Below are 278732 nucleotides of genomic sequence, written 5' to 3'. Positions count from 1 at the left end.
AAGTGAGAAGGTTGTAACACTTATATTTGATGTTTGTTTATGATAGTGAATATTGTTTTTATGCAGGTACTTTATATATTCCATAAAATAAGCACTATTTTAACAAATGAGCTTAAAGAAGGGTTTTGGCGATAACAGGAGGAGGAATCAGGCAAACAGTTGCCCTACTGAAGCTCTATTTTCTTTAGTCTGGTGTGAAATTTCATCTTTGCTCTGTTATGGTTCTCATTAATTTTTCCACCTTCTGGAGACGTTAGCTTTGGCTATTGTTTTATACAGCTGTTTTATCACACTTTAATCACATCCTGCCTTTTGTCCTTTTTTTGCACTGAGTACAGACTCTGAGTTTTCATTTTTAGAATATGGCTTTTATCAGTAAAGCAATGTCAACTTCCTGTATTATTAAGAGGTTTGTGGACAGCGTATTTCACTTTTCTCCATATTCCAAACTCCTTACTGTGCTTTATACGTGGCATATTAAGGGAAGTGATGTTGGAGAAAACAAAGAAATCACAATGAATTCCTTTTATAGAACATACCTGGGGTAGATTTTTCCTGGAAGGCTAAGAATAACCTACTCCAGATATTTCAAGAGTGGAAGGTGTAGACCATTTTGGTTGCCCCAGCGCTTTATCTGATCCAGTCTCCTGTCTCCAACAGTGGCCAAAACTGGATATAGTATGTCCACAGCACAGTACGGAAGGATATGCTGATCCATCTCTTCCATCTTGTTTATTTTCCTCCTTTTCTTTTTAAATAATTAAGCAAATCTAAGCATGGCATTGCATCTGCTGAGGACATTTCCTATACATAATGAGGTGTCCACTTTATGCATCTCTAAAAAAACAGGTGTGCATCACTGAAAAGGATGCAATGACAGAGTCATATAGAAATGCACATTTAGAAATAATTCCCACCATCACTGAAATATAAGCTTAATATATTTAAGCATAATGGGAAGAACTATGATGAAGTGGCTTCTGTAAGTGCTGCTCAGTCAGTTGCCTAAAGGTTAGAAAAGTTAGAAGAGTTTGTTTGTTTGTACTACAGTTCCTAGAGTCCCTTAGCCACCTCTGTTGATCACAAGCCTGGAAGTTTATTTATTCTTTATTTTTTAAAAAATAATTGTATATTTACATCAGTTTAAAAAAGGATTTTTCCCCAAGATCAGGTGTCCTTTCTTTCATTTATATTTCAGTTGGACTTCGATGGGGTAGCCCTTCAAAAAGAGGACTCTCTTAAATATGTAGGAGACATAGTTGTGCAAATATGAAGGTAGGTCTCCTCCAGACAGCATATTTCTTGTCCTTAAAGTACTGGGTTCTGTATTGACACTACTGGTATTTCCCCACCACCACCATCCATGTGATGTTCTACTTGTCACACTCAAGATACCCTGTTTCCCTGAAAATAAGACCTAACCTGAAAATAAGCCCTAGTATGTGTTTTCAGGATGCTCGTAATATAAGCCATACCCCAAAATTAAGTCCCAGTTAAGTGAAACCTCGCCCTCCACACCATTGTGCAGCATTGTGCAGCAACCAAAGACAATATGATGGTAAAGTCAAACATCCCCTGAAAATAAGCCCTAATGTGTTTTTTGGAGCAAAAATTAATGTAAGACCCTGACTTATTGTTGGGGAAACATGGTAGTGCTTTCCCCCCAAGACTTTATATTATTTTGTCCCCACTGAACGCATGGATTATTTGTAGTATTGCTTTATAATCAGGCAGCAGTGTTTAGCATTACAGCAGTTCTCCTTTGATGGTGAGAGCCTTCCAGTTGGAAGCTTAAAATTCACCCTTCAAAAAGGGCAAAGAAGTGTGTTTCTTAGAAGATTTCTTTAGGGAAACTGGCTTGTTTGGAGAGACGTGGATGATTAAAGAAACATTTGGACACAGATGCTAGTAAAGCCTGAACTCTTCCAGCATCACGCAAGAGGCGGAGCAAGCGCTCTGCCCGGAAAACTTCTTACATTCTGTGATTTTGCCATAGTGAAACTGGCAGCACATCTATGGAAAAGATTTCCACTCGCTCATATGCATATATGTTAAGATTAGGAGTGTCCCTCCGTCAGCATGATTTCAGCAAAGCAGTCAGCAGGTGGGTGTGGCATGAGCAGCAAAAACATTCAGTCTGACTAAAGCTGCTGTGAGCAAATTATAAATATATATATATTTTTTTTTTTTAAAAAAAGGAGAAATATCCACGTTTTGTGGGTCTGGAAAGCAGATTTTTCATCCAAAATCCTATCAAGACAGGATCTTCCTGTTGCTTTATGCCTATGGATGAAGAATTGTTTTTGCCAGTAGTGGAACACCAAGGGGTATGGAAATCTTGCAATGTGCTTACTAGTTTCTTATTCCTGAGCCTTAAGTTGTGAGGTGCTGTTTCCAGCAGTGGCTGATACCTTAACATGTGAGCTCATTATCCATGAAGCAAGTGCTTGCTATCGTAGGACCCTGGGAGAAAGATTTATGCACTTCCACACAGATCTTGAGAAAGCTACTAAGTCTTTTCACTTAATGCTTAAGAAGTTACAGGTATAACCTTGCTAGAGGATTCTGGGACATGGAGAACAAAATAATAAATTTCCCAATCTCTGCTCTCACTAGCAGTGCTGGCTATCCAAGCTTGCCTCTCTACACAAGGCAAGCAGAAGGCTCTTCAGGCAGCATAAATTCAATATACCATTTAATATTAGGGCAGATATTCCTCTTGGACTCCTAAGAAAGTGGCCATCCTAGCATATTTGTTATGTATCCACCTTTTTTGTTGATAATAATCTTCATAATGGTTTGTAATTATTCTGTACCATGACTGTCTTTCATTAATATCACCACACCACTTATACAGAGACACTTAGAACTGTCATCTTAGTAAACTATTGTGTATTACATAATCCTGCATTAAAGATATACATTGTGTGTGTGTGTGAGAGAGAGAGACTCAGATGTTATTTTACATCACTCTTATACACCTGCCATTGGCCTCTCTTTTTCCCTAAGATCCTACACAGGCCTTTGATCAGACCCAGTTGATGTGTAAACTTTTTTTATCAAATATAATGGTGCATTTTTCCTAGGTTTTAATAATCTCAGTTAGGACTATCACTTTTAGTTAAATAACTGGTTATGTCAATCAACGACTGTTTTGCCTCATGAAAATTTCCCAATTAATCAGCAATGTAAATTTTAGTAGGAATTAGTTGGATTTGGACTTCAATTAAGCCATACTTGGAGACTCAGTGAAATAAAAGGGACACAACATTAAGCACGGCTATGCTTTCTGATTTCTGTATGTATATGAAAGAGCCCGGGACCAACAGAATGGGCTAGGGTGTAGAACAAAGGTCAGTTTCAGAGTAGTTCTGGGGAATAGCACATTCCCGTGGTTGGCAAGAACAAACAAAAGGGTAGGGCCAAAATACCATGCATATTTTAGCTTAAAGATTTTATTGCCAATAACTATGTTTTAGGAATAAGGGCAGCCCTACCATTAGGCAAAGCGAGGCAGCTGCTTAAAATTACAGATCCTGAGTAGTAGTGGAACAGAGTGGCCTTCCCTGAAGTATCTTGCTGCCAGCACTTGTATTCTAACATCAACAGTGGAGTACTGCCACTAATCCAATTTACTTTTGTACAAGTTATTTTTTTTTCCGGATGAAAAATTCATAAAAATAAGATACAACCATCTAGCACGGTCCCCTGGAGAACTCCAGATGGATCAGATAGAGATCCCCAAAAGTCTAGTTTTTGCCCCAGAGACTGAGATTCTCTGCTCCTGGGCTAAATCCACTATTAGACCTACAGAGAACAGACTCACTAAAATGGGTGGGATTGTTAAATAGGACAAATATTAGACTTTGCCGCATTTTTAATCCAAGGTGGAAAATGTCATTTAAAAATAAGATCTCCTCTCCTTACTCATTTTATTTTCTAAGCTTTAAAAAAAGGAAACATTGTAAATTTTCTTCATAGTCAATCTAATCCTTTGTAGTGTCCCATTTTGTACCCTTTCCAGCTCTGCAATATCCTTTCTGAAGTGTGGTGACAAGAATAGTACATGGTGTTCCACATGTCCGACATAAATACATATAAAGGCAATATAAAATTGGCTGTTGTAATTTTTGTTCCTTTTCTGAAGATCCCTGCCATGGAATTTGCCTTTTCAGCAGAAAGTTTCCATCAAGCTACAAGAGTATACACCATGACGATAAGGTGTTTCCTGTCCAGTCACCATCAGCTCAGTTCATATGTGATGTTAAAATTCAGTACACATGATGCTCCTAATCATTCAACTAATCCTAACTGAAATTCAAGACTTCTGCCTCATCGGGTTTAAGCACTTGATTATAACATACAACTAATGGTTTATTGAGGGAATAACTGGATTACATTCAATGGTCTTGTGGGTGGAAGCATGACAAAGTTGTTCAGGACTCCCATATAATTATATTCAGAAACTGATAGCAGCCTCTTTCCAAATCAATCCTGAAATCTTGAAAACATGACTCGTGTAATAAAAATGAGGGATGAGACAGATCTGTAATACAAAATGAAAAAAAATACCTGTATGTAGGAAGACACTTCAGTGGAGCCCATGTTTTGCAAGTTCAGAATTTTAATTTCCAGTATTTTCTGTTAATAGAATCAGGTGATACACCAGTGATGGGAAAGATGTTTCTGAAGCTCAAACTTCAGAAAGCTGCTGCAGAAAATTCCAGGTTATGTTAGGTGCCATCAAATGGCATCTCACTTACACCAACCCTCATAGGTGGTGAGATATCCAGGTCAAACACAGTATTTGAATTGTTCTTCCAGAATCAGCCCCTTCCCCAAGTTTCTGTGTTTGAACAGGATTTTGAAGCTAGGTCTCTCAAGTCCTCTCTACCAAACCACAGGAGCTCCAACCTTGGGAATTTTTTGAACTACAATGCCCAGAATCCTTCAGTCAAGTATAACAACAGGAACGAGCTGGTTCAACTTTCCCCAACTTTGCTTGGAATAAAGCACCACCCAAAGTTCCTGAAGTGTGAGACATTCTTTTTCTTTTGCATTGGATAGTTATTTTATTTATACAAGCGCAGCTGCAGGCATAACAGTGTATTTGCAACAGCCATAACTGGCAGCCACACCACAATTCTCTCATACTTTACAGTGCACATTTAACACATGATCTTGCCCTTGATAAGAAAACTCTTAAGAGGTTTTATTATTTATTTGTTTATTTGTTTATTTGTTTATTTATTTACTCAAAAGGAATAGGGAATACAGAAAGGAAAATGGATAGGGGAAATTTTGATACTGAAATATCTTTTTGGATATCATAATTGCACACAACTGCAACAAGCAAAAAAAGAGAAACAAATAAGAGAGAACTGCACGGTATTATAATTATGATGTTTGAAAACGCTTCCCTCCTTTGTTTTCAGCTCTAGTCATAATTATTGCAGCTTCTATTACTCCGATTACTCAAATTAAAAACACGAAGCATATCAGCTTTTCTAATATGCTTACTATAGTTACGCGGTTATCTCTTACGTATAATCAACACATTTACGAAGTATTACACATCTTGGATTTTAATTAAACGTAGCACAAACTTTTGACTCTTCATTTCTGTCTAGTAATAAGTAAGGACATTAAACACCAAGGCAAAACTCTAGTTTTGATGGGACTCCTCCTAACCAAGGCGTCTCCTGCGCCGCGCCTAATGCCCAGGTGGTTAACTTCCAGTTCTTCCAGATATCGGCTGCTCCCTTGCGCCACGGACCGAGGTTGGGACTGCGCTTCTCCCCGTCAAATCCCGGCTCCGTGAGTAATCGTCCCACCCCTTTCTCAACTTGCCCTTTCACCGGATATTACTCCACTTGGCCGGTAGCCACCTCTCCTCAGAGCATCGTTGCCGTCTTCTTCTGAAAACCCGAGTGACGCGCGCCGCGCAGTTGCGCGCCGGCCCTTCGGGGTTCGCCTCCTGTTCCAGAAAGAGGCGTGACTCACCCACCCCGCCAAGGGCCGCCCCGGCGAAGTCCCGGGTCGAGGCCGGGAAAACGCGCGCGTTCAGAAGTTGAGCCAGGAGAGGGCGGAGGAAAAAAGGGTTTGAGGTGTATAAAGAGGGACCCGCGACGGGTAGAGGAGAAGGGCGAGCGCGCCGCCGATTGCGCCCCGGGGATTCGTCGCGAGGTCTTTTTTTTTGAGCCGCTTTTGGGCAGGCACCATGGAAGTGCTTTCTGGAAGCCCGCGGGTTTTTTTGCCCGCAGCCTCGTGGTTGCTGCTCCTGCCGCTTTGGGGGATGGCTTCTCCCCAGAAGACGTCCGAAGGTAAGGGTTGGTAAGGGGCAGTTTTAGCCATGCGGGCTTGGAGGGGGGAGGGGGGGGACTGCGGACAAGCGCGAATTCTGCTGGGCTTGGAAACAATCCTTTTTCGGATGTCAGCTCGCAGGACTCGCCAGCCAACTTGGTCACGTTTGGCCGGAGACCTCTGAGAGTTGTAGTCCCCCCCCCCCCGAAAAAAAAAAGCTCTTTTAATAATAGACTCGGGTTTGCCCGTGTAGGGATGCGTATGGTAACTGATTGCTCCATCACGTGGAAGACCTTTTTCCTCTCTTGGCCCTTTCCTTCCATCTGATAACTAAAAAGTGCGTGGGAAAGTAGTTTTTGGATTGCAACTCCTAGAATCCCCTGCCCTGGCTGTGATTGCAGTCCAAAAACCCTGAGCAACTTTCCCAGTCTCTGACATAACAGGTGATGGCGTGTCTTGGTTGTTGCTGTTGGATTTGGCTTACAAAAATGCCTGTATCTGGCCAGGGCCCTTTATCTGTCTGTGTGTCTCATCTAGAGGTGTAGGTATATATATTTAGAAGATTTAAAGGAGAAATGTGTGTGACAGTTCAATGCAAGGCAAAATGAACAATGCTAAAAGTTCAAAGGTTTGGAAATAGAACTTGTAATGAAAATGTTTCAGTTTCTTCTTCCCCACCCCCTGAATTCAGAGTATACTGAGGCCCTTTAGATTTTCTTGGAGTTCATTCCCCCCCCCCTCAGCTTTTGCTGTCTTAAAGTTCTCCTGAACTTACGTCTGTCCTCTTCTTTGTGGAACCCAAACATTGCTAATAAGAATAAGCATAGAAATGCTGGATTGTTTTTCTTCCAGACACCAAACGGAACTTGTGATGTTTGCGATTCATTGAACTTGGGGTGTTTAACTTCCTTCCCGGGACGTTTTGGAAGGAGTTTATGAGGCATTTTTTGCTTCCTGATGTGTTCAGTCTCAGTTGTTTTGCTTTGGCACCAGATTTCTCTGTTTTGTTACTCCAGAGCTGTTGTTGAAGTTGGATCTATTCCGTGGATGCCTTCAAATGTTTCATTGTCATCAAACGGAAAGCCTCATTTGCCTGTATCCCAAGATTTGTACCTAAAGCACTTCTCCCCTTTATTTCCTTGCAGAAAGTAGAAGGATCTGTCTGCAGCCACCCCTTAAAGGCCCTTGCCGAGGAATGATCTCCAGATGGCACTACGACAGATACTCACAAACTTGTAAAGAGTTTACGTATGGGGGTTGTCAAGGGAATGACAACAACTTCTTGAGCTGGGGCGACTGTTCAAAAACGTGTAGCTCCATCAAGAGTAAGTTGCCGTTTTGACAACAGTGTCCAATTACTAATGTGACTTGTAGAAGCTTTTACTGCCATGACTGACAGCGGTCTCGTTTTTATAGTACATGTCACGGCTGCTAATTTCTAAAGATTTAAAAGGGTAAAGCTGAATGGAAGTTGGATGCAACCACAGTTTGGAAAAGATGTTTTTTAGATTACAATTCCTAATGTTTTCTAGCCAGCATGGTAACTAACCATGCAAGCTGGGAGATGCAGGAAGTTGCAATTGTGGCGAAGACCCTCGTGGCACAGTGGTTAAACTGCTGTCCTGCAGCCAAAACGGTGCTCATGACCCGGGGTTCAATCCCAGGCGGTCGGCTCAAGGTTGACTCAGCCTTCTATCCTTCTGAGGTTGGTAAAATGAGCACCCAGCTTGCTGGAGGGGGGCAATGTGTAGCCTGCATAATTAACTTGTAAACCACCCAGAGAGTGCTTGAAGTACTATGGGGTGGTATATAAGCAGCACACTTAGCTTTTTATAACAGTATAAATAGTATGTAGTCCAACCGAGCAGCATGCCTATTGTATAAAATAGACAGCTAACAAGACAAGAGATATAATTCCCTGTTTTTGATTTGAGCTATAAGCGCAGAAATACCTTAAAGTCATGTTCACCTGCCTCACTTGCCCAATGTGATACATTACATAATACATAGCAGGACATGGTGACTGTGAAATAAAGGAACCTATGTCTTTTAAAAGTAGTGTTTGCATGTTGCACTCACAGTGTTTCTAGCCCTATTGAAATAGTGGCTGAAATCCAGTAGCTGGTCACAACTAGAGTAGGCCTGTTAAATCAGAGGGAATTTGGTGAGTCAACTCCTCTGGAAAATCCATTGATTCAATGGGCCTATTCTAGTTGTAACTTACTACTGCATTTCAACCGCTATGTTGTGGGGGGGATTTGTTTTAATAAAAAAGGACAAAAAAGTGGCATATTTACTCTTTGGAACCTGCTGTAGCAGTTGTCTACCTGTGGGGATTTTCCCAAGTACAGAAAAGTCATAGTTTAAAACCTACCAATTCAGAATTCAACAGGGCCAGGAAGGGTGGCAGCAGAGATGGAGAAGCAGTGATGGAAGATAGCAGTACTGTAACTTTAACCTAAAGGGAGAAAGATAATAAAGATGCTTATCGGCCTAGAAAACAAAGACTAGGAAGAAACATTGAAAGACCAAGGTATTCTTAGCTTAGAGAAAAGAAGACAACAAAGGATGCATGACAGCAATCATCCAGTACCCGGAAAACCACCACAGAGCACAAGACAAAGATTCATAGTGATGGTTTAACTAAGGTAATAGTTCTGATAGATGACGTTGCTGTTATTTTCATTCTAGAAGTGCCTAAAATATGCAGATTGGAAGCTGACGAAGGACTCTGTAGAGCATTAATGCAGAAATACTTCTTCAACCTCACATCAATGACATGTGAGAAATTTTACTATGGAGGATGTTATGGAAATGAAAACCGGTTTGATGATGAAGAATCCTGCATGGACATTTGCCTGCCAGTAAAAAGTAATTATTATTTTAATGCTAGACAAAGAGTGACCCTGTTGGAGAAGTGAAGGGAGGAATATTCCATCACTCAGAAACCAGTCTTCTCCTATCCCCATCTTAGGTTGCGTTTCCTGCCGTTTTGCATTTTACAGTTTGCATATGGCATGAATTTTAAGCTTGCATTGATATTTTGATCTTGATATCTTAATCATTTGGGGGTACAGAGCCCAACACTCTAAGAGAGAGAGGTTTGACTTTCAGGTTGTTTCTAGCAATTGGAGAGTGTTTGTTCCTGTCTACACATACACTAAGATTCCTGACTGATTCATTGGGAAGTGCCCTAGCCATTTGTTAGGCACAAGTAAGGATAAACATTTGCATTTATTTTACACAGAGATCTTGCATAAGTTATTTTTCTGGATTGCAACTCTCAGGATCGGCATGGCCCATGGCACACTTCGTTATATAAAATAGCATTTATGGAGAGAATAGTAGAAATATATCTCTATCACTTATGTGAAAGAAATCAAAGTTCAGTATGCTCCATCTTCATTCCTGATTGGTTAGAAAGCAAGTTGTTTATCAGCTAAACTTTCTGTGTACTATTGAGAACCCCAATTCACTACAGAACTTGAAAAAAACAGAATTGGCACTATTTTTCTTTTTTCTTTTCCCTTGCAGATATCCTGTATCAGAGGCAGGCAACCTTGTGCTCTCTATGTTTCGAATTATAACTTCCATGAGCCCCATTCAGTATGGCCAGTGGTCTGGGGTTATGGGGGTTATAGTCCAAAACATGTGGATATGTCAGCTTGCCACCTTAGTCATATGGCATTGAGAAACAGAAGCATAGTAATTTCTGCAATGAGGATGAAGTAACTGAAAGCTAAATGTATGGGCCTGAATCCAGCATAAGTGCCATAATGTAACCTGGTGTGGCAATAAGCTGCTAATTAAACATCCTGTCATTGGATTTTTAGCTGCGCACTAGCTCTGTGATGGCGCATAAGTAGGAATTCAGTGAGGAAGTCAAAATTAATGATTGTTTACCACTCAGAGTTATAGTTACACAGGTTATAGTAACACAGACAAAAAAGGCTGCCTATAAATGAGACAAATAAATAAACATGCCGGCCACGGAGAAAGGTGAAACATTAGGAAGAACAACCTTCAGAACACGGCCAAAAAGCCAAAAAACCCACAACAACCAAATAAAAATATTATTTTTTATTCTGGTCATCAAATTTCTACCTCCTATGTTAGTCATAATGGCTCAGCTACAAGGAGAAAATGTTGAGGAGGCTGGACTGCTGTTGGACAGTAAAATTACTTTTTGTAGGCATTGTTTGGGCTTTTGGGTACATTAGGGAGGAAGTCCCCAAAACAGACTGCACTCTTTAGTTCATTGACGACCAGTTCATTGAAATTTAGTTCATTTGAGGACCAGTGCTTTACTGTTTTTCAGTTTGTGTGTTTGATATGCATTTTACCACTGACGCATACAATTGTTGCCCTTTTTGTCTATTTTAAAGCTGGCCCCTCATTTTGCTATAGTCCAAAAGATGAAGGATTATGTTCAGCTTCAGTGCCTCGCTTTTATTATAATGCAAAGACAAAAACGTGTGAGAAATTCACCTACACTGGATGTGGTGGAAACAATAACAACTTTCTTACACCAAAAGCCTGCCTGAAGGTCTGCAAAAAAGGTAGGCTCATTCCTCTTGTTGGATAGTTATCCCCATTTATGAATATTCTTAAATATGCTCTGTAGCGTTAAACCTGGATTTTCCAAAGTAGTCTCCTTCTCCCTCTCACACATACACACACAAAGAGCATTTATTTTCTCAGTCTCACAGAGTAGGTAGAGATAGTTTCATCACACTGTTACCTATGGTGCAGGATAATATTATTTAGTTACTGTAATATTGCTCAGTTACCTCAAGATGGTGTACACTACTTTTGTCCTCTCCATTTTTTCTTGACATCCCTATGAGATAGGCCATGAAAGAGAGTGTCTGACCCAAAGTTACACACCTGACTCTCTGGGGTCTGGCCAGGTCCACACCAACTTTCTAATCCCCACATCACACTGACTCTCAGTATTTAACAGCTGGTGAAATCTGGCCCTGCAGTCTATGTTTTGACTCACTGCCTCCTTCAGTGTGTGCTGGGCCTGCAGAAAGATGTAAGAGGTGGTACAAGAGGGGAACGGTGGATGGCTGGAAGAAGGGAGAATGTGTGGAATTATGGACCACTTCCAAGTCATTTCTGCTGTTTTGAAGGTTGCCTGTCCAAAGTAGGGAGTAGGGCCTGAATAGCAGAAATGATTTTTATTATATTGAGGGCAAACAGCTGGATTCAAATAGTTAAAATAAACTAAAACTGAAATTTGCAAGTAAGTATAAAAACTGATTCGGTCAATTTCAACTGATGTGAAAGAACTATATATTGCATGTGATAGCTGATGCTTTATTCTTGTATAATAGTTCAATTATGTACTGATTAACGTGGATAAAAAAATTTGGTGGTGGGATTTCAATCTGAAGTTTAGGATTTCTTAACAATGATTTTAACAGCTGTTGTTGACACTGTAATTGAATAAAGTGGTCAAATTAGTTCTGCTAGTGATTCAGTTTCTCTCTTTCTTTCTTAGCAGGGAAAAAGAAACCCTATTTTATAAGACGAATAAAAGCCGGCACACAGGATAAAGTCTACAACAGATGAAGAAGTATTTATAGTAGATGCATTATTTTAATTTGCAAAAAGCTTTAATTTATTATGATTGCTCTTTTCAAAAATGTAACTATGTAATTTTTTTTACCCTGTGATCAATTTTTGAGTTGTGACAGGTCAAAATTGCAATGATTCAGCAAGAGCAATCTGTATATAGTGCACTTCTCCAGACTGGAACCGTTTTGCTGGATTTTCTGCTGGGAAATAGAAACTTATAAGTAGGTTGCTAGCCTTCATTAAGATATCTTAATGAACAATAGTGAACTCAGAACACACTACTGTACAGTTGCTGAATATGATTGCCACTTTTTTTGTAAAGACTGTAATTATTTAGTCTACGACTAAGGCACTAAATGCATGTTTCCTTTTCCCGACCAATTAATAGTTTAGTTTTCACATTTTACTACCCAGAATCCTTTATCCAGCTAAGCTGCCTAGAGCAGGGGTCCCCAACCCCCGGATGGCGCACATACCACTCACGCACGAATGACAACGCCCCGTCCAGCCGCTGAACCAGTCCGTGGTTCGAAAAAGGTTGGGGATCACTGTCCTAGAGGATTCTGGAAATTGTAGTTTAAAATGGCTCCTTTTCCAAATTGGGAATAAATTATCGCCAAGTGGATGAACCACAGCTTTGCATGCGGATTGTTCAGGTTCAGTCCCTGGCAATCTGCAGTTAATAAAAGCATCAAGCAGGAAGCAGTAGAAAAGACTTCTTTACAAAACACTGGAGAACTGCTGCCCTGATGGCGCAGTGGTTAAACTGCTGTACTGCAGCCAAATTCTGCTCAGAAGCTGGGGTTCTATCCCAGGTAGCTCGCTCAAGGTTCACTCAGCTTTCCAAGGTCAATAAAATTATACCCAGCTCACTGGTTGTGTGGGGGAGCAATGTGTAGTCTTCATAATTTACTAGCAAATCACCCAGAGAGTGCATGCAAGAGAGCACAGTCTTGGGCTAGAGATACCTAGTTTAGAGCAGTTTCCGGAAATATTTTGTCTGTCAGCAAGGATTTGGAGTTTTGGTTGGGTTTGGGGCAACTGGGGTTGCATTTTGGCAGCAAAATTGAGACCTTGCCTGCAGCTCCTTCTGTTCAAGATCTGTTACTCTTCCTTATATTGGGCTTTCCCTATGTTTGAAAAAAATGTTAATGTGTATATAAAGGCATTTGTGTGAACCTTCTGTCTTGTGGGATATATGGAAACTTATTTTTGGGAAGAGAACATAATTATTCTAAACGTAAGGCAGGCCAAAGAAATAGATAGTACAGCGTCGGCTGTAGTTGTCTAATGCTCAATTCAGGAAAGAATACCAAGCTCAAGAACATTTTTTTAACATCAGCATTGGTTGTGTCTATACTTTTTGTTCTGCATAGCTGAAGACATTTTCAAGGCAGCTTTCTTCAGCTATTGGCCATGCTGGTTGCGAATGATACTATGACCGATCTCTACACCACCAGTTGAGTAAAGCCTGCCTTCAAAGCGTGTCAGAAACTCCTAAGTCAGTTGGGAATAAAGTGCTTGTGTGTTGTGGTGTGTGTTAAGTTGAGCCCCAGGCTGATAGTCTCAGATTTGATAAGGAGCAGGCAAACCCTTGTTAGGGTGTGAAAATCTGAATTGCTAATTATTTTCATTATTTTTACGTAAATGTCACTGTAACACTTGCTAATTGAAATGTCAGTGAGAAGAGACTTAAGAATGCACTTTTCTGTGGGTTTTTTTCAAGTTGGTTGATAAGCTTAAGGGGTGCAGGTGGAGATATTTACTGATGCCTGTACGCTTTGATGTTACTAGCAATAAAGCTACAGAGTTCATTATCATAATTGTGTTCCTGCTTGAGAGTTGCAGTAGAGAATGATGGACAGAAAACATCTATTTAAGAGCAGGAATTGCAACAAGCACGAATATTTGATTTTATGATATACATACTTGCATTCCTTTCCTCTTCTTTCTTTAAGTTGCCAACCATTATTTCTTACAGTATGCATTTCTGCAAGTTTTTATTTGTATCTGTATATTTATAACATTTTTTTCATAAGTAGGAATACAGCTACAGAGGTTTCCCCTTTATTGTCATTCCTCCCGCCTCAAATTTCATAAGCTAATTATTTTTGCATGTGTGCCAGTTATTATTGTACCCATGTCAAATATGTGAAGTCATATCCAAACTGGTTGTGTTGAAATGTAACCAATTTTCACTGTAAAACTGTAAAAAGTGTTAATAAAATTAATGATTTTTTCCTTCTGTACCATGTAACAGTTTATTTAATAATCGTGTGCCATCAAGTCAATTCTATCTTACGGCAGCCCTTTCCAGGGCTTTCTGTGTAGTGAGTACTCAGACGTGGTGTGAAGGTAAAGGTTCCTGATGATTAAGTCCAGCCGTGTCCAACTCTAGGAGCTGGTGCTTATCCCCGTTTCTGAGCTGAAGAGCCGGCGTTTGTCCATAGACACTTTCCATGGTCACATGACTGGCATGACCAGACATGGAATATGGTTACCTTTCCACCAAGGTGGTACCTATTCATCTATTTGTATTTGCATGCTTTCGACCTGCTAAGTTGGCAGGAGCTGGGACAAGCAACAGGAACTCACTACATTGTGCAGATTCAAACTGCCAACCTTCCCATCAGCAAGCTCAGTGGCTCAGCAGTTTAACCCGCACTGCACCCAAATCCCTTGACAGAATATGGTCCAATATTCTTATTTCTGCTTGTTTTAGCAATCTGTGTATACATGTAGTATAAGTATGCTGCCTTTTCACTTTGTGCACCTTGAGAACTAAGCATTTTGCACAAAAGCAAAATGGTCAAAGTAACTTCGCTCCAGATCAAAATGCTGTATATGGCCCTGTGTACAAGGTCACTAGTTGTGGCTTCCCTGGGTCCTATGCGTCTCTCTCCCAAGCAGAATAAACAGCAGTCATGGCCATCTGTGAAGGGGATATTGTTGGCACACGATGTACAGCGTTTGAAAGGGCCTGACACGGCCATAAAATTTGGTGGGAACAGGTGGAAGAGGGGGGAGGAAAAGAAGGAAAGAACTCATGGGGAACGTTAATGATTGCAGTCCAGGATCAAAAAACTGAGAAGACAAAAGACCAAAAGTATCACGACAGTCTGTAATCCAAATTGCAAATGATAACCAGTCCAAAGGTCAAAAGCCAAACACAACAACGTTAGCCAATCCAAAATCCAAGAATCGTAAATCAAGTCAAAAAACGTACTCAAGAAGCCAGGCCAGAATCAAAACCAGAAGACTAGAAAGAAATGAAAATAGCTCTAGGTGTCATAAAAGAGTCCGACTGCGGCGGCCGCAAAAAGGAACTGAGGTACCACGGGCAGGTGGGCATGCGCACCATGGGGAAACATTCTATGTTGTTTAAGCTCTAGAATATTCCGAAGAGTCCTGCGCAGGCTCAGTTTAACCAATTCGTGTGCATTCAGAGACCACAAAGAAGAACATATGTTTTATTACACAAAGCTGTGTGGATTACATAGGAATATTATAGTTTATAGGTAACACTGGGAATGTAGCTAGCTACATGGCTGACAGCATCAAGAAAGAATTGAGCAAGACAAAAATACATATATATTATCTTTCCCCTAAGGGTCTGAGTATGTACTCATCTTGCAAAATGTCTAACTGTAGCATTAGTAAACTAATGGCCAATTTGTTTTCATCAAACATCTAGGAAAGTAGAGTAATGGTCATTTTGCATTCAGGACAAGGCAATAAATCTCAGCAGGGTTAGAGCTGTTGCCACATTAAGCATATTTAGTGTGATTTAAAGGCTCAGACTGCTGGATGGTTTTAACAACTCTTATTTTGTTTTATCCAACTGCAGCTCACCTCAAAATCAAATTATAAATATTGTTTCTTACATAATTAAAGGTTACACAACACCAAAGCTGTGCATTATTAATAGACTATGTCAACCATATTCAATCTTGCCTGGAGTCTCTTCTCAAAGATTTAGTTATTAAAAATAAATCATCCTCCAGAATAAATACAACATTCCCTTCCTTATTTCTTTGCAAATTTACATTTCCAATCTACTTGGGCTATTCATAAACAGGCTTCCATTTGTTTGATTTTTATGCCAGCATGGCAGAATCAGAATGAATTCTTGGTAAAAGATGCACTAGTCTATTTCACCAATAAAATGTGTTTTGCTGTAATTCACATTAGCAGAAGAGTAGCCATAGCTCCGGCTTGAAGGAGGACAGTCCTCTGTCTGAAGGGCTGCACAGTCTATGTCTAAGATAAAGATGAAGAACTATAAAGGGGGAGATCAGGGGCCTTGAAGCTGCCCATCAACCCATAGTAACCTGGACTGCAGACTGAGCAAGCACACAGATACTCTGGTTGTAGCCTTCCCTACTGTAGTGGGATGTGTTATACTTCTGTTTAAACTGCAGCCTATTTCTAAATTAGCATACATACATTTCTTGCAAATATGCACCCATTTTCCCCCTTAGTAATGCATTTTCTCTTCTTTGGTAAGTGGCTGTCCTAAATAGCAAAGTGAGGCAAACAGCCAAAACTGTCACAGAACCCACCATATAAATATGGGGATGCTAACTGAGCAGAAAAACATATTAAAAGGGACAAATATGAAAAGATCAATTTTCTCATAGTTTTAAACTCTCAGGGTACAGATCTCATGTTTCTGTTCGTGCAACTTTGCATGGGTATTCTGTATTCAAATGGCCCTCTGTTTAATTATAGTTATCACTTGATATTTGGCATCTGAGACAAGTAGATTAGAAGCAGACCCTTCTGATTTGAATAATTTCAAACCGCTCAGGACAATTATGACAGCACTTGGAACTGGAGAACGTTATTGTGAAAAATGATAACTTTATTTCAAGATATGAAGTTATTATTGAGATAAGAATGCAAAGGGGTGTGTGATAAAGCTGGGGGAAAGACTTGAAAGCAAACATTGGAATATATTTGAGAGGCAGATTATATATTTTTTCCTTGATATGAACTTTAGAGAAAATTGTTATAGAATCATATCAAGATAGCGTGCTAAGTTATTGCTGATATACAGAATAAACAAATACAGTAAAAGGATAGTAAGAAAAGTACAGAATGGGTGATCAATGCGGTAACAGCTACTAAGTTATCATATGCCAAACGTTTGAAATAACCACAAATACGAAATAAAATAAATGAATTGTTCAAATGTTGTATGGGCACATATGGCAAAATTATATAACAATCAGAATTATCGATCCAAAATATAATTTGTTTATAAATAGAAGGGAACCACGTGTAATTCTGTGCTTGGACTTTTCTATATCAAAGTGTGGCAGTCTTATTTTGTGGACTAGAATCTTAAATCACGGAAGCATGTAGAATCAATAACAAAAATAACTACAAAAGCATCCTGCTATGAAACATTCTGCATGGGTGAATATCTTGGTTAGGTAGATAATAAACAGATTAATAAAGATTTCATGACATCCGAAGCAGAGTAAAATTTTGGTAGCCTGAGAACCCATGCATTATGTTTGTTAAAACCTTTGTAATTAAAACTCTTGTAGTTCTCTAACAAAACAGAGACCATGGAGGCTTTTGTTTGACTTGTAACTTCTACAACCACAAAATCATACATCATGTAAAATAATATTTTAAGGGAAATTAATATAAACACTAATTTGTGTTAGTTACGGTAGAAGAAAGTAAAGAGGAAACTAACCAGTGCAACTCAAAAGCCTTCCAGGAAATACTCAATGTAACTTAGTAGCTAAAACCCTATAAAGACATAATAGCCAATACAGTAGTTTTACCTTCAAATCTTCCAAGACACCCAGTCTGCCAATCTGTGCAGTAGTTCTGATCTAATGCACATGGACGAATTTCTCTCCTATAAGCAAGCTAATGTTTGATGTGGGGAATAAAAAAAAAACCAACGGAAAACTTAGCCATTCATTATGACAGTGCCGCTGTACTTACTATGTCCTTCAGAGCTTGGATGGGAGGGAGGTTCAAACAACCATTCTGCACACCTTCAAGGAAGGCATGGGGATACACTTGGTTAGCAATAGTGGCCATGTTGGCTAGGGGGTTCTAGGAACTGTAGGTTAAAAAAAAGATTTCTTTCCACTCTCAGGGCCAGGGTCCCTATTTTTGTGGAGGGTATACTTTTTCCATGTGCCCAAAATGCAGAAATGTAGAGGCTCTCAGGGGTGGGCAGCCAAAGGCTTTGATGAGATAAAGGTACTGACTGCTTCCTTGGTGGTAAGGCAATCACTGGCCCATTCAAATCCCTCCCAGCCAGAAAGCACAGTTCTGCGACTGTACTCTTAAGTCAGAAAGGCTTCCATTGGCATTTGCTCTGGACAAGGCAACATCCTTCTATTGCCTTAACAAGAGAAAGAGCCAAAGAGCAGAATACACTTGGACTAGCCAAAGTTCTGTGTTCTGGATGAAACAGATGCCCTGGATCCTTTTCAGTCGGGCTTCAGGCCATGCCACGGTACAGAGACGGCATTGGTCACCCTGTACGATGACTTGTTGAGGGAGGCCGACAGCGGTAAAATATCTTTGTTGGTCCTCCTCGACATCTCGGAGGCCTTTGATACCATCAACTATAGTATCCTCCTGGGGAGGCTCTCTGAGTTGGGTATCGGTGGCTTGGCTCTGGCCTGGTTCCTTTCCTTCTTGGAGGACCGCCCCCAGAGAGTGTAGCTTGGGGAGAGTATTTCGGCTCCGTGGAGTCTCAATTGTGGGATTCCACAGGGGTCGCTCATTTCCCCAATGTTGTTTAACATCTATAGGAGGCCGCTGGGTATGGTCATCAGGGGGTGTGGAGCATCGTGTCATCAATATGCTGATGACACCCAGCTCTAAATTTCCTTTTCACCAACTGCAGGTGATGCCGTCCTGTCCCTCCAGCACTGCCTGGGGGCCGTACAGAAATGGATGCAGGAGAACGGGCTGAACCTGAACCTGGACAAGACGGAAGTTCTGAGGGTGGGTGACCCTGTGGATGGTGGCTTGGGAAACTCCCTCATGTTTGGGGGGGTGGCCCTGGCCGCGAAGAGTGGGGTCCGCAGCCTGGGGGTACACCTGGACCCAATGCTCATCATGGAAACGCAAGTGGCGTCAGTAGTCCGCACCGCCTTTTTCCACCTTTGGCGGATTGCCCGGCTGCGACCTTACCTAGACATGGGGGCGCTCACTACCTTAGTACATGCGCTCGTAATTTCTACATTAGACTACTGTAACACGCTCTACATGGGACTTCCTTTGAAGCTGATGCGGAAACTTCAAGTGGTGCAGAATGCAGTGGCCAGACTCCTTACTGGAATGAGAAAATATCAACATATCTCTCCTACTCTGGCCATGCTGCACTGGCTGCCCATCCGTTTCCGCATTGACTTCAAAGTGTTAATGCTTACATATAAAGCCCTAAATGGTTTAGGACTTCGATACTTGGCGGAACGCTTACTCCCAACTAGCTCTACCTGTGTCACCCACACGAGCCAGGAGGTGAGGCTGAGGAGCCTGACGCCGAGGGAGGCCCGGAAGGAAAGAACTAGAAACCGGGCCTTCCCGGCGGTAGCTCCTCGCCTATGGAATAACCTACCTCCGGAGATTCACGTTGCACCCTCGCTGGGTACTTTTAAGAACCAACTAAAAACGTGGATGTATAGGCAGGCCTTCCCTTCCAGTTAATTCCTGTCCTCTTTCCTTTTTTTCTCTTTATTTGATTTATTTTGTATTTTTCCCATTGCAAAATCATTTAATTAATTAATTGTTATAATTTTTTCTTGAACTTGTTATGTTTTATGTTGTAAGCCGCCTAGTCGAAATGACTAAATAATAATAATAATAATAATAATAATAATAATAATAATAATAATAATAATAATAATAATAATAATAATAATAATAATAATAATAATAATAATAATAAATTTGTTGTTGTTGTTGTTGTTGTTGTTGTTAATAATAATAAAAGGTGGGAAGGAATGCATGGTTTGCCAATCATGAGCTGTGTGAATGGGATTACTCATGAGGCTGAGGGGGCTAATCATCAGTCAGGAGCTAGGGGCTGGGCAAGATATCACTGGGATGGATACAAGCTGCCCCCCCCAATCATGAGCCAAGAGGCGAGGGTGGGAGGGATTCAAATTGCCCCCCCCCCAAATCATGAACCAGGAGATAAGGGGCAGGTGGATTGATAGTGGTAGGGATTCAAACTGGCCCTCCAATCATAAGCCACAAATTTAGTATTGTAGAAGGGACCCAAGCTGCCCAATCATGAGTAAAAACAGAAGGGAGAGTCCAAGTGCAAACTCAACATTACCCAACCAGGAAGGAAAGCAGGAAGATGGGCAGTGAAAGGGCCAGGTCTTGAACTGTGTAGAGTTGTGTCAGATGGACAACAGACTATAGGATCCCTGGAAAGCACAGCCTAAGAATTCTTGCCTGAAGTATAACTTTACACGGCTCTAGTCACTAACCTTGCCACTAATCATGAGCTAGGGCGGGGGAAGAGGGAGTAATGTGAAGCCATCCTATAGATCAATAAATAGAAGTTTTCTTTGGCTGCCTCCTGTGGTTCTGTCAGACAGTGGGGTGGGTGGACGTTTAAATGAAAGAAAGGCAGATGCCATGGGGGCACCCTGACTGCACCAGATGAACTAGGAGGGCCTTATCCTTCTACGGCACAAACTGGTGTTGCAATGGGTTTCATGGCAGCTGCAGAAAGGACTTGCATTTGGGGGAAATAGCACATTGTACCTTTAACAGGCATCTCCCTCTTAATGGTGAGAGTCTGGTTCAGCCAGCCTAAGGCCAGCCTGGCTAATTAGACTGTGCCTTAAGTCAGGACGAGAAAAAGAAAGAAACATTTATTTTAGTGCTAACATCTTCTGAATTTGGACCAGGGTCCTGTGACATAAATAGTCCTTTGAATGGCAATTCGTTCTCCAACATCTTCTAATATTCCATTCTTCACTCTTGACCTAAAAAGGAGTAGGTAAATAGCTCCATGTCATTAACTAAGATAATTAATGGATGTTCATTTGGAGATATTACATATCATTTATGAGCTTATAAGAAAAACAAAATAGCCCAATAGCAGCCCATGGAGAAGTATTTATGATCTACAGGACAAGACTTTTATTTCACACTTGCAAGCAGCCTGGTTGGGCTTAAGAGTGTGAGAGACATTTAAATAACTATTGACATACCGCTGAGGACATAATGAGTGAAGGTGTCACATGACTTCTGGGGTCACATGACTCCTGGAGCAACAGTGCTTTAAATTCTTGATAGCTGGCCTTTGCCCACTTGCTGCTTTCCTGCCTCAACAGCCATTGGGAGCAGAGTGAGTTAGAGAAACCTTAGCTTTTCAAAATTACTTACATTTACCTTTCAACCAGGCTTAACCATGGACTTTCTCAGCCATTCAGGTTCATAGTTTGTAGAGATGTACTCTGTATCAACCGACAGGATTGCTTCCTGTTTTGTCTATAGCTCTGGAAACTACATTAAGGCATTGCCTGGGTAGTGAAGGTTTAGGGTGGTGAGGTCTGGCAGGGCAGTTGATGTGGTACTTTTGAGAGGTTGCTGTTGTTTTTTACTGGAGACAAATGGGTTTGTTAGGGGGCAGCCAGATGTAAGCTGGATTTCAATAACAGACTTCCCACACAGATGGGAAAGAGGAGCATTTGTGGGGATCCTTTTCTGGGTGCCCCCTTTCTGATGGAGCCGTGAGTGTAGTTGCTGGAAATGAAACAGAAATGTTTCATCTCTGAAACATTTGCCCACTCTGCATGATTAATCTGTGTATTTCATCCCTAGCATTCATTAGATTGTATTTGGTTAATCTCCTTCCTTAGTAACCATAATTAGAAAAAAGTGTTCATATTGTTAAGAAATGAACAACAGACCTCTTTACATATTATTTCCGAGTCTGAAGGGTTCCAAAGATTATTGTGTCTGAAATATTTACCCATTTAATGTGTTAACATGCCAGGTTTCTATTGACTTGATCAGCTTAATAGTTCTCTTTCTGAGTTGATTTCTCTTGTATTTATTTCCATATGCATAGTGTTAATTACTTGCTCAAAATTAAAAGAGATAGTGGTTTATAAATGTTAATACATATCACAATACTAGGTAAAACAACATTTTTTTGATTAAGCACTGACCAAATAAGGAATCAAAACTGAATTTAGATTTATTTATTTTTTACTACCTTCCCTTCTCACACAGCCCAAGGCCCAAGCCCAGGCAAGGAATCAAAACTAATTTTCATTTATTTCATTTTTAGCACCTTCCCTGCTTATACAGGTAAAGACACCGACCAGGTCAGAGATCAAACCTATTTTTTTTCATATTTACCACCTTCCCTCCTTATGCAGATGAAGACATTGACCAGGTAAGAGATTAAACCTAATTTTGGTTTATTATTTACTTTTTTACCACCTTCCCTCCTTATATAGGTAAAGACACTGACCAGGTAAGGGATCAAAACTAATTTTGGTTTATTTTTTGCATTTTTACCACCTCCTATCCTTATACAGGCCAAGACACTGACCAGGTAGGAGATCAAACCTAATTTTGGTTTATTTTTTCCATTTTTTACCACCTTCCCTCCTTATGCAGGTAAAGACACCAACAAGGTAAGATATCAAAAGTAATTTTGGTTTATTTTTTCCATTTTCACAACCTTGCCTCCTTATATATGTAGACACCAACCAGATAGGAGATCAAACCTAATTCTGGTTTATTTTTTCCATTTTCACAACCCTGCCTCCTTATACAGGCCAAGACACCAACCAGGGAAGAGATCAAACCTAATTTTGGTTTCTTTCTCCTCCGTATATAGGTAAAGACACTGAGAGGAAATCAAAACCAAATTGTGTTCATTTTTCCATTTTAACTGCTTTCCCTCCTTATTCAGGTAAAGACACTGAGAAGTTCAGAGATGAAAACTAATTTTTGTTTATTTCATTTTTACCACATTCCCTCCTTATGCAGGTGAAGACATTGAGCAGGTAAGAGATCAAAACTAATTTTGGTTTATTATTTCCTTTTTTACCACCTTCCCTCCTTATACAGATAAAGACACCAACCAGGTAAGGGATCAAAACTATTTTACTGCCATCCCTCTTTATGCAGGTGAAGACATTGAGCAGGTAAGAGATCAAAACTAATTTTGGTTTATTATTTCCTTTTTTCCCACCTTCCCTCCTTATGCAGGTAAAGACACCGACCAGATGAGAAATCAAACCTAATTTTCTTTCTCATCCATTCAGGTTCATAGTTTGTAGAGATGTACTTTGTATCAACTGACACGATTGCTTCCTGTTTTGTCTATAGTTCTGGAAACTACATTAAGGCGTCGCCCGGGTAGTGAAGGTTTAAGGTGGTGAGGTCTGGCAGGGCAGTTGATGTGGTACTTTTGAGAGGTTGCTGTTGTTTTTTAATGGAGATAAATGGGTTTGTTAGGGGGCAGCCAGATGTAAGCTGGATTTCAATAACAGACTTCCCACACAGATGGGAAAGAGTAGCATTTGTGGGGATCCTTTTCTGGATGCCCCCTTTCTGATGGAGCCGTGGGTGTAGTTGCTGGAAATGAAACAGAAATGACCAGGTAAGAGATCAAACCTAATTTTGGTTTATTTTTTGCATTTTACCACCTTCCCTCCTTATACAGGCCAGGTAGGAGATCAAACCTAATTTTGGTTTATTTTTTTGCATTTTCACAAACTTGCCTCCTTATACAGAACAAGACACCGATCAGGTAAGAGATCAAACCTAATTTAGGTTTATTTTTTTTCCCATTTTACCACCTTCCCTCCTTATGCAGGTAAAGACACCAACCAGGAAAGAGATGAAACCTAATTTTTGTTTATTTTTTCCATTTTTACCACCTTCTCTCCTTATGCAGGTGAAGACATTGACCAGGTAAGGAATCAAAACCAATTTGTGTTCATTTTTCCGTTTTAACTGGCTTCCCTCCTTATTCAGGTACAGACACTGAAAAGGTAAGAGATGAAAACTAATTTTCATTTTTTTTCCATTATTACTACCTTTCCTCCTTATATAGGTAAAGACACTGACAAGGTAAGAGATCAAACCTAATTTTGGTTTATTTTTTCCATTTTCACAACCTTGCCTCCTTATCCAGGCCAAGACACGAAGAGATCAAACCTAATATTGGTTTATTCTTTCCATTTTTACCACCTTCCCTCCTTATGCAGGTGAAGACATTGACCAGGTACGGAGGGAAGGCAGTCGTTTAAACAGTTTATGTTTTTTAAGTTTTAATTGCTCCAACCTTCATCTTTTAATTGTGATTTTGGCAAGACTTTTAAAACTTTTTTGAAGTCTATGTATTTCTGGAGCTGGTGGGTAATGTATACCTCTGCCGGCGTGGATTCATACGCTGGCTTGGAACTATTTTTTCCCATGTCTCCTGATCTGACATAGGCAGGTAGAAGCACCAATTGGCGCTTCTCACAAGCCTGTGCTGGGGCTGGATGTTGGTGCAATTATAAGATCCTTCTGCCCCCAGCTAGCCCTTTTTCCTTTGAATTAACCTGCCTGCCCTGGGTCCCGTGCGGCTGAGGTGGTCACTTCAGGGCCGGATAGGAATTTTGGGTCCATCTCACCTGATTGGAATATAAAAGGTGGCTGGACATATTTTTTCCTATCCCACACTGTTTACCCATGGGATACTGAGGGCTATTCTAGGTTTGAGTCACATTTAAATAGGTCAAACTGCCAGGTAGTGTGGAAGAGAAGGTGAGTTTCAGTGAGCTCCCAAAAAGCACATGGGGTCCTACTGCACCCAGCATAACAACAACCAGAATCTAGTGTTTCACTTGCTGGGATGAGGGGTGAATAAGGTATAGTCCCGTCCATTGCATGTCTTAGTTCTAGACAATTGGATGGATGGCAGATAGGGAGGTTTTTCTTCCCAATCTGTAGCCAGCTGGGTATGAGCTGTTCAGGGGACAGCTCTGACCAGGGGCTTGGGACTCACACACTTAGGATTGGAGAGGGGGTAAGATATACCCCTAGAGCCTGCCCCAGGGATCCACATGACATCCAGGCCCCTCTGCAGGATGAGAGTGATTGGATGTTAAAAGCAATAAATTGCGGCCCTAGTTAACTCCAACACCTGTGTCTGTCTCTTTATTTCGGGAGTGGGTGGGTAGAGATTAAATAAAAGTGGTGGAGGAAAACATTGAATATTAATTTCATGAACTTTAAAATATCATGTGAATAAATCTACAGTGTTTTGGAAATTCATAGTATTACTGTACATTCCAAAGTGTCAATAGTCAACAAAGGACCACAGCGGAATATTTTAACTACAAAAAATGTCAAATGCTTTCCAGACAGTTTACATGTCTCCTCTACATTTTCTCCTTTGCATTTTTTTCAACAGCTCCACAGTTCATCCCAAAAGCAGTCTTGACTGCCACTAACAAAGTTCCATCTCCACCCCTCCAAATGTAGGATATTCACAAGAATAATCACAAGCCTGACACTATACTGATTTCCTACTGATTCTGCCTCTTATCACATAAGAGGTGAATTACTGAGACAGGGCTCACATGATCAGCATTACTGATTTATCAAGAAAACATCAAACTAGTGGCATTCCCATTTGGAAATAAGAAAAAAGCTCTCTTTCTCTTGATCTTGAAGGATAGAGATCCAAGGGTTGGACCCTTATAAATTTTAAACAGAAGTTTCCAGATGGAAATGGTATTTGTAGCAATCTGTGACAGATTGTTACCACTGATCATACAGGTAAAAGGTAAAATGAATGGAAGAAGCAGTGCAGGAAGAATAATCAATTATTGGTCTGGATACAACACAATATCATTGTTTATAGTTGTTGCATGCATGTTCAGTATGGCCACAATGACATCCAGCCTCTAACAGGAAAGGGATGAGAAGACCACTGTCTCTTCAATTGGACATGTTGGAGTAAGAAGCTCCGTGCTTAAAAATTGAATTTCATTTTTTCCTCTTTCAGTCTGCATTTGGTCCTGCCATTAGGCAGAAGGGGATGGGTAATTCAGAAGCCATATACTGGGGAATGGAAAGGAATATTGGAATATTGGATGGTAGAGCTCTTTGTGGTACATGGCGGGTCCTACATACAGCTAAACTACATCAGAACCTGAAGACAGAATTCTACTCACACTGAAGCAAAACTGCTCCCTTTCATTCTTTGGTGCTGCACATGTTCTTTTCAACTACCGGGTGACAATAACAATGTATTTTGAAATATGTTGTGTTCTGCCTACATGGAAGAAACAAATATAAAATAGGCTTTCTTCTGTTCTACTAGATACCAAAAATACTGAAAAATATAGATGAGCTTTAATTTTTTTTCATTTATAAATGCATTTCATTGGTTTGATCTCATATGCTGCAAGCAGAATTTGTTGCAATTAAAGCTTAATCTCCTAAAAGGCCATTGCACTTAGCTTTCACGTTGAGTATATATTTAATACCCACAGCATAATTATGAGTGGCAGGCTCTGTATTTAGAACTGCTTTGATTCATTTTATACAATGGTCAGCTATGTCCTCATTCGGCTATGAATCACTCTTGATTCATATGATTAATAGATTATGGCTCACATATCTCTTCATAGAGACCTTTGGGTAGTGTGGGCGGCATATAAATTAAATTAAATAAATAAATGTTCACCAGGTTTCTTATTTTAGAAATATTTCTGTGAGCAATGGAAACATTTTATCACAAATGCACATCAGAAAATAATCAACATCTCATTATGTAGCTTCTCTTTAACTGTAAATATTAAAGCTGGAAATTCAGGATCATTCCAAACTTCACAATTCTCACAAGTTTCTGAAACAAAATTGACCAGGCCAGATTTTGATTCATTTTGGGTCAGAACATAAGAACCCCTGAGCCAGGAGAAGGGAAGCTTTTCTAACACAGGGTCTAAATCCTTTTTAGGATAAATATCAGGCTCTGCATGTTACTAGCTGGTAGGAACAGATGTACAGTAATTCTTACACGTTTAGACCCTTCCCAACAAGCATACAAAATAAAGTTCAGTGCTATGTAAGCTTGCTTAGGAGTAAGCCCTAACACAACTAGTTTAAGGCATGCAAAACAAACTTCAGTTTTATATGTTGACTTAGGAAAAACTCTCAGTGTAGGAATTCTTTGGTTAGCACACTGATAAAATATTTCAAGCTTCCTCTTCCTGCTCCACTGCTAGCTGGGTGGAGCTTGGCCTAGTTAGGCCTTAAAGCCTTCTAATTTAGATCTTTCTCTCAGGTGTATGGCAGTGAAGTATTTATCAGGTGCCTGCAAGATAGAACTCCCAGAAAGGAGAAGTATGGTGTGAGTGGTTCAGAAAATACAAAACCCACATTCCTATTGTGAATGTGCAAAATGAAGAGGGAGATGGCCTTTTCTCCAGCCCCTTAACCTATTAGCTAAAGATGCTTTCTTTTAAAAGGGCATTGATAGCTACAGATGCTTTAATTAGTATTTATAGCTTTTTGCAGATGGTTACTCCTAGCTGCATAACCAGTTAGTAGCTGTTTGAGGGCAGCTGCAGAAAAAAACCTTGGAAATGAATTCAGACCGTGAAGAAATTAACATGCTTGACTCTCCCAATAAGCTAGAAAGGCACAAACTTAGCAGCGGTTGAATGGAGGGTATGTGAAGTGGCATATAGCACTTGGGGAATAGATGTTGCTTTACTTGTATATGTAAATATATATATACAGAAGGTACTGTATTAGTTGATTTTCAGTCAGGTTGACTGGCCCAGGTCAGCTTGTGGTGGTGCCACAAATGTTACTCCAGTCAAAATACCGATGCCCCATGAATTTATTTTGCTCTGGAGAGAGAAAATCCCACCAGCACTTATCTTCATCTTGTGGTCAATAAATTATCATAATCATAAATAAGCAAATACTGTAACTGATAGCAACTGAATGTGTGGTGCCATTCCATGACATCCCAGATCTGCGGCCTGAGGCGACCGCCTCATTTGGCTGGCCCCGTTTTCAGTTTCTCAAAGCAATTGAGAAGGTCTAGAACTCCAACTGCTGAACCTGCTCCATCAGCCAGCTGAGGCGCTAGTTACGTGCCTGACGACATGCAACTGGCTCCTCCTCAGATTGCTGCCGCAGTTACCACAGTTATTAGAAGCACACACATAAATGTTGAAAAAGATACTAGCCTGAGGGAACAAATCTGTGTAAGGCTGCTCAGAGAAGAACCTGAGGAGTACATCACAGAACCTTTGAGGCAACCTGAAGTGACATTGGCCTTTTGGGACAAAGCTTCAACCTTCTTACACGAGCGCCTCACAAATTTCCCATTAAGTTGAGGCTCAGAGTCAGATGGGAACAGTGGAAGCAAATTTAGAGGAAGGCTGCAAACAACACAAAATGGCCCGGCATGCATAGCTAGCAGATGTAAAAGCTTCTGATCAGAGTCAAAGTGGTATGTTTTCACTGGTATTGTGTTCCATGTGAAGCTTCCCCAGGAAGCCCTGTTCTCAAATCATTTTTTTTCTTTCAGTCTTGTGCCCATAATTCTTGAGACTTCCCTCTTTGAAGTTGAACTCTGCTGAATGTGTTCTCATGCCTTTTGAAAATCCACCACATTTCCCATATCCATCAGACACTGCTATCTTCAAAGAACAACAAAAGGCTAATCAAGCATTGCCTCTGTTGCTGCCTTTCATCAGTGTACAAAAAAGTAAAATACCTAAGCTGAAAATCTGGGGAAAAAACCTAAATATATATAAAAATAAATACATGGATTGTAGCAAGGGGAAGAAGAGCAGAAATCTAATGCAGAATCCCTATACTGGATTTTGCATTAGAAATGAAATCAATATTATGATACAGTACCTCCAAGCTACTCTGTGGTATGGTATGGTATTTTATTACCCTGTTTCCCCAAAAATAAGACCTAACCTCAAAATAAGCCCTAGTATGATTTTTAAGGATGCTTGTAATACAAGCCCTACCTCAAAAATAAGCCCCAGTTAAGTGAAACCCCGCCCTCCATCATTGTGCAGCAACCAAAAGATGACATGACTGTCTTTGAATAAATGTAGTTTGTTGTACATGAAAAAAAAAAAAAAAACATCCCTTGAAAATAAGCCCTAATATGTTTTGGAGCAAAAATTAATATAAGACCCTGTCTTATTTTCGGGGAAACACGGCACCACTTTCTATTTGAAAATCTCAAAGTGGTCTACACAAAAAAAATCAATACAATAAATAGCCTAAAGCAATAACAAAAATAATAGAATACATTTAAAAACAGGGGTAATGGATAAAGTTACAGAAGAATCCCCAGTTAAAGAGAAGTCTGGAATTAACAATGGAAACACCTAATAGTGGTCAAAGAATAATACTGTAATAACAACAGTGGCAGTTCAGAGGTTCAGAGCATTTCAGGGCACTTCATCTTTTTCTTATCCTTATGACATCTCCATCTGACAATAATGGGTGGGGCCAAAGGCAAAAGTGCGGGGGTGGGGGCCGAAATACCAGTCAATTTTAACAGAAAACTCTTTCTTCTAATCATGTGGCTTATTAGAAGCATTTGAATGTTTTAGGATGTGGAGATCTGTATAAAAGCTTGGAAATGACCAAATCATGATGTTATGGGAAATCACAGGGGGCCAGACTGGGACTCCAGAAGAGCCTGATTCAGCTTCATGTCTTAAAGTTTCCCGCCCCTTTCCTAGGAAGAACTAGCCAGTCAAAATAAACAATATTAGACTAAAATTGGCAATGTTTCTGATTCATAAGAAAGCAACATTGCGCACCCAAGGCAACACCGTCAATGGAGTCTGTAGAAGAGGTTAAATTTCTGCAACTTGTAGCCTTAATTTCTTCTATCATGTCAAATATGTTTATAATCTTGGCTAGCACTTTTCAACTATCTTTAAAGGAATCTCAACAACTTTTTCTGTCTTGAATTTATCGGCAGTTCTTTTTCCAGTTCCAAAGTCTGGGAGGATGCATCAAAGGAACTGAAAGTATGTTTTCATATCTTGTTTTTAGGCCCAGAGAAAACACTTTGTGTCTAACCCCTCTTCACCTAAGAAATCTATGCATGCATGTGTGTGTGTGTGTGTGTGATATAATCGTAGAACTTCAGAACTGGAAGGGACCCTATGGATATTAAACTGCTCACAAACTATAATGATCTTTACAGTCTCTGCTGAAGAGTGCCCCTGTCATCCTAAAAGAAATGAGTGATGACCAGAATCAGTTTATGGAATTTTTTTCCTCAGGGAGTTCTGTCAGGCACCTACATTACTCTATTTTCCTCACCAGGCAAAGACTTTTAAAAACATTCTCAAGTTTTGAATCTGTACTGTTCTAAAGTGATGTCCTTTTATCCTGTTTTATTGCTGTTTTGCTTTCCTTTTTTAAATGTTTTGTTTAAATTTTATATTGCCATTTTCCCTGGGAATGTTTGTAGATTAATGGCTAGGATATGAATTGATCAGCTAAGAAAATAAATAAACTGTTCTGTCTATTTTAGTTAAGCTTTTCCAGATTAGGGTATCTCTCTTCGGCCTTACATACTCTTTATAAATTGTTAGTGCTTCATAAAGCGGGACTGAGAAATCAACCAGTTTTCACTAAAATTCCATTTTTTGAGCTATTGAGGGACTTTTGCCCTTGTGAGATACTGTATATTGTGGTTTAGTTGGGGGTGACTTTTAACAGGAACTGGAAAATAAGGAATAGCTTATTTCCAGCTTTTAGCCTGCTGCTTCTGTGTCCGCATTATGAAAAACAAGATCAGGAACAAATAATATCCTTTCAAGTGATATAAATAGAGCTTTTTGTCTCTCAGCTTATTGTCTGTTATCCTGGAGCAGTCCCCATTTGTCAAATCCTGTTCCAGAATATTCTTATCTTGCTGCCTGTTGCTTCCTCACACTGTCATTCTCCACAATGTACTCCTGTAGCTGAGCCATCTATTGACTATCTTAACCCAACTACTTTGTGTTGTCCTGCCTGGACCTTCCAGCATGGCTCTGAAGGACTTGTCTCAGCCTCTTATGTGTGTTGTCTGGCTGGAATGAAGCATTTTTGATTCTGCAGTTTTTGCTAGACCAGGGAAGGCAATGGTGACTCTCCAAATGTTGTTGAGCTGCAACTCCCAGCATTATTTGCCATTGGCTATGAGAGTTAAGGGTGATGAACATTGTCATGATCATAGGATATGTGGTTAGAAGCGTGTCATGATGATGGGATATGTACTCGGAGAAATATAAAATGGAGTCAGTATGGTTCTGTGTAGAGATGATTGGAAGGACTTTTGAATGTGTTTTTCTTAAGCAACATGAGAATGTTTTGCTGAGACCATTACAGCCAGGAACGAGATATCTTGAAGGCCATGTCGAGAGGCCCGTGGAAGCCTGTTACAGAAGACAAACAACACCTGCACTCTCATGGGAATTGTGGGAGGAGACAGGTGGCACAGCCTCTTGGGTTTAATTGGTTAACAGCTAGAGAGGCCAAGAAGAAGGGAGGAATTCGGGAAGGTAGAAAATGGAGGATGTGTTATGAGGATTTTTTTAAATTATGCTGTTATTCTCTTACTCATAATGGACTGAGACTGATGATGGATTTTGTTCTGATGATGGTATGAGCATGTAGCTTGAATGAATGAGGATGTAAGCAAGGGAGAAAAGAGGAGTTGGGGGCATAGCCCCCCATAGCCTCTGTAGATTAGCTTTTAGAGTTTATTATTTTAAATGGGAAATAGTTATTTTATTTAACTGCAATGATCTTTGAATATATCATGAATGCTGATGCTTTTGCAATATAAACTGATTTTCTATGTATCTTTATTTTTCTAATAAAAATGTAATCTTAAAAATCCTTATTGAGGACTGGTCTCTTGAACAGTAAGGTCTGGCTAATTCCAGTACAGAAGAGGATCACAAGGTTGCTACATTTCAGAGTCCTACCTCACTGAGCTGTTATGAGTTCTAAAGAATCAAAAAGCCCATGTGCCTGTACATGTTAAGTGCTAAGTAAGTTCAAAGTGTTCTTTTTAGGTCAGACTTGTTCAAAGAGGCTTATGCTATGCACTGCTAATGGTCTAGGGACTCACCCAGCAAGAATGTGGGTTACCCACCCCTGGGGAAGTTTGCACTACGATGTGTCTTTGATGTTGATACATCACAAGATAATAGCTGGGCAAATGATGCCTTTTCCAGTACTATATTTTTAGTAATAAGCAAGTAGGATGAAGTGTGTTTTTTTCCATAACACATGCTTGATTCATCAGTTATATGTGACTACAGGTAGGTGAAGAACTGGAAAAAATGGTAACAAATTTCAAAAATGTATAAATCATCATAAATTTTACAGATCAACCTTGAGATTAAAACAACATGAGAGAAAACAAAACTGACAGATTTGTCCATGGAGGTAGAGTTTAATGGACTTAACTTGTTAACATTTTGTTTTGAATCTAATTTATTCAACAAAATTAGTACTGAATTTAGGGAAGAAAAGGCAACCATGCTCATCTTGAACTATCACATAGGGGACAGCATGATATAATACTGTCACAATGAGTCCCTGTACTTCCAAATTTACCAGTAGACAACAAAGTGTAAGCTTTCCCCCCTCTCCAGCACACTCACCTTCATGCCAGCATTTGCACACTGACTGCAAAATTGGGTGCATGGCCAGTTGCCTGAGAGGGCCGCCCACTAGAAGGAAAGGCCAAGTAAAATGGGTTTTGCTCCCTGGTGCACATGATTTTGACCATCATTTTCTAGTCTTTTGCTGTTCAGAAATCTTACTTGAAAAACAATCTGAAAGACAGGTTGGACTGAATAGCTGTTCTTTCTCTCTCTCTCCCTGCCTTTCTTTCACAAAAAACCAGCTGATTATGGAAGCAATTGGAGCAGGTCTATAGAATTATGTACCGTAATTGCTCAATGGAGTGAAAATTGCCTGCCCACTCGCCCCCCTGAAGTTATTTGCCATATAAGGAAAATCTGTGAATGCAACTGTCCTTTCTGTAGGGCAGCAAATGCCAACTAATACTGGGGGAAAGGCACAAGAGCAAAGACTACCAGCACCAAAGTTCCAGTCCCAATTCCCTCCCTCCATTTAATTAATTACTTACTTAATTTATGAAGCTTATAGACTGCCCAACTTAGTGAAATTACTACACTATACTACATCAAGATTTCCCATCTGTTGAGGTCCATTCCTAAGGCCTTCAGATTCCGCTTGCAGATATCCTTGTATCGCAGTTGTAGTCTCCCTCTGGAGCGATTTCCTAGCACTAATTCTCCATATAGGAGATCTTTTGGAATCTGACCATCAGCCATTCTCACAACATGCCCAAGCCAACATAGATGTCGCTGTTTCAGTAATGTATACATGCTAAAAATTCCAGCTCATTCTAGGACTACTCTATTTAGAACTTTGTCCTGCCAGGTGATACCAAAAATGCGTCGGAGGCAACGCATATGGAACGTGTTCAGCTTCCTCTCCTGCTGTGCACAAAGGGTCCAGGACTCACTGCAGTACAGGAGCGTGCTTAGGACACAGGCTCTATAGACCTGGATCTTCGTATGTGTCGTCAGCTTCTTATTAAGCCATACTCTCTTTGTGAGTCTAGAGAACATGGTAGCTGCTTTGCCAATGCGTTTATCCAGTTCAACATCTAGGGAGAGAGTGTCAGAGATCGTTGAGCCAATGCACACAAAGTCATGAATAACCTCCAATTCTTGTGTGGAGATGGTAATAGAGGGAGGTGAGTCCACGCCCTGGCCCATGACTTCTGTTTTCTTCAGGCTGATTGTTAGTCCAAAGTCTTGGCAGGCCTTGCTAAAACGATTCATGTGCTATTGGAGGTCTTCAGCAGAATGGGAAACAATGGCTGAATCATCGGCAAAGAGGAAGTCCCGCATGCATTTCAGCTGGACTTTGGTCTTCACTCTCAATCTAGAAAGATTAAAGAGCTTTCCATCTGATCTAGTCCGGAGATAGACACCTTCTGTTGCAGTTAAAATGGTGTGCTTCAGCATGACAGCAAAAAAGATCCCAAACAGGGTTGGCGCGAGGACACAGCCTTGTTTGCTTCAGATGGCAAAGGGATCTGATATTGAGCCATCAAAAACTACAGTGCCCTTCTTTTCCTCATGAAAGGACCTGATGATGTTAATGAGAAATTATATTCCCTTACAGTGGGACTTTGTTATTGTTTGTTCCTTCAGAAATGTAGTTGTAACACTGGGATTTTCTTTTCATAGTATTCTGAGGCTTTCCTGCATATTAATGAATGTGTTCGCAAAGCTCCTTTGTTTAATGCAGTTGTCTCACTACCTCCATTCATATTATTTCCAGAAAAGAATGACTGAGATCTAACTTTATAACACTACATGAAAATGCTTAAACAGTACACTTAAATGTATCAGTCTGGGAACAACACAGGGCTTATGAATGTCACCTCTGAACAAAAACTACTGTATTGTTTTCAAATATAGATTCAAAATAAGCTCCCCTAAATACCATAGCATTTTTCATTTCTTAATGAAAAATTGAAACTCTGGTTGCAAGTCTCTTAAGGTGTTGCATCTCTGGAGCAAAGGAAATAAACAACAACAGTATATTCATAGTTTTCTTTGCATTTTGAAGAAATATGGTTCTTTTGAGAAGGATACCTTTTCTAGCACTCTAAACAGTGAGGCTTGGGACTGTATAAAGTCCAACTATGGCATAATAAATTTTATGTCAGACACTATCTCTTGTAATTCTTGACATTTCTTTCAGTCATACAGTTGCAAAATTCACCACATATGACTTTGGCTTCTACATTCTGTGTATATATTTTTTCTCACAGTTATATTGATAGGCAAAGGCAGATTCCCAGACTTCTGTGTCCCTAGATATAATTGCAAGATCTATAGAAAACAGAATATGGAAGGTGAATGTCATATTATATGACATATGAGTTGGTGATATAAGAAAAACTACAAATATAATGAAAATTGGATTAAACACTGCATCCAACCTCATTACATTCTCTATGTTGAGACACAGAAATTGTTATGTATATGTGTTTACCATGGCTACAATGATTGCATCAGTTGTGGCTGCTGGTTCATTTCCAGTCAAAGCTGTTTGAAAGACCACATTTCCCCCATGCACCTCCCTTGGTTCTAAGAGCTTTGGAAAAGGCAATAGATGCAATGAATTAAGTTATAAGGCAATTAATTAATTAAACACTAGTGTCATCATGACTTTTGGAGCTGTTGTTGCATTGCCTTTTAAGATTTATTAAGGTTTCCAAAGGCTCTTCCTGCAGCTACAAATTAGTCAAGCCATCTCTCTTTCCTTTGGACTTTCTGATCAGGAAGCATCTGATTCATTATCTTCTGATGCTTCTGGTCTGAGATCTTAAGGGTTTGACAATCTCTATAAATTACACTTTGGCAAGATTATCTTTGGTTTCAAGCAACCTTGTGATGTGGTTCCTAAAGAAGCTTTTCAGCTATGTGCTTGACAACGAGACATTTGTAAGCTTCGAGAGGGCACAGGGTTCCCTCCTTGAGGGCAATCAGCTGTACAATTTCAGTCATCATTTTTGGTGACAGTGTCAGCAGTTCTATGCAACTGTGAACTGAAGCCAGCAGCAGCAGTCAAAGAGGTGATATATTTTAGAAAAATGTAAGAAATAGGATAAATGGCCCCTTTTGGTGCTGAAAAACAGTTGTCTGGCTCTGTTTCTGCGGAACAGGCAGGGGAACTGTGAAAAAGTTTGAAAAGCCTTTGGGGTAAAAGGAAAGAAATTCTTTATTGCTGCACAGTGTTATTTATTATTAATTGAATGAAGGAAACAAACAATAATGCTGTGACTCAATCTTGTTTTCTCTAGAACATGAAACAACACCAAGACGCCCACTGATACATGAATAAAATAATTAATCATTAAAGTGCGAGGTGAGAAACCTATTATACTTCAACCATCTATGCAAAATAGACAAACAGTGAGTGATTAGCTAATTTCCAGTCATCAGACCAATGACTGTGACCTTTAGGCTACAGTATTATGCATACGTACTTACACAGCAGTAAATCCCAATAAAAACCATGGGCATACTTTTTCTGATTACACATCCATAGGGTTGCACTATTAGTCTATCAGTTATATCCATTGTCAAGGCTGAGTCACCAGTTAAGAAACAGATGTTCCTAAAGAAGATTTCACAATTAAGGTCTGTTTGCACACAGTAGATTTTTTTAAGTGTAAATATTATTTCTGTATCTGAGGATGCAAGTATATTTCATGGATGAATGGGTAGCACCCAACAAGTCTCTGATGTCAGGGTTTGAAACCTCAAGATTTCACAAGTCAGTCAACAAAACAAGCCCATCTGTTATCAGTTCACACACCATGTTTATCTATATACGAGGATATGGAAAACACACACAAAGCTGTCAAAACATGAATGTGAGAGCTCACTGGAGTGCTCAAAACTTTTTTCTCTCCCCCTTATGCCGGGATTATTCCTTCAAGAGCTCTATGGCAATCAGAGATATAAGATGTAGAGCCTTGTATCTGCACCTGTGTATTGGAAGAAGCTAAGTTTGCTGGTTTTCTGCTTCCTATGCTGAAGGGCCCCCCCTTCCACAGGAAGCTAGGCTGGCCTCATTTATCCTTGTTCTACTTCTGCCAGCCAGCAAGGAACCTTTTATTCAGACAGGATTTGGGCAATTAAGTGGACTTGCTGCGGAAGAGGTCAATATAAGTGTTTAACCAACTTTTAGCCAAGAGGGTACTGTTCTTCCTTTTATTTGTTTAATCTGTTTGATGTTTTAAATATCTTTGCTTTGTTTAGTTTTAGTTTTGTTAGGCATCCTGAATGCCATTCTTTGAAGAGAAAGGGATATAAATCAGGGATGGCTCATGAACAAGGATGGAGGAGCTGCCCTGCTCTTGTCACATGCTATATAAATTCAATACATAAGTGAATAAACAAGTGTATAAGTAAATAAATGCAAATAATGAGATGATAGACTCTTGTCTACAATACAAGTTACTCATCAGGACAATCAAGTGCGAAGACACACCCACTTCAAACAAAACAACCCATAGTTTCTCAAGATCTGCACAGTCAAAGGCTTTGCTGTAGTCTATAAAGCAGAGACTGATCTTCTGAAATTCTTTGGTGCACTCCAGTAGCCACCAGATATTTGCCATATGATCTCAAGTGTCTCTTCCTTTTTGGAATCCAGCTTGAACATAAGGCATTTCTTGCTCCATATAAGGTAAAAGCCTTTGTTGTAGTACCTTGAGCATCACTTTGCTTGCATGGAAAATTAGATTAGTGGTCCTATAGTTACTGCACTCCTTGACATCTTTTCTCTTTGGGACTGGAATGTACAGTGGTACCTTGACTTATGATCTTAATCCGTATTGGAACAACGTTCGTATGTCGAAAAGTTCATAAGCCGAGGCAAAATTTCCCATAGGAATACATTGAAAACCATTTAATCCATTTCAGCTGTTTTTTCTTCATATGTCAAGGTGCTGTTCGTAAGTAGAGGTTAATCTGTGCTCTACTACTAGGGGGAGAATTTTTTAATTTTTTATTCTTTTGACCTAAGATGAACTTAGATCAAAAAAAGGGCAGGAAAGTTTTTTTTTTTTTCATTCTTAAGTCGAGGCTCCGTTTGCTAGCTGAAGCAACATTTTGCAAACAGAGCTGTTCGTAACTTGAAACATTTGCAAGTGGAGACGTTTGTAAGTAGAGGTACCACTGTATACTGAATATTTTCAGTTTGTGGACCATTGTTTTGTTTTCCATCTACTCTGGTTATCTATTTCTTCCTAATGCTTTCAGAGTAACTTTCTCTTCACTTTTTACAACTGCAGAATCATCAACAGGATTCCTTTTCCAAAGAGTCTGTCATCCTTTTTTCTCTTCTGTACAGATCTTCAGTATATTGCTTCAGCCTTGTCTTTATTTTCTCCTGGTCAGATAGTGTGCTTCCCTTTTGGTCATTAAACATTTCTAATATAGGCTTACAGTTCCATTTGATTTCTTGTGTCTTCTAGATTCTAGAAGACACCACTTTTTTGCCTTTGTTGTACCCCTCTGTTTCTTTGCACTGGTCATTGTAGTAGTTCTTTTTTTGTCTCTATGTGTCAATTGCTGAAAAACTACATTCAGGGTTCTGACCCTATTTCTGTCACTCTTTTGCTTCTTCCCTGCCCTTTGCAATTTTAAGTGTTTCTTCTGTCATTTAGAAAAGGACATTCAGTTGTCAGCCACTGGGTGGCAGTACAAAAGAAAACTGGGAAGATAACAGAGTCTGGACTATGGAGACCAACTTCTCATCCTTATCCTGTGTCGACTGAGGCTCTAGTGGTGTATTTGTTATTTTCTGAGCAGAAGGCATGACTCAGTCAGGATTTATGGATTTCAAAATCAGTGCTGCGGCTAAGCCGCATCAAAGGTTTCAGAAGAAAGCTTCCATAGATTATGAAATTTATAAAGTAGGCTTTAAAATATGGAAATATTGAGCCATACCAATGAATGTTGGTTGCTCCCATAATAGATAATCCCACCATTTAGTTCTCTAGTTATGGGAATAGCAGTTTATACTTGGTGTTCCCTCTTGTTCATTTATTAACCCATGAAGTTGCTAAAAGGTAATGAAGAAGTATTCCTTAGAAGCTTATTTTCATTTATTACATTGTGTTACCAATTCATTTTGTCTCTCATTCTACGGGGCACTGCAGCCGTATAGCTTTATCCTTTGAAAAAAATTAAATGATATATCAATATGTTGGTTGGTGTTTCCTGATGGATAGAATTTCCTCTGTTGCACCAGCACCTCTGAAAGTAATGTATTACACTCATTGGACTCAGCACTTCAATCCAAGTTTGTGTCACTCACCAGTCAGTCAATGGAACAATGCAACACCTACCAATTCCTTTACAGATGTTGACATAAATTTGCCAACATATCGACACTCCATCCACAGAAAAAAATATTAAAATATAGACGGGTGACTGCCAGTACTCTCGTGTGGCTGCCCTTCTAGAATTTTGTTTTTAATATTTTCCATGGCTGGAGTGTCAATACATTGGTAAGCTTATGTCAATAGCTTTGCTGGCGAATTTGCTTTAAGAAAGTTTCAACACAATTGTACACACATGCCATACCACTAAGGAATATATTGAATCACCACCAGAACAAAAAATAGAAGCATCATGGCAAGGGGGAATTGAACTGCAATTACATTGCTGGCCATTAAAATGAATTGCTAATAACCATTCATTGTGTGATCGCAAGATCTAATTTGGGCATAAGCATTGTGTGATTGTGCCCTAGGTTCTGCTTGTCTTCAGATTAAAAGACCAGGGAGGAAAGAATTCAGAATATCCCCATTGGCAATATAACCTTTAAAAGGGTTAAAACTCAAGCACAAACCATGTCCCTTTTATGCAAAAGTTTCCTCCTGTCCCACCACATTTCATTCCCTGGCACCTCAAAGTAAAAATGAAATAGAACTCAAATCTAGAACAGTCTCTGATTAACACTCAGAAGACACCCCCCCCCCAATCCAGGTAGACAGCCCTGGGCAATGGTTTTCCAAAGTATTTCTGAATGCCATACCTTGAAAAGCAATAATTAATTGGGCCACTGGGTCAGGTCATCAGGGAGTGTGGAGCATCGTGCCATCAATATGCTGATGACACGCAGCTCTACGTCTCCTTTTTGCCAACTACAGTGGATGTCGTTCTGTCCGTGCAGCGCTGCCTGGGATCTGTACTGCAATGGATGCAAGAAAATGGGCTGAGGCTGAACCCGGACAAGACGGAGGTCGTGAGGGTGGGCGGGCCTAACATCAGCAGTTTGGGAAACTCCCTCTCTTTTTTGGGGGGGGTGACTCTCACCGCGAAGAGTGAGGTGCGCAGCTTGGGGGTCTATCTGGACCAGGCGCTTGCCATGGAATCCCAGGTAGTATCAGTGGTCTGCACCGCTTATTTCCATCTCTGGCAGACAGCCCAGCTGCACCCCTATCTAGATGTTGGGTCGCTCACCACTCTGGTACAAATGCTCGTAATCACGAGATTAGACCACTGTAATGCTCTCTACATGGGGCTGCCTTTGAGATCTATGCGGAAACTCCAGATGATGCAGAATGCGGCGACCAGACTTCTTAGTAGGGTAAGGAAATATCAAAATATTACTCCCACTCTGGCCGCCTTGCATTGGCTGCCCGTTCAGTTCCACGTAGATTTCAAAGTCCTAATGCTTACGTATAAAGCCCTAAACGGTTTAGGGCCTTGTTACCTAACGGAACGCCTTCTTCCACCTAGATCTACCTGTATCACCCGATCTAGCCAGGAGGTGAGACTGACAACCCTAAAGCCGAGGGAGGCCTGGAAGGAAAAAAACAAGAAACTGGTCCTTCTCAGTGGTGGCTCCTCGTCTTTGGAATAGCCTCCCTCTTGAGATTCGCATGGCCCCTTCCCTGGGCATCTTCAAATGTCAATTGAAAACCTGGCTGTTTAAGCAAGCCTTTCCTCCATCCACTGTCTGATTTTGTTTCTTGTGTTTTCTTCCATCTTGGATCCTTGTGTTTTTTAGTAATATATTGTTATGATTTTAAACTGTAATTTGTTATATGATATGTTGTTACCCACCCAGAGTAGTCTATATGACTAGATGGGTGGACTGTAAATGTAATAAATAAAATAAAAAATAAAATAAATTCCCCGCCGTCCTTCCTTGACACAGAGCTAGCCTGTGTGGCCTTGGATGAGCTGCACAGTCTCAGGATGCCATCAGAAGAAAGGAATGGTGAACCACTTCTGTGTATTCTCTACCTAGAAAACCCTGGAAAAGGTTGACATAAATCAGAATTAAATTGACAGCACAAAATTATTATTATAGAAAATCCCAAATCAAGATTATATAGTAATCTTGAGATTATATATTAAGATTATACTGTATAGTAATCTTATATAGTAATATAGTAGCTCAAACAACTTGACAATCAACCCTGAAGGACATCACAGGGTAATAGCCAAGGGATCAAATAAGAGTGTTCCATTGCTGTTTTCTGAAATTGCCCTTCTAAGAAGGATTAGAGTTACTGTAAAACAGGGTCTCCAAGTGTCATCCCAGACAGCCACCTTAGAAGGATACTGTGACTGATTGTATCAAATGGTGCTAAGAGGCTCAACAGAATCAACAAGAACATACTGTATTTCCTCTGTCAAATTCTGGTGCAGATCATTCACTAAAGGAAACAAAGTACTGTAATCTTCCACCCATATCCAGCTCTGAAGCCAGATCAAAATAGGTAACTTATCTCCGGCAGAAACCCTGGAATCAAGACATGGCGATACTAGAAACAGTCTGTATACTATTGGTGAAATATTATGAATTGTTTGTAGTAGACACCTCTCGTAAGATGAAGACTCAATTTTTCTATATATTGTATAAATAGTAAGGCTGGACCTTTTGTGCCAAAGCAAAAGACTCATAACGTCTTTCATGTAATTCAAGTTGTTTCAGTGATTGCCAAAATAGATCCTGTAAATAAAAATGATTTCATGTTTACAAAAGAGAGATATACTAAAATTTAGTGTTTCTTTTGTGTAACATTTCAGTCTCTGTCAATCAATGTTAAATTTCCTAATGTTAATGTTAAATCTTCCAATGGTATCATGAGAGTGATGCATGGCCAATCACCACAAAGAGAAGAGAAGGCATCAAATAGTAGTGGGAAATCTCCTCATCTTCTGATAGTTTTGATTGGCAGTAGCTTGGAGTGTGCTCTTTACCTTTATTTGCTTGCTTGCTTTTCTTAGTTTTTCGGAGAGAAGGTTGTGTATATTTGTGGTTTTTTAATTTACTGTCTGCCTCCCTGCTTCCTTTCCTTTTTCTATTGTGCTGCCCAGGCCAGAGGTCTCTTGTGCCGGGATGGTGGCACTGATGATGAATATGGTAATGCAAACTAGTGCCCACATATGTCTGATGGTGACTTTTCTTTCTCATTTGTACTATCACTTGCTTTTGAAGTAGATGGATTCTCTGTTGCTCTGTCTCTATTTTTTTTAATAGTTTTTAAGTGTCTTTAGGACTTTTGGAGTTCCAGAAGATAGAAATGGGGAAATATGAAAAGGAAATTCAATCCATAGTATGAAACAAAAGGACTGGGGTATGAAAAATACAAAAATGGAAGAGCCCCCCCCCACAGATAACTAAAAATAAAAGAAATATGAAATCCTAACCATGACAATTGCTATTAAACAGTGAGAAAGAGGGCCCCATTGCCATAAAAATGTATGATTGATCCTTAGTGCAGAAGATACAAAATAATCAAAAATGAGTTTCACCTTCTGGAAATATTAGGATGTCATTGCATAAAGGTGCTTGCAATAATGGTAACAAAATTAGCCATTTTTAATAGTGTTCTTCAATAAATGTATTTAACATATGGCAATCCATAGGGATGTGACACCAAAGGAGTAGTTTAAACTTAATTGAGTCTCTAGGGATTATGTGTCATTCCTTATTTCTGGTATGAAAACATCTGTTTTAATTAAGTTTCCTAAAATGATAGCATGTACAGAAATAACAGATCACTTTGACTGCTGTCAAAGGACATGTCTATAGAGAGAATACAAGCTAATATTTGCAGAAAAGTTACATGGTGGAAACCTCATTTTTGTAGCAGTCCCCATATAACTAAATATAGTACATATAAATATTTTTAAACAAGATGCAAACTGTTTTTACATGTTTAACACTTTATGCATACAACTCTGCTCAGTTTGATTGCTCCTGAGATGCCAAGGCGACTCTAGGACAACAGCCAATAATAGGTGGAAATTAATCCTACCACAAGCTATTGCATGTTATTGTCAATCTCTAAACAAAGACTTTGGCTGTACAAATCTGAAAAAGCTGACTTTCGTTGGGCATGAGTTGAATGAGAACAATGTATTAACCCAGAGTAAAAGGAGAGACATCATCCATCGAGCCCCAGTATTTGTCATGAGTTGCTTTGACATTTTCCCATGATCTGCTTATCATTCAGAATTCACATATAATGAGCAGGAACCTGTGACGGAATGCCCACGTCACTCCTATCAATCATAGCAGAAGCTCAAATGCAGGAGCCTATGAGAGGACAGGAGGGGCGGAGTCAGAGAGACAGTTGGAGGCAGTTAGGGAGAGAGTTAGAAACAGAGTAAGGAAAAGAGAGATTGAGAGTGTGGGGGAGAGAAAATGAATAGTCAAGATAGCTAGTCAGAGAACTTGAGAGGACTGATATTATTAAGTTGGTTAAAGTGAATAAATCAATAAAACAAATGAAGAATTGAACGTGTATCCGAAGATAAGAAATTTTAATGAATTATTCTATACAATGATTAAAAAGAACATCTGTGATTCAAATTCAATCTAAATAAACAAGTTATGTTGGCAGCAAGTGTCTGATTCAAGTATTGTGCAAGTGTGGATAAGGGATATCCACTGGTGGCAGCGGATAAAAAAGGAATGGTCGCCAGAGTGAACCTTGGTTTGGGGAAAACAATCAGGGAACACTGGGTGGAACATCACAGAACCAACTGACAATTTACACATATGTAGATGGACTACCTATATCACATCACACTGGGGATACCCAATATGGTATAGTAGATAGTGTGATAGACTAGAATTTAGGAGACCTGAGTTTGAAGTCCTCCTCTGCTGTGGAAAGGTGCTGGGGAGGTGGAACTGGTAAAACTACTCCTTAAATATCTCATTTACACTGAAAGCTTTATCAGAGTTGCTATAAATTAGTTCCCACTTGACAGCAAATAAAACAAGGCGAAATATGTTATAGCAGCAAACTGCTGCTAATTACCAAGATGGTGTTTTTATTCCTAGTCATTTAAGTGTGATATCTATTGGACTCAAAATCACAGGACATGCTAGTACTACAATTTTGTGTTTGCTTTATACCTGTTTTAACTGTCTTAAAATGACTGGAAATTAATCTGAACCTGATAGTCTAGTTTTAAATCTCACTTCAACAAAGAACTTTCAACAAATTGTGACTTCCAGGAATCCTTGGGGAAAGCATGGTTAGGATATGTGCTTTAATCCCACAGAAATCACGTCATAAAGACAAGTTAGTTATGTCTAAATCATGAGACTAAAGTGTCACCAACAAACACTGTCTGGATCAAACCAATGCTTACCCAAACGATTCCTGGGAATCACAGAGGAATTAACTCATAGTTCTTTTAATATCCCCTCCCTCTTTCCTCCTAGAGCAGAGATGAGACATGCTCAGAGAAGCAAAAAAAAATCCAGAATTTCTAAGTATCTGTGACCATCCTGCTGAAAACTAGGACTTGAGTTACAGAGATCATGAATTGCTTTCCTCACTTTTTTACTTTGTTCCTTGAGGATCATGTTACCATCTGGATAGAACTACACTAAGTTCTAAATTTCCAAATTGATTTCCAGAGTTTAAAAGTAGCTAGAGAGTTACAATTAGATACAATTTAGTTAGTTAAAATAATTAGTTTCTGGGGTAATTATAATGTTATGTTACTATTATAGTTGCAGGACTGTGAATCTACTAAACTGCCAAAATAGAAGAAGCTAACAGGTAAATAAAAGCCAAAAAGAATTTAGCAGTCTAAATGGCAGAACGCTTGGCTCTTTTGTCTAAAATGGATTAAAACTGTGACAGCTCTTGAGGGATTACTTTGTTTCATACAAGATAAAAGGCTTAGTCAGCATCTGCCTAGGGTATTTTTCGTTAAGTCTGTTGCCATTCCTGCCAGTGATATACTTGTTTGTGTATAGAGGGTTTCAATGTCCCTGGTTCCCACACTAGCATGGAAGTCACGTAATGAAAAGTTAAAATCAGACAGTGAGCAAAAGCAGAACTATGTTTGGGAGATTAATCTTCTATATATGGAGACGTGGACAAAAAGTACCGAAGGGCAGGCAAAGTACAGGCTGCTCCAGGTAAAAGAATTCCTTCTCTCCATGCTCTCCCCCGCCCCCAGAACACAATGAGTAATATACATATTTCTGTCCAATATTTGAAAGAAAACAGATCAGCCTTAGTCTCCCATGCTAAGAGAAAGCAATAATAGTAGTACTAATGATGATGGTGATAGTATTGGTTGTGTAAACAAGCATAATAAATTGTTTACCACCTTATTTGAGGCTGAAAAAAATATTATTGTTGTTATGTGCCATCAAGTCACCTCTGACTCATGGCAAGCCTATGAATGAATGATCTCCAAAATGTTCTGTTCTCAACTGCCCTGCTCAGCTCTTGTAAACTCAAGCCTGTGACATCCTTTAAGGAGTCAAACTATCTTGCATTTGGTCTTCCTCTTTTCCTGCTGTCTTCAACCTTTACTGACAGTATTGTTCTTTTTCCAGATCACGTCTGAAAAAACAAAAAGAAATAGAGACATTCACTATCCCCACAAAATATGGGTCATTAGCTGCCACTGAGTTGGGATCCTATTAAAATTTGGAAAAGCACTGGTTGATTTTTCTTTCCTTAGTGTTGTAATAAGCCCAAAGCTCACAGAAGCTAAATCAACTCACCACTGGAATTTAGGGGGGATGAAAAATTCCCTATCAGTGAAGAAACTGGTTCAGAAAGGTGTGTTACTCTTGTGATAGTCCAGTTCAACCTTGCTTTTTGACCATGGCTCACCTTTGATTACTGCCCATGACAACCGAAGCTAATGGCTATTATTAGTCCAAAAGCACAGGTGGACATCTGGTGGGAAAAGTCGCTTTGGCTATATAGCACTTTAAGGTTAAATTCCCAGTCAACAAGAGAGGAAACATATTTGGGAAATAGCTTTTTCATATCTGGCAAGCATCTCAGGCTATATTGCTTTGTTTCAACTCATGGCACCTTTGTTTTTGCCAGAAAAAAACTTGCTGCAATTTAAATATATTTTTAAAAAACCAACATTTAGCAGCAGAACAGCCTCAAATGGTCCAGTGAATAATTACTCAAAAATAAGCTGGAATGTAGAAATGTTGCCACCAGTATGCTGTAATCCTGGTGAATATCTCTCTTCAGATGCTACATTCAAATGGAAAGAATTTTGTACACACTGTAGATCTCACTCAGAAATTCTTCAGGGCAGACTTGAACTCACCGTTTTTGTATTTCATCAACAGCCTTGTTTAATCCAAAGCAGAGACTTTGATTCATCCTCTGTCCTGCAGATGCACATGATTTATGGTAGCAATATGAGTGCCTTGTCTTCCTTTTTGGAACTTCACCTTGGTATAATTACTTTGTGTTCTTCCAGGATAGTCACCATGTATATCAGGACAAATTGCCCTTAAGAACTCACAAGGCATGAAGAATTAATCCTATGCGTGTTAGTGTCTTACCACAAAATATCATACACATACTTCCACTCCAACAAATATGGTGATGAGGAGAGCTTTGCAGATGCTCTAGATTGCTAGAAAGATGAACAAGTGCATCCGAAAACAAATCAAACACAAGAGGCAAAAATGATGAAATTCAGGCTGACCTACTTTGGGTACATCATGAGAAGGCAAGATCCACTGGAAAGGGCTATAATGCTGGTAAAGATTGAAGACCAAATTCAAGATGGATTGACTCCCTAAAGGAAGTTTGGCTTGAGTTTATAAGAGCTGAGCAGGAGATCAATTTGATAGAATGTTGTAACAACAATAACCGATTACCGTACTGCTTTTGGTGTTCTTTTTTGAAACTATTATATTTATTGAGTTTTATTAAATACATACGTACACATATGTGAAGAAGTTTTTTAATGATGCACAGTGGTGCCTCGCTTAACGATTGCCCCACATTACAATGAATCCGCTATGACGATCTTTTTGCGATCGCAATTGCAATTGCAAAACGATGGTCTAAATGGGGGAATTTCGCTTAGCGACAATGGGTTCCCTGCTTCGGGAACCGATTTTCACTTTACGACAATCAAAAACAGCTGATCGTCGGGTTTTCAAAATGGCCGCTGGGTGCTTAAAATGGCTCCCCGCTGTGCTTAAGGATGGATTCCTCGCTATACAGTCAGCGAAAATGGCCGCCGTATGGAGGATCTTCGCTGGACAGTGAGTTTTTAAACCACTGGAATGCATTGAATGGGTTCAATGCATTTCAATGGGGGTTTTAATTTCGCTTTATGATGCTTTTGCTTAATGGTGATTTTCCTGGAACGGATTATCGTCATTAAGCAAGGCACCACTGTAAGTTGCTTTGGGTCCTTTTTAAGGAGAAAGTCAGGGTAAAAATATTTTTAAATGAATAAATAAGGAAAGAAGGAAATATCAAGGAAGGAGTGAGGGGGACAGAGCAGATTTTTAAAAATACACTGAAAATAAAGTGAAAAATACTTGAGGTGAATAAGACGGAGGTTAGCAGAGAAACCTCTTCAATGAGCAAGAGTCAATGTGCAAAGAGATCAATGAAACACTAATCTCCCTCAATAAGCCTGCCTACCCCACCCTCAGTCTTCTCATCTTATACAATCATAACTCATTATTGTGCTGGCAGGGGAAAATCAATATTCTATAAGGCAATTCTAAAAATGAGGGCAACACAAACAAACAATTATAACTTTTAAACTAAGTTTCATAGAAGCACCAAATTTGGCACGGTTGTAGGAGGCAGTCTACTCTTGACTTGTGCCAAATATGGGGAAGTGTGGACAAAAGAGTTTCAACTTACAAATTTTTTAAAGTAAAGCTGTTTTACCCCCATTTGGAAATAGGTGACCCTGAACATCCCAGATTTAAAATAGATCACATAAACTCAAAATATTAATCTTGCTTATCTTGAAAGAGAATGGCGGGCCTCACCTCCTTATTTATTTGGAAAGAATCCAGGCTGCATGGGCTGAAATATGAATCATCAAAAAAAGCCTTTCAAAAAGGAAAAACAGCCACTTTGTTATAAGACTGAGTGTGAGTAGTACAGCCTAGCCAGTGGGGACTTCCTCAAGTGAAACATGGTGTACACTCATAGGCAGGGGGAGGGAGATGTTTAGAGAGAAAGGTCACAGAAGCAGACTGAAAAGTGGGTGTAGAACTTACACATGATCAGGACTCTTGAGACACATAAGCAAAATCATGAAGGAGAGGGTCAAGTTTAGCCTCTCTTTGTAGCCATGTTGGCACTTCCACATTATAAAATGAATGAATTGGAGATAATATTTTGAGTGACCATTAGCTTGGAGTTATTTGTTCAATTCCATGGGAAATTAAAATAATAATGTTGCTTGAAGTAGAATCCCAAGATGGTGAACTGTTGTTTTTGTTATGAACTGAGTGTTCTATCCAAAAATATCTCTAATGAATATGGTGAAAGATAAGCTTAGTCTCTGGATAGCCAACTTCCATCCTGAGCCATGGTCATTCCTATTTTTTACCCAATGGAAAGCAAATTCAATGGTCATAGCGAATACTTCGCCCATAGAATCATGGAATAGCAGTTAGAATGAAACTTATCTGTAATCTTTAAAGACATTTGACAGTTTGTACAATAATTTCAGGCCTTTCTCTGTCCGTGCATATATGATATCTAGGGCTTATCACAATGGCCACATTTTCAAAAGGATTCATTGCTAGTGTTCCAAATGAAGGATTGTCTCTAAATTCTAATCAGTCACTACAACAGACCTTGTGCCCTGACTGAAACAAAGTAGCAGCTACTCAGCAACAACTTCAATTGTTTTTTAATTGAAAACTGAACTTCTCCTGCTTTTTGTAGCAGCCAATTATATTCAGCTTCAAAAGATCTTGAAATTCACCTCACTGGCTATTATAATGCATGGATTGGCACATCCACTGAACAGATGAATGAGACATCATTGTAATAATTCTTGACAGAACTATCATAGCTGACAGTAAGCACAACTATTTATCAATTATTTGTTTGCTTGGAAAAACAAAAATTCAATTTGAAGTCCAGGAAGATTAATTCTGCTTTCCCTTGAAGGTGTTCTTTGTTGAGAAAAATACTTTTCTCATTTGTTTCTTAAAATCCCTTCAAACATGAAGATGAAGAGCAGAGAAAACACTGGGCCTGTTCCTGAATTTTTATTTTTTTCCCCCCCGTTCCATCAGTGCCATTGCATGGAACTAAAACAACACACGTTGATGGTACCTTGATGAGCACCAAATGTGTTTGAAATCATGTGAACAGCACTGATAACAGTATCAAAGCAGAACCCATTTTCGCCTGTTTTGATTAGAATAATTTTAGACAGAAAAAGGAAAATAACCTTTTAGGAGACAGATAGAGGAAGAACTCGGACACTTCAACTCAAATGTCAGCTAGCATAAGGAACTAGCTACATAATGATTTACCAGGACTTTGAATATTGTTATACAGAAATATACATACACCCCATATATATCTTGAAAAAGCTATAAGGTGTCATACAAACATACTAATTTATTAAACTGAAGGAGCATATTCAGCCATTTTTAATAGGAATTAGGAAAATCTTTACAGGTCTGGAATTAGCAGGCTGTTCTGACATGTGAACTGGAGACATATTTGGTTGCTTTCAGTAGCATTTTGTTTTACTTGATATGTCTGTACATGCTGTATTGATGGGGCACATTAGAATCCTAGTTCCAGACCAGTATACTTTCAGATAACTCTTTCCTTTTCTGTTTCTCAAATATAACTAAAATCATTTCCAGAATCCTGTTGTACAAACATCACATTGCACAAACTGGAAATTGTATAATTGTTTTGTGCACTTATTCTGACTGTTGTATGCTCATGTATACCTAGATTGCACGCTCAGCTGTGCACTCCATCACTCAACCACTAACACTAGTAGCCAGACAACTGCAAAAACTGTGTAATTTCTACTTGTGTGTGTTATATTTCATAATAGGATTTTGGCCATTGCTTTTAGGTACAGTACTTTGAAAAACATCTGAATGCTACAAATTGGTAAACTTTTGATATAAAATCCACCTTTCTGCTGTCCACCTCATTGCACAAGCCAGTGCAAGCCTATCCTTGAATCCGGTGATATTCCTCCTCCACCATTTAATGCAATCATACCTCCATAATTAGAACAGTAACTTAAAAACTACAAGTATACCAGTAAAGGAATTCAGTTCTATTTCATTAAGTGATAACAGTAATATAACTTGATACTTACAATTAATTCCTTTTCTATATTAACTAAGGCTTCATTACAACTGATCTATAACTAGTTATAGATGGGCACTGGCTTTTCCCATTTTCCCCAAAAAACATATTGCTGCTTTCCAGGAATCAGGTCAAGGACCCAAATTGAGCATAAAACGCCAAATGCTAATTCACTGATGGAAAAAGCTCTCCCGTGGCCATATGCCTCTGATATTACAGCTGCTCATTCACTTTCCTTTTTCAGGGAGAACATTTCTTAGAGTTGAAAAAAATCACCAATATTTGCATGCCAACAAACCTATCACCATCCTCTGTGCCAATGAGATGAGTGTTCTGAAGCTGTGTGTGTGTGTGCACATGTAAATTTAATATTCCTTATTCTAAACCTGATAATGGTTTTTTAACAATTTGCAAAAATGAGGCACAGTTATGTCTCTTGACTTAAATAAATTGTTCTTACTGCATCCAGTAAAAGCTGCATTTTAGAATAATGCTTGTAAATCAAGACAAAATGGACATATTTACGAAATTTAGCATTCTTGATCCTGCTTACAAAAGGCATTTGTTTTGTATTGGCCTTGCTCCTTCTCTTTCTAAGCAGCCATGGAATGATATGTGAGAACCACAAAACAGCAGAGAACCTGAGGGCAAAAGTGCAGGAACTGGAAGGTAGAGAACACAGGGATCGAGGACTTTATTGTTTTTTAAAGGTTAATTCAACCAAAAACAGTACCCTATAACAGTGGTTCTTAACCTTTGTTACTCGGATGCTTTTGAACTGCAACTCCCAGAAACCCCAGTCAGGACAGCTGGTGGTGAAGTTTTCTGGGAGTTGCAGTCCAAAACTCCTGAGTAACCCAAGGTTAAGAACCAGTGCCCTATAACATGCTATGACTTCTCAACCTGGTGGTTAATTACAGTGGAACCATCTTCCTTGAAAAATGATCCCACTGTAAGCAGAGTGATATGTAATTCAGTTCAGTTCAAGTTTATTGTATTAGCTAAAAACTGTCACAATTGTTTAAAATACAGATATGGTCAATTAAAATCATGATAAAACCACAGACATATAAAATAATAAGAGACCCCCTCATATCTGAGAATCTCCCACACAATTGATCACAATGGCTTTCAGAAAATTAGCCCGAATGTTTCTGCTGTAAGCAAAGTGATATGTAATTCCTTTGAGTGGAACTTTGCAGCTGTTCCTTCCTCAAATGTTCAACACCATTTTAATTCTGTTTGGTTTGGCTTTGAAACAGGTGTAAGTAACCTTTGCCAGGTGGTCTTTTATTGGCAGGGCAAAAGAGTTGAAGGCTAGAGCTGCATATTTACCTGGGAGCAAGTCTCATTAAAGTCAAAGATGTCTGTTTCTGAGTAGACATGTGTAAGCTTGAAATGTGAAGGATTCAATAAGATTATACCTCTCTGAAGTAAGCCCATTCAAACCCAATGGGTCTTATCCTGAGGAGACATTCATAGGATTTTGTTGTTGACACATGGACTCAGCTTCAAAAGAAAAATGCCATTAGAGTTATGAGAATTATGTGAAAGTTGTGCTTAAATTTCCCCAAAAGAACTACAGTACTGTAACTGCCATGTTGAAATAATTACCCAAATAAGAAGCATTCATTAACAATCAACATTTTAGTAAAATTATCCAATATCTTAAAAGAGGGGAGCTAATCCTCACAGACCTGGGTAATCTACAGAAAATGACTAAAATAATACTACAGGAACGCTAAAGGCATAAGGTAAATGATAAATGCTGTTTATCAGTTTATTCCATTATTTGAAAAGAAAGACTCTGAAAGAAGCTGTACCTCTTGAAGGCCAAATGTTTGGACTGATTAATCTAACAGCTTAATGAACTCTGCAGAAGGATAGCATTTGCAAACATGGGCAGTTTCTTTGTTATAAATAATAATTGTATGGCATCAACTCAATTCTGACCCTTCTCAGGGGTTTCCAGGTAGGTAGTACTCAGAAACGGTTTATCATTCTTTTCTTCTGGAGACACTTCTGGGACTGCACAGCTTGCCTGAGGCTACACGGGCTGGCTGTTTCCCCAAGAGGCACAGCAAAGAATCAAACTCCCAACCTCTGGCTGGGAGTTGTAAATGGAGCATTTAGTTTAACATGTAAACTGACCTTCAATTTTGTGTGAAGATCTTCCTGGGCACTTAAGCTGTTTTTCTCCCCTTATCTCCCTATACCCACATCAGTCCCTAATGCCTCTGCTCCATCTGTTGATAGTTGCTGGATTTATGTTTCCATTTTGCGATGGTATAGCCTAATCTAGTCTGTTTGCCTTTTTAAAAAAGGGAAGGGAGGGGAAAGACAATAGAGAGTGTGAAATTTAAATCATGTTTCCCTCTATTTCTCTACAGCCCACAATGGGCAAGAGGAATGGTTAACTATCTATTTATTTTATTTATTTATTGCATTTATACACCGCCTATCTAGTCATTTCGACCACTCTAGGCGGCTTCTAGCAACTAGCAATCCAATGGGCTGGGTTTGTCCTGAAAAGCAATCTCAGATGGAGAAGGGAGCAAGTTTTTTTTCCCTGCTATGTCCCTGTGTCTAAATTCTACACAAAATAACGTATTTTTGTTGTTCACAAAAGTATTATGAGACTTTTCAACACATGCATGAAAAAGTGGTATTGCTAAATTCTAATACACTCTGTTCAAAATTGACTCGCTGGAGATGAAGAATATCTGGAATGATAAAAGTCGGATGTACTGTAATATTAAATAAGTGAAGATCTTGAAGATCTTTATGCATTTATAAACTGGAATCAAAACTGGCCATCAGGAGCATCTTTTGTTAAAGGTACCTCTGTGTCCCAAAGCTATTGTCGAAACACAAACATCGTGCAGCATATTGTAAGGAGTGCTACAAATTACTGAAAGCTGAAATCCTGAAGATAACAGCCATTGAACGTTCCAGTGGCAGAAAGCTGTCAATCAGTGAGCCAGTAGTGTTTAATTTCAGACCATTAAATCATTGAAATCTATTTTATTTTGGGAAAAAAAGGACAAAACTTTGTGGCACCTTAAAGACTAACTGCTGTACTTTAATGTGAACTTTTATGGACAAGTCCACTTCCTCAGACATATGCGTGGGCCATGAATGCTCACATCAAAATGTAGCAGTTAGTCTTTAAGGTGTGACAACATTTTTGTCTTCCTCATTTTTTAATTTTTATTTTGGTTTTATCTAATATGCTTGCACAGATGATTATCCTTCTAAAACTTTTTATTGCTACACTGAAGAAAAGATAGGGGAATAATATAAAGATGATCATGTATTACATTGATAATATTTTTAAAGCAGCATAGTATCAAATTGATAATGTATTTTTAAGGAATATTTGCATCTTTCAGCTTCCGAATTGCATATTAACAGATGCTCCAAAGAGGAAGCTGATTTGAGAATATTACTTTCTGGAGATGAATGATGACTACGGTAGATATTCAAAACTATTTGCAAGATTATTCAGATCACTATTAGCACTGATTGATGTGCATTCAAATAAGGTAACAGTGTGCAATTAAATCCGACATGTGGACAACTAGATATGTTTTATATCTGTTTATATTTATATGCAAATATGTTTTAAATTGGTATTCTAGGAAGTGTTTTGCTTTTGGGATCTCTTCAGCTTGTGTAGTTTGCTTGCTGCAGTGGCTTTTAATATGATGAATAGAGTTTATTCCAGGTTTTGCATGCAATGATGAAAGACTGCAATCTTATTCTCCTCTCTCATGAGCAGGCAAGATAATTTTTGGCAGTCTTAATGAAAGTTATCACATTAGCATGAACTACTTTTGCACGAACTGAGCAACTGTGCAAAACTACAGCAGCTGCTTCTTTGTTGCCTGGATTTTTAAGGATTAGAAGCAGCAGATGGTTTGTTTTCACATTTTTGAGCAATTAACCCATCCCTGTATTTTTCCTATGTGTATGTTTTACTCCTCAAAGAGAATGAATGCTTATTTTGTATAAACTGCAGAGACCTCACATACTGTGCAAAACAGAATCACGTCTCTCATCTTGCTCATGTGCCAGGGAAAGACCTAATAGGATCATTCCAAATTAAGGTGGTCTATTGTGTCAAGACAGTCCTGAATCAAAGATAATAAGGAATTTAAGGATTATTTTTCACATCCGTCTCTTATATAGAGGACTGTCCTCTGTAAAGCAGGATAGTGGATCTTCAGGAAATTCATTGTGTTCCACAGAAAGTACAAGACCTCTCTTTCACTTTCTGATGGCTACGTTTAAAGTTAACTTGGTCTACATAAGAGGTTACATAGGGGATATCTCCAAATGGAAGATTGTTCTTGAAGGTGGGGCACATTTTGACTCTAAATCCTACTGTTATCTGTTATATTACATTCTTTCCCTGAATCTAAAAGTGCAGATACTAGGTCTGCTGAAACACAGGATCTCATATCATCCTTCTGAAGGAAATAATGTAAATTTCCATGTCATCCTTCTGAAGGAAATTTGCACTCATTTTATTGAATCCTGAAATACCATAGTGGATGCTTTATTGTATGAATACCTGTACTCCTTTTTATGGTGATCTGTGCTAGAGAGGATGGGTGGCCACATCTAAGCCTCCGCTCTGATGAAGGAGAGGAGTTTGCTTTTCACTGTGCAATGTCAAAACTGGTTCACAATGAACATATGATGAACTGGCGCCAAGTGGTGGCCTTCCATCTTCCCCTTACAAGTACTGTACAATCCTTGCTCACTTAATGGGTGGCCTCTTGCCTCATTTTTTCCTGCCTTTTATGACTCTCATCCTCGTGGGCATATAGAATGCTGTTTTCTTACATCTTATGAAAATGAATGAATGTAGAGTAGGAATATACTAAAATGTAATTTGTCTTGTTAAACTGAACATTAAGTATCTGATGAGAAGGAATGCATGCACTAATTGTTTCCAGAACATCTGCTGTGATCACAGTTCTAGTTTGCGCATCAGGATTTCCGAGGGCACAAAACACTTTCAAAAATTAATAACGTGAAACCAAGCATGAAATGTCCCAGTTCTGTAAAAGGTTGTGAAGGACAGACAGTTCTCTAAATTATTATTAATCTTTTGGGAGGGGGGGAAGTACTTGCAGAAACTGTCCAGTGAAACTGGGTGACACATTTAATATGCTGCAAATAATGGAGGAAAATAGCAGGGGCATAACATTGCTGTCATTGCATCAACAATTTGAATCATATTTATCCAAGTAAGAGAGGACAGATCTCTGCTGTGAGAACCTTGCAGTCTACATTTTTACCCATAACATGTTATTTGTGCGGAAGGCTGCACAGAAAAGGTAGGTTTCAAATGTTGGCCTGGTGTTCTCTGTGCATTGGCTCTTAGCCCCTGTCCAGCTCAGGTGACTGCAAGGGGCCTTTGGAAGCAGAGAAAGCAGTGATCCTGTCTGTCCTTGAGATGATTTATTTATTTATAATTTATAATTTATTTAATTTATATCCCACCCATCTAGACCGAAGTCTACTCTGAGCGGCTAACAACACTCAAGAACAATAAAATAAAATAAAACAACAACATTAATACAATTGAAGATAGCAAATAAATTAGGTATTGAGAGGAGGGAAGGCCTGCCTAAAGAGCCAGGTCTTGAGTTGGCTCTTAACAACACCCAGCGAGGGAGCCAGACAAATTTCTGGGGGGAGATTGTTCCAGAGGCGAAGGCCCACTTTCTTGTTCTTTCTCTTTGGGTCTCTCTCAGCATTAGGCCCCTTAGCCACCCATCTTGACTAAAGCAAGTGATTCGGATAGATCTAGGTGGGAGGAGGCGTTCCGCCAGATATTGAGGTCCTAAACCATTTAGGGCTTTATATGTCACAATTAGTACAGTGGTGCCTTGCCTAGCGACATTAATCCGTGCAGCAAAAATCGCTGCAAAGCGATTTCGTCACTATGCAATTTTAAAAAGCCCATAGAAATGTATTAAAACCTGTTAAATGCGTTCCTATGGGCAAAAAACTGACCTTAAAGTGAAGCTCCTCCATACGGTGGACATTTTCGCTGCCTCTTAAGCGAGGAATCCGTCCCATTTTCTTTACCCAGCGGCCATTTTGGAACCGCTTATCAGCTGTTAAAAAAATCATCGCTTTGCGATGATCGGTAAGTGAAACAGCGAACTGATCATTGCAAAGCGATAAAACCCCATAGGAAACATCGCAATGCGATTGCTTTTGCGATCGCAAAAAGTTAATCGCTATTCAGTTTCATCGCTAAACAGAGCGCCTGTTAAGCGAGACACCACTGTATTTTGAAATCAATGCAGAAATGAACAGGCAGCCAATGCAGGGCAGCCAGAGTAGGGGAGATATGTTGATATTTTCTCACCCCATTAAGAAGTCTGGCTGCCATCTTCTGCACCATTTGAAGCTTCTGCATCAATCTCAAGGGTAGTCCCACGTAGAGCGCATCACAGTAGTCTAATCTTGAGACTACAAGTGCAGGGACCAGAGTGGTAAGAGCCTCCACATCAAGATAGGAATGCAGCTGGGCAATTCACCAAAGATGGAAATAGGTGGTATGGACCACTGGCGCTACCTGGGTCTCCATGGTAAGTACTGGGCCAAGATGAACCCCTCAGACTGTGAATACAATTCTTTGTGGTGAGAGTCAACCCCCCCCCCGAAAAAGAGAGAATTCCCCAAACCACTGACATTGGGGCCACCCACCCTTAGGACTTCCGTTTTGTTTGGGGTTCAGCCTCAGATCATTCAGCTGCATCCATTTCAATACAGCCTCCAGACAGTGCTGAAGGGATGAAATGGCATCCACTGTTTTTGAAGAAAAGGAGATGTAGAGCTGGGTGTCATCAGCATACTGCTGACACGAAGCCCCACACCCCCTGATGACCTGACCCAGTGGCCTCGTGTAGATATTAAACAGCATTGGAGAGATAATCGAGCCCTGCGGTACCCCACAGTTAAGATTCCATGGAGTCAATTCACTCTCCCCAAGCTGAACTCTCTGGGGATGGTCCTCCAAGAAGGATTGGAGCCAGGCTAGCACCAGACCACCAATTCCCAGCTTGGAGGGCCTCACCAGGAGGATACCGTGGTCAATGGCATCGAAGGTAGCTGAGATATCGAGAAGGACCAACAGAGACATTTTGCTGCTGTCAGCCTCCTTCAGCAGATCATCAAACAGTGCAACCAATGCAATTTCATAACATGGTACGGCCTGAAGCCTGACTGAAATGGATCCAGGACATTGGATTCATCCAAAAGGGCCTGGAACTGGTCAGCCACCACCCTCTCTACCACTTTGCTGAGGAAAGAAACATTGGCGATGGGCCTATAACTGCCAATGTCATCCACTGACAAACTTCATTTATTCCTAAAGGGCCTAATGAGTGTTTCCTTGATGAGAAACCCATTAATTATTGCAGTGTTATAGACCTGGCTGCATTGATTAGCCAGGCCGGGCAAGGGTCAAGGGAGGAGGTGGTGGCACAACAGCAGTCAAGCGCTTCATCCACCATATCTGTTGTCACAAACTGAAAGAGATTGAGTCTCTTCGGGCAAGGCGGAGCACTGGACAACTCTGCTTGATCTACTGTGTTCAAAAAAGGAGAGAACTCCCAGCGGATGGCCTCCACTTTAGCTTTAAAAATGCTGCAAATTGGTCAGGTGAAATAGTAGGAGGCCTATCAGACCAATTCTGGATAGATCGCGGAATATACGGAAAAGTTTCGCATGCTGATTTGAAGCTTCACTTATCCAGACAGCGAAGTAAGCTCGACTGGCAGTCCCCAGTCTGATAAGGTAAAGGTTAGTCGCAATCCTGACAGCTTTTTGATTATAATCCATCAGGTTTTATCTCCACTAGGACTCTAGCTTTCTCCTTCTTTGCTTCGTAGCCCGCACTTTTGCTGAAGAATACAGTAGAGACACATAAATTAACACCCGTAATTGAACATTTACAACTGTGTAGTAAAAAAGAGGCTTTGGATAATTTATGTTGCTCTTTTGGTTCTTTGATTAATCTGTTAAGTAAAATCTGCCTCTTCATATTATGCTAATTGTTTTCTCAGTTCCTTCAACAGGAATTCTGTACAAAAGCTGTGGAAGAAGCTAATACCATTCCCAGCCAGAATTTGGTACTCATGCCAGAATAATTCTAAGTTCTTTAGTACTCATTCAACTGATCCACAATCCTTTCAAAAACAGTTACACTTAAAATGTTTTCCAAAGTGATTTCATTTTTCTCTAGCAGTGACTCAAGTGGCATCATCTCTCAGCCTTCCCCCCCCCCAAACTTTGCTTGGCATCATAGACTATATTGCATTCATATATATTGCATTAGAATTCAGGCAGGACTGTCCTCAGCCGTTGTGCTGACTGAGGCTCAAAAGCTACAAGTGCCCCCTCTGTCCATTGAGGTCAATCTACATACTACCCTAAGCCAGCCATGTTAACTGGAATGTTGGAAAATCCAATAACCTTCTCTCTCCATTCTTGTCATTAAAACACAAGAAGAGCAAGTAAATAACTAGCACTTTGATTTAGGGCAGCTAACATCCTGAGTGCCTGCCTAATTTTGCCTCATGGCAGGGCTGGCCCTGGCTCTTCCTGAATTCTGGTAGAAAGCATCCTTACTTTCACAAGTCTGCTATTCACTGAATTGTCATAAGCTCTTCTTTTCCTTCTAGTCCAAAGAAGCACATCAATCAGACACAACTGTTTTCGTTTTCAGCCTCTGTAGGCTTCTCATTCCAAGGCATTTTTAGAACCCAGAGTTTCAAAAGCAGGTTGTGATGCATCAGGAGTGGGTAAAAGGAATTCCTGTTTGCAGGGGGCAGGGATGCATAATGGAAAAAGAAGCCCAGTGTGAACTCAGTCTCTTCTGCGATTCATCAAGACGCTCATTAAACCCTGCCGAAAGCTGGCTGCTGCCTGTAGCCTATGGGTTTTGGCATGCTGATGGATCTCATCCAGATATTTCTAAAAGCAAGAGCAGATTCAAAAGCAGCTGGAGTGTGCTTTTCACACAGTTGAACTGCTCTCCTGCCAAATGCCTTGCTCTTCTCTTCCTTGTTGCACGAAGCCTTCCAACAGCCCACCATCCCTGCTAGTCCTTCCATCTGCTAGTACAGTAAGATTCCTTTGCTCTGCAATGTGAACCTGATGGCCCTGCTCTTTGGCCAGCTGCTGCCGTTCCAGTCACATGCTGCTCATATGTAAAGAACAGAACAAACTAATTGCTTCTGGAAATTGATAGAATGCAGGGTTGAGAGTGCATCGCTGCATTGGCCAATTTAAGAAAGTCAATTTCTACCTAATGCTAGGGCCAATTGACACATGCCATTCCTCTGCATTCCATGTCCTTTTCTAATCAAACACCAGCAGTGAAATTGTTTATCTTGAAAAGCAGGTGGGCTTCATAACTATCTCTTTTCCACAACAGTATTTGTGGACCCCAGATGAGCATTTGATGCTGCCACAGTGACAAACTGATGTTACTCTGGGATTGCAAAGTGAATGCTGATTCAACAGATCTAGTTAATCGGCAGGTAGAGTTATCTGGAATTTGAGTCATGGCAACTGGACTTCTTTCTTGTTAGGTTGAAATGTTTCGCTACTCATCCAAGTAGCTTCTTCGGTCTGAGGAGAGTTGGTAAGTAGTATAAAAAAGATAAAACATATAATACATATAACGCACAATAAAACAGTACAACAGACACAAAGCACAAATAAATAGTACCCACATTAATGGGAAAAGTTTATGTAGTCCATGAGCTAGATGTTATGATGCACTGTAAGGGAAAAGCTTGAATAAGATGTCTTTTCCTTGCACTTTGTAAGGGAAGCATGGGATGAACACAGGCTTAGCACAGCAAATATTTTACTCTTGTTTAAAGCAAAGCAAAAGCAAAGTGTGCTGCTTATATACCACCCCATAGCGCTTCAAGCACTCTCTGGGTGGTTTACAATTTAATTATGCGGGCTACACATTGCCCCCCCCAACGAGCTGGGTACTCATTTTACCGACCTCGGAAGGATAGAAGGCTGAGTCAACCTTGAGCCAGCTACTTGGGATTGAACCCCAGGTCGTGAGCACAGTTTTAGCTGCAGTACAGCGGTTTAACCATTGCGCCACGAGGCTAGTGATGTTCTTATGTGCGATGCAGTTTCTGTTATGTACATATTGATATTACAGTGCCTGGAATTGATACTACAGTTGACACAAGAGGAAAATTTGAAGAACAGAACTATAGGCAGGATAGTTTTACAAATATCATCACTGGGTGCAAGACTTTTATTCTGTAATCACTCTGCCTTAAGCACAAAATATTGTGCTAACCATGGTGTCTGTTCACTTGTAAGCTCAAGTCTTTGCCATTCCATTACTGTATGGAGAAATGTTCAGATTTAAGGTCTTACCAAAATGTAAAGTAAATGACATTTTTACCCGTCCCTAATTGGGCTAGTATAACAACAGCAAAACTGGAAACATCTTTTTCTAAATTTTGTGCTGACTAAAAAAAAGAATTCTAGATATTGGAACAGGATGCAGGTAAGACATTTGGCACTCACTGCTCGACTGAAAGAATAGGAAATTTGTACAGATGGTAAGAAATCCTTCAGGCTTGAATGCAATCCAGGGGTGATGAATGGTTTGACAATTTTGTACAATACTTGTTCATTTCAAAGGGGAACAGAGGTTGTGCTCTTTGTGAGATTGCCCTCCACAATTCCAGTAAAAAGAGAGATGGGTCAATAAGAGCCACAGAGCTTTAGAATTATATTTCATGTAGCAGATGTAGGTGGGGGTACATGGACCTAGTCAACATGAGAACAATTCCTTTTGGCATGTCTGTTATAAGAGGAGGGTGAATACTTATGAACATTATGACTAAGCAATAGACCTCAGAGGTGCAGATAAACATATATAAGCAATTTTCACTAATCTTTAATGAAAAACTGTCATTGTCTCCACCATATGCATAATAATTATTATTATGTATATCAAGCCAATTCTGATTCATGGTGACTGTCTCATAGGATATCTAGATATAAAGGGCTCAGAAGCAATTTACAACCCCACCTTTTTGGGGGGGTTGTCTGGGATGCTGCAGCTCCCCAAGACCACACATGTGACATGGCATATAACTCAATCAGCCATGTCTGCTTCAAATGATCTCAACTGGACCTTCTCTGAGGAAGCCCAGTGGGAATTTGAAGTCCTTCCTCCTGGTTATGCAGCCAAGTTCTCTAATTCACAGAGCTCTATATTCACAGAGAGATTCCCCAACTAAAATTCTATTATTTTTTAGTTGGAGATCATATCAACACAGGTACTTAGGAATACTAGTGTATAATGATGATGTTAGTGGCATCTTTAAAAAGAAAGAAATTGAAGAATTAAATTCAAAAGTGACCTGGGATATAATACGTGCTGCACTTTCCCTCTCATTATTTCTCTGATATTAATATTCAGTTTCTTAACCTTAGACTTCCAGCAACATTTTGGTCATGTCAATTTAAGCAATGTGGAAAAATTGCCAGCTAATATTCTGTGCATGTTCCTTGGCTTGATATTTTATCTAATAAATGTGCCTAGGTTCACTCAGGTTAAAATCACCCTGACCCTGTTGCCCTGTCTCTCCTGCCCCCCCCCCAATTCTTCTTCCCCCCCTCCTCCCCCCCTCTCTCTGTGGCTCCACCTCACTGCCTATTCAATTTGTTACCAGGGTCAGAAACCCAGCGGTTCCACCCCAAATTCATTTCACTGAATGAAAATGTTTTTTATGTGTGGTGCAATTGTAGAAGGCAGAAGATAGTGTGTCCAGAGTGGAACCATTTCATTCTGGAGATTATCTTGCTGGCTGGATAGAACATTTTTGTTATTCAGGAGGATTACAAGTCCCAGAAGCACTTGGTTAATTTCTTTGGACTGCAGCTCCCAGAATCCACCAGGCAGCTTTTCTACTAAATATGTGTTTCTGCCTCTTACTGTTTCAGAGACCTCTTAAGTTCTGCCACCCCCCAGAATCTGTGCAGGTAAATTGTTTAAAATTCAGCTTCCAGAGTCTTCTAAGGCAGCATACGAGTGCAGACATAACCTTTCATTTATATTGGTTGGGAAACTCACTGTACCCATGCAAAAGCCCATTCTTCTTGCTCTGACCATTTTGGTTTGATAATAGTAACAATAATCATGTGCTGTCAGGTCAGCTCTGACTTATGGTAACTCTTATCAAGGTTTTTCAGGTGGAGTATACTCAGAAGTGGTTTCTTCTGGGGGCATTCTGGGACTCTGCAGCTTGTGCAAGGCTACGCAGGCTGGCTCTACTTCCAGGAAGCACAGCGGGGAATCATACTCCCAGCCTCTGGCTCCACAGTCAGGTGCCCAACTCACTGAGCTATTCAACCAGCTAGGATTTGCTATTGTACATTTTTTTCTCTTTCAAGCACACCCACCTGTACCCTCCATCATCATCAGCTGCAATAAAAGAATCGTCTGAATAACAAAAATGTTCTATCCAGCCAGCAAGATAATAACATAGCAGTCATAACCACTTATTTAAATTGGGACTTCAATAGCATTTATGCAAAATTTGGTGTTTCTGGCTGCAGTACTACCATTACTGACATCTACAATATTTCATTTTGGGATTATAACTCTTGGAATCCCCAGATTTATACAGCTAGGCAGGGTGTAACCCAACCAGTTATTTAAATTGGGACCACAGTAATAACTATTTTGTGTTTCCAGCTGTTACTGTTTGTTTGTCCAGACTACACTGGACAAACAAGCAGAACAAACAGGACCAAGCATCTTAGGCATGTCTGGAGTAACCTATTTAAAACCTAAAATTAATCTAAGGAATTAAGATGCAGTCTTCTGTGAAAGGTAAAATACTCTTACAGGAACTGAATTCTGTCCTGTGCTTAAAACCTTTGTGTGTCAGATTATTTAATCCCGTGGAGATTTCTTAGCCACTTGGAAACTGGACCCAGAGCAAGTTTAAGACTCTTTAGGTTAATCGGTTTCCTAATCTGGGAGGCTCAAACAGTACTTAGATTTGTTCTTATGGTGTATTTCACCCTGATTGCATATTTCATGCCAAAAGCTGATCAGAGAGTAATTGCCATTCAGCTAGAAGAGACTGTTTCATCAGTAGCTGGCTGAATAGCCTATATTCAAGAAGAAAGATAGGTCCAATATGCCACAAAGACTCATACCTGTTCACTGTCCTGTTGGTTAAAAATAATATACACCCCACTCTGCAGGACTGTTACAAGCAATGGATTGGAATTTGTTTGTTTGTTTGTATATTTGTAATATTTGTATGCTGCTTTTTTCCTAAGAGATCCAAGGCATCTTACTGTATTTTTTTAAAAAAAGTTAAAAGCTAAATAAGAAATTATTACAATATTAAAAAATTAAGCAGATATCATGTGAAAAACTCACAAATAAGAGCAATATTAAAAACACAAATTAACAAAATTGCATTGCAGACATTGCCATTGTTGGATCTCAAAGCTGCTTTGTTGTGTGTACCAGAAAGTTAGTAAGGATATATTTAAAAAAAAAAATCAGTCACTATAGGAGTGGTTACCAAGATTTTGTTAACTTCTCTTCAATGCAACTTCTGCTGTCAACTTTGTGAATATATTCTTTTTTTAAAAGTATACATTTGTTGCATGTGTTTTCCATCATTTACTGCATGCACTTTCCATTGATTAAAGTATGTTTTTACCCATTGGTTACATATATGCATTTGTACACATGAGCATTTTACAAATGTAGGTATGATACTAGTCTGCATTATTTTCCTCTGCAGTGTACTACAATTTTTCCAAATGTAAAGTTTCTGAGAAAAGATATGTTGGCTTCCATTGACCATCTCAGAAATTACAAAATAGGTATTTCTACATTGAAATGCAACTCCCCCCAGCTCTCCTTATTCCACGTTAATCATGATACATATACATCCATACTAGACGTGTGTATGTTGGCATGACAACAGATGTGGGGAAATGAAATATCTGAGTTATGTGAAGGGCAGGCGATGACAGGGAACTTGTCATATGTGCTATGACTATGACAAGGACATCTATTTCCATCATGAAAAATGACATCGTTGCATTAGCTCTGCAACAATTTTCAGGAAGATGCTTAATGGTCTCATCCTCTTTCTATCATGTATGCAAAAAGACAGAACCAGGAAGGAAAGTGGCTCATCCCAAGCATAAGCCTTCGGGAAAGCCACAAGAAACATACTGAAAATTCCACAGGTAAGCTCTAATTATTAGCAAAGCCATGTTCTCCCCACAGTTATGAATAATACACATTTTTCCTATCTAGTAAAAAAAATTATATAAAGGCCACAGTGAAACAATATAAATCACAAAAGCTATATATAAAATATACTTTCTGAAACAGCAAAACAACATATCTGTATAACATCTCTCGCAAATGACAAGTAAAGCACCAGTATAACCAAAAAATCAACCTTGTCCTGTTTCAAGACAGATGCCCAGTGTGGTGTGATGGAGAGAATAATGGGCTAGGACTCAGGAGGCCAGAGACCAAATTCCCAGTCAGCCAGGCCAACTCACTGGGGGTGTTGAACTAGTGAAAGCATTCTGTAAATATTTCACTTACTCTGCCTTCCATTAGCAGTCTCAGAAATTACAAAATGAGTATCTGAGTCACTTTGAGTTGCTTCTAATTTGAAAACACCTAATTACATTTAAAGATGTAGACACAAATATGATTGGACATGAAAGTGAAGAAGAAAAATAAAATTCATGTCCTCCAAAAGAATGTTATAACAGCAAAATACAATATTTCAAAGGAAGTGTTAAAAATTAGCCTACCTAACTGTGCCCTTTGGCTTGCTTTTGAAAATGTATCTTCTCTATCAAACTGAGAGAACCAAGACTTTTATAGCTTTGTATGAAAATTGGAAAATGTCTCTTATTCACAGTATCTACAGGGTGTGAAGCATAAGTCTTTCTGATCTGGGTTTGTCAGAGATCTCTTTAACAGAAGGTACCACAGGCTCATAGGTTTTTTTGAATCAGTAGTCTACCATCAAGGTACATGCTCAATGTGGTATAACATCAAGACAATGGAAGGGCTTCTTTGTACAGATGTTCACACTGGACAAGTGAATGACTTCAGGACAGGGCTCTCTACAGACATTCACATCAAACCAGGGTAGGCTCCTGACTCTGATTCAATGAGGGTGTTGAATGTGCTCCAGGCTTTAGTGTCTGACCTTTGCAGGAGTTGTCCAAGGTGCTGAATCTTATCTCCAAGATACATTCAACACTGAAGAGCTCATGTCAATTTCAGAGTAAAACTCAGTCTGGATTCAATGCCAGGCAAAACAGTGAACAGTGGATGTCAGAGAGAACAACTACACAACAGTCTAGGCTGCATGCAACGAAAGTCTCTATTGACTATGTCGATTACTTAGGGCCAAGGATTATGTGTGAATGGTTTCCCACATCAGATATTAATGGGGATATGTGTGTTTGGTGATGGAGGGGGAGATCTGTCTGTCATCAGAAGCTAAGCTACAAGTTTGGACTTTGTATGAGTTATGTGCTGTCAAGTCAAATCTGACTTAAAGTGGCCCTAACATGGGTTTCAAGGTAAAAGAGATATTTAAGAAGCAGTTTCGTCATTGCCACCCCCTGTGAGTCTTGGTCAAGTGGGAATTTAATTTCAAGTTTCTTGACTCCTGGTCAAATTGTCTATCCACTACACCAGTGGTTCTTAACCTTTGTTACTCAGGTGTTTTTTAACTGCAACTCCCAGAAACCTCAGCCAGCAGAGCTGATGGTGAAGGCTTCTGGGAGTTGCAGTCCAAAAACATCTGAGTAACAAAGGTTAAGAACCAGTGCACTACACCACAGTGAGTACTCTGCATACCTTATCTCTTTATATGTCTGTGTGAGGTGGAGGATCATACTTCTTTGTAACATCAGAAAGTGCTCAGTTCTGTTCCACAAAAGCTTATGCCATTTTAAACCCTCAAGCCTACAGGCTTTACTTGTATTAAAATAACAATACCTCAAAACACAACAAAACACAGCTGTGTGATCAGCTAAAATGAACTTGTCGCATTTGCATTGTTCCTGCTGAGTAAATTCAGTTAATATATAGTGGTTAACTGCAAATGACGTGCTCCATGGGCCAGAGACTTTGCTGCACGGAGCCTCTTTGCCCTCCCCATCCAAAATTATGCAAGACATGCTTCACGTCCCGGCCATCCGGGAGAGGAGGGGGAAGTAGCACCTTATCTAAGAGGCTCTCCTTCCCCATCAGCCTATTTCAAGGCTTGCAACTGCAGAGGAAGGCTACTTATTTTTCCTTGCTTCTGTGACACAGTTGCCTTTTTCTCATTCCAGATAGGAGCGGCCTCTATGGCAGCTGCACTGGGCTACAAGCCCCGAGGACATTAAAAGGATGGGGCGATTGTCCTCCAATAAACTCCAGTTATATGTCCGTACTCTGCCACAGATGTAGACCAGTTGCTGGCTGTTTGTATGTTTGTTTTGCAGGTGCATTGGGGCATCAGCAGATGGAAACGGATTCTGATCATTGGACATAGTTTCATGTTTTGGGTGGCGCGTTATGCAGAAAGAACAACCTGGGTACACAACTTAGGTTTGGGGGCTTCTGCATCCATACAATGGAAAGCACGGAGAGGGATGCTGTGGGATGAGTTAATAATGCAGCTTTTAGATGCTCTGCCAGGGCACCCCCAATGTGTTGGTGGTTCATCTGGGTGGGAATGACCTGGGCAAACAGAGAGACAAGTCCTTAGTAATTGACACCATGAAGGACTTGTGTGCGTGGAAGACTGCTCATCCACTCACTCAAATTGTTTGGTCCACGATGTTCCCAGGATGGTGTGGAGGGCTGGCCAGGCCTCCCACATTGCATCAACAAGGCTCGCTGGAGTGTGAATAGAGAAGTATAAAGAGCGGTGTGCAAGGCGTTGGGCTCAGTGATTGGGTACCTAGGGATACTGCTATGGCAGCCTGAGTTATTCAGAAATGATGGGGTGCATTTGTTGGATTTGGGTTTGGAGATCTTTTTGCATGATCAGCAAAGGGGCCTGCATTTGGAGTTGGACAGTTTAATGGCAGGCAGGGGACACAGCTGAGGTAGTTCCCTGCAGTGGCGGGCAGTGCAGAATGAAGATTAATTGGTGGGTTCCCCATGGAATACAGGCGAAGTATAGTGTTTCGGAACTCTCAGAGTCACGGATCGTGAGATTATGGTGTGGGGGGAAGGACATGCTGGGGGCAGCTCCAGGCTGAAGACCACCAATAGATGGGGGGCTAGAGGCCTGGGGGTGGTCAGATCATGGCCAGCTGGGGCCGCACTATCCATGCAACCTCAGGGCAGGACACTCACCCATTGTCATGAAGAAGGGGTCCTATGAGACCTCTGCTACCAGGGTTATTCCACACTACAGCAGGCCCCCTTTCATGCTTTGAATTGGGGTACAAATTGATGAAGTTCTATGGTTAATAAAGTGTGGCCCTGTTTTCATCCCATCCTTTGAGGCTCACCTCTTTATGGCGGGAGGGATTAGACTGAAAGGATAAATCCAGTTACCGTGTTTTCCCAAAAATAAGACAGGGTCTTATATTAATTTTTGCTCCAAAAAATGCAGTAGAGCTCATTTTCAGGGGATGTTTTATTTTATTTTATTTTTTTCATGTACAACAATCTACATTTATTCAAATACAGTCATGTCATCTTCTGGTTGCTGCATAATGCTGCATAATGGTGGAGGGTGGGATTTCACTTAACTAGGGCTAATTTTGGGGATAGGGTTTATATTACGAGCATCTTGAAAAATCATACTAGGGCTTATTTTCAGGTTAGGTCTTATTTTTGTGGAAACAGGGGATTAGTCCTAATTTGGTTGAGTGAAAGCCATTAAGCCAACGCTTATATAAATCCGTTGATTCAGTGGGTTTACTCTATTATTTGTTTGTCACATTTGTGTCCTGCTTTTCCTCCACTAATCACAAGGCAGCATACATGGCACTCATCCTTTCCATTTCATCCTGAAATAACACTGTGCAAGTTATCCTCAGAAAGTGTGACTGACTGAATTAGATGGCTGAATGCAATTTAAATCAAGTCTCCCAAATCTTAGGATGTGATCAGACAGCGAGAGCAGTGCACATCTGATAACACTAGAAAGGGTCATTTTGCTTGGCACAGTTACCCTTAAAGCAACCCTTCCATGCATTAGGGAATCACTTCAACCCGCCTCTCAAAATTAGTAGCCTTACTATTGGACCAAAAAGGTCCAGCTTGGACACATATCAGGGCTGGGCTGGAGTGCTATTGCCCATATGTTGTATGATCACCAGGAAATAGTTCACTGAGCCTGTGCCACGAGTGGTCCCAAATGTGAATTATATGCCTTTGTAATTACACCTTTAGTCTAACACACTATGATGCTGTACCATTTTGGCTTTCTTAGTCTTGCTTACATTACTTCTAAGTCACAGTTGGATGTACCCCATTATATGTTTGAATATTTAAAAAATTGTTGTGTTTATATATCATGTATTCCATGAACTGTCCACCGCAAATATGTTTCTTCTGTGTAGAATATCAACTGAAAGCTTTTAAGAAAAGTTTGCAATATCAAACTCAATATAGACTTGTATAGCATTCTAACTATAACCCATTTGGCAAATAAGCAAGGGGGCAGCTTATGTTTGTTGAATCATGTGGAAAAAATAGCCTACAAGCAAGTCCAACCAAATTTCATTCTAATCAATAAAAAGGTCCATTATGAAGGGGAAATTTTCCACAATTAGATTCAGTTCTACAGTGCCTGTCTCTTTTTCCTTTCCAACCAGCTGCAGTGACACCTGCTGGAGAGGAATGTCATTTCATCAGACAGATTTTTCACTTTTGGACTTTTAGAAACAAGTGATAGAAATGTAGGAACGTATCTCCAACTGTAATGGCAAAACTACTGATTTAAAAAAAATAAAAAAAAGATATTCAATAAAGATTTCTAGACCACCCATCACTCAAATGTAGCTCTGAAAATGAATATTGACAGAATTAAGAAAGACACTTCTTTGATTCACATTTCTGACAGCAAATCTATCAGTTATCTAAGTGTTATATATGTTTCCTGTTTGTTCTCACTATCGGTGCATATTTTGAAAGTGAGTTTTTAAAAAACTTAACAGTATCTATGCCAAATAACAGGTTCAATCATTTTAATTCTAAAACAATGCCTAATGCCCCAATGAGCAGAAAATCAAGAGCAAAACACAGGACACAGCTATAATGAGAGCTTTAAAAAAGAGGGACTTTTTGTTTTCTAATTTTTAAACCATTCACAACATGCAGTGATTTATGGCTGTACTTTGCTTCTCACTGTTTTCCATGTTATTTCTTATAAGGTTCAGTGAAGGAATTTGCTATCATTTAATGACTGCTCAGCAAGGTCAAACAAAAATAAAAGGAGGCTTTGGTCACACTGCAATTTAAACCAATTTCTGTTAAGACTTTTGAAAAGTTTCAGATCACGTGGTGTTTAAACCAGTGGCATAGCATTCACATGCATTGAATAGAAATTGATTTATTTCTGGTGATTTAAACTGGTCCTGGTGTCTACACTGCTGAAACTGACTCGTTTCCAGAAAACTGCATTGAACAGAATCAATTTGGGAAGCAATGTATTTTCAAAAGCCCCTGCCAGCCAGTTGGAGAAAAAAAAACTTTACAGCCCATATAAACCGATTTCACCCTTGTGTTGTGTGAATGATAAAATCTAAATTGATTTAAATGATGCTTAAATGTGGTTCTTATTGGCCATGTGACCACAGCCTCCATGGCAAATGGTGAAAAAGCAGGAGTCACTAAATAGTAGTAATTCAACTATTTTCACATGTGAAATTTTCACAAATGAAATTAGAAAATGAATGTCTATCACACAAAATGTACAGCAATATTCCCTCATAATGCTTCTTAAAGTTTGTAAACCAAGAGCCTAGATGCTATATGTAATGGAAAATAGCAGCAGTCCAAACTTCCTGTAACTTACTGCCTCTAAAATTTGAATACACCTTTATCATTTTTGGATAGTGGTATCTAATCTGTAAAAGGGATGTGGTGGCACTGCGGGTTAAACCAAAGAATCCTTTGTGCTGCAAGGTCAGAAGACAAGCAGTCGTAAGATCGAATCCACGTGATGGAGTGAGCTCCTGCCAATCTAGCAATTCGAAAGCATGAAAAAATACGAGTAGATAAATAGGTACCACCTCAGTGAGAAGGCGATTTGTGTCTCGTTGCGCTGGTCACGTGACCACGGAAACTGTCTTCAGACAAACTCTGGCTCTATGCCTTGGAAACGGGGATGAACACCGTGCCCTAGAGTCGGTCACGACCCGACTAAATGTCAAGGGGAACCTTTACCTATCTAATCTGTAGTGACAAATTACTCTATATGCCTTACAAGTAGTCATTGTGGAGATCAGAAGTTAGTCATTTTGAAGTTTTCCAAAGCACAATTTTCATTTCATGTTTTGAATTCTGATCGAATGGGTATTTTAAAAACAAGCAGATTAGAAAATAAACAGAGAGAACTGTTTATGCACTAGTGTTTTTAATATGCTATCAAGTCACCTCTGATTTATGGTGACCCTATCATAAGTGACCTTTAAATTGCAGTATCATACACAGCCCTGCTCAGCTTTTGCAAACTCAAAGCTGTAGCTTCATTTATGGAGTGTACCCACCTTCAAAGGTTATCCCATATTTAGTCTTTCCCTTTTCCTGTTGCCTTCATTTTTTTCCCTAGTATTAATATCTTTTCCAGCAAACCTTGTACAGTATTCTCATGTTAAATAGGACAGCATCAATGCTGTCATTTTGTTTCTGCCACCTTTCATTTTTGCTTCTCGTTTGTCCTCAACAATGTTAGATGTTTCTTCCATCACTTATCTAGTCTTTTCTATGGACTAATAGAAATGTCTTTTTTTGCATTATTCCCTGTTAATATCTCTGGTTTCAATCCACAGTTCTTCTGAATCATGGTCAGCTGAGTTGAGTAATGTAGATCTGTTCTTTATGAAGATTTTGAATTTATCAAAAATTGTATTTAAATTATATTTTGGCACTAGGATTCTTTTAGTGTTCTTTTTCAGCTTTGCTATAATTTTTGATATTAACAGTTTATGGCCAGTGCAACAGTTTGCTTCTGGTTTTCTTTTGGCAGACAGGATGCAGGTTTTCCATCTATTACTTTCCATTATGTAATCTATTTGATTTATGTATTGGCCATTTGGTGGTTTCAGTACGTACAGTCATTTATTCAGTTGCCTAAAGCACAGATTTTCAATAAACAGATTGTTAGCTTCACAAAATTCTGTAAGTTGCTCTCCTGTTCTGTTTTTGACTCCAACAATATTTGGTTCTGCTTTGTTTTCTACTTTTGCATTCTAGTCACCTGTGATTATAAGCACATACTGCTTTGATGTGTAACCAGTTTCCTCCTGGGCACTTGCATAAAAGCTGCTGATTTCTTCTTCAGCATCTGTATTGGAAGCATAGACTTGAATGCTGACATGTTTTACCAAGAAGTGCAATTGATATTATTTCATCAGATTTTGCAGTATAGCCCCTAGTTGCCTGTGCTTCATCTTGCCACACTATTACAGCCACTCTATTTCTTTTGATTTTTTTCATTTCCAGAGTAAACCTCTTTGAAATTGTCTGACTGAAAATGTCTTATTCATGTACACCTCAGTGCACTCACACTAAATACTGCAATGTTTAAACATTCTATTTTTTGCTTCAGGGTTCCCATTTTATCTCGGTTTATATTTCTCATGTTCCACTGTATACAGTTGTATATAATTTCACGGTCGGTCTACATGGACATAGATAATTAAATTGTAAACAATGGATGCCATGAAATGCAACCAGTATTGCTTAAAATATAGCTTTGCAAAGCTCAAATCCAGGTAAATCTAGAATGTAATATTTGAGTTCCTTGTTCAAATATTTATGCAAATCTCATTGACACATATAGGAACCTGATGAACTGAGTCATATTAGCCACAAAGCCCATGGATCTCTCCTAAGCAAATCAGAGTAGCCGATGCAACCAAACAAACTGTGTGGCTCTCTTATGTTAGCTGTGCTCAGACATTTATCCATGGCCTCAAATTCCACCATAATATATGGAGCCGTGGTTAAATGGCTTTCTGCTAAACCCTAACTCACCTTATACTCATCCCACTGCACACTGGATGTGGCATAGAGATCCTGGATTGTATTCAGCCACAGTGCCCCATTCTGTCTGAATCTGGTTATTATCCTAGTTTGTCAGCCCACACTATGCCAGAGGTCCTAGTTCAAACAAAATAGGAAACTATGATTTCATGCTAACCAGGATCCTTTCCTAAAGCTGGCATGTGATAGGAAGCTGGGGAGGGGGGAAAACAACAAATGAGGATAATGCATCCATAGTACTCATCCACCATGATTTATAAAGTCATGGTTGAATGACTGAATGTGGGTAATATCTACTATGTATGCCCTACTCTGTTGTTACATGAATTCTAGTTCTTAAAGCCAAGGGAGTGTCAGCATCATTAAAGGAACAATTGACTACCCACAATTCTTGTGAAGAAAAATATTGCAGGTAATTGTAATTTAATTTATTTATTTATTTATTTACTTACTTACTTACTTACTTACTTACTTACTTACTTACTTACTTACTTACTTACTTACTTACTTACTTACTTACTTACTTACTTACAAGATTTTTTTTTTAGCCACACCATTACCAGTGGTCTCTTCTCCTCTAAAATCTAGTGCACTATAAACATTTATGAACAATCCAGTCAAAAAACTGGACTATCAGCTAGATACTAAAAACAATCACCTGGAACTTGATTTATGTTACCTACAAAGTAAAATAAAATTGGGGACGACTGAAGCTAATAAGATACATGAAACACTTCTTTCCTATCTGCGTCCTAAAGCAGTAGGTGTGACTGATAAAGTGACTTCTGTATATCTCTGTTACTTTGTCTTCCATAACAAGTCCCTGATATGATTGATCTTCATCTAAGGCAATCCATGTGAACAAGGTTATGGCCACCCTAATCAAATTATAGAAGATTGATAGGCATCTGCCTTTAACATGAATGGATGGTATTGTAATGACTTAGCAACCAAAGTATTCTCTGAGGAGGTATATGGAAGGAATCACTTCCTGGGACACCAATGTGTAACTGAAACTTACAGCAGAGCATATTAAAATTTTGTTATAAAAAGTTTCACGATGTTAGGTAAAGTTTGTCCTGTATAAGACTTTTCTGTGACATCATTTCACAATGTTTACAGCAGCAAGTACTACAATAGTGTGAAAATAGGAACTGAAATTTAAACAAGAAAAGAAACATGGACCAGCCTAAGTAAGATTCCCCAGCATGGGGAAGAAAATAACACCACAGTGTGGAGTTTCTTAGAGAAAATATGAGATTTCAGGTACGGATGAAAGAAATAAAGGTTGTAATTGAAAAGAGCAACTTTTCTAAATTCTAGTCATCTGTCAGAATGCCAGAAGAAAGCTGTTAGCAGAAACCTCTTGTCCGCCTGGCTAGGAGGAAATAAGCTAAACCAAGAACTGGTGGTATAGTGCAGCCAGGGCTCACAAGGTCACTCACTCTGGGGTTACGATTTTGGTTTGGCTAAAATACACTGTCATTGTTTAGAGCTGCAGCATCTAAAGTCAGAATCACTCTCCAACCTCAACTAGAAGAGGAACAAGGAGAACAAGAAACGACGGTGATGGTGATGTAATTTGCCACTCATATTTCTCTCTTTCCTTACCAGGGAAGAAAAAATATGTGATTGTGAGTCATCCCTATTGTAATGCAAAGGATTTTGAGGGGGCCTTAAGGGTAATTATGAATAATTAGCTTTATAAACCCCTTAACGGATTGCTGCGTTGTTGTGGCAAAGGGGCTTGAGTAATTCAGAGAATCTATGGGCTCTGCCGTGCAGGGACACCCAAGACAGACAGATCCTAGTGGACTAAATGTGATCCACCTGGAGCAGGAACTGGCAAGCCACTCCAGTATCTTTGCCAAGAAAACTCCATGAACAGAAACAAAAGGCTAAAAGATATGACGCTGGAAGATGAGCCCCTCAGATCAGAAGGCATCCAACATGCTACTGAGGAAGAGTAGAGGAGAAGTACAAGTAGCTCCAGAGCTAATGAAGTGGTTGGGCCAAAGCCGGAAGGACGCTCAGATGTGGACGTGCCTGGAAGTGAAAGGAACGTCCAATGCTGCAAAGAAAAATACAGCATAGGAACCCAGAATGTAAGCTCTATGAACCTTGGTAAGCTTGATGTGGTCAAACTGGGTATTCAAACCCAGTTCTCCAGAGTCCTATCCATCACTCCATCCACTATTCCACACTGTTTACACCTCACGTTTTTGCAACAAGCTCAGCAAAAGGGATCTATACATAGACAAATATGTACATTGTCTTTGTTGCAAATTATAAAAAGGAGTTCCGCCCGCCTCTCCCTGAAGTCAGTAACAGAATAGTGATGGGGAGGAGTGGAATTTTACATAAAAGGAAATGTTCAAGCCCTAGTAAGGAAATTGGAAAACTGTCATTCTACAAGGTATGCGTGTGGGAAAGGCTAATCCGTGTTTAAACAAAATTTTAATGAGTGAAGAGGGAGATGCAGTAAACTTGAAGGTGATAGGATATGCTGATACAACAGCTTTTGCTGCGGTTATTCAAGGTGATAGGGACAAACATCAAAACTCCCCTCAGAAAATTCTAACACACTCAAATGTGTATGCAGTGGAAGAGCATGTGGATATGAGTAATTATATTGCAGGACAACATAAACAACGCTGATAGTGTAAAAGAATGGAATTTACTCATGAATGTTTTCTTTTAAAAATGTCATGATTCTTGTTTTCATTTTTATTTTTAAAGGGGAGATAAAGCCCTATAGAACGTCTGCAAGAGACATGTCCAACACTAGAGCCAGCCTTTGCTTGTGCACTTGGAAGAGCCCCCATTTGCACAAGTGAGGGGAATGATCCCACTCAGTAGCAGCTACAGACTCTTCAGCTGAGGCAGTATTGCTCCAGGGAGCCTCTGATCTTGGAGTGGCTTTGAAAGGCTGCAGAATTTTGCTTCCTGAAGAGAGGGATCAACTTCACATGTGTCTACATCCTATTCTCTGCTACCCGAGGGGAGTCATACAGAAGAAAGAACGGGGAAATAGGTGGAAGACATAAGCTAAATGAGGCATTTAGCTTATATGCTGAGGGAGAAGATTCTTCAACTGTTGTGAATGTCCCTGTCCCTATATTCAGTGTTAATTCAATAAATCCTGTTATTAATGCAAAATCCTCATCTCTGGTAATAGATAAAAATATGGAGGAAAGTAAACTCAGAGAACTTTGGGCAGTTGGGGGTATGCACACCTTCCTATGTCCATTAATTGGGTAGGGTATCTTGTTATTAAGTCTGTTATGGAACCTTATATGAAACCACATTATGAGGTAAGCCAAGAACTTAGGAACACACCATACTTTATTTTGAAGCAAGAAGCTTCTTCAAGGCTGTCCACAGTTTAGAGACTCCTAAAAAAGTTCAGTAACAAGAAGTCCAGACAGTGTTAATTTTGGGGAGAGGAATATACAACAAAAATTTAAAAAGAAAATGGCAGTATCACCTTGTGCGCTACAGGTCCAGCCTGAGGCAAATAAGCAAATAGTGCCTTCACCCTGCCCCACAAATTATGGCCCAGAACACTCCAAATTACTTGGCACCTAAGGCAAACAATTCCACCTGCACCTCTCTGCTGTAGAAACTTAAGAATGATAAATTAAGTGATTGACAGTGCCAGTTAATTGTCTTTTCATGTCTAGTTTTCAAAGTATAGCTTCCTGAGATAGCCACTTCACCACACCTAATGATAAAGCAAGCCATGATGTACCATACAGTTGTTAAAAATTCTAAGTAACAGGAATTGTCCAGGATTTGTGTAGAAAGCTGCTTCTTGAATAAAAGCCCAAAATAAAAGTCTCCTGTTAATTGTGACCGGACCAAGCATCTTTTCAATCTAATGTTCTACTTCCTTAATTGTTCCTCTATTCTGCAATAATGGATCCCCCTTTTTTTCATCTGGAATAGGAGACGGAGGAAGACACTGCCATCTACAAAGAGAGCTTGGAGGGTATCAAATTCAATAATAAACAAATTTAAGCGGCCAAGTTTTATTCTTATACACACAGCAGCAGCTGAATCATTGTGGGTCATTAACAGTGGTGCTCCATCTTCTCATGCTGACAGTCTTTCTAGTTACTCATTTTTCCAAATTACACTGACAGCTAAGACTGCTTTTGCTTTTCTTACTCAGCTTTCTGTACAATCATTTCACCACTTGCAGGGTGCAAAGAAGAAGAGTGCCTTTTAAAAACTGACAGGAAAAGGACAACATGTCAGATGGCTTCTGAAGATTTCTTTTCAATTTCAGGAGGGCAATTTGGGAAAGAGATCTCACACCAAGCAGCTGTGATGGCATTAAGTTCCTAACATGCACAGCATCACTTTCATTCTCAGAATGACATAATATTTGAACTGTCACAATGATGAGATAAAAGTATTTACCCCCAAACAATCCAGAATTTGGTGTGTGCCAATATATACATCAAAAGCTCCTGTATATCTGGGTGTTCCCATTCACTCCTATGGAGGAAAGGACTGCACATTCTGAGGTGTCTCCTACAGTAAACTGAAATGGCAAGCTCCTTGTAGAGCCACAAGAAATCCTTGAATACCTCATATTTATTTTTAAAAATAAAAGAAACAAGAAACATACCTGTGTTTTAAATTAGAGCCACGCTAGTGTCTAGAGTGTTAGACTATGAATTAGAAGACCTTGGTTCAAATCCCTGCTCAGTCACAAAAACTTACTGGGAGATAGTAATTGTAAACCATTGCTTGAACATCTCACATAATTTGAAAACCCTATTATGGTTGCCATGAGGTAGATGCAATTTGGTAGCATGTAAATGCAACAATTTGTTTTAAATTATATAGAACAACAAAAACAGAAATTAGAGATCTAGTATTTGACTAATAGATTAAATAGATTAAACTTTCTAAAAATGCTAAATAGCAGGCATACATATAGTTTTCATTGAAACTGTAGATGGTAAGGGCCATTTAAAGTATTAATGGATTCCTTCTCAAGTACATCTATCACTGCTGTGGTTTAAGAGAGGTTGGGAGTTTGATTCTCCACTGTGCCTCCCTGACAGGGGTTGGACTTGATGATCCATAAGATCCCTTCCAGCTCTGTAGTTTTGAGATGATGATGATTATTATTTATCACACACAAATAAACACATACACAATTATTTTAATTCACAGAGTCACACAGGAAGGAATGCACAAATTACGATAAAGCCTGTAGTGACACCTACATCCACAGACAAAGAACTACGGGAACTATTGTTTTATTCATGTACTGTACAAAGTTAGCTGCTTAAAATGCATCTGATGAATCAACTAGGATTCCTTTAACTGGTTTTTGTGGTAGTTTAAAAACTGACAATTTTTTTATGGCTAAAGCTTTTATGGACTAATGCCACTTCACTCTATTCAAAAGAAATGTATGCTGTTATAAATTCAGGCCAGTACCCTATTGTTACTCTCAGTTAGAGCAAACCCATTAATTTATGTACGTATGTGTTGACTTATCATTCAAAAATTGATTCAGTTGGTCTCTTCTTAGTAAAGTAAAGAAAGACCAAAACGTGGGTGTTCATCAGTGACTGTAAATAGTCAATCTAATTAACCATGTTATTCCACCATTGTTATTTTATGGCAGAGGTTCTCATATTCTTTACAGCACAAGCTTCTATGAAGAACCTGCATATCAAAGATGCTATCACCACAGTGTTTAACACCCACTGACTCTCTCACCAATCAACCAACCACAATCTCTGTATTTTGATGGCTATACTTTGATGCCCAGTATAAATATTTACCATGTTAAATCTCATTCTCATGTCTAATGGAGGGGACTTGTCCATGAAAGCTCGCATTAAAAATATTTAAAAGTTAGTCTTTAAGGTACCACCACGTTTTGGTCTTTTTTAAAAAAACGTTTTAAAATTATTACATATTTTGTTTTCAGCTATTATGTGTACATACAGTCCCCTTCCTGGATCCGTGACCAGAGTGAAGTTTTTTTTTAAAAAAATTCTAGTTTGAATTTGTCATCTGGATTAAAACACAACCGTTCCCAATTTATATTGAACTATCATTCTGGTCCAATCTGTTTGAAGCTGTTGCAGAGCTGCATTGGCTGCATCAGAAAACTAAGGCCAAAAACAACGACGAAAAAGATTTGTGATTCGTTCTTCCAGTGTTCCTTTCCTGCCCCCCCCCCCCGCATACACCTTCAAAGCAGCCAGGCATAGGGATGAAGTCAGGGACAGAATGGCCATAACTCAGAAAAGGATGCAATTTTTCACATGCTGACCTACACACCACATTCATATGATTTTCTTGTTCTCCATTGCAGATCTCAAAGCTGCTATTAGCTTTGTCAGTTTTAAATTACAGCTTTTCCTACATTTTTCCCATAGAGCACTGGATGGGGGAAGATAGAGAAATGATAAGAGAGACCCCCACCTTTCTCAGCACTGTAATACAGCACAATTCTGTTACTCACTGTGCTGATCTGAAATAAAAAAAGGAAGCATCATAAACTCCTACATCATGTTTAATAGCCTGGTCCATGAACAAGGCTACAGAGGTTTCTAGGGCATGGGTCTACTGGCTTTGACCACCTTTCCTTGAGGGCTAGTGCTAACATTAGGCAGAATGAGGCAACAACTTCAGGGAACAAATGAGAGGAAGGCAGTGGCAGCAGCCTCATGGTAGTTCCTTCCAAGATTGTTAGGTTTTCCCCTTTGTTGACAGGCAGAACAGGGCAAGCTGCATTGCCTGCCCTCAGGTCCCTAAATTATCCTGTTGATTCAGGTAAGGTTAGAAATGGGAAACATTAAGTTTTGAGATTACAGTTTCCGAAACAGCCAGTGGTCCAATAGCACATTGCTAGCTGGAGTATTCTGGGAACTGTAGCTAAAAAAAAAGTAACAAGTGACTAACTTTGGCATTAGTTCTAATCACCTTGTTTTTTACTTCACTCTTCCCCTCCCCCAAGTATAGTTTGAGATTGTACATTGGTGGGGGGACCATCCCTTGTTGAGCTGAAGTAAATTTCAGCCTGTTGGTACACTCATATGCTCTAATATTCCTAGAATCTTCAAGACAAGAAGATTGTGTAGCATCCAGAAGAGCTTCTTCCAAAACACTTTACTCCAGCATAAACTAGAACTGAACTGAAGCCTCTTGCATTTCTGGCCAGGACTGCTCCTTCCAAACTCCACCCCTTTCCCCAAAAGGAAAAGGCTTAAAGGATGCCCCCTCCTCTCAGCTGGAAGCCTGGCATGTCTGATTCTCTTCAGGAGTTCCTGTCAGGCATGTTGACTCAAAGTCATGCCTCACCTTGCTGAGTCAGTTTCAAAGGGGCAGGAGGACCTCAAGTAGCTGGGGGAGGCTAGTGTGGAAGGGGAATTCAATGCCCCAACAGTTGGTGGTGTCCAAAAGTTTCTGGAAGCAGCACAGTTGACAGAAAAACAGCGGAGATTGACGAGAGTGTAGCAGATGTGAAGCTTATTTGTCCCTGGGAGAGGCTGGGTAGGAGCGCTAATTTCTGTGCCAACCAAGCCTTGATGGAGATAACATGGAAGGTATCTCTCGCTTCTTGTCTACCAAGATGTCTGGAACCTCTGAAATAATAAATAAGTTACATCAACAAGGGATGACTTCACAAGTGCAACTTCTAGGTACATTTATCTCTACAGAGTTGTGCAGAATGGGGGTGGTGCCTGAAAAGGGCACCTCCATATCAAGATTTCTCACCTCTATAACATGTAGGAAATCTCATTATGTTGTCTAGTGGACTTCTTTAACACGTCTGACGCCAGCAATCCACAATCGTGCTAAGCCTTTAAGATTAGGCTCAGGCCATCACATCAGACAACACGTTTGGGGCAGCTGGGCACAGGTGGACCTGTTCAGTCCTCCTCTCAGGCCATTTCGCTCTGCTGGAGGACAGAGCTTTCTGCCACATATCTTGTCCCTAAACTAGCTTGCAGGAAATGAAATCAGGCTTTTGCAAGGATGCCGTGGCTTGTCCATGCATATGTAGCCAGAAATCATTTCCTGTGGACTTCATTAGCACAAAAGAAGCCATTCAATATTACCACAGAATGCCTATCCACACGGGACACTTAGAGGTAACTGGCACAAGCTCTGGTCCGGCCAAAACAATAGCACAGGCAGCACCAGGAGCGAGTGAGCGATGTGCAGAGCATAGAATCACCCGTAGCAGTTAAGGAATCCAAAAAAACATGGAAGAGAGAAAAGAACCGGTCAAACCTTCGATATTGCCAAGAAAATGTATGCCATTCATCAGTCCACAGTATGACTTTTGAATTCATTTGCATTAGAAGCTTTATTTTCTTCAGCATTATGAGGGTCAAAATGAAAAACATATGCACAAATAATTCTGTAAGATTGTTTCAAGAACAATTTGTAATTTTCAGTAATATTGAAAAAGAAAGGATTTGGCACAATCAATGGAGGTAGTTCTGGCCTGCAGTGTCAGAGACCACTCCTATTTAGTTGTTTATGACAAAAAAGGGAGTTGCACAATACCTTTGTTAGATCCCTAAAGAATCATAGGAAAGGCAAGTTTTCAGATTTTTGAATACTTCATCAGCTTGGCATTACAAAACCTGGGATGGGTAAAGGAGAAGAAGGAACATTCAAAAATACTTTGTTCAGGTGATATGGAATCTGTACTTACCTGAATCCAGTGGCTGCTAGTGAACTGGGATGAGAGCTTTATTTCAAATTTTGGGTGGTGCTCTCATCCTGGTCATGAGCTTCAGCCCCAAAATGAACGCTACAGACTAGTGTGACATGCTGTTATCAGATTATATCTCAAGAAATAGAGAATTAATTGCCCGTCTCCTTCTCTAGCAAGGAAGGGATGGTGTCCTACATGCTGGTTGTGAAATTAGTGAAAGATATTTAACGTCAGTTACTTAGATACAGCTGAAAATATGTATTTAGATGAACTGTATCAAGATACAGTATAGTGAGCCATAAGATACAGTATAGTGAGCCATGTTATAGAACTTTGTACAGTACGTTGGTTTGTACACACATCCCTGTGTGGTATAGTTTTAGCCATTAAAAAATAACTTAAAAACCTACTGCCCTGAGGTTTAATGGAGAGCACTAATCCATAGCAATTTTGTAATTAAATTTAATTTTGTTGACATGTGTACATAGATTTGAAGAGAGCAACTTATCTTTTGTCTCCTGCAGCAAAATGTCTTTGGCCCCACTTGGCCAAGTTCTATGTTCTGTATAGATGGCACTGCCTAAATCAGAGAATCCTATGTAGCAAAACGTTACATTCTGTTAACTAATTGATTGAATCATCAGGTGTAATTTACAATGCTTACATTTAAAAAAACACCCTGAACTATTGGTTATAAGTCATAGCAAATATGTAGCAATAGCATATGTAGCAAATATGTAGCAATAGCATATACCACAGGACATGAAGGATGCAAACATTGTCACATTGTATAAGAACAAAAGGGACGTGGTGGCGCTGTGGGCTAAACCGCAGAAGCCTGTGCTGCAGGGTCAGAAGATCCGGAAGTCGTAAGATCGAATCCACGCAACGGAATGAGCACCCGTCGCTTGTCCCAGCTCCCGCCAACCTAGCGGTTCGAAAGCATGCAAATGCGAGTAGATAAATAAGTACCATCTCGGTGGGAAGGTAAACAGCGTTCCGTGTCTAAATCACACTGGCCATGTGACCACGGAAAGATTTTCTTCGGACAAACGCTGGCTCTATGGCTTGAAGAGCGGGATGAGCGCCGCCCCCTAGAGTCGGACACGACTGGACAAAAATTGTCAAGGGGAACCTTTACCTTTACCTATAAGAACAAAGGAGACAGGGGTGACTGCATTAACTACCCCAGTATCTCTCTTCTCAGCGTTGTAGGAAAGCTGCTGGCCCGTGTTGTGCTGAAGAGACTCCAGGTGCTTGCAGACAGAGTCTATCTAGAATCACAGTGTGGATTTTGAGCTAATAGATCCACCACCGACATGGTATTCTCCCTCAGACAGTTGCAGGAGAAATGTAAGGAACAAGAACAGCCATTCTTTGTGGCCTTCATAGATCTCACAAAGGCCTTTGATATGGTTAGCAGGGATGGCCTTTTTAAAATACTTCCCAAGATTGGATGTCCACCTCAACTCCTTAACATCAGCAGGTCCTTTCATGGGCCTGATGATGTTAAGGAATGAAGGGCACTGTACCTTTTGATGGCTCAACATCAAATCCCTTTGTCATGCTGAATCAGTGACGTCTACGTTGGCTTGGGCATGTCATGAGAATGGCTGATGGTTGGATTCCAAAAGATCTCCTGCATGGAGAATTAGTGCAGGGAAATCGCCCCAGAGGGAGACCACAGCTGCGATACAAGTATATCTGCAAGCGGGATCTGAAGGCCTCAGGAATGGACCTCAACAGATGGGAAATCTTGACGTCTGAGTGTTCAGCCTGGAGGCAGGTGGTGCATCATGGCCTCTCCCAGTTTGAAGAGACACTTGTACAGGAGGTTGAGGCAAAGAGGCAGTACCAAAACCAACAAAAACAGGGAGCTGGACAGGGACAGATTGGATTTGTCTTCAGTGTGGAAGGAATTGTCACTCTCGAATTGGCCTTCTTAGCCACACTAGATGCTGTTTCAAGACCTCCATACAGAGCACGTTACCATAGTCTGTCAAGAGTGAAGGATGCCTACTAGCAATAGCATATAAATAATCTTCAGATTCAGAGGAGAGCCTGAAATGTTGTTTGTTTGTTTTAAATGGGAAAAAATACTAGCCATTGCTTTGGGGCAAAAATAAGAAAGTCACGCATCAGCACTTCACTAAGCTAATAATTTTCTTTTCATTATTATTATTATTATTTTACAAAATGTACTTTGAAAATAAGAAAATGGGCAAAAATCCAATGAAATGACCTCCTCAACCAATGATCTAAAAGAAATGAATGCCACTTGTTATACTGAATAATAGCTATTACTAGTTAACTGCAAAAATAACATTAGGCCTTCATTGCTTATAAAAGTAAGCCATTAATTCCAAGTTCTGGATCAAAGCCAGTTCACCATTGAGCTCTAGTTATAGCGAAAGGGGGAACAAGTCAAGAAAAGGCTGTTGTCCTCATACACAGATTGTGGATTTCCTGGGAGCATCTGGCTGATTATTTTGAGGGAAGTAAACAGGTTCTTACATTCTTGAAGGTGTAAAGTAAGATTTCTACACTTTTAAAAACAGAACATTTTGTTATGGTCTTGGGATTTGAACTTGCTCATTTCTTGGAAGCTATTAAATATCCTTTTTTATAAAAAACTCCCCACTTGCAGAATGTCACTGAAGTTTTACAGTTTTGGAAAAATTGTATATTTTATTTTAACTTGAAAAAGCTGAGATGCTGTTGACTGCAATACTATTGAATTCATCAGTTTCTTAAGTATGGTTTGTTATTGCACTCTGCATTTTCCTAGCACAATAAGTGGCAGGAGGCAGGACAGGGTTAATCCTCATAAGTAGAGATTTAGAATTCTGAATATGCTGATACTTTCAAAGCATCATTGGAAAAATGAACATACTTTCTGCAACAGAATTATAAAGTTCAGTACAGTCATTCCTCCTGGTTGAAGCATGTTGCTAGGGTCTCACAGCTTGATAACTACCACCAGAAAAGCAACATTTAAAAAAAATACATATACTGCCCATTAATCGAAGCTTCCAAAGATTCCTGCTTTTAGAATCTTTTTCTCTCTGAGAATCTGAAGGATGGTTAGAATACCATAGATTGGACTGAAGAAGCACATTTGAGAATAAAATTCCCCGACTATTGTTAAGCAATTAACTTTAAGAGCTCTCCATCAGAGAACTGTAAAATAGATTTGAAAGATTCTCTGCTGACAAAGAACACCCCCTTTCACTTCAATGGAAGACCATCCTCATGTGTAAAAAATGTGTATGTGTGGGACTGAGAACCAGTGCAATGTAGTGAATAAAGTGATGGACGAGGACTCGGGACTCAGGGAGACATGGATTCAAATATCATTTTGGCCATGGAAAACCCACTGGGGTAGCTGGTAAAGCCAATCTTTAAATATCTCACATGCCTTAAAAGCCTTATTAGAGTTGCCATACAATTGGAGGTGGCTTGGCAGCACATGATAACAATGTGTGGGACTTCCCCCTGCTAAGGAGGTAACAATTGAAGCTTCTTGTACAACAAAAATTATACAAGAAAGGGTGTATGTTTGGTTCTTTGCATAGTTTTTAAACTGCAGTTTATTAAGACTAAATACATTTTTGAAGCATGGAAATCTTGGTTAACATAGATAATCATTCTCCCATTCATTGCTCTTTTATAATTTTTTATTTTGGTATATGTAAAGCAAAGCAAAGCAAAGCGTGTTGCTTATATACCGCCCCATAGCACTTCAAGCACTCTCTGGGAGGTTTACAAGTTAATTATGCAGGCTACACATTGCCCCCCCCCAGTGAACTGGGTACTCATTTTACCAACCTTGGAAGTATAGAAGGATAAGTCAACCTTGAGCCGCTACCTGGGATTGAACCCCAGGTCGTGAGCACAGTTTTGGCTGCGGTTAACCACTGCGCCACGAGGCAGTTCTGCACTAGCCAATCCCTAACAACCATATTCATGGCAAATCAATGGCAAAGAGATTGTGGCAAATATAGTGGGAGTTGGGAAGTAATTGATTTGAGACTATGTTGAGGGGAAAAGCATCAATGTCCCCCTTAAACTATGGTCCCCATCAGGGCATCTCCCCTCCAAGTTGTAATTTAATAAACCCAAAACTGGTACTCAAGGTCCAGCCACATGTTTACTGTTACATCCAATTTGAATTTTATTTTTTATAAAGGATGTTTGGGGCTGAACTGAGTGAACTGTGACCAGAGCTGCTAAACAATTCACATATGCCAAATGTTCTCACATTTGTTTTTGTAATCTTCATTCCTTCAGGTAAATATCATCCCTATGTGGATTTCCAGTAAAGCTTGCCCTTTTGGACTAGAACATCAAAAATGTGAGTTATAGTTCCAAAAAGTAACTTTTCTGAGTTCAATTAGGGATGCATGCTTGGATCTTTAGTGTGCAAACCATATATTCTACCACTAAATGATATAGCTCCTTCCCAACATTATGAACAAATCTTTATTGTTCTGTTGACATCTTATGTGAATGTTCTGGAAAGCATAGACCAAAAAAGTAAATTTACCAAGCTTTGATTTAGAGCTTAGATAGTGTGGCATGGAAAGATCTGTACCAAAGCTTCTGAAGACCTGATAATCGTGAGAATACACAGACAATAATCAGAGTTGGCCCTCCATTAGCCATAGAGTGGCAGATGCCTCAGGTTGAAGGTGCAGAAATCTGTAGCGGAGCATTGGTGCCAGAGGTACAAAAAAGCTTTATATGACTGAGGATCATGGATGAGCACAAGTATATGCATAAGGTCCTTAGTCTACTGGGGCTTCCATTTAAAAAGATCTCAGATGTTGGATTTGATACAAGCTGGATCACACAGTATAGGAGTTAGTAGAGCAGTTGAAAGCCTTTATCAGCCATTAACCAATGTGATCATCTTAACTGGCCTTAAGTGCCTATGATTTAAATGAAATTTATTTCCACCTAAAAGTACTTAGATTTCCAGCTCTAATGCCTAATAGTTTTTAACATGCAGTGATTTTGGACACCAGAACCTTCTCTTTTTCTGATTATTTTGATAACATGAAAGTCCAAATCGTTTAGACATGGGTTTTTATTTCAGATTCTAAAACTTTCAAAATGGCAATTATCAGCAAAAAGTAGAGATCTGCTTTCAAAAAGACATGTTAACAAAATCTTTGCTACTACTTACTACTACTATTGAAACTTGGAATTAGATATGGCAGTGTGGAATGTTCCCATTCAGATTTCCAACCTGGAATATGCATATTCTTCCAGCATATTTGTTTATTTGGTTTAATTAAAGTTTCCCTCTTCTCTCTTGCATATCCCAAGGCAACCTACAACATAAATGTGAAAAACAAGTGCAGTTAAAAATATAATAAATTATAGTGATAAAACATTAATGAATTTGAACATTTAAATCCCATGAAATTAACACTATTTTTAAAAAAACACCCATTTAGAACAAAAAGAAAAATCCACCATTAAAATGGATACTCTTCCCCTCCTGCCGTTTCTCACTCTCATCCACCCCGTCAGTCACTATTCATGGCCACTGAGCCATGATAAGTCCTCATTGGATTGCTTCTTACTCCCACTCCAAATATTTCTGCATTTCTAGTGAATAGTGATCTAGTATGGGTTGCTTTGGAATGGTTTGGAAAGGTAGGGCTTGTTTAGATTGTTCCTTCAAGACACATAGAATTTGCTCCTGCAGCCCCTGCAGTTTTGATCTAGTCAACCACATACAGTATTAATATTTGGGGTGTTTGGTTGCAATGTGCCCTCCTCTTCTTGCTCCCTGCCTTCTGCCGTCTCTTTGCAATAGCTGCCAACCAACTGGGAAACAGCCATTTTCCATTTGCTTGTAGGTGGGCATTAATGCTGACTTTTTATGTACACAAACAGAGGTGGGATACAATGTGCCACATTTCAGACCCATGTTTTTCCTTTTATACTTTTTTAAAATAGCGCTTAAGTACAACAGTGGGAAATTATTTTTTAATTTAAAAAAAATAAAAGAAAAATGCCCTTTTTCACTTCAAAATAAGGAGGAGGGTGCCATCTGCAGGCACCGTAACATCTGCAGGCACCACCAGACCACACCCACCTCTACACACCACCACTGATGCATAGGAAGAACACCACCCCCAACTCCACACTGGAGGCAATCACACAGTAAGAAAACCATGTTTATTTGAATCAATCCTAATTGTTCTAAATAAAACAGTAAGCTCCAACCCCACACCAATCTGCAATGGATAAGGGATGGGTTGGAATGCTCTAACAAGAACATTGTGTAGTCAATGTTTTTTAGAGTGATACCAACCATTCCAGCAGAGGGCTACAGAGCAGGATAAACTCCTGTGTAGCCTCTGAGTCACCTTAATCCAATTTACTGGTATCTGGAAGAATTTAACATAGTTGGCAGTCTCATCTGACAAGAGGTCCAGCACTTGAATAGAAGAGATATTTTAGCCTGGGACTGAAGTGAGTTGGCAAAGGTACGTGTAGAAGCTTCCAGTGTTCTCATTGCTTCAAACACAGCTGAACCTAAAATAAAAAGTCCACTTCTCAGAACTATAATTCCATTTCCTTCTTGCCAACAACTGAATTTTTGGGGAGGAAGAAATGTTCATAAGGAAAAGTGCTGACAATTTTGTAAGATATGATTACATACAGGAGCATCAGTACATTCACGTTTAGAACAGAAAGCTCTAAACCATTTGTACACTATGTGGACAAATCAAACTGTTCAGCAAATGTGTTGCTTGCATCAGCTATCTCAGACATAGAAATTCCAACAAAATTTAGTGCAGAGCTTCAAAAAGTTACATAACAGATGCTATGTAATTCCCAAACTAGTCTAGACTCAAGATAGTCTTCCACCCTTCCTATCCCATCCTGCCAAATGAAAATGTTGATCCTTATATGAAAGAATTGTGATAAATAGTACTACACTATACAGAAAAGAGGTAGAGAGTTAGCAAAGGGAAAGACTACAGAGCAGATAAGTTTTAATCAGAATTTAAATCCACCTCTTAGGCTGCAATTCCGTGCATATTATATGGAAATTAGATGTACCAAACCTGCATAAAATTTTACTATGTGGCTTCAATCTTCTTCATACAAACTTTCCTGGGAGGAAGCCATATTGGACCTAGTTTGGCTTATTTCCAGATTCCAAACAAAGATGCATTAGATTGTACTGTATGACAGAGGTTTATGCGATTTTCCAAGCTTGTTACCATACCCATATAAGAATATTTTAACTTAATGCCTGTAGTTGACAACAGTGGTTGTGAATATGAAAAGGCTTTTCATAAAAAGTCCTCGAAGAAGTGGCACTTGTAATAGTTAATGGTATACTAATTGCACATGCATGCTTCAGATATTTTTCCAGTTCCTATATTTTATTCTACCAAAGAACACTTCACTTTTTCTCCCCAAAGCCTCCATGTTCAATGTACAGTATTCTCAGGCTTTCTCAGACACCTGTGCACACAAGCTTACACGAGCATTAAGCTTTCTGTAGTAGAACTGGAAGATACCTGCTGATTCTGAGGCATTCAGAAAAATGCTTTCCATTTTTAGATAATAATTACTATTCTCCTCCCTTCATTTCAGCTCATAATTGTGCACCTGTGACATAACCAGATTTACTACAGGAAATAAAGGTCTGAATTGCATAATGCTTAATGTACTATATGTTATGGTGGAACAGCTTGATTCTTTGTCAAATGCAGTGAACATAAGTATGAATCAGGAACTTTTTTTAAAAAATAAAGAGGTTCATTTCTAGACCAGTACTCTGCCCCTACTCTTCCTGAGGCTTGTCCTTGTTCCCATAGAATGAAGCAGGCAATTTTTAAGATTCTTGAAGTTGTGAAAAGGGACATTGTATTTCAGTCATTGTTTTGTACTCTTGGCCTCCCCAAGGGAGAAGACATTCTGCAGTGACCTTTTATGGGGTCAAGTGTTTTTTTTTTCCTCAGAAGAAAAGATGGGGGACTTTTGGTATTTCTGCAATATCCTATTAATATCATACAGGCAGAAGATATGACAACTAGCAGTTCTACCAGCTTGTGCATCTTAAAATACTTTGGGCAATGCAGCAAGAAAAAAAGTGGGTTTTCCCATTGAGAGCAAGCCAAACAGCCTTCTCACTAGCCACCCTGCAAAAGGCTACGTGCAGCGCCCTTCCAGAGGAGACGCGCGTAGTGTCCTCATGACTAACATACAGATCTGTGTTGAGATATTCCTGTTCCAGCAGACATTCAATCCTCTCTAGTTTTGCTTTTAGTATTTTAACTTTTATTGCGGGCTCATGCCATCTTAATACCTTGACATTTTGATAACCGGCTGATTATTTTAGTTGCAATTGTATTGATTGCTCAGTGATTTTACAGCTGTAAACCACCCTGAAGGGCATTCGTTAGTTGAGCAGGCTATAACATTCTACTTAACATTCTTAAAACAAATAAATAGAGGGGGCTGTTCTTTCCCTCTCACTGGGAGGTTCTGAGGATTGGTCTAAAGCACCACAGTCCCCTATAAAGGACCACTGAGAGGGAGAGCACAGCAGAGCGGATGGGTCTGGGTTGCTCCCTCAGAAGCAAAGCACGTCCTGTTCTCTTCCTCCGGACCACTTTAGGACAGTACAGTATAATGGTTAGCTCACTGAAGGAGTGACTGCCTCATCCTCTCACTCCCTTCATCATCATAGGCATCCTTCAGTCTCGAGAGACTATGGTAACATGCTCTGTATCGAGAAGTATCCTCTCCAGAGCATGAAGCCTGGGTAAAGTAGTATGGAGGATAGGCTGTTACCCAAGCAGCATATCCCTCCTCTCCACGTTGCTGAAATGGTCCAATGGAAAGGCAAGAGCCAATATAACTGGTTCCAGCGACCTCATTCCCTTGCAGGTGAATAAATAAGAGGCTGAGGTGCCTGTTCCTTCAGTAAACGACCCTTCATACTCCATTGCCACAGAGAAGGCAATCAAGAGGACAGAAGCCCCAGTTTGTGCTCTGCTTCTGATGTGGCAATGTGGGTCCAATCCTCCATCTTGCCAGACGAGGGTGGGGTGAGCAACGAGGAAGAAGAAGGGACGGTTTGTGATGTGTGTGTAAATGTTTGGCTTACAAGTATCCTTGCTCCCCATCTGCACAGTGTTAAAAGTCAGTAAAAAGGTGTTACGTGAGGTGGGGGGGAGGAGATATCTCTTCCTTTTACTCTTTTCCCGCCTCAGCTTCATGGCAGATGAAATCATGAGGGACGACGATTTACGGCCACTCCATACCAGTCTTCCGCTTGGTCGGGATAAGCATCTTTCCCCAACTATGTGCTTAGCGTCACATGTGTCCTTTATTTGGACCGTTCGTCCAAAGGAAAGTTTAAACCAAGTCCATTCGATGCGAAAGGACAGCAGGGAACCCGGGTATGCCTCTCTCTTGGAAGAGGGCTTGTTTTCGGACAGGGAAACGAGGAAGCTTAACCCTCACGAAAGGAAAGCTTGCCCGAGTTGGAAAGGATGCTCTCTAAACCTTAAGGTAAAAAAAAGAAAATTGGGGTTGAGATCAGTCTTCCCCCACTTGGTCCACCAGCAGTCTAACGTAAGGCTCGAGACTCTTTATTCTATTTATTGGCAGAAGCGGTTCATGGTTTCTGATCTATATCGGCGGCGGCGCGCACTTTGTGCGTGCTCAGAGGCACGGTTTGTTACATGCTCATTAAGGTTCGAGGGTTGTGTGGTGAGAACCGGTCATTTTGACCCCAACCGGTCTCCGCGAAGCTCCCTTCTCTCCCCCCCCCACCCCACCTCACAACCCACCGCCCCCGGTCGGTTTCCTCTCCCTCTTCCTCAGGGAGCCCCCGCCCTCTCCTTGCCCCCGTGACGGCCGCTCCCCTGGCTTCTGGGCCATTCAGCAGCGCTTTCCCGCCGCCGAGCAGGAGGCGCCTTTAAAGCCCGGGCGAAACGGGCGAGCTGGCCTTCCTCGCTCGGGGCTCTTGTGAGGTGCGCGGCCGGAGGGGGGGGCGAACGAGGGAGACGGAGAGGCTGCTCCTTTCTGGCTGCCTTCAGCCCACCTTCTTCTGCCCTGGCCCGGAGCGCCAGACCAAGGACGCTGATGGCTGCACAAAAAGAGGCGGACCGGCCAGCAGGGAGCCACTTCCTTGGCGCCGGGAAAGGCTAAACACCCGCCCGGAGGACTCTGCTTTGGAAGCCGCTCTCTTGAGACGGCTGGCCACCATCTCTGCCCTCGGTCGGACTTGGGGCTTCGAGTTGCCGAGCTGCTCGTCCCGCTCTACCTCTTCCTTCCTGCTCTGCCCTGGGGATTTAAGGGCTCCAACAGCGGGACTGATCTCCCTTCTCAGCATCCTAGGTCTTTCGTAGGGAAGGATTGTGATCCGCGGCCAACGGTGAGGGATCCCGAGCAGATCGGCTCCTCTCTGACCCGATCCATGAGAGCTGTAAGTGGTGGCAAGTTTAGGATTTCCTTGACGCGGGGGTTGAGGTTGGGGAAACAAGGTTGTAGGAATAGGGGTGGGCAAAGGAGGCTGCAGGTGATCCTACACGGAGGAGGCGGTGGGAGAGGAGACGGCAGCTGCCGAATTTAGGACTTTTGCCTCGGTTTTACCTGATCGTAAAAGGGCTCTTTAGCATGAAACACGTTTTCCTTTCTGGAGCAGTAGTGTGTCTGTTATGAGAAATCCAGATTGAGAGAAAGAAAAGAGAGAGGGGAAGTGAAGTTTTAGGTTAACTGTACAGTCCTTTGGTCAGCACCCTGCTGTTGCATGTAGGAGACCGATAGGAGAGGGTGAATGGTAATTTTGTGGTGGAAACGGATGCCCTGGTACCATGAACACTGATCCACAGGTACGTCTTGGGGGAGGCTTTGTCAATGTCCATGTTACTCATCTCATGTCTGGCGATGATCGCTGTAGTAGACCCTGGTACCAGTCATATTCAAAACAGCTTGATTTCTCTGCAGCGCTTAATGCGGGGATCAGCAGTGTCGTCCCCAGTCTCTTGCCACTGTGCAATCTGATGAGAAATGTGAACAGGTCAGTGCTGTGTAACATTAGGGCTGCCTGGAATGTGACACGAAGAGGGAAGAATGGAAAGTGTTCCATTAACAGAGCCATAGAGATAACACTGTGCTAAGCAACTGTCATGTTGGTAGGCTGCAGGGGACTTAGTAACTTAGCTGATGGGGAAGGAAATTGTATAATGTAGCTTTTCTTACATGAATGTGGAGGAAACCATTGATGCCAGCAGCCATTGCCATCCTTGGAGCATTAGTTATTTAACTAGCATATGAGATAATAATTAATTTCCAAGATTATTCTATTTTTATGTGGTTATTATTCTAACCACTTAACTAATATTATTATTATTCTAACCACTTAACTAATGTCAATGTGTTGTGTTTTAAAATAGCATCTTTCTGAGATCTGGGTATTTTGGGGATGTGGGTGTGTTGTATTGTGGTTTGATTTCATATGTCATTTTATGTCAGTGTTGGGGGTAAGTGTTGGGGGTCTTAGAAAGTGTAAGAATAGTGTGTACAGTTGTGTTTCTTTCTGTTGTGTGAGGTGCAAAAGTAAAGACTAGCTGCAACAATGAATAGCTAATTTTTAATTATTTATTTATTTATTCATTCATGTTGTGCCCTGCCTTTCAGTCTGGCCAAAACAAGGCAGCTTCCAGTTAAAATGATGCAGAAAGGAGTCTCTCCAATACATAAAGCTTGTCAGTCATAACTCAATAAGCAGTGTGTTAAATTGTTCATATTTTGTCTGCCAGATGCTCTCTCTGTGTATGCGTGTGCATATACACACACACTGTATATGTTGGCTGTCATTCATGTCAGTTAACAGTAACAGAGTCACTAGCAGTGTTGACTGAAATATTTATCTTTGTAGTTGTGTGTGAGATGATTTGAGTAAAAGGAGCCCAGAACAAGTTTGACAACTGCATTTGACCACTCTGGATAGAATTTTTCCTCTCCCCCACTCAAAAAATGAGTTAAATGTCTTGCACGCATGTGGCCAAGGTATGATATGTGCTATGTATGCAAGCTGATCTACTTGTGGAGGAGTATTCCTTGTTAGTTTTCACAGGACATAAGGAGGAGAATTTCACTGAGTGCTGTTTAGACAATTAGAAATTAAATCCACAGGACCTCTTTTTATATTTTACTCTTTCCACCCCAAAGCATTTGATAACTTCAGTATCGGTGATCTCTACAGTGTTTCATTACATTGCTCCTTTCAGTTACTGAAAAAATAGTTTTGCAACTGGTGATGTTGAATCATTTCTGTATAGCTCAGTGGTTTAAGACATCTGGCTGCAGAGTCAGAGGTTAGGAGTTAAATTCCCCACTGTGTCTCCTTGACTGGATGATCCATAGGGTCCCTTCCAGCTCTGCAGTTCTAAGATAAGATATAAACCCAGCACAGTATTCCATAGCCCAGAAGTGAGTTCTTAAATAATATGGCTGTTTTAAGAAACCTTATGTGAAAACATGCCTAATGGGTTTTTCTCTTTATAATCATTCTTAAACCTGGAGAGAGGGGTGCTAAACCATTTGTGGCAACATAGTATGTCTTTGCTTACAATAATAACAAAGACTGTAAAACAAATATAATTCTAAAATAGTATCAATAGTTAAGTTTCAATACATTTGCAAGCTTATACCTACAATTTCTCCTCATTCTTAGCAAGAAAGTCTCAAGCTTTATGCTTTTTCCAGTTTGGTTGTCTCTTGTTGCCAGTGAATTCGTTTCTGAAATTTACATTGACTGTGAAAGTGTAAACACTGATTCTCAGAAATGAAGTAATCTTTTGCTGCCAATTTATATTTCTGTAACACTAACATCTGATGGATCCAACTGGAATAACCACTTGCTTATACTGTTCCAATGGCTATTTCTACTTGGGGGAAAAAGGAATTGTGTGCAGGGAGGGAGTCGTTATTTTCGCCAGATGAGGCAGATTCCAAAACCACTAGCTAGACAGTATCTTTATTAGGACCCATCAAGTGCACATAAAATTGTGGACACCATTTCTAGAGTTTGAGATGTTTTCATTAGGCAGGATGTTACAAAGAGATGTGGAGGGAGTGAGAACAGAGCAGAGTGTCAGGGAAGCTGACTTGAAGTTTAGTTCACAAAGTCTGTCTGCATGGTCAGAGTTTAAGCAGATTTATGTGAATTAGGCTATCTTAAATATCAGGAAGCAAAACAAGTGCCCAAGATTCTTTTTACTCTTTGCTGAGAGCTCTGTCTCTCTACACTTCAAGTGTTCTCATCCAGGGGAATAACTAGTCTGTGTATTTCAATGGCTCTCAAATCACTTATTGTATCCTAACATCTCTACCCTACCACTCTATAAATACAGCTACTCTCTGTGCTTTTCCCAAGAGACTGAAATTGTTCTTAACATCTAGATATTGCATACATTTTGCAAACTAGGGAAATGATGCATGGATTTGAATGAATACATCAAGATTTGCTTCTTGTTTGGCATTTTTAATTTGTTCATTAAATTTTCCAATTCTCCTTTTTTTTTTTTTTTTTGAGGGAAAAAAGCACATATCAAAACAGAATGAACAATAACATCAGAACATGACAGCATAAACATTAGAAGGCACGGAAGATGTTTGATAAGAAAACTGACTAGGCACCAAGATGCTTGTAATGAGGTCTCTTGAAGTCTATCCCTGACAGAATTTCAGAGATAATTTCTGAACTCAGAATCAGAAAACCAACGTCCTTTAATTTCTCAGATGGGTAGGTTTTGCTGTGTAAATACTAGCATATTGGATATTAATATCCAAACTTAAACGTGTTGAGATTTCAGCTTCTACATATTTTTATAGTGGTGATTTGAAGGGCCAGATTAGGTCAGAAGTTTTAGATGTGGAGAATAAACATGACTGAGATGTGTTTAGTGGCAGAAGGAAAAAGAGATGATGGCAAAGAGATTTAGACACATGTTCCAAGTCTACAGTCTGACTACAGAAAGCTTGGTTGCAGACATTTTTTTCTGCCTGTAAATTTTTCCTGCACTTTTAAGGATTACGCATGAAAGCCCAGACTCTGATTATTCTAGAGAGGTTTCATGATTTTATGGCATTCTAAATAGTAAGTTCAGTCAAACTAATACTAATAGGTACCTCCCATATTTAATTCTAAGTTTTCAAAAGTGGGAAAAACACACGTGTCATTAAGTATTACCTTGTGGTTGCTTTGAACCTAGCACATACTGCACACCATTTTCAACTGGTATTACTTTCATCCATTTGCTTTCCAATAATCATACCCAAGTGGAATCAGCTCCAGACACTTTTGACGCCTGAGAAAGAAAACACAAATGACATCCCCTACACAATTCTCTTTGTAGGTCCCATTGAAGTGAATGGGAGTTGTGTGACAGCCTAGTGGTGTTTTTGGGTAGCTCACTTCAATTAATTGGGAACATCTATAGAAGAACATCCCCTAGTATGTCTATTCTCTCTCATTGTGTCCTATCTGTCTGCCCCTCACTCTGGCAAACGAAGTGGCACCACAAAGTTGCAACACCAAGCTACTTATTACCTTAAAGGTATTTTCATCTGTATATTCTTAAACCTTGGGTCTCTTACTTTCAATTTAGACCATGTGGTCTGAGGACAGAATATTTAATCCTTTTTTCACATGCTATGTTTCCATAGAACCATAGAATAGTTAAGTTGGAAGGGGCCTATAAGGCCATAGAGTCCAACCCCCTGCTCAATGCAGGAATACAAATCAAAGGATATCTGCCAGGTGGTTGTCTCAATTTCTCATGAACACCTGCAGTGTTGGAGCACTCATCACCTCTGCCATACTGCTCTAACAGTTAGGAAGTTTTTCCTGATATTCATTTGAAATCTGGCTTCCTCTAACTTGAGCCCATTGTGGTGTGTCCTCCACTCTGAGATGATCAAGAACAGATCCTGTCCCTCCTCTGTATGACAGCCTTTCAAGTATTTGAAAAGTGCTATCATATTTCCCCTCAGTCCTCTTTCCTCAAGGAAAAACATGCCAAGTTCTTTCAGTCTTTCCTCATAGAGCTTGTTCCAGTTAGTGTAACATCCTCCCTCAGCTTCTCTTTGTTCTATGAAGAAACCTGTTACTGGTATTAAAAATTAAATCTCGCTTCCATGCACCTCAGTTTTAGAATTGGATCATGGGTCCAATCTGGATCATCCTACCACAGCTTTCCACCCACAACTGCTATTTTCAAAACAAACACAGAGATGCAAATAATATAACATGTGATTTTGGTCCTTGGGCAGCCAGCTCACATTGACTCATTGTAGAACTGCTAATGGACCCAAGTAATTATTTGAAAGCACATTCTAAGTATATTTAAATTAAATCAGAAACCATTGTGGTGCACTTTGAATGGTCATTTTAATGACCTTATCATATATACTATTCTAAATAAACAAGTCCATTAGCAGCCCCAAGATGCTAATTTTTGGGACACAATTCTTTGAAAACACGTATGGCGTTAACAGGATCATAAAGTGCAAGTTTCAAGAGATATGTAAAGTTTGTTGCGTTACATTTGTTTGTAGAGGTCAGAGCAATTAACTAGCATGGCCTGGTGTGAGGGGAAGAAAGACTCTTAAGTTGAATTTCTGAGTGAAATAATTTATTTCTAAGCACTGATTCAAAGAATTTTTCCCACTAAACACTCAGAAAGAGCAGTCAGAGAAGAAAAAAGATATTAATACAGGTATTGCTGAAAGCCTTCAACCTCTGTGGATGTAACCCTGCTGTGTTTCAGCTGAATACAATCTGTGAGCAGAGCAAAATAAGACTGCTGCCTTTTCTCTCCTGGTATGGGAAAAGGATCAGGAACATTGCATGGTAGCTTTTCTTCAGTGGGGTATGATGTCATTGGTTTGGGATATTATGAAAGGGTGGTAATTCTTCATTATTGCCTTAATTATTATTGCATTTTTGATGCAGGCAGAAAGCAAGGCAGTTTTGGGATGTTGTACCTCATATGCTAAACAACTTGGGTGTTTTGAGGTACTATGTATTTTCACTGGGGGGGGAGGGCATCATTTGCTGTTCCACCCCAGGTAAAAAAGTCTCTGGCCATCACAAGTCATACAAAGGTAGGGAAAAGTACACCAAAATATGACCCTACCCTTAGGCAAAGAGAGAAAACTGCCTCATGCAGCAGGTGTCATTGGGCATCAGTGACAGTCTCCTGGATGTTCCTCCTGAACCCCACCCCATCCATTGTTTCCCTTACAGCCTATCCTGATTTTCTAAACCTGCCTGTTGCCCTCAGGAGTGATGGTATATGCTATCTCACTGCTGCAATAAAAGTTTGATTCAGCTGGCAGCCCAGTCAGCTTTGGTATGTGGTATAGGAAATGGGTGCCATCTTGACTTTTGCCTCAGGTAGTAAAATATTTTGTACCAGTTCTTTTAAAGAGACAAGAAAGCCATTAGACGTCAATAAGAGCAAGCTAATGAGAGAAACATGAAGGCAGGGGAGTGAGACAGAAAAAAAGGGATTAATTTTCTGGTTGTATCCTTGGGTGTTCTCAATGTCTATGAGGCCCATGGAGAAGAAGCGGTAGTGAACTGCATTTTGGTGATAACAGCTATCTGGCTGTAATGCTTGAGGTTTAGGTCATGTGGCTGTGCATTACACTTTTCCCTTCACTGCTACACATTCTCTATTTTAAGATATGAGAAATTGGACTATCCTCTACCTGCTGTCCTCAAAGGCCAGCAGCCAGTCTCTAGGGCTAAGTCGTACAAAAAGTGCCTGGCTGATAAAGAGGGTTTTTTTCCCTTTTAAAAAAGATGTGATGTAGCTTATTAAAACGATGTTGTTTGATTGTAAAAGCCTTTTCCCCCCTAAATTGATTTAGGTCTACAGGAGACTGAGTTTCAAAAACATTCATAAAAGAGTCATGCTGGGTTGCAGGACCAAACTAGATGTGATGTGAAAGATCAGTGATAAGATTTTCACACATTGCTTATTGTGGCTGTTGTGAGCAGCAGCAGTGGTGTATATGTATGGTGAATTTTAAAACGTGTTCAGACTCATGATTATGAATATCTGCATTATTTCTTCAGATAAGAAAGCTCCCCAAAGCTGCTATTGACTGCAAGGTAGAAAGAGACAGATACCTATTGCTGCTCTCCCACAGTACTAATATCAGTTACAGGTGATTTAACCTGGAGAAAAGATACAGGAGAGTGGGTAAATGGGAGGCTGGATACTGGTAGTGAATGCTTTGGGAGATCCAGTTAGCAATATTGGTCAAGAATTTTTTCTCTGCCTTGGCCCACAATTTTAAGATGTGAGCTAGAGGTATGGTGCATAGATTAAATGCATTGTTTAGATATGATAACAAACAACATTTGGATGGAGTGACCTAGCCATAGTAGCTCATGTACTGGTAATTTCCTGTTTAGACTACTGTAATGTGCTGTATGAGGGTCTGTTTTTGAAGGTGCCACAGAGACCGTTGCTGCTATAGTATATAGCAGTCAGGCTACTTGCAGGAATAACCCCATAAAACAACTGGTGTGTGGAACTGCACATTGGAACAAAACAATTCTGGTCCAAATCCAAAGTATTGATGATGCTTATTTGAAACCTCATGCAGTCTGGGGTACAATACTAGAAGCAACACTTTTTCCTCATATATACTTGCCTGAACATTAAGATTTTCTGCAGAGACCCTCTTCTGGTTCCACCAATCTAATACATTACATATAGGTGTGAGAGAAGGCCCTCTTAACTGAGGCAGCCCAGTGGTGGAAGCTTAGCTTTATTAAAACTCAGCTTAGCTTTATTAAAACTTGGGTGTTCATTAAAGCTTTTGGAATTTAGAGATCAAGGCTTGGATATATTGTGCAGTTGTTACAGTATGCGTGATTTTAAAATGTTTAAAGTTATGTCTAAATATTTAAAGTTGTTTTAAATCATTCACTGTTTAAATAGTTCCTAGTAAACAGCCCTAATATCTCTTGATACAGAATAATATGCATGTGTTAGTGCTCTTGACATACTAGTACCATGAACCACCCAACTGCTCCAACCCATTGGTTTCCCGATGTGGGTTGTCAGGTACAGTTTTGGAAAAGAGCTTAAGTTGTCACTGGCCTGTACTGCCATCCTCTAAATTTCTCCTGTAATTGTACACATAAGTAAATTACAGGCTTTGTAAAATGTTAAGTTTAACAGAATCGTATCTTGATGTGACCAATTAGTCCTAATATTGCTAATTGTCACTTTCGAAGCATAAATTTTGTCTGTATTCCAATGATATATAACTAAATTCCTTGACTTCATGTGGCTGTGAAAATGACCTTAGTCAGATCCTGCCATTTGTTCCAAAAAAACCCCAAAAAAACAGCAGTCCAATGCCTTAATGAATATTTCACTATTTTTGAATAGTGTGTTGCATTCCACCTGCTGCTGTGCCACAGAAACGATGGTATTAGCTGCATTTTGCTGCAGTTTGTCTTTTCTTTGAGAGGGTTGTGAACTCCACTCAGTGTGGAAGAACCTGAATCTCACTGTCATTGTCTAGCATGCTCAATTAAACCAAACATGCACACCATTGATAAGGCAGTGGTTGTCTGAGAACAGCTTTACAATATCACCTGTACAGCTGAATCTGTCTGTGAAAGCAATCAAATGACATGGTAATTTTTAACACTGTTCCTTCTTAGAAAACTTTGTTACCTACTAATATGGAGCCCTGTTATCTTCCATTGGTTTCTCCCAGTTGATTACCAAAGAATTATTTCCCTGTGAGCAGCTTTTTAATTTCCACAGTTTGAAACTATAACTGAGAAGGTAGCTATTTAATGTTTTTTCCCCATCCTGGGATAAAAGAATACAGAGATCACAGCTAGTCACAAATGATTCATTTCCAGGTAAAGCAGGATGGAGAAACGATGATGATCTTTCTTGTAAGAGTCACCCTTTTATCTTATGTTTTTCTTTAAATTGGTTAATTTACTTTGTCTTAAATATGTTTTCTTATATACAAGTCCTGTAAGTGCCCATGAACTTCTGTGCAGTCAAATATGCTTATCACAGGCCCTAGTCTGTGTAAATGTCATTATGGATCTGATTTAAAGGCTAATGATATCATAGGTATGACCCTGAAAAGAATACTTATAGCAGCAAGAATCCTCATAGGAATCTATTTTTTTGAAAAATTTAAATCCCTCATATATTATAGTAATAAATGCTGTGCTGCTCAGTCTAGCTCCCCAGCTGATCATCTCAAGTATGACCTGAATACTCATCAAATTTTCACTTTCAGAAGTGGAGAAGTGGAGTAGCATGTCAATGCCATTTGAGCAGCTTTCTCAAACTGAAATACATTCAATTCTGTTTCAGACATTTATTACAGGTATCAGTTTACAGATTTTAGAACTATTGGCTAAGACTGAGAAACATCTTCATATAGACTGTCACAATTCTGTCAATGAACAACTTAAGTTTTTACTTACATTTAGCAGCATTCTAACTGTTATACAAAACAGATACCCCAAAGCTCTTTTATAAGGGTTATTAGGAGGGTGACAGTGATCAGCAATGTTGCTGAGATGTTTTGAGATGGGCTATGCTGCATTTTTGGACTACAGTTCCCAGAATTCCACAGGCAGTATGACCACTGGCTGCAGTTCCTCAAAATGTTCCTTTTAAAAATTCCTCCCATTGGAAGGAGAGGATTTAGGAAGCAAGTGGCAGGAAGGGAAGATTTAAGCTCCTTTTGTGACAGTCTCTGTTGGCATCCTGCATGCTTACTCCAAAATGAAAAGGAGGTTATCAGCAGTGTGCTACGTGTTTAGCGTAACTTCTAGGGTTGGCCTGGTGCACAGTGGTTCACTGTGCAATTGAATCTACACCCATGTTCAGTTAGACAAAAAGAAGCCATTGTACAATTTACCTTTTAAAAATTACCATGACCCTTTGGCAAGATTTTTCTCTCTTTTAGAGCTAAGTGGCCTGTATTGTTTGATAAGCACATTATTGGCAGATGGTAATGATGATGACAATAATTATAAAACTGGCACACCGTAGAAGACATGCTGGGCCCAAAGGAGTGTGTTATAAAGGCTGGAAAAGGATGAGTGATGTTTTGGCTTCAGTTCTTGAGACTCTTTTCACAGAAGAATAAGCAAGTTCTATGAGCAAAATAATATATTCTTAGAAAGACGGGATCTCACCATCCAAATTCATCCTTTAATTGTATATGGGATTTATTATTGCCAAGAGTTCCCAATAGGGCTGCCTATTATGACAACCTGGACTATATAGCTGATCTAATATATATGGCTGCATGTCTCCTATCAGATTGGGAAAATAAAATGTAATTCATTGATTTTTGGCAACAAGCATTCTGGTTTCCTGTAGTTCTAGACCACTTGTCCTTACTTCCACACAGCCTGGGATCTGAATTAGGTTGAGACTGCTTCTTTCTGTGTATGCCCCATTAGCAGCCTTCAGGGTGGATTTCATTTAATTTTAAATCAAATTGATATAAACTTTTTAAAAATTGGATTTTTTGATTATTTAAACAAAAGAATCAATTTTTGATTTGAACTTTAATTTAATTTGTGATTTCATTCGACTTTTTTTTTAAAAAAAATCATTTATTTTTATCCATCCAGGCAGCCCTCCTCCAAATATTTTTTCATTTGAAAGATGAGTACTGTACATCATTTGAGTAGCAGAGTCTTGTCCACAATGGAGCCAAGATTCTGGAACATCCTCCCAGATAATTTTGACTTCTTCCCTCTCTTATGGACTTCCATAAAAACAGAAAAATCTTAATCTTTGCCAAAAAAAATAATCTTAGAAAGCCAGAATTGTTTCTGCTTTGGGCCACGTGTTTTATTAATTTGAACCAAAGCAAAGTATGAAGGCAAATTCTACTTCCCTCCTCCTCTTTCTCACGCATTACCTAATTATTCCCTCATCGCCATCCAATATATTGTTCAGTTCAAGGTAATGCCTAAGAGAAAAGGAAACACAATGATCTTCCTAAGAGTTGGGTTACAATCAGTGATAAGAAGCTAAGTGAAAATGAATCAAGCAGAATGTAACTTGGCATAATAGGTAAAGGTAAAGGTTCCCCTTGACATTTAGTCAGGTTGTGTCCGACTCTAGGGCACGGTGCTCATCCCCGCCTCCAAGCCGTAGAGCCAGCTTTTGTCCATAGACAGTTTCCGTGGCCACATGGCCAGCATGACTAGGGAACGCTGTTTTACCTTCCCACCGAGATGGTACCTATTTATCTACTCACATTTACATGCTTTTGAACTGCTAGGTTGGCGAGGAGCTGGGACAAGCGACAGGCGCTCATTCCATTGCATGGATTCGATCTTAGGACTGCTGGTCTTCTGATCCATATTTTCTGTGGACGTTTTACTAAAGGACTATTCTGATCTCTTTGTAGAAGAAGTTCATTTCAGCATTAAATCATACACTCTGCATGCAAAAGGCCCCAGGCTCAACATCTGCCATCTCCATTTAGAAGAAACAGGTTGCAGGTGATAGGAAAGATCTGTGTCTCAAACCCAAATAGCTGCTGCCAGGACAAAGTAGACAGTGCTTGTGTAGATGGAAAAAACAGTATAACCTATTAGAAGACAGCTTTCTGTGCTTCTTCTGAGCCTCTGTGCAGTCCTGGCCTCTAAGAGTTCTTTTGACCTCAAGAAGTGACAAGAAGCTCTTTGCATTGAGCACAGAGAAATAATCTCTGCCTACCAGATGAACAATCATCATCCATGTAGCACTCGGTGCAAAAGATAGGTAGACATCCCCTTCCTTCTGGAGAGATATCCACATATAAAACTGGTCTGAAAGTTTTAGCTTTGCACATAGTCCTCTGGAAGGAAATTTTGAGAATTACTTTGCTTATATTTATTTAGTGTACTTGATTTCCTGCATCCCACGCATCTTCCCTCCTTAGCAGCTTAACTGGAATAAATGTCCAATGGTTCATATTTGAACAGAACACTCTGTGTTGTGGATTTTTACTGGGGTTCTTGGAAAAGCGATTTTCTTACAAAAGACTTCCATATCTACCCACATCTCCTAATTGATTAATTGCATCTAAGCTGTGCAAGAAACCTAAATAGCCTTTCAGTCAAGGAGATGTTTTATGAAGGTAGATGGACAATGAACTTTGGTTTTTTGCTGCTCAAACCAATTCACCAGTGAGCATTGGTTCCATTTGGGAAGAGGTGGAGATGGATACCACGATCTGTAATGACACTTGACACAAAGAAATCAACGGTTCACTGCCCCAGCACTGCTTGTCCAGAGATATATCTCCCAACCTGGAGAGCCAGGGAAAACACAAGAGTTCCCTGAGGCTCCAGCTGACGCGCCGAATTCTATTGACAAACCTAGTATAGGGTATAGAGAGAAGCATTAAACATGCTCATCTTATGCACTACGTTTCACATAAAAAGCAAAGTGCACTATACCTTCTTAAAAATAGGAATTAACAGAATTTTAGAGTTGGAAATGAGGCTCTCAGAGGACATCTGGTTGATTGCTGTGTAACATGCAGGAATCTTGTAACTACAGAATCCCAGAATATGCTCATCTATTGTCTTTTTTAAAACCTCGGGAAAGGAGAGCTCATCACCTCCTGGGCCAGTCTGTTTCAGCTGAACAGCAAATACTTTTAGAAAAATTTCTCCTGACATATAGCCAGAATCTGCTTCTGTGTGATTTCCACCCATTCTTTCTCTGCCTGTCTTCTATAGTGATTAGAAACAACTCTGTTTCATTTTCTGTGTGATAAACCTTCCAGTGTTAAATGGAGCAAGAGATACAGTCATGTCTCTCCTTTATTGTATCTGTTTAGCCCAAAAGTATACAGGCTTGGCCTATTGAAACTGCAGCATTTAGTAACATGTACAGTAACTATCAGTTTCTGCTTCTTTTGAGTGCATATGTTGTAGGTCCATCTGCATTGGCAAAACGAAATCATTTCATTTAGCAATCCAATAGCATTTCAGGCAAGCACTGTGCATGGACTCATAATACTGCCAGGCCCTTAGATGCAACAATTGCAAGAATAAATAGGACCTTAAATGTGACCAATTTGGTTGACCTTAGTTGTTAAATTGCTTGCGTGCCAATTATCTCTGCCTACTGAGAAAAATGTAGTATTTAGCATTACTTCTCTGCCAAGAAGTGCCATTTAGAACTAGGCTTGTACAAAAATAGGTTGCTGTAAAGGGTAAACATGAAAGTGCAGTCCCTGACACTTTTAAAACAAAGAATTTCAGATGTAATTGGCTTTCGAGCTTTTAAAGACTGTCCCTTGCTGTTCAAATTGAAGGAAATTAAAAAGGATGTGGTAAATATAAAAAGCTATAAAAGGTGCACTTAAGTAAATAGAAATTACACGTGTCTACTAAAACTGAAATATGTAGGACTATACTAAACATAAATTAAATTGTATCAAATAATAAAGAATGGGCAAAACCCATAAATCTAACACTAAGGCACATATTGTTTTTCATATGTGTAAATGACAAGAGTTTTTCAGTATTTCATTTCTCCATGAAATGTTTAGTCTGTCATGACAGGTGTAGCTTGGTTTATAATTTCTCCTTTCTTCATTAATAACAACAACTAAGCAAGAGGAAAGTGCTTCCTCTTCTTTTATTTTGATCAGCAAAATGATGTTTCATGTAATTTTTCATATAATCAGGATAGCTGGGAGGAGCAGTTCAGTATTCTGTGACGTTCCTTTCCGAACAAACATTTTTTTTAAAAAAAAAATCCCTCTAGCTATGAATGATTATTTTCCCTTTGAAATCCTAGTGAAAGAATCGGATGGAATTGCTGAGACTTGGTATGATGTAATTTGCCCATTCAGCATGCCTGATAGAGAACAGGTTCCTTCCAGATCCCTCCGCCTCAGTGTACCTCAAAGATATGGTGTCATATATTGCTGGATAGCTCAATGATTTAGGTGTCCAGCTGCAGAGCCAGAAGTTGGGAGTCCAGTTCCCCATTGTGCCTTCCTGACAAGACCTCGATTCGTGATCCATGGGGTCCCTTCCAGTTCCACAGTTCTAAGATTATTATAATGTAATTAATATACACCAGAGCAGCACCCTCCTGCATTTGGTGGCACTACCACTTGCAGAGGAAAGAATGGTTAGGGTTGTGAGACAATTTTTATTTGTTTTTAAAATAAGAATTTTTAAAATAAGAATTTACCAAAATTTGCAAATTGCAAATACAGAAAAAAATTAAGTTGATATGCAGATCCCTATTTTGTTTGGCTGAGACTTCCATTTCATTTTGGTTTTGATCAGAAGTTGCCAAAATCAGCTGAAATGGTCCAGTTTTGCCCATTTCTCATGCAGTGGGACAAAGCAGGGCTTAGGCAGAATACTTTCTAAGTTTTGTTCCTAACCCCTTTGATAACATAAAGCTATACACAAAGAAGTGGCACAATTTAACACACCTTTTGAAATCAATGAAGGACCCCCAAATAACTGCTATCCTCTTAATCCAGTCATTCCCACTGAACTACTTTAGAGAGTGCAGAACAGGTTGTGTGAATCACAGCATGGTGGTTCATGAAAGGAAAATACCATATTTTTCCATGTATAAAATACCCCCAGTTTTCTAATCCAAAATTAAGAAATCTAAGTGGGGCTTAGCAAGTATAGGGGGAAAGGGATCAAAGTGCTGCAGGATTGCTTTGATCCTTGCTTTCCTCTCCACTAATTTTTGTTCTCAGCTTACTTCCATATATAAGACAACCCTCAATTTTTAGTCTAAAGATTTTAGACAAAAGTATAGTCTTATACATGGAAAAATACGCTAGATATGTAGAAGCCTGGGAGGAGCAGCAATGAGAGGCGACAACAACAGCAGCTGACTCACTCTGTTCAATGGCAGACAGTGCTACATCCTTTTGAATAACGGAAGATTATGAGGAGATACCTGTGTGGTATAGTGGACACTACCATAACTGTGGAAAGTACACTGGCTGCTGTTGAAAAAAATATTCAGTGTTGAAAAGAAATTGAGTCACCATTTGGCATTTGTACATGGGGACTCCGTCTCATTCTTTGCCTCAGACAGCCAAATGCTTCACCGAGGAAAGCAAAAGGAGAGCTGTAGTCACTGACATATAAAGGTATTCCTTTATTTCCCTTTCTGGGATGCACACCTGAAGGTTGTGAGGGGGTGTGAGTGTGTCAGATAAGTCAAGAGCAATGCCATCAGGAGACTCAACTTCCATTATGAGCCTGGACTCCTAGCAGGGCCACCCAGGGCAGAATGTTCATAAATGAGGCGCCAGACTGAGATGCAGCCACCTTCTCCAAGAGTAAGAGCCACATCAGCAGAAGAGAATGGATAGTTCCAATGGTGGGGGGGCACTGTTGTGGTCTGGTCAAACCTGCATTTGTTCCCTGAGCTTCTGGAAGCCATTCTTGGAAGGCAGCTGTAGCTCACTGCAGCTGCAGCTCATCAGAGATTATGTAAATAGGCGTCTCGGTCCTGTATATAAGGAAAAACGCCAGCACAGTTGGTGTGGGTTAGAATGGGTGTGTAGGAGTGCACGTCTGCTGCTATTTTCTAAAGTAAAGTGCCTCTGAAGAAGACTTGCTTTGCTTGTTGTGCTTCTTTCTGCTGGAACCTTTGCTGAAAAGCATAACTCTTACATCCAAAACACAACACGTTATGGGTCCAGCCTACGCTTCTGAACGCTGCAAACAACAAGAGAAAAGCTGTTGAGAGCAGTAAGTGGCTTTGGTGAGAAAACAGCGACAGAATGTCAGACACAGACGATGGACCAGAGGTGTCTGTAGGAGCGAGAGCACCAGCCCAGGTGCCAGCTATAATTCAACAGACTACTCCTTATCCAGTCTGTCGCCTCACCGAGACAAATTATGCAGCATGGTCCCACAAGATGCGTCTGCTACTGAAGAGGGATTCGTTATGGTCAGTAGTAGAAGCAACACCCACCCCCTTAACGGGAGAAAATCTTCAAAAAGATGTGAGAGCACAAGCCCATATCGGCTTAAGCATGGACGATGAACTGCTTGTGCACATACGAGGCCTGACCACAGCAAAACAATGTTGGGACACGCTCAAAGAAATCTACACATGCCAGTCTGTGGCCTCGAAAATAAGCCTGTCCAGACGCCTCTACAACATGAAATTAGAGCCTGGAGGTGATTTACGAGCACATCTACGTCTCATGAAGCGAACACTCAAAGATTTAGAGGACGTAGGAGTGAACATTCCTGAGCTGCAGAAAGTGCTAATTGTGCTGGGCTCATTAGATAGCAGCTGGGATGTTTTTGCTCTGACCCTGGAGGCGATACCAGAGAACACATTAACCCTTCAGTATCTCACTAGCCGATTGCTGGAGGAGGAGGAGAAACGACAAGAGCAAAAACAGGAAGGGAAGAGGGGAAAAGCCCATCCCTCCACAGCGAGGACATCGGAGAAGGAAGAGACACCGCACGTATATGCAACACGGAGATGCTATTGCTGCGGCTTGACCTCTCACATTCAGCGCTACTGCCCGTCTAAAGAGTCAAAACGCCGTGGGAAGACTGCAGGACGAGGCAAAGTTGCAGTGGTGAGAACACAGGATGCAGAGGAAGGACAATGGCTAATTGACAGTGGTGCCAGCTGTCACATTTGCTGTGACCCGACACGATACACCAGTTTGAATCCCTCCGAGAGGACTCACGTGAGCTTGGCTGATGGAGCCTCTGCAAAAGTTAAAGGGACTGGTAAAGTGTATGTACCTGGTTTGCAAGCTGTAGTATCTAACGCTTTGTGTGTACCCTCCCTCAAACAAAGTTTATTAAGTGTGTCATGCCTGTTGCAGGACGGGTTCATTGTGCAATTTAAAGGGAAAACATGTAATATTACAAAAGGGGGCAAGTGTATAAAGGTGCCAATGAGAGACAATCTCTTTGTCCTCGAAGCCACTCCAAAGGCTGAGATGGCTAGAGCATTGTGCACAAATAAAGAAACCCATAAAGCATGTGCACATCTGTGGCATAATCGCTTAGCTCACTTAAATTATAAATATATTCAGAAAACAACTGAATTGGCCCGTGGTATCCACTTGCAAGAGTGCCATAATTATGTGGACTGTCACACTTGCAAACAAGTAAAATCACGCAAAGCCCCAGTGAGCAAGAAAAGTGACAGACAGTCACTAAGACCTTTTGAATTAGTCCATGCAGATATAGTAGGTCCATTCAAAGCAACAATGGGAGGGGCCAGATATTTTCTGTTGATAATTGATGATTACTCACGTTTTGTATTCTGTTACCTACTGAAAGAAAAGAAGGAGGCATTTCAGAAATTTAGAGGTTGGGTTCATATGATAGAGCGCCAATTCAACCACAAGGTGGCGCAGTTACAAACCGATAGAGGAGGAGAATTTATGGGCAGTGCTATGCAATCCTGGCTTGAAAAGACAGGAATCCAACATCGGACCACAAATCCGTATTCACCTGCCGAGAATTCTGTTGCTAAAAGAAAGGCAGGAGTACTACAGGTCATGAAAGATGCTTTGCTAACCCAGTCAAGGCTTGGTCAAGCATTTTGGGGGGAGGCTTTGCAATGTGCTACACATTTGACTAATCGCATATATAGTAGATCTATAGATAACATTCCCTATAACTTGCTATATGGGAAAACACCTGACCTATCCTACTTAAGATGTTTTGGTGCTAGTGCTTTTGTACACATACCAAAATCCCAAAGAAAGAAAGGTGCCCCCAAAACTCAAAGACTTTTGTGTGTCGGATACTCTCCTTTTACTAAAGGTTATAGATTCCTAACCAAAGATAAGCGTGGCATAGTGATATCTAGATCTGCAAATTTCTGTGAACAGGAGCTATTGCCTCAAATAGAAGAAACTTATTTCCCTACCTCAGACATGCCCTTCACATTACAGGAGAGAGAGAGTGAGTTGCCAAGGCAATCTCTCCCAGCAAAAACAGATAGCGGGGATGAGGAATACAAACCCTTAACCCCTTCTGTGACTCCAGAAGCTATAAAACAGGAGGCAACACCGCCTATTGAGCACAGCCCCATAGTACAGAAAAGAGAACTCCCACCAAGAACGACGAGGGGTGTACCACCCCAACCGTTCGTTATAGGGGAAGCTGTGGCATATAATGTACAGCTTGAACCCCCAAAATATGAGGACATTCTCGAATTACCAGTCAGTGAAAGGAAAAAGTGGTTTGAAGCAATGCATCAAGAGATGCATGCCATGAAGACACTTGGTGTCTTCACCCCCTGCAGCCTACCACCAGGAAAGCAAGCAATAGGCTGCAGATGGGTATACAGAATCAAGCCCCAGGAGGGGGCAGATCCCATATACCGGGCCCGCTTAGTAGCCAAGGGATTGTCCCAGAAGAAACATATTAACTATGAGGAAATATTTTCGCCCACAGTAGCAGCTCAGACTATTCGTTATGTTCTAGCACTAGCAGCCAAACGACAGTGGCACGTACATCACTACGATGTACAAACAGCATATCTGAATGCCACACTGGAAGAAAATTTATATATGGAACAAGCACCCGGTTTTGAGCTACCAGGAGTAGGCACAGAGCATAAAGTATACCACCTGAATTGCTCGATATATGGGCTGCGGCAATCAGCTAGAAGATGGGCTCTACATCTAAAAGCAAAATTGGAAAGTTTGGGCTTTAAAGCCACAAAAGCAGATGCATGTCTATTCATTAAAGGAACGGGTACTAACCAAACAATAGTGATCTGTTATGTTGATGATCTCCTAATAATGAGTGCTGATGTACAGCAAATAGAACACACGGCACTATGCCTAGAGAAAGCTTTTACTTTAAAAGCACTAGGTCCAGTAAAACAATATCTGGGTGTAGAGATAGAAACAATACCAAAAAAGGGGTTTGCTCTGCATCAAACCCAGAAAATTAAACAACTCCTAGAAACATGGAGAATGCCAGACTGTAAGCCGGCTAGAACTCCTATGACGGTAGGAAGCCAAGTTACAGAAGAAAACACTGAACAATTTCCTCACGTAGAACAATACAAGTCCTTATTAGGCAGCCTGCAGCATATAGCCATATGGACAAGGCCTGATATTTGCAATGCAATTAACATACTAAGCAGGTATTCCAATAACCCAAGTCACAAAAACTGGACAGATCTAAAAAGAGTTTTAAGGTATCTAAAGGGTACAACAGATCTGAAACTGAATATTACACCAGTGGGTGCACTAACAATTAAGTGTTATGTAGATAGTGACTGGGCAAATGATACAAAGGACAGAAAATCCACGTCTGGTAATGCCATAATGTTTGGAAACACTTTAGTTGATTGGTCTATAAAGAAACAAACATATATAGCCTTATCTACATGTGAATCTGCGTTTGCATCACTTTCGCAACTATGTACAAGTCTAGTATGGATTAAACAATTGTTAACAGATCTAGGCATAGACCAAAAGGAACCAATAATTGTCTATGAGGACAATATGGCATGTATCAAATTAGCCAGCTCCGAAAAGGTGAAAACCAGGAGCAAACATGTGGACATTAGGTACCACAACGTTAGGCAAACGGTACAAGAAGGAATAATTACATTGAACTACTGTCCAACAGAAGACAATCTGGCAGACATACTGACAAAGCCTCTGTCAGAACCCAAATTCAATAAAGGTATACAGATGATGGGTATGAAATGCATATGATGTAATATGTACAATATTTAAGCGAAGTGTATCTGTACAGTATACCTTAACTAAATGAAGTTTTGTATATATACAAAATGTACTGTAAATAATATATGTATCAACCAGTGCAAATGTGATATAACAGAGAAAAAGACCAGAAACTCAGAAACAAATGGGAGGAGTGTTGTGGTCTGGTCAAACCTGCATTTGTTCCCTGAGCTTCTGGAAGCCATTCTTGGAAGGCAGCTGTAGCTCACTGCAGCTGCAGCTCATCAGAGATTATGTAAATAGGCGTCTCGGTCCTGTATATAAGGAAAAACGCCAGCACAGTTGGTGTGGGTTAGAATGGGTGTGTAGGAGTGCACGTCTGCTGCTATTTTCTAAAGTAAAGTGCCTCTGAAGAAGACTTGCTTTGCTTGTTGTGCTTCTTTCTGCTGGAACCTTTGCTGAAAAGCATAACTCTTACATCCAAAACACAACAGGCACAGAAGCTTCAGGAGAACAGCTGCTGAGCGGCAGAGGTAGCTTTAGGTGACACTGGCAGAGGATCTTTCACGGATCTTTCGGTGACACTCAACCCTTTTGTTAGTACTGCCCAAAAGAAGGCAGTGGTGAACCACTGCTGAACCATTCTTGCCTTGAAAACCCTATGATGAAATTGTCCAAAATGAAACAAGAGATAATGCTGAAAGATTAAACTCCCAGTTTGGAAAGTGTGCAATCGGCTGTTGGGGAACAAAGAACAAGTACTTTGCTGTTCTGTTGTTCCTGGTCATATTTAGGGTCCAAGAAGAATCAAACTTTGGTTCAAGGGGAAATCAGGAGGACTTCTTGTGTACCTACATGTATCAGTTGTTCTTCTGCTACCTACAATGGGCCAATGAGCCTTTTGAAAAGGGATACATTGTGGTTGCTTCCTGACACACACACACCCCCACACACACACACATACAAACACCACAATCTCTCTCTCTCTCTCTCTCTCTCTCTCTCTCTCTCTGTGTGTGTGTGTGTATGTGTGTGTTTTGAAATGCAAAGTGGGAATGGAGACATCATTGCAGTGATTCACACCATGGCTATGTGGTGATTAGTGGCTCCCCTGCATAATAAATACAAAGATGACTCAAGTGCAGAACGTCAGGATTGACAAGTGGCAGCGCAATTACCAGGAATATTGTGGGAGAGTGTGCTATCGCAGCACAAGGGACAATGTAACAAGGATTGTTGTGCTTTCTATTTTGTTATGCTGATGTTCACATTAGTAGGATCAAAACCTGCTTAGCTGGGCAATGGACTCTCCCTTCAAAGCTCCTGTTTCTTTCAACCTGTGAAAATTCGTCACTCTTTAACTAATTAATTTAAAACATGCTGTGCACACTCTGTTTCAAGGAGTGTGGAAACTGCGCCTCTAATGTTCTATATGGAATGCAAGAGTTTGCTTGAGAATAACATGTTGTTCCATTGATTTAACATTATTGATTTTCCTTGATTTTTAACATTTACCACATTTTGCAAGCTTCTCATAGATAGATATACCTATCAAGAGTAAATTTCTTGTTGTTTTGTGGAAGTTGATTGAGGAGAAGTGGAGGGTAGAGAAATGTACTTCACAGCTACTTTCCAAGTTTTTCCCTGCTTGTTTTGTATTGTAAAGACCCATGCAAAAATATACTATACAACATATTAGTCTGGATTTGGCTCCTTAATTTTAAGCCACACAGCAAGAACAGAGTACAGGCATAGCCTTTTCCCTGGAATTAATATTGTGTTGAATACTATATCCTGGCCTGTTTCCAAAGTTTTTATCCTAGAGGCTAAGTTACTATGGTTGCTGGTGGTATGCAAAAAGTAACACACACCATTAGTTATCCAGCAGCATGGTGAGGTTGCAGAAACACTTATTTAGCAAACATTTGGTTCCCTGCGTGAGGGGGAGATCAGAGGGGTGCCTAGAGCTATTTCTCTGTCTTTCATTGCATGTTCAGAATGACTCTTTCTCCAGTCAGTGCCAGCCTCCAAGCTGCATCATTTCGCAGTATGGTAAGGCTGCCATGATGCCAATCATTCTTAGTCTGGCACTGATTTAGTTATAGAGAAAGAAACATGAACAGCTCCGTCTTTCTATATGTGGTCATGTCTGACAGTAAATGGGATGGAATATGTTTAGATATCTGCCCTGCGATCTTAACTGGCTTTGTGCAGAACTGAGATTGCATTGGCCTCTGCCTTATACCCAACAGGATCTGCTCCTCCTTCTCTTCAAGTTTACAGTGTTTGGGTTGAATATGTTCCATCCCTTTTCAAGGAAAAACATTTTCCATGAAGCCTTTGCCACATTTCCTTAGTTCTGTTGCTCTGGTTTAACTTAGTTGGTAACTAAGCTGGAACACATGCAACGGAAACTACTGTCTATTTTCCTTGTGTTTTCCTGCCTCCATTTACATCACTGCAGTAGTGGGCCACTGTGGACCTCTGAATGTTGTTGGAGTGTGTTTCCCACAGTCCCTCATCCATGACTTTGCTGCCTATGGTTCATGGAAGACCAAAAGCATCCGGAGGACCAGAGGTACTCCTTTCTGCTCTGTTGTTTCCATCCCGTGGGGTTGCTGGGCTCACATAACTTTATTTCTGTTGAAATAAAGGGGAGCTGTGTAGTCAATACAAAATACAAATGCAAGAGTAGGTGATACCTTTACTGACCACTAAAAACAGTAATCTTGCAGTATGCAAACTTTCGTGGATCAAGACCACTTCATCGAGTTTATACCAGTGTGAAGAACTAAAAAGTTCATGGCAAGATGGATTTTGCCAAGAATGTTACTCTTAGATGTGAGTCAGGAAAGATGTAGGCAGTATTAGTGTTGTTGTTTTAAAGTTACAGCTGATGCAGCTGTGGGTTGGATGTCACTGCCCAGTTCTTCAAACAAAGAGGCACAGGCCAGTGCACGCACACCTTCTCATTTGGCCTTTGTCTGAGCTGTGCTTGGCCAGAGGACAAGTGTGTGTGTGTGTGTGTGTGTGTGTGTGTGTGTGTGTGTGTGTGTGTGTGTGTGTGACACACAGAAACCCCTGCTTCTGTTAGCAGAACTGGAATGGGAGGAGGCCATAACTTATTTCATAGAGAAAATAACATTTTGATTTCTTATTTAGCCCATGCGGCTGAACCTTGGAAGTAAGTTATAGTTTTAAATCAGGAAGCCAAATCCTCTGAGGAATATCACAGAATAGGAGGGGGAATGTAAAATGAATTAATTTAACCATGAACGAATCCCCATAAAGGACTACTGGAAGAGAAAGAAAAGAGATAATTGCGGGGAAGTGGCTGAGAAACTGACAGCTTACTCTGGACTCTTGGAAAACTCAGAATAAGGATGATGATGTTGATGACTGATGTGTTTTTCCTCACCAAACAATGCCTTTTTAAAAATGTACGAAAAGCTATTATCTTGGCTGTGTGATTTATTCATAGCGAGGGTGGTAAAAATGTCCAGTAGGTGGCAGCACATTAACACAATGTTCAGAGTTTCATTCTTGAAGAATATTTCAGGACCAAGTTAGACTTTCCAACACAGGTTATTGATGATATTCACAGCATGGAAATTGTCCTTTTTTGGGCTGCATTTCTGAGGGGCCCCCCCAATATGTTTTGGCCACCACGTTTCTATTGCATTATAGTATTTAAAAGCTTAATTTCCAGGACATTTAAGTATTTTGGTCTTGTAATGCTTCTTGGATTTAGTCCAGCTGAAATAAAATGCCCCTTTCTGTATCAATTGGCTTATATTAGGAACTGAAAAGTAATAAATGAAAAATTGGATTGGCTGGTATCTTGTTCTGTTAAACTAGGCTTTGATAGAAAACTGTCTTATACATAGCTGTATTTCATATTTTGCAGTGAGAAAGAGTTCATTACAAAATAGAATGTTGGACTGCCTGTTGTCCTGACAAGTTGTGATATTCATAATATTTAATAGAGAATCATAGTTATCTGATTCTGCTGCCTGATTCCAGTTTTCCCATTAGGAACAATGTTTCCTTAAATACTCAATACTAATATTTTGGCTGAAATCCAGTAGAAAGTATAAAGTAAAGTTCCTTATAGGAAAGTGTTCCTTCAGCCCTAGATGTCAACAAATAAAAATAATAACCTTGAACTGCAAAGCTGGAAGGGACCCTATGGATCGAGTCCAGCCCTTGTCAAGGAGGCATAGTGGGGAATTGAACCTAAGCCACTGAGCTATCCAGCAGCATTTGAAGGTCTCGGTTCAGAACTTGGAAATATTTTTTTGGAAGACATTTCTCTATAAAGCCCCAGCTAGCATGGACAGTGCCCACCCTGGCTGGTGGATTCTGGGAGTCATAGTCCAAAAAGTAAATTTTCCAAAGTCTAGCTCTAAAGGTTTTTGAAACCATGACCTATTTTCCCTCGGTATTCTAAAGTCCTGGGTGCTGTCTGTTCTGACATGAGATAGAATTGTTCTGACAAACACTTTAAAGCAAAGGTAGAAGATCTGTTCACATCATCCACTATCTGTGTCTTTGGGAATGCCAGGGATGCTAGATTTGCAGGTGTGTTTCTCAGTTGCCATGTGTATATGAACTGGCACATTCATGCCGAAGCTTTAGAGACAGCTCCTTAAAATTTGCACAGTCACAGCAAATTAGTAAAGCACTTCTGCGATCCCTGTGGTTTTGAATGCCTACTCAATGGCTCTCCGCTGAGTCTGGAGCACTTGGCTAGAGAGCTAGTGAGCAGAAATTCAAATTCCAGCTGTGCCTCCTCTGAGAGATAGCTGAGATCACCTGGCATGTGTGACTGATAGGTTTATGTGCCTTTCCAACAGTGTGGCCTTGGGCAAGCTGCACAGTCTCAGAGCACTATCAACCAGAGAGACCAGTAAATCACTTCTGGCTCCATTTTATGCCTAGAAAAATGGAAGGGTTACCAAAAGTCAAAATCTACTTGATTACACCTAGTTATTACGTAAGTTCTCCAAACTACCTGTGGTGGTTGTAGGCCTTGGGGCTCTTAGGAATAAGAATCTGGATGTGGAGGGGGGGGAACACATCCTTGGTACAGAGGTTAATCTTACAATCCTTCCTCTGCATATAGCCCTGAATGAATTCTTTTCCTCCTGAAATTCCTTTGGCGTGGGAAGTGGCTTGTGTTTGACCAGGGGCATTCTGAGATGCCAGCTTGGATCAAGGAAGGCACCTGTCACAACACTTTACAGTATTGTGTCAATTGTTGATGTAAGAGCTGGAAGAGGGTTTCTTTCCTGTTGAGAACTGAATCATTGTAAGAGTGGTTTCTGTTCATTTGTTCCCTGGGACATCACAACCTGTCTTTTGGAAAAGTTGGATAAGAGAGAAGAATTAAGTTTGTGTGCATTTTAATAGGAAAAGTATTTATTTACAATGTGGTGCCCCACATAGCGAGGTTAATCCGTTCCGGATTAACCTTCGTTATGGGAAAACATCGTTAAGCGGGACGGGGAAACCCGTTCCAAATGGGCCCAAACCCGTTCCAAATGGGCCCCAAACTCACCGTTCCCCGATGTTTTCCCATGTTCTGGCAGCCATTTTGGGTATCCCGGTGGCCATTTTTGGTGTTCCGGTGGCCATTTTGGGTGTCCCAGCGGCCATTTTTGGTGTTCCGGCAGCCATTTTGGGTGTTCCAGTGGCCATTTTGGAACCGCCGAACAGCTGTTCCCCCATCGTAATGCGAGCATACCCTTGCATTAGCGATGGGGAAATCCGTATCGCAATGTGGATTCATCGTTCAACGGTGCGCTCATTATGCGAGGCACCACTGTATTCTCGAAGGCTTTCACGGCCGAGATCCAATGGTTTTTGTAGGTTTTTCGGGCTGGTTGACCTCCAGAACATGGCCAAACAGCCCGAAAAACCTATAACAACCATCTTTGTTTACACTTTGTGAAGTATGTATACACAAACAGGAATATAATTGTCCTTTGCTTTTTGCACTTCAATTTTTTTCCAATGCTGTTCTTTGAGCAAAACATACATACAAAATTTGCACATTGAGGAAGTTGATTACACCTAGTTATTACGTGTATGTGAGGAAGTATGTGCGCACATCTGCATAGATTAGGAGAAAATACTTACAAAAAGGCTTGTATTAGAAGAAGTCCTCTGATGGGGATAATCAATAATATTTATATCCCACTTTTTTTGCTTGACAAGAGGCTCCCAGGGCAGCTGACATTAAGTGGAAATTAACAGGCAATTCTTCATCAATTCATTTTAATTGTATACAATGATATATAATAAGATTCTTTTAAAAGGCAGTGAACATGGACAAATGCTGTAAAACTGGATGAAAGTTATATGGTGCAGAGGCCCTGTGGCACCCCCTCCCCCAGAGGCATTTTTGCAGCCCCACCCTCCTCTCAAGCTTCCCTCTCATTAAAAAATATAGTTGAAAAATGAAGAATCATGTCTTCATGCGATGGGATTGTCTTATAAAACATGGCATACCATCTCATCTTGTTTTGTCCTCTCCCGCCAAAGCATTTTCTAAAACCTGGCAGTGGCCACTTGGCTGGAGGGGATTGACATGGGCTTTGGTGGATGGGAGGTGGTAGAAAATGGCCCCTGAATCCCATTGCCTTTCTCTGCTCTAAGAGAAGAATGGTGAAATATAGCTACTTACTAGATAGTGATGTCACCATGTCAAAAGTGTGTGTACAAATTTTTGAGGGTCCAAAACAATAAGAGTGGAGACTTGACCCATTCAGAAGCTGATACAGAAAGGTGAACACACAAAATTATGCTTATGCCTCAAAAGGGTATGGACAGAAAAACAGACCAACTCATTCATCCCCAGACCGGGGGAGTGGGATTATTTTATCACACCCGTAGTTACCAGAGCAATTGCACTTGATACCTGTTGCTTGGTGGTCGTCGGAAATCATCCTTTCTGTGCATTGGTGTGTTAAAGTTTTCATTTAAAAAACAGCCCGCTGTGAACAGACATCCAGTTTGTAATCGTAACAATGCATTCTCATCAAAAGCAGCAACCATGCAAAAATACTCATTTGCAACCTCTGTGATTTTTTCTTTCCTTATTAAATTTCAACTTTATATAAATATGCTGGTGTATGATTTTCACCATGTAGAAGATAATGAGTCAGTTTCTGTGAAATTTATTCTGCATTATTATATTCTCTAACTGCCTAGACCTTGATGAAATACTTTGGAAAATTTGAATGGTTGTTAATCCAATTACTGTACGTTAAATTAGAAATAGTGTCTCTTGACTCCCTGTCATGCAACTAAGATGTGTAACTAGTTAATAGACTGCTTCATATGGTTCATAAGTATAGTTATGGATGGATTCCTGACATCTGCTGGTCAGATTAGATCCACAGGTTAGAGGTTATCTGTGCTATACTGAATCATAGTTCATAATTACGCTCAAATGAGTCCTCCGCGTTATCAGCACTTTGAAGCACAGACTATAAAATGAATGCTGGAGAAATAATGGGGGAAAATTAAAGAAGTCATACCTGTTTCCCTCCAGTCCCAGCCCCCCCCCGAACAGCTTTTAAGGCAGACGACAAACTTTGAAAATTTGGGGATTGTAGGGGAAAAAATCTGCCAAATGGTTTATCTTTTGCAATAGCTAAAATGCTTTTTAAGTATGCATTTTATTCTCAAAATGCGTGAAATTCTGTATGTGCATAAAGTTGCAGAATGAAGAACAGTCAATTCCTGTACATCGTGTAGACATATACAATGTTACTCCAAGATGCATTTCTGCACCTAGTGGGTTCTGCCATCTCCATGAATTAGCGTGCAGTGGGGTCTTAATTGTTTATGAACTGCTGCTTCTCTTCTTCTTACTTTTGTTTTCTTTTGGAGGAGATAGGTATAGTACAAACAAGACCGGTTTTGTCGGAAGAATACAATTCATTTTGGTTATTACTCATTTTCTGGCTGTTGTTTCTGTCATGGCAAAAGCTAAGAGGAGCCAAAGCTTCGCATATGTAGATACTTATAATGCCTTTGGGGGATGCCCTGGAAGTGTCTGCTGCTTCCTTCATCCTAAAACTAAGAAATTTGCCTTGATGCAATGGGAGGCAGCAAACCTCCAAGAAGACTACTTTTTGCTACCAGGGACTATACTCATCCGTGACTGGCTCACTAGTACCAAAGGATGATTGCTCATCTAGACAAGTACTACTACTACTTCTTCAGCAGCTGAAATATTCTTGCTCAAGGACGAGGGTGTCCATTACTTGTAACTTTCAGAATGGGTTTTGTATCAATATCCAGTTCATACAGGTAGCTCTGGTGTTCAGCCTCCAATAGTGGAAAAGTAAATAAAAACAATCTGGTTGATGGATACAGGTGAAGAAACTACTCTTTGCTGTGCCACTATAGGCACTTTAATGGGATTAAAAGCCTTGTAGAAAAGCGCTTTTTTATTAGCTTCTGTATGGAGGCTTATCTGTTAAAAAAAACTGCTTCAGACTAAAATACAGGAGCTTCCATTTATGTGACAACTTGCCAAATAACCTAGAATAGCTGAGGGACAGATCCATAAGTAACTCGGACCATAGCTAAATTGTGTTTCTCAAGAAATATACACAACACAATAGTTTGTAAAGGAGAAACTGCAGGATTAGATAAGCCCAAGAGCATATTATTCATTGGCAGGCCACATTGTCTGACCTAACCAGGATATTCCACATTAAAATTAGTTTTCTGATATGGCTAGACCCCTATAAAACATGTTTTATTGTGTTTCAGAGATTTACAGTATTTATTTTCCTGTGACCTCTCATTGTGCAAGGCGAATTCATGACAGACAGATCAATATATAACTGCTGCGATAGGAATGATTGCAAACTGATTTCTACAGAATGACTGCACTGTAGTTGTTTCTGTGAGGCTAGAAAGGCTCCCTTGCAGTGTCCTTTTAGACTGATGCCAATATGTTTAGAAGGTCGTGCATCACTGACACACCTGTCGGATCCATTGTTAGTAGGCTGAAGTTGAAGGGCCACATATCGTCTCTTAAGGACAGTCCTTTATTTAAAAGTGTCCTCCATTTCAAAGGATGTTCTGTCCATGTCCAATATTAATTAATCTGGAACCTTAAAAGAGCCCATATGTATCAGCATCTGCATGAATGACTCAATCAAATGCTGACTTGAGCAACTGAGATTCAAAGGTTGGGCATAGGAATTACAGCCTCTTGACCGAGAAATTAATTTTCAAAATTCTGGAAATACAGTACATATATTGTTATCTGTTAAAACAAGAAAAAAATGGTGTGCTGATTTAGATTTCTTTGATTCTGTATCAACTCTAAGCCCTAATGTTTTCAGTGTGGCAAAATCACCATTACTTAGAAGCATGACAATCTTTTGGTCTCAGGTTTGATCCATTTGTCCGAACTCCACATCGATTTTTGTCCCATCATAGTTTTGTACTGGATTGAAGTTTTGTTCTGTTCTATATAAATTTATACAAAGTTTATCTAGGCACTTCTCCTAAAGTGAGCAATCATTTACATATTTAACTCATCTTAGGCATTTTTTGCTCATTGACTCAAGCATATAAGTGCATATTTATTCAACTGTGTTCCTTTTCACCTATTCACGTTTCAAAATGTGTACACTTTTGCTTGCATTTTACTTTTGAAAAATACCCTGTTGCCTTGCAAGTGTGCCAATTTTGAAAGTGGCATGCATCCCCTGGAGTCTCGTGGTGCAGTGGCTGAACTGTAGTACTTGCAGCCAAAAACTCTGCTCACCACCCAGGTCCAATTCCAGGTAGCTGGCTCAAGGTTGACTTCCTTGAAGTCCTGGGAAGACTTCTGTCCTTCCCAGGTCATTAAATTGAATACCCAGCTAGCTGGAGGGGAAGTGTGTAGCTCCATATTTAAATTGTGAACCTCCCAGAGAGTGCTTTAAGTGCTTTGGGACACTATACAGTGGTGCCCCGCATAGCGACGTTAATCCGTTCCAGGATTAACGTCGCTATCCGGATTCGTCGCCATGCGGGGGGGAAACCCATAGGAACGCATTAAACTCCGTCTAATGCGTTATTATTGGGGAAAAACTCACTGGTGAGTGAAGATTCCCCCATCCAGACGCCATTTTTGCTGCCCGATAAGTGAGGGCAGGGCGCGAAAACGGAGCGGGCGGCCATTTTATTCTTCCAGCGGCCATTTTGGAACCGCTGATCAGCTGTTTTTAGAACATCGCAATGCAGAGATCGGTAAGCGAAACGTTTACCGATCATCGCAATGCGATTTTCGCCCATTGGAATCATCGCAATGCGATCACAAAAAACGTGTCGCTATGCGGATTTGTCGTTAAACAGTGCGCTCATTAAGCGAGGCATCACTGTATAAGCAGCACACTTTTCTTTTATTTCATGCTGCAGCAAGTCTGGAAGGGTGCGAAAAGGTAGGTTTTGGCAAAACTGTTGAAATCTACAAAAGTCTTTTCCATTGCTACCTTCATTTCTGTGCCTCCATATAACTTCCATATTTCTTGTTAAATTCAAATTCTTTTGTCTTAATAGTTTTCTTACTAATCCCTGTCAGATGGAAATCAGTATATTTGCGGGGGGGGGGACATTCCCAAGGCCTTGGGTTCTCAGGCTCTCAGAATTTGATACTGTACTCAAGGTGGAAAAGGTTTATTCTTGCTATTTATTGTTTTTGTTTTTAGAAGGACCCCAAATAGTAGAGTGAAATAAAAATGAAAGCCAGAATATTCTTCAGTGATTTGACTCTGCTGTGATTCATTTTATTTCAGTTTGACTGATGGTGTGCTTCTCTGTTTAGATAGACACACAAATTAACGTCTCATTTGGGAGCACTTTTCTGCTGACAGCTGTGAGAGGGAGAAAGAGAGGAAGAGTCTTTTTGCAAGTGTTAAGATCTGAAATACAAGGAACATGCAAAAACAATGAATGTCTGTCAATACTAATGGCTCCTACAGAACATGTTTGGCTTAGGAAGGCTCTGTGAAATCAGAACTGAAGTTTCCCAAACTGAGAGCCATGAAGAATGTGCAGAGGTTCCCATGGACTGAAATCTCCACCTTGCTTCCAGCTGCTTAGTAGTGATAAGATGCATCTAAAAATATCTTCCCACAATGTTCTGTTTCTTGTGCCAGCAGCTGATGGTGATTTTTAGAGGGGTGGAAATAGTAAATGGGGAAACAAATTTGTGGAATTGTAAATAAAGCTATGTTTTTGTATAATAAATGTTGTTGGTTCCTAATTCCTTAGTTTGGAAGACCAAATTTGGCAGGTCTCAGTGCTTACCTCTCTGAAGTAAATTTTGCCAATCTTCAGTGTTCTTCTTTGGCTTGGATTTTGTAATCTTGTTTCTGCTGGCTAGTCATTCTGATGGTCCAGAATGGATGGTTGGTGTTTCCTCAGTGGGAGTTAATGTTTAGGTCCTTCAGAAACAGTGGAAGATTTATTGTGAATATTTTTGACTGGAAAGGCTCCTAGGGCTTTTAAAGGCTTTCTAAAGTAGAGTCTTAAACAGCATCTTACTATTTTAGTAAGATATGATGTCTTATGTGCCAGCTGTTTTTATTTCAAATTACTCGTTGTCAGTACTTTATCAATTATTTCTTCTTTGCTTAGCTTCTGACATTTAAAGATATCTCCAGTTTGCAGATATATTTGGGTTATAACTCTATCGTAAATTATTCTGGCCAACAATTCAAGATTCCAGCCTCCAAAGCCTTAGTAACGTCCTGTGGAATATAAGCATAGACTGTGCTAGTTCTTGAATAAAAAGGTTAAAATCATTAATGCATTTTTATGAATGGCAGAGAGTGTGATTTTGTTGACACAGCCTTCATTCTAAGAGGAAAGAGAAACGAGTAAGCTAGCTAACATAGCAATTTTTTCTTGATTCTCAACACATTGATGTCTTTATTTCCTTGATGCATCTAGTTAATAGAATTTAACTCCTGCATCTTAATTTCTAATGCAGGGAACTCTTTTCTGCAGTAATAGAATATAGCAGTTAGATTTGGGATGAATAACAAGATCTCAGACAAATGTATTCTAAGACATATTTCATCTAGTATTTTGTTAAGCAATCAGTTGAAAAGGTATTGAGAAGATGAGTTTGGGGATTTTTAAAACAATTTTCTGAATAGTTCACCATTGCAGCAAATAGAAATAGCAGAGGAAAATGCCTCCTGCTAAGCCTACCATATTAACCTAGTCCTACCACAACTAACAGGGACGTGGTGGCGCTGTGGGCTAAACCGCAGAAGCCTGTGCTGCAGGGTCAGAAGATCCGGCAGTCGTAAGATCGAATCCACGCAACGGAATGAGCACCCGTCGCTTGTCCCAGCTCCCGCCAACCTAGCGGTTCGAAAGCATGCAAATGCGAGTAGATAAATAGGGACCACCTCGGTGGGAAGGTAACAGCGTTCCGTGTCTAAGTCGCACTGGCCATGTGACCACGGAAAGATTGTCTTCGGACAAACGCTGGCTCTATGGCTTGAAGAGCGCCGCCCCCTAGAGTCGGACACGACTGGACAAAAATTGTCAAGGAACCTTTACCACAACTAACAGCTGTTAATTAACTCCTGTAGACTGATCCGTACATACAAACTATTTGGGTATGGTTAAGATCTATCTCTGAAGCATCCAGCTTCCTTTGCAATAGTTCCTTCTGTCGTTCTTAAATGTATTGTGGTAGCTATCTTAAAGCTGTGGGGTAGCTGTGCTGAATTTTGTTGCCAAACATGATAGTATGATGTACAAAAGATACATGTTTTGAACTACAGTAATAAATTAAGTTCACCATTGATTGTAAAGAAGTAAATGGATGTTGTGTTTGTTCCTTCTCTTTGCAGAATCAGCACTTCATTTAGGCTTCTCAGCTTTGGCACAAGAGAATTTCAAAAGTCCTTTTTTCAATGTCATGTTTCTACTTACCAAGATCATCATAAATAATAACCACTTGCAAACTGCTTTGTCTGTATTTATCCCCTAAAGAAGTAGTTCCTAAACTTGGAGTCCTAGATATTCTTGGGTTAAAACTCCAAGAAGCTCAGATATTTGGCTGTACTTGGAGGTCAAGAATATCTGAGGTCTAAGTTTGAGAACCATTGCTTTAAGGTATTACATAAGATCTGTGCATAATGGAATATTACAGATGGAAGGGACCCGTAGGTTTCTTAAGTGCAGTCCCCTGCTCATGCAGAAGATCCACAGCTAGAACATTCCTGACAAATGACAATCTAAACCCTCTTTTAAAATAAATGAAGATTCCACTACCTTATGTGGCAGTACATTCCACTGTCAAATGGCTCCATCAGGAAATTCTTTGTAATATTTAGTTTATATCTCCTTTCTGGTACTATAAATCCATTAGTTCAGGTCCTATATGCTGGAGCAAACCAACAGTCAAATTTAAATGCAAGTAAGACAAAATGTTTGGTTGTGTGATACAATCCTTTGGTTATTTATTCAGAGGTAAGTTTTACTGTGTCATTTGTGTCCTACAAGGTAGGCTTCAGCAGTATGTGGACCGAGAACTCCCAGAAGTACAAGCTGGATTCCGAAGGGGCAGAGGAACTAGAGACCAAATTGCTAACATGCGCTGGATTATGGAGAAAGCCAGAGAGTTCCAGAAAAAAAATCTACTTCTGCTTCATTGACTATGCAAAAGCCTTTGACTGTGTGGACCACAGCAAACAATGGCAAGTCCTTAAAGAAATGGGAGTGTCTGACCACTTTATTTATCTCCTGAGAAACCTATATGTGGGACAGGAAGCAACAGTTAGAACTGAATATGGAACAACTGATTGGTTCAAAACTGGGAAAGGAGTACGATAAGGCTGTATATTGTCCCCCGGCTTATTTAACTTATATCCAGAATACATCACGTGGAAGGCCGGACTGGAGGAATCCCAAGCCAGAATTAAGATTGCCAGAAGAAATATCAACAACCTCCGATATGCAGATGATACCACTCTGATGGCAGAAAGTGAGGAGAAACTAAAGAACCTTGTAATAAGGGTGAAAGAGGAGAGTGCAAAAAAAAAAAAACAGTCTGAAACTCAACATCAAAAAAACTAAGATCATGGCCACTGGTCCCATCACCTCCTGGGAAATAGAAGGGGAAGATATGGAGGCAGTGACAGATTTTATTTTCTTGGGCTCCATGATCACTGCAGATGGTGGCAGCAGCCACAAAATTAAAAGACACCTGCTTCTTGGGAGGAAAGCAATGACAAACCTTGACAACATCTTAAAAAGTAGAGATTTCACCTTGCCAACAAAAGTCCACATAGTCAGAGCTATGGTTTTACCTGTAGTGATGTATGGAAGTGAGAGCTGGAACATAAAGAAAGCTGACCGCCGAAGAATTGATGCCTTTGAATTGTGGTGCTGGAGGAGGCTCTTGAGAGTCCCCTGGACTGCAAGGAGAACAAACCTATCCATTCTAAAGGAAATCAACCCTGAGTGCTCACTGGAAGGACAGATCCTGAAGCTGAGGCTCCAGCACTTTGGCCATCTCATGAGAAGAGAAGACTCCTTGGAAAAGACCTTGATGTTGGGAAAGTGTGAAGGCAAGAGGAGAAGGGGATGACAGAGGGTGAGATGGTTGGACAATGTCATCGAAGCAACCAACATGAATTTGACACAACTCCGGGAGGCAGTGGAAGATAGGAAAGCCTGGCGTGCTCTGGTCCATGGGGTCACAAAGAGTCAGACACAACTAAACGACTAAACAACAATGAGGTTCTCCTGCTCATAGTAAAAAAGAAGAAACTATCATCCCCATTTCAGAGGCAGAAACTGGATTCCATGGTCCTTGCGCTTCCTTCATGCAGATGACAAAATGCAAGTCTCAATATTAAAAGCAATGATATAGCTTATTTTGAATATTGCATAAGGCACTCACATTTATGTCAATGGAATTTTGTTTTCCTATTTCGCTTTTGCTTTGTCGATGCAAATTTCCTGAGCACTGTGAAGGAAAGCTGCAATGATATAAGTGTGACAAGAATCTGGCACCAATTTCTATGTATAATACTTTAATTTCAAATCATTCTTATGTGTTCAAAGATGAATAGGCATGCATAATATTCATTCTGGCATGGGAATACAGCTACTTTTCTTATGGAGATGAGAAAGTTAAGTCTTTTATAGAGAGACTTTTTTTACTATTATACTGAGACCATTATAGTCAACCGTACAATTAAAATAGAATGCATTCAATTTCACTGAGATACACAAAATAATAACCAAGAAAGTATTTTCTTAATTAACATTTCTAATATTTCTTGGGAAATGGACAGCTGAGATTTCTGGGATGTTAGGACAATTCTGATTCAAATTTCTGTAACATTGTGGCAAATTTATGTCTCCATCCCAGTAATGCTAAAGAATTAAATTTCATCACTCTAGGCTTTGAATCAATTCAGTAGAAAATTTCAGGCATTCAGCTGAACATTAACCAGAGGTCTCCCAAATGACTGCCCTACTAGATTACATTTGAACATGCTTTCAATTTTAAAAAGAAGAATAAATTGAATGTAGATAAAGCAGTAATTTATCCACAGAATGGGGACAACTGATTTGTTAGAAAATGAATGGTTTGCGTCTCTATTTGAGTCCTACAGAGTCAAGGCAGAATTCTCCCAATATTTGTAATGGTAAGCGCACAAATCTTACATATATGACACCTCTGTGTGTATGTGTGTGTCAATGTGAATATATACGTATAGAGGTGTGGATTAGAGATGGGGGTATTTGTATGCAAATAAGAATATCCCCGCATAGCTGGACTTAAAAAGGGTCTGGCCCCTGGGGCCAGACTGTCCACTCAGGTGTCCCACTGTGGTGGTGGCCCCACTCATCCTTCCAATCGCACCTGGAGCGCCGCTCTCTTCCCACTCAGCTGGCCACTCCAGGCAGGGGGAGGAACGTTGAGTCTTGCTGCATGGCTGCAAGGATAAGCGGGGCCACCACCTCACCAGGATGCGTGAGTGGATGGGCTGGCCCTTGGGGCCAGACCCTTGTTAATTGCAGCTGTGCTGGGATATTCGTATTGGTATACAAGTACCCCGATCTCTAGTGCGGACAGCAGTGACTAATTTTCATGATCTTTATTATTACCACCACTACCCAAAGGTAAGGAAGTGCCCTGAATGGGGTTGCACTCCCCCTAAGGGACAGGGTCCGCAGCCTGGGGGTGCTCCTGGACCCCAGTCTAACTCTGGAAGCCCAGGTAGACTCAGTGGCCAGGGGTGCCTTCCTTCAGCTGCAGAAATTATACCAGCTACGGCCCTACCTGGATGAGTGGAGTCTCATGACAGGTACACACGCACCGATAACATCTTGTATAGATTACTGCAATGCTCTCTATGTGGGGCTGCCTTTGAAGATGGTCCAGCTACTGCAACTGGTCCAGAATCAAGCTGGGTGTCTGGTGAGTGGTGAAGCCGCTAGGTGACACATCAAGCCGATTCTATTTAAATTACATTGGCTGTCAGTTGCTTGTTGTTGTTTAGTCATTTAGTCGTGTCCGACTCTTCGTGACCCCATGGACCAGAGCACACCAGGACCTCCTGTCTTCCACTGCCTCCCAGAATTGGGTCAAATTCATGTTGATAGTTTTGATGACACTGTCCAACCATCTCATCCTCTGTCGCCCCTTTCTCCTCTTGCCTTCACTTTTTCCCAACATTAGGGTCTTTTCCAGGGAGTCTTCTCTTCTCATGAGATGGCCAAAGTATTGGAGCCTCAGCTTCAGGATCTATCCTTCCATTGAGCACTCAAGGTTGATTTCCTTTAGAATGGATAGGTTTGTTCTCCTTGCAGTCCAGGGGACTCTCAAGAGCCTCCTCCAGCACCACAATTCCAAAGCATCAATTCTTTGGCGGTCCAATTCAAAGTGCTTGTTTTGACATATAAAGCCCTAAACGGCTTGAGCCCTGGATACCCGAAGGACTGCCTCCTTCCATGTGATCCTACCAGGCAGTTAAGATCTAGCCAGGGGGCCCTTTTGAAAGAGTTAAGAGGAATGGCTTGTAGACAAAGGGCCTTTTTGGCAGCTGCCGCCATCCCGACTAAGATTCATCTGGTGCCAATGCTGAAGAGATTTCGGCACCAGGTCAAAACCTTCGTCTTCCAGAAGGCTTTTAATTGAAACAATATTAACGGTGGGTCCTGATGGCAATTTTTGGAGCATATATTTTAATTGTATTTTCATTGTTTTACCTTTTTTATTATATTTACATAGTTGTAAGCTTCCCAGAGACCTTTGGGTAGTGTGGGCGGCATATAAGTAAAATAAATAAATAAATAAAGTAAGGAGGGGAAACACCATTGCAAAGCTATATCTGGGAATTCAGTCATGGCAACTTCCAGATATCCTCACCTGGATGACTGAGAATCTTCACAAATATATTGCAAAGCTATAGTTCTGGCCCCATTCCTAGCTCATCTGGTCATTCCTGTAAGAAATGCTATTTGCAATGGCAGGGCTGCTTCAAAACACTTTGGTACCTGAGGAAAAGGACATGTTGCACCCCCTCCATTCCATGTGCACAACCTTCCTGTGGTCACAGTTGACTCTGTTTTCAAACTTGACAATGGGATAGGGTTCTCTACCATAATTTGGGGGAGCAAGCAAGTTCAAAGGATGTAAGACTGGCTGTGTGGCTACACAGGCTTCCAAGAGAAGGGAAAGGCCAGGGGATAGCAGCTGGGAGACAAACTTCATTCTGCCACCTGAGGCAGAATTCTGTAGGACCCATTTTTAAGAAATGCCTTTGTGCATTGAGAGTGATATATCCAGGCTTTCCCACCTCAGACGTCCATGGTAACCCACAGAGAGCTGGGCTGGGCTGGGATCAAAATGAACTGATCTTCAATGCAAGCAAAGCTAGAGTTCTTCCCCTGTTATCCCTCTTTACCTCTATTGGCCATTCACACAAGTAACTCATGAAAGGCACTTGGAGAAAAGTAGTAAGTAAGTAAGTAAGTAAGTAAGTAAGTAAGTAAGTAAGTAAGTAAGTAAGTAAGTAAGTAAGTAAGTAAGTAAGTAAGTAAGTAAGTAAGTAAGTAAGTAAGTAAGTAAGTAAGTAAATGCTTTTGTTTGGGTCAGTTGAGGTCTCTTCAAAATGGTGTCCCTTACTTGAATATTTGCATCCAAAGCACTATAAGGTGAGAAACAAAGTGAATGATTCTTTTTTCTAGCGTGTCTCTAGGAGCCCTTTTTCTACGTTTCCTGCTAAATTTATATGCTGAACCACAGTGAATTTGGAAATGTTCAACTGCATTCATAGAACTCTATGGGTGAGGAATTTCCCTTCTTTTTTACAGATATGTAACTGTCTGGCCTGCTAGTTTGTACATAAAGGTATAGCATTCAGGCTTTCATTTTCATTGGCTCATTACCTTCTGGACTGGACTGAGCTGTGGAGAGGTGACATAACTGAGTGGTGGAGTATATGCCTTTCGTGCAGAAGTTCTCATTGTGCAATTCCCACCATCTCCATCTAAAAGTCTTTCAGATAAAAAAAGTAGGAATCAGAGTGTGAAAAGATTATTTTTTCAAACAATTTTTCCCCACTAGCTGTCATGGTTCATGCGTTCTGGCACCTATAGCTTGCAGGAGGAGCAGTATTTTTCCAGTTTGGTCTCAGATAGCCACTGTGAGCAAGAATAGATTGGTCTAGATCAGCCTGATGTCTTCCAGATGTGTTGGGCTGTATTATATATCATCTCTAGGCAATCCAGGCAATAGCTTGGTGTTTGGAAACAATGAAACTGGATTCCCACACATTTGAAGGCAGTAGGCTGAAGAAGCATGGGCTAGGCCGGCCATTGGTCATATTGTACAAGAGAGCTCAGAACATCATTTTATTTCTAGAAATCTACACCAACTTCCTGGTTGAAATTTTAATTTCTATCCAGATGGCTCATATGAAGCAGCTAGAGAGGGGAAGGGACTCTGTTCCCACACCACCAAATAAATAAATAAATAAATAAATAAATAAATAAATAAATAAATAAATAAATAAATAAATAAATAAATAAATAAATAAATAAAAAATAAAGGAAAGAGTAAAGCAGCAGCACACAAAGCTTGCAAGCTTTAGTTCAAAATACCATCATTTTCAGAGCAGTTCCTGGTAATCTAGATTATCTTTATTTCAACAGAGAAAGCGTATTCTTTATCAGGATGTTTTATCAGGACATCCATTATGTATTGCTCCCTGCTGCTTACTTTAGAAAAATGAGTTAATATAGAACATTTTTATAGGAAGTTGTTAAAGCTGAAGATATGACCCTTTTGCAGAGAGTTGGTAGCTGTGCATATTCTTCCTTTTCAACCAGAACTGCTCCCTGAAGAATGGAAGCGATGGCCACGATTCAGAAAATGTCTTTGACATTTTCTCTAGCTCTTGTAAGAACTGCAGTGCTAAAAAATCAAGATGCGCACAGTCTGCTTACACACTTATTTCTCATGGTTACGTTGGCACAGTTGATGCAAGACCTCTCATGCCTATGACAAAAATACACAAGAATGTATGTAAAGCTCTGAACCCCTTAAATAATGTTCAGGTTTTTGTTTTGTTTTGTTTTGCATTTAGCCAAAGGTTCTGCTAGCTTCATTTCTATCCCAGCCAGCATTAAGAGCTCTCTAGCTTTTTCATTTTATCTGTACAGGCAGGGTGAGAGAAATAAAGTGTCTATCCCAGGGTCATCTTGCAAACTTCAAGACAAACTAGGTACAGTATTTGAATATAGATCACCGCATGCTTAGTCAAATATCCTGATTACTACATCACACTGTCGTTTGGTTTAATCAACAACTTACATTTAAAGAAATGTGCATATCGCCAAAATGCCAGCCAATACCGATACTATATAAGCCTCAGTAAACTGTGGGTCCTGATGGCAATTTTTTGAGTACTGTATATATTTTAATTGTATTTTAATTGTTTTCTCTTTTTTATTGTATTTTAATTGTTGCAAGCTGCCCAGAGACCTTTGGGTAGTGTGGCAGCATATAAGTTAAATAAACAAACAAACAAACAAACAGACTGATATAAAAGATGCAAGTCATAGTTGTGATGAAAAATCATTAGTATTTTGATTTCCCTTTTCATTCTCTGCTCCAGACACTGAACAGTTCAGAAAATCTACATAAATGTGCTTTTTGTCTGCAGCCTTATTGTTAACAGTACAGTATTCACTGATTAGTCTGATGAAGCTTTTGTTGTTGAATCTACCAGTTCAAGCTTTTCTTCTTGTGGTTTTGTCCCCTTCTATTGCTAGTGCAAAGCCCTGCAGTGTCTGAAGTATTTAATTGACTGGTACCATCACATAGACACTAAAATGATATGTAATATTTTGTTGAGGAAGGAATCTCCTCAGAATCTGAATTGAAGAACATGCAAACAATAGAGCAGAATAAAGCCCTCTATGCTACCCAATGACTGCCTTGTAAATCATTTAAAGTTATTCCAGAAAGGTATGTCTTTTTTTTGCCACTGATAGGATACCATAGTATCTAAAACCGATGCAGTATACTAGCTGCTGATTTCAAGGAGTGTTCTTGGGGTGGAGGCTGTTCCGAGTAGAAAACCACTCAAGCAGCGAGGGGGGAAAATTAGAATTCTGATTAACTATTGAATTTTTTGACTACTGCCCGTAATAAATGCCATGTTCAGCAAATAATACACTTCAAGACCTATAATTTTTTTCTTCACTTCAATAAAAACCTTGACATTGAACAGCCAAAATAACTTTCAGACATTTTTGCAATTCAATCCACCCATATGTGAAATGACATTTTATATCATCTGGATGGATAGTTGGTTCAATTAAACCTTGACAATAGTAATAAATCAGTTAATATATTAGTTTTCCAGAAGGAGATTTCTCTCATACTTATTTCCTCTCTGGTCCCCCATCTTCATGTGTGTCATGCTTCCATTTATTGACTAAAATGATTTTTAAATAGTGTTTTTTTTTCTTTAAAACCAAGAAGAGTGAAGAAACTTTCTTAATGCCACAATACCCTGGGCTTATTTCATGGCTTCAAACCATTCTTATTTTAAATAGTGCTAACAGAAGAATCTCACTTTATAGATTAGTATCCTACTGAGACAGTTGTGAACGCCAGCATGATGCAGTGGATAGAATATCAGATTAGATCTCAGGAGGCCTTAGTTCAAATCACCTGGCCATAGAAGCTCACCATTACTTGAATATCTCACAACCCTCAGAAGTCCTGTAAGGGTCACTGTAAGTTGTGAAATTGAACACATAACAACACTGAAATTTAACATATAAAAACAAAAATAAATCCTATTGAGATCTGCTGATGAGAAAGTCCTGCCAGTTTTATCCCAGTGTAATAACATGAAATGTGATGGTTGTGCCATTACACAAGCAGTAATTTCCATGAAGGAAACCCATTATCCAGGTCTCCCTCCTTATATCTGAGCAATGCATGAATACTGTTAATGCAGGATTTAAAAAGAGGAAGATAACCCATCCATAAATATTTATACTTTCCACCCAGTGTTCATTCCCATTGTGGAAGTGCCATTCATTATGTATAGAAGATGTCTGCACAGCTGCTTTATAGCTCTAAAAAGAAAAGGATCATCATTATGATAGAACAAAGTGCCAGGTTATTCATTTGTTCATCACAATTGCTTCTTTTCCCGTTCAATAGCCTACCAGTGTTGAAGTGTGCTTAAGATAACTCTTCCAAATACATTTTAGAAGAAATAGCAGTGTTAGTTTTTGCTAGCATATCAGACAAAAACAAAGGAAAAATAAAGAATACAAAAATGTTGTGGCATCTTAAATAATAACTTATCTATTATGATTTATTTCGTTTGCTTTCCATCTTATAGAATTTTTAAATTCTGTAAAAATTCCTTTGTTATGTGGTTCTTGTACTTTGTGTTTTGTATTTTGTGTTGTAAGCCACCTAGAGTGGTCACAATGACCAGATAGGTGGGGTATGAATGAATGAATGAATGAATGAATGAATGAATGAATAAGTAAGTAAGTAAGTAAGTAAGTAAGTAAGTAAGTAAGTAAGTAAGTAAGTAAGTAAATAAATAAATAAATAAATAAATAAATAAATAAATAAATAAATAAATAACTGCTATATTTTAATGTGAGCTTTCATAGACAAGTCCACTTCCTCAGACATAATAGTAGGACTACACGACAAATATTTATACATTTACATATGGCCCCGAATCAGAGATTGTTCTTCCATATAATGTGATAAAAACTGCTGTAGTAGGATAATTCACTGAGCACTGACTTTGAGGGTAAGATTCAGCTTATAGCTCACAATATTTCCAGCTATGCCATTGTGCACAGACCTGTCATGTGTACATGCACAATGTATGGTAGACTATAAACTCAGAAAGTACTGGCTGTGTTTCAGTCCCTGCTGTTTTGGCAGATGCTTGCTAGAATTTTCTAGTCAATAGTGGAAGGGATAGAAATTTCCTCTGTGACTCTGGAAAAGGTCAGTTGGAAGGGGAAACATTCTGGTTTTTTTCCAACTGGAAAATTAATGTGGCTTTAGCTGAAATTCATGGTCCAATGATCATAACATAAAAATAATGTTCTTAAAATGTACAGGAGGTTGTAAGAAGAACTGGTTAGTCACATAATGTTCACATATGGGTCACTGTTTTAACCACACACACTTATTTGTATAATAAGATGAGCTTCATAACACAGCCAGCTGTACCCAAGGTCTTGTATTTACAAAAAAAATGGTATCCTACAGCAAGAATCCATAGATCATAGGTTTTGCCAGGTAATGTAAAAATTATATTACAAAAATCTAGTATGGTGATTTCTGACTGCTGTATCAATATAACTTCTGGCTCAGGTTACCACACCTCATCTCCCTAACCTGATAAATCTCCTTGCCATGTCAATCCCAGTCTTCCAAAAGGAAAAATTCCACTGGTAAAACTACTACATTGTTGCCACCATCAACATGTACATTTCACAAAATGACTGGATGAGAGAGTCTGAGAATTCTTGCCTAAAAATGTAATACTCCGAAGTGTTGATTAAGACATCTGGGGGAGCTACAGGGGTGTCTTGTTAACATCTGCTCAGGCCTTGTCTTCAACAAACATATTTATTTGGGAGAAAGAAAATATAGTGAATAACCAAGATATAAAAGCTTAGGCTGAAATTCAGTGCAAATATACTTGAAAGCAAGAACCACTGAACACGTTAGGACTTACCTACTGAACAAATTATGCATATGAATATGCTGTTAAAGAGCTCTGTGTGTTTAATAACTTTGCTACTATTTTTCATTTTTAAAAACCAGCTTCATAGCTGACTTGAATCCTTTTTGAGATAAAAGTGAGATAATGATCGCCATCATCCTAGAACAATGCTGGAAGGGCCCCTATGGCTCACTGAGTGCAGCCCCTGTCAAAGAGGCACAGTGGAGAATCAAACTCCCAACCTCTGGCTCCATAGCGAGATACCTAAACCACTGATTTATATATCCAGTACAAAAACGAAATATATAAACATTCATCTTGTGCCTTAATTGGTACTGATGCCACAGAGCTGGGCACATTAAAAAAACTAAAGTGTTTATTTAAAGGTCTAGAATTTTATTACAAGCACAACAATATTTACACTCAGAGGATATGAATACTAAACATTTATAATAGTTTGATTCCATGGCTCAGTTGTAGAAAATACTGTAGTTTGGTGAAGTGCCTAGAATTCTCTGACTATAGGTTCAGGAGTAGGAAATGGCGCTCTCTGGCAAGGAATACAGTGGACCCTCTACTTACGGAATTAATCCATATTGGAATGGTGGCTGCAGGTCAAAAAGTCTGTAGGTCGAATCTCCATTGACCTACAATGCATTGAAAACCAATCAATCCATAACCAGCCATTTTTGTTCTGTTTTTGTTCCTTTTTTTTTTCTGGTCTGTAGGTCGATTCTCCGGCTGCAAGTTGAACCTAAATTTTGCAGCCAGAGAAGTCTGTAACTCGAAAAGTCTGTAAGTCGAGCCGTCTGTAAGTTGAGGGTCCACTGTTCCTCACCCAGCTACAGATCCATGGATTTCATAGGAGAGAGCCTATGGTGGTTACAATAGAATCAAAGTGCTATAACTACACAATGTAGATAGATCCTTAGACTGGAGTGTGTGTCATCAAGAATACCCGCTCTCCTTTTTACTGTTACTTCCAGAATCTGCCAATGGAATCACCTAGCCTGGGTTGGCTGAGAGAAATCAGGGCTTGTACTCCCCAAAAAAGTAACTTTGATAAGCTCTGAGGAAAAGCATGCTCAGAGGAAAAACTTTTCCATGCTCTGAGGGTAGTGCTGGGCACACAATAACAATTGCCTTGCAATAGCCATGTTTCCAGCTGCTACAGGCATCTTCAGCCCATCAAGAATGTGACCACAGTGATTTTCAGTGTGTAAACTGTAGAATATTGTACCACTTGAACAAACCCTTTCCCCTTTCTGGATTGTATTTGGCACCAATAATTATATGTCATTGCAGTGCGGAAATTCCTGTTAGAAGCATGGAAGCATCTGGAGAAGCCTGCTTCTAAGTTCCCACACATACAAGCCAGATTATTTGGTGCTTATCTCCATTCCTGCCTCCCAGAGAAATTTATTCCCTCATAGTGAACAATGTATCCCATTGATAACTTTTATAATCTCATTGTCATAACTACTTAACCACTTAAGTCATTTTTAATAGAAGCAAGGAGGAGGAAAGGCATATATTTGTATTGCTAGGCAGAGTTGTGAAATGGCTTTAAACTGGAAAAAATTGAGGAAAATTCCCACAAAACACACACATGGGACTTGGCAGCTGCAGCTCTTACAACTGTAGTGAGGGAATGTGAAATATTTCCAAAAGTGGTGAATTAAAATCAGCAAGATGACACTGAAGAGCCAGTTGTAAAATTAGTCAGTGTTTTTATGCTGTGTCCTGAAGTTTTTTCCCAGCTAAAGTCAACTGAAAGAACTGTGTACAAATGTGTGTGTTTTGATCCCCAAACTACTTAAAATAAATAGTAAAAATCTATAATTCTTCCCCTTTATCCTGGAACTAGTGTACTTTGGTGGTCAGAGTATGGGGTGGCACTTTGGAGATCCACATTCAAATCCTTGCTGAGGCATAAAGCCGAGTGACCTTGGACCAGTCACCTTCTCTTCACCTGACCTTCAGTACCTCATGACCTTCAGTACCTCACAGGTTTGTTGTGAGCATATAGTGGGAAGGAAAAGAAGAGTCTCAAGCTCATTGTAGGAAAGACAGGAACATGTAATGAATAACTAAATACAGTATTTTAAAAATCAGGCCTTGTCTTTATATTAGTCTTCTTTCAGATCAGAGAATGATACACATATGTATTCTTGAAGGCTTTCACAGCCGGGATCCGATGGTTGTTGTAGGTTTTTCAAGTTGTTTGGCCGTGTTCTGAAGATTTTTCTTCCTAACATTTTGCCAATCTCTGTGGCCGACATCTTCAAAGGACAGGAGTTAGAACTCTGCCTGTGTTCTGAACACAGAACACGGAAGATAGAACACAGACAGAGTTCTAACTCCTATCCTCTGAAGATGCCGGCCACAGAGACTGGCAAAATGTTAGGAAGAAAAACCTTCAGAACACGACCAAACAGCCTGAAAAACCTACAGCAACGATATACATAGCTGGCAAATTGTGTATCCTTTTTTGTACTATCAATTGCCACCATGATAGTAACACATATAAAATTATTGTGATGCACTCTTCTTTTCAAGAGTCATTGAAAATTTCTGTTGGTCCAGAATGCAGGGACAAGCATTTCTGATTTTATAGCCACTACACTGATAAACAGTTCACTGTGTTATTTATTACCCTTAAAAATCCCAACTGCTTTGAGTCCAGGATACTGGAGTGACTCCCCTATCAAACTTTCTAACTTCTAAAATCTGCTGAGGAAGCTACTACTTGTGTCCCAGTGTTAGCTGAGGCACAGCTGGTTAGGATACAGAGGCAGACCTACGTAGATTCTATGGTTTCCTAGTACAGGACATCTCTTTGGTTTACTTTAGATCTGCTTTTTGCTTCTTGCCCACAATGTTTCTGTTCTATCAGACACCTGATCTGCTGAGCTGAGGATTGTTTTGTGGCTAACTCTGTGGGTTGGTATATACTGTATGGGTGTTTGGATCGGTTCTGTTGGCACACCGGTGCTGTTTTTACAGCAGCAATCTTGTAAATCAGTAACTTCTGTTGGATTTTAATGATGTTTAACTTTTTTGCAAATATTAAATGTTTTCTTTTTGGAAATGGAAGTGTAAAATGATGGGTATAATTTTTGAGAGTAGAATGAGGTTGTTTTCAGTCGATTTCAGTCACTATAAGACATCAGTCTTTGTATTTTTATATCTCAGTACTTGAAAAGGAAAGGAAGTCTCTCTTTCTTTTTGATACACCCATTTTATATCTGATATATTTACTAGAGTATTACAAAAACCATGTAATTCACATTTTGCTGGATACATTCTTGATATATTTGTCACTACTCCTCATCCATCAGTAAATGTCTCCAACTTTATCTTTGTTTTGACTCCATGAAAATATAAAAATATTGTTCTGTTTCTCAAGTGAGAATGCACTTTAAATACCTGCTTTTATACAGGCTTTTAGAAAACATATAGTGATAGACCAATGCTTTTTTTAAAAAAAAGTTATGATATTTGTATGCTGTGTCGTAACATATAACAGTGGTCCTCAACCTTGGACCTCCAGATGTTCTTGGACTACAGCTCCCAGAAGCCTTCACCATCACCTCTGCTGGCCAGGATTTCTGGGAGCTGAAGTCCAAGAACATCTGGAGGCCCATGGTTGGGGACCACTGACATAGAATACCCTGGGCTGTTTCATATTTTCCAAGAGTGATGTTCAGATGCAAAAAAAAAAAAAAAAAAAGTCAGGGAAAATAATTATGTACTGGGGTGGAGATGGGGGAAATATTCCTAGAATGAAACAGCCCAGAGGTCTTTGTGAAATGCTGGACCGGTTTTGTTGGACTGCATTCCCATCATCCTTGACCATTAGTCATGCTGTCTGGAGTTGATAGCTGTTGGAGTCCAGCAGCATTTGGAAGGTGACATCTTCTTCACCCCTCTTCTACAGAAGCTGCATTGTGAAGAAATGGACAAGCCAACATTTGGTGCCTGAATCGTTTAAAGAAACCCATAGTCAGCTACAATGAACAAGGGACACTTTTCTAAGGAGTAACTGATAGTATTTTGATGTTGTGATCAAACAGGAACTAATATGGACAACCGGTAGAGTGCTGAACTCATGACCAAAATAGACTACATTCATTCATTCATTCATTCATTCATTCATTCATAATGATTCTATTTAAAAGAGAAGAGTTCTTTTATAAGTCATTGTATGTTGAATCATGTTCAATTACTGTGTATGCCCACACATGTACAATACCACACACCTCCAAATGTGAAAATTATAACTAGAGTCTGGACAAACTCACCAAATGTTGTATATTGTCTTGTGAAAAAGTCCACCCTTGGCTGTGTTCTAAGGGTATATCTACACCACACAATTATAGTAATTTGATCTCCTATGCATGCCTAAAATTTCTTCTTTTGGCAGCTTAGTAGCTAGAATTCTGTGCTATATCACAACTCTTTAGTAAAAAAATTCAAGTACTTGCCCAAACTACAAATCCAAGGATTCTCTAGGATGAAGTCATATAACTTAAAGTGATATTGAGCTGCTATAACTATGTCACTTGCATTATTTAAAAGATACTAAATGATATGAGCACAGTGGCTGAAATCATACTGCTTTGTTATGCACGTGAAAGGTAAACAGTACAACATTCAGTCGCTTTTATTAGCAATTAACGAGTCACTAATGGGATTCTTGGGGGGCGCATGCACTGTCTGGCTTGATGCATACTTGAGAATTCCAGCAGGAACACATTAGTTGCCAGCTGGAAAGCACTTAAAAGGATTTCAGCCAGTGTCTTAGAAAGGATGGCAATGGTGGTATGTAATAATGATTGATGGAATACAGTTATTCCTGGATGTAATTCCCAAACAGGTTGTATTGGTAAAGGGTCTCCCAAAATATCACAGGAAAAGGGACTGTTCTGGGGAAATAAATTTTAATGAAATGTGCATCCTGTTTCAACCTACATGAAGAATTGCTTGAAATAACTGCACAAAGCATATTTCTGAGTCCACAATTAGATCTGTCTTTGTCAAGCTAAGAAGAACTCACTATATAGAGACATTAGTGTTTTTATGCTTGCAACACTCTGGCGTAGTAATGCTGTACCTGAGAAAATGAAACTATAACAAATGTCTGAAAGGAAACTAATATTCTCTTGTTTGATTTTATTAATAAAAAGATTGCTTATTTGAAGCTACCAGCCAATTGTAGAAAAATATGGAGACATAAGTTACAATAGCTTGATTAATGTATCTACTGCATTAGTGTCCTGAAATTATTCTTGTACAATTTAATAATTTTGTACAATTTCCTCCTATATTTATGGTTCAGTTCTATAAATATTTTTAAAGGATTCCACCTTGATAGAACCTCAGGCAAAACACATCTAAGAATATTCTAGCATGGTTAATTACTAATGTCATCAGGGCTATTTATTTATTTATTTATTTATTTATTTATTTATTTATTTATTTACTTACTTACTTACTTACTTACTTACTTACTTACTTACTTACTTACTTACTTACTTACTTACTTATTAGATTTCTATCCCGCCCTTTTAGACAAAGTTTACTCTGGGCGGGTTCCATCAAACATTATAAGCTAAAACAGTTAAAAACAATTAAAAACAATTCTAAACAATAGTAATGCTTAGTAGTGCTCAAGATGGGAAAACAGAACATTATAGTAAAAATAAAGTCAAGTATTGACAGGAGGGAAGGCCTGCCGAATGAGCCAAGTTTTAATTGGCTCTTAAAAATACCCAGTGAGGGAGCCAGACAGATCACTGATGGAAGGTTATTCCAGAGCCGAGGGGCCACTGCCAAGAAAGCACGGTTTCTTGTTCTTTCTCTCTGGCCCTCTCTCGGCGTTAGGCCCCTCAACCGTCCCTCCTGGCTATGGCGAGTGATTTGGGTAGATCTAGGTGGGAGAAGGCGATCTGCCAGGTATCGAGGTCCTAAACCGTTTAGGGCTTTATATGTCATCATCAACACTTTGAAATCAATGCGGAAACGAATGGACAGCCAATGCAAGGCAGCCAGAGTGGGGGAGATATGTTGGTGTTTTCTCGTTCCACTAAGGCAGGGGTCTCAAACTGTGGCCCTCCAGATGTTCTTAGCCTACAGCTCCCAGAAGCCTTCAGCACCACCTCTGCTGGCCAGGATTTCTGGGAGTTGAAGTCCAAGAACATCTGGAGGGCCACAGTTTGAGACCCCTGCACTAAGGAGTCTGGCTGCCACATTTTGCATCATTTGAAGCTTCCGCATCAATCTCAAAGGTAGCTCCACGTAGAGCACATTACAGTGGTCTAATCTTGAGATTACAAGCGCATGGATGAGAGTGGTGAGAGCCCCGCCATCAAGATATAAAGGGGGGGGGGAGGAAGGAAATTGCTAAAGAAGAAGGCAACAGGACCTTTAAATGTCAGAGGTATAAAAGAAGTGTTAAAAGAGGGTGGGAAAATGGCAGAGGGGCAAAATGAGTTTTTGAACTTGATCGTCAACATAACAGCTTTTGGAAGGGAAATATGTTGGGCCAATGATGGATGGAAGATATATCTGGATCTACTGTTAATATCTCTAAATGGCTTGGAATAAATCAACATGGATTTTCCAGAATTGTTTAATAGCAGCAGCAGCAACAACAACATTATCCCCACACCTCATCATACTGCTCTGGTGACCAGGAATGGATTTTGCATATAGAAATAGGGAAGTAAATCTTCATTTATTCTGTTCTTGTAGGTGAGAATGAAAAATCTGAAAACTTTTCTCCTTGCTAGGCAAAATTATGAGAGTTTTTGTGCATTTTCCAGATTTCAGGCATTTAAAATAGTTGAAATAGTTTTTGTGGGAGGGGAAAAAACCCTTATATTTGTACAGGATACAGTGGTTTTTAATGCAGTATACAACTTTTCCTACTTAATTCCCACTTCTTCTTCTTCCTGGTGATGCTACCAGTGATGAAGAAAATCCTGTTATCTCTTGTGGAAGAGTGAAAAATCTCATAGCAGCTAAGTTTTTTTTTCAGAGTGTCACAATATATCAAGGGCCCTTTTTTCACTGAAAATGAGAAAAATTGCAAGCTTTCTGTACACACTCCATGGAAGAACTGTGAAGTCTATTCTGCTACTTGAAAATAAACAAATAAACTTCCCAAATCTTTTTGTTCTAAATTATGAGCTTTGCAACAGGGTCTAGTTGATAAAGCAAAGGAGATCCTGCAGGCCTGAATTCTGCCCGTCTCTACTAGACATTGTGAATAGTTTCCTGGTTCCTTTCATAAGCACTATGTTCTTGCAATTCACACCACATCCCTGAATGTTTTTTTTTTAAAAAAAAAGGCCATGGGGGGGCTTTTCCAGGTTTTTTTAAAAGCAAAATATTTTTCTGATGAGCAAGGTGTGGGAACAGGTGCACCTCCCTAAGATCCAAGGAGTTGAAGCCCACAGACCTCTAGAAGTTGCCATTGTTCCATAAACTAGCCTCTTCATTCAACAGAAGCCTCAGAAATACATGAGCTCATGGTGCAGTAGAAGTATACCACAGTGGCCAGAATCCTGTTGCCATTTTACTCCAGAGGAAGTTTAATCATGTAAGATGCGACAGCTAGAATCATAGAATAATTGAATTGGGTCTATAAGGCCATCAAATTAAACCTCCTGCTCAGTCTAGGAATCCAAATCCAAGCAGATCTGACAGATGGTTGTCCAATTTTCGCTTGAATGCCTCCAGTGTTGCAGTGAATTAACAAGGTGTTTAGTCACATGCCAGGCAAGGTAACAGGCACCAAGATTGTCATAACCTCATTTTGTTAACCTTGTTCACACCTGAAATTGGCCACCACAATTTAACTTAATGTCATTTACTCTGAAGTAAAATAGAATACGACTCTCTTCAGTGGTTCATGGATTTAATAATCCAGCTGTACATGTGTGTTTATGTCTTTGGAAGAAAATACATGTGGGGAAAATCTCAAAGATGTTTTAAGAGATGCATAGGCAACAACTTATACAGTGTTCATAAAAGAAAAATGGATATTCCCATTGTTGCTTTGTAGAAAGTAACTGTTAAACTGCAGAATTAATCTTTTGGTTAATAGAAAAACTAAACAAAATGAAACAGAGGGTTTTGTTTAAAAGAGAGAAGTTGGAAGGCAGCTGAACCATCAAGTTATATTAAATGTGTGTTGTTGCAAAAATAACATTAAACTCTCCATAATATGAGAGCATAATCAAACTAGGTGTTGTCTTAACCTTTAAAAAAACACAAGAAGACTGGGATCATTGGGAATAAAAGAGCAAACATATTTGAGAAAACCATCCATTCTTATTTGATGGACAGTCTGCTCCTGAGTGATCTGACATTTTGTAAATTTACTCGATGGTTCAGTGAACTAATTGCATTTGATGCTGTGTGTGATGTTCTTTAGTAAAGAATGTGTTTTTCAAACATAAGTGGGTGCAAAGTTTTGTCACTTTTATCCAAATCTATTGAGTTTTGATCTCTCTGTTGCTCTCTTCAATAATGGAGAAGACAAAATAAAATATTTCACATGGGTCTTGCCAACCAGCTTAAAGTGCCTCAAGATACTTCCACCATTGAACTAACTTTTAAAGGAAAACATTTATTCTATTGAAATACTTCCTTTATACAGCTGTTTTGAAGCAAGGAGTATTGCTACACAGGCTATATATGCCCCTGTGATTTTGGCGCTGAATGCTAGGACACTTGGGCTTAAAATGTATTGCACTGACGCAACCCATCACAATCTGAAAGGCATTGTGTTTCACTCACCTTTCTCCCACCCACCCCCAAACTCGTTCATTTCATGCCCTCAGTGTGCCATTGATATAAGGAATCATTTACAAATCATCTAAGAGGGAAGCATTCATTTTCATTTCACACCACTTTTTTCCCCTTTCCCAGTATATGACTTCCCAGCTGTGCAAAGGACTTAGCATGCACTTGACTATGTCCTTAATACTACCCGAAAACAATCATAGAGTCTGTCTGTGGAAATAAAGGAGATGTTTTTGGGTAGAGTGGGCGGCATATAAATTAAATAAATAAATAAATAAATAAATATTATAAGTTTTAAATTCTTGCTTATAATGTTCCAGTGTCTACTCCTACTAAAATTGGATTTGAGATGTCTGAGTTATAATTCTCAAAGTAAGTCCCCCCCCCTCAGCAACATACTCTTTAGCAGCTGTTTGTTTCTACAGACAGAGGTTTGTATAAAATAAATGGGTGTAAACTGCATGCTCTTCGTGTGGTAGCCGTATTAATTTACTTAATGCCTGCGTAGGGGAAGTGATGCCACCTAGAGTGGCATGATTTATAATCCAAATGCTCATGCATGTGCGGCGGGGAGCTGCAGTGGGAACTCTAATTAGCAGCTGTTAATTAGTCAGTCTCTACTTCAGTGTTGAATTGCAGGTAACATCCTTTTCCATACACTGGCATACTGTAAATTATGCCAGAGGATTTTGACCACTGTTTTTTTTAAAAAAAAACTTGTTCAGATTTTTAACTTTATTTATTGGATAGATATTCCACTTTAGAACTCATCAAGGCTCATAATGATAAAATTTGAAAATAAAGAAAAGTAAGATTGCTAGTTCCAATGCAACAGTGGAAAAAAAAGATAGTTTTGGTTTTTGTTTTGTTTTGAAAAATGTGTTAGTAAAAGAATGGCTTAAAGGGGTTAAAGTGTAATCTTGTGCATGTTTAGTCAGATACAAGTCCCATTATCAGTGATGTGGCTTCCCAGGGATGATTATGTGACTATAGCCTCAAAGCAGTGGATAAAACATAACCCTTACTGAAATGAATAGGGTATTTGGTTACAGTGGACCCTCGACTTACAGACAGCTCGACTTACAGACTTTTCGAGTTACAGACTTCTTTGGCTGCAAAATTTAGATTCGACTTGCAGCCAGAGAATCGACTTACAGACCAGAAAAAAACCAAAATGGAATAAAAATAGAATAAAAACCACTGGTTATGGGATTAATCGGTTTTCAGTGCATTGTAGGTCAATGGAGATTCGACTTACAGACTTTTCGACTTGCAGCCACCATTCCAATACGGATTAATTCCTTAAGTAGAGGGTCCACTGTAGTTATGCCTGAATTCAGTAGCACAAGAAAAGGCTGCTTCCTTAATCTTTGTCAGCTCTCTTGCCAAAAGTCAGTCAACGGGCTTTCCTGTTATATTTCTAATGGTTTCTGCAGCGAAGAGTTAATGCCCAACTTTTGGTGCTAATTTGCATTTCATTTTATTCATGCGCTATCAGACTTTTTCACTTAACAGCATTGCCTTTAATTTATATTCGCTTCTTATCCTTTTTCTGGTATCCTGATTTGTTTGTGTCTGAGCTTGAAACAGACCATGGTTTATAATAGTTACAATGGCCATAAAGAAATGATTATGCCATAAATATTATCATATAAATGGACAGGAGCATAAAATAAAATGGATTTAAATCCATATCAAACTGGAGCCTGGTCAATAAATTCTGGGAGCATTTGCTGAGCAGATTCTAGAATTTAAATTGGAGCCGTGCTGCACTCAATTGCACTTGGCACATCCTTTGCCACTTCACAGAGATGGTATTATAATAAAACATCTGACTATTAGGAATCATCCAGAATTACTGAGCAGAAAAGTATTTGATATCCAGTAAGAATAACCTAGGGAATATGTAAGAGCGAGAGATGGTGACTGGCTGTATGATAGCTGCATGGATATTTAAACTGAGGTCCCTGAAGTTCTCGCCCGACACCTTAACCCTGCTACATCATGCTGAATGTAGTAGTAATGATACTGTGAGAATGAGCCACCTGTGCAGGGAGATGGAATACCAATACACCTGTGCTACTCTGCTTGCACTCCCTGCCTCTTCCTCCCATACTATTTTGCCTGCTGCTATCTGGAGAATCCAGATAGGGAAAGCTAGGAGCAGTTGATTCCACCAGGTCCATCCCACTAGTTCTCTACATCAGTGGCCCCCAACCTTGGGCCTCCAGATGTTCTTGAACTACAACTCCCAGAAGCCTTCACCACCACCTCTGCTGGTCATGATTTCTGGGAGTTGAAGTCCAAGAACATCTGGAGGCTCAAGGTTGGGGACTACTGCTCTACATCACTAGCCAGGTCTGAGTATTATTATTATCCTCACCCTTTTGGAGCAGAGGTCCCCAACTCCTGGTCCATGGTCCGGTGCCAGTCCATGGCCATGGCAGGACCCCCCCACCCACCCCACCTGCACAGATGGCCCACCACCTGCACACATGGGTGCCCCTCCCACCTGTGAGTTCACTCCTCACCTCTGTGAGCATGCTCTGCCCCTTTGCGCATGCACGTAAATGCACCCCACCCCCCTCCGCACACAGACCCCATCCCCCCAACCGGTCCACGACTCAGAAAAGGTTGGGGGCCACTGTTTTAGAGCATAAGATTCTTTGTAGCCTTCTCAAAAAGGGAGAAGCACTATTTGTGTATTTGAAAGGACAATTTGGCACTGTGCCAAATTTGGGGAAGTTTGGACATAGGGTTTTTGAGTTAAGATTTTTAAAAAGCAAAACTGACTTACCCCCATTCAGAAATAGGCAACCTTAATCTACCCCAAATTTAAAATAGCTCCTATAAATGAATAAAAAGACCAATTCTGCTTATCTTAAGAGAATTGTTGGCCCCAGCCACTTTTCTTAATTTGGTTAAGAGTCCAGGATGTAGGGGATTCAGGAAACATGGTTTGAAGTTGGAATTTTTGAAAAACTACATAGTCAATGTTACAGTAGAACCCCCTGTGAGCCAGGAGGAGAATTGGGGTCACCATTTGCTGGAACGCTGTCCATTCCCACCCATGAGACAGAGAAAGGAGGGAAGATGGACTCCCAAGGACCCCAGAGAAAGTTCCAGAGGCAGAAGGGGAGGAATTATCCCAAGGCTTGAGGGGGTTGGGAGTAAAGGAAGAGCAGTTAAAAGAGGTGGGGAAAGGAAGTAGAGAGAGGGAGGAGATAGAAGCAGGGGAAGGAGAAGTGATAGACGAGACACCTCCAGGTTGGAAATAGATCTGGTTGCAAAATCCTTGGACCCAGAAGTGGGAGAGACTGAAGGTGCCTAGGGAAGGGGCAGACCATAGGAAAAGAGCGGTAATTCCTCCCAGACCATCTTACTTGGGAGAAGCAGAAGCTAGGGAGTGGAGGAAGAAGTTAAGAGAAGAAAGAGAAAAAGTAGAACAATAAAGGAGAGGAGTGAATGTCAAGCACGGGAGATGGTGAAGACGGTAGAATGGAGAAGGCCTGGGAGGCGCTGGAACTCAAGGGATATCCCAAATGGGACGATTTCCTTGGAGACACGTCTGTGCCCCTGTTGTCTGTGCAGATGGGAACGATGATGAAGGAACGATCGCCAGCAGAGCAGCCAGGACCTTGGAATTCTAGTTTTGGTAACCCCTTCGTTTTAGAAGATTGGAAGCCCCCATCATGTTGGAGGAAGGAGAAAGAGACTATATGCAAGTTCAAGACAATGGTTTAATTGTCAGTCCAATATTAAATGTTCCATCGTTACCAATGCAAATGGTGTCTGGTGAAGTTATTGGGGAAAGGGAAGAATCCCGAGATCGAACACTCACACCCCCATATCCACTGGGGATTGGTTCCAAGCACCACCATGGATACCGAAAACCACTGAGGATAGCTAGATCTATGTGAATTTCGTTGTATGATATACTGTGTATATACTTACAATGACAATAAATTATATTATATTATTATCTTGTCTAGCGGAGGAAGAACAACAGAAGCTTGGAACTTGGTGCTGTTTGCTCATGTTATTCTAAAACCATGGTGTAGCATGTCACTCAAACACAGCCAGTGTTCAAAAACAGATTTCCTAGATTTACTGAAGAGATAATGTGAGAAATGTGAGTAATATTGTAGTTTTCTACCTCCAAACCTATGCCACAGAACCCTTTGCCTTCATTTGAAAATACGAAATAATGAACTGCACCATGCTGATCAAACTTTCTGAGTTACATGCCATAGGAGAGTACTTCATTTCTTTACTAGAATTTTCTTTCACACATGTATATTTCCTGTCAAGTCTTGAAAAGTAGTACAGAAATTTGGTACCTCATGGCACAGTGGTTAAACTGCTGTACTGCAGCTAAAACTGTGCTCATAGCCTGGGGTTCAATCCTTGGCTCATGGTTGACTCAGCCTTCTATCCTTCTGAGGCTGGTAAATTGAGTACTCAGCTCGCTGGGGGGGGGGGCAATGCATAGCCTGCATAATTAACTTGTAAACCACCCAGAGAGTGCTTGAAGCACTATGGGGCGGTATAAAAGCAGCACACTTTGCTTTTTTTTTGCTTTACCTTTCACCTTCTGGATAGCCCAATTGAAGGGTGCTTTAAATTTCCAAACAGATCAGAAAGTAACTGCTTATCATACACTACATTCAGGAATCACAGCTGCTATGTTATTAGCATGCCATCACAATCCACAGTTCATAAGGCTATTGCATCTCACTTTCTCAGGAGCAAGAATTTTCTTATCTCCAATAACAAACCTTGGAAAGCAGCCAGCTAACAAGGCCTGAGATTGACTCCTAGCATTAAATTTCATGGAAGTGATAACATGAGCATTCACAAGGACATAATCTGTTTCTATATTTGAAATGACATAATCATCAGGTGTATACTCTTGGCTGATTTCAAACCCGCTGGGGCTTTCAGAGCCTCTTGCTGAGTTTTGATGAGAAAGGCTCTCAATATATCCCCTTTTCTTCAGTCTTGCAAGATAACAGCTTCATGACTGGGCCCAACTGAAGCAGAAAGAAACACTGCATCACCCTCATATCAGGGTTACAGAAATCTGCAAAATAAGACTGGTAGGAAACTCATCCATTTTATGGGACAGCAAGAAGCCCCAGGCAGTATGCAAAATAGCTAAATTCTCAGGCTCATCCTTCCTTCCTTATACTAGAGACAAGCTCCAGTGTTTATATCTGCAAAATATACATTCATTCCCATAGAATACAGGAACCTGCCTTAACATGGAGTCAGGTGCTTGCTCCATCAAACCTAGCTCTCCAAAATTAACAGAATGATAGTGTGTAATGTGTTGAAGATTGGTAACCATTGTTGTTAAGGAATTTGTAATTTTCGGAGTAACCCGGGTGTGTGGTTAAAGAAAAAAAAAAGACCTCTGATTCATAAAATCATGAAGTTGGAAGGAGCCTATAAGGCCATTATAATTTAGAACTACTTCTGTTTGACACAATAGTCAAACAGTCTTCACGGTCTGTTAAAGCCATGATCCTTAATTCCCAGAAGCCTTTGGTAAATAACCATAGATTGTCATAGGGTTGGAAAGGACCTTGAAGGTCTTCTAGTCTAACACCCTGCCCAAGGCAGGAGACCTCATACCATCCCAGACAGATTGCTGTCCAATCTTTTTTTGAAAACCTCCAGTGATGGGGCACTCCAACGTCAGGAGGCAAGCTGTTCCACTGCTTAATGGTTCTCGCCATCAGGAAATTCCTCCTTATTTCCAGGTTGCATCTCCCTCTGATGAGGTTCCACCCATTGATTCTTGTCCTACCCTGAGGTGCAATAGAGAATAAATCAATGCCCTCTTCCCTGTGGCAACCCTTCAGATATCGGAAGACTGCTATCATGTCTCCCCTCAGTCTTCTCTTTGTTAAGCTAAACATACCTAGTTCTTTTAGTAATTGTTTTCACTTGGTTCCCAAAAGAAGTTAGTGTCAGTGCCAATCCAGGTTGCCCTTTTCAGACCTATTGTTTCCTATGAACAAAGTGGCAACAGAGCAGTGGGGCTAGCACTCTTTCCCTTTTGGTCTGTTTAGTCCAACTGGGTACTAAAAAACGTATTAGAACTAGTCAGAAAAAAGGAAGACTCATAACCTTGAATTATAAATACTCTTATCAGTCCCCCCCCCCCAAATTGTGGGTAACAAAAACAGCTTTAATTTGGTTTGATTCGTAACAAAACAGGTTCTGTTTTCTAAATCCCCATGTTCCTTGAAGTTTCAATTGTCAAGAGAAAACTATGCCTTGTTGAACCAAATAATTGGCTAAAGAAAGACACAGAGAGAATTGACATTCATTTCTTTCTTAGACAAAAGAAGTTGGGAGCCAAGTTCTCACAACATAAGCATGGTGGGTGAATATGTTTGTTTGTAGGAGTGGAAATGTATTTGTTAAATCAATGCTCTTGTTTGTCTCATTGATTCAACAGGTTTGTTCTAGCTGGAACAAACAACTGGATTCAGCCTCATGTATAAGTGGGAGCCCTATAGCAGCCAGCCTACAGCATTTATTAGAACATCTATAAAACATCTATAGAAAACTCTCTGTGTGTGTGTGTGTGTGTGTGTGTGTGTATACACATGAGACATAAGGTACATGAGACATAAGGTACATATACACATTTTGGGAAATCTCCATTAAAAAAAGTTGGACTATATTGAAGTCCAGCCAGTCATACAGTACAGCTAATTAAGAGAATATGGGAGCTAATGGGAGTTGCCATTGTTTATAGAAAATCATTAGAGGTTACTAGGCGCTCCTCGCTCATGAGGCGGGGTCCGGAGGCTCTCCATGTGTGGATTGGGGCCAGGGATGGTATTGGGACCTTGCTGGGTTACCGCGCTCCCAGCAACCCAGCCACCTCCCTACCGGAGCTGGCGGACTTCGTCTCCGCGGCTCTGTTGGAGTCCCCGAGACTTTTGGTCCTGGGTGACTTCAACATCCATGTGGAGGCGGAGGTATCCGGGCCAGCTCTTGAGTTCTTGGAAACCATGGCTTTCTTGAACTTGTCCCAACATGTCAACGGCCCCACACACATGGGTGGCCATATGCTTGATTTGGTCTTTTCTACCGAGTGTAGCGAGCGTGGTCTGATGGTGACTGACCTTGTGTCAGTCCCCTTGTCATGGTCAGACCATTACCTGACAAAATGTAACCTCACAATGGCGCTTCCCCCCTGCAGGGAGCAGGGACCTATTTTGATGGTCCGCCCTTGAAGGTTACTGGATCCCATGAGATTCCAGGATACCATGAGAGGGATCCCAGCGGCACTGTCTGGCGCTCCTGTTGAAGTCCTGGTTGATGGTTGGTTCTCCGCCGCCACTAGGGCTGTTGACACGATCGCACCCAAACGCCCTCTCCGGAGTAGAGCTCGGCCAGGACCCTGGTATAGTCAGGATCTACGAGCGATGAAGCGAATAAGGAGACGGCTAGAGTGCATTTGGAGGAAGGAACCGACGGCTTACAATAAGATCGCTGTCAGGATCGCAACTAACCGTTACCTTGCCAAGGTAAAGGCTGCTAGAAGAGCTTATGTCGCTGACCGGATAAGCGAAGCTTCCAACCGGCAGGCGGAACTTTTCCGTATAGTTCGCAATCTATCCGAAATTGGCCAGGGTGAAGGGCCTCCTTCTATCATCTCACCTGACCAATTTGCAGCATTTTTTAAATCTAAAGTGGAGGCCATCCGCCGTGACCTTTCGCCTTTTTTAAATACAATGGATCGAGCAGAGATGTCCAGTGCTCCATCCTGCCCGGTAATTCTCGATTCTTTTCAGCCTGTAACATCAGAGCTGGTAGACAAGGCGCTTGATCGCTGTCGGGCCATCACTTCTTCTCTCGACCCTTGCCCGGCCTGGCTAATCAAAGCAGCCAGGCCGGTAACAACTGAATGGGCCACTGCAATAATTAATGGGTCTCTCCAGGAGGGCAAGGTACCCCTTGCCCTCAAGGAGACACTCATTAGGCCCATTAGGAAGAAACCAAATCTGGCAGTGGACGAAATTGGCAATTATAGGCCCGTCGCCAGTGTGTCCTTCCTCAGCAAAGTGGTTGAGAGGGTGGTGGCAGACCAGCTTCAGGCGCTCTTAGACGAAACCAATGCTCTAGACCCATTTCAGTCGGGCTTTAGGCCGCGCTATGGTACAGAGACGGCACTGGTCGCACTGCTGGATGACCTGTTGAGGGAGGCCGATGGGGGCAATGTGTCCTTGTTGGTCCTCCTCGACATCTCAGCTGCCTTTGATACCGTCGACCACGGTATCCTCCTAGGGAGGCTCTCCGAGTTGGGAGTTGGTGGCCTGGCACTTGCCTGGCTCCGCTCCTTCCTGGAGGACTGCCCCCAGAGAGTGCAGATTGGGGAGAATGTCTCGGCCCCGTGGAGTCTCAATTGTGGGGTTCCACAGGGGTCGCTCATCTCCCCAATGCTGTTTAACATCTTCATGAGGCCGCTGGACGGGGTCATCAGAAGGTGTGGGGCATCGTGTCACCAGTACGCTGATGACACACAGCTCTACATCTCTTTTACTCCAACTTCAGTGGATGCCGTCCAGTCCCTCCAGCGCTGCCTGGACACCGTACTGGAATGGATGCAGTCAAATGGATTGAGGCTGAACCCGGACAAGACGGAGGTCTTGAGGGTGGGTTGCCCTCCCGTCAGTGGCATAGGTGACTCCCTTTCTTTTGGAGGGACGACCCTTGCCACAAAGAGTGAGGTCCGCAGCTTGGGGATACATCTGGACCCGGCACTAACCATGGAAACCCAGGTGGCGTCCGTGGTCCATTCTGCCTATTTTCATCTATGGCTGATTGCCCAGCTGTGGCCATATCTTGATCGGGGGGCCCTCACTACTCTAGTCCACGCGCTCGTAATCTCGAGACTAGACCATTGTAACCCACTCTACGTGGGGCTGCCTTTGAGGCTCATGCGGAAACTCCAGATGGTCCAGAATGCAGCAGCCAGGCTTATTAGTGGGGTGAGAAAACACCAACATATCTCCCCCACTCTGGCTGCGCTGCACTGGTTACCTATTCGTTTCTGCATTGACTTCAAAGTATTAATGATTACATATAAAGCCCTAAACGGTTTGGGACCTCAATATTTGGCAGATCGCCTCCTCCCACCCAGATCTACCCGAGTCACCCGACATAGCCAGCGGGGACAGCTGAGGGGACTGACGCCGAGGGAGGCCCGGAAGGAGAAAACAAGAAACCGGGCCTTCTCGGCGGTTGCCCCTTGGCTGTGGAACACACTCCCCACTGAAATCCGGCTGGCACCCTCGCTGGGGGTTTTCAAAAGCCAATTGAAAACGTGGTTGTTTAAACAGGCCTACCCCCCAGTCAATTAAGTTATTTTCGTTTTCTCTTTTTTCTCTTTTTTTTTGTATACCACCATCTTGGAAACCTTTTGTTTAGAATTAATTAGTATAAATGCATTTTATATGTTTTTTAACTTGTTTTAACTGATGTAAGCCACCCCGAGTAGACGTTGTCTAGAGGGGCGGCGTAAAAATCGAATAAATAAATAAATAAATAAATAAATAAATAAATAAATAAATAAAGAAAGAAAGAAAGAAAGAAAGAAAGAAAGAAAGAAAGAAAGAAAGAAAGAAAGAAAGAAAGAAAAAGAAAGAAAGAAAGAAATACACTTTGTTCGGAGGAGCGTTATTTATTTTAGAGCATTCCTATACCATTTTTCATTTAACAAAACAAAACAAAATCCTCAAAACGGGTTCGTCATCGCATGGAACAGCACAGTAATTGACTGACCCTCCTGACTTTGCCATGAAATGAAGTTTTAAGTTTAACTGTTGTTTGAAACCGATTATCATAAAGGGAGTTAAAAGGATGAGAAAAAAAATCATCAAGCAGAAACGAAGACTTCCTTTGGTGGAAGTCTTGCTTTGTGAAAGCTTTTTAAATTGCAAAGTTTCCTTGCAATTTATTTACATTGCTAATCAAACAGTTAACTGGCAGGATAGCTCAGTGAGTTAGGTATCTGGCTGTGGAGTCAAAGTGTGGAAGTTCGATTCCCCACTGTGCACTCCAGATGAGCCAGCCTGTGTGGCCTTGGGCAAGCTGCACAATCTCAGGGCATCCCCAGAAGAAGGGAATGGTTACCCCCTGTCTGTGTACTCTCTCTCTCTCTATCTATCGATCGATTGAACCCTGAAAAGGGTCACCACAACTTGGAATTAACTTGATAGCACACAATTATTGTTGTTAATTGAAAAGTTAAAGGTAGCTTTCAGCCATAACTTTGAATGCTGGTTGAAATTCTGTTGCATAGCTAATTCAAAGTTGCCCGGGCAGAGTGAAATTCATGCCGAGGTGGAAATCATAGCCAGGGAGCAGCTCAAAAGATGTTTTGCTGAATTGCAGTTAGAATAATTACCACTGAGTTCAATGCAGATATCTCCCAAGAAGCTGTGCATATGATTGCAGTCATGCCGATCCAACTCTTGTGTGATGATTGAATAATTGATACAGTCATAATGAGTTCCTGTACTTCAAAATTTACTACTGCACGGCTAGACATAGCTAGTTTGTATTCAAGAGATTAACATTATCCTGAACTATTTTAGAACAAAAAGTGAAAGTATAATTCCGACTGATGTTCCCAAAAGATTTATGATATAGACAAAAACAACTATGCCATTAAATCCTTAATTTGTTTCTGTATTTAAAAATTATTTTACCTATAGCATTGAAATAAAGGCTTTTTTTCTCCCTTATTTATTGGTTTTAGTTTATTGATCAACCTCCTTTTTTAAGCAGAGAATCAAGGGGTGAGGTCCTAAGGCTGTTGTTGGAAATAATAGTCTTATTCAACATTGGCAGTTAAAAGATAAACTTTTCAATAAATTACCGTATTTTTCGCACCATAAGACACACTTTTCCCCCACAAAACAGGGGGGTGGAAAGTCTGTGCGTCTTATGGAGCGAAGAAAACAGATTATATTTTCCTGTTTTCTTCTCCTAAAAAATTGGTGCGTCTTCTGGAAAAGTGCGTCTTATGGAGCGAAAAATACGGTATAATGACACGCCCAATGCTTTTCATGCTGGCTTCACAGTCAGATGCTATGTGTGTAGTTAATTAATTCACAGCTGCAATTTGTTTCATCAGCATGTGAGTTTTTAGATGTAAAGTGAAAATATGACTTTTTAGATGTTCTAGTTACCCAGTTCTCACCATGTATCCCAAGAAGCAGTCCCACCGATATGAGTGGAACCCCCCGTCTAAAAATTACTAAAAGGTGAGCCTCAGTTCCATGCGCATTCAGTTAGCTTATATGCCATCTTTCTTCCAAAATTGAGGCCCAAGGCAACATAATATAGTTTTAAATTATGTGATTAAAATGCAGTAAGTTGCAAATACTTAAATTGAATTAAACCTATTATAGTATTAAAATAAAGTTAAAACTCAAGCACTTTAAAGCCTCCTAACAGAAATATTAATAATGCTTTACCTAAAAAATAATGATACACACAGAGCACTTCCAGTTAGACCCTGTTGTTAGAAGGCTTTAAATTGTTGTTTAAATAAAAAGTGATTTCACTGATAGCAGGGACAGTGTGAGAGACTCTGCAGTTCTAAGATGATTATGATGATGGAGGTGCCATAGTCTTTTCCCCCCAAAGGCTTATTTTTGGAGGTGAGAGATACATGCAGTTTTATTTCCTACCAACGGAAAATAATGTCATAGCTGTATCTAACACTTTTCCTAGATCCACCATTTTAATTCTAGAAGGATATCCTGGGATGTAGAATAAAATCAGGGCTGACTATTCAAAAGTTTGTGTGTATTTACGTCTACTCATATTGGCACCTGTTGTTAGGCAGAGTAAGGCAACTGTTCCATGCAGCACAAAACATCTGCTTTCTCTGCTGGAGGGCAACTCTGTATCACACAGAGTGTCTTGTGATGAAGAAAAAAAGCTGCCTCATCACCAGTGTTAAAATTACATTCAACATCAGTGTTGAAGTAAAATTGAGCTATTCGCCCAGTGGAATTATGGGTTAGCCTTTCCTGAATTTCATGGGTTTTTTAAAAAAATCAGAAATAGTAGGCACCTGTGCTGTATCATAAACTGCATTGGACACTTTCTTCAGTTCGGAAGAGATTTTCCTTGTGGCAAGAAAGGCTGTTGTTACTCCAGAATGATGTCGTGAAATTTCCCTTGGGTGTGTGGAATGAGCCAGATGGTTCTTTGAATGTTGGCCTAGACCTGTAAACAATCCAGCGTGCAGTGAAATGTGTTTGAGTCTCATTGAAATGGAACATTATCGAAAAGAGCGAACCAAACCTGTGAGTTTTCATACTATGCCCACTCTTGTATATGAAGAGCTAATAAATTGGTATATGTGGAGGTTTCCATGGGACAGAAAATCTGAAAAATCAGGAAATGTAAAAAAAAAAAAAGTAGCCATCTGATTCTTTCATAGAAATGAATTTCTGGGTTGAGTAGTATCTTTAATGGGTCATTAAAAAGTTATAAGCTTTTGAGTTCGTAGGTCTTGAGAATTCTTCATTATTCAAATATAATATAAAGTTCGGAGTTAAAGCAAATAATCCAAAAATTGGGCCAGATAGAATGCTCCTTCAAAACAGACTGCCAGCAAGACAATATGGCGTTTGCTGATTGAGCATGAGACAGAGGTACGTACATATATCTTTACAGCCTTTTGTCTCTCTGCTGAGGAGAATCTGACTGTGACTGTTACAGATCTGATCATTGCTTTGGGTAAGACATACAGACCTTTAAGTCATCAAAGAGATGCATGCATGCACATACTGTACACAAAGCATCCGACTTGCGTCCTTTACTTGTAAATACCTGTCACTTTTTTGTGGTTTGATCTCAGTGCAATCAGCACTGTCTATGTTCTGTCTTAACAAATATGGATGAAACCTAAGCAAGAAAAAACATGTCTTTAAACATCAGCACGTTTAAACATAATTTCAAAATTAGCTTTCTAATTTTGCCTCTGGGAAAGGAAGTTGATTTAAGGAAATATTTAAGTTTTTACCATAAAAGCCTCAACCTTTCCCCTTGTCTTTTAGGAGAGATTAAACTGGGGAATCCAATTGGGAGAACACATCACAGATCTAATTGTTGCCTTCTGTGCTAGCCCAGCCACTAGGAATTAAAAGATACTTATTCTTGGAGCTTTGATCTAACATGACAGTAGCAATTCCCACTTTCAATTAGGATAAAATCATCACTTTGCTAAACACTCAACCATTTTTTTACAACTCCTGACAGTACATACTCCATTAATTTTTGAATAGTGAAGGGAAAAAATATATGGCTCTATAAATTAACCATTTAATCAAAAATAAGTTGTGCAATATTTGCAGGCAATGATTTAGTTGCCCATTTATTGTAAATTATGTGTCAAAAATGCTGTAAAATAATACAGCTTCTTCAAACTGTAGTGAGAGGTTACTCTTATTAAATTTGAAATGTCCGTTTTGTTTTGAATTCTCCTTTAGACAACCCAATAGCAAAAATATCTATCTGAAACAAAATTCCTTCAAAATAACTATTATTGTGTTTTAATACGAGGCACAGGAAAAGATGTAGGAAGACTTGTCAGGATTCAGGCCTATCTGTACCTGGTGTGGATGGGATTCCTTGCCAGCTCTTAGATTTCCGCTCTCATTGGTTTGATGGTCAGAGAACAGAGGAATTCCAGAGGTAACCACCTAACTACAAATGCATCTACTCAGGAGGACTGGGAAATGTGTGTAAGCAAGAAGCAAACGTATACACTAACCATTATTTTGACTGGGCCAAGAAAGGGCGAAGTCTCCAGCAGCCATATAAGTATTCCATCTGAAATGAGGTACAGTTGAAGGAAAAGTTTCCTTCAACTCCAGACTGCAGTGCAATGCCTGCATAAAGGGAAAAGTCTACAGTGCTCATCAGTTGGGTCCCCTGAACCAAGTGTGGGAGGTCACACCCACTCACACTTGAACTACAAGCAACTAGTAGTGATCAGAGTCTTTGACAGCTCCTTCTATAATCCAACTGGAGATGGGATATTTGTATTTTTTAACAAATACAAATATCACTGGCCTAGGAGTCCTGGGTCCCCAGGCCTGCCTCCCAGAGCCGACCCGAACACTTACGTGATGCTTGGTGTGCCAATCTGCAATGAAGCCCAGCTGCTGCTGCTGCTCCACTTTCCTGCTCTTCTGGCCACTTGGCAGCTGAGCAGGGAGACTCTTTCTCCTGACCCCTGGGTGGAGTGGCCAGAAGAGCAGGAAGGCAGAGCAGCAGCAGCCAGGTTGCACTGCAGATAGGTGTGCCGAGCAGGACTCTGGACCTGCATGCTGTGCCATGACCCATAAATTGATGGGTTGGTTCTAGGAGGCAGGCTTGGGGAGCTGGGCCACCTGGGCCAGGGATATTTGTATTCATTAATTAATATGATTATCCCATCTCTAAAACCAACCAATGACCTTCAGTGGTGACAGGCCATCTGTCTAGAGGAATGGTTCCCAATGTTGGATCCCCCAGATGTTCTTGGGACTAAAACTCCCAAAAGCCTTCACTGCTAACTATGCTGGACAGGATTTCTGGGAGTGGTAGTCTAAAATTATCTGGGGACCCAAGTTTGGGAACCACTGGTCTAGAGTAACTCTACAACCATAAACTCACATTTAAGTGCTGTTGTAGCAGTGTGTTTTGTGGTCATTTCAGGTCAGTGGTTTGTTGCTAAACATAGGCAGCTTGATTCTGAAGTATGGGTCACTCGGGTGTGTATTCAATTGCCCTTAGTCTTTTGACCTAATATTTTATTGTCCCTGAGATAATTGTGAAAAGTACCAGAGGAACCACACATGGACCTACCTCAAACATATATCTGTATTCCCTTGAATTGATTCAGAACTATCTCACATAGTATTTCTGTTCATCATAATCCCAGACTAGTAAGGGAGCAAAGTATACTGGATACAATGGGGCATATGACTCAATAAAGAATGTACAGTATATAATGCTGTTGTTGCTTTTACTCAGTGTTTGGATAATTTAATACATAGGTAGACACTTCATAAAGAAACAGTCCTTTGCTTGGCTATCACCTGCCATTCACTTTCACCAGAAAGATGAGAGCGAGGGTGGCCAGAGAGATACACGCACTGTTGCTTTTGGGCTCAAGGACAGAGGTTTGAGGTCCCACAGGCCTTTTGATCTCAAGATACAAGCATCATCTCCTCTGGAAAATAGGCAATAGTTTAGTAGTAGTAAGTTTGTCATTTACCTGAGCAGCTGATAAAGCATTCAGTTTCATTTTCCAGAGTGCTTTTGGTCCAGAGAAGCATTAACTATGAATGGGAAAGCCACTATCGCTTATCACTATGCTTACTGGGTGATTAGGAGAGTTCTAATCTGAAAAAAGTAAATTTCCTTTGCTGTGCTTCTTGTTCCTACTTATCATGTAGCATTGTGGCTGAAATACGTTTCTTTTAAAAAAAAACACAACAGTAACAACAAGAGCTGTGCAGCCTTGTACACAGAAGCAGTGGGTGAGTCTGCTCTCAGATTTTGGCTGGACAATGATATGTGTTTGTCACAACATGTCTGTTAAAAAAGTAGAAGGAAGATTGCTTTCTCTTTGCAAGAATGTTTAGTAAGATGAAGAAGAGAGAAAGGTGTAACTCGATTGGTTTCAGTGTTGGGCAGGAGATTCATGTTTTCTGCCTTAAAAAAAAGTTACAGCATGGCAAGCATATTGCTTTGTGAAGCGGATTGCTGACCTGTTAGCTGTGCAAGCCTGATACACCAGCTTTGTAGTGGAACAATATCCATGGGTTCCACTTGGCAACTGGTTTTTTAAAAGGGGGAGGAGGAAAGGGAGCCTCAATCTTGACATTGTCTAGTAAGTTGAGATAGGGTGTAAATACGAGAGAGGTTTTTGTAAAGACCTCCCAAAATACCTCAACCAACATAGGCAGTGATTCTTGGAACTGTGGTCTGAAAAAGTAACTTCTTGAGTGAGTAACAAGCAACCCAGAACAGTAAGAATGGGAGAAAAAAAAATCCATCAAAGATTAAGCTGGCTGAACAAAATTGAGATGTTAGTTTCATTTAAAAACAAAACAACAAAGCACCAACAGCATGATGCATGAGGGGGCACTTTGCCTGGAAGCAGTGCCATTGGGAGAGGTCATGTGCTGAACAGGGACTAATGGAGACCAGGCATGCTGGCCAACAGGTGCTGCGTGTCTGTGCAGACCTCATGCTTTCCCTGCTAGCTCACAGTGTCTGCCCATAAGGAAACAGAGTTATTTTTCTCCTGTAACTCAGTACAGGAAGATAGTTATTTCCATTGGACTACAGTTCTCATCAACCCCAACTGGTATGGCCAGTGATTCAGTGTGATGGGGATGATAGTCCACAATATAGCAAGGGCACCAGTTGAAAGGGCACTGCTGTATTTCTATTCTGAAGGAAAAGAGGAGAAGCCTAACAGTACAGCACCTTTTTGTGCACGATGAAGATTGCATATGGTTGAAAACTTAAGGTTTTTTTTATTGTAGTTGTTCATTTCGCTGTTGCAAAAAAAGGAAGAATTTCATAAAAAGTATGTAGGGACATTTTTACAGTTAAGCACATATTATGTGTGTACTTTTTCCTGTCCCACAAATAATGGAGAAGTACTTAACTTTCACTGAACCATGCCCAGCCTCAGAACAGGTTATAAAAAATGTTCTGAAATATGACTGCTATTTAAGTTAATAGCATCGTTTACAGGCTTAATAACTAAACATTTAACTGCAATAAAAATTAAGTGTGTGGAATGGAGCACTTGACAGGCGTAAAAGTGTGTGTTATTCTACTATTTCATTGGACTAGCTATCTTAAGTACAGCACAGATCGTTCTGAAAGAGTAATACCGTTGCCTAGTTCTGGTGGGTTTGCCAGCTGTAGCCCTTCTACAGAAGGGGGGGAAGGTGTCTGGCTACAGTAATTTGTGTTTCTTGATTATAGTTGTAATCTGGAACTACTCTGAAAGATTTTCAGATGTTACAGGTCCTGCAAAGTACACTAGCTAGATTGTTATCTGGTGCTTTAGACAGAGACCAGCAGTCGAAGTAGAAGTGTTTCTCTGGGGCTTTTAAAGTAATGTTGTCCTATTTGTTTTAAAAAGTCTCTTGTTTTTCTGTGGAATTTCTATCAAATCATATTGTATCTTGCTTTCAGGCAGTTGAAGGGCTAATTTGTTGTATCTGCTTTCAAGTCCTTGATACGCAAAGTGGCATCTAAACACTTCTTTTGGGAAAATAAATGAAGAATAATAAAGGGATAGTGTGAAGGAGAAATAATAGGTCAGAAGGAAAACGATGAGAGTGTGCCATCTATCTAAATTGGAGAACCATTAAAGGAGGGAATAAGCAGGGAAGCAGAAGGGTTGATTATAAAAGGAAAAGAAGAGAAAGAAGTAAAGGTGGAAGTTTGTTTGTGGAGGAAGGAAAGGGAAAGGAAAGGGGAGGAGTTAACCTTACCTGTGTGGGAGGAAGATAAAAGGGAGGAGGAAAAAGTGAGTGTGTTCAGAGTAGCGCGGGAAGAAATGAAGAAAGGAGAAATTGAATATAAAAGAATGCGGGAGTTGTTGGAAGATTTCCCCAGGAGGACTATTGCCTGATCCTGACCCTAAAGAGAAAAAGGTGACTATTACTGAAACAGAAGAAAGGACAGTAGTAGTTTTCCCGAGAGGGCAAGGTCATTGGGGGAGGGTGATCTGGCCGGACACCACATTCAATCAACCGCCATGCGAGGGGGATTGGGCCCAACATCCCTGTTGTGACACAGTCTGCGCCATGAGGAATGCTCCGTTGAGGAAGCCAACCGACAGAGCGATTCGGACCAACCCCACAGTAAACCCTATCACTTCTCCATCTGGAGAGTTACCATCTTCATATGAACAATTGCCAGATTTAAGTTGTTTTGACCCTGTTGAAGTAATCGTTGAATCTCCTGATGTTAACTTTAATAAATTTGTTAATCATTCAAGCGACTCCTCTCGGTTATTTCCCGCCCAAAGAGAGGAACTGCCATCCCTTTCAACTGAACCCAATCACAGATAGTTTAAAAGTGATTCTGATGTGGCTTTTGCACTTACCATTTCAATTGTCATTTTCTAGCTCTGGGAGGTTTACATCCTCATCCCAGCTCATGCTGTAATTTATTAAACATTATACTCCAATGTAGATCCTGGACCCAAAGTTTCATTGTATCCAGCTCCAAGATATTCAGCTACTCAAGGCAGGCAATGTGGTTGATCAATTTAGGAAGTGAAATATTAGATATGGGGAAGAAAGGACTTCCTCTAATATGTTTTTTTTCCATTAAAGTGGATCTGGAAAAGGATCTTTCAACCACTAGGAAAAAGAGTCAGAATTGAATGCCAGCCCATTTTGAGGGCCAGTGTCTGGAATAAGATAGGAGAATGGCTTAATTTAACATACTTGTCATAGGTTTCAACAATGGCCCTGACCCTAACTAACACCCAAACAAGCCACTAGAAATCCATATCTGAAAAGCAGTACTCTCGAGATGTCTCTCTCTAGTCACTACCCATTTGGAAAACTGATGGGCTGAATCACTTTCATAACATCTGCTGCTGTTGTTTTGAAGTCCATGGTCTTACTCATTGTTTGAGTTTCCATTGAACTTTGTGTTTCCTGATAAAATATGTGACATTCATTGTCTTTTTGTTAATTTTACATACCTGTAGTCCTTGCATCTGATACTTGACAAATCCCGAAGACAAAATTTCCTCCAACACAAGTGAGAATATGTACCAAAATCATTCCCTAAAGATCACTATCAGAATCAATTCCGAATAGAACACCCCCCTTGTTAAAAAAACTCACTTTCCACTAAAAATATATGCTTAGCTGAATGTTGCATACGTGGACGTTTTTAAATCAATTTCAGGTGTGCTAAACCCAACGCAAAAATAGGAGCATTACAATGTGCAGCCAAGCCCTTAGTCCGTTGTAGCACAAGTGAAACCAGAAGTCTTGCAGCACCTTTAAGACTAATCAGTTTTATTTTTTTCTTGAAGTTTCACGTGTCTGATCAGGTGCTACAAGAATTATGTGTGCAATGCTTCGTTCATGTTAATTTTTGTTGTTACATTTGAGAAGCCCGCACATTTAAAGCTCTTGAAAATTCAGCCCAGTACTAACTTGAAAGAAGAATGTACAATATTCAGTGACTTATCTTTAGACATGAAAAAAGTTAATGGATTTCTGGGATGCCGAGTTTGAATAGTTCTGGTTTAATTTGTTCATGTACTTACGTATGTAGTGGCTTAAAAACAAACCTTTAACATTTTGTGCTAACGTGCAAGGATGTTTTTTCCCATTGATAATGGCTACAAAGACCTAATGGTGCTTCATTTTTTTTCTTTCTTTCAGTTTTCAGTGGTGCCAGGAAAAACATATTGCTCCAGAAGGACACTGACATGGATAAAAAAGGCAGTGGTTGCTTCTTACTGATTATTCTACTAATTGTAAGTAAGCAATGCAAAATGAAAACATTAATTAAACACTTTCATCTTCATTGTAAAGGCCAACAGAAGGCTTTGTGTGCTAAACTACTTATATTTTAATCGTGTTGCCCTACCCTTGAGTGCAGTGTAGTTTTTCACAAACTACCAGTGAAGAGAAGCCTATTCAAATCTGGACCTTCTCCTGGAGAAGGGGAGGGTTAATCCCTACCACTGTGATACCAATTCAGATTGGATTCCTTGTGCCTCTAATTTTTATTGCAAAAAGGTTCTACTGCTCCAGATGAGACCTGTTCTAAAATGCAAATTACAGGCCCATGGAAGGGGAGCAAATTATTCCAGACTGGGACCCCAGTGGGAAGCAAACAGCTAAAGCAAATGCGTTAGGATCCATGTGTGTGTAGCAGGTATGTGGTTTGCTTGTAATTTACGTAAAACAATTCTGTTTTCAATGGTTTGACTAAATTAGGCAGTTCTGACATGTAGAAAAGTCTCCCTATGTTCGGGATATCATATTGGCTGAAATCCTATTGCTTAGATAGTGAGCACTACATTTCAAATAGGCAGTGGAGGGTGCTAATACTCATGGCAGAAAAAAAATAGATATAAAAATAGTTCTTACACTTGCATGCAATATATTTTTATTGACTTTTTTAAAAAACGTAATTACTATATTAAGATTTTATTTTCAGTTTCACCGTGCAAAAGTTAACTGGATCTGATTTAGAAAGCAGTCCAGATTTTTTTTAAAAAAAAAAAAGCAGGGAATTTTAGCGCAGTATTAACATATTTAGTTGGAACTCAGTAGAGCTTTTATTCCCTAGTTAAGTATGTTTAGAATTGCAGTTATAATAGTGCTGCACTTGCAGAAGCCTATTTTGTAGACACATGCTTCAGTGGCTGGAGTCGGTATTTGCATAAGGTTTGCAGAATTTGTTGCTGCTAATTGACAGGATGCTAGGACACATCTCAGTTGAGCAGGCACAAGACTCAGATGTGCCTTGTCAGCTCACCAATTAGCAACAACTGCCATAGCAAGTTATGCAAATCTTAGGTAAATATTAAAAAGATTCTGACTATTGTATCATTATTAGGACAGTGACTAGTCTTTACTATAACTTTCTTTTAATGTGAAAGCGTTGAAGTGTTCATCAGGTACCTTAATATGTTTTAGCATTTGAGGAATCTGCAGTTTTGATATGTACTTACTTTTATTTGTGAATGTGTGGGTAGATACGTATTAGTTGAAGTGGAGCTTGTCATCATTTATGCACCAGCTTGTCTATGTGTCCCTTTGGCAAGTTTCCCATAGATGGAGTGTGTTTAATAGCACTTATCAAGAATCCAGAGTACTATAAAATTTCCCACTTCCACAGCACATCTTTGGTGTCTTCTGGCAGGAGAGGAACTTACAATTGATGCACAGAATTCATTCACTAAGTGCTGCTGAGATATAAAGTGAAAGACAGAGGGGTAAAGGATGCACAAAACATACTCTGTACTAAGTACTATTGTACTTAGAATTTGCATTCTGTTTGACATTGAGAGTTTTTCTGTTCTACTTTATTTTTCAAGGATTGGAAGGAAAACATTTATGGCATTTGCTTTAAAGTTCATAACAATGGAGTGTTCAATACTCTGTTGATGTTATTGATGGAAGCACCTTTACAGATGCTTGCTCATTATATGAAGTATTTTCAGGGACATTAGTGCATTCTGAGTCTTGGTCATAAAGATTGTCATGTTCTTCTGTTAATTGATTGTATGGTAGTTATATATTATATAAGAGTCAATCGAATTTTAATATTAATTGAGACCACATTTGCTTCTATCTAGACACTGCTAACATCTTTTAAATATAAAGAGGTTACCAACATTCAAGAACTCTGCTCTTTTATTCCATAGTTTAAAATGAAAGACACCTTTTGTAACAGCCACTTAATGCGTGATGGCTTGGTGGTCGTATGTATGACGTCATTTACTTTTACTTTTAGGAGTGACATCATATGTACGGCTGCTAAACTGCCACATAGGACATCAATTAATCAGTGCTCTTCCGAAGGATTATGACTGATCCCTGTCATCACATAACAAACATCCTGATTTGAAATTGTGGGTCGTTCATTCCTACTTGAAAAATAATACTTCTCTTTATGTTTAAGTTAAAGACTGGGAACTTCAGGTCTTGCCGGCGAATCGTGTGGTCCTCAATCCAGCCCTCTGGATTTCCAATTCTTTCCCCATAGCATTATCCTTTACAGTATATGGGTTTTCCCCTATTTTAAAAGGTTAAAATTGCTGTCCTAAGACTTTGGAGCATTACATTAAAATATGCTAATATTTTGGAGGCTGCAGTCATATCTTTGGCCATGCCCATCCCTAGCGTGTAGCTCCCAGTAAAAGGTAAAGGTTACATTTGAGGTTCTGTGTCCTGGCTGGCATCTAAGGAACTGAGCCAAGAGTTTTGCGTACTCAAGAGTGATTTTGAACTTGTGTTTCTCAAATTATCCCACCCCCATGGCAAACTGTCAACAAAAGAGACATAAAAACCAGGAAGCTAATAAATGGATGTCTGCATTTCAAAGCAAAAAATGTAAAACAAAAATAACTCGGCATGCTATCCTTGATGTATTAATGACCCATGAGAGGGCCTTTTCAGCTGTGGCTGAAAGTGGCAATTTTGGAGCACTCACCCTAGGAAAGACGGCCAGGTTTGCTGGCCAATATGGTCAGTTGAATCCTATCAGATAGTGTCTGTCTCAACATAGTTGTAGTTTAAAAAAAATCTATTCTAATAAAAAAACATAGAATCATAGAAAAGTGAAGTTGGAAGGGGCCTACAAGGCCATCAAGTCCAACCCCCTGCTCAATGCAGGAATACAATCAAAGCATATCTGCCAGGTGATTATCATGTTTTTCTTGAATGCCTCCAGTATTGGAGCACTCACCAACTCCTGAGGTAACTGGTTCCACTGTCATACTGCTCTAACAGTTAAGAAGTTTTTCCTGATATTCAACCAAAATCTGACTTCCGGTAACTTGAGCCCATTGTTGCGTGTCCTGCCTTCTGGGATGATTGAGAACAGATCCTCTTCTCTGTATGCTTTTCAAGTATTTGAAAAGTACTATTGTATGTCTCCTCAGTCTTCTTTTCTCAAGGCTATACATGCTCAATTCTTTCAGCCTTTCCTCGTAGGGCTTGGTTTCCAACCCCCTGATCATCCTTGTCACCCTCCTCTGAACTTGTTCCAATTTGTTAGCATCCTTCTTGAAGTGTGGTGTCCAGAACTGGCCACAATACTCAAGGTGAGGCCTAACCAGTGCTGAATAGGGGGTAGTAGAGGGGGGACTGTCACCTCGTGGGATTTGGAAACTATACTTCTATTAATGCAGCCTAGAATAGCATTTGCCTTTTTTTGTAGCAACATCACACTGTTGGCTCATATTTAGCTTGTGATCTATGACAATCCCAAGATCCTTCTCGCTTGTAGTTTTGCTGAGCCAGGTATCCCCCATCTTGCAACTGTGCGATTCGTTTCTTTTTCTGAGGTGCAGTACTTTGCACTTATCCCTGTTGAATCTCATTCTGTTGTTTTCAGCCCAGTGCTCCATCCTATCAAGGTCATTCTCAATTTTGTTTCTGTCTTCTAGGGTACTGGCTATTCTGCCCTATTTTGTATCATCTGCAGATTTGACTAGGATTCCCTACATGCCCTCATCCAAGTCATTAATAAAAATATTGAAGTGCACTGGGTCCAGGAATGAGCCTTGGGGTACCCCACTTGTTACCTCCTTCCTGTTAGAGAAGGACCCATTTATTATCACTCTGAGTACAATTCTGCATCCACCTGACACTTGATTTATCCAGCCCATACCTAGTTAGCTTGCTAATCAGGATATCATGGGGCACTTTTTCAAAAGCTTTGCTGAAGTCAAGATATACTACGTCTCCAGAATTCCTGATCAAAAAATGAGATCAAATTAGTTTGGCAGGATTTGTTCTTGACAAATCCATGCTGCCTTCTAGTTATTACTGCCTTGTTTTCTAGGTGCTTTCACAATGAACGCTTTACGATCTGTTCCAGAATTTTGCCTGGAATTTATGTCAAGCTGACTGGCCTGTAGTTTCCAGGTTCCTCTTTTTTGCCCTTTGTGAAGATAGGGACAACATTAGCCCTCCTCCAATCCTCTGGCATTTCACCCATTTCCCATGATTTCAAGAAAACAATGCATAGCAGTTCTCAGAGTTCTTCAACCAGTTCCTTCAGTACTCTCGGATGCAGTTCATCCGGCCCTGGAGATTTGAACTCGTTCAAGGTGGTAAGGTATTCCTTGACTATTTGTTTATCAGTCTCCAGCTGCAATCCCTCCAACTTGCACTTCCAATTTGTTTGGAAGTTCATAGTCTGCAAAGATGAACATGATAAAAGACAAAAATGGGAGGGACCTAACAGAAGCAGAAGACGTCAAGAAGAGGTGGCAAGAGTACACAGAGGAATTATATCAGAAAGATGTGGATATCCCGGACAACCCAGACAATGTAGTTGCTGACCTTGAGCCAGACATCCTGGAGAGCGAAGTCAAGTGGGCCTTAGAAAGCCTGGCTAACAACAAGGCCAGTGGAGGTGATGGCATTCCAGTCGAACTATTTAAAATCTTGAAAGATGATGCTGTTAAGGTGCTACATTCAATATGCCAGCAAGTTTGGAAAACTCAACAGTGGCCAGAGGATTGGAAAAGATCAGTCTACATCCCAATCCCAAAGAAAGGCAGTGCCAAAGAATGCTCCAACTACCGTACAATTGCACTCATTTCGCACGCTAGCAAGGTTATGCTCAAAATCCTCCAAGGTAGGCTTCAGCAGTATGTGGACCGAGAACTCCCAGAAGTACAAGCTGGATTCCGAAGAGGCAGAGGAACTCGAGACCAAATTGCTAACTTGCGCTGGATTATGGAGAAAGCCAGAGAGTTCCAGAAAAATATCTACTTCTGCTTCATTGACTATGCGAAAGCCTTTGACTGTGTGGACCACAGCAAACTATGGCAAGTTCTTAAAGAAATGGGAGTGCCTGACCACTTTATCTGTCTCCTGAGAAACCTATATGTGGGACAGGAAGCAACAGTTAGAACTGGTCATGGAACAACTGAGTGGTTCAAAATTGGGAAAGGAGTACGGCAAGGCTGTATATTGTCCCCCAGCTTATTTAACTTATATGCAGAATACATCATGCGGAAGGCTGGACTGGAAGAAACCCAAGCCGGAATTAAGATTGCCGGAAGAAATATCAACAACCTCCGATATGCAGATGATACCACTCTGATGGCAGAAAGTGAGGAGGAATTAAAGAACCTTGTAATGAGAGTGAAGGAGGAGAGTGAAAAAAACGGTCTGAAACTCAACATCAAAAAAACTAAGATCATGGCCACTGGTCCCATCACCTCCTGGGAAATAGAAGGGGAAGATATGGAGGCAGTGTCAAATTTTATCTTCCTGGGCTCCATGATCACTGCAGATGGAGACAGCAGCCCTGAAATTAAAAGGCGCCTTCTTCTTGGGAGGAAAGCGATGACAAATCTGGACAGCATCTTGAAAAGCAGAGACATCACCTTGCCAACAAAAGTCCGAATAGTCAAAGCTATGGTTTTTCCTGTCGTGATGTATGGAAGTGAGAGCTGGACCATAAAGAAAGCAGACCGCCGAAGATTTGATGCCTTTGAATTGTGGTGCTGGAGGAGGCTCTTGAGAATCCCCTGGACTGCAAGGAGAACAAACCTATCCATTCTGAAGGAAATCAATCCTGAGTGCTCAGTGGAAGGACAGATCCTGAAGCTGAGGCTCCAGTACTTTGGCCATCTAATGAGAAGAAAAGACTCCCTGGAAAAGACCCTGATGTTGGGAAGGTGTGATGGCAAGAGGAGAAGGGGACGACCGAGGATGAGATGGCTGGACAGTGTCTGCGAAGCAACCAACATGAACCTGACACAACTCCGGGAGGCAGTAGAAGACAGGAGGGCCTGGCGTGCTCTGGTCCATGGGGTCACGAAGAGTCGGACACGACTAAACGACTAAACACACACACACAGTCTGTCTTATGGGAAAAGACTGAACTAAAATAGGAATTGGGCACCTCTATCTTTTCTTTGTCCTCTGTTATAATTTTTCCATCTCCATTGCACAGTTATGCCACTATGTCTTTTCTTTGTCTTTTGCTACTCACATATCTGAAGAATGCTTTTTTATTGCTTTTAGTGTCCCTAGCTAGCCTCAGCTCATTCTCAGCTTTTGCTCCCCTAATACCATCCCTGCAATTCCTTGCTACTTGTCTGTACTCATCCTTGATGGCTTGGCCTTCTTTCCACTTTATGTACATGCCTTTTTTGGTTTTTAGGTCCTTCCTGAGCTTTTTGTGAAGCCACACTGGCCTTTTGTTTTTGTTTTTGTTTTTTGTTTTTTTGCTGCCTTCCACCTTTTTTTTCTTGTTGGAATTGTTTGTAGTTGTGCTTTTAGAATTTCTTTTTTTAGAAGCTCCCACCCTTCTTGGACTCCTTTTCTTGCTAGGATCTCCTGCCATGGGACCTTACTTATCCTTGTTCTGAGATTATCAAAATTGGCTTTTTAAAAATCCAGCAGAAGTGTGTGGCTACACTCTGCTTTCATTTCCTTTGAAATCAAGAAGGACATGGTCATTCTCGCCTAGAGTTCCCCTTACTGCTACTTCCCAAGTCATCTCTGTTGGTCAGAATCAAGTCAAGGATAGTAAATCCTCTAGTTTCTTTCTCCACTTTTTGTAGGAGAAAATTATGAGCCACACAAGCCAGGAATTTCTTGGAAGGGCCATACTTCCAAGAAGATATATGTTGCCTCCCAACATATATCTAGATAATTGAAATCTCCCATCACTACTACGTCGTGTCTCGTGGAAAACCCTGCAATTTGTTTTTCACAAGTTTTATCCACTTCCTCTCTTTGATTGGGCAGTTGGTAGTAGACTCCAACTACCAAGTTCCTCTCAGACTCATTTGTTAAGTTTGCTGCAGTTAACAGTTAATGAAAATGCATCTGATGGAATAAGTTCTATTCCAGCAAAAGTTAAACTTCAATAAAATCGTTGGGCCTGTATCCTGTTGTTGGTTCCAGTGAGAGAAGTATTGATGACTTAGTGGGATTTACGTAAATGTTGACTTACTGTTGAGCAATTGATTTAGTCAGTGTACAGTTAGCTGGGGATATACGCCTTAGTCTTTAATGTGCCAACAAATTCTTTGTTACATTCCTTTAACCTTCCATGAATGCCACCAGCAACAACAACAACAACAAAAAGCAGTTGCAGATCTCAGAAATAACATTAGAGCTACAAAAAACAACAGTATTAGGAACAGCATGCATACTGCGCCAATATTTAACAGATACGTAGGTTTTTTTATTAAAAGTTGTATCTGATATATAATAACAGTCAGTGTTTTTATAATTTTGATTCATCGTGCCTGCCATTAATAATAATAATAATAATAATAATAATAATAATAATAATAATAATAATAATAATAATAATAATAATAATAATAATAATAATAATAATAATAATAATAATAATAATAATAATAATAATGAGGACCATTAGAAGCAGAAGATGTCAATGTTCCTATTTTGAGTAAAGCTGTATGTTCTGCTTTGGACAAGTCACTGTAAAGATACTTCCTTAGCAAAGTCCAAGGAAATCTAGACATTGTCCCCTCTGCAATGTATTTCTCATCCCAAAATGAAGGTTAAGAATAAAGAGAAACAAATATTGTTTGTTTGTTTGTTCATTCATAATAGCTTTATATCCCGCTGCCCCGCCCCCCTTGACACTTTCAGAATATAAAACCTTCAACGCTGGCTTACAAGTTTCAAAATGTAATTTTTGGAAAGAGCAAACATTGTCAGCTCATAATGCGTTATCGGGATCCATCAGTTACCCATCAGTTGTAGATGACCCTGTGACAAAGGGAAGGAGAATGGAGTTGCAATAGATCCCAGCATAGGTGGATCATGATTGGAATGAGGAGTATCCAGCTCCAAAATGATGGGGTCAGCTCCCTATCCTGAACCTCCTCCAGGCCTTCTGCCCACCTGTTCTCTCTCTCTCTCTCTCTCTCTCTCTCTCTCTCTCTCTCTCTCCTGAAATCCTGCTTTCTCACAGGGGCAGCTGTTGGTAGAAAGCCTTGTTCTGATGCAACAGAGCAACAGGTCATCGCCACCTGTCTCCCCTCATCTCTTGCAGTTCTTCCCATGGGGAAGCTGGAAGTGTTATGCCATGTTGAAGGAGGGGCACTTTGGCCAGCTGGAGCAGGCTCAGTGATGGATTTGCCCTTCATCCTCAAGTATCTTATGTTCCCAAGCTTACTATAGCAATACTGTGTATTAAAATCTCTCTCCCAGATTTCTTTGATCTCCCAGTCCTCTCTGTTTAATAGTTGGGGACCTCTGAAAGCACCTTTTCTGTTGTAGCTGTTTTGGAATATCTCCCAAAAGGAAGATCCCCAAGCTAGCCCTTGATGTCTTGTGGAAGATTTTGTTGTTTGCCCAGAGTGTTTAGATGATTACATTTTAAGAGTTGTTTTAAAGTGCAGCTGGTCACTCTGTTCTTTTTTGGGGGGGTATAGGTCAGCTGCTCTCAAGGGGGTTTGCTTGATAGAGTGGGATACTAATGTTCTAAATGAATAAACTCAATTCTGAAATCTGGATAGGTGAAAGCTTGAACATCTGTAGCCTGTATAGCTTTCACTCAGCTCTGAATAACCATTATGGATGTTGTATAATCTGGATAATTTGGAAATACAACAGTCAGGCTAGTTGCTACTTCAACCCAAAAAATTTAGCTTCATGGACTAATATTGTAAAGTCCAATTGAATGTAATAGTTCGCATCCTCTTCACTCCCCTTTGAGAACCGCTGGATAGTTCAGCAGTTTAGGTATCTGGCTATAGAACCAGAAGTTGGGAGTTCAATGTCGCACTAGGCCTCTTTGACAGAGATGGACTTGATGATCCATAGGGTCCCTTCCAGCTCTGCAGTTCTAAGATAATGATTATGATGACACTGATGATTAAAGATGGTTTTCCCTAACTTGGTGCCTTCCATATACAGTGGTGCCTCACTAGACAGTTACCCCGCATGACAGTTTTTTCGCTAGACATTGACTTTTTGCGATTGCTATAGTGATTCGCAAAACAGTGATTCCTATGGGGGAATTTCGCTGGACAATGTTTGGTCCCTGCTTCGCAAACCAATTTTTGCTAAATGGCGATTTTGACAGCTACCTCCGTGCTCACAAAACAGGTGTTTTTGAGACCTAAGCTTCACAAGACAGCGATTTAAACAGCTGATCGGCGGTTCGCAAAGCGGCTTTCCTATGGCCAATCTTCGCTAGACAACGACAATTCTTCCCCATTGGAACGCATTAAACAGGTATCAATGCATTCCAGTGGGGGAATGCTTTTCGCTAGACAATGATTTTGCTAAACAGCGATTTCAGTGGAACGGATTATCATCGTCTAGCGAGGCACCACTGTACATTAAACAACAACTTCCATCCTAGCCTTTTAACTCTAAAAATATTCTTGTTTTCTTCAATTAGCCCAGCTGTAAGCATCTGTTTAAATCATTAAATGTTTCTGTAAAACTGAGTGAAGCAAATGACCTACAACAAGGATAGAGAACCATATTTCCAGGACTCCTCTCAGGCGAGCTAAACTCACAACATTGCCAAGATTAATATAGCAAAAGGGAAATATTATAACCCTGGCACCAGTTTTGCCTGCTCATGTTGTCAAAGTTAAATGGAATAAGTCAAGTGCCCAAAATATAAAAATAAGCACTAAAATCACCTATCTTTCAAATGTTGTTTTTAATGCATATTTGCTATTTGGGCCTTTAATCACTGTTATGAGAAGTGTGTAATATTTAAAGAGTCTTAAACCCAGATGTGCTAAGCTGGGACAAACAAACAAGTCAGCAGTAGCTGATGTTGAGCAGTACATAGAAAAGCTTCAGTTGGGTAAGCTGTCCTGATGCAGTGGTGAGGGGAGAGAACAGCACTGACATGCCAGCATAATGGTGCAATCTGAGAACATTTACTTGGAACTGAGTCTTACAGATTTTAGTGAGACTTACTCTCTAATACAGTGGTTAACAATCTTGGGTCCCAAGATGTTCTTGGACTTCCAACTATAATTCTCAGAAATCCTGACCAGCACAGCTAGTGACTGAAGCATCTAGCTGCGAAGCTGAAGGTTGGAAGTTCAATTCCCCACTGTACCTCCGTGACAGGGGTTGGACTTGATGATCCGCAGAGTCCCTTCCAGCCCTCCAGTTTTAAGATGATGATGAGTCTTAGTCCAAGCTGAAGTTAGAAAACACAGTCACAGTCGCCATGGTGTAGGAAGAATTCTCTCCCCAGAATTCCCTGGTTATGCTGACTGGGGAATTGTTGGAGCTGTAATCCCAAAAAACACTTTTATGAGCTCTAGCACAAATGTTATGCAGGATAAAGCAGCAGATTTTGGGTTCCATGAAAGGACAACAGAACTATAGCTAACAATGTTGGCACCTGGGTCAAGCAGCACATAATATGTCCCCAAATCAACTTTGTAATTCAACATACCATTCATAACTTCAGGGTTATTCCTTGTCTTACATACAAGGTAGTCCTCATGCAAGTTAATCATGTTACATGTTAGTATTCAATCAGAAGAAACCAAATCTCCCAATGCACGGTGCTATGAGAAAAACAATAGGGCAGCTACCGCAGAAGTGCCACCCCCTTCACAAAATCATCCCCCATTGCAGCCCTCAGTGCATGGAGGGGAAAAAATATCCAACACAAGGCAAAAACTTTGGTGAGTAATCAGAGTAATTGGTTTGTTGGAAATTATCCTGTATTTAATTGGCTCTAAAGAAACCTGACATGGATGGATAAGCACTATACATTTTATACCCATACATTAACAGATTTTCCTCTTTGCACAGAGAATGGCTCCAAGTCTCCCTTCTACTGTAAGTTATACTGGCCTCACCCTAGAGCCTATAGCAACTCAGCATTCAGCGATACGGCAGAAGATAGTAGATTCACAGTTCAAGTGCTATGAGAGGATGAACAAAGCACCTCCGTACAAGAAAAAAGGTAAAAGAAGAGAAGGAAGCTTTCAAATTGTATTAGAGCATTTCTGAAATCCTATAAAGAAAGAATAATCGGTGACAGGAATAAATGGGCACAACGTTTTCTGGTTATAAATGCAAGACAAAAAATTACAGAGGACTTTGTAAACAGTGAAAGAGTAACATTGTGTGGTAGCCTCTCTACCACAATGGTTAAGCAACACAAATTCTTATCTTTTAAACTGAGTAGGAGAACTGCCATCCTTGATTTTTTTTAAAAAAAAAACATGGAATTTAGATGATATCATTGCCAAATCATTTCATTCCGGAGATTTGTCTGTTGTCCTGTGTTTTTTTCAGAACTGACTTGTGGCAGGATTTGGTGTGTGTGTGTTTAAGACATTGGCCAGAATACTACTACATTACACAATCATTTAATGGCACTTGTGCATGCAGTGGTTGATATTTTGCTGGTGTGCTATTCTCCCCTGGACAATCAGTTGCGAGACTGGTCATGTAATCAACATCCAGCAAACCATGTGAACTACTTGCAGGCACATTTTGCAGATAGATTTTCAAGTTTCTTGCCTGTGACTACTAAGCCTCTTTCTTAGAAATGAATATTGTTGTATGAGACTAGTAAGTAAGTTTTATAGAAGTAAATAACTGTTAAATATCTGGGATTTATTTCCATGTAATGATTTTTTAAGAAGTGGTGGCCTCACAAGCAAAGGTACTATTTAGTGAGAGCAAAAAAATTGATGTTTCCCCTTAGAATTTCAGACCACATATCAAGAGTACTCAAATATTCCTATAATTCTGATTAGGATGATTTATAAATAATAACCCTAACAAAACCTCTTAAAAGAGATCCGTTTTCTCTTCTACTTAAATGTACCCAAGAGGGGGGTTGGAATCTTGCTATAAAGACTTAACTCATGCTTCCCTGTAATAAAATATTTTTGCAGTTCTGTCCAAAATTTGTTATGGCACCCTGATACAATGGGAAGAGGTTCTGTTTCCTTTAAAAATCTAGTATAAAGGCTACATTATCTCCCCTCCCTACTGCAGCGATGGCAACAAAGAATGGATTCTGTGTAGAGACAGGCACAAACCAGTTCGTTCCAGTTCGTAAAGGTGGCAGTATAGGGGCTGCTGCTTCCCTTCCCGGCCTCTTCAGCTGATCGAGCCACTTTTCCACTGACTTGCTTTTCTGTACCTCCTGGGCTAATCTCCCAGTCACAAGCAAGAGCTCAGACTTCTCTGAGTGGGAGATCAACCAAGAGGGGAGGGCAGAGAAGTCTGAGGCGTTGCCTAACGAGTGACTGTTTGAGCCAGAAGAGGCAGGGAAGGCCAGCAGCAGCTGTGCTGTTGCCTTTACAGACTGGGACAAGCTGGTTCATGCCCATATCTAATTCTGTGTAATTAAGACTACATAGATTAGTGCATGATTGTTGAATTCAAAATTACCTTAGTCAAGACTGCATAGAAAGTTTAAACTGAAAAGACTTGCTGAGGGGAAGAAGCTGGGGGTGGGGGAGATAGAATGTGGTAATTTTAACAAGGCAACAAATGACATAGCCTGTTTCCCTGAAAATAATACCTAATCTGAAAATAAGCCGTAGTATGATTTTTCTAGATGCTCATAATATAAGCCCTACCCCAAAAATAAGCCCCAGTTGAGTGAAACCCCGCCCTCCACCCTTATGAAGCAACCAGAAGAAGATGGATGTTTTATTTTACATGACTGTAAAATAAAACATCCCCTGAAAATAAGTCCTAATGGTTTGTTGTTGTTTTATTGGAGCAAAAAATAATATAAGGCCCTGTCTTATTTTCAGGGAAACATGGTAGGAAAATATATTTATGTGAGTTGAAAATACATACCACAAGCAACTATTTATTTATTTATTTATTTATTTATTTATTTATTTATTTATTTATTTATTTATTTATTTATTTATTTATTTATTTATTTATTTATTTATTTAACTAACTTATATGCCGCCCACACTACCCGAACATCTCTGGGCGGCTTACAGCATTTAAAATACAATAAAAAGGCAAAATAAAAGGGCAAAATAATTAAAATGCAATTAAAAACATATACTCTAAAAATTGCCATCAGACCCACAGCTGATATTATTTCAGTTAAAAGCCTTCTGGAACAGGAAGGTTTTTGACCTGGAGCCAAAATGTCATCAGCGTCGCCGCCAGACGAATCTCAGTCGGGAGGGCATTCCATAGTCTGGGGGCAGCTGTCGAAAAGGCCCTTTCTCTACAAGCCCTCCCTCTTATCTCCTTGAGGGATGGCTCTTTCAAAAGGGCCCCCTGGCTAGATCTTAACTGCCGGGTAGGTTCATATTGAAGGAGGCATTCCTTCAGGTATCCAGGGCCCAAGCCATTTAGTGCTTTATATGTCAAAACAAGCACTTTGAATTGGGCTCGGGCAGCAACTGGTAGCCAATGTAACTTAAACAGAATCGGCTTGATATGTCCCCTAGTGGCCCCACCACTCACCAGCCGCGCAGCTCGATTCTGGACCAGCTGCAGTCGCCGGACCGTCTTCAAAGGCAGCCCCACGTAGAGCGCATTGCAATAATCTATGTGAGATGTTACCAGTGTGTGTGTAACTGTCATGAGACTCCGTTCATCCAGGTAGGGCCGTAGCTGGTATAATTTCCGCAGCTGAAGGAAGGCACCCTGGCCACCAAGTCCACCTGGGCTTCCAGTGTTAGACTGGGGTCCAGGAGCACCCCTAGGCTGCAGACCCTGTCCCTTAGGGGGAGTGTAACCCCATTCAGGGCAGGGAAATGGCCCTCCAACCTGTCTGGCGAAGCACCCACTAACAGCACTTCTGTCTTGTCTGGATTGAGTTTCAATTTATTAACCCTCATCCAGTTCATTATCAGGTCTAGACATGAGTTCAGCACAGAAACCGCCTCACCTGGATTGGTGGAAAACAGTTCGCTGAAATAAAATTGGTGTACTCTTTTTGATTGCCCAAGCACTTGAGGAAGCCCTTCCAGGTCCGGCTACTGCAAATGCACCTGAACGATGGGAACACTTCAAGAACACTGTCTATAACACCGCCTTGTCCACCTTTGGCAAGAAGACCCAAAAGGTGGCTGACTGGTTCGAAGCCCATTCAGAGGAGTTAATGCCAGCCATCGAGGTTAAGAGAAGAGCACTAGCAGCATACAAAGCCTGTCCTAGCGAGTACAACTTGCAAGCTCTTCGAGCTGCTCGCAGCCAAGTCCAACAGGCTGCCAGGAGATGCTCCAACGACTATTGGCTCCAGCTCAGCTCTCATATACAGTTAGCAGCGGACACAGGTAACATCAAAGGAATGTATGACGGTATCAAGCAGGCCTTAGGTCCAATACAGAAGAAATCTGCTCCCTTGAAGTCTGCTACAGGTGTGCTCATCCAGGACCGAGCACAGCAGATGGAACGCTGGGTACAGCACTACTCTGAGCTATATTCCAGAGAGAATGTAGTAACCGAAGAAGCATTAAATAACATTGAGTGCCTACCTGTCTTGGAAGAGCTGGACAGTGAACCAACCCTAGCAGAAATAAAAGCGGCCTTGGACTCCCTCGCCTCCGGCAAGGCACCTGGAAAGGATAACATCCCTGCTGAAGTGCTGAAATGCTGTAAGGAGATCATCACCACTGAACTGTACGAAATCTTTTGTCTCTGCTGGAGGGAAGGTGGAGTACCACAGGACATGAAGGATGCAAACATTGTCACATTGTACAAGAACAAAGGAGACAGGGGTGACTGCAATAACTACCATGGCATCTCTCTTCTTAGCGTTGTAGGGAAGCTGCTTGCCCGTGTTGTTCTGAAGAGGCTCCAGGTGCTTGCAGACAGAGTCTATCCAGAATCACAGTGCGGATTTCGAGCTAATAGATCCACCACTGACATGGTATTCTCCCTCCGACAGCTGCAGGAGAAATGCAGGGAACAACAACAGCCGCTCTTAGTGGCCTTCATAGACCTTACAAAAGCATTTGATCTGGTTAGCAGGGATGGCCTTTTTAAAATACTTCCCAAGATTGGATGTCCACCTCGTCTCCTTAACATCATCAGATCTTTCCATGAGGGAATGAAAGGCACTGTAGTTTTTGACGGCTCAACATCAGACCCCTTTGACATCCGAAGCGGAGTGAAACAGGGCTGTGTCCTCGCACCAACACTTTTTGGGATCTTTTTTGCTGTCATGCTGAAGCATGCCTTTGGAACTGCAACCGAGGGTGTCTATCTCCGGACTAGATCAGACGGAAAGCTCTTTAATTTCTCCAGATTGAGAGCGAAGACCAAAGTCCAACTGAAATGCATGCGGGACTTCCTCTTCGCAGATGATGCAGCCATCGTTGCCCACTCTGCTGAAGACCTCCAACAACTCATGAATCGTTTCAGCAAGGCCTGCCAAGACTTTGGACTAACAATCAGCCTGAAGAAAACACAAGTCATGGGCCAGGGCGTGGACTCACCTCCTTCCATTACCATCTCTACACAAGAATTGGAGGTTGTTCATGACTTTGTGTACCTTGGCTCAACCATCTCTGACACCCTCTCACTGGATGTCGAGCTGGATAAACGCATTGGCAAAGCAGCCACCATGTTCTCTAGACTCACAAAGAGAGTATGGCTCAATAAGAAGCTGACGACACATACAAAGATCCAAGTCTATAGAGCCTGTGTCCTAAGCACACTCCTGTACTGCAGCGAGTCCTGGACCCTTTGTGCACGGCAGGAGAGGAAGCTGAACACGTTCCATATGCGTTGCCTCCGACGGATTTTTGGCATCACCTGGCAGGACAAAGTCCCAAACAGAGTAGTCCTAGAACGAGCTGGAATTTTCAGCATGAATACATTGCTGAAACAGCGACGTCTATGTTGGCTTGGGCACGTCGTGAGAATGGCTGATGGTCGGATTCCAAAGGACCTCCTGTATGGAGAATTAGTGCAGGGAAATCGCCCCAGAGGGAGACCACAGCTGCGATACAAGGACGTCTGCAAGCGAGATCTGAAGGCCTTAGGAATAGACCTCAACAGATGGGAAACCCTGACATCTGAGCGTTCAGCCTGGAGGCAGGCACTGCATCGTGGCCTCTCCCAATTTGAAGCGACCCTTGCCCAGCAGGCCGAGGCAAAGAGGAAATCACAAAAGCAGCAAAACCAGGGAGCTGGACAGGGGACAGATTGGATTTGTCTTCAGTGTGGAAGGGATTGTCACTCTCGAATTGGCCTCCTCAGCCACACTAGACGCTGTTCCAAGTCCTCCACACAGAGCACGCTACCATAGTCTTTCGAGACTGAAGGATGCCTAACTAACTCTTTTTGATAAAGTGAGAACAATTTGCAGGATGAGGGCTTGCTTATTTTACCGAAGTGAATGGCTTTGAGTAGTCTGTTGGAAAACACAAACATTTTTTGCTTTAAAGTAGGGCCGATATGTGGAAAATTAGAAACAAAACCTGTGTATTCAATCATGCAATCTGTTGGAACTGTGTTTTAGCCACACTTGGGTTGCCTTGGTAATCTTTTCCATTGATGGCATAAAATGATTTTTCAATTTCATACTAAATTCAGACCAACGTGGGAGAATATGAAGTTTTTGTTAAAAGAAACATTTTTTAGGATATTGTTGGACTGCTGTTCCGTTTTATTTTAGAAACAAAAATTGTAGCAGTGGAAAATATGTATGCATAGGCGCACAACACATGTAAGTGTAACACTTTAAAATTCTGTGGGGCTATTTGTTGACTTAGAGAATCTATTGATGAACTTGCAAACACAATTTCACAAAATGACAAAATGAGCCTCTTCTTATTCACAGTTATATAACAGACAACACAAACAATCATAATAACAACAACATGCTGTAATTTGTGAGCCCAAGACCTCGGCAACAGTACCAATACAGACATTCCTTGGAGAACTGCAAAGTTCAACTGTCCTTTTGATTTTAAAATTCAGACAAAAATCCAAGATACCTTCCTCAACTGGATTCTTCTATCCATAACAAAGAAGAATCAGTTCCACATGGAGAGTCTCCAAAACCCTAGACTAAGTTGGCAAGGGCCTTAGCAGCTCTGGCCTCTTCAGCAATCCTGCTCTTTCTGATTCAAATCTCTTACTTACAGCCCCACTCTTTCTTAGTCTCAGCACTTTGGGCTGCACCAATATTTTATAGGGGATACATATGCAATTAAAGAAAATTTGCTGGGGAGTCTCAGAAAGGCATAACACCGCCGAGACTAACAGGACAAAGAAAATCCAAGAGTGGGCAATACTTTTGTAACATCACTAGAATCTCACAGCAGCACTCTGCATCAGCGTAGGCATTACAAGGCTGGGGGCTTACAGAAGAAACAAAAAGATCCCCCAAACCATCATGACCAGCAGTAGAGGCCAAATTCTTTTTTGCAGACTTTTAATGTCAGTTTGAGGTGGCAGGTTTCAGGCTTCACCTAAGGTAATGTAGATCCATCGTGGCCCTTCCCAGTCTTTATAGATTGAGGGTTGCCACTCATTTAGCACCCCCTTCACACTGACAAAAGCAGATGGCTCCTCTTGGGCTGGGAACAGAGACACCATGCAGGACCCCAAAGCTAGCCTGTTTGTGAGATTTTAGTAGTCTAATAAAGGTGTTGTTCATCCTTGTTTTTCAGTTGTATACAAGGATCGCACAGCTTTACTGCATTTCCTTTTTTGTTGGAGTATGGGAAGTAAAAAAAAGAGATATAATATTTAACATAATAAGTTTAAAAAGAGCAATCTGGGGAAATTTGCTTTTTCTAAAAATTGAATATTTCAGTTTTCTCACTTTATGACTGCCAGTGCTAATTTTCAATAGCTGTTCCTATCTTCTAAAATCTAAATAAAAATAATAATCTGCAGAGCTGGAAGACACCCTATGGATCATTGAGTCTAGCCTCTACCAAAGAGCCACTGTGGGGAATTGAACTCCCAACTTCTGGCTCTGCAGCGGAGAACTGAACAATCCAGTAGTTCTATGAACAGTTGTTAGCATGATCATTGTTCCTTATGTAGTGTTTATCCATTTCATGTAAGGTAAGAGCTTTGACTGCTTACTTGAAGCCTGATCAGCAAAAACAGTGTATGTTTTCTCACAAAGACTTAGGATAACTAAAGGCCTTAGATTATGGTTCCAAAGCACTATTAGGAATTCTTACAATTTGCCTTGCATTCAAATCCCCACTCAGCTACCAAGTTTTCTGACAAATTTTCCCCAGGTGTAGAAAGAGTATCCACACGAAAAACAGTTAGAGAAGTTTGATGCCATTTTAAGTACTATGGCTCCATTGTACAGAATCTTGAGATTTAGAGCTCAGTGAGATCATTAAAATTCTGTGCTGGAAAGTCCTAGTATACACTCCTAAACTATAACACTAGAACTATGGTGTACAAAATGCTAAGTAATTCACCAAGGTGCAAAGTCCATGTCCTGACAGGATGGAGCTTTGAAAAAGTGGAATCAAATATGTACTACAGTGTGACAGATCTGCACTTCTAATCTCCCCTATCATACCAGGTGGTTGTGAGGGTGAAAAATGGAGGAAGATCCAGGTTTTACAAGCTCCTAAAGACAGTCTCAACAGGCTTCATCGCTCAGTGATATTACGACCTCAGTGCCATTATGCTACTTGCTGCTGCTTTTCCTCATCTGTCAGGCAAAGAGCCCATGAATGAGCAAGCAGTGCCAGCTATTACTGCCGTTCCTCACTTGGCTATTGTTTATTTGCTCTGGAAAAGTGCAAGAAGTAGAAAAGAAAAAGCAAAGTGCAGGGGTGAAGAGAGGAGCAGGCCTAGAAAGCCCTTGTTAGTGGGCCCTCTGCTAGCGTGTGGGACGTTGAGTGGTACCCAATTACACTGGCCTCTGACGTTGCTCCTGGTAAATCCCATGCATAGCACCCTAATCTTCATGGAGAAGGAGCTGTGTATAATATGTTAAATAATAATGTTTCTTATTTTAACAATAGTAATAATACAAATATTTTCTGTGCATTTTACAAACATTTCGCTAAAAAGGGGAAAGACAGCGGAAGAAGTGGGGGGAAGAGGAATAACCAATTAAAAAAAGATCAATGGAATTTCCCCCCCCAAACAATAACGCTTTATTCTTTCTGTATTTCTAGGATTGTTCTGTAACCGGACATGGGATGGATGGCTGTGTTGGGATGACACACCTGCTGGAGAATTGGCTGACCAAAATTGCCCTGATTATTTCCCAGACTTTGATCCAACTGGTAGAGTGCTTCTTTTTATTTTCAGCAAACCTATTTAGGGTTATGAAATGGAAGGGGCAAAAATGCATATTAAGTAATATTTATTTATATAATGAACAATCATGTGCTGTTGAGTCTATTCTGGCTGATGGTGACACTTTTCAAGAATTTCCAGGTACAGTGGTGCCCCGCTTGATGATGATAATCCGTTCCACGAAAATCGCTGTTAAGTGAAATCGTCATCAAATGAAAAAAAAAAACATTGGAATGCATTGAAAACTGGTTAATGCGTTCCAGTGGGGAAATACCTCATCATCCAGCAAAGATTGCCCATAGAGAACTGCCAATCAGCTGTTTAAAATGGCTGTCTTCCGAAGCTTCTGCCCAGAAAACAGCCATTTTGCGAAGGGAGGGAAGCCATTTTGTGAACGGAAGCCATTTTGCGAACAAACGGTTCGCGAAGCAGGCACCTAATCAACATAAAGCGAAAAAACCCCATAGGAACCATCGTTTTTGCGATCGGTATAAACTCGTCGTCAAGCGATTTCATCATCAAGTGGGGTCGTCGTCAAGCGTGGCACCACTGTACGGAACAGTCAGAAGTGGTTTACCATTCCTCCCCTTCTGGGCGCACCCTGGGACTGTGCAGCTTGCCCAAGGCAACATAGGCAGGCTCTCCTTGTAGGAGGCATAGAGGAGAATTGAACTCTCAGCCTTTGGGTCCATAGCAATAACTAAAGTGCTGCTAAGCTTTCCAGCCAGCTTATTTCTTTATAGCATTTCTGAATTGTTTCTATACTAACTTGATACCTGAATTATGTGTCACCTGAAGCCTATATAATGACAGTGATATTATTCATTTTTAATGTCAGCCTGCTTTTCTGATCATTCTATTTTTAGGTGTAGTGAGCTGAACAGCAGATGCTAAAATGATACTTTTCTGTAAAATGAATTTTATTATTTCCAGGGTGTCTTTTCTGTAATTTATGGTTCACGACTGCTTTATAAAGTTCTTGGAAGAGCAGAAATAAAAACCCTTACATTTTTATTAAGCAGCAGAGAACCTAGTGGCCATTATTGCTTCATGTATTGTTCATAAAAATGCAAGTTGACTCCAAAGTTGGATGGACTGCAGTCTTTAAAATCATTGCCAACATTTTGGCATGTGTAGAAAAAAGTGTAAACAGAGAGGGTGGGAAGTCCAAATTATTATACTGTATTTCAGAGGAACAAAAGAATCAGATAGTAATGTCCACATGGCTTCTGGAATGTTCCTCCCCATAGCTTCTAGAAGCTTCCATTTCTACTCCCAGAATTCTACCTGGGGGATTTCAGGTAAATTCTGGAAGCCTTAGAAATCCAAAAGTCGTGCCCCTACTTATCATTAAATACTTATGTGCCTTTTTCCCTCAGAAAAGTATAACTGGCTGAGCTCAAGGCAAATTCAAACATATATTCTTCCTTTAATTTATCTCTCTGGTCCATGGGGTCACGAAGAGTCGGACACGGCAAAACGACAACGACAATCATTTTTTTAAAAGCTTACTTCATTGCTTTACATGCTCTGACCCTCCAGTGTTCTTGTATACCAAACTGATGGTTGATTATTTTTAATGTCACTCATAACCATTCATTTTCACTCTTTCTGTCTACACCAACTTTCCTTGCTTAGCTCTTGTGTATCTTCACCACTTGACATGGTTACCTTATTCCTGTGGTTAGCTCATTAACTTTTGTTCCAACTAGAAATGCTTGTCTACAGGTCAATTTATCAGCCTTCACAAGTACATATCACAGTTGCTGGGCAAGTTAACATGTAGCTAGAAATAGACTTCACAGGTGACAGGAGAATGAATAAAATTTAAGTTAATCAGGAAATCTGGTGGTGCCTACAAACTAGTACTTGCTAATAAAAGTGGCTGCTACTTGATCAAGTCTGTAAGAACAGATTTCATTGTACTGAGGCAATGAGTTACACATTATAATTGTAATTGGCTTTAGCACTGATTTGTTCCTGTTAAATTGAGTCCATGGGAAATCATAAAGTTGATTGTTTGCCTGATCTACTTCTGAAAAGTTTAAAAAACTGAAAATAATAATGACAAGATTGTCTTTATTCTATGCATGGTTCAAAGAGGCAATTATTAAATCAGTGAATTTTAGCATTTTTACATGGAAAAAGTAAGCTGCAGCCTACCTTTGTGGAAAATACCAAGATATAAAACAGCAAGTTTTTGCACAATACAAGCAGTTTGCAGTTGTTTCTGATGATTTTTTCTGAATATTCATCTTTTCATTCTCATATAGGAGAAAAATCTCATACTTGTCACCCATATTTTTCACATAGTGTTTCAATGGCTTGAGGCATCCTTGTTTGTCAAAGAGCATAAAATTTGCAAGTATTCATTATATTTTTATTCTCCAATGCTTCTCTGGCTTTCATTTTCTTCTTAAGTAGCATTTGTGTGCTATTTAAGTTAATAGTGTTCCTATGTACCGGTATATGTCAACATTTTAGGTAATGGAATTAAAAGGAGAGATTTTAGGAAACATTGTGGAATATTTTGGGTTATCCAAATATTTGCTGAAATACTTGTACTCAGAACTAAAAGTTGTGTTCAGATATGGTTTAAAAGGTTACCGTAACAATTGATTGGCAATTTCTGGAATTATTTCCAAATGCTTCAAGGTCAGAACCCGTTAATTGTTTAGCATTTGGTGAAATAATTTCTGCCTCTAGGCAGAAAAACCTACAGAGCAGTACATGGAAATGGAGAGGAAGGGTGCTCAGTCTGGTCTTTCCTAAAGGGTTATACTAGCTGAGTGGAGAAAACTGATAGAACAGGTTGCCTTCTGCCCTACAGCCCCTTCTGTGCGCTCAAATCAGCGTGATGGTTGGGGGACATTCTGGAGTAGATTTAGTGCAAGGTATTGTGGAGCAAAGGAAGGATATGTCCCATTGCATGAGCAGAAACCAACATAAAACACAACTGAGGGGAACCTAAGCAATTTCCTTTTCATCTTTAGAGGGAAGTGAAACTTCACACAAAATCTCAACTATGTAGAGTAGACAATATTAGGCAGTATTTGGTGGGCTAACGATGTGACCATATATCTCCTTCTGCACTCATCACAATAGAGTATGGCAGTTGCTTTTAAAATCTCATTTATGTTCTTAAAAGTGCACAGCATGATATTGTTTTGAGCATGGTTATACTCTCTGGTATCTTTTGGATAGTATGTATTTACTGCTATTGTAACATTAAAGAAGATGGCTGTTTTATAGGTTTCTCTGTTTGATATAGGCATAATGTGGTATTTGAAACATTGCTTTTTCCACTCTGTCTCTCCCTTCACATATTTAATTGGCAATTACAGCTACCTCAGACATACTCCAAAGCTATTCCTTCAACTGGAAACTGGAAAAGTTACTAATTTCAACAGTCCTGGATCATCCAGCCATGATGATCTCTGGGGAACCCTGAATTTCAAAAAAGTAACTTTTCCACCCCCAAAGCTAGGTCTAGTGTTGTCATTCTGTACTTTGGTTTGAGGCAGGGATAGTTCCTATGACCTGCAGGTATCTTGAACACATGAAGAAATAAATTTGAACATATCCTTAAATCTGAATGCAGGAAAACCAGGTTCTCCTCAAAATAGACAGAAAGAGTGATGTAACCATCAGTAAATATTTTCAGCCTAAGCACTTTGAAAGAAAACAGGATAGAAATGTTAGCAATTGGAAATACTAGCTGAGAATTACCGTATGTGAACGGTAGACAAAAGAAAGTGATGGACAAAATTCTATTGTGTTGTCATACCAGTTTAACAGAATCAGCCCAAAACCTGGTGGCAAATTGTCACAAGTTTAGAAGTCAGCATGGGCATTTGCTGTTGTATACCAAGTTGTGTGATTTAGTGCTCAACAGGAAATGCCTACACAAACTTTTTAACTTGCAGGAGTTCACCCGCTAAGATTTACACTATTTGAGTGGGACCAGGGGGCATATCTAACAGGATTTTAGCCATTGTTTCAAGTGACAAAAAAGAGTGGAAGGGAGTTGGAAACAGGTATGCAGTACAATTGGTGAAATTCCTACTGCCCATTCTGAAGTGCTGATGAAAGAGAATATGTGGTGTCTTAGTTTGCATGCAAAGCTGTGAAATAAATAGGTTAATGTTGGCTCAGTTCTAGATTTTAAATCATCTCTGCTCTGAGTGTCCTTACTGGCAGAACAGGCCTCGTAGAGTGTAACGAAGGTGAATTGAGGGTGTGAAGTTAGTCATGCAGTTTCATAAATGTTCTGACCTTCACAAATATATAATGACAGATCAAGAGCAGGAAACATTTCTGGTACAACAAAAGAAGCAGGAAGAATAAAGAAAGCTGCAATGAGGAGCTACATGAACAAGGCAGAAAGTCTGGGGAAATTGATACGACCTCCGGCCTTGCATTCAGACTTAGAGCCATCCTGGTTTAGATGAGTTACCTGTTTTTCCATCACAGGAATGACAGGAACAGCAACTATTATAGCCTCCACTTTTCTTTCTGTGTAGCAGCTGTGTACTAACTGGAACACATCTTCGATACTAAGGTAGCTGAAATTCCAGTAACTACCACGTAGCTCCTTACAGTGGGGTCTTGACTTGAGAACTTAATCCGTATTGGAAGGCGGTTCTCAAGTCAAAAAGTCTGTAGGTCAAGTCTCCATTGACCTACAGTGCATTGAAAACCGATTAATCCCATAACAGGCCGTTTTTGTTCCATTTTGGTTTTTTTCTGGTCTGTAAGTCAATTCTCAGGCTGCAAGTCAAACCTAAATTTTGCGCCCAGAGAAGTCTGCAACTCAAAAAGTCTGTAAGTCAAGCCGTCTGTAAGTCAAGGGTCCGCTGTATTATGATCCTTCTGAGTTGTTAAGAAAAATGTCCTCCAGCTGATTATCCTTGTTCATTGCCAAGTCAGGCTTGCTGAATTAGAGTCTAGGGGAAAGAGACAAATAGTTTAGATTTCACAGTTAATAGATGAAAAATTTCTCTTTCCTGGTTCCCCTGGAATCACAGAGGGTTTTAAGCGGGTGAGACAATCTCCTTCTCTGGTTGTTGGAAGAGATAAATGAATGTGGTTAATATAATGATCCCTTAGGTATCAATGTGATGGCATTCAGTTAAAAAAAATGACACATTATATTCTGTCACAATGTCATCTTTAATCCCTGCTTAAGATTTCAGATACTTTCAGTAGCTGCCAAAAGATGCAGTACAGTACTGAAGATAGTAGAAAATCAGTTTAAGATGGTCTGCAACGGAAATTGATGGGCAATTGACAGAATGTTCTTTTCCTGTATCTTGCCTGCACACGTATTCGCGTATTAACATTGGATCCTAGAGCTGGTCTGCTGAAATGTAGCTATTCCAGAAGACTTTTCATTTGAATTGCTTAGAGTGTGTTTATTCCAAGTGTTTCTATATAAAGTGTGTTCCTGGTCACACAGGGTGAGCACATTTACTCATTTGTTGGCGTCTCATCATGTTCTCTTGTATCTTTTGTTAAGGTGGAGGGTGTGTTTTCAAACTGTGCTTACTAAGTAAAATTATATGTTATTTATTTGTCAATTTTATATCTGGCTTTGCAACCAAGTGTCACTTTAGATGGGAAAACATCCACTAAATATACAATAATTCAGTCTAAATCTAATAATCTTTGGGGTTGGAAGACTTTCAGAGACAGGGCTATCCAAGACTTGACAAGATGGTAGTCTGAATGTACCACCCTGAACCAGTTGACGTCTCTGACTACTCTTCAAGTGCAGGTGCATTTTGAATATGGTACTACAGTACAGATGTGGAGTAACTAAAGCAAGTGTCACCACTGCCAGATTCAGCACTCACAGGCATTTGATGTCCTAGTCTTAGCTATGAAAAGTGTTCCTAGCCACTGCTGAAAGGTGGACATTCATGTTTAAAGCTCAGTCCAGGAGCACTCTTCCATTCTGATAGGAATAAATTTCACTTTTGTGAGCATTACAGCCAAAGGAGTTTTAACACACAGGGCTTGCATACCACATACCACAAGGGGAATGTAGCCCATGATACCCTCTCTGCCATACAAATGATTTAAAAAAGAATGCTTTGTATTGCATTGTATAGCATTCATTGATTTAAAACTTGTGGGTCCTGTTTGATGTGCTCTTTAACGACTCCTAAACTACTTTTTTTTCCACAAAGAAAATTTGTACTCAGAGTTAGAAGCAGTTAATTACAAGTTCCAAGTGAGAGGGGATAGGCAAAAATGCAGAGGAAAATTATCCTCACAGTCTTGGCAACAAATTTTGTTTCGTCAAGTCAAGATTTATCTATGATAATACCAAATTGTCATTGCCTCCTCAATACAAGGCGTAGTCAGTATTTAGGTAAAATGCTTCCCCCCCCCCAAAAAAAAAATTAATGCTATGCTGCAAAGGTTTGAAATGACAGTGGCTGCCTGTAAATATGAATGAGAAAAGAAGAACCCATTTCTATGGTTTTTGCACCATAGCATTGACAAATCAGTTTTTCATAATCTGTCAATCGATCTTTTTATTGAAAGTTCATTTGCATTTTCCAGTGAGTTGCAGCGGCTTAATCTTGCTACCACCAGCAATAGAACTATTGAGGGCTTTATGATAAAAGTTCTCCTTAGTATCTTTGAAGGTTGACAGTAAACTTGACAGAGTTCCCACAATGTTGTACATGCTGATGTGTAATAATGGTTAATGTATTTAACAATGTGTTTCTTTCAAAATTGATGATGATGCTATTGAGCAGTAGAACCTACACCCTCTTGAACACAAACCTGATAGGATTCCACGTAGATGGTCCAATTAGTCAGGAACGGAGTACCAATTATGTATTTCACTGTTTATTTATTTATTTATTTATTTATTTATTTTATTTATATCCCGCCTATCTAGTCGCGAGGACTACTCTAGGCGGCTTACAACAACGTTAAAATACAATAAAAATAAACAACCAATACAAAAACAGGTAAAAGAGAAAAAAGACAATAAAGAGATAAGAAAATCAAAAAATAGTTTTATGAGAAGGCCTGCCGAAACATCCAGGTCTTTAATAGATTCTTGAAAGTGCCCAGCGAGGGAGCTCCGCGAATGTCAGGAGGTAAGTTATTCCACAGGCGAGGAGCCACCGCCGAGAAGGCCCTATTTCTTGTTTTCTCTTTCCGGGCCTCCCTCGGGGTTAGGCTCCTCAGCCTCACCTCCTGGCTCGCCCGTGTGACCCGGGTAGAACTTGGTGGGAGTAGGCGTTCCGCCAAGTATCGAGGCCCTAAACCGTTTAGGGCTTTATACGTAAGCATTAGCACTTTGAAGTCGATGCGGAACCTGATGGGCAGCCAATGCAATGCGGCCAGAGTGGGCGAAATATGTTGGAATTTTTTCACTCCACTAAGTAATCTGGCCGCCGCATTCTGCACCACCTGTAATTTCCGCAGCAGCCTCAAAGGAAGCCCCACGTAGAGCGCATTACAGTGGTCTAATCTTGAGATTACGAGCGCATGTACTAAGGTGGTGAGCGCCCCCACTTCCAGGTAGGGCCGCAGCTGGGCTATCCGCCTAAGGTGAAAAAAGGCGGTGCGGACCACCGATGCCACCTGTGACTCCATGGAGAGCACCGGGTCCAGATGGATCCCCAAGCTGCATACCCCATCCCTAGCAGGGAGAGCCACCCCCCCAAAAGAGAGGGAGTTACCCAAATCCCCGACTGTGGGGGGGCCCACCCTCAGCACTTCCGTCTTGTCCGGGTTCAGCCTGAGCCCGTTCTCCTGCATCCATTCCAGTATAGTCCCCAGGCAGCGCTGGAGGCCCAGGACGGCTTCTCCTGCGGTTGGCAAAAAGGAGATGTAGAGCTGCGTGTCGTCCGCATACTGGTGGCACGAAGCTCCACACCCCCTGATGACCCCACCCAGCGGCCTCATATAGATGTTAAATAGCATTGGGGAGATAATCGACCCCTGTGGAACCCCACAATTGAGGCTCCACGGGGCCGAGACCCTCTCCCCAAGCTGGACTCTCTGGGGGCGGTCCCCCAAGAAGGAACGGAGCCAGGACAATGCCAGGCCACCTATTCCCAACTCGGAGAGCCTCCCCAGGAGGATACCGTGGTCAATGGTATCAAAGGCCGCTGAGATGTCGAGGAGGACCAACAGGGACACTTTACCCCTGTCGGCCTCCCTCAGTAGGTCATCACACAGGGCGACCAAAGCCGTTTCTGTGCCGTGGCGCGGCCTGAAGCCCGACTGGAATGGATCCAGGGCATCTGTTTCTTCCAAGAGCGCCTGAAGCTGATCGGCCACCACCCTCTCGACTACCTTGCTAAGGAAGGAAACATTGGCGACGGGCCTGTAGTTGCCAATTTCGTCCGCCGCCAAACTAGGTTTCTTCCTAATGGGCCTAATGAGTGTGTCCTTCAGGGCAGATGGAAATCTGCCCTCAAGGAGAGACCCATTTATAATAGCCGTGGCCCACTCCGTTGTTAACGGCCTGGCCGCTTTGATTAGCCAGGCCGGGCAAGGGTCCAAAGAGGAGGTGGTGGCACGACAGCGATCAAGCGCCCTGGAGACAGTATCAGACGTAACAGGCTGAAAGGTGTCCAAAATCACCGGGCAAGACGGAGCGCTGGACATCTCAGCTCGACTCACTGTACTCAAAAAAGGAGAGAGGTCCCGGCGGATGGCCTCCACTTTTGATTTAAAAAATGCTGCAAATTGGTCCGGCGAAAAACTAGGGGGAGGCCCATCACCCGGACCAACTCCGGAAAGGTCGCGTACTATACGGAATAACTCCGCCTGCTGGTTGGACGCCTCGCTTATCCGGTTAGCGAGGTATGATCTACTAGCAGCCTTTACCTTAGCAAGATAAAGGTTAGTAGCGACCCTGACAGCTATCCTATTAAAATCCGTCGGGGCCCCCCTCCACCTGCGCTCTAGCCGTCTCCTGACCCGCTTCCTCGCCCGGAGGTCCCGGTTAAACCAGGGTGCCGGGCGGTCTCTGCGCCGGAGAGGGCGTTTAGGTGCGATCATGTCAGCAGCCCTAGTCGCGGCAGCAAACCAGCCATCCACCAGAGCCTCGACAGGAGCGCCAGCCAGGTCAGCCGTAACACCTCTCATGGCATCCTGGAATCCAACAGGATCCAGTAGCCTTCGAGGGCGGATCCCTGCTCCCTGCAGGGGGGGAGAGCCATTTTAATGGTACACTTTATTAGGTGGTGATCCGACCATGACAAGGGTACTGACTCAAGGTCAGTCACCATCGGACCACTCTCGCTCCCATTGGTAGAAAAAACCAGGTCGAGTGTATGACCCCCCACGTGAGTGGGACCGTTGACATGTTGGGACATGTTCAAGAAGGCCATGGTCTCCAAGAACTCAAGAGCTGGACCAGATGTCTCCGCCCCCGCGCGCACGTTGAAATCCCCCAGCACCAATAGGTTCGGGGAACCCAACAGTGTCGCGGAGACGAAGTCCACCAGCTCCGGTAGGGAGGTGGCTGGGTCGCGGGGAGCACGGTAGCCCAGCAAGATCCCAATACCGTCCCTGGCCCCGACAGACACGTGGAGGGCCTCAAGACCCGGCTTTATCACCGAGGAGCGCCTAGTGACCTCCAAGCTGGACTTATGGACAATGGCTACTCCCCCCCCCGACCCTCCAGTCTGCCCTGGTGTTGGACAGCATAACCGGGCGGACAGATGAGAGCTAGAGGGGGACCCCCCTCTCCGCCGATCCAAGTTTCGGTTATGCAAGCCAGGTCTGTATCCTCCTCCAGAATAAGGTCTTGAATTACCTGGGCCTTATTGGACACAGACCTGGCATTCAACAACACCAGGCGTAGAGTGGAAGGTAGGCTGGTCTGGCTACCTCGATACTGGAGGCTGGTCTCCGTCTCAGAACAAGGAACAGCCTTTAAACATCTGTCCCTAGTTCTTCTAACACGAGCAGGGACGGAGCCAACGCCATATTTCCCCCTACCCGTAATCACAGAAATATTCTGGGGCCCCTCGCTGGGACGGCAGGCCTTCCAAACCATATCAAAAAAAAAAAAAAAAAAAAAAGGACAGGTAAGTGCAAACAATCAAGTTAACCCAAAATAAATTACATATACAATTATAAAATATACAAAAGTAATCTAACAGAAAACAAAAAATATTAACAATTTGAAAAAAAAAAAAAAAAAGAACACAATATGACTACAAAATTCCCCCAAAGGTTATCCCCCACATATAGCCGAGAGTTGTTTTTCTCTGACAGTTGATTTTGACCCTTTAGATAGAACTGGAGTCAATGGCGTTTCGTTAACACGGCCGGAGTCCCAGATCACAATAACGGGCTCAGAGGTCTCAGTATGGACACAGGGCAGGGTCACAAGCGCTAGTAAGCAAGCTGGAAAAAGCTTGGACCCTGCCATTTCCCCCCTTAAGGATCCAATTGGGGGGAGATCAAGTGGCAGCAAGCAGGCTGAGGCAGAGAAGCAGGCGAGGGAAGAAGGAGCTGGGGGGGGAATCTCCAACATGGCGCCGGCGTTCCCACGCTCCGGTGACCTCCCAGCTCCCGCTGATGCTGCAGGATCCTGGACCCTCTCAGCTACCCCCAAGTTCAGCAGTCCGTCCAGGCGCGTCCCCAAGGTCCCCAGTCTGCAAGAGATGCCCCGTTCCTCCGCCAACTCCACCAGGCAAGGCACCTCCCAGGCAACGAGGGTCCCCCAAGCGCCTTCAGGCAGCCGCTCACCACCACTCCGCAGGCGAACCCGGCGTCCTACGCTCCGCGCTTGCTGGTAGCAGCGACCATCCACCGCGCCAAAGCTCCGTGGCAAGATCTCCCCGACGCGTCCAGCGACCAGCGCGGCGAGGTTCGTCTCCAAGGAGGGGGGGGCAGGGCGTCCGTCACCAGCCCATAGATCTTTTCCCCCTCCGACAATCGCCTCCACACAGACCGTCGTCCGCCGCTTTCCCAAGCCTCCGAGCCCAGCAGGGAACCGGAGGAGCCCTCTCCCTACTCCAGCTCCAACTCCGATCCCCGCTGCGAGCTCCCGGCCAGAAACGCAGGCTCCTGGTTCACGCCAGCAGGGCATGCGGGGGAGAGCAGGGGGGGAGCAAACAAAACAAAATAAAATAAGTAAATAAAAAACAAACAATAGAAGTGAGAGAGCGAGAGAGAGCGAAAGTGCCAGGAGAGAAAGAGAAAAAAGAGAAGAAACCAAGAGGCAAACCGAGGCGGACCAAGGCAGCGGAAAAACGCGGCGAGGAGAGACGCGCTACCCGTCCGCCATCGGCGCCATCTTGGTAAGATGTTTCCTTCTTTAGGGGTCTGGAGATGGTCTTATGTCAGAATAGCACTCCAGATTTATCCCCATTGCATGCAAGAACAAGAGATGTCCTCTGAATATGTTAGACCTGGGGTCATCAACTCCTGGGCCACAGCCCAGTGCCGGTCCGTGGGCTTGCTGGAACTGGGCTGCGCATACGGATCTCTGCACTGCTGCATGTATGTGTGTCACGCTTGCAGCGGGGCGCGTTGTGCTCACGTGGGGGTGTCATGCTTGTGCACGTTCGTGCTCATGTGACATACCCCCTGTGCAAGTGTGACACACACACACCCTGTGAGTGTGACACGCCTCCCACACTCACCCAGGGGTGTCCCCACCCCACCCCTGCACATGGAGCTCATTCCCACCAGCCGGTCCATGGCCCCAAAAACGTTGGGGACCGCTGTGTTAGATTACAACTCCTATAGCCACTTAGCAGTGGGATATGGGAACTGTAGTACAGCACATGGGAATAGCAGCAGCTGGGAGAAGAATGTATGAAATAAAAGTATTCTAGGGCCATCATAAGAGAGTAGAAGCAAGCAAAACAATGCTGTTTTTGGTATGCTTGCATTAGTTGCATTAAGTCTGTGAAACCTCCACAGAAATAAAATAAAATTCTATGCTTTTTTGAAAATAGAACCTATGTTTGCATTTTATGCAGTGCTTGTTACCATGGTTATAAAGTAGCTGAATTTTTTTTCAAAAATTCTATATTATCCTAGATTTCTTTTTTGCAGAAACAGCTCTGAATTACTTCATTGAATTTTAACTGCCAGGACTGTGAGGATATTTTTCCTCTGCACCCTTTTGCCAATCTTCTCTCACTTTGTCACACAGATGTGTGGCTAGAGCTGCAAGCATATTCAATTAGCATAATCTGATTTTTAAAAGGTCTCGAGAAATGTTTAAGTACACATCTAGGAAATTTAATGGATACTAACCCAAGTGTAACCTTGTGAGCTGCTACGTACTGTATATCAGTGCAGCAATTCACAACATCATCTGGAGGGTGCCAGTGTTATTCGAAGGGTGCTTCTAGAGATAGCTTCAGTGAAGTGGCAACCATACAAAAGGAATGGGAATGTATTAAAACCAAAGTAAAAGTTTGGTTGTAAAAATAAAATCTCGCAACTTCAAACTCAACTTGCCAAGCGTATATCTGACTTTTCATGTCAGTGTTACCTCCCCAAAGGCCAGGGTTTCATTTGGTGTTTGTTAGGACAGAATGTCCCTGGAAATTTGTCTGCAGACCCCTTGAGCCCAGCTGCTTTATTTTTGTGAAGGCTCATGAAATGATTCCAAGTGACAGGCTTTTATCGAAAACATGAGGAATTTGAATTTGGGTACAGCAAGTGTTGTTGAAGTACTTATTTCTTTTGTATTCTCTTTCAACCACTTTTACAGATTCAGTTCCTCAACACTTTTACTTTGATTTTAATTGATTTACTGTCATTTTGTATGGTAATTCCTGCATCTTCTCAATACTGAAGCATTCTGTTTTTAGATCAGGACCAACCATTTCCTTTTATCTGTTTACATCAAAGAAGTAGCATCATTTGGAGTCTTCCTGTGGCCAGCGGGATACTGTCACTAGCCATGCTCTCCTGACCCCAGCTTGTTTCTGGGGTCTTTTTCTATCCATAGTTTATATCCCAATCACTGACTTTGTTGAAGTGACATTGATGTCATCCATCTTACTACAAATGAAAAATGTTAACAAATGGAAAGTTAAGGTAGCACTGTCTGGACAAATCAATGTTCTGTTCTTTTAATTGTGGTTATCACCTGTTTTTATTGTATTTGCATTGCCCCTTTTTTCATTTTGTGAATTTACTTTTATGATTTATTATGGGTATGATTTACTTTGTGGTGTCTTTTAAATTGAAACGGTGGACTTTCTTGTAGATGTTTGTGATGAAAATGTGGAACGTTTTCAATGAACAAGTAATGAAGGGGCACCGTTCGTCAGTGCTTCATAGGTTAACACTGCAGGTGGGGATGGGGTTATATGCAGTTCAAGAACCTGAATCCTAAGGAATACAGTGGTGCCTCACTTAGCGATGTTAATCCATTCCGGAAAAATCACTGCTAAGCGATTTCATCGCTAAGCGATTTTTAAAAGCCCATAGAAATGCATTAAAATGTGTTTAATGCATTCCTATGGGCTTAAAAACTAGCCTTATGCAAAAATCCTCCATAGTGCCGCAATTTTCGCTGTCTCTTAAGCGAGGCAAAACAGCAGGCGCCATTTTGTTTTTCCGGCGGCCATTTTGAAACCGCCAATCAGCTCGCCGAAAATGGGGGCTTTGCAATGATCGCTTCCCTGCGATCATCGCAAAGCAAATTTTCCCCATAGTGGCCATCGCAAAGCAATCACTCTTGCGATGGCAAAAAGTCCATCGCAAAGTGATTTCATCGCTATATGGAGTGATCACTATGCGAGGCACCACTGTATTAGAATTCCTTAAAAGAGACTTTGCCTAACCATTCAGCTGTTACTGCTGTTTTCTTTTAACATTAAGGAGGTTTTGGAAATAATGATGGAAGGCTGGTATAGGTTCAGTTGTACATACCATCAATTTAGTTCCATTTCCAGATGACAAGATGTGTTAGTCTATTACAGCAAAAACAGTGAGCATCTTGTGACATCTTAAAAACTGATACATATTTTTATGACAAGCACATACTGCAAGAAAAGTGTTCGCCTTTAAGCTGTCACAATACTCTTTGCTGTTTTTGCCTTTGTTCTTTATAAAGTAATGTTTACCTAATTGGTCATTTTTACCAACAGCGGCATGTATCAACAACAAATCATGTTCAGCAAATAGGCTGGCTGTGATATGAACATATAAGTTTGTGGCTAAAATGCAACAACAAATGGATCTATTTGCATGAATACTTATAGTATGACTTTGCAAACTTGGCTGCCTTCACCAATAGTTCTTCACTCAGATAATCATTTGATAATAATAAAAACCATGTTGAGCCAAGATATTCAACCCAAGAGAATTTAATTTGTTTCACAAAATAAGTAAAAAGCCCCCACATTGCCCCAAATTATGTTAGGAGCAAACAAATGTTCAGGAATAGGGGCTTATTTTGCAAGGTTTTCCCTTCCTTCTTTCTCTGAAAACAAAACTCTTCCATAATTTCAAACGGGTGCGGTTGCTTTGGCTGCTTGCCACTGGCCACAATACTGCATCATGATGTGGTTCCAATGGGCATTCTATCCCAAGAATACAATAACAAGGGAGAAGGCATTGCTGTTGTGGGAAGAGACAGCTCACATTTTAAGACACCCTCTTGAAAAAAAATAAATTAACCCACTAGCCTTCTGAACATTTACTGATATTATCTCAACACTTTCACAAAAACAAGACTTGTAGATATTCAACTTTCAATAGAAATGAAGAACTGTTCACTGTAATTTTTTCATCATCATCATCAAGGATTGTCTGTTTTATCCTAAGAACTAGATTATATCCACCCTATCTCTGTGTTGTAAAAATATAGCTGTTTCTAATATGTCATGTTCCAAGAAGATATGTGGATATATAACAATTTGCTGTTCTACTGTAGCAAAATTAAGTTTACAGTGTCATAATCTATCTCACTGAGGTAGTAAATGAGATTCAAATGTCACCTGAAGTTAATGAGAAGTGCAAAAATTGTTGGCATTTGATGTATAGACTTAGACTTCTTAAATGACTTGCATGCCTTGCATTCTTAATTTGCAGAAATGGCGACAAAATACTGTGATAAGACAGGAACCTGGTTCCGGCATCCAGAAAGCAATCGAACTTGGTCCAACTATACACGATGCAATTCTTTCACAAATGAAAAACGTAAGGTAGGCTATTTAAAGACTGGTATAGTTTCTGCTGCTTCTTAATTTTTATTCTACCCACTTTTTATCTGTTATCAAGGATGCAATATAAAGTAGTATCAGCACCATCTTTGCCTGTGCTTCATAAAACATTTAGTTAATCTGGCTCTTTTGGAATATCTTTTTATTGTTTTGGTAGCCAGTTTCTCAACTTAGATGCATAGTTTGCACACTTATTTTATTCCAGTCTTGTAGGGTGATGCGTCTCCATCTGTGAATTGGATCCAAATTACTCACTCCATTGAAATGGCACTAAGGTACCTCTTCTTGTTAACTCAAAACTGGCCATGCAGAACAGCGTTGCTGGGTTTACAAGTGAAGATAAACTATATGAAGGATTTATTTCAGCTACTGAGTAGGTAGTTGAGTAGAGAGTCTGTTCCAGGTGCTCTCTGAACCTAGCACTCAAGGATGTTGCCTGGATCACCTGCCCCTTGTCCAGCCTTGCTGGTAACATTGCCATGTAAAAGATATGTAGGCATGTGTGAAGAATATTGCAGTGGACTCACTATTTGTACAGTACTTTTCATGAGCTGCACTGTCTGGACTTCACATTTCAACATGTGCATATAGTCAGATGGTCTGGTGAAATATGTATATTTGGTCAGTATTTGTGTAGAAAACTGTCCAAGAATGTTTTTCCAGGATTGAAAAACAACACAGTTTCTGGCTAAATATTAGTACAGTGGTAACTCGCAAGACAAATGCCTCGGACAACGAAAAACTCACAAGACGAAAGCATCTTGCGAATTTTTTGGTGCCCCGCAAAACAAAGATATTTTCGTCTTGCAAGGTACGTTTTCCCATAGGAATGCATTGAATTTTAATTAATGCGCTCCTATGGGCCAAAAAACCTCTGAAAAAGTCATTTACCAGGTAGGGAGCTGGGGAAGCACCATTGGACCCCCAACCACAATCGCTGCTTTCAGTCCTCCGATGGTGCTGGGCAAGCCTCTGAAGACTTCCCCAGCACAATTTTTAAATTTCTCATCCTTTCCCATTCAGAGGCTTGCTCAGCACCATCGGAGGCGAGCCTCTGAACAGAAAATGGTGAGGGAAAGAGCGGGAAAATCCATTGTAGGACTTCTGGGGGATCTATGAAAGCGGCGATCACAGTTGCAGGGGACCCCCGCCAGTCCTCTGATGGTGCTGGGCAAGCCTCTGAAGGCTTCCCCTTGGTGTTCAGCAAGCCTCCCAATGGAAAAAAGCAGGGGGAAAGGGCGGGAAGTTCAAAAATGATGCTGGGGAAGTCTTCGGAGGCTTGCCCAGCATTATCAGAGGACTGCCGGGGGACCTCTGAAAGCGGCGATTGTGGTTGCAGGAGACCTCTGCCAGTCCTCTGATGGTGATTCCCCAGCTCCTTATCTGGTAAGTGACTTTTCCAGAGTTTTTTGACCCATAGGAACGCATTAATTAAATTTCAATGCATTCCTATGGGAAAACGCGCCTTGCAAGATGAAAATTTTGCAAGATGACAGGTCTCATGGAACAAATTATTTTTGTCTTGCGAGGCACCACTGTAGTATATATTGCCCAAGTATTATGTAAATATTAAATAAGTATTTACCCTTCTTGATCCAGGGTAAATATTTAGTTAATATTTACATACTACATGCTTTGTCCAGGGTAAATATTTAGTTAATTATTTATTCTGCATGTGCACACTGAAGCAAACAATAGCAACAATACCTTGTTTAGCTTGCAGCCCATTGCTGCATCTGAAGAAGTGGGCTGCAGTCCTTGAAAATTTATATTAATTAAGATACCACAAAACATCTTCCTGTTACTGGCTGTCTTTGTCTCCAGTGTACTCAAGGCAATTCACAAACAAAAAATAACAGTATAAATTACACTATAATAGACATAGTCAACACCACCAGGTAGGTGGAGCTTTTTAGCCTTGGAAGGCAGCCCATCTAGGAGAAGGAAGACTCCAATTTCAAACCTCCACTGCTTTGTGGCTATATCCACTGATGTAAAAGGCTTCAGGAGTCAACCTTGAGGCAAAATCCGGAGCCAGAGTCCCAGAGGCAGTTCGTGTTGTTCTGGCAACTCCTGCGACGTTGCTGGAACCATATTATTCTACCCAGGCTTCATGCTCTGGAGAGGACACTCATACAGAGCGCATTACCATGGTCTTTTGAGACTGAAGGATGCCTAAGAAGAAATTCAACATCAGAACAATGTTGCAGAAAGATGAAAACTAACAACCCTTAGATATACAGCCCACTCTAACATAATGTTAGACCAAACGGCAATTGGTGAAAGCCAAATGACTTCTCCTTTAGCCCTTACTGCCTTGCTTCACCCTCACATACAATAAAAAGAAATACTTCCACTCCCAAGTCAGCTGAAGAGAGGTAGCAGCTGATTGTTGTTAGCACCTTTGGCAATGAAGGTGACTTGACTGTCTCACTTCTCCAACTGAAGTAACTAAGGTAAACAGTAAAGAAACAGGATGTCACCCTTTACATTCTTAACTTTCTCCCATAGCTTTATTAATTTTGCTTGACAGTGTCTTCCATTTTAAATATCCCTAACTCCTTCTCATGTTTTGAATTCACAGACTTTTGTTGGTTGAATAACTTCTCGTTTAGATTGTGTGGCATTTAGATTGAGCAGTGGCGTACTCATTACATAGTAATGTGGAAAAATCAATTAAATTTATGCAAGATGGCTTTAAAAAATCCCCCAGAACCCACAATCCTCTGTGCCAAGAAGCTGTGATATTCTCAAAAGCATTAAGTAAATGTCTATAAACATTTTCATTTTTTTCCCCAAAAGGTAGGTTAGGTTTGGTGTGGTATCTATTAAGCATGTTATCCGTAGGGGAAATGCTGACCATTATTTATCCTCAATGTAGGGGAGGGGATTTAAAAAAATGGCAGCACAGCATGAGTGTTGTTTTGGCCAGATTCCAGTCATCTGAAAGTGAATGCCATTCACCAAGGAGAAAAATGCATCTGTATAAAAATTTCCTGGTTGGAACTGAATTCCTGCTTTCTTCCTTTCGTTTCTTCCATGATTTGTCCATTGTTTTGTTTCAGCAAATGTCACTGAAAATTTGTTTGTACGGTTCCACATGTTTGCATGAACGATGAATGGGAGGAAGCTGAATAATTAGGACTGTGTGAGATATGATTTGAAGATAGCTGAGCTAGCTTTATTTTTCCAGGAATAATCCATTTTGTCCCAGCTATGGAAAGGATTGCAGCTGAGCCTAGATGGAACAGAGAAACCTAAGAAGGGCAAATTTTGCTGTCCTGCTTATTTGGAAGCCTCAGCACTTTGACCCAGCACTCCCATTACACCACTGGTTGTGGAACAGAAAATTGTGTCAATGAAGACAGCCAACATGTGTCAAATGTGGATCTCCTTTGTTTGTGTGTTTTGTAAAGCTCTTTAAACATGACTAGGAGAGATCCAAGTTTAAACAGTTTGCTACCATTACATCCAGTGTGGCTTTCATTTTCCTACCTTTTTTTCTCATGGTGCTATAGAAATGATTGATGACTGCAAAAGCAATATTTAAAATATTTGTACAATGTTTACGAATTTGTTTACAGACTTCAAGAATATTCATAGAGAATATTCACAGACATATTCACCTATGTCTGGGCTTAATATCCTATTAAGTTCAGAAGGACTGTTCTAATTATGATTAAGCCTGGCTAAGAGCCATGAATCTTATTGCAGTTTTCTTTAAACTTGACAATGACAAAACAAACCACTACTTACCTGCCGCCCACTAGAATTGTTTGGAGTGTTAAAGACTGGGTATCCACTCTTGGTAATCTTGGTGGTTGTGGTTCTCTAGGAGCAGCCAGTGAAAGAAGCAGCATTGGCTGTTTTCAGTTTGACAGGCTTAATCGCAATGCCACATCATCTTAGAACATCTCTTTCATTCAGAGGTGCAGCATGCTCTCAGCGTGTGTCATGACAGTAAATTGATATTATATATCTATAAAACACATTTGGAATGTGAAAATCAATTTGAGTAGAAACCAGGCCTTGTTATAGATTTCAAAAATCATTCGTCTTAATACATTTGACTTAAGAAAGCACTAATTTCAAGTTTTGTGGCAGTGGAGAGAGTCAGCTTTTCTCACCTGTCGAACTCTTTTTAAAAAAACAAACAGTTATCACTACTATCACATATATTTCAAAGTAAATTATAAACATCAATTAAAATATAGCTTTTTATGTTTATGTGTTTTTTTAATTTCAGATGGTATTCATACTTTATTATATGACTATAGTAGGACATGCTTTGTCTATAACCTCCCTGTTGATTTCCTTGGGGATTTTCTTCTACTTCAAGTAAGTCTGTTCTTCATACTTTTATTTCATTTTATTTTCTTCAGTGACTTGAGCAAGGTGTTCTCTTCTGGTCCATATGATGCAACAAGTTATTCTTTAGCCAACATTATCAAGGTTAGCATTTGGGTCTACTTCACTATAGACGTAGCAAAATGGCTACTCAGAGTTATGCAGAATTCTTCAGGACATCAAGTAGATGAATGGGTATGTGAAACCGGAAAATGTATAATGCTGAATCTTTCTCAGTAGATCAAATGAATAATCTTGCCTATATTATGTTTACATAGATGAAATGAAATCAGGAAACAAAACCTCATTCAGCAGTTAGGTTCTGCAGACACAAACATTTGATTATGTACAGCAGGTATCTTGTACTTATAAATATAGAAAACAGCATAAATGATTTTACACAGATATCTGTGTGGCTAACTAGAGTGCAAAGAATCAACAATAAAATTGTTCTAAATGCAAGTCTTTCTTATGTGTGTAAAATAGGGGTGAACCTGTGTCTAAAGCATATTGCCCTCTGTGGTATAATACCATTGATTATATAACATACATATGACATAAACATTTAATTCTTTATAACATATATATAGCATACACATTTAATTCTTTAATTCTGTAGTTACCCATTCAGAGTGAGCAGATTACTACTGCATTGAGAATCCTTTGTCACAAATAAGATATACACTCAAGATCACTAAATGGGTATACGGTACTCTTCAATCAGTTTATTTATTCACAAAGTCATTAAAATGGGGAAAGAGACAATGAGCAATTCTGAAAGTGAGACAGAGGAGGTTCATTGCTTCTACATTAATCAATGTAGTATAAAAGTGTTATATACTGTATATACTCGAGTATAAACCTAGTTTTTCAGCACATTTTTTTTGATGAAAAAGCACCACCCCCTGGCTTATACTCAAGTCAGTATCAAAATTACATGTTCTCCCCTGCAGTGCGGGTGTTCTCCAGACTCCCCCGCTCATCTATGGGTGCCTGCAGCCTCTGTGGGTGGTCCAATGACCTGAGTTAAGTACACTACATTTCCGCTTCCACCCATCCTCCTCCTCCTGCATATTCTATGTACCCACCTTCCTCCTCCATCCTCCGTCTCCCTCCATCTTGTTACGAAGCAGTATATAAGCGTAGCGTCCAGTATGAGTCCGCCCTCCACAAGCAGTGAAGTGTTTCTCGCAGCTCAGAAGGGCAGTATCTTCAAAAACATTTAACATATTGATGCATCAATTAATGTAATTTTATTTGTATCTATTTTTATTTTTGAAATTTACCAGTAGCTGCTGCATTTTCCACCCTCAGCTTATACTCGAGTCAATATGTTTTCCCAGGTTTTTGTGTGGTAAAATTGGGTGCCTCGGCTTTTATTCGGGTTGCCTTATACTCAGGTATATACGGCATATGATGCCATCATGCCACAAATGTATTGCACAAATATGTAATCCATATTTATTTATTTCCCAACAAATAGAAGATTCAAAGTTAGTGGCTCTCCACCTTCTTTAACACATATTGGTCAGATACCTGTTGCTTTTTTGTGTACGCCTTGACTACTTTGCTATTGCTAATTGACAATGTGCTGTGGTACATATTAGCTGTGCAATCAGGCAAGCAATCAGACATGGCAACTGAGAATACCCCCCCATTGCCTCATTAATTAGCTGCAATTAGTCATGGCAGATTACATAAATGTTATGTGAACACCAGTAGAGTTCTGCCCATTATTTCTTTTATGTCTAATCAAAATTAATTTTTGCTCTAACATTCTGTTCTCAATTTTCTTATTGTCTTGCTCTCTGATGTGTCTTATGTGTACGGCAAAGCAGAGAGTTCTGTCCGTTACTAGAACTGAGTGGTTTATATTTAACATTTAGACGTTGAGGTTGACAATATAGAGACAAAAAGAAATGAATCAGTATTTGTATTTAAAATATTTCTCTTGTTTTCTCTTTGCTTGAGGAACTTCGATGTTATTTTTATGGGATCACCAGTTACAGATTTTGATGTTACCACAAGGCAAAATACATCATTACATCAGGGGCTTTTATAATAAAACATATCAAATTTCAGAAGGTCTTATCAGCTGGTTATTTGTAAAAGAACAAAGTGCAGGAGAAAGGAATAAAATATCAATTTTACCACAGAAAGAACAATGGTGGGTGGTCCTCTGAGGACCATTATTATTCTATGATTTATTGAAATGATTTGCCATGAGGAGTGAGCAGTCAGTTGCCAAGTTTCTGGGCAATACGAGATTATTTAGGCTTGCAAAATCAGAAGCAGATTGTAAGAACTCTAGTGGGAATTTTCCACATTAGATGGATGAGGAGCAACAACATGGGAAATGCAATTAACCTTATGCTACTGGTTTTAATCCTGATTCAGTCATACTCAAAAGAATGATTCTTTTACGTCCCAATCATTTAATGGTTATAGTTATTATTATTAAATATGGATCCAACCAAATGTCTTGCTTCCTTAGGGAAGCATGAGTTGTTTTCCTATTTCAGCCATTGAAAGCCTGTTCAAATATACAGTTATTATAACAATATTGTTATCTGTGTCAGTGGCTCTAGTGATTTAATGGTGCAACCATTTGTGATTAGTTCTAATAAAAATTTGGCTTGGAAGTATGGAAAAAGCCAGCAGTTTTCTTGATTATGTTGGCTGCAATTAAACAGGAAACAAGTCTCTTTTTCTTGTGGGATCCAGGAAAGAATCAAAACCATGCAGACTATGAATTCAGAGCTCCCTGACATCTGAGTAAATGCCAGTTCAAGATTCCTTGCTTAGCTGACTGCCATTCCTGTTGTGTTATGTAATTTCAATTCCAAAGAATATCTCCTTAAAGAATAATGCACGCAGTATTTGTACTTTGCATTTATACAGGAAAAACACTTTCTGTCACTGTGACTTCCTGTATGCACAGAGCAGAACTGAATACCTACTACTCATATAGGATGCAGGTATCTTTACAATTGGTCTGGAAACACGTAGCTTTAAACAAGTGTAGAAAAGTTTTCTCCCATGGCTTCAGTGCCAACCATGTGTTTTCCAACTGCCTGTTGCCAAATCTGCATTCCTCAGTGTGAGTTGCCAGCATGTGCTTGTTATAAAGTGATGTCAGAATTAAAGCTCTAATTTACAATTTGAAGTGCATTTTTTTTTCAGGAGCCTCAGCTGTCAAAGGATAACCCTACACAAAAATTTGTTTTTCTCGTATGTTCTTAACTCGGTGTTTACACTAGCCCACCTCATTGCAGTGGTGTCTGATCGTGACCTGGTAAAAAAAGATCCAGTAAGTATTAGGTTTACTTTCCTTTGCTAAATGGAAAAGGCTAAGAGAATAGATGTCATACTTCTACGAAACTTTCCTGAAAACTAGATAATTGCTGCTTTTTCAGTGAAATTAAGGGCGTGGATGAGACCTTGGAAACAACAACACTAGGTAAAATTTCCCCCTCTTTTTCCATAGCTTTTTATAGGCCCCTTCCTGTAATTGACTACATTTCCGAATAACACAAATCTTTAACTTAAGAAATGAGAAAGGTAACAGTGGACACGAACAATGCAAAGAAATAGAGGAAGATAACAGAAAAGGAAAGACCAGAGATCTGTTCAGGAAAATTGGACATATTAGAGGAACATTTTGCGCAGAGATGAACATGATAAAAGACAAAAATGGGAGGGACCTAACAGAAGCAGAAGACGTCAAGAAGAGGTGGCAAGAATACACAGAGGAATTATATCAGAAAGATTTGGATATCCCGGACAACCCAGACAATGTAGTTGCTGACCTTGAGCCAGACATCCTGGAGAGCGAAGTCAAGTGGGCCTTAGAAAGCCTGGCTAACAACAAGGCCAGTGGAGGTGATGGCATTCAGTTGAACTATTTAAAATCTTGAAAGATGATGCTGTTAAGGTGCTACATTCAATATGCCAGCAAGTTTGGAAAACTCAACAGTGGCCAGAGGATTGGAAAAGATCAGTCTACATCCCAATCCCAAAGAAAGGCAGTGCCAAAGAATGCTCCAACTACCGTACAATTGCACTCATTTCACACGCTAGCAAGGTTATGCTCAAAATCCTACAAGGTAGGCTTCAGCAGTATGTGGACCGAGAACTCCCAGAAGTACAAGCTGGATTCCGAAGAGGCAGAGGAACTCGAGACCAAATTGCTAACTTGCGCTGGATTATGGAGAAAGCCAGAGAGTTCCAGAAAAATATCTACTTCTGCTTCATTGACTATGCGAAAGCCTTTGACTGTGTGGACCACAGCAAACTATGGCAAGTTCTTAAAGCAATGGGAGTGCCTGACCACCTTATCCATCTCCTGAGAAACCTATATGTGGGACAGGAAGCAACAGTTAGAACTGGTCATGGAACAACTGAGTGGTTCAAAATTGGGAAAGGAGTACGGCAAGGCTGTATATTGTCCCCCAGCTTATTTAACTTATATGCAGAATACATCATGCGGAAGGCTGGACTGGAAGAAACCCAAGCCGGAATTAAGATTGCCGGAAGAAATATCAACAACCTCCGATATGCAGATGATACCACTCTGATGGCAGAAAGTGAGGAGGAATTAAAGAACCTTGTAATGAGAGTGAAAGAGGAGAGTGCAAAAAACGGTCTGAAACTCAACATCAAAAAAACTAAGATCATGGCCACTGGTCCCATCACCTCCTGGGAAATAGAAGGGGAAGATATGGAGGCAGTGTCAAATTTTATCTTCCTGGGCTCCATGATCACTGCAGATGGAGACAGCAGCCCTGAAATTAAAAGGCGCCTTCTTCTTGGGAGGAAAGCGATGACAAATCTTGACAGCATCTTGAAAAGCAGAGACATCACCTTGCCAACAAAAGTCAGAATAGTCAAAGCTATGGTTTTTCCTGTCATGATGTATGGAAGTGAGAGCTGGACCATAAAGAAAGCAGACCGCCGAAGAATTGATGCCTTTGAATTGTGGTGCTGGAGGAGGCTCTTGAGAATCCCCTGGACTGCAAGGAGAACAAACCTATCAGTTCTAAAGGAAATCAACCCTGAATGCTCACTTGAAGGACAGATCCTGAAGCTGAGGCTCCAGTACTTTGGCCATCTCATGAGAAGAAAAGAGTCCTTGGAAAAAACCTTGATGTTAGGAAGGTGTGATGGCAAGAGGAGAAGGGGACGACCGAGGATGAGATGGCTGGACAGTGTCTGCGAAGCAACCAACATGAACCTGACACAACTCCGGGAGGCAGTAGAAGACAGGAGGGCCTGGCGTGCTCTGGTCCATGGGGTCACGAAGAGTCGGACACGACTAAACGACTAAACACAACAGTGGACACAGCCCATTGATTCCTGTTTCATCTTTGTGTGGATAACTAAACCAGGAGTGGGAAAGTGTGATCCATAAGCCGTATGCAGCCCCCTCAGAGCCCCCAGTATACCATCTTGTGCCACTGCACTTCCCTAAAATTATCTACAATAGTTTTAATTTAAAAAGCCCCTCCTCATGCCTCCAACAGAGTATGGGGGCAGTTTCATTAGGTGTTCTGCCCCACATTTTTGGGGCCTAGGAGGTCTTTTATCAAACTAGAAGCAATAAATGAGTACTTTGGTTTTTTTTGGGGGGGAGGCATAAAATAAGGGTTCCAAAACCCAGAAAATGTGCCCTCTGTTTCCCTAAAATGGCATTTAGATGATTTTGCTATTTTTGCAGCTTTATTCTTTCAACATGTACTCCCGTCTTCAAAATAAATTTCATAAAGTGTTGCTGTCGTGTTGAGCCTTTAGAAGAAAAATACTATATATGTTTTCATGTTTCAACTCTGTGCATTTTGTGTAAAATACAAGAGTTCTTAATGTTTATTTCCACCACACAGTATACAATAAAAATATCACTCAACATCTACTATAGAATTAAGCTACATATCTAGTATAGACATCATATAGATGGAGCAATAGATAGTCCATTTCCTCTTGATTTTTGTTTATTTATATGAATGAGAAATCCCTTTCTGTTCCAGTTACTTTACAGCTTAAATATATAATGACAAGAAATATAATGTTGTTTTTATTGTGAGTGTAAAGTAAGGTTCTTTAGTATCTTTTTTCCACATGCAAAAAACAATTTATTGACTGATTTCTTATTATTATTATTATTTAAAAGCTTATCTTTTAGAGATAAAATTATTTAGGATTTTGCTGTTCGGAAAAGAAAATTACCATACACCTGAATTACAGACCAATCTTGTGCAGGTTTTCTCAAATTTCTTGGTATGTTCAGAGGAAGGCATATTTCCTGGTAAATGTACCTTGATTTGCAACCTTAGGTTAAAGTTCTCTAATCACTTTTGTTGGGTAAGACCCAAAAAACTCAATTGGACTCATATCTGAGCAAATACATGCAAGGGAGCCATCTTAGGGCATTTTGCTGTGTGTACTGTAGACTGTTTCATGTGAACACATCTGGTGCACACTCAATAGCTACATTAGAAAAATAAGATAGAAACCTGTCTTGCAAAACCTGTAACCTCAACCTTCATAGGCAAGTGGTCTAGAGACAATCTGGCCTACATCCCCTCCATGTTCTGAGGTGGAGCCTCAACTTAGCAAGCAAGTGACTCTAAATTCCGTCCCTGCGATTTCCATTTAAAAGCATGGAGTAGCAGGTGGTATGAATGACCTCTTACTGAGACACTGATGAGCCACTGCTGGACAGAATACACAAAATTCAGTTACATGAGCTGATTGTCTGACTTGGTGTAAGGCACTTCCCTGTACAGAACTTGGAAAAGTTACCTTTTTGGACTGTACCTCCAAAAAAAAACCTCCAATGGTCATCCTGGCTGGGGATTCTACAAGTTGTAATCCAAAAGGTAATGTTTCCAAGCTCTTTTCTGAGTAACAATTATTTACCTTTGTCAGGTCATACTCAGTTTTCTTTCTTCCTTGGCATCACATCACCAATGCTTCTGAGAATTTAAACAAAAATAATTTTTGTCCAGTTCAGAACTAGATGGTTGCCTTTTGAAAATATACTGGAAACCTATTTAAGAAACTCAAGGTGACTGATCCACTTCTGTTTTCTCTGAGAAATCTATTTAGCTTCAAGAACCCATTTTGACTCCTTTCACTAAAGGTTTATCAGCAATCTTTTGTCTTTTTTAATTATCATTTCCTTCTGTGATTTCTCCACATGCACCCGTTGAAAGTTCCTTCTCCTTTCTTTTCTAAACTGGCCACTGGGGTGTATACGTGTATGGTGGGAACTCCTTTCCTCCATCTGTGTTTTCCATTTTTATTCAGTCTCTTTTTCATAGGACATGTCTCCTCCCATTTTTCTGTGGGCATACTATACTTCTAATTGGCAGCCCTTTCCTTTGGTGAAGCAGTACCTGCATCCAACAAAACATTGAAAGCGTCTCTCTGCAGAGAACAGAATGTCATCTTAGCTGGGGAGGGAGTTGCCCTAATCAATAAGGACTCCATCTACTTCACAAGGAAATCTATATGCTCTGGCATCAGTTTTGAGGGCCTGTACCTTGTGCTGGACCAAAGAGACAGAATAGGGTTGCCGCTGGTAGACTGGCCCCTCCACTGCCCAGCAATCGCCCTGCCTGAGCTGGCAGAGGTAATCTTGCAGGTGATCTTGGATAACCCCAGAACTGTTGTTCTGAGGGACATCAACACCCATACTGTGGCTGTTTTGACAGGTCCCGCTCAGGAGTTCATGGTCACTGTGCAACCATGAAGTTGTCTCAACATATCATTGGCCTAACACATGTAGCAGGTCATACCCTGGATCTAGTTTTTGCCATGGGAAGAACTAAGGGAGAGGGCTCACCCTCAGAGACATGGAATCCAAAGGATTCCTGAATGCTCCAGGGAAATTTCTAGTTGACAGGGCTGGTGATTTTCTCTCATGCGCCACTCCAATTCCCCTTGGTTTACTGAAGTCTTTCCCTGGAAAAGACCCTGATGTTGGGAAAGTGTGAGGGCAAGAGGAGAAGGGGACGACAGAGGATGAGATGGTTAGACGGTGTCATTGAAGCTACCAACATGAATTTGACCCAACTCTGGGAGGTAGTGGAAAACAGGAGGGCCTGGCATGCTCTGGTCCACTGGTTCTTAACCTTTGTTACTCAGATGTCTTTGGACTGCAACTCCCAGAAGCCTTCACCATCAGCTCTGCTGGCTGGGGTTTCTGGGAGTTGCAGTTCAAAAACACCTGAGTAACAAAGGTTAAGAACCACTACTCTGGTCCATGGAATCATGAAGAGTCAGACACGACTTAACGACTAAACAACAACAACTGAAGTCTTATGGGAGATGAAACAAGCTGGATGGTGGCTAGGGTGCAAGCAACACAGGTCTCAAACAGAGTATGACTAGAAATTAGTGAAAACTCTTTGGTGTTACACTTAAGAGCGCAAAAAAAGAATTTTTGGGTTAGGTTTTAGATCGTAGATTTGGTGATGGAGGCATTTGTCAGTTGGACTGGTAAAAGAAATCAAAAATAAAATAAACACAGAGAGATGCCCTGACTCTGTGACATAAACTGTGTGTCAGGACTATTGGGTTTTGAACCCATTTCTTCTCAGTCCAACACCGGTTATACATTATGTAATTTTCACTGGTGTTTTGTTGTTACTGCAGCAAAGGAAAACATGCAAATTATCATACTTTTCCCTGGCAGAAAGAGACCTGCCTTGAGCAAGAGGGAAAATGACGTCTTCCTCTCATCTCCCCATCTTCTGCCATAAAGATCTCTTAACTCATCCATATCATCCATTTTGTGGACTGATAGTCTCTTTGTTTTTCTAATGCTGCCACCGTGTGAGTCATGCGCTTTTAAGGAGCTCTTCAAGCCAGGGGAAAATAAGATATCTAAATGGAATCATTGAACAGAATATGTGACCAGTGTTTCAAAGATCAGCACATTGAATGAGACGCAGAGCAGACTGACCTGGCCTAGACTGCATGTTTCATTGCATTTGTTCTTATGTATCACTTGAGACAATACAATCTCTCATTTTATCATTCAAACTCTCAATTTGGATCCAACATAATATTAATATCTTAATATCTCTTTGCTTTTGAAATTACGTGGTTAGAGAATGTTGTTCATGTTAGCTGTCTGGTACCCTTTCCCGTTTTGAAAACTTGCCAAAAAACATAGAGATTGATCTTTAACATTTGTGTAGCCTTTGTTGTTGTTTAGTAGTTTTGTTGTGTCCAACTGTTCGTGACCCCATGGACCAGAGCACACCAGGCCCTCCTGTCTTCCACTGCCTTTAGAAGAGAAGAAATAGTATATAGAGAGTGAATTGACTATTGTATATTGGCAGTACTGTAATTGACTTTTTGCATCTTATATTGACATTTTGCCTTTTTAATTATTTTCATATCTTATTGCTTGCCTTGTTGTTAATGCAAAAAATAATTGGCATGTAGAGCATGAATGCCCAATTTATATTATTTAATATATACATGTATATATGCTCTTTTCTGTGGCCATTTTAAGGCGCAAGTAAGGGAGATTTCCCACACAATCCCATGAGTGGAAAAAAGGGATGTCAACAAAATAAAATGTATATTTAAAAGTTATTTTTAAAACAGTTTATTTTGCTAAAAAATATTTGGCGCATAAACACCATGAAAATTTACTTTTATTTCATAGTCCCTGAAATCTTTATTATAGTACATATCTACTGCTATTAATGCTAATATTACACTGTTTTGATCATATTAAATTACATCAATTATACTAAAATGGAATTATGTTATTGCAGATCACTGATAAATTCAATTCCACAGATACATTGGCTGAAATTCTGATCCTTAGTGTAATAACCTGCAGTAGAATAGACCCATTGAATCAGTAGAAATTTGGTGAATCAAGTCCTCCATAAGTTCCACTGATTCAAACGGGCCTACTTTAGTTGCGATTTGCTATGCTAAACTGAGTTGCAACAAGACTAGGTCCATTTGAATCAGTGGAACATACAAAAGAGTTGACTCACCAAATCCCTATTGGAATATTCTAGTGCTGAAACTGACTATTCTAAGCAACAGGATTTTGTCCATAAACACTTTTGTCTAATCCTGTAGTCCAAAATCTCTTCTCTCCACCAGCAGTGAATAGCAAAGGGAACCAATCTGTTATTAAAAGTGATTCATAGCTGAATGATTGCATATTTACTAAAAATATGCATATCCATGCAGTACCATCTACCATATGTAGACTTGCTTAGGTTCAGAAAGGTCATGGTATCACGTGCTCTCATACTATGGATAGAGTCCTAAAAGAGTTTTTCATTGTTTTCATCATATCCATGTACTGACTTTGCTAAAAGCTGTAGTAAATGAGACTAGGCAGAATTGTCCTAGTAATAGCAGGGGGAAATCAGTAAGCTGTTATTTGGTTCTTTGAGGTTAAAAAAAATGAAATCCTTGACCCAAGAGTGGATAAAATGATTAATGTAAAACATGCTTTTAAAAAATAGGTAATGCCATCTCTTCATCTATGATTTTAGTTCAAAGCCTCCTACATAAATGAAGCTTTCTATGAGTCAAAGCTAATCAATTATCTTGTGAATATCAAACAACTACTTCTGAAAAATGTCCTGCTGTGACAGCATCTGTCAAGAGGCACAAAAATTAAAATGGAGACTGGAAGATATGTTTTCTTTTTCTTTTATCTATAACAGCCTTCCTCACCATCTGTACCGTCCAGATGTTTTGTACCTCAGCCCCCATCAGTCCATGGTATTAAACCATGTTGCTTGGGGCTGCTGGAAGGTATTGTGTGAAACAATTGATGAATGTTGCTTTGCGAAAGGTTGAGCTATAGTCTTCTTTTCATCGGAGTATCAAAAAATCTTACCATAGCATAATCTTTTTCTCTTTGTTACAATGCACACAACAAATTTCACTAACATACCTTTAGCATCAGAGAGTGGAAGGTGTCCACCTTTAATATAACGAATGTTTTATTGTTCATTTTGTGACATGGTTTCTTTTAGCTGTGTTCTTGAAACAGAGTATTCTAGCCTGCATTCTTTTTGGAAAGTGTGAAGAAAACACAGTTGTCTGTTATGCACTTTCCCCGTCACTCTTGTGTTCTCTGTCATGGTGAACCCTGACTCTGTTTTAACAGGATTGTAATGAAGATAGAAGTAACTTAAAGTGGTTGCAAATACTGGGTCTCCTTATAATTAAGGCAGTGGTTCCCAACCTTGAGTAACCCAAGTGTTCTTGAACTGCAATTCCCAGTAGCCCTTAACACCAACTTTGCTGGCAAACATTTCTGGGAATTGCAGTCCAAGAACATATGGGTTATCCATGCAGCAACCTGTGTTTGGTCTGATCCAGCAGGGCTTCTTTATGCTTACCAGCAGTCACTGGAGAATTCATCTTACTCAACAAAACTCTCCTTATGTTATAGATTGTGTAGACGTCATCATCCTAGAACTGCAAGGGACCTTATGGATCATTGAGTTCAGCCCTTGTCAAGAAGGCACATTGGGGAACTGAACACCCAGCCTCTGGCTCCACGGCCAGATGCCTACACCACTGAACTATCGAGTAGTTCTGTTGCCATTTTTCCTGTGTAAAACTGATGTTGCTATAAGTAGCCCCACTGCAACTGCTCTAAGATGCTCTGTGTCTCAAAGATGACGCTTGACAATATTTTTTTAAAAAAATTAGTCATCATTCTTACCAAAAGACCTCACCTACCACTTTTCTAACCTAACTGGATTTCAGTGAATAGCCTAAAATCTGAATATTAATAGTGACACAGGAGCATGTATTATGTGTTCTGACAGAAAACTGATTTAAAGCTGCCCTGCTTCACCTAGAGTTGTTTTGGAAAAGATCTGTTGCTTATTTATTTGAATTTACAGACACTTTGGAATTTAAGCAGGCTGTCGTAGAACAGTGATCTAATAAGCAGAGCAACTTTAGCCATTCCAAACCAAATTTTATTTTGTTTTAGTCTGAATTATATTGTCTGAGGAAAGTGCCTAATGTCTTTGGTCTCAATTTGGTTGATAAACGTCATAATAAAATGGTCTGTTTTTGACACAAACAGAAGTGGAAGCCAGTGTTCAACCTTGGTGCCATTGATTTTAGTAAACAGTACAAAGACTTGTTCATTATGATATCACCAAGGATATGTGTATGTGAACATTCTACATGTCAGTAGACATCTCAAGAATCCACTCGGAATCTTACCTGCAATTTCAAACCTTGTCTACAAACACAGTAAAAAAAAAAAAAGTATCAATTCCTTAGCTTCAAATTCTTTCTACATTCTGTTGGCCTCACTCCAGCCTCTATAAGCCTTCTATCTAGTAGATCTTTGAACACAGAAGCAGCTTTGCATACTTACACCATGCTGCAGCCTGCCCCGGTCTGGTGCTCTCCACTTTATGATGGGTGGCCGTTGTCCATGCTGGCTGAGGATGGTAAGAAATGTAGTCCAAGAGATCTGAAGGCCAGCAGGTGAAGAAAGTCACTGTTCTGCATCCACCAGTGGTGAGTTTTGCCTGGAACTACTGCTAACCTATCTAGATAGCCGAGGGTGACATCATTGCCTGTTACCCAATAGAACCAATCTAGTGCCACTCTTAATTATAGCCCAGCAACTCATAACATTCATATTTTAGGGTGCATATTGTGCATAATTGCAGAAAACATTCCCCTTAAGATTCTCAGGACAAGTTAAAAAGTTCAGAAGATGGCAAATGGTGTTTGCTTAAAAAGTGCATTCATTGGTTATGCCCACCATTATTTCAGTCTGCTTTTATTTAGCAGATGTACATTTAAAACAGAAGTGGACCATAGATGGCCTGCAGCCACTCCAGTAAAAACAACACATTTTTGCAACAATAACAACAAAAGGAGATGGAGAGCTACCGTTTTCTATTCCTGGCTACCTCCATGAGCAGTAGATTTCACCCTAGAGGATGTTCCCCCAAACATCTCAGCCCCTCGCAATCTAAAAAGAAGATGCAAGTGTCCATCAAAGCAGCTCCTCTTTAGTTTTTTGAACTGATGTCATTCATTGTAAGGTCTGGACATAAGAATTGGCTCCCCGAGCTGCTAATGCTGCCCTCCTTGCTTTTAAAAGGCAAATCTCCTGACATCACAGCAAGTTTGACCTTGTTACTGACCCCAAAATTGGAAGTCCTGTTTGTTTGTATTGATCATGGAGTAGAATCAATCCCTGTTTGAATATGCAAAATGTGATTTGCCTCTCCATGTAAGCAGGACTGGCCCATGACATCTGCTCCTAACATTCTGTACATTTTGTAGTTCCCTCCCCCCTACTGCCAGCTTTTTCACATATCATGCAAATATCTACAGAAGAGAGCTCTACTTTTGTTTATGCCCTGCTGATCTGGAACGCCAGTCTTTGAACTGTTTATCTACAAATGAAAAATTCTACAAATGTTTGCAGGCAAGGACATATTTTACAGTGTTCTGTATGGTATATTAAAATTCATATCCTCTTGACATGTAGCTAGATCTGAACTTGTCATGCTAGCATTTTCTAATGTATTTTCAAATTGATAAAATGTGATTTCAAGCACTGACCCAGTTCATCCCTCAAGCATTTTCTAATAGCTCTCTCCAACCTTTGCACATCAAGAGATTTAAGCTTTTCAAGAAGCCATAAATTGAGGTGGATGCAAGGGAAATAACTCAAGAGATGGATGTAGAATTTTAATCAGGAAACAAGAGTGATTACTACATGTGACTATAGGAATATAAAATGTATGCAAGGAATACAGAAATAGAAATGATGTGTATTAAATTTGTAGGAAGCTTAATAAAATTAGGTGTCCCTGAAGCTTACAGTATCCTCACAGTTGTTGAACTGTCACACTGGACAGTAAGAGGAATGCATATTCCCAGTGACGAACTTGTTTTCCCTCCCACAAAATGATTTCTTCAGAGATATGTGCCTGAGCAATCAAATTTTCAAATTAAGCCTGTATTTACATTTTGGACTACAACTCCCAAAGTCCTCTGGTAGGAGAACTAGCCTGTTGAAGCCTAGATTGATGGTTCTGAATGGAAGTACTCAAAGTATGACAGAGTGTCTGACTGGATGAATCTATCTTTAAAGCTATTGACCTTGAAGTGTGAGACACACGGACTTTTTGATATGACAAAATAATGTGCCTGGATTATTTCATATGCAATTCACACTTTTTGTTGTTTCTTTTTGGCAGTTTACCATATCTGCTCTGTCAGCCAGGAATTCTGTTCTATAGTAATGGCTGAAATCCTGTTACTGCACTAGAGTAGGTCCATTGTCTCAGTGGGATTTGGTGAGTGAACCCTATGTAAGTTTGATTTGATTCAATAACCTACTCTACTTGCAGCTTACATTAGTGTAGTAAGTCACAACTAAAGTAGGCTTGTTGAATCAAATGGAACTTATAAAAAACTTCATTCATTGTATCCCACTATGTCGATGGGCCGACTCCCATAGAGCTTACTATGCTAAGCAACAAGATTTCAGCCACTGTTTTCAAAACCAGAAACTACACTAGCACTTAACGACACTCATGTGTCCCCTCTCTTGATGTAGAATACTCTGCAGTGCCTCAGTCAAATGTGCACAGCTGTGGTCAATGAGCCCACTGAATGAATAAACTCATTTTGAAGTAATCACGTAGCATGCTGCAGAGAGATGGCAGGATACTTCCTTTGAGTCAAATTTCTTACAGCATTTTTCTGGAGCACTAGCCATTAATCCAATATAGGAAACATTAGTTTTCACCTGACAGACAGTGCCGAATTCATAGAATCAGTTTATTGGCTATTTTTCAAAACTAGCAAGCTTTGGTTAATACATACAATACTCTTGTCTCTGTCAATCACCACAATGCTCAGTAGACTGCAGGATCAATAAGAACAGAAAGCTGGTATCTTAGACACCAGCTGTGAGTTTTCTTCAGAACACAAGAAACAAGGTGTAGAACATATTAATCAATGTGTTAGGAAAACAGTTTGAGAACAATTTAGGTATTTCGGTGAACATGTTCGTCACTGTGTAAGGAAAATTCAGATATTGCTTCCCAACATGATGTTCTATCTTTGTGCAAAAAAGCAGGTTTGAATCTCTGCTCAAATATATGAAAGCTGATTATGGATACTCTGTGGTGAGGAAAATGATGTGCTCTTATTCACAGGTCGAATGTCCTATCACACCACTTATTAATAGGAGTTCTGATTAAATAACATTTGGGCCTCTAATTATGAGCTTCCTGTTTGAATTGAGCTCGTGTTGTTTCTAAGGTTATCTTTTGCCTTCTAGAGTTATGCACTTGTCCATAATACATATAAATATTTTTGCAATGCTTCTTAATAACCAAAAGGTTAGAACTGTCAGGAAATAGTAATTTACCTAAGCATCTGTATGATGTTCCTGTGTGCCACTAATTCTGGCTCCTGATTGGAGTGGGGAGTATCAGCCACCCCAGACGAGTTAGTGGAAGCAGTCTTGACTGCCAGGAAGGGGGTACTCCATAGAGCCTCTGGTCTACAGTGTTCACCATGCACCACTCCCACTACTAGCCTTCTTCCTTACTTGGAAATGGATCCTGATATCAGTAGATGACAAAATGGCTTCCCTGCTTTAGGAAGGCAATGCTATCTCCTTCAACACCAGAAGAACTAAGATAAGACTAACACATAGCTATTGAGAAGACAGACATTTTCCCAAATCCATTTATTAGTTCTAACTAGAGTAGATCCATAGAGGAGGCCTCTGGCAGTGTTGGTGCACAAGCTTCCCATTGAGTCTATTGGTTTATTCTAATTTGGACCACACTTGGGTTTAACCTTAATCAATTTCTGTAATCAAGTTCTGACCATGTGCCACCCCTAACTTCTTTGCCTTTCTAGCCATGTAATCTCAAATGCAGAATATTTATTCAAAATAATCTCATTGTTCATTACAAATAGAGTACATGTTCAGAATCATGATGCCTGATGTATCATAAAACTGCATATAGTGAGCAGTGAAAACTGATATTATGCAATTTGCAGATTTTGTATCACTGACCTACAGGTCAGCTTTTGAGACTGAAAAGTGCAGGGATTAATTATTTCTCTCTGCAAGTATTTATGAGTCGTGTCAGGTGGCTTGAAGGGAAAATAAAATGTCTCATCTTAATGTTGTACAAGATTTCAGAAAATCAGGGGAATTTTCCTCGTGTTGCATACGCAACCATTTTGTCATTGTGTGCCAAAATATGTTGTAGAAAAATAATTACTAAAAACACATGGAATCCCCATATGGGTGAGATGAAATTTTTGTTGTTTGGTGACTTCCATATCGATTCCCTGAGATTCATGCATACGAGTACTTCATATCTTATACACACAGAAATGGTCCCTTCAGTTCAAATCAACCTCATACTCTACAAAGGAACAACAAGTGTGTTGTTGTTGTTTATTAAGTCATGTCCGACTCTTCATGACCCCATGGACCAGAGCATGCCAGGCCCTCCTGTCTTCCACTGCCTCCTGGAGTTGGGTCAAATTCCTATTGGTGACACTGTCCAACCATCTCATCCTCTGTTGTCCCCTTCTCCTCTTGCCTTCACACTTTCCCAACATCAGGGTCTTTTCCAGGGAGTCTTCTCTTTTCATGAGAAGGCCAAAGTATTGAAGCCTCACCTTCAGGATCTGTCCTTCCAGTGAACACTCAGGATTGATTTCCTTCAGAATGGATAGGTTTGATCTCCTTGCAGTCCAGGGGACTCTCAAGAGTCTCCTCCAGCACAACAATTCAATAACATCAATTCTTCGGTGGTCAGCCTTCTTTACGGTACAGCTCTCACTTCCATACATCACTACTGGAAAAACCATAGCTTTGACTATGCGGACGTTTGTCGGCAAGGTGATGTCTCTGCTTTTTAAGATGCTGTCGAGGTTTGTCATCGCTTTCCTCCCAAGAAGCAGGCATCTTTTAATTTTGTGGCCGCTGTCACTATCTGCAGTGATCATGGAACCCAAGAAGGTAAAATCTGTCACTGCCTCCATATCTTCCCCTTCTATTTGCTAGGAGGTGATGGGAACAGCAGCCAAGATCTTTTTTTTTTAATGTTGTGCTTCAGACCATTATTTGCACTCTCCTCTTTCACCCTCATTAAGAGGTTCTTTAATTCCTCCTCCTTTTCTGCTATCAGAGTGGTATCATCTGCATATCTGAGTTTGTTGATATTTCTTGTGGCAATCTTAATTCCGGCTTTGGATTCATCCACTCCAGCTTGGACTGTGCATGGACAGAAACAAAAGTTGAAATGGTGTGTCACAACTGGTTTCTGGGGTAGATACAAACTGGGCAAAGCAGACTTTGTGTTAGTCTTATTATTTGGTAACATTTGTACTGCGAACATAGATTTTTTAGCAGAGTTAAGTTTAGAGAATTGATGGGCCAAATTCAAGGAACAGTATTCTTTCTCTTCCCATCTAGAAGCAATCCTAATCATTACACACCGCACATTCCCTTTTCTAGTCAGCCACTTTATATGCGCTTCCCTTCCCCAGTGAACTGTAGTTCGATGGGGCTGTGCCCCCATGAAGGTGGAAACTGGGATCTGAAGAAGTTATCATGGGAAGTGCCAGAACTCTACCTTATTAAGTTTTAACAGAATGGGAGGTATGAATGTGAGAATACATCAAAACCAAGTGGTTTTCAAGGAGATAAATGAAATATCTAAGTTAAATTTAGAAATATGCCCTAAAATATGTTCCTCTGTGTTGCAGCTATGATTGAGAGTTGCAGACCACTTATACATTTGTTAATATGGAAATCATTATTGCTGACCTTAAGTCTCCATACTTTTTAGTTTAGAAAGAAACTCAGTAAATAGTACATTTTGGGAAAATAATCTTACATAATATTGAAAAATCATTCTAGGTATAGAAATACAGCCCTGATTAATATTTATAAATATATGAGGACATCAAGAAAATCAGGTTATTCTGACCTTCTGGAAGGTACAGCTAACAGTTATCTCTCCAGGATTTAACTGAAATCTAGAATTACTTATTTTGCTAGCTCTATAGCACATCAGACTGGAAAAATAGTCTGAAGTGTGGGTTGCTGATAGAAGTTTTTGGAATTTTGGCTCCTTGTGTTTGCTGCCAAGTGATTTAGGAGGAACATTTGCTCAATATGTCTGATTTATTAGTAGTTCACAGTCAGCAGCAGACACTGAAAGATTCCAAAAACACTAAAGGAGAAAACTCCTTTGGAACTTAGCAGTGTTACTTTCGTTTCCTTGCTCACCTACGGTATGCACACAGTTTTTTTGTTGTTGTTTTTCTGCCCATCATCCGTCTGTCTCTAAGCTTAATGTTTTCCATTGTCTGACAGGTGAGCTGCAAAGTGCTTCAGTTCTTTCACCAATACATGATGGGCTGCAACTACTTCTGGATGCTTTGCGAAGGCATTTATCTTCATACTCTCATTGTGGTGGCAGTATTTGCTGAAGAGCAGTGTTTGCACTGGTATTATCTCTTGGGTTGGGGTATGTGGTTTTTACCCCTCATTAATTTCTTTCCTCTGGTTAATGTTTTGAACACTGTGACCAGCCTCCACCCAGACTTTCCACTTTTAAAATAAATTTTCTTTGAAGCAGAGGTACCCAACCTCCAGTCCGTGGCCTGAGACAGACCTCCCCCTGCACAGCTGATTTGCGCATGCATGTGCACCAGCGCACCCATGCAAGCACCACACCACCATTTGCACATGTCCACAAGCATTGTGCCACCGTTTGCTCATGCATATAAGCCCACATGAGTGCCATGCCACTGTTTGCGTATGTGCATGCTCATTCACACAAAAGACAGCACATTCAGTCACACATGCGCACAAGCACAGGGGGTGTCCCACCATCCCCAGCCAGTCCATGGGGTGAAAAAGGTTGGGGACCCCTGCTTTAAAGGCCTTGATTCCAACCATTAAACCTACTAGACCAAACAGTTGAACAATGAAACAGATGGTATTATCTTTATTACAAAGTACAGTGGTGCCCCGCACAGCGAGGTTAATCCGTTCCGGATTAACCTTCGCTGTGGGAAACATCGCACTCCAGAACAAAAAAAGGCATTGGAACGCATTAAACAGCGTTTAATGCGTTCCAATGCCATAGAATACTCACCGTTGTGCGATGTTTCCCAGGGGCCGGCAGCCATTTTCGCGCCCTCCCCTCGCACAACAAGGGCGCCAAAATGGCTGCCATCAGCTGTTTGGCGGGTCCAAAATGGCCGCCGGAACAGCCGAAAGGGGCCAGGGCGCAGCGTTTTCACACCCTTGGTAAGCAAGGGGAGCCCACGAAAACGCTGCCGGAAGCCCCGAAATGATTGCGCGCAGCCATTTCAGGGCTTCCGCAGCGTTTTCGCGCACTCCCCTTGCTTACCAAGGGCACGAAAACGCTGCGCCCCGGCCCCTTTCGGCTGTTCCGGTGGCCATTTTGAAGCCGCGGAACAGCTGATTGTTGGGTCGCAAAGCGAAGGTCGGTAAGCGAGCAGCTTACCAACCTTCGTTCTGCGATTTCCCGCCTATACGGGCACCGTTTTGCGATCGCATTTGCGAATTCATCGCTCTACGAGGCGCCCGTTGTGCGAGGCACCACTGTAACAACTTACAGGGAATCAGCTTTTCCAACATCAGCCCAACTACCTAAACACAACATCCTCCTCCAGTTATATTCTTTTCCTTTATATTCCAGCTCTCCTGCCCCTTTCTCTTTCGGACTCTACCAGATGCGTTGGCAACCTGCACCTCCCCTAGCCAATCACCTTGTTTTCCCTGTTACCGTGCAGATTGGCCAAGCTTCCATCACAAACACATATAATTCCCTCATACACACTCCATAGAAGGTTGGAGTAATCACAGAAAAGCTCAAGAGGGTTCTTCCCTTGGGCACACCTTTCATGGCAATTTACAGCATAGGCCAGAATCCTCTTTGGTTGGTCCAAGCAGTTGGCCTTTTCTCCATCTGTGGAAGCCCCATTACTTGGGACAGGGTGACCTCTGGCTTGAGCAAGTGCAAGGCTGTTGTCAGGGTTCAGTAGAAAAGGCACCAATCCAGAGCAAGACCACAGGAACAAGTTAGAAACAACCACAGAGACCAACCAGCTGGGGCTTCGGCTCCAAATAGCAGCCAAGTAGAAGAATGATACAAATCATGGTCAGACAGTTCAGGAGTCAAAGCCAGGAGGAACAGTTTCAAAGCAGCAGGGTCCAGGGATGCAAGGAGAGACAAGACAGGAACAACACAATAAGCAGACACTGCAGAAACAGGCAGGCAGGCAAGCCAAGAATCACAGCACAGCCAGGGAAGTTCTGGGAGAGAGAACCACTCCTTAAATAGACCTCCCCTCCAGGCCTCCAGGTGAGCTTCATGAGTGGCCCAGCAGCTGCTACACAGGCCAGGGCCTGAGCCTGCAAACAATAGACCAGTCTTGGCTCAGATTGACCCTGATCCTGCAGGTCCCAGGGCTGTACGGGCCAGATCCTGACAGTAGTAATTGATGCACTGATTTTTACAGCCATCAAGCAGATGCTCTGTATTTTCCAGCAGGATTCTGGCCCTAGTATGTATGTCTTACCTTAAAATACACACATAGAGCTTTGGTTTATGACAAGTGATGAAAGATTGTGGGAGTTTTAGCCCATAAATGTCTGGAGGTCGCCAAAAATTGTCTAACGCACTCGGAAGTATGGGAATTCTGCATTAAGATGTTGGGGCTTAAAACCCATGCTTTGTAGGAAGCAAGCTCATACTACAGTTTCACCTGTTTGGTTCACTTATTTTATGTTCAAGCACCCATACATCTGCTCACTTTTTGAGGCCAGTCCTCATTACTCATCTCTGCACACACTCACATGATGACCTTTTCCCCAAAAGCAAAAGAAGTGGTCTATTTGGCCCACATGTCAATTGCACAGGTTCATTTGATAAGTACCAGAGTCATTTTATAATCTGTCTAACAAACAGATTCTGGTGCAAGAGCTATTTTTGCAGGCCATTCTGTCTCAGGAAAGTGACCTCTGAATACCTAAGGCCTATATGTCCTCACATTATGGCCATCATAAAGAAATGTGGTGCATTGCTCAGAATGTTTGTTTGAATCTTTCCAAATTGCTTACCATGTGGATTGGCCCATATCTGTATTACAGTCTCTTGTATTCTGACCCTTTGTGTTTCTAGCAGTAGCTAATATGGCACTATTTCCTTTGACTAGACTAGGCCAAACCACTTTGTTGTCTTAGTGGCCTGTATATGTAATAGCTGCCTTCTGGCAGCATTCTGCATCACACAGCATTTTCCGTAGTGCAGTTTCCTAATTCTTTGTCATTCTGAGTTTTATTGTATATGTTTTATATAAGATTCATTTCAGCATAGCATACATTGAATGCATTACAAAATATATGGAAACTGACACATATAATTAATTCTTCTAGGTTTTCCTTTAGTCCCAGCATCAATTCATGCTGTGGCAAGAACCAAATATTTCAATGACAAGTGAGTATTATGCTTAGTTTTTCACAAATATATAGTTTACTTGGAACATTTTTTAAAGTTTATGATCTTAGTCTTCTAATACTTTTTTCCCCCTTTTCAGCTGCTGGATTAGTGTTGATACGCACTTGCTGTATGTTGTTCATGGACCTGTCATGGCAGCATTATTGGTGAGAACATTACCTGCTATTTCAATTAAACCTCTATGCTTTCTTTATCCATATCAAAGGATTGCACAAGTTAAGCATGTTTATAGTGCAACACCTCTGGAACTAAAGGACTGGCTGGCTGCACACTGCTGCCCAGGGGACACTTGAGTGTACTCACAATGCTTTTCCATTCTTCAGGGAGGCTGCCTCTCATTCTTATTATGACCTAGATCAAGGCCAGGGATCCTAGAGATCTCCTGTCATTTCTATCAGGTCTAGTCAATCTGGCCTGTGATGAGTCATGACGACACCAGGAGCCCATTGCCATCTGGAGAATCAGAGGTTCTCCACCCGGATCTAAAACTTTGTTCCATCTTCTTATAGAGTATCGAAGGCCACCAACAACAATACATGAGGTCTAGTGGTATAAATGTTGTGCTAGGAATCGGAAGGCCGCAGCTCAGCCCTTCATTTGGCATTAAGCTGAAGATAATATTGGCACTAAGATAATGTTGGCACACTTAACCTGTGTAACATAATTGCTGTGGGAAGAAATGGGGGAAGAAAAGTGCTATACACATAACCTTCAGCTTGTTGAAGGAAAATGGGATATAAATTTGATAAATATATACAGTATATTATCTCACAGACCCCTCCCACAAATTTTGCTTTGGGTAGAACAGATCCTTGGGGAGAACATATCTCCCTCTCTAGGTCCATCATTGTCACTTTTTTTAATTTATTTATTTATTTATTTATTTATTTATTTATTTATTTATTTATTTATTTATTTATTTATTTATTGGACTTATATACCGCCCCAAAGCGCTACAAGCACTCTCCGGGCGGTTTACAATTTTTAATTATACAGGCTACACATTGCCCCCCCCAGCAAGCTGGGTACTCATTTTACCGACCTCGGAAGGATGGAAGGCTGAGTCAACCTTGAGCCGGCTACCTGGGATTTGAACCCCAGGTCGTGAGCACAGTTTTAGCTGCAGTACAGTGTTTTAACCACTGCGCCACGAGGCTCTTATGCTGGCTGCCATTCCACCATGGTGACTAGAGTGTTCTGTCGGCATTACTGAGGAGGAAACCAAAATTTCTTGGTTCTCTAATGTGCTCCTACAGCTACCCAGAAACTATGCCAGGGATAGTGTCAGTGGGAGAAGACATGAAGGCAAAAGATGTTTAATAGTACAAAATAGCACACATACTTAGAAAAAAAGCTCCAACGCTTCTCACTCTGGCTATAATGAACTGGCAGGGCAAAGCAAGTAGTGATAGCTGCAGTGCATGTTTTCCTCTTTGTGCTTCTTTTCTCTGAGGCCATGTCTAGCATAGGGCGGCCACAGGTCCTCTTTTAAGGAGGATGGTCCTCCATATGAAGATCTGTCCTCTGTTTTGGTGATGCATACCCCTTTTTTGTGGCGATGTGTCAGTGATCACACCACCTCCCGCCATAAGTTACCCTGACCGAGCAGGGAAAGTAAATGTTTTGATTGGTATCTGAACATTTCTCTCTTGTTTGTTTAAAGTCAAATAGTTGGATGGGAGTTCATTTTCTAAGAAAAGATGCAAACACTGATATATTTGGTGAAGGATGGCTGAAAGTATAAGGCATGGGATGTCAATGCTGTGGAAACTTCAGATGTGAGATCAGTCCCAGGATTGGACATCCTGGATAGTTCAGACTATTCCTTTGAAATCAGTGATAGCCTAGCTAGACATTTCAACATGTTATTCTCTTTTCATATGTATTCATTTTCGGTACGTTTCAGAAAATGCAGGGCACAGGGCATTCTAGAGAGTTATTAAACACTATGCCTTATTTAATTTCTTTATATCATATATTTGTCTCAATGCGATATCCCAAGGTGGTTGCCTAGTCAGTTTTATGTAATATGGTAAACAATAGTATATTTCTAATTAATGTATAGTAATCATGTCCAATTGTGATTATATTTGCATATATTACTTTAAATTAGCATATGCAAATTTAATACAAAAATGTTCTCCTTTTTGTGAAGAATGTTCTCCTTTTTGGTGTTCTTTGTCCTCCATGTCCTCCTTTTGGATGATGTCCTTTTTGTGGCAATGGCGCAGTGGCCACTCTAGTCTAGTAGGATCAAGAGGTAGGATTTTGAGAAGACAGAATACACTGTACGTGGAAGATCAGACTACAGGTGGGAAACCACGTATTTAAGTGTTTGCTATTATCAAATCTCCATGAAAGTAGAACACTAGTAGACCACAGAGTAGGCTAATGTTCTAGTTTTTGCCTGCAGGGGAGGTTGGGTGTGGGGTTTTTTTCCCATTTCCCACCTATAGTCTGAAATACTAAACTCAGGAAACTCCCTACATACAAATGCAAAAATACTGTAAATTCTCTGAAAACTTACCCACAGCTGAGAACAATACAGGATGTGCAATAGTATCTATTGTCTATTTATTTAAAAAGTCATTTTGGCTTGAGCTAGATGTTGTGTTTCTTGAATTGATTGAGGAGAGATTTAATCTCTAAAATGCTTTTAAACAAAACTAATTCAGTATTCTTTTTCATAATGGAGTAGTACTTCATGTTCTGAAATGCACTGCTTTCTGCCAGATCAATTGAATCAGCTGCTACGTATCTCATCTGAAGACCCACAATGAATGAGTGCACTGCATTCACATGTTGTGCAACAATTACAGTTATAAACAAAGAAAGATGTAAATACAGCTCATTTTAATGACAGTTTAAACTGAATTTAATAAACTGGTCATGACTGGGAGACATTTTCCAATTTTTACAAGGGATTCTACAAGTTAAAGGATTTTACCCCTCAGTCCTTACCCAGTCTGGACAAACAACAGGATACAGTCCATTTTAGTATTCTACAACCCCATGCTACTATACAAGCAGGCTAAGCCTGAGACTGGTATCCAATGACTAATTTTGTTGATAACGTTGTCTGGTGAAGAGCTTCCTGGTTGATGGAAGGCATTTTATAAATACGTAATATTGCAAACATCAGCTGAAGTGATATGTAAGTCCTACACAACAACTTGCTTTCCCAACAGTCGCACGTACAAAGGACCTGTGTTAGAAGATAATAACAAACATTTAAGCTTGGTAGCACACCAAGCTACCAAAACAATTTTATTTCCTTAATAAAAACATGTTTATGTATATATTTCCAGTTTGCCCCTCTTTTAGTGGCATGTACTGTAAAAACTGTGCATAGTTTTGTGTAGACTGGGTTTTTCCAAAGCAAATTGTTGCAGTAGATTGTGTTTCCTCCTGTGCAAAACTGCTACTTTTAGCGAGACTATCATGTCCAACAAAATTATTTTCCTTCCCTGCTTAGACCCAATGGTTTCTCCTTCAGGACAGACACACATAGAAGCTTAATGAGTACAAGATCTTAACTGGGACTAGATTTACTAAAAATGGGATTATGACTTGCCAAGCACATGATTCTGTGTGCATCTGTATAAGCCATGTGTCTCCTCCTCAGAGCTTTCTATAGGAAACCAGTAAGGTCAGTGTCGTGTGAGTCAACATCTCAGAGAGATTCCTGGTGTATGAATTTTGCCTCCAGACAGTTACATCATCAGAGGAACTACTCTGATGATAAGTAAGATGGAAGTGACAAAGAAGTAGCCATGCTCTGTCTCCACGAACTTAAATGTAGTTTTCAGTTGCCAAAGAGAGCGGTTAATGACTATGAAACAATAATTTGTTTGGAAAAATAAGTTGCTTGTTAGATCCGGGCTTCAGGAAATCAATCCGTTTACCCAGAACAGATATGAAGCATTATCATTTTCAATGTAACAGTTTGTGAAAGCAAGCTGCTGTGCTTAATGTCATAGCGAATTTTATCTCCTGGATGGGAGTACCTTGCATGGCCTCTCCAGAACAGCAACCAGCTCAAGATTTATTGCAACAGTCTACTGTTTTTCCCTCTGGGATCATAAAGGCCAGAGCTGTCTGACAATATGCAAATATTTTCCTATGTTTTAATGGTTCCCTAAGTCTGTAGTCTACCTGCAAAATAAAACCATATTTTTAAAAAGAACTCAGTGAATGGAAAAATATATGCTGATTGCTGGCTTCAAAACATCTGGCTTCCTCATTAGAACACCTGTCTTTGCAAAGAACACATTATGTTAGTAAAAAGGACAGTAAACAACAAAGGAATGATAATAATACTTGAAAACAGACATTTTAAACAAAAAATCAGTAAAGGAACGATGTTCAGACATACTTCCTGATGCTTCCCCCATCTCGTAAGGATAGAGAGCAGGAACAATCCATCTGTTGGGATTGAATTTTGGAATCATAGGGATTGCTATGTGTGCCAAAGGCTCCTCATATGATTTAAAACCAAGATCACTATCCAGAGATATGTTATACAACTGTGCAGTTGTTGTTAAGAACTACCACACAATGACAAAAACAATAGAGCATTACTAACCACTAAAATAGGGTGATGTGGTGGCGCTGCGGGTTAAACCGCAGAAGCCTATGTGCTGTAATGTCGGAAGACCAGCAGTCATAAGATTGAATCCACGTGACATTTGGCTCCTGCCAACCTAGCAGTTCGAAATCATGTAAAAATGCAAGTAGATAAATAGGTCCCACCACGGTGGGAAGTTAATGGCGTTCCATGTCTAGTCGCGCTGGACACGTGACCACGGAAACTGTCTATGGACAAATGCTGGCTCTACGGCTTGGAAATGGGGATGAGCACTGTCCCCTAGAGTCGGACATGACTGGACTAAAGGTTAAGGGGAACCTTTACCTTTACCTTAACCACTAAAATATCTTTCTACTTCCGTGTTCCCACTGCCTTGCAAGCTTTTGCCCCTATTTTCCCCTTGTGCTTCCTTCCCCTCTTTTATTCGTGAGAATATAACAAGAGACCTACTGGATCAGGCAAAAGCTGTCTAATCCAACATACACTGTGGCCATCTAGATGTGTATGGTAAGCACAATAGTGCTCTCTCTGTCATGTTCTCCAGCAGCCTCTGATATTCAGGGGCAATTCACTTCCTGGCGTGGCCTACCATTAGAGAGAAGAGGCCTTCTCCGGCTGTCATGAAAGTGCAACAAACTGCTAAACTGGGGACTTTTTGCATACAAAACATGAGCTATCCTACATTAGACTGCCAAAGTTGCAGCAAGGACAGTACGCACTGAAGTAACACCAGATCCTTAGATGTTGTTTCACTTGCCCACTACTCCAGTCTTCTTCACAAACATTGTTTCATTAAGTTAGCTCCATGTTCAAATGTGACCATTGTTCTATCTCATACGTCCTATTATCTATACATCACTGTAATGGGTTGTGATTTGAGTAGAGTACTGTTTCAAGATCCATATAAGAAAATTAATGCATTATATTGATGGAGAATTTTTGAAGGTTTTATAAGAAGAATTCAACTGTTTATGAACATTAAGAAATGAAGCAACATTGATGATAATGACAAAGGATTTGTGTGTTTTTCCAGGTCAATTTTTTCTTTTTGCTCAACATTGTACGAGTACTGGTAACAAAACTGAGAGACACACATCGGGCTGAGTCCAACATGTACATGAAAGCTGTCAGAGCCACTTTAATCCTTGTGCCCTTATTAGGAATCCAGTTTGTCATTATTCCCTGGAGGCCAGAAAACAAACTTGCCGGTGAAGTGTATGATTACATCATGCATATATTAATGCATTACCAGGTATGGATTTGTAACACTGATTATGATTTTTGGTGATGTATTTAGTAGTAGATTTTGTTTGACAGAGGATTCTTTTCCCAGGTAACACAGCTGACTTCAACTAATGGATTAGTGCCATTCAGATCAAAGGGAGTAAGTTAGTTTTGCAAGAGCTTAATTGATTTGTAGATTATTTCTAGACAGATCATCTGTAATTAAAATATCTGTGACAATTTGCCTATAATTAAGCTACTAAAACAAATAAAAACTCTTGATTTGCATTGAAGTAAATCCCTCTGATACCATTGGCCTAAATCCTCTTGTGTAGTTACTTCAGCATTAATGGCAAGTCACAACTTTTAGAAGTGAATTGCCCCTGCTTAAGAAATCACATGGCTTGATGCACAACAAATAATGTCTGCAGTAATTTCTTAAACTGGGGCAATTCACTTCAAAGAGTTACACCATTAATGTTTTATTAGTGTAATTATGCAAGAGGATTTTGAGCAGTGAAACATATTCTGAGTGCCTGTGGCCATAAAAAAAATAGTATGCTGTGTGATGAATGTACCACTTAAGACTTGACTGTTCTCCCACATACTTAAATTTTCCCCTCACCCAAAAAAAGAAACAAATCCCTATATTAGGAAAACTGGGTATAAGGAGAGTTCATTTAAAATGTTTCTCCTTGGTTTAGGACTATAGTGGCTATAAGGGAAAGGCCAGAGGTCCCAAAGTCAGAAATATGACCTTTCAGGGTTTCCAGTCACAGGAACTCTATAAACTCATTCAAATAATTTTGATTACAACGATTTGTAAGATTTGGGAGCAAAGCTGATGTTCATGCTCATCTCCATATTCCTACATACCAGTAGGTGAATATCATTGTCTGGAAGAAAGGGAAGCCATTACATCATTTATTTGTAAGTGTCTGGGATCATTGATAACTCAAAGAAAATGATAGGGTTGGGAAGAAATGACTGGTACAGAGATCAAAATGATAGCCCTGAAATTTACTTAGAATGAGAGTAATGACTAATACCACAGGGTATCTCCATAAATGATCAGGTGTTATAGCAAAGCTTGAAGCCATGGGAAAAAAATGGAAAAGAGTGGCCCTGGCTGCCAGATGGGCAGCATAGAAATCAAATAAATAAATACAGTGGTGCCTCGCTTAACGAGCGCACCGTATAACGACGAAATCGCATAGCGATCCGTTTTTTACCGATGGGCCCTATAGCCGAAAATCGCGGCGTTTCGCGGACAAAATGGCCACCGGAAGCTCCATAATGGCCGCGCGCAGCGTTTTCGCGCCCTCCCCTCGCTTAACGAGGGTGCGAAAATGGCTGCCGGCCATAGGAAACCTCGCTGAATGGTGAGTAAAGGAGCCTTTTGGCTTTCCCATAAGGCTTTCCCTGCCCCGTTCAGCGATGGTTCGCTATAGCGAAGGTTAATCCGGAACGGATTAACCTCGCTATGCGAGGCACCACTGTAAGAATGTTCTGGCTGGAAACTACTGAACACAGCCTTGTCTCTCTGCCGGTTGGAGGAGCACTGGATTACTAAGGAGAAAGATCAGTGTTGTATTCTGAGAACTTTCAGAGCACACCACTAATCTCTTGCTCACTGATTCCACAGAGCCATAACATATCCTGAATGCTCCAGAGATATGGCGGAAGCCCCAGCAAAGTCCGTTACCCCACTGGTCTCCACAGAACTTTAGGGATGAGAATATTTCTCCTCTCTTTACCCTACTTCCTGCGTTCCCTTATTTCCTCCAATGTCAACATTTATTAAGTAAAAATTACATTGGATTGAATATAGATATGGTTCCCTTCAAGTAGATCCACTTGCGTTCTATAGCTTTCATATGACCCACCATAAGGATAACCATTATCAACATGTATTGTGTTATTGTATAGCCTAACTACTAATACAGTATAAAGGCAGAGCAAGCCATGTGGGGTCAGTGTCCTGGGGGTAGTTTATATAATTCGCTGTCAGTCCATTTAGAGTTTATTGAAATGAATGCTTTGTACTTATATTTAAAAGTACTTGCTATCTTGATGCATTCCACAGGTAATAAAGATTTGAAGTGCTGAAATAGAGGCTGCCAGTTCCCATTTGAAAAAATATATGTGTCTATTTATATAATGGCATTTTCTTCTCAAAGTCACATTCTCTGCTGGAAAATAACACAACCAAGTACCTCCTGCCAGGTTTCCTATTGTAGAAGTACTGAAGAGCAATAGGAGTCACTCTTGCTGTCCTGCCCTCTTTATGAGCTTGCCATGTTCCTCACAAAGCACTTTCAGTCATAGCAGTGATGATTATCCCCATCTCACAATTTCCTCAGGCCAATAAATGCTTCATTAGAGTAAGCATATCAGACAAGAAATCTTCGAGAGGTCCTGGAGCACAGGCAGACTGCCAGAGGACTGGAAAAGAGCAGATGTGGTTCCTGTCTTCAAAAAGGGGAGGGGGGAGTGGATCCAGGAAACTACAGGCCATTCAGCTTGACATCAATACGCGGGGAAATCCTGGAAAAAAATAATCAAGCAACAGATTTGTGAGCACCTAGAAAATAACAAGGTGATTACTAAAGCCAGCATGGGTTTGTTAAGAACAGGTCATGCCAAACAAATCTTATTGCCTCTGATAAAGTGACTAAATTAGTGGACCAAGGAAACACAGTGGATATAGTATACTTAGACTTCAGTAAGGTAGACCACAACCTGCTTCTGCGTAAGATAGAACAAAGTGGGATAGAGAGTGCAACTACCAAATGCATTTGCAGCTGGCTGACCAACTGCCCTCAACGTGTGGTCGTCAATGGAACCACATCTTCATGGAGGGAAGTGTGCAGGGGGGGGGTCCTCAAGGTTTTGTCTTGGGCCCAGTGCTCTTCAATATCTTCATAAATGACCTAGATGAGGGGATTGAAGGAGCACTCATCAAATTTGCTGATGATACAGAGCTGGGGGGTGGATTGCTAATACTTTGGAAGATCTAGACAGACTTGAGCTTTGGTGCCTATCCAATAAGATGTAGTTCAGTGGTGGGAAAAGTAAGGTCCTGCACTTAGACAGGAGAAACCAGATGCACAGGTACAGGATAGGTGGTACCTGGCTCGACAGTAGTACCTTTGAGAGGGACTTATGTGTCCTGGTGGACCACCGCCTAAAGATGAGTCAGCAGTCTGCTGCAGCTGCCAAGAAAGCCAACACTGTCCTAGGCTGCATCCACAGGGGGATAGCACCAAGATTGCGGGAATTGATAGTACCACTCTATACCGCACTGGTGAGGCTGCACTTGGAGTGCTGTGTCTAGTTCTGGTCACCACAATACAAAAAAGATGCTGAGGCCCTGGAAGGGGTGCAGAGAAGAGCAACAAAGATGATAAGGGACTGGCGACTAAATCCTATGAAGAATGACTAAAAGAACTAGGTATGTTTAGCTTAATGAAAAGAAGATTGAGAGGACACATGATAGCAGTCTTCCAATATCTGAAGGGTTGCCACAGGGAAGAGGGTAGGACAAGAACCAATGGGTGCAAACTCATCAGAGGCAGATCCAACCTGGAAATAAGGAGGAATTTCCTGACAGTGAGAACCATTAAGCAGTGGAACACCTTGCCTCCCGATGTTCTGGGTGCCCCATTGCTGGAGGTTTTCAAGAAAAGATTGGACAGCCATCTGTCTGGGATGGTATGAGGTCTCCTGCCTTGGGCAGGGGGTTAGACTAGAAGACTTCCAAGGTCCCTTCCAACCCTACAACGATTCTATGATTCTATGATAAGAAACAAAACAAAAGTAAAAACAGAAACAAAAAAACCCCAAAAGAATTTAAAAAGATAAAAATGTTGTGGCACCTTAAAGACTTAACAGTTACATTTTAATTTGAGCTTTTGTGGATCAGGTTCACTTCCTTAGACATAAGAGTGAGGCTACATGGCAAATGTTTATACATTTATATATACTGTATACAACAGTGCCCCTCTTCACTCTACATAGGACAAAAGGGATAATATCTCTGCACAAAAGAATGAATGGACATAACTTGTACATCAGAAATGGCATAACACAGAAACCTGTTTCAAATCATTTCAGTCTACCTGGATATTCTTCACAGGATTTGACATTTGGCTTTCAGGAGAAGAGAAGAAAAATTATAGGCCAGGAATCCAGAGAAAGAGAGACACTTGAGATAAAATGTATACATATGCTGGATACCCATCTCAGTGGATTAAATATTAGTCAAGAGTTCTTAAGCCATCATCACATGGGGTTCCTTTACCTGAGGAAATTGTGAGATGGTGTCATTGTCACTGCTATGACTGAAAGTGTTTTGTGAAGAAGGCAGCAATCTTGAAAAGAGGGCAGGACAGTGAGAGATGAAATAACTGAAACTGCCATATGAAAGTAAGTGGAAAGTTTAAGCATGAGGTTAAAAAAATGAAGTGGGGAAAAGGGAAAAAATCCTTTTCTTTGTATTTTCCATTATAACATGACAGGTTCCAACAGAGTCTCTCCGTAAACCTGGGGATCTGTTTGTATTTCTAAGTTCAGATATTGTAGCTTCATAATTGGTGCTTATGCAAGTAAGATGAGGCAAAAAATATGGAAGTGACTCACTGAAGAGACAGAGAGAAAAAGAAAGCTAAATCTAATTAGAGAAACTGGTAGAGTTAATGGCGCAAATATTTGCATAATAGCATCATGTTTTGGAAACAAGTCATTGGTGCATGACAGAAACATAAATCCACATTCACTTAAAATGAAAATACTACAAAAGAGAATTGCACCTTCTACATTATTAACTGCTAAAGGCCAGAAACAAATGTTAGATATAGCTTATGAGTGAAAGAGGTAAATTCTTAACTAATGTGAGCATCCGGTTGTCACAACACTCACATCAGTTAACACGAACAACTCCACACGTAGGCAGATTAGCTTGTTTTGTTCGATTATCAGTTTTCAGGATTTAAGCATAGGATTTCTGTGAAGTCTGATTTCACAAACATGGAGTGGCCCCCTTAATCATTTCTTCACATTATTTTCAGTTGTAATTACATACTATCTGTAATATATGTTTCTGGCCAAAATGACTCCTGCCCCCTCAGGAGTTGCGTGTATCACCCTGGATGTTAAACAATTAGCGTTGCAACTTATGACCTTCCTACCACTTTCAATACTGATTCATTGCCTTGCCCTTGACTAATATTCAGTAGGGCACTAATTTAGGATGGCATCACAGATTTATTATGTCTTCACTTACGTACATTGAAGATTGACAGTGATGCAAATAAAGATGTAGGAACCTGCTGTACATCAGGATGCTTGATCTGTCCATACAGCCCAGCAGTTAAAGGCTTGGGGCAGTTGCCCCCCATCCCACATAAACCCTCCATGCTTTTGACGTGGCAGGGACTATGACATCATCTGCCACCCTCCCTTTCCCCTTAGATCCAGTCCTTCCATGATTAGGAGAAAAAAATCGTTGCAAGCTGTTCTAGCTGTAATGTAAACTATTTGAAGGTGGTTTGGTCTTGAATGGGCAGCTCCAAAACACCTCCTTTACAAAAGAATTGAACCTCAAGTTTTTATATGCACCCTCCAGCTGTTTGCACATTTAGACTCTTGTTACGATATGGGATGTCTATTGGGGACTGTTGCCATGACCACCTTGCACTTTCCCAGCCAGAAAAGGGAAAGGAGATTTGCTTCCCTTACCCTTCTCTACCTATTCATTATCATGTCCAGAAAGGTTCCTGCACATGTGGGGAAAGGGATAAACCATCATTCTGCTCAAGCCAACAGGCAACCAGTTTGGGCTCATGAAATCCCTCTCTCACCCCTTATGTTTCAGCGAGCGCAGCCTTCCCTGACTTGTAGCTCCCAGTTGTTTTGAACAATACCTCCCATAACCCATGATCATTATCCATGTTGAGTGGATCAGATGAGAGGTTAATTCAGAAATATCTGAAAGGAAATGGATTGCGAAAGGGCACATTCTGTCAGGATGCCACATACTGCAGTTTACTTATAGAATAACATGGGGATCAAAATGACAAGTAATCCAGAATAACAGTTTTGGGTTTTTTTACCATGAGATGATTGTCATTAAAATATGCCAAATTACTGAACTGCATCTGGCCATTTCTATTGAGGGTACTTCTATTCACCTTTACCATATTCCCCAACATGAACAGTCAGGAATCTCTTAACATTTAATGCATAATTACATATTAAGCTAGGACAATAGCCTGCTGTGACCCACTGCTAGTTCCAATCATGTTCCGTTTTATTTTAAAGCCAGCGATAAATAGACATCTATTTTCACCCTCTTCTTCTGTGAAATGGCAGGCTTCTTAACTGTGCAGGCATAACTTAAATGCTGTAAGCCGCCCAGAGACCTTCGGGTAGTGTGGGCGGCATCTAAGTTAAATAAATAAATAAATAAATAAATAAATAAATAAATAAATAAATAAATAAATAAATAAATAAATAAATAAACTTATTACCTCATTTACTACTGTTACTTTCTGTGTCTCAGAAATAACATCACTCTCAAGTTTTGTCTGGTTTTTTTTTAATACCAGGTTCCTTTTTTTCAGCTCAGTGTAGTCTACAGAATTGAAAGCTGAAATCTAATTTCAAGGTCATCTGAGCAAACCCATTGTCTTCAAATGACAATGTCTGTTTTACTCTTACAATAAAATGGCAAATGGAAGCAGAATTTAGGAGAATAGGAACAGAGACAGGAAGCCCTTATGTGAACTGAAGTTTTTTTTTATTAACGGGGGAAAATGAGAAAAGACTTAGAAAAGAATCTTGCTCTGCAGCCTTTTTCATATGTTCTCCTTAATAATGTACCTCATTCTGCACTGACCTTATGAATATTTTTCCTGCCATCCACATGATGTAAGGATTACCTCACAACAGCGGCAAAAATCTGTGACTTCCCATGCTTATTGTCTCCTCCTGAATCATGGTTTATTTTTTAATTTGATTTGTTCCGGGAAGCAAAATTTGGAAGTTAAGATGATGACACTTCCCAGTAGAAGTTCCACAGCCTACTCATCAGAAGCTTTCAGTTAAGTTTTTGATTAACCCCCACCACCCAAAATAATTCTAGAAGAGAAACTCTATCAAAGAAGTAGGTTTATTCCATATTTTAAAAGGAATGTTAAGATGTCCTGAGCCAAAGCTGTTTTAAGAGAAGTAGCATTTAAAATGGAGGTGGGAATGCAAATCCCAGTAAAACCCTGGGTTATTTTAACCAAGCAGGAAAAACAGGATGGAACCTTTCTCCCATCTTGCAGAGCCCTTAATTGGAAAATAATTAAAGTGGAGCTTGTGTCCACATGGAAATAAATAGAAGAAGGTTGTAAAGGCCATGTTGGACATTGTCTTAAACTTATAGTTTGCAATTGAGGGTACATGTGTTTGTGTTTTTTTTTTAAAGCAGTAGTTGGGAGAAGAAGGGAAGGGACAGTTATGACCAAGACAGCCAAGGGAGGGGAGGGGAAGTTAACTCTTGTTTCAGCATTACTGCCCTACCATTACAGTCCCTTCCTACTGGAAAATAAAACCATCCATGTTCTGACAAAAATAATCTCCTTTTCTGAAGGAACATCAGTTTGTTTCATGAGAGAAGCTGCCTTTTTTGAAAACCTGTGTCATAATGAAATTTACTGTCTTTTAAGTCTCACAAGATACTTCAGAGTATTTGATGGATACCCATTATCCTTTCTGAAATTGTGTGGTGGATTTTCCACCAATATACCACGAATTTTCTTATTGTAAACTGTTTCTTTTCTCACAAATTTCCCACACCTTCCTTTCTTTTACTTGAGGATTTGCTACTCATCAAACAATCTGGGTTTTACCTTTAAAAAGAGACTAAAGAATGCTTCCTTCGCCCCTGTAACAAGGCGCTGTCATTGTAGGACAGTAATTCTGGGAATCTCATATCAGACAAAAGGAAGTATTCCTAGTACTGGTGCTCAACAACCTGAGTAGCTGTAAAATCAGATTAGACAAATTAATTGAGTGTAATGCTCTCAATAGCTATATCTTACCTCCAGTATCAGAGGCAACATGTCTCCGAATACCAGTTGCTGGGGAGAAGCAAAAGGAAATACACGTATTAGTTGCCATTCCTGCTCATGGGCTTCCCATAGCCAAGTGGTTGGTCATTTCGGGAAAACGGGTGCTACAGAAACTTTACTTGGACCTACCAGATCTTTTCTTGCCCCTTTATGATGATGATGATGATGATGATGATTATCAGAGTCTAACCATCAAGAGCCTAGCTATCAGAGTCTAAGTATATGGCATGAAATGAAGAAAATATTACATTTGTATTATTCGTTCATATCATAGATGAACACAACTTGAAAACAGTCTGAGTCACATTCTCTTCTTTCTTAGGGTTTACTCGTGGCAACTATTTTCTGTTTCTTCAATGGAGAGGTAAGTTTCTGAAACAATTAAACTTTATAATGATAAATAAATAACCATACAAAATGTTGCTCCTTAATGTGACAAGTAGAGATAATTTTCCTCAGATAGTCAAGCTATTGTGAAAGAAAGAAAGAAAGAAAGAAAGAAAGAAAGAAAGAAAGAAAGAAAGAAAGAAAGAAAGAAAGAAAGAAAGAAAGAAAGAAAGCTTGACATTCCACTAGGAAAATTTTATTTTTCAAGGACTACACACATTATGTCTCCCTAGCATAGCACTAGTAGACTGTGAAGAATACAGAAAGATCTCGCTGTGTTATCCCATAACTGGAACAGCCATTACCAAGGCTGTCCCAGAGAGGTAAGTGCCGTTTAAAAGGCTGGGAAGAAGGGAAGGCATTTTTGAAACAACAAGGCAAGACTGAGGGTGCATCTACACAGTGAAGAAAATGCAAACTGACTTCAATTCTCTCACTGTGAAGTTCGGTTCTCTTCAGTTCAAGTGGCCACACAGGCAGATAACAATGTTTTGTAATTGAAGTTGTACCTGAAGTGCCTGTAAGTGGCATGGTTCTAAAGAACTGCCTTAAGAGGAAATGAATGATTGATTCCTCCCTCAGTCATTCCTTCCCTCATCTTACCTTGGCAGTAGAATTCCTTAAGCTGTAAGTAAGTAAGTAAGTAAGTAAGTAAGTAAGTAAGTAAGTAAGTAAGTAAGTAAGTAAGTAAGTAAGTAAGTAAGTAAGTAAGTAAGTATAAATAAATACATAAATACATAAATACATAAATAAATACATAAATACATAAATACATAAATAAATAAATAAATAAATAAATAAATAAATAAATAAATAAATAAATAAATAAATAAATAAATAAATAAATAAATAAATAAATAAATAAATAAATAAATGGTAGCTCTGCCCAGGAGAAGCTGTTAAAAATCAGAAAAGTATCTTGGAGGAGAGGCTTGGCAGAGAGAGGTAAATGCTGCCACTGCTTGTGTTTATGTGCTCTCCTCATCCTTTCATGTGAGGCAGGAGATGAGAGGAAAAGGTCCTTTGCCAAAGCACTGCTGTGTGTGTGTGTGTGTGTGTGTGTGTGTGTGTGTGTGTGTGTGTGTGTGTGTGCGCGCGCGCGCGCGCACGCGTGTTTAGTCTTTCTTTTCTGCGTGAGTTCAAGCAACCACATGCTTTGAACTGAAATTAAAGGATTTAACTTTAAAAAAAAAAGAAAGGTCTCAGGTAGGGAGAAAAAAACTATGGATCCAGACTGTGAGATTCCGGATTGATTCACATTTCCTGTTATGTCATGTGATCAACGTTAAAAAAAAATGCAAATCAGCCCTCCCAAAACTTGTAGTATTTCCTGCAATTTTTAAAAATGTATAGTCATGCCCTAAATAAATAAAAATAAATAAATAAATCTTCTCCATATCATACTTTAAACCAATATTAGGAAACCTCAAGTCTGACAAGCTCCATCAGCTTTTCTAAGAAAATTAACCCATATATCTCCTATATGTTTGGATCCTGGGAACATACCTTAATACTGGAATAAGTTGATGCAGTGATGTTGCATCAGGATCCTCTTGAAAGAGTAATCATTTGCTCATGTATTTCGCTTCCTGGTTTGTAATTATTATGTCCTGTCAAGCAACATCCAACTTATGACTACCCTAATAGGGTTTTCGAGATGTGTGGGATATTTAAGGAATTATTTTATCCAAAATAAGGTAGCTCCCAAATACAGCATTTTTCAATCTGAGGGCAAATGCTATTCTGAGAAAAATCTGTGAAGTTACATTTAAGTAGTGGGTGACCTAAGGTCAAAATAAGCCAAGCCGAATTGTGATCTCTAAGTAGACAATTGTGTTCGGAAGGAAATTGTTTTGTTTTATTTTTTAAGTCCCTCTGCCTTAGTTAAGACATCATTCAAAATTGTGACTGCAGAAAAAGTCTGAGATTTGGAAGGAAAGCTATGAAGGATCCAGGAAAAATTCTTAAGTTTAAACATGTGTTTCTGGGAAAAAAACTTTCCTCTTAAGATTTATTTTTCATACCTCTCCCCATTTTAATTATCCTTTTCTGAGTTCCAATAATTGATACAGTTCTTAAAGTATACTCCCCAGACTTGGACAGACCACTCCAAATGAAATCTGACTCACTTGAAATAAAGTCAAAACATAATTTTCTCTAAGTTGAAAACTTTGCTTCCATCATTGCAGACTGAATTTGGATACATTACTAACTCATGTTCACCTTGTAACTGGCTACAGTCCAGTAATCCTCTTTGTATAATGAGAAGCCACATATACCCCATTTTATACTTGTCCATTTTATTTTATTCTGCTTTGTTTCCAAGACATAAAAGATTTATCCAGTATTTAAACATGAAATGATGTAATTGTTCTTATTAATCAATGTGACTACTTGAAGCATTTATCTTCTTTTGTTTATTATATAAGGCCACATTTGGTATACCATTAACTTTTCAAAGTTTGCAAATATTTATGCCTGTGTCAACCCATAATAATTTCCTATCTCTACACATTAAATTCAACATTGATCTATAGTTTCATAATAATCTCACCTCTCTCTCTTCCTGGAACTGCCAAGATTTGAAATGTTGATCTTTAATTACATGAGGTCAAGTCCAGCATCCAGGAACCACAGGATTCATATCCAAGCTTTACTAAGAACTCATTGTGCGATATTTGGAAATCTTGTTTGCATTTTGTTGGTACTGATGATTTTACTGGAATCTTTCCTTGAGAAAAGCTTGACCCTACATCTTGCTAAATGATTAAATATCTCCTTTTATTTTCAGAGACCTCTCTGCTCTGGAGTAGCCCACAGAGTTTTAGAATTTTTATTTTTTTAAAAAAATGTCTATGAACTCACACATGTTTAGAGACACAACTATAAAGGTGTATTTGAACCATGGCAATTCTATATCTTATACAGATTAGACTGAGTGTATCACATTCACACAAGAGCTATTCAACAGGGGAAATTTACTGAAAACCCAAGAATTAAAATATATGCAATGATTATATTGAGGAGTTACAAATATTCCACAATAACGTTTGCAACTAATATGGGGAAATATAGACTCGAAAGAAGCAAACTCACCTGGATGAGAGGATTCTGAGGTTCAGGCTGCTCCTATAAAGCTCTACAGAGCCTGACCAGATGCAGAGATGTCTGTAAAGATAGGAGGAAAGAAAGAGTGGTGGCTTTCCATAAACCATACAGGCCACCAATATGTGAGGAAAGTACCCCAAAAATAGATTAGGGATGATAAAAATGTGCTCTCCTTAGTCTCATTAGACAGTTTTGGAGCTGGGGAGCATTGGAACTCCAGCTGAACCATGTAAAACAATTCTTGGGCAAGGATCTCAAGAGCGGACAGGCTACCAAATGTCCTAGGCTAGAAACCATGACTTCAGAAGAGCAGCCTAGGCTAGCAGGAACCTCTGGTTAAATACTAGGTCCCGGATTGGAGGCTAAACCAGTGATTTCAGCTGAGAAACAATGATATCAGTGCAAAGGGACCTGGCAGGGATTAGCAGGAGGCCTTTAGCAGCAGCAGGCTTGAAACAGAAATGGGGACAGCAACCACGGCCACCCCAGAACCAATAATATGGCTAACATGAGTCTTCTAATATGGTTTCTGGCCAGGCTGACTTCAGTGATTTGTCCCCTTGTGAGTCATGTGCCCACTTCACCTGTTCTGTCCTGATCGCAATCTTGCCCTCCTGACTAATCCTATCTGATCGTCAAAGGACAATGGAGAGGAAGAAGACAGATAGACTTTGCTTACAAAAATACATTCTAGGCTGTTTGGTCTCCCAGACCTCCAGGCAATCCAAAATAGTGTGATTCAATCTTTATTGCCCATCTGGCAGGAGGGCTATCCTGTGAGATGAGTCTTTGGCTGGTGTATTCATTTCTTCTATATAATTTTATAGGGGTCATTTAGAACTATATTCCTGCCCTTTCCTCATTGGTTTTATTAGATCTAATATAAGGATGAGTAACTTCAGCTTCTACTCCATAAATTTCTCTGACATTATTTGGATTTTCTTCCTTGGATGTCAAAATGCTCTTGCCCAGTTCTTTGCAGGATCAGACACCTCAGAATAGGATAAACAAATATGATCGCAAGTACAACCTTCCCACATCCATTATCTGAACATTATAATTCATTTTACCCAAAGATTTTAACTAAACATTAAAACTCATATCCACTTCTAGATTAACTGGTGTTTTTGCAAAGTACCTAATATATGGGAATTACCTACCTTAAGCATAGTGCTACCTTTTCTCCATCTTCAGTCATACCAGTCTATTTGTGTTGTAAAGCCAGCTTCAGAAAATCTTTCCATGTACCCATCAGTGAGACTGTTTAGGGCTGCATGCACGGCAGATGGAGTATTTTCAGCAGCAGCCCCATAGCTATGGGCTACTTGCCCAGTGAGGTACTGGTGGTCCCTTCAGCCCTAAGTGGAGATGTTCTATTTGACTAGTTTAGATAATATTCATATGATTTTATGGCTCTTTAAACACTGTACTCATAAATTGTTCAATACTGGTACGTTTTTTAAAGTGGCTTTGGTATGTTTCTATGATCTTGTACTATTTTTATGATGATTTTTAAAAATCGTTTTTATTCAATAAAAGTGTACAGGAGTGCAAAGACAATTTAGAGCATTGTGAATAGGACAAAGGCTAGCAGATTTATTGTGACAAAACCTTTCGTGATAGTAACCACTTAACTACTCCTGTAGAAATGTTTATATGATGGATTTTGCCTTTGAAAGTTGCTGCCTAAAAATTAGCATTATGAAAAATGAGTATGAGTCAAAGAAATTAAAACAGAACAGACTATGGGGGAAAATGAGGAAAGGCAAGAGGTGAAACGTGGATGCTGTCTGGCAGTCCAGAACAGCAGTGGTATTGCAAGGTGAAGTTCCCATGTTCCTTTGGCATGAGTTGTTCTATCGTGGGTTTCTCTGGAAGAATTCTAGTTTATTTTACCAACATTTATCTAGGATCTCCAGCCACTCCTTAGATCTGGTACAGCCTGTTAGCTAAAGCCAGCGCCTGATTTCAGTTCTTGATTTCTTGAAGTGCAGTTGTCCAGCTGGCTTTTGTCAGATGGAAAGAGATCAAAGTAATGTTTCTTCAGGGGGGAACCTTGCCATGACATAAAAAGGGATTAGCTGTAATGCTCTGAAGCCTCAGTTTCTTCAGTGATTTAGTGCTTGTTACTGGACCAATATGCATGAAGGCACAATCAGACTGATCCAAAATAAGTGATTTCAAAAGCCATGCAATGGTCCATATTTATTTTTGGAGAAAAGTAACATGGCCTCATTTTATCATAGTTTTTCAGCTCCCATCAAAGCTCCACCTAGAACATGTGCTATTCAGCAAATGCAGATTGCAAGAGTGGTTGTATAAGCCTTCTCACTACTCCAGCAGCCTCTCTGGCATATGTCTGGTCTTGCATAGGAGCAATCTTCAGACCAGGCATGCAACATGGAGCCTATTAGAGCAGTGAAGAAAGTGTAGATGACTGTCCATCTGGATTTTATGTGCTGCATTTAATGATGGCCTTTAGAAAGAAACTAAAACAGACAGTAGGGATGTGGTGGTGCTGCAGGTTAAACCGCAGAAGCCTCTGTGCTGCAAGGTCAGAAGACCAGCAGATTGTAAGATCGAATCCACACGAATGAGTGAGCTCCCGCCGCTTGTCCCAGCTCATGCCAACCTAGCAGTTCGAAAGCATGTAAAAATGCAAGTAGATAAATAGGGACCACCTCGGTGGGAAGGTAATGGCGTTCTGTGTCTAGTCGCGCTGGCCATGTGACCATGGAAACTGTCTTCAGACAAACGCTGGCTCTATGGCTTGGAAACAGGCATGAGCACCACACCACGACTGGACTAAATGTCAAGAGGAACGTTTACCTTTAAAACAGACAGTTCATGTTCTGATCAATAGGGAATTTTTTTTTGTACAGCCCTGATCATACAGGGCTATTCAGGGGGATGAAGTGGATAAAATAATAGAATAACTTAGGAGACCTGGGTTCAAATCCCCACTCAGTCATGGAAACTCATAGGGTGAGAAGGTGGAACATAAATACAGTATCTCACCTTCAAAGCCCTAAGAAGGTTGCTGTGAATCAGTTCTCACTTGATAACACATAACACATAGACACACAACCTTGTCATATAAAACTTAAGGGAGACATTTGCCAGGAAAGCTAGATAAGAATGTTATTTCTTCTCCTCACTGCAAGAAATTATTGATTCCTCCCATATAGATCACTAAAGTTGATGCCACATGGTGGCAAATCTGCATAATGACATTATCTACAGAGATAATTCCTCCAAGAAAATTGCACTCAGAAGATTCATAACCTTTTCTGGCCTTTGTGAGGTCATTTTGAAAAGAATGGGCCCAAGAAAGCAAAGTTCCTCTAGAATGTTTCAAGGCTGTTTATAATACAAAAATTAGGCCCACATGACCTTGCATGTATAGGTACTCCATGTGTCATTATTTTATGGTGTTAAACTGTTTTTTACACCTGCCAGTTCTGCATTACTGGTTTCTAAAAACTGTGAGGAGAATGTAATACATTACTAAGATTTAGAAAAGAAGAATATATGTTTCAGTTTGATAAGCAATATTTCTTGGCATCAGTGCTTTTAATCAGAGGAGTCTTGGAGAGTGAGGATGGTTCTCATTAAAGGTAATCTTAGTCCAGAAGTTCTGAGAAACATCAAAAGGTGGAAATTTTACACTAAGATGGGCATATCCAGTGTGTCCAATCTACTTTCTTTTTTACCAAAACTTCAATGTTCCCTTCCTGGGATAACTGTAGCTCCGAAGGCAGATATATGTGCCTAGAATTACAGGATCATACCTCTAACACCATCGCTCAGAGTAAAAAATTTGTTTTCAGTACTGAAACTCTGTCATCCATTCTATCCACTCCAGGGTTTTTTTCCAAGCTTGCTTTATTTCAGCAGCATAATTTGGAATGGCAGAAAGAGGAAAACCTTTTTGTTGCTACAGTAGCACCAAGATAGAAGTGCTATCCAGGAAGCACTTCTGAGAATGCATTGTACAGTGGTTGCAATGGGAATCGCACAGCCAGTTGTGCAATCTAATGGCACAGTTTCCTGTGGCCAAGCATAACTCCCACTACATTTATATAGGCATAACTTTACATTCTGCCTGCATGAATAGGATTTGCCCAATGATAACTGATGATGTTCATGTTGTTATGTAGAAGTAATGAATAGAAAGCTGATATTCTCATCATCAATGATAAACTGCACATTTTGCAATTATATTTATTTTAATTTGTAGAACATTTCTTCACACTTGTATTTCAGATGAAATCATTTTAATCTGCAGAGCAGATGCATTTCAATTTACTATTCATTTTGCATTGTACCCATTGTTGGTAGCCAGTTGTCTGCAGTAGCTTTCCTCAACTTCAACCTCTGCAAATGTTTTGGACTACAAAACACATCAACACAGCCACCCAGTGGCCATGCTAAGTAGGCATGATAGGTGGTATAAACACGTTTGAAGGGTACCAGCCAGTTTGGGAGAGGCTTACCCTACAGTTTAAATGTCCCCCCCCCTTGGATCAGAGTAGTTATGTGCTCACTGTCTATAACAAGCAAGCATTTGTATTTTACTGGGTTCCTTGTACAGCATTTAATCTGCTGCTGATTCTGCACTAAGTAAGTGTTTCTGGAAACAGATAACGTTCACATTATTTCACAACCTCTAATTTTAGTATGGTAGGAGAACATTAAAACAAATGGCTTCTTGAAAGACTCTAGCTACATGATTATATTGGAAAAATTAATAGTCAGCAGGGCTAGCTTTGTGTTTGAAGAAAAATGATCACAAAGGACTAGGTTACACCATGCAAACAAAAATGCTCAGCACAATATAACCCAGAGTAGACAACACAATAAACTAGCCTTTTATGTTCGTTATGAAAAACATAAAAACCAGTACCAAACTCCACAGGCATGGCAATGAGCCCCATATATATCATAATTCCATATAACATATCATCTAGTAGTAGCAAACATATCTCATGAAAAGGTAAACAATATGCAAGAATAGGTAATATACACTTGAGTAGAAAATATATAGATCTGGATGAGAATCTAGTAGTTAATTGTTTTGCAGTCTTCTCCAGTTTTTGAATTTCCTCTTTTCCCATTGAGAACTGATTCACACATTAAAGATTAATATACAGCAGTATCGGTTGTTGTGGGTTTTTCGGGCTCTTTGGCTGTGTTCTGAAGGTTGTTCTTCCTAATGTTTCGCCAGTCTCTGTGGCCGGCATCTTCAGAGGAAAGCACTCTGTGTATATATACAGCAGTATCCTTTATATAGACTAAATCACTGACAAGCATTCATTCAGGATGTTAAGCATGAAGAATAAAAATATCTTACCATGCTTTTAAGATAGACCAACTGGTATTGTAGTGAGAGGAGGATGTCTGAATGTGGTGCAGAAGTGAAGAGAACGTTGAAAACATTCTGGGAAAGTTTAAAGCAGTTACTTAGAATACTATCAGGGTCTAACCCTGTATAGTTCATTATCTTGTTCTAGCCTTGTATATAAAATCTCTATTAGATGATTATTAGTAACTTCTGCTTAAGTCTTTCTAGTTTGTTCCTTTCACAGTACTACCAAAACTCAGAAAACACACACAACCCATTACTTTTGGTGGTGGCTTTCCTTCATTTCATGAGCAGCCTTTTGTGGCTTTGAATCAAGGAATAGATAGGGACATAGGAACCTTGGGAAAGATGAGGTGGCCACCAAAATAAGAAGAGGGCTTGGCTACGCTGCCATACCGAGGAACTCTTATTTTATGCTAGTCTAAAATCTAGCATTTTGTGCCTGCAGGTCCAAGGAGCTTTGAAGAGGCAGTGGATGCAGTACAAAACGCAATGGGGTCAAAGGCGACGAGACCATTGCTCAACGCGGTCTACCTCTTATACAGCAACATCTATCACAGAGGTTCCGATTTATCTATATCATCATGACTCCAACAGCGAACAGTTTAATGGAAAGTATATAGATGACTCTGAATTGGTTGCATTAAAATCAGGGGAGACATCGGCTTAGATTTCAAATAGAGGGTATTGCAGTCTATTTCTACAAGGAGAAGATCAGGAAGAGACTTCAAGGCTACTGCAAGAGCATGCAAAGTCAGGCAACAGGAAGTGTCATATGGAAATCGCATAAACAGAACACCTCTGATGGCAGCAGCTGAGAAAGACTTGACAGAGACAGGAAAGTGGTGGTTAGATCCACTTCTCAAATGCTGCATTTAAAGGGTGAAAAGACAAGGACCCAGGGAGAACTGTGGGATTTCACCTTTTCCAGAACTTGGCCATATGAAGCTAAAACATTGTAGTAAGAAAAATGTCCCTTAGATGTCCCACTGGGGAATGCCATTGTTTCTACAACTGGAACTTTGATATCCAAACTGAGCTAAATGCAAATAGATCCACAACTGTTGCATTAGGTTCTTTCTTTTTAAACTATACTTTGGAAACATAAATACGAGTTATTTGTCAGTCTCCTAGAAAGCTTTTATTCTTTGAATTTCAATCAAGTCAAATGCTTTTTTAACTTTTTTTTTTTGCACTTAGACCAAAACAATAAAAGATCTTTGCATTATATTTAAATCCTCACTAAATCAAGAGGATGCCATTCAGTATTATTTTGACATTAAGCACAGGACAGAAGTGAAGGCAAACTATTTATTGTGTCACAAAGAAGAGATTAAGATGCATGATCTTAAAAACATAGTGTTCTGTTGGGCAAGTCTGGGGAAAGAACCCAAACGACTGTTGGGTATTTTATAAGCTGAGTGCTTGATATTAATCATATGTAGAGAATTGTGAGCCATATTTTTCAGCCCAGCAATCAGATATAAGGGGCATTTTCTCTGCAAAAAGACTGTGGAATGTATTTGGAAATTTGTGGGTTTTTTCACCTTGTAAATCTTACAGCTGACATGTCACAGCTTCTAAATATTCAGCATTTATTTTGTCAATGGTCATAACTTTTGTGGATAAATAATCCAAAGTGGACACTGACTACTATACATTTTAACATGTTAAATTCATTTGTTCAGTTCATATGTTCCTGGATGTACAGTTCGGAAGGGATTTTCACCATGCTCACAAACACACAAAAGCATTAAAATATGAGGACCATGTAGAAATGGGGAATTATGTGGCTTATACCATGCTAGCATTTCTCTTTGTGGGTCAAAAATGTTTACATAAAACAAAACTGCCATCTTTATTGTTCATGTGCTTCCATATAAATGCTACTGAAATTGTGTTGGGCATAAAAAAAATTACTTCACAGTTACTGTAGGTTCTAGACCTGAAACAACTAAGATACAGACACTAGCGCACTAAATAGTAACACCTGGTGCTACTGTCTTTTTGATGTGGCACATGAGAAAGCCAGCGCATTTAACAGCTTCCTAATGGCCATACTGAGGTGAAAAAACAAACTTTCAACATTCCTGCATTCCTACATATACACTTTTAATATTTCCACTTAAAATCCATATTTGAAACTATACAGGAACTGGCTATTTCCATCCTTGTATTTGCCTGACTGCTCATAGTACTATGTGATTTACTTCATGCTGACATTACACAGAGTCATTTTCCCAAAGACATAGTTGTATTACACCCAAGATTTCACAAAAATGTAACATTTGGCAGTAATGAATAATTGGCCCGCTGTCTCAGGCAAATTTAAAATTAGGTTTTCTACATCACAAAAAGTATTGGTATGCTCTGAAAAGAGTTTGGTCATAGGTCACCAATGTCATGCAATAGCCGTATTCAGATGTAACGTACCCAGTTGTATTCAACAGAGGACCACCTATGACCATTGCTTTCTTCACACTGAAGAAGGTAGTTTTCTTGTTCACTTGGAGGTGTTCCATGCAAACAAGAATAAGGAACATTCCAGAATTTCTCCTCAGTGGACATGTTGGTTTTGGTGTAAGAAAAGTAACAAGTTAAGTAATTCAGTCTTTCCATGTGGCTTCAGCCCTCTGATAAGGAGATTTTTTTCCCACAAAGATTTAAAGAGTTCTGAATAGTAATTAGCAAATATACTTTACTATCAGTTTGTGCAGAAATTATAGGGGCAAATGTCCCTGAGCTTTAGCTTTGCAGAACGGGAGGTGAAGTGTTCATCTGTGACAGGAAAAATACTGAAAAATCTTATGGCACCATATTAAAGAAACATTATGACATAATCCTTCCTACCCCAATCCACTGTGTCAGATGCAAATTAAGCATTTAACATTTGTTTGTGTATAGATTTTTGTATCATTGAATAGTTTTAAGAAGTACTTTTTAAAAGTGATCAGTATGGGGTTTTTAAAAAAGTATTTTTAAAAATACTTTTAAAAGAAATCATTTTTTAAGTGAAACTAATTTAGCTGTAGAGGCTTGAAATTCTGACATGAGTGTACAGTAAATAGTTGTGCTAAAGGAAGGACTGGTGTAGTCTTTTGGGATATAGTTTGCATACTCAGTAAAGGGTGAGGGTAGTTACAGGATGTGTGTGTATCCCCGCCCCAACCTATATATGTGTTGTCCAGCCCTATAAAATATGGTTCTTGCTTGTTTTGGTGGCAGTTATTTGGTATAAGACAAAGAGACAAGAACGGGTTCTGGGTCCCATGTTATTCAACATTTTCATCAATGTCTTGGATGAAGGAATAGAGAGTATGTTGATTAAATTTGCAGGGGTTGCTAATTCCCCCGAGGACAGGATTAAAATTCAAAATGACCTTGATAGATTAGAGTCCTGGGCCAAAACTAACAAAATGAATTTCAACAGGGAGAAATGTAAGGTCTTACAGCTAGGCAGAAAAAATGAACTGCACAGATACAGGATGGAAGACACCTGGCTAGACAACAGTACCTGTCAAAGGGATCTAGAAGTCTTGGCAGACCACAAGCTGAACATGAGTCAGCAGTGTGATGCGGCTGCCAAGAAAGCCAATGCAATTCTTGGTTGTATCAATAGGAGTATAGTGTTTAGATCAAGGGAATTGATAGTACCACTTTGTTCTGCTTTGGTCAGACCTCACCTGGAGTATTGTGTCCAGTTCTGGGCACCTCAGTTCAGAAGGATGTTGACAACCTGGAACATGTCCAGAGGAAGGCGACTAAAATGGTTAAAAGTAGCAATGTCCTACAAGGAGCAGCTTAGGGAGTTGGGAATGTTTAGCCTTACAAAAAGAAGGTTGAGAGGGGACATGATAGCCATATTTAAATATTTGAAAGGATGTCATGATGAAGAGGGGACAGCTTTGTTTCCCGGGGCTCCAGAGACTAGGACACGGAGCAATGGTTTCAAACTACAGAAAAAGAGATTCCATCTAAACATTAGGAAGAACTTCCTGATGGTCAGAGCTGTCCAGCAGTGGAATAGACTGCCTTGAAGGGTGGTGGAATCTCCTTCTTTGGAAGTTTTTAAGCATAGGCTGGATGGCCATCTGTTGGGAGTACTTTGATAGATGTTTCCGCATGGCTTGAACTGGATGGCCTCAGTGGCCTCTTCCAACTCTATGACTCTATGGGTAATACCTCATTGGACCACCAAAATATATTTAGATTTTGCTCATGAATCACACAGCTTTCTTTCCTCTCCTACCCCACTCTGTGACTATGTACTTATGGAAGGACATGTGTAGGCACTAGATCAGAGAGTATGATTTTTAATAAGATACAAGAATATTATGAGTGACACTTCTGGGCCCACTAAACATAAATCTACATACCAACCCACTGTAAAATATCGTGAACTAAAGCTCTTCAAAGGTTTCTAGATGTTCTAAATTTGATGCCACAGTCCGTTGGATTGATGAGACATTAGCTTAAAAAGTTTTTTTACTGCATGGTTGAAAGAGGGTAAATACTATAAAGAAGACAAGGAAGATGACAAGAGGCTTTGAGATGAATGGAATCAAAAGTCAGCCAGTGATACCTTAAATGATATTACAACAAAAGATATTTACAAGTGTGCTTAAGTCTCCCTCTGAAATTCAGTATCATAACTTTAAAATTCTTTGGCTGGACCATGGTCATAATTTTTGTTTTGAATTTATCAATTATATACAGTAGTCATATAATGAACCATATGTTGCCTTTGCATCAGGATTGTTAGACTAAGGTATTTCTGTGCCAGATCCATAATATTTAGGTCACAAAAGTTTGATTTTATTCAAGGATTGCTTCATGAAGAAATTTGGCAAGTTCATTAAAAGCATGAGTACAGAGTACATAAAATAAATACTTCTAGTGTTTCTGGTACTGAGTAAGCAAAACAAAGAATTCATTTTTATAAACCCAATCACCATTACTATAACTGTTATATTTCGGATCATTTCTGAGTATCTGCTAATGCTTATGAAGTTTTAAATTGAATTTAAATTTATAGCGATAAAAATATGGACATTGAAACAAATGTATATAATGTATAAAGAACCTATAATATATGTGTTTTGTTTGTATAAAATTGTTCACACGGAATATTATATTCAGGAAAATTTACAATATTGCCATATTTTTTTCAAGGGAGACATAACGTTTTGCTTTGTCATTCTGCTCGTTGAATTTTGCTTATACTGTATTGGAAAATATAAATATGAAAACTTTTCATGTAATATCTTGAAATATTCAAAGTTATTTCTGAAAACATTCATGGCCAGACTGTCTAAGGACTAGTCTTTGTCACATACATCTCAAAATGTTGCATATATCAAATGATTTTGTTTTTACTTAGCATAGTAAGTAGCAGTAGAGTAGGCCCACTTGAATCAATGGAACTTATGGAAGAGTTGACTCACCAAAACCTCATTGATTCTGTGGGCCTACTCTAGTGAAACATAATGTGCTATGCAATAGGATTTCAGCCATAGAGTACAGTATACATTAATCAAATACCAGTACATATATATTCTCTTTCAGTACATATATATTCCCTTTCATAGTCAAGGCTTCACAGTTAATTTTGCATACCAAGAATGTACAAATTAAATTGCAACTGAAAAAAAATACATATATCAAAGAAGCATATATGTGGGTCAATGAAGTATGCACTGGTGGTTCCTCATATCTCAGTTAATCATTATTTATTTATTTATTTATTTATTTATTTATTTATTTATTTATTTATTTATTTATTTATTTATTTACTTACTTACTTACTTACTTACTTACTTACTTACTTACTTACTTACATACTTACTTACTTACTTACTTACTGCCCATCTGGCAGCCAAGGTCACTCTGGGCAGTTTACAGCAAATAACAAAAAACAAGAGAGCAACAACAAAAAGCAAATAGCAACATTAATACATAGGTGTGAAAATCAAAAATCATGTAAGACAGGTGTGGGTAACTGTAACCCTCAAGATGTTTGGGTTTTTTTTCCCCTCACAATTTCCATGAGCCTTGGCCAATATAGCAAATGGTGAATGATCATGCAAATATAGTTCCAAAACATTTGGAGGGCCAATTAGCCACCCGGTGAAGGAACTCAAATGGAATCTGAAATCTTTTTGCAAGATGAAAATAGTGCTCTTGCACTGTATTAAGGAGCAGGCCTAACATGCCTTGGATCTAAAGAAAAGTTATAGTACAACCCTACACCTGTCTGTTCAGCAGTAAGTTCCTGTGGTTTGCTCTCATATGTTGGCAGACTGTAATTAAACCGACTATTCTGAAATCCATTTACTTGAAAATTGTTCCATTATCATTAAGGTTAACTGTTAATACCTTGACCACTCTATTCAATTTAAGTTGGATTCATTTGAAATTCTTGCACTTATAATTAAAAAGAATGTATCACAGGTGGGGGAGCCGTACATTAGGAGTCATCCACACATTATTAATTAAGATTGTGCCAGCAATTACTCTGAAAACTCCCATTTACTTTGAAAAGTGCCATTTTACAGCTAAAACTATGTACACTCAGCCTATTCTGGTGGACAGGAGTAATTAGGACTCCCTGTCTTGGTGATTGTGCAGGTACGTGACCCTTGACATGTGAAATCTCCTTTTCCAAACTATTTATTCACAAAAAACATTGTATAATAACATGTCAGATTTCTGTGAGCACAGAATTCACAAACACAAAGTATACCAGTATCAGCAAATGTATAAAGTGTGATGAAGGTAAAAAAGTTTTTTTTGTCCACTTGTAATCTAACACAGTGGTCCCCAACCTTTTCCCAACCGCAGACCGGTTAGTGGAGTAGGCCCTGTCGGTGTGGGGGGGGTGGCACGCTTGCACGGGGGGCCTGGTGCACTCATGCAGGGGGCCCGGTGCGCTCACGTGGTGGGCGTGGCAAAGTCACGCAGGGGCTCATGAGGGGCCAGGAGATCTGTGTCCACAGCCAGGTCCTGCCTAGGCCACAGACTGGTACCGGGTAGGGTTGCCAGATACATTGGTACCAAAAGGAGGACATTGAAAGACAAAAAGGAGGACAAAGGAGGACATAGAAATACAAAAGGAGGACAAAGGAAGACATATTGAATGTTTCATATGAATCCATATTAAACCTGCAATCAATACAATTTTATTACAATTCCTGCCAATAAACGTCTCTTAGTGAACTGACCAAAAAACAGTCATGTTAAAAAAATAAAAATAAATTTAATGGAGGCTTTTTTCAAAATACCAAAGAACATTATTTAAATAGCTAATTGTACAATTACTACCTTTAAATTTTTTATTAATCTGGGAGAACTGTTTTCCAGCACATGAGATGGACTGACTCAACAAAGAAAGCCACAGTCTTTTGTTTGTAAGACCTTTTGTTTGGTGTTGCAGTCAAAGCAGGACCATGAGCAGAGAGGCTGGGATTCAGATTTGGGAATAAACTATGATACTTTTGCCTGCTATGGGCATGAGAAACGGAGAAACATGATTGCTACACACTTCAGAAATCTTGTCCTAGGTGTGTTAGCTGTCTTTTACTAGGTTTCTGCTAAATATTCCAGTTCTACCCAGTTCAATTTAGTCTAAATAGAATCTTGAAATACTTGCTGTTCTCAGCAGAGCTAAATGCAATGGAGATTAAATTTTGCAATGTTCCTTTTTCCATGGTTTTATGGAAAAGTCAAGTCTCTCTCTCTCTCTCTCTCTCTCTCTCTCTCTCTCTCTCTCTGTGTGTGTGTGTGTGTGTGTGTGTGTGTCTCCCCCTCTCCCTCCCTCCCTCTCTGACACACAAACCCTTCCTCAGTTGCTTCAGTTCACTATGTCCATTTCCTCTCATGTCCATTTCCACCCATCCCTCCCTCGCACCTTTGAGCCTTCTCTCCCTTGCAGTCACAACCTTTTTTCATGATTTTATAAAAGTAAGTCTCTTTCGCACTCACATACACCCTCCCTCCCCAATTTTTCTACAAGCTTACTTATAAACAAGCTCTGTCAAGCCATCAGTCACTCCTTAATTGAAATTTTACCTCGTGCTCCCAGTCACCTCCCCCGGAAGCAGTCATTGATTGCCCCAGGCTTTGTTGCACAGCAGGGGACCAATCAAATTGGCTTATCTCCCATCAGAAGGGAAGATTTACAAGCCGAGGATTTAGAACAACCAAGGAAGGACGGAGATGTGATGTACACTTTAAGGTTTGTCTGCGGGGTGGGGGGGGAGGAGGTGGAGATAGAAAAGCCGGACATTTTAAACCTTTTTAGCTTTGCCTGCCGGACAGGGGATTTTAGCTTAAAAACGAGGACATGTCCTCTCTTTGCCGGACGTCTGGCAACCCTAGTACCGGGTCACAGACCGAGGGTTGGCGCCCCCTGAAATTGCCAGCAAATGCACAAGTCCTCGCAGTTCTATGCCTGCATGTATCTCAGTTTATTAAACCAACATATGAATGAACCTTTGACCCAGGTACATAGCTCCTTTGATCCTGCCTTCATGTGAGCCAAGATTAAACCAGGAAGCATTTAACCAATCTTAGTGTCCTGTTTCACTGGAACTGTGATGCTCTAGTTCCAGAACAAGCAAGGGTTCTAAACAAAGGCTTGGCTTTGATTTTGGGCATGCACTTTTTGGAAATTAAGACAGCAGCTTAACTCACCACAGATCAGAACTAAGCAATGACTTAGCTCACATTCAAATGTGCAAAGCCACACACCCAGTGAATACATTTGGGAAATAACTGTGAATAAATTTCTTGCAGCAGCAACAGCTCCTGGAGGGTTCCCAGTAGCTTTGTCAGAAACATGTCCAAGGATTATGTAAATATTCCTCCATCTTGATGGAATGTTGCAGGGCAAGGAATGCTTTGAATGCCTCATAACCAGGGCCTCCTCCAGTCTATCCATGCCATGTTTCAGATCCAGCTCCTCTTTACCAATCAACCCCATTGCTGAAGCTCAGAGAGAAAAAACTGCGGCTCTTTCTTGAGGAAAGGAAGGATCCAAAATTGGTTTACTTCCTCTTTGTTCAGAGGTTTTCTTACTAGCTTTAGAAGTAGAAATCCATGTTGCCCAGGGACCATAGGATTACACTGTTAACTAGTTAACAATACATAGCATGTAGAGCTGTTAAATGTTGCATTGTTAAATATCAGAATGTTAAAAATTGGCCTGTTTGGTTTCATTGTATTTTTGAGAATTTAACAGAACCCTCTGTCTACTAATCATCTAACTCAGGGGTCTCCAATCCCTGGGCTGCAGGCCAGTGCCAGTCTGTGGCCTTGGAAAGCCTGGGCCACGGGGACAGATGAGCGGCGAGCAGGAGGTGAGCAGTGATCGAAGCTCCACTTCCTGTCAGTGCACTTCTATTAGGTTGTAATGCCTCTGCTGATCTGACAGGAGGTGGAACTACGCTCCCCATTTCTCTCCTGCTGTTGCTAGATCAGCTGTGCCTGTGGCGTTAGAATCTAATAGGAGCTTGCGCTCCTATTAGGTTCTAAGCCGCTGGTGATCTAACAGGAGGTGGTGCGTCAATTGCAGCTCACATCCTGCTCCTGCTCACCATTTCTTTTATGAGCTCAATTCAAAGCTGTCCTCCAACAACCTACTGCATAACAAGTACCCTCGCGCGCACACACACCCCGGTCCTTGGGAGAATGGTCTTAAACTAAACTGGTCTCTGGTGTCAAAAAGGTTGGGGACCACTTGTTTAACTAATACATAAAAATAATGGAAGAGGAGTGTGTGTTGAGTGAGGTATATTAACAAATAGAAGATATACATTAATAACTTACATTTTTTAGGTTATGCATTATATTTTTTCACTGTGTTCCATAATAACCTTTTATGTTTTCATAAACCAAGACCAAAATATAACAGGAACTTCACACAAAATCGATAAAAACACTAATTAGGTATCTTTCAGTCCCAAATTAGTTTTCTATAATAGCTGCATTTCAAAAGCAAGGCATATTTCCACTCTAGTCAAGGTCCAATACACCCGTATTGCGGGAAAATAAACTTGCACTGGAAGAAAACAAAATACTCCCAAGGTAGTTGAGAAACTGACATTAAAAATAAATTGCAAAAACATGAACAATATGCCAGGGGCTCCCTTTAGTTTTATTAACGAGGTTGTATTTCCTCCCACCCCTTAATTAACTTTTCTGTTTTCATCCCATCAAAATGTTGATGGTGTCACACAATGTGGATTGTTAATTTGTGCAAATAGATTTTGCTGCTCCTTTGTGTTAAGTATGGCATTCAAAAATGTAATTAAAATTATCCTTTTCTGAAACAATTAACTAAATTTCCCATGAACACTTATTGGGAGGTGAAGCCAAAGTCATCCTTTTGTTTTCCAGACCCTTTCTTTCAGCTTAATTTTGAAAACCTGTTATAGCAAGGGAGCAGACAGGTGGACATGTACACAGTTACAGACACCAATTTTATTATTTTTACCTCTAAAATATCTTTTGCACCTGCAGGCAAATGCATTTAGCATAGGAATAGACATCTTCTGAAGGTTCAGGAGCCAATTTCATTTTTATCGCAGAACACAACCTATCAGAGCAACTGAAAAACTCCCACAGACATGTAACATCAATTTTTGGACTCTTGTCTACAATTTTTCAGCACTCAATGAAGGAGGTATGCTTAGCCTGAGGAAGTGTATTTCATCACAAAAGCTTGGTATTGGTTAAATTTTTTAGCAATCCAATCAAAGATATCACCCACTCTGTCTAATCTTGGGGACCACACAACGTTTTCCTTGTTCTTTCTGGATTATATTCCAATGTGAACTTTCATGGATAAATCCACTTCATTACTCACATTAGAGTGGAGTGAAACAAACTACATGTAAATATGGGTTACCACAGTGAGGTGACAATGGGATTATTGACACAAGTAATTAACTGTAGGAATATTGATTGCGTGCCTAGCCTGGTTTAAATAGATCACTTTCATACCTGCTGTGAGGTGTGAAGGCTACGGAAGGTTCTTTCTAGGGTCAACTTGCAGAAGAGGTTGATTGCTTTAGTGCTCTAATAAAGATATCATTTACCCTTACCTTTGGATGGTCTGGCACAGAATCTGATCCATGCAGAAGATTATAATGAGAACAGTTTATCAATGTATATAACGGCATACCAAATCTTGATCAATCATTTTGACACACTCTGGAATTTATGTATGAATCTGATTTCAGCTGTCTCAATAATCTTGTTTTGTAGTGGGTCCCCCCAGACACACAATTAATTTTCAGGTCTAATATAAAGTGTCACGGCAGACTGAAATGTTCTGAAACTGTTTGTATGTGTGTTTTTCTGGTTATGGTTGCTCAGTCTGACACAGACGTGACTTTGAAAACCAAAGATAGTGTTAATGTTACAATTTCATCATTGAAAAATGCAGGAATATGCTTCTTTGTTCCCTCAAGAAAATCCCAAAAATGCTTTCCCCACTTCTTACATTAATGTTTGCAAATACAATGTCAATTATATTAGCATATTAAGTAACAAATAATTTGCTGTCCTTTTATGTCACTTCAAATCTGCTGCCTGGGGTGGTGGTGGGGGGAAATCTCCACCTGCAAGTTTCAGCATCATTTAATAATTTTACCCGGAGATGTAATGATACCATGGAAAGTTTCACATTTATTTTCTAAAGGATGCAATTCTTAATTCATTTTTGGAATCCTTACATTTTTCTGAATCTCCTAGTAATTAATGGATTTTAATTTAGTTTGTTGTTGTTTAGTCGTTAAGTCGTGTCTGATTCTTCGTGACCCCATGACCCAAAGCACACCAGGCCCTCCTGTCTTCCACTGCCTCCCGGAGTTGGGTCAAGTTCATGTTGGTAGCTTTGGTAACACTGTCCAACCATCTCGTTCTCTGTCATCCCCTTCTCCTCTTGCCTTCACACTTTCCCAACACCAGGGTCTTTTCCAGGGAGTCTTCTCTTCTCATGAGATGGCCAAAGTACTGGAGCCTCAGCTTCAGGATCTGTCCTTCCAGTGAGCACTCAGGGTTGATTTCCTTTAGAATGGATAGGTTTGTTCTCCTTGCAGTCCAGGGGACTCTCAAGAGCCTCCTCCAGCACCACAATTCAAAAGCATCAATTCTTTGGCGGTCAGCTTTCTTTATGGTCCAGGTCTCACTTCCATACATCACTACAGGAAAAACCATAGCTTTGACTATTCGGACTTTTGTTGGCAAGGTGATGTCTCTGCTTTTTAAGATGCTGTCAAGGTTTGTCATCGCTTTCCTCCCAAGAAGCAGGCGTCTTTTAATTTCGTGGCTGCTGTCACCATCTGCAATGATCAGGGAGCCCAAGAAAGTAAAATCTGTCACTTTAATTTATTACATAGTACAAAAAAATAAAATGTATTCATAAGAAATTACTTATGTGGATAGTAGATCTTTGTTTAAACCCATTGCCCTTGGATTTGGCAACAAGAAATTCACCTGCACTGGTTTAAATTACAGATTGCACAGGTGGAGCAAGGGGTATGACACTAACCTGTAGAATGTCAAGCTTGGCAAGAAGTTATTGGTAGCTAATAAAGCATCTGAATCTACCTCACACAACCATATGAGACAGGTAGACTCTAAAATGTCTTCTGTCTTACAAGCCTGCACAGAAGTAAGGTGTCGTGAATTCAGCCGGAGTGTGACTTCTCTTAGTGTGACAGATTGATTGCAGCCCAACAAGAACCCACCCACTCAGCCTGACCATTTAGTGGTTAATGCGTGGAGGAATCACCCATTTGTGATGTGCTTTGAAGCAAGAGATCAGGACAGGGGAAGGAAGAAGACAAGGAGAGAGGAAGCCATATAGGAATAAATGGGAGGAAGAGGAAATCTAAAAAATTCTTCCAGATTACTCTTGAAAACCCGCCTCAGGCACTAGCAAATTGAAATAGTTCACAGGGGCAGATATGAACAGCCCACAACATAAACCCCTTTCCTCCTTCTCACAAGCAATCCCTCCTTGGATCCCATCCAGCAGAACCTCCTCCCTTCCCCACCACATGCAGTCTGTCGCTCTGCCCTTCAATTCTCTAGCTGGCTCTGCTGTTACTTGTCCATTTGCTCATGCTCCGTTTTACAAGTGCTGAAGAAAGACTCAGCCAACTCCCATAAAATAGTCTGTGAAATGGGGGGTTGGCATTTTGTTCTTTACTTCAGGCATCAAAATGTCTTGTGCTGGTCCTGTCAGCTGCTGAGACAACTCTTCTCAGAGAAAATACAAAAAGGGGAAATGCTCTAGTTTTCCTCAATAAAATAAAATAAAATAAAAATGCAGAGTTCATAATATGTTTCCCCTGAATAGTTTTGTATACTTTGTTCAATTTGTGATTATTTCTGACCATGGTATAAAAACCTAGCAATTTTGCCAGCTCCATCTTATCATGATGGAGGGCTCCACCAACAAACAGCATTTTGATATTCATAGCATCTGTTCCAGAACTGCTTAAAAACTGACAGAGCTAGAGATATTGTGTTTATGAGGAAAATAACACACCTTTCAACTAACCATAGGAATAAAAAGGCATTAGCATAGTAACTTGTAAAGATCTGACAAAAAAAAGAGTATGACTTCAAATACACTGTTTGCATGTTCTGCCTTGATTTAAATGTCAGCCTTTACACTCACAAACTGTTTATAAATAATTTTAATTGCAAAAAGGGTTTCCACAGTGTCTTAAAAGAGAGCCACTGCTTATGGATGTGTGAGGGTGCATTGAGATGAGGATGCATCTGGTGCATTGTAATGTGAGATGGCCACTTAGTCCTCCAAAAAACCAAAACAAGATCAATCTAAACAGGCCTTACAGACTTCCATAAACATACTCAAATGCATAACAGATAGATACACTTTTCTGAATAATGACTGTAGTTTAAACAGGAATCAATCTAGTAGTAGAGAAATCCATCAGCAACACAGGGAAAACTATAGCCAGGTAATCTATAGGCTTACTTAGACCCTGGTCACACAAGGGAAATGTTATCTAGTTCTTCTGATACAGTGGTGCCTCGCTTAACGGCAATAATCCATTCCAGGAAAATCGCAAAAACATCGTAAAGTGAAAATAAAAAGCCCATTGAAATGCATTGAAAACCGTTCAATGTGTTTCAATGGGGTAAAAACTCACCATCCAGTGAAGATTCTCCATACGGTGGCCATTTTCGATGCCTGTATAGCGAGGAATCCGTCCCTAAACACAGCAGGGAGTCATTTTAATTACCCAGTGGCCATTTTGAAGCCACCGATCAGCTGTTAAAAAAACATCATTTTGCGAAGAATCGGTTTCCGAAGCAGGGAACCAATCATCGCAAAGCGAACAAACCATATTTAGACCATCGTTTTGCAATCACAAAAGTGATTGCAAAAACTTTGTCGTGAAGCAGATTCGTCGTAATGCAGGGTAATCCTAAAGTGGGGCACGACTGTACTTCCCATGCCTTTGTTGTACTGATTCTCGATTACATGGTATACTATATATACCGGGGCAAATATCCCAAGAACTTTTAGCAGTAACACTCTACGGTTATTTTACTATTTGAATCATTGTGACCAGCTACCCCATGGTTTGCTTTTTCTCTTGCTTCAAGGGGCAATTCTGCCTTTAATGTCATTTCCGCCCCCCCAACCCACCCCGACTATCTCCTCACAATGACTGGCGAAGAGCAGTGTGGTGAAATGCTGGCACTGGAGCCCTGACTCAAATGGCTCTGTGGCATGCTTTTACCAATGTATCAATGTACCGTCCGTGAGACTTTTTTTTTCTCTTCAAAATGCATGCTGCAATAATGGCGGCCACCTTTCTAGCTTCAGTTCTGAAAAGAAGCAGGGCAGGTCATGAACACAAGCAATTCCCGTAAGGAATGCACTGATACAACAGATGTACAAAATAACAAACCCTGCTAGGGACTGGAAAATAAACTGCAGTCACACTGCTGGCCAAGAAACATGTTTCAATCTTGGTTGTGTGTTGTGTGACTGGGGGGGGGGAGGAACAATCTAACTGGGGGATAACTAGAGAACATTTCTCTTGTATGACCAGGGCCTAAATTTGCTGTCCAAGTGTTTCTAGGCAACATCGACCAGTCTTTTGAACAGATAACTGACAGCTCTTCAAACAAAGGTCTGTCCCACACTATCATACTGCCTTCTTCAGGAAAAGGGGAGGGGGACCTTGAAATCTTCAATTTATAGCCTTCTCATGTTCCCTGCTGCTTTTTCGGCCTTTAATTTTTTTCAGTCTGAAAAAATGCATTGGGGGAAACAACAAAACAGTTTTTCACTGGTAAACTCTGGGAGTTCTCCTCCAGGAACATTAATTTTAAAATACAGTTATTCTGTACAAAATAGTACCACTTCTCTGCACAGCCTTTTTTTAGATGTTATTTCTGAGATCTACAACTGCTTATAGCACCGTGTGATGTTCCCAAAGCCCTGATGACTACAGGGAGCAAACACATATCCCTCCATGGGCACAGGCCTTGTTGAGGTGGAGGGGCTTGTGCACGTCAGTGAGGTTGAAAGCTATGCTGAAGGGTCTCCCAAGCCAGACAGGTCTCAGCCGAGAAGACAGACCAACTGTGTCCATCAGCCATCAATTATGATGAGAGGGAGTAAACAGAAATCCATACCTGGTCGGTCGTTGCCCAGATCAACAAGCACCACATCAGATGCTATAGCCCCAGGGCATTTGGTTATAAATGGGTTACAGGGCTCAGCAGACCCTGTTGAGGAACATTCATTTATTATTATTATTATTATTATTATTATTATTATTATTATTATTATTATTATTATTATTATTATTATTATTATTATTATTATTATTATTATTATTATTATTATTATTATTATTATTACTACTACTACTACTACTACTACTACTATTAATTTAGACTACATCTCCCAGAATTCTTACAGAATTCCCTAGGTGGGAATTTTTATAGATTCCCCTAAGGCATATCCCTAGTGAGATGGGCTTAAGGGCTGAACACTTTGTTCCCCAAGTGTAAAATTATATAGCAGAGAGACTTCCAGATCTGTTCCCTATCTTGTTTTATGGTGCTTCGTCAGTGATCCACCGTAAGTCTCCCTTCACTCCCACCTATCTGGCTGTCCCATCACTGTGCAAGAAGTAACTCAAACGTCTCTGCTGAATTTAAAGGAAGTGTTCTCGGGTTTCTAAGATGGCATAGAAATGTTGGAAAGTTTTGCAATAAAAGTCCCAGTCCGTTTGGTTAAATCACATCCATCCATTTATTGTCAAAAGTTATCAAGTGAAATGAGAAGGAGATATAGCATAAGACAGTCTGTTGTTTGTGGCAGCAAAAAGTCTATGTAATATGTAGGAACAATGAAGCAAGCTGCAATATTGCAAAACTGCATATCCCAGCAAATTTTCATTCCTTAGACACAAAAATCTCTTTAAGCTTGCAATTCTACTAAGATACAAATCATTACTAATTTAATTTTTGCATAGCATTTTGAAAGAACTTGGAAAGTTTTAACGCCGTTAACTGCCGTGAAAAATGGACAAATAGATTCTCAGATGTTTTCAATCTATTGCGAGAAAATCTGTAGCATGTTTTAGTACCATGATACTAACTAGCAAATATGCAAGTTTGTCATTAGTTCTGCCTTCTCTATATAAAATTATTTTCCTGATTTACAAAATACGTGTTCATTCCTTCATTCCTTCAGTACATTAAGTTTTCATAGTTATAATTTTTGGATATTTACCAATCTATTGGTTTGTATATTCTTGATAAATAAAAGAAGAGACAATGGAGATTCTTCTGGATGTTCAGTTTGTCTACTTTGCATGGGACAAGACATTTAAAGGAGATTCAGAAGAGACCAGGTGTTGTACAATTGTACAAGGTGCAGTATATTTATCTGATTCACTCTGAAAGAAACCCATGAAAGGTTAATGCCAATGGCGACTTGCACAGGCTTCTGATCATTCTTTGAGGTCTATAAAGGTCTGTAAGGCTCTTAGAGAAGGCGCTCAGGTATCAGACTTTAGACCTGAAAGTCCAATGTGGAGGTTAGTATGGAGAAGAAGGAAGACAAAAAAGAAAAACAGTGGGCTGTCTGCCAATCTAAGTGCATAAAGGTGAAAAAAAATCTCACTCATTCCCTAACTCAAATTGCAGGCAGGTGGATACAAGTAGCTGTCAAACACTGAAGAAATTGCATGAGATGAAGGTCTTCTCTAAGCCAGCTTCTTCGGACTTCAGTAACCAGCTTGCCATCTCACACATTTTCTGATTGTACAAATAGTTGCAATGATGTTCCCCTGCAAACCCATACTGAAGAGAAGGGAGAGGTGTGATTCCATCCAGGTCCCATTAAGAAAAAACAAAAGCGACAACTTAAAAAAAATCACAGGACAACTTGATTCTATTTATGTAATGCACAGAACTCTAGAACAGGAATCTTTTAGTAAGAGTAGAAGAGACCTACTTGTGCTTCAGTTTTTCCTTGGGTTGGTTAGCCTGTGTTGGAGTTCATGATTAGGTGCCTCTTTTCCACCAACATTCCTGGATTTTTTTTTCACTCCTCCTAATTCACAACTAGAAATTTAATTCTGTACTGGTTCTATATCGCAGAACAGAAACGCTTTGATCCCCAGCAGTAATGCTTCAATCATAAGTGTATAAATGGTCGTTATCATGAATGAGGTATTTACATGTGTGAAGAGGAGGCTCTCTGGACGGAAAAGGACCCTCACTCCCATTCTAGATGATGAACTAACTATAGGGTAAAAAGCAAAGAGTCGTAGTCTTTTGATCCATACTTCGATACATGTGATGAACATTTTTCTATTCTTGTTTTTAAAAAGCATTCCATAGCTGAGAATTATGGAATTAGAAGACTTCACAAATTGTTATGTAGAACATCTTAATGAGTCTTGCAATCAAAACTGTAATCAGTGAATGAGTTAAATTAGGCAGCCAAATCAAGCGGGATTACTTGCCTTACACATGACAAGATTAGAAAGCATACTGATTCTTTTTTTAACCAATGACAAGGAGTTCCTCTGTTTATATACTTTGTTTACCCCTTTGGAATGGTAGGCCCTGGCCATGATTTTAGACCATGTAATGGTGCTGCACATCTAACAGGTTATATGCTATGAAATAAGTGACAGTGTCTGGTGAGTAAACCTCTGGCAGACCATGCATGCATGAACCGTCATGAACCAGCAGACCATACAATGGTTAATATGAACTCATGAACCAGATTTATGTCCGCCTTACTCTCACATATGGAGAACTAAATCTGAAGAGTACAGTGGTTTCTATATATACCCTGGTTTTTGAGGGTATCTGAGTTCAGGGAGAGCACCCATTCATATAAGACTCAAACGCATCATGTTGTGAAATCTTCATAATCCTGCTTCTAGGGGGTGAGAGTTTCCAGGGTGTTTAGTGCTTATCCAGGGTTTACCATCTTTTGATAAATAGTTTCAGGTGGCTAATTTGTGCTATTTTATGGCTTTGTAACAAATATTTTGTTTTGCAAACCACCATAACAATTTGAGGGTAAAAAGGCAAGACCAAAAAAAATGTTTTCAATAAATGAGTAACATGAGATTGAGGACAGATCTTTTTCCAGTTTCCTCTAGTACAGAGTTATCTACCCTCTTGAGACACCGTTGATTGTGTCAGTTGGACAACGTACAATTGGAAATCAAGCCACAGTGGATATGCATGACTTCAGCCTTCCGTTCTCAAGACTGGTTAAAAACACACTCATTATTTGCTTATCCTATAATATATGTGGATGAAATTGTCTGCTTTTGGCACCTTGAATTTCCTCAAAGCCTGTCATTTATTAGACCTCTCTACAGAGTTAACAGCAATGACCCTGCATCTCTGATTCTGCATGTAGCGTTTTTTTGGAACTTCTCTTTCTGTCAAAAACATATGCCTGGAACATGCAAACTGTGATGCCACTACTAATTACGCACCTGTTCTTCACCATTAATTACCCACCTACATCCATATTTAGTTATAAATATAGTAGACTCTCTTATAGAAATGAGAAAGATTTGTCAGGACCAAATCTAGAATCTAGACTCAAGCCATTAATAACAGGGCACAAATATTAGTTCTCATCACAGTCCTTTTGATTGCAGGGTAAAGATAAGAGGAAAAGGATCGACCTTCAAAATGTGATGCTGGAAGACAGCCTTCTGGATGCACGAACTGTAAAGAAAGAAAAACAAATAGGTCCTAGGTCAAATCAGGCCTGAACACTCTCTAGAAGCAAAAATTATGAAACTGAGACTATTGTACTTTGCGCACATCATGAGAAAACTAGACTCACTGGAAAAGGTAATGATGCAGAAGAAAGTTGAAGCCACCAGGAAAGGAGGAAGAACAAATATGAGATTAATTGAGGCCATAAAAGAAGCCACAGTCCTGAGTCTGCAAGACCTGAGCAGTGCTGTTCATGATAAGACATCTTGGAAGTCACTTATTCATAGGGTCACAATATGCCAAAGGCATCTTGGCAGTACATAACAACAACTGCTACTAGAAATGGGATATTTGTATTCATTTCCTCGGGGATTGGAATATGAATATTGGCACCACAGGTGCATGGGAAAACACGACCCAATCCCCTCGAACTGGGTGGTCCACTTTCTGCTCACTGTGTGGCCCACACGGCCATTGTTGTTTGCATTCTGCCAATGATGGAAGCAGCCCGGGCACCTCTCTGTGAAGCTGACTGTTCAGCAGCTGAGCAGGGAGACTTGTCATCCTGCCTCCTCACTGGAGTGGTTGCCTGTAGGGGGAGGCGGGGAAGCTCCAACTGGGTTACTTCTGTGATTGGTGTAATGCAAACAAACTTGGCCATGTGGGGCATACAGTGAGTGGTAATTGGACCAGCTGGTTCTAGGGGGAAAACAAAAGGATGGGGGAAGGTTCCCATCAGGATTTTTACAGAGTCAGTTCTTACAGCTTCATCATAGAGAGGAAATAGATTATGTCATACTTTATTGTAATGAAATTAGCCCAGTGGCCATGATGGACAGAGCATTCTGAGGTATGTGGTCCAAACAAATGGCTTTCGTAAACTCTGACACTGACAGAGGCAATCCTTTTGTGCTGCCCTCACATCTCTTCGAGACTTCAGGATGCTCAACAAATATAGTCTCCCTGCCTACATACTTTTTGTTCTGCAATATAGATTAAAAATGAAAAGATCTTCGTAGTGCATATCTGAGCCTCTCCAGTTTTTATTTGCTAACTTATGTTTTCACTGCATGCATAATATGATGTGAAACGTAACATTCATAAAACAGAAACCTTTTATTACTAGCTTCACAACATTTTCAACAAGTATTCACACTTTTCTGTCAAGCTGTGCTGAAACCAGTCTGAATGTGCCTCGGCACTTTTGACATTACCAAGCCGACCTGACAATTAAGTTCCATGCCACAGAAGTGTATTGATTCTGGCACATTGATTAGCACCATCTTCTCTGAACAGCCTTTGGACATCACAGGAGGCTGGAGCAGATGCTGGTATAAACAGAAGTTCTTTTTTTCCCTGAAGCTGGAGGCTGACGCAGAATCAGATGTTTAACATATATCACACTTTCCAAACATCAGGGCCTTTTCCAGGGAGTTTTCTCTTTTCACGAGATGGCCAAAGTACTGGAGCCTTAGCTTGAGGATCTGTCCTTCCAGTGAGCACTCAGGGTTGATTTCCTTCAAGATGGATAGGTTTGTTCTCCTTGCAGTCCAGAGGACTCTCAAGAGTCTCCTCCAGCACCACAATTCAAAAGCATCAATTCTTTGGCGGTCAGCCTTCTTAATGGTCCAGCTCTCACTTCCATATATCACTACAGGAAAAACCATAGCTTTGACTATGCGGACCTTTGTTGGCAAGGTGATATCTCTGCTTTTTAAGATGCTGTGTAAGCAAGTGTACATTGGACAAATTTTAAGGGAGGTGAATTCAATTGATTGAATTAGCCCTGCATAAAGGAATCCAAATATATTGACAATTGAGCCTCTCCTTGCTCTTTAGAGATTATACTGTCATGTCAAGCAAGGTTTATACAACTTCTTTCCTAGATTATGTTTAGGGATTCCACTTTTATTTCTTTTCATGAAGAACCTTATAGTCAGGTCAGTTAGGTTTCTTCAAACGTTTCCATGTGATGAAATCCAGCAGAAATTTAAGACCAGACCAGGAGATGTGGAAAAGAATGTATTTTATTGTTTTACAATTTATTGACAGAAAAGAGAGCCAAAATATATGGGGTGGGGACTAGAGTGAGTGGTTACATGTCCCTTTTAATCAAGACATTGAATTGATATATTCTGTAGTAGAAAATGGCAGTTGAGGAATGTAACGGGCAGACATAACATCACATGTCCGTCACAGCTGGGCAGTGAGTCATCAGCCAATGGTGTGACGGAGGGTGGAACTTAAGGGGAGGAGCCGATATATAAAGGGGGGTGAAGGGTGTGTGAGGGCAGATGAGAGTTTGAGCTGAGGGTTTAAAGTGATTGTTAGTTATAGTGAGTGAGAGAGCCTGTCAGTGTGAAATAGTCTGTGTGAGCCAGTGATTTATTAACAGGGATTGACTAATTGATTCTTTACCAGTGATTTACTATTTTTATTTCCTGTGATCAATAAACCAGTTTTTGTTTTGAAAAGATACACTTGTCCTTCGCCTGATTTTCAAGGATAAGTTAGTGGCAGCAGAGTTTTAAAGTAAAGTAGCAACCACTCTTTGAAGTTTGAGGGTGGCTGTTACAAGGAATAACCAAACTGAAAGCAGAATCCAGGCCCTCAATCTAGCATCGCTTGCATGACAGTCTTCCTCCTAGCACATACAGAGAAATGTGAATATATTCGTCCTAACAACTTGTCCAGAATAAATGTCTTAAGTAGCCTTAAGAAGCCACTGACATTGCTGGCAAATCCTCCACTTTCTTCACAATATCTTTGCCAGGCTGCTTTGTAGATACACAGAAAGAATGTGTCCAATGGACAATGATTCTTAGATGCCGACTCTGTCTCTATATGTATGTTTCAAGTTTCTAAAAAAGTAGATTGAGAAGAGGGACAAGAGGCAAAAAGTCCTAGATGCAACATAGCACTAGCAGACTAAAGATCCCAGCTGGTGATGTTGTGCTGGATTGCACCGTTCTATGCGCAATTGCATCAGTAGTTGTGCAAGAGGTTGGACAAGACGTTTTGCAAATGCTTGTACAAGAAAAACAATGGTGGATGCTACCCTTGCGCTAACTCTAAAAACGTGCTATCACTAGTGCAGTGACTCATGGGCCAGTGCAATGACAAAATTCAATACTGATTGAACGATTTAACTACTCCTGTGTTACTTTCTACCCATGGGAAACTGCTTGTGTGTAGAAAATCTCAACTTACAGCGGCAGCATGTGGCACACATCATGACATAGCAAGGTTTTTCACAACAGTTTTAGCTGCGCCTTCCATCCATAGTGGAGAAATTCAAGTATGGTCAGGTACTGCCATCAGCTATGGAAAGCTGCTGGGCGAAAATGGCTTCCATGCAGACAAGATGATGGCAGCAGCAGCCAAACTTTCTGGTCATCAGAGTGTCAAGAGAAGGACTAACAGCTCCATTCCTATGATTCACCCTCCATCTCATTTTGAGGACACAAAACAGTTGGTCCTGTTCCCCACAGACCTGACCAGGCCACAATGTTTCATTTCCAGACAAAAGATGGAAAGACGGATCCCAAAATGAAAAATACTGCATATGGTTCATTTTAATAAAAGCCATGGTGGAAACTATTATTTTCAAACTACAAGAAAAGAGATTCCACCTGAATCTCCAGAAGAACTTCCTGACAATCAGAGCTGGTCAGCAGTGGAATATGTTGCCTCAGAGTGTGGTGGCGTCTCCTTCTTTGGAGGTTTTTAAGCAGAGGCTGGCCGGCCATCTGTTGGGAGTGCTTTGATGGAGGTTCTGCATAACAGGAGGATGGACTCTACGGCCCCTGTGGTCAACTCTGTGATTCTATGATCCTTCATGGTGAGAGCAGCTTTCCTAAGCCTGATGTCCCCAGATGCTCTGAGTTACGTATATCCTATGGCCTAGATCTATGAAAAAATGCAAATCAGGATAGCTATAGTTATGTATATAGTATATAATTATACTGCTCAGTTCTGAGGCAGTGTTACCCGAATTACCAGTTGCATAGGAATTTTCATGTCCTGCTTTTGGGCTTCCTTGAAGCATCTGGTGGCCACTGTGGGAAACAGGATGCTGGACTAAACAGATATGTGGTACAATGTGGGAATCAATGTTGCAGTCTCTCAGCAAGACAATGGTTGTTTCTTCTGTCTTGGTATTTTAAAGTTGGGCTTGTTTCTCTTATTGTATTGGCTCCCCTAAGCTCTGGTTTTTATATTTTCTTGTTTCCATACACTTTGTGCTTACCTGGCTATTTTTAGTTATATTTTTGTATAGAACTCTGTATCCCTAAGGAGAAAAATGCAGATTATAGAACCCTTTTATAAAATAAATCCATTGTCTAGCAGGTCATCTTTTACATTCCTGGTCACACAAATGAGGAACACTACAAAAGCATAGTTTTATAAATGACCTAGTACATTTGTAATATCTTCATGGAGTTATTTATTTAAAACTAAATTTATTCATGCTTAAATGTGAAGAATATATGCTTCCCTCTTGTGAAGATATTTGGGGGAAATTAAAATACTGTATCTTCTGCTGAAGACAACACACCATGAAAAGGGATGAGGGGTGTGTGTTTGCCTCCAAGGATACTAGAGAAACCTTGGAAGGGTGTTTTTAAGGGAATTAACAGCAAAAAGAGTGGAGAAAGAGACAACTGGATGGCAGGAACAGTGGATAAAAATAGCTGTAAGGCAACACAGCTGAAAACAAAGGAGACGTTTCAGTTTGTTTTAGTCATTATGGAACATTTGACAGGGATGCTGTAGCACCATGCTGATGACTGCACAACCTGAGAAGCAGTCCATTTGGGGAAGTAAACATTCATCTGCTGTCTGAGACAATCACCAGTTCTTGTTCGTGAAATGTCTAGAGGACTAGCCCTGTCATTAGGCAGAATGACCTGGCTGTCCTGGGTGACAGATTCTGCATGCCATAAAAGGACAACAAATGGTTAGTTCATTTGTTATTTCACTACTAGCAATGAGGAGAGATGCTTGTGAGAGTTTCTGCTTTACGTGCCAGAATAACTTGACTGGCTTTGGGTAGGATGACTCTTGACTTGAGTGAGCAGGGACACCATTTGTTCCACATTTCAAAATATGCTCGTCCAACCCTGATGGTGTAATTCTGGCCAACCTTGCTCCTGCATCAGCAGGTTTTCAGACAGAGCTGTGGAACTCTGTGGCTTCCCACATGGTGATGAGCTACTACGCCCATGATCCCGCACCTGCGTCTAGCTTAGATATGGCTGCACCCAACAATAGCTGGAGGGCTACAAACTTGCGCTAATCTCTTTGTTAGGTTTACATCTTTGGTCAGGCAGGTTTCAGCTGGCAGAGATCTGCTGTGAAGCCAAACACAGTAATGACAATACTGTGGAAACAACTATAACAGATTGCAATGTATTAGCCGAAATCCTGTTGGTGGAACTGCAATGCACAACGAGAATTGTATTATCAGTCACATCTGTGTCACTGCCATTTCAGTGCAATAGAAAAATTTCCATTTTCTCCCCACACCCACTTTGAGTTTTTCCAACCTCATATGCTGCCTTCAGTAGCTTTGGCTGTGAGGGATCTTTTCTGGGGTGACTATCAATCTATCCAGTAGTGACCAACTGTTCCAACTGATCAACAGCCCCACCTCTCTGCTCAGGGCTTTTTCCCTGCTCCGTTGTCTGCTGACAGTGTAGTCTGTTAAAGTCTGTTCCCTATCCCATTCCATGGTTCCTGCATGGCATGAAGTTGTGTGACAGAATTACAGCCATTAACTTACAAGTTTCTGATCACTCGCTTGATAAATTTGGTGCTTGAGCATCTTGAAGGCAACTCACAATGGAGCTAAGAAATGTGTACAGGTGCTGCTGCAGACATTGCTTCCTTTTAAAGACCTGTATTCTTAGTAAATATATTCATAGTGTTCACTATGCTGTTGCATGTGTCAGGAAAATGCCAGGGGAATTGAAGTCTACAGATACGCATTTTAATATGAGTATTGATTGAACACCCTCCCACAAAATGCCTGTTTGTAGAGATCCAAGCAATTCGCCATAGCATGTTAACAAAATTGCCTGTAAAAAGGCAACTTTCCAAACTCTCTATTTTTTTTGTGGGATGATGTTAGTGACAAGTGTCAAAGCGCCACTGAAGCAGAAGTCCCAATAGCTATACAATATAAATGAAGACAAGTATTGTAGACTCTCAGGAAAGTATAAACATGCCTGACTGCACCGGATCAAACTCAGCACTCTTTCCCTTCAGGTTTAAAAGCTAAAATGGCAGCTAAGATTTGAATAATTGAATGATTTAAGTTGTTTTGTATATGTGTTAAGATTTTAATTTTTTATTTTTATCTATTCCTTGTATTTGAAGAATAATAATATTTATGTAATTATTATTAATTGTTATTTAATAATGGGATGGAAGAGATAGAAAGCTTGCCAGTCCTCACCAGGTTCCCAAACCAGCCATACTTCCTCAATGAAAGAAAACTCGGATGAAATGGCACTATCAAAGCAAAGCATACCAAGTACCAGGACTCATCAGAAAGTTTTTCTCTAGAACTCTTTACAGTTCCAATTTTTTGTTCCCAGTGCTATGGTGCTATCTTTTTCAGCCTCCAAATGGCAAAGGGTGCTGCTGAGAAACTGAACAAAAAAGTCCTTGAGTCAGAGAACAAACCTTCTGAAATCATATGCAATGCGAACTGCGCAAGGAGACAAAAGAGGTAAAAAGACGAATAGCGGGAGTTATATTAAATCATTTGCAGCAAAGCAATTTCAGAAGTAGATAGAAAAGACTTTAATGATACCTGGGCTATGGGAAAGAAAGGTATTCTGCCTTCTCTACCACCAGAACATCCCTACATGCAAGCCAAGGTGATGTGCAGCATTCAGCTGTGAGAGACATACAAAAGTACATCAATGAGATAAATGAAAAAGGGAGCGGATAGATGAGGGAAATGAAATAATACTAAATTGAAATATGGTGATGAGCAAGAAAAAGGGACAAGAAGAAGGGAAACTGGCAAAGAAGGAGAGGGGATGTAGGTATGGAAATAAGAAAAGTAAGAATATTAGGGACTTTTCTAAGTAGGGAGCAGCCATTCAGGTGCCTTAATAAAGTGGCAATAACACTGTGTGCTCAAAAGAGTTGCACATCACACAGCAGCCTTCCTAAAGCTGTGTGTAGGACTGGAATTCCCATCATACCCCATGGACCATGATGGCTGAGGAATTGCTGTATATGTGAAGGGCACTAATCTGAATCTTAACTGAAGGAAAGACTACCCCCACAACAAGTTGAAAGGGAACAATTAGGAGGAAATAGATGGTATATGTGTGCATATAAAGAATTAAGAATAAGCCAAACACCTTGCTTTGATGTAGGATTGTAGATTCCAGCCTTTTCAAGCTATCTTATAGAATAGGGCGAGCTTTCTCACATGTACAATGTGTGTCTCATTACCCTCTCAGCTCCTTTCTTCCCATGGAAGGCCAACACCAACTTGCTATTTTTTTCCTCAGTTTGTCAGGAAAACCCTCTGAAACCTCAAATATTACTGCCAGAATCCTATTGTTTACACCTGCCAGCCTTATATTCATCAGCATAAATCCCTACGGCATGTGACAGAAAATGCCTACACTTACTGCTAACTTGGGAATAATTTGCTGCTAAAGTGAACACAAATGGACTTTAAACCAGCATGATTTTTTCAATTGGATTCCAGTACTGCATACAGTACTAAGCTTTGTCAAGGTTTTCCTGACAATTTTTTCTCCCCAACTTATCGCAAATACTGCTTTCTGTCTCAAAGAGTATGCAAGAAACTTTTCTATAAAACCTAACCAAAATTTTCTGGCATTATACCTAATAGAAACAGTTCTGGTTTAAAGTCTATATGTTTTTTAACATATTAAGCCATGTATGTATTTTAATCCAAAAGTTTTTAACTTTTATCACAAGTCCACCATACACGATAATAAGTACCTGCTTTTTGATGGCATTTCCAACATTTATTAGACATTTTAGCTAATCTAGAAGGTGGTAGGTGCCATCTATAAAACATCTTATAGAAGTTCTCTTTATAAGATGTCACCATTGTCATTTTACAGCTTATTGTAAACTGTGAAACTGTAGAACACTGACATTTCTTGTGGAAATTGCTGGAGAAACCTTAGAAAAAAATATGCACTACAAATGCCATCCATGCCACATTCAAATGGTATACAATTACGTAAGGTCTTAATTTTTTTTATTTAAAATATTTTTATCCTGTCTTTCTCCTTTAAAAGGACCCAAGGTGGCTTATCTCATTTTAAAAAAACAATATTGAAAAACATGCAAATACTAAAAATGAATTAAACAAGCATTATATTAAAAATGATAAATAAAAGCAATACTCAAACACATTTAAAACAACAGGGTTACCTGAATTACCTGCTGGATGGTGGAAATATTTTCAGTAAATATTTCTTACTATTTTATTAATTTGTTGGTTATATTTATTGGTTCTTATTCATGTAAATTACAGTAAAAATCACAAACAATATAAAAAACCTCACAAATAGGGATGTTATTTTTGTGTTACCTCAAATAAAGGCTCTTACTTTCATTGTCATGTTTGTTGATTCCCAAATAAATATGAATGCTTTGTGTTAACGAAAGAAAAGAACACAAATTTCCATAGTTTTTTTAAAAATTTGTTTCCTTCTTTTGTTTCCCTTTTCTTTCACCCATGATCTATCATATCACCCCAGACATTTTTCATTTAATAACATTGCAAGGGCTGCTGTTCCCAGCCAGTCACAATATTTTGAATTGGTTGGAACCCGGTGGGCATGTCCTTTATTTCGGTTGTTCCTCGTGGTTTGTGAGCTCCCAGCATCCTCTGCTTTGTGCTTCTGGCTTATACCTCACTTAGATCTTTTCCATTTTTTTGTTGACTCCTTGGGATTCTTTTTTTTTTTTAATTTCCCTCTCCAGTTCCTTTGCGGATTGTTTTGCTCTTGGTTATGTTCCTTTCTCGGATTATTTTTTGCTGCCTGCTTGCTGCTGTGCTGGACTCAAAGAACAGGAGAGAAGGAAGGCATCAAATGGTGGGAGAGGGGAGAGAAAACTCACCATCTTCGGTAGCTTGAGAAGGGCTTTGATTCTGTTTTTACCCTTATTTGCTTGCTTGCGTTTCTTGATTTTTGAGAGCTGTATGTGTGTCTGTTTTATGTTGTTATTTCTTTCAAAGTGTATAGGGGAATGTTTGCCCCTATACATTGAATATATTGTATAGGGGCAAACATTTGAATATATTGTTAAAATGGTTATTTGGATAAACCTTGTGTCTATTCTGTACCTTTAATAAAAGTATTGCAGAGGGAATTTCAGCAGTAATAAGCCTGCATGACAGGCTACACCTCTGGAGTTCCATAGAACTATTGAAGTTTCAGGTGTCCTGTCCTCTTTTTTTATTGTCCCTTTACTTCTCAGCTTGTTTAGACGCAGCTCATGTTATGCAAGTGCTTGTATATATTGACTGACATTCTATCTTTCCTTAGAGGAACTCAGACTAATTCATGTGGTTCCTCTGTCCCCAATTCATTCTCACGACAAGCCTGTGAGGTAGGTTAGATAGAGAAAGAGCAAATCGTTCATGGTTCCCCAATAGAACTTCATATTCAGAAGGAGAATTGAAGCTGAATCTCCTTGGTCATAGTCTTACTGGTAAACTGCTATATGACACTGCCTCTTCATTTCCAGTCATTGTGCCCCTATTTTGGTCTCTCAATAATTATACATTTAATGTGGTGGTGGTGGTTGTTGTTGCTTAGTCATTAAGTCATTAGAAGTCTAGAAGAAGGTCCCATTAATGAATATAATTTGCATGTTTAAGATGCAGCTGATAAAAAAAATTATCCTGTTAAAATGAAGATATGTAAATCAAGTCTCTGAATCTGACTGAGCCATCTACTTAAAGCCAAACATCTCATTGAGTCAGATCAAATCATTAACTAGGCACAGATGCCAAAGTCAGCATTCCAGAAGAAAGCATCGTGGAGATGTAGAATCATAGAATTGTAGAATAATTGAGTTGAAGGGGCCTATCAGGCCAATTGAATCCAACCGTCTGCACAATACAGGAATCCAAATCAAAGCAGATTTGACAGATGGTTGTCCAATTTTTCCTTTAATGGTCCAGTGTTGGAGCACTCACCCCCCCCCCCCAGGAATTGGTTCCATTGTTGTACTGCTCAAAGAAGTTAAAAAAATTTTTTCCTGATATTCAGTCTAAATCTGGTGTCCTGTAGCTTGACCCCAATATTATGTGTCCTGGACTCTGGGGTGATCAGAGTCCCCTCCTCTGTCTACCTTTCAAGTATTTGAAAAGTGCTATCATATCTCCTCTCAGTGTTCTTTTCTCAAAGCTAAACATGCCCACTTCTTTCAGTCTTTCCTCTCACATCTTGGTTTCCAGTTCCTTGATCATCCTTGTTGTCCTCCTCTGGACTTGCTCCAGTTTGTTGGCATCCTTCTTAAAGTGTTGTGTCCAGAACTGGAAGTAGTCTAGATGTGGCCTAACAGTGTTGAATAGAGGGGGATTGGCACCCTATGGAGTTTGGGAACTATACTTCTGTTAATGTATCCTAAAATAGCATTTGCCTTTTTTGCAGCCACATCTCACTGTTTGCTCATATTCAGCTTGTAGTTTTCAAGCATATGCTACCTTGATTTAAATGGTGGAGGGGGAACAATATAAAATTGCACCGACTCTGCCTCAATCCACAACGTGAAACTGTTCAGCATGCCTGGGATTTATTGCCAGAGAGAGAGAGAGAGAGAGAGAGAGAGAGGGAGAGATGACACATGGCAATGTATATTTAAAGATGCAAATTTAGCAATAATTACTATCATTACTACAATAATCGCAGGGTGATGAGCACTCTGGTGCTGGAGGCACTTAAGAGAAAATTGGACAACCATCCGTTGTATCTTCTTGGATTTGGATTCCTGATCTGAGCAGGAGGTTGGCCTCAATGGGCTCCTTCCAATTCAATTATTCTATGATTCACATACAACCAACCATAGCGGGGAAGCCTATAAGCAGGTGATCTGCCTGCCCGCCTCCCACACTTCCTGCTCCCTGCCTGCTATCCAGGTTCAGCCTATTGATGGGGAACCTCACCACCACCACCCTGTTCTCTTACGGTCCTTCGCCTTTTAAACTGGGTTTGGATGGGACAGCCCTTAACTAGAGGACTATCCTTTGTAAAGTTGGACACAAGGACATTATAATGCCTACACTAAGATCAGAGTGTTTTTTGTTTTGTTTTGTTGTTTTTACTTTAAATCCCAGAATCCTCCAGGCAGCCCCATATTGGCTGGAGAAAACCCTTGGAGCACTAGTGAAATATGTACCCTTTCCAAGCTCTGAATACAGTTGGTAAAACGCCCCTTGATTTACTGTATTTCTGTCAGCCTTTTCTCTGTAATGTAACTAGATTACAATGCAAGGTTTCTTGAACTTTCCACATCCACATCCCACTTTATATCCAAGCTTGCCTCATGGGATGGACAGCGACAGAATGCAAGCACTGAATTATTCCAAAACCCAGTTCTTTTTTGGGATGCCACATAGTCTCAAAATGTTCAAAGGCTGCAATTAGCAGCCACAATTCAAGCTAATTGAATTAGGTTACTGGAGATGCCCATTTAAGAGAACCCCAAACGCACCAAAAATGTGTGGAAATAAACTACTTAATTGGTTATGCCACTTGGCATTGCTGGGCCAGGCTGAGAGGAAATACATAAGGCATAGGGGAGCATTAAAAAGTACCACTGAATATATTTAAGGAATTCTGAGTTCACACAACGACATAGAATGCACAAAAGAATGACATGTTCGGAAAATGGAGAAAAGCTAAAAGTAGTACCACAATGAAACTTCTTAGGTTACTTGGTTTAAAACACTTGTTTACCAGAAAGGTTTTCAGTTGCTCAATGGTAAATCAACAATCATTCTACTGATTCAATAGGGTAAGTGTTGGGACTAGCGACAGTATTGAGGTCAAGGAGGTAACCATAGCCTGTCACAGATGAAAAAGCAAGAAAAAAGTTAGAGGTTAAACTAAGATGGAATCTCGTAACACTGTTTAACCTCTGACTTTTGTCTTGAATCAGTAAGATGAATGGAGTAAAACTGGGGATAAAATCTTCAATTTGCACATCTTCCTTTGCTTTCCTTTCTTGAAATAATGCATTTAAAAATTCCACAGGTATTCTAAGTCATCCTTAGAGCAGACTTATCGTGACTAATGTAAGCCCATCTAAGTTCAGGTACACTGATTTATTTCAGTCTATGACTAAGTGTTGTGAGAAATATTAGGGAATGTCTCCAGATACAGCTTGACATACAGGGATGAAATGTTCACATTAACCAAACAAATAAATTTGTACAGTGGCAAGGGAATGTTAATTCCCCTGATGATTAACAAGGTTAACAGAAATTAACCATCTAGGTTTCTTTCTTTCTGGGGAACATCTTGGGTCATTAGCATTTATTGGTCCTCTTCATTTATGTTCTTATGGGCAGGATTGGGTAGTTGTGTTTAAACCTTTGGTAGCCACACCCAGAGTAGTGCTTAGGTACTAGATGGGTGGGAAATAAATAAATAAATAAATAAATAAATAAATAAATAAATAAATAAATAAATAAATATTATTTTTCTCAAAATAATTTCAAAAAATATAACTTAAACATAAAATTTTAGTCTTATTACCTCAGACAAATCTGTCTGCCACAATGCTGCCATCACTAAATATATAAAGAGCAATCAAAATATGATTTGTATTCCTGCACTGAGCAGGGGGTTGGACCCGATAGCCTTAAAGGCCCCTTCTAACTTCATTATTCTGTGATTCCATGTTCTTAATAAGTGTGCTTTTTTAAAAAAGAGAAGGCATATATAATCCTTTCACACACATTTTATGGCAAAAAGACAGTCTGCCACTATGCTCATTAATGTCTGAGTCTTCAAATAAATAAGTTCAAAGAATGAGGACTTGGTAAAAAAATTGAAATTTTGTAAAATATAGATGTCAAAAAGAAGTCAATGCTCTGAAAATTATAAATATGTTTCACTGAAAATTATAATTGAAAGGAAGATGGTCTATTTTATTTTATATTATTTCTGACATTCTCTTTGAAAAGAAAAACCCCAAGAAGGTTTGGTAGCAGATGATGTATTTGGCTTATTCAAACATACCAGTGCTGACATCTCAGAGCTATGGAGTAACTCATGGTCAAATTACAGAAACAATTTGTCTCTATTTGCAGGAAAAAATTGCAAGCCAACAGGAAAAAAATCTCTAAAGAACTGCAAAAACCTAAAACAAAGCCTAGAGCTGGCTCACTGGTTCAAAATTCAATAGTGAACAAGAAAATACTCTTATCTTCTGTCAGAAGTTCATCAAGGACAAGAGCTTTTCAGCAGAATTCTAAGATTCAGCTAATATCTGTACACCAATGAATCATCCCAGAGGACTATTTA

At 40.2% G+C, this 278732-nt stretch overlaps 2 protein-coding genes across 5 annotated transcripts; both read left to right on the top strand.

The window, feature by feature from the left end:
* The first annotated feature begins 6081 nt into the window (after positions 1 to 6081).
* Positions 6082 to 14135, top strand: TFPI2 (tissue factor pathway inhibitor 2). Its single transcript, XM_020785213.3, has 5 exons — positions 6082 to 6323; positions 7449 to 7628; positions 8995 to 9174; positions 10689 to 10862; positions 11810 to 14135. The coding sequence occupies exons 1-5, from the start codon at positions 6221 to 6223 to the stop codon at positions 11878 to 11880; spliced, it is 708 nt and encodes a 235-aa protein (XP_020640872.3). The 5' UTR covers positions 6082 to 6220; the 3' UTR covers positions 11881 to 14135.
* Positions 14136 to 91107: 76972 nt separating this feature from the next.
* Positions 91108 to 251177, top strand: CALCR (calcitonin receptor). Of its 4 annotated transcripts, none has more exons than XM_020785123.3 (13): positions 91108 to 91615; positions 162479 to 162573; positions 173582 to 173735; positions 181882 to 181992; positions 197063 to 197175; positions 201440 to 201531; positions 204724 to 204850; positions 219947 to 220100; positions 223043 to 223103; positions 223204 to 223270; positions 228746 to 228964; positions 237379 to 237420; positions 246365 to 251177. In XM_020785123.3, the coding sequence occupies exons 2-13, from the start codon at positions 162526 to 162528 to the stop codon at positions 246584 to 246586; spliced, it is 1410 nt and encodes a 469-aa protein (XP_020640782.1). In that variant the 5' UTR covers positions 91108 to 91615; positions 162479 to 162525; the 3' UTR covers positions 246587 to 251177. The 4 variants fall into 4 exon arrangements, with proteins under 4 accessions (XP_020640782.1, XP_072859288.2, XP_078234826.1 ...); XM_078378701.1 differs by having other exon boundaries at positions 91364 to 91615; positions 197063 to 197170; XM_073003187.2 differs by lacking the exon at positions 173582 to 173735 and having other exon boundaries at positions 197063 to 197170.
* The last annotated feature ends 27555 nt before the right edge of the window (positions 251178 to 278732 follow it).

The sequence above is a fragment of the Pogona vitticeps genome, chromosome 6, assembly GCF_051106095.1.
Source record: "Pogona vitticeps strain Pit_001003342236 chromosome 6, PviZW2.1, whole genome shotgun sequence".
In the NCBI taxonomy this organism is placed as follows: Eukaryota; Metazoa; Chordata; class Lepidosauria; order Squamata; family Agamidae; genus Pogona; species Pogona vitticeps.
This window is presented reverse-complemented; position numbering and strand designations above follow the sequence as displayed.

Coding starts and splice junctions, on each gene's coding strand:
- TFPI2 (XM_020785213.3), top strand. CDS start 6,221: ATGGAAGTGCTTTCTGGAAGCCCGCGGGTTTTTTTGCCCGCAGCCTCG. Junction 7,629..8,994: donor AACGTGTAGCTCCATCAAGA/GTAAGTTGCCGT, acceptor TTTTCATTCTAG/AAGTGCCTAAAATATGCAGA. Junction 10,863..11,809: donor CCTGAAGGTCTGCAAAAAAG/GTAGGCTCATTC, acceptor TTTCTTTCTTAG/CAGGGAAAAAGAAACCCTAT.
- CALCR (XM_020785123.3), top strand. CDS start 162,526: ATGGATAAAAAAGGCAGTGGTTGCTTCTTACTGATTATTCTACTAATT. Junction 201,532..204,723: donor GGGATTTTCTTCTACTTCAA/GTAAGTCTGTTC, acceptor TTTTTTTTTCAG/GAGCCTCAGCTGTCAAAGGA. Junction 237,421..246,364: donor TCTGTTTCTTCAATGGAGAG/GTAAGTTTCTGA, acceptor TTGTGCCTGCAG/GTCCAAGGAGCTTTGAAGAG.